The sequence below is a fragment of the Hyperolius riggenbachi genome, chromosome 7 (assembly GCF_040937935.1).
Source record: "Hyperolius riggenbachi isolate aHypRig1 chromosome 7, aHypRig1.pri, whole genome shotgun sequence".
NCBI lineage: Eukaryota > Metazoa > Chordata > Amphibia > Anura > Hyperoliidae > Hyperolius > Hyperolius riggenbachi.
Window position 1 is genome coordinate 33,734,660 of NC_090652.1, and position 240,417 is coordinate 33,975,076.

The following is a 240,417-nucleotide window of genomic DNA, read 5'->3' on the forward strand; positions in this document are numbered from 1 at the left end:
CAAAGAAGGCAGTCAAGCGGCCTGTAGGCAGAGATGCTGTGTGTGGAGCGACTTAGTTTGGGGCAGGCAGTCATACGGCATGTTAATTTGGAGGTCAGCACTTCCTCCACTCTTACCCTTTCATCTGGTATTAGTTGAAAAGGGGGCACGAGCCATCTGTGGAAAAAGGGTGCTTCCATAGACTTCAATGTTATTTGCTGATAATCTCGGCTATAAGGTGGTGAAAAGGGCGCACACGTTTTTTGTTTTTTTTTCCCGGCTATAAAAGGGCGCCCTTTTATAGCAAGATTTTATTTTTGGCTGTGAAAGGGTGCCCTTTTATAGCTGAGATTTTTTGGGATATAAAAGGGTGCTGGATATAGCCGAGATTTTTTTCGGATATGTAAATGCGGCTACAACATCGGTTATATCAACAGGTGACTAAATTAGGTTATAATAGTTAATTTGGTTGTATCAGTTAATTTGGTTATATCAGTTGAAAATAACATATATGCTTGACTTGAAATGCAGCGAAGATTGGGCACCATCATGTGGGAATAAGGGTAGGCACCACCACGGAGGGTTAGGATTAGGTATCACAAGGCGGAATCTTAGGGTTAGGCACCACCAAAGGGGGTCTTAAAGGAGTTATCAGGGATATTTGAACAAAATAAGTGCTAACAGCATGTCCCTCGCCACAGCTCTGCCCGCAACCGTACGCCTCCTCTGCCTCTTGGTCCCCGGCGATGACGTCAGGCCGACCTAGAGGTCGGCATGTACTACGCCTGCGCGAGTGGCGCTGTCAATCACCACCACGTGGACCGGAGTGTACTGCGCAGACAATTCAGGTCGGCCTGACGTCATCACCAGGGATCGGGAGGCGAACGGCTGCGGGCAGAGCTGCGGCAAGGGACATGCTTGGAGCTGGGGGCTGGACGAAGCCCCGGGTAAGCAGCACTTATTTTGTTCAAATATCCCTGATAACTCTTAGGCAACACCAGGGGGAGTAGGGGGGGTCTTAGGTTTAGGCACCACCAGAGGAGTCTTAGGTTTAGGTGTCACCGGGAGTGGGAGGGGGGGATTTCAGGGTTAGGCACCACCAGGGGAGGGTTCTGTGTGAGAGTCGGGAGAAGTTTGGTCATAGCAATCTCTTTTCTCAGCTATATCGCATTTCCCGGTTATATCCTGCGCCCTTTTATAACCCAAAAATAAAAATCTCGGCTATATCATGTGCCCTTTTTATAGCCCAAACAGATTTCAGCTATAACCAGCACCCTTTTATAGCCCAAAAAAGTTTGGCTGTATCCAGTACCCTTTTATAGCCAAAATCTTGGCTACATCAGGCGCACTTTTTTTCCAGGCGCCCTTTTCAAATGAATTACTCTAACACTATCAGTCAAAGTGCCCATAGCAATGAGGGCTAGTGTTAGTTATATAGAATGTTACTTGAGTGGAGTCCTCCCCTTCATCCTTTTTTCTTAGGTCTACTACTCCCCTTCTTTTCTATCTGTGAACTGTATTGGAAGCCACCTATAACTGCTAACAGAGACTTAAAGGCCACTTATGATAAGAATACTGTGTATTATGTGCACATATTTTCCACCCTTGTAATAATCTGTAGTTGATTTGTTCACTGCATCAGCTGTAATCCACCACTGTCTTGTATTGTTAACTGTTGTATTGTTTATTTTGTATTGTTATACCCAATATTCTTTGTGCAAAAACACAGAGGATGCTGGTGCAATATAAATTATTAATAATAATAATAATAATAACCATTGGCCATGATGGGAGTCACCCTGTAAGTTCTTTAAAGAGGAACTGTCACAAAAATCTTAAAATTTAAAACACATACAAATAAGAAGTACATTTCACCCAGGGTAAAATGAGCCATAAATTACTTTTCTCCTATGTTGCTGTCACATACAGTAGGTAGTATAAATCTGACATTACCGTCACTTTTTGGACTAGTCCATCTTCTCATGGGGGTTCTCAGCATGGCCTTTATTCTTATAAGACACTCCTTGAAAAAGATTTATACAAAGATGCTGGACAGCCTCCCTGCTTGCTGCACATTTATTCGGCGGTTGGACAGAGCAACTGCCATTCACTAAGTGCTTTTCAAGATAATCAAAACCCTGAGAATCCCCCGTGAGAAGATGGGCTTGTCAAAAAATTTAGCTTATTAGAGGTGCTGCACATGTGAGCTGTTGGTAATTTCAGATGCAGCCTTTGTGATATGCGCTGGCCCTCTCCTCTCTGTCCATTGAAATGTAAGTTACACATTTTTGCTTAGCTGCTCCTTAATTCAGGGTAGGCCACTTGCCCGGAGGTCTGCCTCACCGTGGCGCAAGTGTCCAGTATATTATATTTTGCATGCAAACTATAGTGGAAGCCAAAGTTCCTCCATAGTATAATAATTGTAGCATTTGTTTTGGATGCAGGGGATGCATTTTCAGCCTAATAGAGGTGGTGCATGCCTGAGCGATTAATCTGTCAATTTTAGCATGTTTATAGGGATGCGCAACCTCCCCCCTTTTTCATAATTTTGCCAGTATGTAACTACCAGGTTAGCTGCTCCCAGCCTGTATGCGCTGGCCCTCTCCTCTCCTCTGTCCATTGAAATGTAAGTTACACATTTTTGCTTAGCTGCTACCAAGGTTATACATATGTTGTTTTTAATTAAGGTTAGGCCACTTGCCTGGAGCTCTGCCTCACCGTGGCGCAAGTGTCCAGTATATTATACTTTGCATGCAAACTATAGTGGAAGCTAAAGTTCCTCCATAGTATAATAAATGTAGCATTTGTCTCCGACGCAGGGCATGCATTTTCAGCCTAATAGAGGTGGTGCATGCCTGAGCGATTAACCAGTCAATTGCAGCATGCTTATAGGGATGTGCACCCCCCCCCTTTTCATAATTTTGTCCAAAAATCTTTTGGTAATGTCAGATTTCTACTACCTACTGTAAGTGACAGCAACATAGGAGAAAAGTAATTTATGGCTCATTTTACTCTGAAAGAAATGTAATTCGTATTTGTATATTGTTTACATGTATTTTAAATTTTAAGATTTTCACGACAGAGGTCCTTTAAGATTGAGGGGCTTTATAAGGACTGTCAAGTTGTACTGTCAGTCACCTGGCACTCACTCCTGTGTGGCTTCCTTGCTAAGAAGCAGTTCCAGTGAATGCAGCTTTCCCAGCTCCACCTTCCCAAACAGTTGTCCAATCCTTTAGAGCAGGGGTCTCAAACTCAATTTACCTGGGGGCCGCAGGAGGCAAAGTCAGGATGAGGCTGGGCCACATAAGGGATTTCACAAAAAAGTCCTCATATGTCATTATTAACAGTTTTAATTATTTCTTCTGAACATGAAGTGTCCTACCTTATAGTTCGCTTCAGTGCTCCCATTACAAGTAATCCGCCGTGTCTCTGCCGCAAAACGAGAACTGCAGAGCCCCCAAATCGCCCGGGAGGCAATCCGCCGGCATTTTCTGGAAGGGGCAGAGCTTTCAGCTTCAGCTCTGCCCCTCCTGACGTCAATCGCGGCGGATCGCTGCCTCTGCCCGCCCCTCTCACTCATCCTTCACAGAGAGGGGCGGGGAGAGGCGGCGATCCTTGCGGCGATTGACGTCAGGAGGGGCAGAGCTACAGCTGGAAGCTCTGCCCCTCAGCGCAGTCGTGGATGTTTGCCCGGGGGATTTGGGGGCTCTGCAGCCCTCGTTTAGCAGCGGGGATGCAGTGGATTACTTGGGAGCACTGGAGCGAACTATAAAGTAAAATAGTTCGCTTCCATGTCTCTTTTGCTTTTGCCGGCGCGGGCCACAAAATATTGTACCGAGGGCCGCAAATGGCCAGCGGGCCGCGAGTTTGAGACCCCTGCTTTAGAGGAAGGTAAGGTGGGGAGTTTGTGTTCTTGGCAGTTGCTACTCAGTAGAGAGGAATCCACATGGGATCAATGACTTTATAAGTTATAGTGTGGCCCTATTAGCATATGCAGCTTACCTCTAAACAGACCCTGTTAAAGGAAAAGGAGTGTCCAAGGTAAAAATACCCCCCTGTCCATGGGCAAGTTGTAAGGAAACGCGGAAAGGCCGCCGTCTCTCGAGGTGAGGCGGCTATTTCCGCGTCCAGCATGGCGTCACAACGCGGAAAAAACGCCGCATGCCGCATAAGCAGTGCGGCGGAATACGCATTGGTAACGGCGGAATCCGCATTGGTAACGGCAGAATCCGCATCAGAGGCGGCCCCCGCACTAGATACATTGCATGACAGTACTGGTGTGGCTGGGACTGATAGTCCACCAAGATTCAGACTTACATGCGCGCGAGCACAGAGGCAGAGTTTAAATAGCAGTTAGAAGGGAGTCGGCTGACCAGCTGGGTCAGCTGACAAATTCCACTGCTCTCATTGGACCAGCAATTAGAGAGGTCCTGGAAAGGTCCTAGAGTATATATACTGCTGGTTGTTCACTTGCTCTTTGTCTGGCGTGCGATCACATATGTGGGAGCACCCAGATCCGTAGTCAGATCCGCAAGTGTGCCAGGACCAGCTGGAGCTGTAATCCTACACTTAGCTAGATTCTGTTGATAGCTAAAGTACTAGTTTGATTGTGATTATCTGTTATGACTTTTGCCTGCCTTGACTACCCTTCTGAACTCTGATCTTGTACCTCGATATTTCTGATACTCTGTTGCCGAACCCCGGCTCGTTCCTTGACTCTGCTTCTGCCTCCTGATTTTGTACCCCGATATATCTGATACCCCGTTGCTGAACCCTGCCTGTACTTTGACTCCGCCTTTGCCTCCTGATCTTGTACTTTATCTGTCCGTGTGTGTACGACCTGGCTTATCCGACCTCGAGAACCGACCTTACTGTTAGAGGCGGTTCCTACTCATGTTAGTATCCTTCCTCCTGAAGGTTACTTCCAGTCTGTCCTTCCTACTGTCAGTCTGACTCCTCCCGTCTTGGAGAGCTCAGGTCTGCGGAAGGAATCTGTGCAGTACTCCTTGCTGCACAGAGGCCTAGTCCTCTAAGTGTTACTGTTACACCTAACACTACACTCTACTCAGGTGAATAGAGGTTAGCTAGTATATCGGATTATCAGTGATACTGCAGATCACGTATAATCTGGTATACATCTGTATTCCCAGTGATTCTGCAGATCACTGGTAATCAGATCCTCTCTTTGCTTCACCGATCGTTACAGAACGCCAGACCAAAAAATGCAAATGGACGCACACACTGACCGTCTGGGCGCACTTGCCACTTCGGTGGAAAACATCAACCAAGTGCTGGGTAGCCACAAGACTATGATTGATGTCCTATCAGGCTCTGTGCGAACCCTCCAGACGTCAGTTGATTCAGTGCGATCCCCTCCTAGTGCTGACATACGTATGCCCGTACCAGAGAAATTTTCCGGCCACAAGTCTGACCTCCGGAATTTTAAGAGTAGAGTGTTGTCATACTTCGAGTTGAGACCCCGATCCTCGGGGACTGAGACCCAACGGGTCGTCTTCATTAAAACTCTATTAACTGGTGACTCCCAGTCCTGGGCATACAACCTGCCGCCCACAGATACAGCTCTGACCTCGGTAGAGGAATTTTTCAAGGCTATGGCCGTGATATACGACGATCCTGACCTTGCGGCAACCTCTGAGCGGAAGCTCAAACTTTTGCGGCAAGGCAGAGGGTCGGTCGAGGATTACGCGGCAGAGTTTCGTAGGTGGTCTGTTACCGCCAGATTTGACAATTTTGCTTTGATGGATTATTTCCTGTCTGGGTTGTAGGAAGATGTCTCTGACTTAATGTTAACCTTACCCGAGCCCAAGACAGTCGATGAGGCCATAACATCGGCCATCCGAGTCGACCGTCGACTACGCCATCAGAAGCAGACTAGGGGCAGTCACTGTGCCAGGGTGACTTCGTATGCGGCACCTTCTGCTGCATCCTCAGTAACGGCATCTCCGCCTGTCTCACCTCCTCCGGCATTGCCTCCACCCGAGCCAATGCAAATTGGTCGTTCAAAATTGACCCAGGTGGAGCGAAGGCGGAGAATGACGGGACATTTGTGCCTGTACTGTGCAGAGGCAGGGCATAGGGTACAAAACTGCCCTAACAAGTCGGGAAACGAGTTTGCCTAGGAGTAGTGGGGGGTGACACCCTAGGCACACAATCTTCACCCCTTAAAGAGAAAAAGCTGCTTCTCCCCTGTACGATTACATGGGAGAATAAGTCAGTAGTCACTGAAGCTTTTATTGATTCTGGCTCAGCGGCTAATTTTATGAACCTTGAATTTGCTCAGGAGTTGGGTATTCCCCTCACTCCAGTGAGTCCCCCTGTTCAGGTCACGGCAGTGGACGATTCCCCTCTGCAACGGGAGCGCCCACTGTCCCAGACCCCGGAGGTAAAAGTCACCATAGGGGTACTACATGGGGAACAGTTACGTTTTTTTGTGTTACATATGTCCACCTCCACTATTATCCTAGGCATGCCGTGGTTGCAAACCCATTCACCTCAAATAGACTGGGCCACGGGTCAGTTAACTACCTGGTCACCTCATTGTTTTCAACGGTGTTTGGGGAAGTTAACATTGGGGCAAACCAGAGTTCAGGTGGGAGGTGTGCCAGATCAGTACTCAGAATATTCCGATGTATTCTGTCCCAAGGCAGCGGACAAACTGCCCCCACATCGGCCTTTCGACTGTCCCATCAATCTCCGTTCAGGTTGTGTACCCCCCCGGGGCCATTTGTACAATCTGTCGGGGCCCGAAAAATTGGCCATGCAGGATTACATACGTGAGAATTTGGCCAAGGGCTTCATTCGGCCGTCCCGGTCACCCGCTGGGGCAGGTTTCTTTTTTGTTAAGAAAAAAGATGGGGGCTTAAGGCCATGTATCGATTACCAGGGGCTTAATAAGATCACAGTGAAGAATCGCTACCCGTTGCCATTAATAGATGACCTATTCACACAGGTCACGGAGGCTAGGATATTCTCGAAACTAGATTTACGGGGGGCATACAATCTGGTGCGTATAAGAAAGGGTGACGAATGGAAAACGGCCTTCAATACACCAGACGGGCATTACGAGTACCTGGTAATGCCCTTTGGGTTATGTAATGCCCTGGCCGTTTTCCAGGAACTGATTAATGAGGTCTTCAGGGAGGTGTTGGGGAAATTCGTTTTGGTTTACCTTGACGACATTCTTATTTTTTCTAACAACCTCTCTGATCACAGAACCCATGTCAGATGGGTATTGAACAAACTGAGACAGAATTTGTTATATGCTAAACTGGAAAAGTGCATTTTTGAGGTTACGTCAGTGGCCTTTCTGGGATATATAATCTCCACCTCGGGCCTGTCTATGGACCCTGCCAAGGTCTCCGCGGTCCTGGAGTGGCCGCAGCCGGTGGGGTTAAAGTCCTTACAACGGTTCTTGGGTTTTGCAAACTACTATAGAAGGTTTATTAAGGGGTATTCTACAGTAGTCGCACCCCTTACCAGTCTTACGAAAAAAGGGGCAGACACCACTCATTGGCCTCCTGAGGCTTTACAGGCATTCGATACTTTAAAGAGGTTGTTCTGCTCGGCGCCCATATTGAGGCACGTGGACACTTCTTTCCCGTTTATTGTTGAGGTAGACGCCTCAGAGGTTGGGGTGGGGGCTGTGCTGTCTCAACGTTCAGGTCTTCAGGGGAGATTACACCCGTGTGCCTATTTTTCTCTGAGGTTCTCTCCGGCAATATAGGCAATAGGGAGCTCCTAGCCATCAAACTAGCCTTCGAAGAGTGGCGTCATTGGCGGGAAGGAGCAGAACACATGATCACGGTTTATACCGACCACAAGAATCTCGAGTACATCGAGGGGGCTAAAAGGTTAAGCCCGCGACAGGCTCGATGGTCGTTATTTTTTTCAAGGTTCACATTTTTGATTACGTACACTCCAGGTAGTAAGAATACCAAGGCGGACGCACTCTCGAGGTGTTTCGAGCCAGAGACAGCACAGCCCTCTGTTCCCGAGACCATTGTCCCACGAAATTTGGTGTTAGCCGCTACCGAGACTTGGAAGAACTGGAAGGAAACTTTGGGTCCTTTCCAGCAGGATGTTTTGGAAGGGAAACCTGAGGGGGTTTTGTTTATCCCGTTGCCCTTCCGTCTCCAGATCCTGGAGATGGTCCACTCACACAAAAATGCGGGACATCCTGGGGTGTCTAGAACGCAAGATCTCGTGGGCCAGGTGTGCGTAGTGAACCCCGGCTCGTTCCTTGACTCTGCTTCTGCCTCCTGATTTTGTACCCCGATATATCTGATACCCCGTTGCTGAACCCTGCCTGTACTTTGACTCCGCCTTTGCCTCCTGATCTTGTACTTTATCTGTCCGTGTGTGTACGACCTGGCTTATCCGACCTCGAGAACCGACCTTACTGTTAGAGGCGGTTCCTACTCTGTTAGTATCCTTCCTCCTGAAGGTTACTTCCAGTCTGTCCTTCCTACTGTCAGTCTGACTCCTCCCGTCTTGGAGAGCTCAGGTCTGCGGAAGGAATCTGTGCAGTACTCCTTGCTGCACTGAGGCCTAGTCCTCTAAGTGTTACTGTTACACCTAACACTACACTCTACTCAGGTGAATAGAGGTTAGCTAGTATATCGGATTATCAGTGATACTGCAGATCACGTATAATCTGGTATACATCTGTATTCCCAGTGATTCTGCAGATCCTCTCTGTGCTTCACCGATCGTTACACAAGTGTTCTCGTTGTACCCACATATGCAGTATAGTGTGAAGCACCTTTCTACGGATATGAATAAGGTGATCCATTCCTCACTGAGTTCTTCAATGATGGATTTGTGTTATACTCTTGGATAAAGTTAGCTCCTTATATATAGATATATATGTATCCTATAAACCATTTGCAAGTAATTTGGGAGCTCTAATGCACAAATAGTTTGTGAAAGTGTACATTTATTGTCTTACAGGAAGAAAAAGGGCATTTCACGAGCTTATGCAGACGGTGAAGATGGAGCATCACTTGACTTCAAAACTTTCCCTTAAAGATATCTTGAGCATCAAATTAGATAACGAGCATGATAATCAGCCTAAAACTGTAGCTGATCTTCCCTGGCACTTTTTAAAGAAACTTATGGCCTTAAACAGAACTGCAAGAGACACTCTGCTCAAAATAGATCAGCATTATGTGGATGATGATGATGATGATGATGATGATGATGATGATGATGTGCTGTCTCTGTTTCAAGATGATAATAGTGCTTCCATTCATCCTCTGGATGTTCTGTGTGTTCTACTGCATTCCTCAGACAGGTTTCTACAACAAGAAATTGTCACCAAAATGGCCATGTGTCAGTTTGCTGTCCCGCTGCTGCTCCCTCCTGGTGATGGGTCACATTTCACCCTCATGCTGTGGGCGATGAGAGACATTGTGAAGGAGTGGAGACCTCAGGAGGACAGTAAAAGGTACAAAAAAGATAATGTGGTGGATATTTGCATGCCGATCTTTTCCTTTGTGAGGCTAGGGGAAAACAAATTATCCAAATCTAAAATCTTGAACCAAGTTCTGAACGCAGATAAGCAGCATAACGACTTCTACATACATGATAATATGAAGGGAGGAAACATACAGAGGAAAATATCTGATGGCCTTGCGGAAATTTCCTGGTATTTCCCATCTAGTAAGTCTGATGTATTCCCAGAGCCCATTGCAGCGGTCAACCTACGTGGAGACCTGGAGTCCAACCGGGAGCAGTTCACATTCCTGTCTCGAGTCTCCTCAGCTGTGTTTATATTTATTGACAACCTCTCTGAGAGGGAATTTACACTGTTATCAACCTGGAGTAGCACTGACACCACCCAGTATTACTTCGTTATTACTCCAGGTCCTGGAAGAAATGTGAGCACAGAGACAGTGAAAACCCTGAGAGACTTGTCTCCTGTGCTTAATATAAAAAGGACAAATTTAATAAAATTCTCAAGTGGAGCAAATGAAGCATCACTTGTAAATATCCTACAAAATCGCATTGTAAATATATTAAACAATGACACAAAAAAACATACAATGAGTGAACTTGAGAAGGAAATCCATGGACTAAATTTTGTTGTAGACAACAGTGATGTTGAATGTCAGATAGCCAGAAAATTTGCCATGGTCATTACAGCAGATATAACAAATGTAGCTGAATATAAGAAATGTACGATGGTACTGCAGGGAGAGCTATGGAAAGAGCTTTCCAAGTTAGAAAAGGAACTTTGCAGAATGACAAACCAAGGAGGAAAAGATGCCCAACAGTATTTAGATGAACTGAAAATAAAACGATTTTCACTAAACAAGAGGCAGCATGAACACAATCTACCACACGCTATAGTGCTCTTTATTAATGCCATTACTCATTTATCTAATATTGAGAAGTGTTATTTTCTGAAATGGCTAAAGAGGGAACTTGACTCAGTTGCTAGAAGACATCATTCTGCATTACAAGATAAATACAACAAAAAATGTCATGATAAATCATGTAATGTTGAAGAACTTAGAAAGATAGACCAGGAAATCTCTGACAGTTTTTTAGGAATTGAACATTTCCTACGTGAGATGGTACAGTTTTATGAGGCTGAATGTTCCATGGTTCGAGATGTTAAAATAGATAAAAGTCAAAGACAATTTATTACACTCCCAGGAACAGCAGCTGATCTCTTGTTGGATGGGTTTCCATTGGAACTGATAGATGGAGATGCCTCCAACATCCCCTTGCAGTGGATAACTGATGTCCTGACACAGCTGGATATCAAAATAGGAGGAAAATGCAGAATGAGAGTTATAACTGTGCTTGGAGTGCAGAGTACAGAGAAATCCACCCTTTTGAACACTATGTTTGGTTTGCAGTTCCCGGTGTCCAGTGGAAGATGCACACGGGGAGCTTCCATGACTCTTCTAAATGTGAAGGAGAACTTCCAGGAGGAGCTGGGATGTGGGTTTATTCTGGTGATTGACACCAAGGGGCTGAAAGCTCCAGAGTTGGCGTCCTTGGAGGGTAGTTTTGAACATGACATTGAGCTGGCCACACTTGTGGTTGGACTAAGTGATATCACCATAGTCAACATCGCCATGGAAAACACTACCGAAATGAAGTACATTCTACAGATTTTGGTTCATGCTTTGCTAAGAATTAAAAAAGTAAGAAATAAACCACACTGCCAGTTTGTGCACCAAAATGTCAGTAATGTGTCTGCCCATGACAAGAACATGGCAAAAAGACTTCTGGAGCAGCTGGATGAAATTATAAGTATAGCTGCAGAAATTGAAAAGAAAAATTGGATAAAAGCCTTCAGCAATGTGATGGACTATGACCTGGAGAAAGACAACTGGTACATTCCTGGACTTTGGCTTGGTGACCCACCAATGACTCCAGTGAATTCTGGGTACAGTGAACATGTGTACGAGCTAAAAAAGTATTTATTAGAATTCTTGAAAAGTAATAAAAATCTGCATGAGCCATTATCCATTCCTAGTTTCATAGAATGGATAGAACGTTTCTGGAATGCTGTGAAACATAAAAGATTTATATTCAACTTCAGGAACAGTTTAGTGACAGAACCTTATAGTAAACTGTCTGTACAATTCTCACAGTGGGAATGGGGGTTCCGCAAATCTGTCCATGATTGGTTAATCAGCAAAGAGACAGTTATTAAAAATCAGTCAGCAGAGAATCCAAATGGTGATATTTGTTCAGCATATAGAATTGAGCTCAGAGATTTCCTAAATGAAGGAAAAAACAAAATTCTGCAATCATTAACCAGTTATTTTGATAAACATGAAAATGTTCATCGTATAAAACTATACAGAGAAAGCTTTGATTTGAGCTCAAAACTCCTGAGGATAGAATTGGAAAGGAAAGCTTCTAGCAAGTATTATTATGTGTTTTATCTCCAGAAAAGGGAGCTCAGAATTCAGAATATTCAGAGCAGTTCTCAGAAACTAATAGAAGGCAAAATCACTGATCTCGCACTCAGGACTCTCATCATGAGGTACCTAGTGAAGAAGCAGACACTGCGTGAAACAGAGTTAGTAAAGGAATTTGAGAGCATGTGGATGGAGGCTGATCAACAGATAAAGATATTGCAAAGTCACTTTGTATGTAAATCTGTGTTGAAGCAACTGATGGATAACATGAGGAATAAGGGATCAGATGTAAATCAAGAATTACTGTGTGTGAAAAACATGGAAGACAGCACTCAGCTTGGATTCAAAGTGGATAAAAAGCATATTGAGAGTGGATGGCTCAAACGAATCATGAGTAACTTTGGCTACAATGATAATCCTCCCTTAGAACAGATAAAAGATGTATCTGCTTCTCTAATAGACAAGTGTGACACATACATCAGGGAGAAGGTGAGCACTGCAGAGGACTATAATGACGACTACTGCCAGAAGTTACTCCGCATGATTGATGCAGAGCTTTCTAACCAGGATAAAAACATTCACTTCTCCGTACGGTTTGAGCTGGACATCAAGCTTCACATTCTTGGAAAAGCCTCCCGAGAGTTTCAGAAGTTGCATGATAAGTTCATTGCTGAGAATGATTCAAAACTCTCCCTGGAGAGACTGAAGCCTCAGTATCTAAAAACATTCATCAGCACTTTTCAAGGGGAGGATGGGTGTCAGATGAAAGCCAAACAATTCTGTGAACGATGCCTGAAACCAGCAATGATGGATTACATGTTCCAGCATCTTGGGAAGGAAATAGTAGAGGACATAGTACACGGTTCAGACAGTATGATATTCAGCAGCAGAACCTTTTTTCAACATTTTTTACTGAAAGAGCTGCTGGTAGAAATGTCATTTCTGAAATGCATAAAATACATTACTTCATATAAGGAATATACAAAAGCTTGGATACAAAACTACATTAAAAAGAAATACAAGGACCCAGGGACTCTAAAATCCATGCAAGAAAATATCCTCTCTACAGTGATCAGAAGGGTGAGAGAAGCTCTTGCTGATGACAAATGTCTCAGGAGTTCTTCTGTCTCACATTTTCTAAGAAATATGTGTGAGATATTGGGGAATGTGTTGGTGATTCCACAGAATGAGATGGAAGTCATCACTTTCCAGAACACGTCTCCCGTGTCCCAGTTCTCATCTGACATTCAGCTCTTCCTAGAGGATACAGTGACACAAATCTTATCAGAGATGCAGGATATAGATATCACCTCTCTACTATACAAGGTGGCTGTGAAGCCTCAGGATGAGTTGTTCATGATGTTGGATGGTGTCACAGGAGCCCTCAGTGGCTGACCGCACTTAGCCTTCTAAACGGTGCCAGCGCACGGATCGTGCGAACTCTGGTCGCAGTCAATGCGCAGGAACCGTTAAGAATTAGCCGCAGACAACTCAGAAGGGAGCCTGTGAGACACGGGTGATTACAACGTCACCTACTGGTTCAGAGTAAACTGCCACCACCGCGGTTACTATGGGACCGTGGGGCCCACTAACTGACTGACTAATCCTGCGAATAAAACGGTTAAACACACGATATTCTGTCTAGCCAACAACAAACAAACAGTAGCGTATCTTCAGAGACCCGGGATCATTTCTGTGTGTGCTGATAAGCAGGGTAGCGGAAAGTGAATGACTTGGAGAAAGTCGTTTATTCACGCAATATAAATAATTAATATATACAGACAATTATGAAAATCAACAATTATGAAAACAGTAATAGCCAGTATGAAAAATAAAAGAAGGGAGAAAAAATACTTAGTTCCTGGAAAGATGTCCTTATTGTGGGAAGAATCATAAAGTCCTTGGTTTCAAAGTCCAGAGTTCAGAGTTCAGACCAGGTGGATGCCAGCATATCCTCAAGCTGGCATCTGATGAGTGCAAGATGTTTCAGTGTGGAGGACACAGCCCGCCTGCTGGCTCTGTGCTTTTGATGAAGCTGGTTTGGGGGTGTGGCAATGCCAGCCCCCTCTGAGCTACCAGCAAATGACAGTTCATTCCCTCTGAGAGATTTTAGAGCTAAACTTATGAATTGCTGTAACTCCTGAACCATACACGTTACATTTAGGGGGGTAACAGCTTCATACTTGGAGGAAAATACAGATTAATATGATACCTGACATGGCTAGTGCATCAGATCAGGGTCCTGAGTAGATTCATACCTGGGTGGTAGGGGCCCCGGGCCCCTCTCGACTGGTATCAAGAGATCCAGCATGACCCTACGGATCCAATGATACCGCTCTCATAACCACCCTATTTATTGTATTCTGTAAATGGGCAAAAGATTATATTGTACATTCATTTCTTCCTGCTAAGGCCGGAGTCAGCCTGACTGGAGTCCAGCTGTGTCTGCTTCTTGTCGATGAAAGGCCCTGTTGGCTCCTTCAATTAACATCTGAATGTGAAATCTGCTTAGACAACTTTGAGTTTACACCTCTGGCTTGATCAGCAGTCACAGGGCCAGTCTTCCTGCCAGCTGCTTGTCACCTTATACCTGATGGATGGGCCATCAGCACAGCTTGAAGCCAGGGACTCTCTGGGCCCAGGCTCATTAGCATATCAAAAGGGCCATCCTGCAGTTAAGGTGATGCTATTCCTCTGCTAAGAAAGGACTGCAGACCTCGTACACAATAAATCCAGATTCTATCGATTTGAAGCGCAATCGACGCAGAGAATCGAGTGCGATCGCTTTTCTTCACGGGCGGTTACAGGACGCGCCTGCGACCCCGCAACCGTCCGTGACAGATGGATGTAGGAAGCAATGTCCATTCTGTAAAGTCAGTGATGATCTCGATGTGTGCTTTTTAACTACTTTGTGGATAAAAGATCTGGAATTACATAGCTGGTTAGATGACATCTGATATATGCACAAGAGTACTGTATATATTATTCAGACTGGGTCCTATTCATCAAGTCCTCAGATTACTGGAAATACATTTTTTGTCCCATTTAATGAGCAATTTGATGCCATATATGAAGCACACTCAGCAGAGTTACCAGATGGCTGAAAATAAACCACAAAACAGCAAGCTCTGCAAAGCATAAAGGAATTAATTAAATAAAAACAGTAAAATTTCAAAACGTTAATAGTTATTATTCAAACTAATCCAATTTATCGGGCCTTATGAAATATATGTACCGCATTACAATAGCTAACTAAGTACACATTATGCCTATTTTCCCGGTTATACAAGCAACGTAGGTGTTGCAGGTATAATGTGAGTTATGATATTTGCATAACGCGATGCGCAGATTGAGTACAGCCTGGTAAACATTACCTGTGTATGTACATTTTACGGATGATTTGTGAATATACTCTAATGTAAGATAAATTATATAGATCCTTTTATATTTGAACGATTGATAAATTATGATGTAGTTAACATATCTATGAGAATGGAAAGTTCACAGGGAAGACTACCTTAAGGCTAGGTTCACAGTGCTCAGTTGCATTGCAAAAAAATTCTGCATGTCAACTTGCTGCCCATAAAATTCTATGGACTTGTCCACAGTAATGGATTGCGTTATTCTAACTCACTGCCTGCATGCAGGCTTTGCATTAAAGTCAATGTCCAGTCTCCATTGCAGTTCACACTCATTTTAACATCAGCATTATGCAACTGAGTGACCACTGTGAATCCAGCCTTAGGCTAAGTTCACAGTGCTCTGTTGCATATCGCACACTATAATGTGTGTGAATTGCAACTGAGACTGGACATAGACTTTAATACAAAGCCTGCATGCAGTGAGTTAGAATAACACAATCCTTTACTGTGAACAGGCCCATAGACTTGTATGGGCAGTGAGTTGACATGCAGAATTATTCTCCAACTCAACTGTGATCAGGCCTGGATTCACAGTGGTCCATTGCATGACGCACATGTTATATTAAGTGTGAACCGCAATGCAGTCAGTGAGTTAGATTAATGCAATCCGTTACATTGCAGTTCTGTGAACAGGCCCATAGAATTTTATGGGTAGTGAATTGATATGCAGAATTATGCTGCAATGCAACTGAGCACTCTGAACTTAGCTTTATGCCCTGTTTACAGTGGTCAGTTGCGTTGTTGGAAAATTCTGCATGTCAACTCACTGCTTCTCCCAAAGTGTTTATTTGACTGAGGGCAACTGGGTGCATGTTGATTTATTCATTCCCAGAGGTGCTGAGCGTTGATGATACTGGAAGATGCTGTTTACTCCTATCTGTTATTGCCTCATAAAGCGGGTTTTTACCCCGCGAAACGCGTTGAACTTTATTTGGAGTATCCAATAAAATAGTTTTATCCTGTTGGCGCCTCTGTTATTCTATTATCTGCATGTTTATTCATGTTGATGCACATTATTAGTATAGAAACATTTGACCTTTTAATCCTTTTTGACATGTAAACTTTTTATGTACCGACCTTTCCAATTATTAGATAGCAACTTTAAAGTGGAGCTGAACTCTTGCACAGGACAGAAGGAAAACAGAGAAATACACCCTGTATGTATTTAGAGAGTTTAGCCTTTGTAATTGCCCCTCATCTGTGACTATTCACAACTGTAATTTGACCTCTCAGCTGTGTCAGCTGGCTGCCTTGACAGAGCAGCTAGTTTATAAACACAGGATTGTTAATCCTATGTCTGCTTCCATGAAAGTGGGAAGTAGACACACCGCAGATCCATTGCAGGATTTGTATCAGCTGCAACAAGGAAATGTTTTGTTTTAAAGGTTATTATGCTGTTGCTTATCTTTTAGAACAGAGAAGAAGTTCTGAGTTCAAGTCTACTTTAAAGAGAACTTAAAAAAAAATACAATTGTGAAACTGTTTGGTTGCCATCAGTCGTCTTCCTTTTACTTTACTTTAACTGCATTTTAAATATAGTTCCTCATTTACCATATGCATATATTTTTTTTTCTTAACAAAAACCTGAGGTGAAAATAAACTAATGAGATAAACAGTTGTATTTATCACCCTGAGCCTAAAAATGACTTTTTTTTTTTCGAACTCTCTCAGACTGTGAGAAGGACGGCATCATTCAGTTGAGACAATAACACTTTTTAGCTGATAGAGACTGAGCCTAAAACTGTGGGATTTAGGCTACTTTCCCACCAAGATGCTGCTTTTTTAGGGGACGTTAAGGTCGCATAACGTGCCCCTAACGCAACGCATGGTGGTGTTGAAGTTGGAGGTCAGATTGAGCTGCGTTATGCAGCTCTCAAAGCAGCCGCTCCAGGTTAGTGATAGGAAGTCCAGATCTTTTTAAGGATTCGGATCATTAGAATCGGATCATTAAAAAGATCCGGATCTTTGAAACGAATCATTTGAATCATTTTACTAGGGAAGCAGACTGGGGAAATGACTAGCAGGACAGAACATTCCCTGCACTGTACATTCTGTATGTTCCTGTTTCTTCCAGACAGACATCCACTGTGAGCCGAATCTTTCATTGTGATGATCCGGATGATTCGACTCACAAAAAAGATCCGGATCAAATGAACGATTCGTTCATGATCCGGACAACACTACAGTCCCACCAGGAGTCACCACAGTGCAGTGAATAGTAATTAGCCATGTGGCTGGCTGCAGAGGAGGAGGAGGAGGGGAGACCTCCTCCAACATTACTGAGCATGTGCAAACAGTCTAACGCTGCTTAGCCCAGTATAACGTACAGCATGCAGCACTTTGTTTAAACGTGCTGCGTTACTATGTAATGCAACGTGGGCACTGTGAACAGCACATTGATTTTACAGTGCTGTGAGTTAGGCTGCTTACTGGCTTCTGTAAGGTGGGACTTTAACTTCCCACTGTGAAACCAGCCTCAGTCTCTATGTATCAGCTAAAAAGTGACAAGACAATATACATATACTGTATACTGTACAGCGCTGCGTAAGATGTCGGCGCTATATAAATACTAAATAATAATAAAAAAGTGTTATTGTCTCAACTGAATGATGCTGTCCTTCTCACAGTCTGAGAGAGTTCTAATCGAAAATATATGAACTATTGACTTTTTTTTATCTATCCTCTGTAGTGTTGGGCGAACATCTAGATGTTCGGGTTCGGGCCGAACAGGCCGAACATGGCTGCGATGTTCGGGTGTTCGAGCCGAACTCCGAACATAATGGAAGTCAATGGGGACCCGAACTTTTGTGCTTTGTAAAGCCTCCTTACATGCTACATACCCCAAATTTACAGGGCATGTGCACCTTGGGAGTGGGTACAAGAGGAAAAAAAAATTTGCAAAAAGAGCTTATAGTTTTTGAGAAAATTGATTGTAAAGTTTCAAAGGAAAAACTGTCTTTTAAATGTGGAAAATGTCATGTTTCTTTGCACAGGTAACATGCTTTTTTTCGCCATGCAGTCATAAATGTAATACAGAGAAGAGGTTCCACGAAAAGGGACCGGTAACGCTAACCCAGCACCAGCAGCAGCACACGTGATGGAACAGGAGGAGGCGCAGGAGGAGAAGGCCACGCTTTGAGACACAACAACCCAGGCCTTGCATGAGGACAAGAAGCGTGCGGATAGCATGCTTTGTACCGCCATGCAGTCATAAATGTAATAAAGATAAGTGGTTCAATAAACAGGGACCACGCGGCAACGCTAACCCAGCAGCAGCAGACGTGATGGAACAGGAGGAGGCGCAGGAGGAGAAGGCCACGCTTTGTGAGACACAACAACCCAGGCCTTGCATGAGGACAAGAAGAGTGCGGATAGCATGCTTTGTACCGCCATGCAGTCATAAATGTAATAAAGATAAGTGGTTCAATAAACAGGGACCACGCGGCAACGCTAACCCAGCAGCAGCAGACGTGATGGAACAGGAGGAGGCGCAGGAGGAGAAGGCCACGCTTTGTGAGAACACAACAACCCAGGCCTTGCATGAGGACAAGAAGAGTGCGGATAGCATGCTTTGTACCGCCATGCAGTCATAAATGTAATAAAGATAAGTGGTTCAATAAACAGGGACCACGTGGCAACGCTAACCCAGCAGCAGCAGACGTGATGGAACAGGAGGAGGCGCAGGAGGAGAAGGCCACGCTTTGTGAGACACAACAACCCAGGCCTTGCATGAGGACAAGAAGAGTGCGGATAGCATGCTTTGTACCGCCATGCAGTCATAAATGTAATAAAGATAAGTGGTTCAATAAACAGGGACCACGCGGCAACGCTAACCCAGCAGCAGCAGACGTGATGGAACAGGAGGAGGCGCAGGAGGAGAAGGCCACGCTTTGTGAGACACAACAACCCAGGCCTTGCATGAGGACAAGAAGCATGCGGATAGCATGCTTTGTACCGCCATGCAGTCATAAATGTAATAAAGATAAGAGGTTCCATAAACAGGGACCGGCAACGCTAACCCAGCAGCAGCAGCAGCACACGTGATGGAACAGGAGCAGGCACAGGAGGAGAAGGCCATGCTTTTTGAGACACAACAACCCAGGCCTTGCATGAGGACAAAAAGCGTGCGGATAGCATGCTTTGTACCGCCATGCAGTCATAAATGTAATAAAGATAAGTGGTTCAATAAACAGGGACCACGCGGCAACGCTAACCCAGCAGCAGCAGACGTGATGGAACAGGAGGAGGCGCAGGAGGAGAAGGCCATGCTTTTTGAGACACAACAACCCAGGCCTTGCATGAGGACAAAAAGCGTGCGGATAGCATGCTTTGTACCGCCATGCAGTCATAAATGTAATAAAGATAAGAGGTTCCATAAACAGGGACCGGCAACGCTAACCCAGCAGCAGCAGCAGCAGCAGCACACGTGATGGAACAGGAGGAGGCGCAGGAGGAGAAGGCCACGCTTTGTGAGACACAACAACCCAGGCCTTGCATGAGGACAAAAAGCGTGCGGATAGCATGCTTTTTACCGCCATGCATGCAGTCATAAATGTAATAAAGATAAGAGGTTCAATAAACAGGGACCGGGCGGCAACGCTAACCCAGCAGCAGCAGCACACGTGATGGAACAGGAGCAGGCGCAGGAGGAGAAGAAGGCCATGCTTTTTGAGACACAACAACCCAGGCCTTGCATGAGGACAAAAAGCGTGCGGATATAGCAGCAATGCTTTTTGCCGCCATGCAGTCATAAATGTAATACAGATGAGAGGTTCAATAAACAGGGACCGGAAACGCTAAACCATCCCAGATGTTCATTGGTCATGTTACTTGGTTGGGGTCCTGGAGTGTTGCGTAGTCGTTTCCAATCCAGGATTGATTCATTTTAATTTGAGTCAGACGGTCTGCATTTTCTGTGGAGAGGCGGATACGCCGATCAGTGACGATGCCTCTGGCAGCACTGAAACAGCGTTCCGACATAACGCTGGCTGCCGGGCAAGCCAGCACCTCTATTGCGTACATTGCCAGTTCGTGCCAGGTGTCTAGCTTCATGCCCGGTTTCAGGTCCAGCGGTGCCAGCCACAAATCCGTCTGTTCCTTTATTCCCCTCCAAATTTCCTCCCCTGTGTGCTGCTTATCCCCAAGGCAGATCAGCTTCAGCAACGCTTGCTGACGCATGCCAACAGCTGTGCTGCACTGCTTCCACGATCCTACTGCTGCTGGTGCTGGGTTAGCGTTTCCGGATGAGGTACAGCTTTGAGATGCGTTGGAGGAGAAGGAGTCAGAGAGGTAGGTGCTGCTGTTGTTATCCAGTGGGAGGGACGGCGGTGCAGCTGTTTGCGGCGTGGGCAACACCCGCGCCGTAGCAGGTGAGGAATCGCTGCCAGGCTCCACAAGGTTCACCCAGTGCGCGGTAAGGGAGATGTATAGACCCTGGCCGAACGCACTCGTCCAGGTGTCAGTGGTGAGGTGAACCTTGCAGGCAACGGCATTCTTCAAGCTTCGGGTTATTTTGCTGACCACGTGCTCATGCAACTCAGGCACTGCTGGGAACCACGTAACGTGGGATGGCCACTGACATCATGCCCTTGAAGCTGTTTGTCTCCACCACTCGATATGGCAGCATTTCGCAGGCCAGAAGCTTGGCTATGCTGGCTGGCTGTTACTGCCACGGCCCGGGGGTCATTTGCTGGCAATTTCCTCTTGCGCTCAAACATCTCAGAGACAGACAACTCAACCGTAGGGCTGCACACCGAAGGGCTGTTGGTTGTTGTGTTTGATGAACACTGGGAGACCTCAAGAGCACTAGTCCGGAAAGTGACAGTGTCAGCATCGTCTGATGTTTGTGAATGTTGTGAACCACGCAATGGCTGGGCTACTGCTGCTGCTGAGGCGGGTCTGGTGGTGAGTCTAGTGAACCCAAGGGAGGCAGTGTTGCTGGTGGTACCCTGTCCTGCCGCGTTTGCCCACAGAGTGGGATGTTTGGATAGAATGTGGCGGCTCATGCTGGTGGTGGAGAGGTTGTTAATACTTTTCCCCCTGCTCAGGCGGGTCTTGCACACCTTGCAAATCGCCATGGTAACATCCTCAGTGCAGTCTTCAAAGAAAGCCCAGACTTTGGAGCACCTGCCTTGCTGGCGATTTCTGTTTGCGCCTCTTTTGCCTCTCACTTGAACTTCCATGCTTGCGGTGCCTGAAATTGCGCGCCGCCTACCTTGTGGCACAAGGCGAACTCGTGCAGCAGTGGGTTCCTCAACAGACTCATCTGTGCTGCTGCTACGACGGCGATGTTCTTGTTCACAAACAAAATCTGGGTCTATGTCCACATTGTCCATACCCTCCTCTTCCATCTCCTCAAACTCGTCATATGTCATTGTGGGGGGCCGCCGCCGTGGAGTAGAGCTCCCCAGAACAACCTCTGCGCAGCTCACTCCAACGTCGTCTGGTTATCTGGCAGTTGTGTGCGTGGTGTCGCTGCCGGTTGTGTCAGCTTTGTGCCCACTGGCTCCTTGTAACTGGCTGAGGACTCGGACCTCGTGCGTGATGTGCTGGTGCTGCTTAACCCACTACTGGACGCTTGAGAGGTCATCCAAGTAATTATCTGGTCCTGTTCTTTTGGATCTGTGAGGGTTGTTGTCCTGGACAACATGGGCGGTATTGAGTGGGTTTTCTTGGGTGCTCCCCTGTGGCCTGTACGTGAACCGTCAGGGGAAACACCTCTTCCCTTGCCCCTCCCTCTTTCACCGGATTTCTTCCTCATTTCACTTATCCTTAAAGTACACGCTGACTGGCAGCAGTACAGTGGCAGTACAGAAATGCTATACAGTGGTGGGTGATCGGTGTACCACTATTGCCAGCAGCGACACAGAGCACAATGCTATACAGTGGCGGGTGAGCGGTGTACTACTGTTCCCAGCAGACACAGAGTGGAAGTAAACACAATGCTATATAGTGTGGCTGAGCCGTGTACACAGAGTGGCATTAAACACAATGCTATATAGTCTGCTATATAGTCACCCCGAACAGGGTGATGTTCTGCAGAACCCGAACAGTGGCAAACACTGTTCGCCCAACACTACTGGGAACGCAGATTTTAGTACCTAAACACACGATAGAACATGTTTTCCGGGGTCGGCCTCTGAGGCACATACAGATGGTCCCGATCATCATCCTCATCATACAACTCTTCTCCTGAGTCTGACCCACCCACCACCTCTGCCACCCCAACATCCCCAGACACAGACCCCTCATCGTCCTCAACATTAACTTGGGATGCTGGCCTGAGCCAGACCTCCTCCTCCACATCAGGCCCCATCATCTCCTCAATGGCAGCCCTCATTAATCGCTCTGGCGACGGACCGATGGACACAACGTTCTCCTCCGGGGAGGGCTGTTGCTGACCACTGGCTGCTGGGTTGGATGTTATAGCTTGCGTGGGGCGTTGGCTGTTGCTGTTGTTGGGAGTGCTGCTCACAGCGGAGGTCTCTGGGGAACTCATGTTGAGCTCATATAGTGGTTGACGGTGAGTGGAGTATTACTGATCCCAGCAATATACACACTGACTGGCAGAGTACGCAATGCTATATAGTGTGGCTGAGCGGTGTACACAGAGTGGCAGTAAACACAATGCTATATAGTCTGGCTGAGCGAGCGGTGTACTACTGTTCCCAGCAGAATCAGAGTGGCAGTAAACAATGGTATATAGTCTGGCTGAGCAGTGTACACAGAGTGTCAGTAAACAATGCTATATAGTCTGGCTGAGCCGTGTACACAGAGTGTCAGTAAACAATGCAATATAGTCTGGCTGAGCGGTGTACACAGAGTGTCAGTAAACAATGGTATATAGTCTGGCTGAGCGGTGTACACAGAGTGTCAGTAAACAATGGTATATAGTCTGGCTGAGCGGTGTACACAGAGTGTCAGTAAACAACGGTATATAGTCTGGCTGAGCCGTGTACACAGAGTGTCAGTAAACAATGCAATATAGTCTGGCTGAGCGGTGTACACAGGGTGTCTGTAAACAATGGTATATAGTCTGGCTGAGCGGTGTACACAGAGTGTCAGTAAACAATGGTATATAGTCTGGCTGAGCGGTGTACACAGAGTGTCAGTAAACAATGCAATATAGTCTGGCTGAGCGGTGTACACAGGGTGTCAGTAAACAATGGTATATAGTCTGGCTGAGCGGTGTACACAGAGTGTCAGTAAACAATGGTATATAGTCTGGCTGAGCGGTGTACACAGAGTGTCAGTAAACAATGGTATATAGTCTGGCTAAGCCGTGTACACAGAGTGTCAGTAAACAATGGTATATAGTCTGGCTGAGCGGTGTACACAGAGTGTCAGTAAACAACGGTATATAGTCTGGCTGAGCCGTGTACACAGAGTGTCAGTAAACAATGCAATATAGTCTGGCTGAGCGGTGTACACAGGGTGGCAGTAAACACAATGCTATATAGTCTGGCTGAGCGAGCGGTGTACTACTGTTCCCAGCAGAATCAGAGTGGCAGTAAACAATGGTATATAGTCTGGCTGAGCAGTGTACACAGAGTGTCAGTAAACAATGCTATATAGTCTGGCTGAGCCATGTACACAGAGTGTCAGTAAACAATGCAATATAGTCTGGCTGAGCGGTGTACACAGAGTGTCAGTAAACAATGGTATATAGTCTGGCTGAGCGGTGTACACAGAGTGTCAGTAAACAATGGTATATAGTCTGGCTGAGCGGTGTACACAGAGTGTCAGTAAACAACGGTATATAGTCTGGCTGAGCGGTGTACACAGAGTGTCAGTAAACAATGCAATATAGTCTGGCTGAGCGGTGTACACAGGGTGTCAGTAAACAATGGTATATAGTCTGGCTGAGCGGTGTACACAGAGTGTCAGTAAACAATGGTATATAGTCTGGCTGAGCGGTGTACACAGAGTGTCAGTAAACAATGCAATATAGTCTGGCTGAGCGGTGTACACAGAGTGTCAGTAAACAATGGTATATAGTCTGGCTGAGCGGTGTACACAGAGTGTCAGTAAACAATGGTATATAGTCTGGCTGAGCGGTGTACACAGAGTGTCAGTAAACAATGCAATATAGTCTGGCTGAGCGGTGTACACAGGGTGTCAGTAAACAATGGTATATAGTCTGGCTGAGCGGTGTACACAGAGTGTCAGTAAACAATGGTATATAGTCTGGCTGAGCGGTGTACACAGAGTGTCAGTAAACAATGCAATATAGTCTGGCTGAGCGGTGTACACAGGGTGTCAGTAAACAATGGTATATAGTCTGGCTGAGCGGTGTACACAGAGTGTCAGTAAACAATGGTATATAGTCTGGCTAAGTGGTGTACACAGAGTGTCAGTAAACAATGGTATATAGTCTGGCTAAGCCGTGTACACAGAGTGTCAGTAAACAATGGTATATAGTCTGGCTGAGCGGTGTACACAGAGTGTCAGTAAACAATGGTATATAGTCTGGCTGAGCGGTGTACACAGGGTGTCAGTAAACAATGGTATATAGTCTGGCTGAGCGGTGTACACAGAGTGTCAGTAAACAATGGTATATAGTCTGGCTGAGCGGTGTACACAGAGTGTCAGTAAACAATGGTATATAGTCTGGCTAAGCCGTGTACACAGGGTGTCAGTAAACAATGGTATATAGTCTGGCTGAGCGGTGTACACAGAGTGTCAGTAAACAATGGTATATAGTCTGGCTGAGCGGTGTACACAGAGTGTCAGTAAACAATGGTATATAGTCTGGCTGAGCGGTGTACACAGAGTGTCAGTAAACAACGGTATATAGTCTGGCTGAGCGGTGTACACAGAGTGTCAGTAAACAACGGTATATAGTCTGGCTGAGCCGTGTACACAGAGTGTCAGTAAACAATGCAATATAGTCTGGCTGAGCGGTGTACACAGGGTGTCAGTAAACAATGGTATATAGTCTGGCTGAGCGGTGTACACAGAGTGTCAGTAAACAATGGTATATAGTCTGGCTGAGCGGTGTACACAGAGTGTCAGTAAACAATGGTCTATAGTCTGGCTGAGCGGTGTACACAGAGTGTCAGTAAACAACTGTATATAGTCTGGCTGAGCGGTGTACACAGAGTGGCAGTAAACACAATGCTATATATAGCGTGGCTGAGCGAGGTGTAGTGTTGGGCGAACATCTAGATGTTCGGGTTCGGGCCGAACAGGCCGAACATGGCCGCGATGTTCGGGTGTTCGACCCGAACTCCGAACATAATGGAAGTCAATGGGGACCCGAACTTTTGTGGTTTGTAAAGCCTCCTTACATGCTACATACCCCAAATTTACAGGGTATGTGCACCTTGGGAGTGGGTACAAGAGGAAAAAAAAATTTAGCAAAAAGAGCTTATAGTTTTTGAGAAAATCGATTTTAAAGTTTCAAAGGGAAAACTGTCTTTTAAATGCGGGAAATGTCTGTTTTCTTTGCACAGGTAACATGCTTTTTGTCGGCATGCAGTCATAAATGTAATACATATAAGAGGTTCCAGGAAAAGGGACCGGTAATGCTAACCCAGCAGCAGCACACGTGATGGAACAGGAGGAGGGTGGCGCAGGAGGAGAAGGCCACGCTTTGAGACACAACAACCCAGGCCTTGCATGAGGACAAGAAGCGTGCGGATAGCATGCTTTGTACCACCATGCAGTCATAAATGTAATAAAGATAAGTGGTTCAATAAACAGGGACCACGCGGCAACGCTAACCCAGCAGCAGCACACGTGATGGAACAGGAGGAGGCGCAGGAGGAGAAGGCCACGCTTTGTGAGACACAACAACCCAGGCCTTGCATGAGGACAAAAAGCGTGCGGATAGCATGCTTTGTACCGCCATGTAGTCATAAATGTAATAAAGATAAGAGGTTCAATAAACAGGGACCACGCGGCAACGCTAACCCAGCAGCAGCAGCAGCAGCAGCACACGTGATGGAACAGGAGGAGGCGCAGGAGGAGAAGGCCACGCTTTGTGAGACACAACAACCCAGGCCTTGCATGAGGACAAAAAGCGTGCGGATAGCATGCTTTGTACCGCCATGTAGTCATAAATGTAATAAAGATAAGAGGTTCAATAAACAGGGACCACGCGGCAACGGTAACCCAGCAGCAGCAGCAGCAGCAGCAGCACACGTGATGGAACAGGAGGAGGCGCAGGAGGAGAAGGCCACGCTTTGTGAGACACAACAACCCAGGCCTTGCATGAGGACAAAAAGCGTGCGGATAGCATGCTTTGTACCGCCATGTAGTCATAAATGTAATAAAGATAAGAGGTTCCATAAACAGGGACCGGCAACGGTAACCCAGCAGCAGCAGCAGCAGCACACGTGATGGAACAGGAGGAGGCGCAGGAGGAGAAGGCCACGCTTTGTGAGACACAACAACCCAGGCCTTGCATGAGGACAAAAAGCGTGCGGATATAGCAGCAATGCTTTTTGCCGCCATGCAGTCATAAATGTAATACAGATGAGAGGTTCAATAAACAGGGACCGGAAACGCTAAACCATCCCAGATGTTCATCGGTCAGGTTACTTGGTTGGGGTCCAGGAGTGTTGCGTAGTCGTTTCCAATCCAGGATTGATTCATTTTAATTTGAGTCAGACGGTCTGCATTTTCTGTGGAGAGGCGGATACGCCGATCTGTGATGATGCCTCCGGCAGCACTGAAACAGCGTTCCGACATAACGCTGGCTGCCGGGCAAGCCAGCACCTCTATTGCGTACATTGCCAGTTCGTGCCAGGTGTCTAGCTTCATGCCCGGTTTCAGGTCCAGCGGTGCCAGCCACAAATCCGTCTGTTCCTTTATTCCCCTCCAAATTTCCTCCCCTGTGTGCTGCTTATCCCCAAGGCAGATCAGCTTCAGCAACGCTTGCTGACGCATGCCAACAGCTGTGCTGCACTGCTTCCACGATCCTACTGCTGCTGGTGCTGGGTTAGCATTTCCGGATGAGGTACAGCTTTGAGATGCGTTGGAGGAGAAGGAGTCAGAGAGGTAGGTGCTGCTGTTGTTATCCAGCTGTTTGCGGCGTGGGCAACACCCGCGCCGTAGCAGGTGAGGAATCGCTGCCAGGCTCCACAAGGTTCACCCAGTGCGCGGTAAGGGAGATGTATCGACCCTGGCCGAACGAACTCGTCCAGGTGTCAGTGGTGAGGTGAACCTTGCAGGCAACGGCATTCTTCAAGCTTCGGGTTATTTAGCTGACCACGTGCTCATGCAACTCAGGCACTGCAGAGCGCGCAAAGTGGTAGCGGCTGGGAACAACGTAACGTGGGATGGCCACTGACATCATGCCCTTGAAGCTGTTTGTCTCCACCACTCGATATGGCAGCATTTCGCAGGCCAGAAGCTTGGCTATGCTGGCTGGCTGTTACTGCCACGGCCCGGGGGTCATTTGCTGGCAATTTCCTCTTGTGCTCAAACATCTCAGAGACAGACAACTCAACCGTAGCGCTGCACACCGAAGGGCTGTTGGTTGTTGTGTTTGATGAACACTGGGAGACCTCAAGAGCACTAGTCCGGAAAGTGACAGTGTCAGCATCGTCTGATGTTTGTGAATGTTGTGAACCACGCAATGGCTGGGCTACTGCTGCTGCTGAGGCGGGTCTGGTGGTGAGTCTGGTGAACCCAAGGGAGGCAGTGTTGCTGGTGGTACCCTGTCCTGCCGCGTTTGCCCACAGAGTGGGATGTTTGGATAGAATGTGGCGGCTCATGCTGGTGGTGGAGAGGTTGTTAATACTTTTCCCCCTGCTCAGGCGGGTCTTGCACACCTTGCAAATCGCCATGGTAACATCCTCAGTGCAGTCTTCAAAGAAAGCCCAGACTTTAACTGGCTGAGGACTCGGACCTCGTGCGTGATGTGCTGGTGCTGCTTAACCCACTGCTGGACGCTTGAGAGGTCATCCAAGTAATTATCTGGTCCTGTTCTTTTGGATCTGTGAGGGTTGTTGTCCTGGACAACATGGGCAGTATTGAGTGGGTTTTCTTGGGTGCTCCCCTGTGGCCTGTACGTGAACCGTCAGGGGAAACACCTCTTCCCTTGCCCCTCCCTCTTTCACCGGATTTCTTCCTCATTTCACTTATCCTTAAAGTACACGCTGACTGGCAGCAGTACAGTGGCAGTACAGAAATGCTATACAGTGGTGGGTGAGCGGTGTACCACTATTGTCAGCAGTGACACAGAGCACAATGCTATACAGTGGCGGGTGAGCGGTGTACTACTGTTCCCAGCAGACACAGAGTGGAAGTAAACACAATGCTATATAGTGTGGCTGAGCCGTGTACACAGAGTGGCATTAAACACAATGCTATATAGTCTGCTATATAGTCACCCCGAACAGGGTGATGTTCTGCAGAACCCGAACAGTGGCAAACACTGTTCGCCCAACACTACTGGGAGGGAACGCAGATTTTAGTACCTAAACACACGATACAACATGTTTTCCGGGGTCGGACTCTGAGGCACATACAGATGGTCCCGATCATCATCCTCATCATACAACTCTTCTCCTGAGTCTGACCCACCCACCACCTCTGCCACCCCAACATCCCCAGACACAGACCCCTCATCGTCCTCAACATTAACTTGGGATGCTGGCCTGAGCCAGACCTCCTCCTCCACATCAGGCCCCATCATCTCCTCAATGGCAGCCCTCATTAATCGCTCTGGCGACGGACTGATGGACACAACGTTCTCCTCCGGGGAGGGCTGCTGCTGACCACTGGCTGCTGGGGTGGATGTTATAGCTTGCGTGGGGCGTTGGCTGTTGCTGTTGTTGGGAGTGCTGCTCACAGCGGAGGTCTCTGGGGAACTCATGTTGAGCTCATATAGTGGTTGACGGTGAGTGGAGTATTACTGATCCCAGCAATATACACACTGACTGGCAGAGTACGCAATGCTATATAGTGTGGCTGAGCGGTGTACACAGAGTGGCAGTAAACACAATGCTATATAGTCTGGCTGAGCGAGCGGTGTACTACTGTTCCCAGCAGAATCAGAGTGGCAGTAAACAATGGTATATAGTCTGGCTGAGCGGTGTACACAGAGTGTCAGTAAACAATGGTATATAGTCTGGCTGAGCGAGCGGTGTACTACTGTTCCCAGCAGAATCAGAGTGGCAGTAAACAATGGTATATAGTCTGGCTGAGCGGTGTACACAGAGTGTCAGTAAACAATGGTATATAGTCTGGCTGAGCGGTGTACACACAATGCTATATAGTCTGCTATATAGTGTCAGTAAACAATGGTATATAGTCTGGCTGAGCGAGCGGTGTACTACTGTTCCCAGCAGAATCAGAGTGGCAGTAAACAATGGTATATAGTCTGGCTGAGCGGTGTACACAGAGTGTCAGTAAACAATGGTATATAGTCTGGCTGAGCGAGCGGTGTACTACTGTTCCCAGCAGAATCAGAGTGGCAGTAAACAATGGTATATAGTCTGGCTGAGCGGTGTACACAGAGTGTCAGTAAACAATGGTATATAGTCTGGCTGAGCGGTGTACACACAATGCTATATAGTCTGCTATATAGTGTCAGTAAACAATGGTATATAGTCTGGCTGAGCGAGCGGTGTACTACTGTTCCCAGCAGAATCAGAGTGGCAGTAAACAATGGTATATAGTCTGGCTGAGCGGTGTACACAGAGTTTCAGTAAACAATGGTATATAGTCTGGCTGAGCGGTGTACACAGAGTGTCAGTAAACAATGGTATATAGTCTGGCTGAGCGGTGTACACAGAGTGGCAGTAAACACAATGCTATATACTCTGGCTGAGCGAGCGGTGTACTACTGTTCCCAGCAGACACAGAACAGTGAACAGAATGCTATATAGTGTGGCTGAGCGAGCGGTGTACCACTATTCCCAGCAGACACAGAACAGTGAACAGAATGCTATATAGTGTGGCTGAGCGGGCGGTGTACCACTATTCCCAGCAGACACAGAACAGTGAACAGAATGCTATATAGTGTGGATGAGCGAGCGGTGTACCACTATTCCCAGCAGACACAGAACAGTAAACAGAATGCTATATAGTGTGGCTGAGCGAGCGGTGTACCACTATTCCCAGCAGACACAGAACAGTGAACAGAATGCTATATAGTGTGGCTGAGCGAGCGGTGTACCACTATTCCCAGCAGACACAGAACAGTGCACAGAATGCTATATAGTGTGGCTGAGCGAGCGGTGTACCACTATTCCCAGCAGACACAGAACAGTAAACAGAATGCTATATAGTGTGGCTGAGCGAGCGGTGTACCACTATTCCCAGCAGACACAGAACAGTAAACAGAATGCTATATAGTGTGGCTGAGCGAGCGGTGTACCACTATTCCAAGCAGACACAGAACAGTGAACAGAATGCTATATAGTGTGGCTGAGCGAGCGGTGTACCACTATTCCCAGCAGACACAGAGTGGCAGTAAACAGAATGCTATATAGTGTGGCTGAGCGAGGTACACAGAGTGGCAGTAAACAGAATGCTATATAGTGTGGCTGAGCAAGCGGTGTACTACTATTCCCAGCAGACACAGAGTGGCAGTAAACAGAATGCTATATAGTGTGGCTGAGCGAGGTACACAGAGTGGCAGTAAACAGAATGCTATATAGTGTGGCTGAGCAAGCGGTGTACTACTGTTCCCAGCAGTGACACAATGACAGGGGGGACCCTGGCTAGCGTGGCTGGAGCGCGAACTACCCTGCCTGCCTACCCAAAGCTAAACCCACAGACAAATGGCGGAGATATGACGTGGTTCGGGTATTTATTTACCCGAACCACGTGACCGTTCGGCCAATCAGAGCGCGTTCGGGTCCGAACCACGTGACCCGTTCGGCCAATCACAGCGCTAGCCGAACGTTCGGGGAACGTTCGGCCATGCGCTCTTAGTTCGGCCATATGGCCGAACGGTTTGGCCGAGCACCGTCAGGTGTTCGGCCGAACTCGAACATCACCCGAACAGGGTGATGTTCTGCAGAACCCGAACAGTGGCGAACACTGTTCGCCCAACACTAGCGAGGTGCACAGTGGCAGTACACACAATGCTATATAGTCAGGCTAAGACGTGTACACAGAGTGTCAGAAAACACAATGCTATATATAGCGTGGCTGAGCGAGGTGCACAGTGGCAGTACACACAATGCTATATTAGTCAGGCTAAGCCGTGTACACAGAGTGTCAGAAAACACAATGCTATATATAGCGTGGCTGAGCGAGGTACACAGTGGCAGTAAACAATGCTATATATAGTGTGGCTGAGCAAGCGGTGTACTACTGTTCCCAGCAGCGACACACAATGACTGGGGGGGGACCCTGGCTAGCGTGGCTGGAGAGTGAACTACCCTGCCTGCCTACCCAAAGCTAAACCCACAGAGAAATGGCGGAGATATGACGTGGTTCGGGTATTTATTTACCCGAACCACGTGACCGTTCGGCCAATCAGAGCGCGTTCGGGCCCGAACCACGTGACCCGTTCGGCCAATCAGAGCGCGTTCGGGCCCGAACCACGTGACCCGTTCGGCCAATCACAGCGCTAGCCGAACGTTCGGGGAACGTTCGGCCATGCGCTCTTAGTTCGGCCATGTGGCCGAACGGTTTGGCCGAGCACCGTCAGGTGTTCGGCCGAACTCGAACATCACCCGAACAGGGTGATGTTCTGCAGAACCCGAACAGTGGCGAACACTGTTCGCCCAACACTAGTCCTCTGCACTCAGAAGCTATTATCTGCCTGAAAAAAAATGTCCCTTGCATACCTGATGTTGAACCCATTTCAGGCAGAAAAAGCACAGAGGAACGCAGCCTAGTTATTTGTGTGCTGGCATATGTGTATGTCATCTAACAGTTAAATCAAAATAAAGTGTGGGGGACATCTAGTGGCCAAAAGTAAAATTACACCTTAAAACTTCAATGCTGTTTTATCTATCTATCTATCTATCTATCTATCTATCTATCTATCTATCTATCTATCTATCTATCTATCTATCTATCTATCTATCTATCTATCTATCTATCTATACAGAGCCGGATTAAAGCTAAATGGGGCCCTAAGCAAAGTAACTGATTTGGGCCCCCCATCATGTCGTAATAGAATCAGAAGATGCAGCTGCACAGCAACATGCCGCACACACCGGGGCAGCCGAGCTACTGGTTGCTATGGGCAACAGCCCGCTTTCCTCTGTGGGTGCACTATGCAGGGAATAGCAGCGGCAAAATGCAGAGTGAGAGATGAATGGCTGGGACATTTGCACTCAGGGGCTGGGGCACCCCTGTGAAGAGGGCGCCAGATATCACAGCAGCAGCACTTTCCCCCTGCATCTCCAGCCTGGCAAAGGCAGAAAGCTCTGGACACCGCCAAACCGGAAGCCGTTCCCCAGACAGAATTACATAACCACCCCCACCACCGAACAACCGATTTCCTCCCAAACTAGACAGCCACCATGCAGCCTCCATCCCAGTGAATACGATAGTCCAGCAGAGAAGGCAGCCGCAGCGGGGGAGAATGACACCACCAGATGACTCACATTCACTTATTGCGATCCAAGCAATAGAGGTCCCGTCATCCGGAGCCCATCTGTCTCCTCTAGAGTGCTGCCACTCTGTTACTACTACTATTACTACTTCCTACTTCCTGTCTGATCTGAGAATCAGGAAGTTCAGAGCGAGCGGCTGCACTGTAGAAGAGACAGATGGGTTTCAGATGACGGGATCTCTATCGCTTGGATCATGGATAGGTGAGTGTTTGCCATCTGCTGCTATCATTCTTGCTGCAGCTGTGGTTCTCTGTGGGAAGGGAGGGCTGAGTGGGCAGCGGCAGAGCGCACAGTAGCAGGAGGGGGACCTAGGAGGGGAGCCTGGCTCTGAAGACAATCAGCAGTGCACGGCATCATTTGACAAGACAAGACAAATAACATTTATATCGCGCTTTTCTCCTGGTGGACTCAAAGCGCCAGAGCTGCAGCCACTAGGATGCGCCCTATAGGCAGTAGCAGTGTTAGAAAGACTTGCCTAAGGTCTCCTACTGAATAGGTGCTGGCTTACTGAACAGGCAGAGCCGAGATTCGAACCCTGGTCTCCTGTGTCAGAGGCAGAGCCCTTAAAGGGACTCCGAGCAGTGCCTGTGGGTATGCCTTTAAGCATACCCACAACTAATTAATTGCATCCTCACACCTACCAGCATGATGTTTGTAATTATATCCCCCTGGGTTCCCTATATTTCATTGCATTGTGCTGAATCGAGCTGCCGACTTTGGAGAAAAGTCATCCTGTGGCCGCGATTTCGATCGCGAAAATAGCGAAAACTAAAAGGTGTAGGGCAGCCGTTTATATATCATTGGAAAGAGGAGAAAGAGAGCTTTAAAATGACATGCATCTTTCCATAGTTACTGCACTGCTCAGAGTCCCTATAACCTACTATATTATACCATCCAGCCACCGCTGACAGGATGGCGAGGGCTGGTTTATGTGCTGATGGGGCCCCTTTGACTCTGAATGGGGCCCCAAGCAACTGCTTTTGTTGCCTGGTCGGTAATCCGGCCCTGTGTATGTATATATATATATATATATATATATATCTATATATATATATATATATATATATAAGTGTGTGTGTGTGCGTGCGTGCGTGCGTGCGTGTGTGTGTGTCACTCGAAAACAGCTTGACTGATTTGAACAAAACTTGGTATACAGATCCCACACTACCTGGGATGATATGTTCTGGGGTCTCGCATTCCCCCTGTACACCTGGGCGGAGCTACAAACAGCCAATCAGATTTCACACATCCATGTCAATGGAAAAAAAATGTAAAAGGCTGCCATTCTCACAGTAATCAAGCCAGAGTCCCCACACTTGGTACACTTGGTCACTTGGTGTCCAGGGTTACAAATCCAGGAAAAAGTGGGCGGAGCATAAAACAGCCAATCAAATTTCAGTCATTCATTTTTAATGAGAAAATGTAAACTGCAGCCATTATTACACTGTTAATCGCAGGGTTTTAAAATTTGGTACACTTGGTCACTGGGTGAATGAGATTAAGATTCAGGAAAGTGGGTGGAACCTACAACAGCCAATCAAAATTCACCTATTGTTTTTCAAGGGGAATATTTAAACTGCTGCCATTCTTACACTGTTAATGGCAGAGGTCTCAAACCTGCTACAGTCGGTCATTGGGTGACTGGACTCCAAATTCACTAAAAGGGCCGGGCCACAAACAGCCAATCAGATTTCTTTGCTGGATAAACAGTTTCCATTCACACATGTTTGATGCCAGGAACCTGAAATCTCACAAACTTGGTCATTCAGTGACTGTTTGTCAAGGTCACAAAAAAAGGCGGAGCCAAAACAAATTTCATTGGGCAAATATAACCTGCAGCCATTCTTACACTGTTAATGGCAGGGTTCTCAAACTTTGCAGAGTTGGTCACTGGGTGACTGGGATTAATATTCAGGAAAATGGTTGGAGCCTACAACAGCCAATCAAAATTCACCTGTTGATTTTCAAGGGGAATATTTAAATTGCTGCCATTCTTACACTGTTAATAGCAGATGCCTTAAACCTGGTACATTTGGTCACTGGGTGACTGGCAGTCAAATTCAGAAAAGGGGCGGAGCCACAAACAGCCAATCAAATTTGATTAATTTCAATAGGAAAATACAGATTATTGATACCAAGGACCCCAAAGCTCATACATTTGGTAATTGAGTGACTGTATGTCATGGTTAGAAAAAGTGGGCGGCGCCAACAACTACATTTTTTAAATGGGAAAATATAAACTGCAACTATTCTTACACTGTTAATGAAAACTTGACACAGTTGGCCACTGGGTGACTGTGATTAATATGTAGAAAGTGGGTGGAACCTACAACAGCCAATCAAAATTCACCTATTGATTTTTCAACAGAAATACTTATGTTGCTACCATTCTTACACTGTTAATGGCAGAGGTCTCAAACCTGATACCGTCAGTCATTGGGTGACTGGGGTCCAAATTCACTTAAGGGGATGGAGCCACAAACAGCCAATCAGATTTGTTAGATTGATTTCAGCCATTCTGTTATTGGCTGGGTTCTCAAACTTGACACAGTTGGCCACTGGATGACTGGGACTAATATGCAGGAAAGTGGGTGGAGCCTACAACAGCCAATCAAAATTCACCTATTGATTTTCAAGGGGAATATTTACATTGCTGACATTCTTACACTCTGAATGACAGATGCCTCAAATCTGGTACAGTCAGTCACTGGGAGACTTGGGTTTAAATTCTGAAAAGGTGGCAGGCTAAAAACAGCCAATCAGATTTGTTTAATTTCAATGGAAAGATCAACTTATTGATTCCAAGGACCCCAAAGCTCATAAACTTGGTCATTGAGTGACTGTATGTCAAGGTTAGAAACAGCCAAAAACAACTAACTTTTTAAATGGGAAAATATAAATTGCAGCCATTCTTAAACTGCTAATGGCAAGCTTCTCAAACTTGACAGAGTTGGTCACTGGGTGACTGGGATTAATATTCTGAAAAGTAGGTGGAGCCTACAACAGCCAATCAACATTTGTCTATTGATTTTCAAGGGAAATATTGAAACTGCTGCCATTCTAACACTGTTAATGGCAGAGGCCTCAAACCTGCTACAGTCAGTCATTAAGTGACTGGAGTTCAAATTCACTAAAGGGGCAGAGCCACAAACAGCCAATCATATTTATTTGCTGGATAAACTGCTTCCATTAACACATTTTTGATGCCAGGAACCCGAAAGCTCACAAACTTGGTCATTGAGTGACTGTGTGTCCAGGATACAAAAACTAGGTGGAGTCAAAAACAGATTACCCTGGGAAAATGTAAACTGTAGCCCTTCTTCCCTGTTAATGGCAGGGTTCTCAAACTTTGCACAGTTGGTTACTGGGTGATTGGGATTAATATTCAGAAAAGTGGGTGGAGCCTAAAAAAGCCAATCAATAGTCACCTGTTGATTTTCACGGGGAATATTAAAATTGCTGCCATTCTTGCACTGTTAATGGCACAAGCCTCAAACCTGTTACAGTTGGTCATAGGGTCACTGGGGTTCAAATTCAGAAAAGGGGGCGGAGCCACAACCAGCCAATCAGATTTGTTGTAATTGATGCCAAGGACCCAAAAGCTCACAAACTTCATTATTGAGTGACTGTGTGTCCAGGTTACAAAAAGTGGGCAGAGCCAAAAACAAATTTCAATGGGAAAATATAAACTTCAGCCATTCTTACACTTTGTATGGCAGGGTTCTCAAACTTTGCCCAGATGGTCACTGGGTGACTATGATTAATATTCAGGGAATTAGGTGGAGACTATAATAGTCTATCAAAATTCACCTGTTGATTTTCAAGGGGAATATTAAAATTGCTGCCATTTTTACACTGTTAATAGCAGATGCTTCAACCCTGCAATAGTTGGTCATTGGGTAACTGGGGTTCAAATGCTGGAGAGGGGTGGAGTCACAAACCACCAATCTGATTTATTTAATTTCTATGGGAATATACAAATGATTGATACCAAAGCTCACAAACTTGGTCAATGAGTGTTTGTGTGTTAGGGTTAGACAAAGTGGGCGGAGCCGACACCAGCCAAATAAATACCCAGGCAACGCCGGGTCATCAGCTAGTATACATTTAAAATAGCATTGATTAATTCCTTACCTCCCCTCCCATGGTTACCCAAATAAAACTTTTAATTAAAAAAAAAAAAGTAACATTTTGAAAAAATTACATAAATAGTTAACTTAGGAACTAAACTATTTTAACCACTTCTGGTAGATAAGCGTCTGCAGTACGTTTGTTTACCATCGCCGCGCATGATCGCCGCACTTCCCCGTCCGCAATCGCCGCTATCCTGTCCCTCTGTGATCGGGCTACCCGATCACTGAGGCTGCAATGACTCACAGCCTCCTGGAGTGTTGATTTAAAAAAATCTCCGCTGAAACAAAATGTAAACACTTTGTTCCGTGGTAGATTTACTTAACACAGAACGCAATATCGCCATCTTGTGGCCAAAAAGTAAAAAATACATCCAAAAACAGCCTAATATACTAACTCATAGGATAATTAAATAGTTTTTTTTATATATTTTTTAAATTGCTCTGGTCCTGAAGGCGAAAAAACCTGTGATCCTGAAGTGGTTAATATGTATGTCAAGAATACTGTTTTATGGCAAAAAAAAGTGCTTGTAATTAGTGACGGATGCAAAACTGAAAAAATACACCTTTATTTACAAATAAAATATTGTCGCCATACATTGTGATAGGGACATAACTTAATCAGTTTAATAACCAGGACAAATGGGCAAATAAAATACATGTGTTTCAATTATGGTAGCACGTATTATTTTAAAACTATAATGGCTGAAAACTGAGAAAAATGAATATTTCCATTTTTTTTAGAATTTTTCCTGTTAAAATGCATTTAGAATAAAATAATTCTTAGCATAACGCACCACCCAAATAAAGCCTAATTAGTGGACAAAAAAAACAAGGTAAAGATAATTGTGTTGTAATAAGTAGTGATAAAGTTATTAGCGAAAGAAAGGAAGGCAGCTGAAAGATGAAAATTGCTCTGGTCCTAAAGGGGAAAAACCCTTCGGTTGTTAACTAATAACTAGTTAAATCATCTCTACTTTTGTTCCCAAAGATCTTAGATGCATAATTGGTATTCAAGGCTGTATTTACAACCACATGAAAATGTTAAACTCATTTTGGCTTTTCTCTGTGTACACATGTTCAGTCTATGTAGTATTCATGATTAAAAAATGAATGTCATACTTATTTTTGCGGATTTCTTTGGTACTTATGTTCTGTATTTTTCCTGGCTGCCTCAAAAAGCACATACACTGCCTGTTTACACTGCCTGTTTACAAAAAAAAAAAAAAAAAAACCTCACCACCTGGATTTAAAGAGACTCTGAAACCTACTAAATTACCTCTTTTTTTAACGGAGTCCTCTTCAGCATTTATAGCATAGCTGAAACGCTGCTATCCCCCAGCAAAACGAGGCCTTAAGACTCTGAAACCTACTAAATTACCTCTTTTTTTAACGGAGTCCTCTTCAGCATTTATAGCATAGCTGAAACGCTGCTATCCCCCAGCAAAACGAGGCCTTAATCACCCCCAAATACCGGGGCACAAATCCATGAGTTTCAACGGCTAAGCACTGTAGCTCTACCTCTACCCCGCCCCTCTCAGTGAAAGAAGACTGAGAGGGGCGGGGATGAGGCAGCAATTAGCGGGGATTGATGTGAGGAGGGGCAGAGCTACAGCTTACAGCTCTGCCTCTAACAGGAAGGAGCCCCGCAATTTGCCCTGTGGATTTGGGGGTGATTAAGGCCTCGTTTTGTCTCTGGATAGTGGCGTTTCAGCTACACTATTAATGCTGAAGACGACTCCATAAAAAAGAGGTAATTTAGCAGTCTTCAGACACTCTTTAAGAAAGCAAATAGGCTCTCATTGGGTAAAAATTGAGGTCAGCTGACTACCTGAATATACGTTGAATGGCCAGGTTATTCCCTCTGAGAATGTTTTCTTCCCACAGGAGTATTCCAAGATGACAGTGCCAGGATGCATTTGGCTCAAATTTTGATAGAATATTCAGGGGACAGGAGACATCATTTTCACCCATGGATTGGCCACCTCGGAGTCCAGACGTTAAAGGAGAGGTCCAAGCTAAAGGAAAAATCAAAATCCACTTGCCTGTGGCTTCCTACAACCCCTGGTAGCCATCCTGTGCCCTCGCCGCAGCTCCGGTGACTCCCAGTGTCCTTCGCTGCAGAAGCCGCCAGGTCCGCTTCTTGTGCGCTCCATGGCGCGGGTCACGTGGTCTAGACGATATTATTTATCAGGTATGTACTGCACAGGCGCAGAACTACTACGCCTGCGCAGTACATAAATGATGACGTCGGCTAGACCACATGACCCGTGCCGAGGAGCGCACAAGAAGCCGACCGGGAAGCCGACCAGGCGGGGTCAGCTTCTGCAGCGCAGGACACCGGCAGCCACCAGAGCTGCGGCGAGGGCACAGGATGGCTACCAGGGGCTGGAGGAAGCCCCAGGTAAGTGTATTTAGATTTTTCTTTTAGCCTGAATGTATCCTTTAACCCCATTGAGACTCTTAGGGATGTGGCAAAGAAGAATATGCACTGTGCTCCTCCAATTCTCAATCAACTCTCATCTGGGTAAAAAATAATTCAAACTCTGGATGGAAATAAATGTTTATTAAGTAATATTGCAGAAGCTCATTAAAATGATGCCACAGCAGATATATGCTGTAATTAAAGAGAAACAGTAACCAAGAATTGAAACAGGAAAAAGCAGATAAGCGCTCAAACAGTCCAGTCGTGGAATATGCAATGGAGACACCCCTTATGTAGTCTCAGCTGATCATGCAGATGTATTTTAAAATGACATCCAGGGTTAACGACACATAAGTATCTCCCCCCAAAGTGTAACGACTCACCAGATGATGCGGCCTGCAGGGCCCGTCTGCGCAGCAGGGGTATTGGCCACCCCTCGGCCTCTCTGGCAACTCTCCACAGCTGAGTCCTTAGATAGATGAACCTCCAGAAAAAATATGAGAGACGCTTCACATAGCGTAAAAGGGATTAATCCCGTATTTATTAAGAATGTTTAAAAATGAGCAATGCTCATAATACACTAAAACAAGTGCGGTGTGGGGCTTAGGCTAAGCATGCAGCCAATGCTCAGAGACAACCGCCGGAGAAAAACTCCGCAGAGCAAAAAACCCCGCCGCCAGATCAAAAACAAAGATGGCGCCCGTCAGCCAATCACCGCGTCCGGTGACGTCAGACGTAACGCTGCTCCGTAGCTCCGCCCTACGTGTTTCGTCGCTATGGCGACTCCTCAGGGGCTACGTAACCAAGAATTGAACTTCATCCCAATCAGTAGCTGAAACCCTCTTTCCCATGAGAAATGTTTTCCTTTTCTCAAATGGATCATCAGGCGGTCTGTGTGGCTGATATTGTGGTGAAACCCCTCCCACAGTGTGATGTCAGCGCCTCACAGCACTGAGGTATTGTGGGAGCCTTGTTGCATTGTGGGAAATAACAGCTGTTTCCAACTTCCAAAAAAGCAAGCAGCAGCTACTTCCAGTGACATCACCTGCCAGCAGTAAAAACGTCACCATGTGATAAATGTCAGAATGTATGTCAGGGAGAGGAAAGCTTTTACAATGGGCAAACACTGACTAAATCAATTATTGTAAAAATGAAGCACTTTTTTATTACATTATTTTCACTGGAGTTAAAATCAAATGTGGTCTATGAGAATGTAACCTTGCTTTTAAACAGGCGGAATGCCTTAACTGGTCTCACACATGCACCCTATATACTATATATATATATTGTTGAAAAAAAAAATATATATTATGTATATGTATACAATATGCATATATTTTAGTTTTGAAGATTTCGCTACCACATATCAAATCAAATATCGTAAATTAGAATAATTTCTATCAGGGATGGTTGTAGTCAGCCAACTTTGCTACGCTGGAATTACGCGTAGTTTTACGCAATTACACTTTGCCAAACTATGGCTTCAAAATCAAATATTCGCTTCCTATGCATTTCGTAGACTACGCGTTATTAAAAATATGCAATGACACATAGTGCAAAGCATATTTTATGCGGACGCTTATGCCATTATGCGGAAAAAAATATGCATTAATTCCTCTGAAAATGCTTGTACCAGGACCTCTTCTATGCGTACATTCCCCTTTCCAATGTGTAATTTTGTAAGCATGCAATCGTACGCGGAAAAATTGACGCAAATAACACATTCGTAGTTTACTTCGCAAAACACATGCAAACTACGCGTAGGGGCGTAAGCTACGGGTAATGGTACTTCGCTTTGCGTAAAATCGTAAGCGTAGTTTTGAAACTTCACCTACGAACTACAATGCGTAAATTCGCACTTATCCGGCACCGCTTAGTTCGGCGCGGTGAAAGCCGAATGACAGCTCAAACCGTTGCCGCTAAACTCTGAGGCGGCGTTAAATACTATTCCCCCTACGAGTTGTCGCAACTCGGAGGGAGATGTAATTTGGGGTTTGGCAGCCACCAGAGCCCCGAATTACCGCTACGCACCCCGCGCAGCATAGCATCGTTGCTATGGGGTGCCCAGTTTAGTCGCTCGGCTCTTAGAGCCCCGCGCCAAAATCAGCTGATCCGCTCTTCTGTCAGTTAGAACAAGCCACTGCCATCCAGGGAAATGAAGGAATTCCTGAGAATCCCCTGTGAGGAGATGAATTAGCCCAAAATCTGTCAGATCTGTCAAATTTATACTGCCTACTGTAAGTGACAGGAACATAGGAAAAAAAATAGTTCATAATTAATACATCTATGTTTTAAATTTTGCAAATGTTCACGATAGTGGTCTTTTAAAGTGGATCCGAGATAAACTTTTACTCATTGCATAATTGTGTTCCTTTCATATTGTTTATAGGGCATTCCTCAAGCCAAATACTTTTTTTGTTTTGTTTTATTACTTTAATTCCCTATAAACTAAACAAGCTTCGCCCACATCTTTTCAGAGAGCCTTGGCACTCAGTCCCAGGTAGCAAAGGCTTATGGGGGCTCAGTCTGGGCAGGAGGAGGTTACTAGCCAGAGATTTCAGAGGCAGAGGGGAGGAGGGAGGAGGAGAGTGAGTGACATTTTTCACAGGCTGAGGGCTGGAGATACTATCAGCTTGCCTCAGTGTAGTGTGACAAACAGAACATGGCTGCCCTCATTGTATCACAACAATAAATAATCATAAACTTTTGAAGCTGTTTGCAGCTAGATCTGCTGTGTAAACTATCTAAACTTTAGATAAGACATATAGACAAGTTACTTGTTATTATTTTATTATTTTTTTATTTATTTATTGTATTTATAAAGCGCCAACATATTACGCAGCGCTGGACAATAAATAGGGATACATACAATATTTAGGGGTGACATACAGCAAAATGACAATACCTGAATACAAGAAAGACCAGATCATGCAGCACAGTGTGAGTACAAGGTAATGCTTAGTCACTGGAGGGGAGCATGGAGATTAGGCAAGTTAGGTTCACTCAGGTCCATAGCATGGGTGCACAGTAATGGAGACGCATGATCAGGTAGGACACAAAAGGAGGAGGACCCTGCCCAAAGGCTTACAATCTAGAGGGAGAGGTAAGGACACGGAAGGTAGGGGACCAGAGTTCAGCTGTGGGTTTAGAGCACTTGTGAGGGGTAGTAGGCCAGAGTGAAAAGGTGAGTTTTGAGGGCTTTCTTGAAGATGTTGAAGGAGGGGGCTGCCCTAATGGGTGGAGGTAGGGAGTTCCATAGTGTTGGAGCAGCTCTTGAGAAGTCCTGGAGGCGTGCATGGGACTGGGTGATGTGGGGGGCGGTTAGGCGAAGTTCATTGGAAGAGCGGAGTGAGCGGCTAGGTGTGTACCTCTGAGTAAGATCGGAAATGTAGGTTGGACAGGTTTTGTGGACAGATTTGTAGGTCAGACACAGTATCTTGAATCTGATTCTGGACTGGATAGGAAGCCAGTGGAGGGATTCAAGGAGGGGATCCGCCGTGGTGGAGCGATGGGAGCAGTGGATAATTCTTACTGCCGCATTCATGATGGACTCCAGTGGGGCTGTTCGGGTCATAGGAAAACATGACAGCAGGGCATTGCAGTATTCAAGGCGGGAAATTATGAGGGCATGGATGAGGAGTTTGGTGGTGGCAGAGGTCAGGAAAGGGCGAATCTTACAGATGTTACGAAGGTGGAAGTTGCAGGACTTTGTGAGGTTTTGGATGTGGGGAGTGAAGGAGAGTGCGGAGTCCAGGGTGACACCCAGACAGCGGGCTTGAGAGGTAGGGTGAATGGTAGTGTGGTTAACAGTGACATGCACATCTGGGAGGTTTATGGATGTCCGGGGTGGGAAGATCATAAATTCAGTTTTGTCTAGGTTTAGTTTCAGGAACCTAGCGGACATCCAGGAGGAAATGGCTGATAGACAGGAGGAGACCTTGTCCATGGTAGTGGTGGATATGTCAGGAGTGTGGAGGTAGATCTGGGTGTCATCTGCATACAGATGATAGTTAAAACCCATGGAGGAGATAACCTTGCCAATGGAGGATGTGTGTAGGGTGAACAGTAGGGGGCCAAGGACTGAACCTTGGGGGACTCCCACCGAGAGGTGGTTGGGGTGGACGAGGACTCATTGAAGGCGGTCGTGAAGGAGCGGTTGGAGAGGTAGGATGAAAGCCAGGACAGGGCAAGATCGTGAATACCCATGGACTGGAGGGACTGGAGGAGTAGGGGATGATCTACTGTGTCAAACGCTGCTGAAAGGTCAAGGAGGAGGAGAATGGAGTATTTACCTTCAGCTTTAGCTAAGGCAAGGTCGTTGACCACTTTGGTGAGAGCAGTTTCAGTTGAGTGGGCAGGCCGAAATCCAGATTGCAGTGGGTCTAGCAGTGAGTTGGCATTGAGGTACTGGGTCAGGCGTTTGTGAACCAGACGCTCAAGGAGTTTTGAGGCAAAGGGGAGGAGTTATAGTTACTTTTTCATCTCGGATCCGCTTTAAGTTTTCTTCATAAACTTTAAAGACTTCTTTTAAACTCAGATGATGTTTTAGATCACATTTACATAAAAATATAAAATATTTTAATGGGTTCACACATTTTCAATCAGCATTGTACAGTTACTGGTCACACACATGCAGCATACAAACTGTTATAGCTGCAAAAAAAAAAATCCTTACTTTTGGTGATTTCTTTAATATATTTGTCCTTCATTTTAGGTGTCTGCAGGACCAGCACTATAATTAAGGCAAGGGGGCAATTGACCTTGGTCACCAGAGCCCAGGGGGTTCCCCAAGCCTGTCCATCTTCACTCGTTTAAAAATGAGTGCCGCAGCCACTAGTTGGGGAAGAAGTGGCAAGCAGCTACTCCCCCCCCCTCCCCACCTGCACATCAGTAGAGCGATGTGAGAGGAGGCGACAGTAAAACTCACCTGTCAGCACCCCAGGGAACTTCTGCAAGCCTTCTCCCCATCACACAGTTAAGTGCCTTCTCTCTGATGCCCCCTAGTGGTGCCTCTCATTACTGTCACCACTGGAGGAGTCGGAGAGGAGATGCAGAACTGTGTGATATTATGTACAAACTAGTTTTTTAGCCTGCCTGTTAGATAATGGGCGCTAGGGCTGTGATGTCAGGGCGCATGGCCGTGTTCCCCGCCACAAGCGCACGGCCAGCCGCCCCCCTGGCCCCATCTGCCCCCTGTCTCGTCGGCTACACGTGCACAGTAGCCAAAACCCAACGGACACAGGGACAAGAGGATGACGCAGGGACAGTTAGGTTTTATTATATAGGATGTGCACAACAATAATCTTTACAGTAACTGTAATAACGCACAATAATGTACAAAGGTGTACAATATTAGTCATTACTTTAGCAGAAGCAATGCAAATGTTCATACAAATATGCACAATATCAACTTTTATAATATTAGTAATGCACAATTACACACAAATGTGCACGTGTATTGCCTATACAGTAATAATACAAAACTGCATGGAAATGTGTACAGTATCAACTTTTACATTAGCAGCAACATCCAATTATGTTCAAATGTGCACACTACCGTATTAACCTTCTAGTTATGAAGTAATGAGGAAAACAAAATCCACACAGTGATGTACAGGTCCTTCTCAAAAAATTAGCATATTGTGATAAAGTTCATTATTTTCTGTAATGTACTGATAAACATTAGACTTTCATATATTTTAGATTCATTACACACAACTGAAGTAGTTCAAGCCTTTTATTGTTTTAATATTGATGATTTTGGCATACAGCTCATGAAAACCCAAAATTACTGGTTCATTACTCAAAACTGCAATCATGGGTAAGACTGCCGACCTGACTGCTGTCCAGAAGGCCATCATTGACACCCTCAAGCAAGAGGGTAAGACACAGAAAGAAATTTCTGAATGTATAGGCTGTTTCCAGAGTGCTGTATCAAGGCACCTCAGTGGGAAGTCTGTGGGAAGGGAAAAGTGTGGTAGAAAACGCTGCACAACGAGAAGAGGTGACTGGAGCCTGAGGAAGATTGTGGAGAAGGACCGATTCCAGACCTTGGGGGACCTGCGGAAGCAGTGGACTGAGTCTGGAGTACAAACATCCAGAGCCACCGTGTACAGGCGTGTGCAGGAAATGGGCTACAGGTGCCGCATTCCCCAGGTCAAGCCACTTTTGAACCAGAAACAGCGGCAGAAGCGCCTGACCTGGGCTACAGAGAAGCAGCACTGGACTGTTGCTCACTGCTCAGTGGTCCAAAGTACTTTTTTCAGATGAAAGCAACTTTTGCATGTCATTCGGAAATCAAGGTGCCAGAGTCTGGAGGAAGACTGGGGACTGGGGAGAGGGAAATGCCAAAATGCCCGAAGTCCTGTGTCAAGTACCCACAGTCAGTGATGGGTGCCATGTCAGCTGCTGGTGTTGGTCCACTGTGTTTTATCAAGGGCAGGGTCAATGCAGCTAGCTATCAGCTAGCACTTCATGCTTCCATCTACTGAAAAGCTTTGTGGAGAAGAAGATTTCATTTTCAGCTCAACCTGGCACCTGCTCACAGTGCTAAAACCACTGGTATATGGTTTACTGACCATGGTATTACTGTGCTCAATTGGCCTGCCAACTCTCCTGACCTGCACCCCATAGAGAATCTGTGGGATATTGTGAAGAGAAAGTTGAGAGACGCAAGACCCAACACTCTGGATGAGCTTAAGGCCGCTATTGAAGCATCCTGGGCCTCCATAACACCTGAGCAGTGCCACAGGCTGATTGCCTCCATGCCACGCCGCATTGAAGCAGTCATTTCTGCACAAGGATTCCCGACCAAGTATTAAGTGCATAACTGAACATAATTATTTGAAGGTTGACTTTTTTGTTTTAAAAACACTTTTCTTTTATTGGTCGGATGAAATATGCTAATTTTTTGAGATAGGAATTTTGGGTTTTCATGAGCTGTATGCCAAAATCATCAATATTAAAACATTAAAAGGCTTGAACTACTTCAGTTGTGTGTAATGAATCTAAAATATATGAAAGTCCTAATGTTTATCAGTACATTACAGAAAATAATGAACTTTATCACAATATGCTAATTTTTTGAGAAGGACCTGTATAGAGATGTCGCCAACATAGAATTTTCCGTTCATGATAGCGTACATGAACTTCTGTAAATGTTCGCGAACATGGAAACGGCCATAGACTTCAACGGGCAGGCACATTTTAAAACCTACAAAGACTGTTTCTGGCCACAAAAGTGATGGAAAAGTTGTTTCAAGGGTTCTAACACCTGGACTGTGGCATGCCGGAGGGGGATCCATGCCAAAAGTCCCACTAAAAATTACGATGTTGACACAAAGTTGGGTTTTAATCCCTAAAGGGGAAATAACATTATGCACAGCTTTGGGTGTCAGTGGGCGGTGGAGTGTCTCACACAGAGAGATACAGTAGTACTATCAGAATTTCAGTGAAATAATAATGCAGTGGTTCTGTGCCTGCAACTTAATGAGACAACAGCAGTAGTGTGCACACAGCTCTGGGTGTCAGTGGGCTGTGGATCACTTGGTATGTCCTAAGGAAATGACCAGAGTTCGTGTAGTACACATGTAGGTTTTTTTTTTTTGTATTGTCAGAGGCATTCTTCCTGTGTTAGGCCCCATTTACACTTAATCAGTTGCTCTCAGTTATAACTGAAAGAAAACTGATTTTCAAAGTAATGTCCATGTTTTCCTATGGCACAGTTCCCACCATATGCCTTTTTAACTGACATTTTTTTTCACAATGCAATGCTATGGAAAAAACATGTACCAACGCGTACTAACGCACACAAATGCATACCAATTGATTAGGTGTAAAAGGGCCCTTAGAGTGGTATAAATCACTGGAAAAATATAATATGACAATATGTCTGATATAATTCTGCTAAAGAAGATATGGCTCAAAAAATCCCACCTAAACTTACCTATATAATAATCCAAAACATCTGTCTAGCTTTTTCTCCTGTTGGACTCAAAGCACTCAAGAGAGCCGCAGCCATTAGGAGCTCACTCAAGGGGCCATCCTGCAGTGTTGGAGGTTTTGCCCAAAGTTTCCTTACTGAATAGATATTGACCTTAGCCAGGATTTGAACCCTGATCTCCAATCTCCACGTCAAAGGCAGAGCCCTTAACCAGTACACTATCCATCCACTACTGATCTATGGTGAACTGATACATGTAACGATTGGGGAATTATTTCCGTGGAAATCCACTGCGGAAATCCTCCACAGGCTTATAAAATGACAGAACCCTGCTATGGTGCTATGCACCTGTAGAGGGAAATTCCCACCGGCAGATGGAGCCGTGGAGTGCAGAGGAATAACCCCTCTGCACTGCCACAGTTGCCAGATGGGAATTGTACGAGGTGAAGCAATGCAGGGCAAGATAGCCCTTAGAGAGAGAGAGAGTGAGAACACAGACAGAATGTATGTGTGTCCACGAATCTAGTCGCCACCCGGCGACGGTGAACACACAACAGCGAAGACCAAGTGGGAACGCAATCGCAGAATGGCGATTGCTAATAGCGACACCAGGCTTAGTAAGACAGAGCAAAGGAAGAATAAAGACAGAACTGATAACAAACTGAATCCAACACACAGGAGCAGACAGGACTAACTACACGCGGTCACCACACGTTAGCCGCAATAGCGACAAAGCGCGTGCATGACACGGTCGCCACACGAGAAGCGCAATAGCGACAAAGCGTACCAACCCTGACTAACCAAAGAAACATGAAAACGAAAGAGAACGCGACCGCTTGCTAAACGGTTACCTCACCGAGACAACAGCAAGCGTTCATTCCAGATAGACAGACAGATGGAGCAGCCAGTAGCAACCGCTGCTCTGGCTACACTCCTAAGGCAGAATACAGAAGGAACCACCACCTCTACCGCTAGAGCGAATGCGATCCAAACAGACAGACAGATGGAGTAACCAGTAGCAACCGCTGCTCTGGCTACACTCACAGAAAGAGCACAGAAGGAACCACCGCCTCTACCGCTAGGGTGAATGCGATCCCAACAGACAGAACGACTTCCTGTCGACCGATGCTGGCTACAAGACAATCGCAACAGATAGACAGTACAAAGCAATACAGGTAACAAACAACCTGACTATGCTAACAGGAATGCTAGGGCACTCCCAAGGAACTACTCTAAGATAGCAATATTAGCAAACAGTAAGCAAAGGGCTGAGACTCCAGGTAAGTTAGCAGGAACAAGGAGCAAGGAATTCTGGGAGGAAATGGTATTTATACAGCAAGCCATCAGAGGAAACAGCTAAGCAATTTGCATGACAAGTGGATGCAGATTCCTCACCAGAACAGCAACTCTGCAGCTTGCAGAGTGGAGATAGGTTTCTTTTCAAGGGAACTGCAGCACTCAGACCTAACAAATGGTCAAAAAGCTGTCTGCCTGTGCAGACAGCAGAGCAGATCATTACAATACAATACTAGTGCATTGCAGGTATACTGTAGGTGTGTGCACATGGGATTTTTGGCTATTCAGTGTTCTCCCTAGTATTTTTTTCCAGCCGGGTGGCATGAAAAAGTAGCCCGGTGGGGCGAGATGAGAGAATGCAGGGCTTGTACTTCTCTACACATCTCTGCTTACAGCAGAAAAGGAGGTGAGCTGATGACAGCCGGCCGCTCACCAAAACTAGCCGGGTGGAGCACCCGGTTAAAAGAGCCTGGGGAGAATACTGCTATTTTCCTGTACGCTCTGGCCACCACTCACAATTGCATGTAATTTCCAGTGACCACCTTACTGTTCATGTGTTTTTAAGCCCTATCTTCTTTAGCACAATGTTATCATTAAACTGAAAAGTTACATTTTCATTTCCCTCTGCTTTATACATTTAGACATCTAGCCATTTACATTTGTGATTTCCTGTGTCAGAGTGGGTCAGGTGAGACTGATTTGCAGTGGTTCAAGAATATCTGTAATTGGTGTTGGTGGAGGAAGTGAAGGCAAGGTGGGTGGGGGTCCAGGGTTCCATTCAGGACAGGATGAGTTGGCTTTCCCCCCATTGTCACTTCCCTAACATATAATCAGTTTGGGTTGTGAGTTAAACTAGCCCCTCCAGGGCTCCTAGGATACAAACTCTAGCAAGCTAATCTTTCAGACAGGTCCAGTTTTAGCCACTATGGGGCCTTAGGGCAAAAGTAACTTGGGGCCCCACTGACACTCACTAACAGAAAATCCACCCTCAGGGCCCCAAAGCTGGTTTCCAGGCCCCATCCTACCCTACCCGTCACACAATATCATCAGGGGGAAATAATGGGGAACCTATCAATGCTTTTGAGGGGACATAAAATGGCCATTTTATTTCCCCTCAAAAGCATTGTTGAGTTCCCCATTATTTCCCTCTTCCTTTCCCCCACAAATTCAGTGCAGCGGAGTCTCACCTAATCCAGGCACATGGAGTCTCACCTAATCCAGGCCGGACACAGGAGATAGCACCACACTCCATGCTTCAATCGTTGTCTGCGTATCACCCCTGGCAACAGGGAGTGCAAATTAGCCCCATACACATGGGTCAACATAGCTGGAAGGGGATGGGAAAGAGACACCTTGGGGGGACCTAGAAACTCTGGGGACCTGGGGCAATTACCTCTTTGGCCTCTATCAAATTGCCGGCACCGCTTTCAGAGCTTCAGACAGGCTCATCTGGTATTGGGATAGTCTTCAACTAGTCAGCAACCTTGGTAGATAAGGTAAAGCATGGATTCTGCTGTGACAACAACCCACAAAAGGTCATCATACACTCTGGTCATGGTGTCAAAGAAGGTAGTTTTGGTGTTGAGTCACTGAATATTCTACACGTAGTAACTGCTAAGACCAAGACTGGAACTTACCTTGATTGAATGGAAATTTTTAATGCCACCCATTATCTGCTAATTATCTACTAATGCCACACTGTATCTTCATGGAGAAAGGTACAAGGTTCAAGTTGAATTAAATCTGAAAGGCATTTTTAAAAAAGTTAAATTTGCTTCAGTCACCCACAAATTGATCAGGTATCAGTACGCTGGTTCAGGGACCAGAATTAGAGGACTGTGGACCTGGAATCACATTTTTTTAATAAACCTCCCCATAAGGAATTTACAATAGTGTGTGTTGTTGAGGGGGGGGGCAAAGTTGAGGTACGCTTAAATACTCACCTATGGGGTGCCGCTACTCAGGCCATGCCAGCTGCCATCTTCTCCAAGGACGGACCATAGCTATACCGCATAATGAACTCCCTGGGGAATTTCGCACCTTCCCCCCACTATGCATGTTGGGAGATATAGTCTGAGGATGTAAGAATAGATATGTACTCTCATCTATGGACTACATCTCCCAGCATGCTTTGTGATGGTCTCACGCACACATTTCCTGGGAAGTTTATAATGTGGTACAGCTGCGGTTGGTGGAGAATACAACAGCTCCCGGGGCAGGGGTTGGGGTGAGTGTAAGTAATTACACTCACCCCACCTCCTACCCACCCTCAATGGCACACTCTATCATGAACCTCCCTCATGGGGAGGTTTGTGTTTAAAAAAAATAATATTCAAGCTGCACAGTTAGCTTTAAAGGATACCTGAGGTGACATGTGACATGAGGAGATAGACACGGGTATGTGCAGTGTCTCGCACACAAATAACTAGGCTGTGTTCCTTTTTTTCTTTCTCTGCCTGAAAGAGTTAAACATCAGGTAAGCAAGTGGCAGTTCCTATCTGACTCAGGACTGGGTCAGACTACAGTGTGACCCTCACTGATATGAAATTACAACTATAAAACACTTTCCTGGCAGAACATGGCTTCTGAGACCAGGAAAGAGATAAAAAGGGTCAATTAGCTCATCGATTTTTATCTCTGACATACTTCAATGAAGGTGTCATTGGGTAAAAATAATAAAACAGTAAAAAAAACCTCAAAAAGTAGATTTAAACACAAAATAAAACTGTGAAATATCGTAAAAAGTCATTTTTAGGAGAAGGAGGATAGATAGAATTGTTTTCGGGTGTCCTTTAAGCCACTAGCTATTTGTACATCATTTGTAGAACTCAACCAACACAAATATATAAATATATAACATAAATACTGACCATCTAAATCTAAATAGAAAATGATATTTAGTATTTTTGGAAAGGACATCTGCACACAAAGAGAAAGTGAAAGTGAGAGTGAAGAATGCAGGTGTTGTCATCACTCTAACCTGAGGATATTGTCAGGAGAGCTCTAACATTACACACAACATGTACTTTCATGTACGGAAAAATGCATTTCTACACATTGTTTCGCTGGTTTCAGATGAATATTTTTTTCTTTTTAGCCTATTTAGTACACACATAATAAACCCCTTTCCTCACCATGCCATTATTTACGGTTCCACAATGTCTTAGCTTGAGTTTAAAGCGGAATGAAACCCAGCATTTCTACTTTGCTCTAAAATATTATTTACCGCATATTATGTTCAACCAGCATTTTTTTTTACTAAAACAGCATTCAAAGGGTTACACACAGGGCTGAAAAGTTCAGTGCAGAGAAATGTGGACGCATCCAAAGTGTAGATAATGTTATCTTGTGTTTACTTAAATGTATCAAGTGAGGAATGTGACACATTCTCTGACTGTGGAGAAGCTGCTGGACACAGACAGGAACTCAAAGCTTTTCTGCCTTCAATACATAATGATTAAAACCAGTTATGAAAAAAAGCAAAGTCAGCTCACAAAGCAAAAAACTGTACTTTTGGGAAAGTATAATTTCTAAATAAATAATAATACTTATGCACAAATGCAAATATGATAACCTTATGGCATATAAAAGGTAGGAAACATGTTTGTCATGATCGCTTTTGCAGCATGTACTGCTGGCTGCAGTTGTACTGCAGCCAAGCAGTTCTGATTTCTTTACATGCATTTGCTTGCATAGCTTTGCTTGCACTCACATTAAGGCCTGGTGCACACCAAAAACCGCTAGCAGATCCGCAAAATGCTAGCAGATTTTGAAACGCTTTTTCTTCTTTTTCTGTAGCGTTTCAGCTAGCATTTTGCGGTTTTGGGAAGCGTTTTTGGTGTAGTAGATTTCATGTATTGTTACAGTAAAGCTGTTACTGAACAGCTACTGTAACAAAAAACGCCTGGCAAACCGCTCTGAAGTGCCGTTTTTCAGAGCGGTTTGCGTTTTTCCTATACTTAACATTGAGGCAGAAACGCATCCGCAATCCAAAATCTGCAGCAGCCCGGGAGTATGCGTTTCAGCAAAACGCCTCCCGCTCTGGTGTGCACCAGCCCATTGAAATACATTACCCAAGCGGATCCGCACCCGCAAGCGGATCGCAAACCGCAGCGGAAACGCTCTGGTGTGCACTAGGCCTAAGTGTTGATTCCATCTGCAATAGCTCTGCAGTTCATTGCAGCTTGAGATGCTCTTGTGAATTCAAACATTGCCTGTTGCAGCTGAGCTGCAATTCCTTTCATGCAGTTTGCATAGTTTTGTCTGCCTTTTCCTGCTGTCAGCTTGTGACTGATTACCATTCACCTGTGTGGGAATTTGCATGTCCACTCCCATTTGATGACCTCAGTATAAAGAGTTGCTTCCTGCTGTGCTCCTCGCCCGTCATAGTTTCAGTCTCAGTCTGTCTAGCTGTTTCTCCTGGGCCTATGTTCCTATTTCTCGTGTTTCTCGTGTGGATTGCACTGGCTCTTGTGGAGGAGCAGTGAATAGAGATGGGCCGAACCTCCGATTTTAGGTTCGCGAACCCTGTTCGCGAACTTCCGCGAAAGGTTCGGTTCGCGAAAAAGTTCGCGAACTGCAATAGACTTCAATGGGCAGGCGAACTTTCAAAGTTTTAAAAAATTCTATCAACTGGAAAAATGATAAAAAACATGTTTCAAAAGCTCTAATACCTGGAGCCACACCTAATTCAGTGAAATACACATCACTGCTGGAGGACCCGCCCGCCTCCAAGCAAGGTCCTTTATACCATTTGCCTACCTACACTAATTAGTTATGGGACAGCTGCTACACACTCTGCTAGGGAGATCTCCTCCCTCCTCCCTTCTACCCTTCTACCGGAGGGAGGAGGGTCTCTTCTGGCAGGGAATTATACTACTTTAAAAACCAGTATACATCATACCATAGCTGGGAATCAAACCCAGATCTCACTGTGTGGTGGGCACATCACCCTAAGCACTGTACCACTACAGTAGTAAGTGAAGCTAGCCTAAAATGTACCATTAATGCTCAATGCAATAGAACCATTAGGTTGCTTAAAGGAGAACTGTAGTGAGAGGTATATGGAGGCTGCCATATTGATTTCCTTTTAAGCTATACCAGTTGCCTGGCAGCCCTGCTGATCTATTTGGCTGCAGTAATAATAATAATCCAAACATTTGTATAGCACTTTTCTCCTGTCGGACTCAAAGCGCTCAAGAGCTGCAGCCATAGGGATGCACTCAAGAGGCCACCCTGCAGTGTTAGGGAGTCTTGCCTTGAACTCTTTACTGAATAGGTACTTGACCTAGCCAGGATTCAAACCCTGGTCTCCCATGTCAAAGGCAGCGCCCTTAACCAGTACACTATCCAGCCACTGTAGTGTGACCCCCACCAGAAACAAGCATGCAGCTAATCTTGTCAGATCTTACAAAAATGTCAAACACCAGATCTGCTGCATGCTTGTTCAGGGTCTAGGGCTAAAAGTATTGGAGGCAGAGGATCTGCAGGATAGCCAGGTAACTGGTATTGCTTAAAAGGAAATCAATATGGTAGCCTCCATATAACTTTCACTACAGTTCTCCTTTAAATGGAACCTTAACTGAGAGTGATATGGATGTTTCCTGTAAACAATACCAGTTGCCTGGCAGTCCAGCTGATCTTTGTGACTGCAATAGTGGCTGAATCACACCCTGAAACAAGCATGCAGCTAATCCAGTCTGACTTCAGTCAGAGCACCTGATCTGCATTCTTGTTCAGGGGCTGTGGCTAAAAGTATTAGAGACACAGGATCAGCAGGCGATTCAGGCAACTGGTATTATTTTAAAAGGAAAAATCCATATCCTTCTCCGTTTAGGTTCCCTTTAAGGATTTGTAGCATAAAAGCCAACTCACATTGGCTGGGATTTGAACCTGGGTCTAACTGTATGGTGGACAAGCACACTAACCACTATACCAACTGAAGCTGGCCAGCTATGGTATGATGTATACTGGTTTTTAAAGTAGTATAATTCCCTGCCAGAAGAGACCCTCCTCCCTCTGGTAGGAGGGAGGAGGGAATAGGTAGAAGGGGAGGAGGGAGGTGGGAATCTCCCTAGCAGAGTGTGTAGCAGCTGTCCCATAACTAATTAGTGTAGGCAGACAACTGAGTCAGATGGTATAAAGGACCTAGCTTGAAGGGAAGGTGGGCAGGCGGGTTCTCAAGCAGTGTGTTTGACAATAACATGTCACTGCGACACCCGCACGCGAACCCCGTTCGCCGGCGAACCGTTCGGCCCAACTCTAGCAGTGAATCCTTCCAGTCCTGTTCCTGGAGGTTAGTCATATAGCTGCGGTTGCTATTGACTATCTCACTCCTGTCTGTTTGTCTACGCATGAACGCTTGCTGTCGCTGAGGAGTGACTACATTAGCAAGCGTTCATTCCTTTTGTCTCAGTCCTTGTTTATGTGTGTCCTTTGGGACCGTAGTTAGTTCCTGATGCGTGCATATATATTGGTTCGCCAGTATATTCGTATCTTAGTTAGATTTGTTATCTTGCTAGTCTTGCGTCAAATATTGGTTCATTGCCAATATATACGCATACTAGCGCGTTTTTTATTTTCCATATTGCGACGCGGATTACTGTATATATTTGTGTATTTCCTGTACCTGTTTCTTGTTCTGCCTTTGTCTTGCCTTGTGGATTGCGCCATCTCTTGTGGAGGAGTGGCGAATCCTTTCAGTCCTGTTCTTGCGAGGTAAGCCATTGCTGCGGTCGCGAGTGGCTGCCTCGTTCCAGTCTGTCCTGTTAGTAAATGCTTGCTGTCACTGAGGAGTGACTAGATTAGCAAGCGTTCATTCTGTCGGTCTGTCCTTTTCTCTCTAACTTCTGGTTAAGAACGCTCAGCGCTGCTTTTGCGCTGAGCAAACTTTAGGTGTCATTGTGGTTGCTCGGAGCTACGTCTGCTCTGTGCGTCACATCTCCTGCTGGAGTCAGTCCTCTCAGATGCAGCATGGAGCATTATAGAAATTTCCCCCCAAAATTATTCAGCTAGTGTTTCTGCGTAATTCAGTATGGTAGATTTGTGGTTAGTTTGTTTCTTGGAGTATTTTTCACTTCTTTTTCCAATCGCATAAGGAGTCTGAAGCGAGATTAAATCAATGATTTTAACTTGTATTAATGTTAAGTACTATAGCTAGTGCTAAAACGCCGATATCCTGCGGCAAAATGAGGGGTTTATAACCCCCAAATCCTCTCTGCAAACTGCAGGGAGCGCTTACTGATTGAAGCAGAGCTAATGGCTGTAGCTCTGCCTCTTCGCGCGCCAATCCCTGCTGATCCCCGCCCCTCTCAGTCTTCCTTCACTAAGAGGGGCGGGGCGGTGTGGGTAGAGGCGAAGATCCGCGGCTGATTGATGCACATGGAGGCAGAACTGCAGCTCATAGCTCTGCCTCCATGAGCAGCAAAATCCACGACCAAGAAAGTTGTGGATTTTGCAGAGGGGATTTGGGGGTATAAACCCCTCGTTTTGCCACGGGATAGCGGTGTTTTAGCACTAGCTATAGTGCTTAACATTAATACAAGTTAAAATCATTGATTTAATCTCGCTTCAGAGGCTCTTTAAGCGGAATTTTAAAAACAATGCTCAGTTTTTCAAAACACTTCACATTATTTGCACAACACCATACAGAAGTAGCACAACATCCCAAATTATTTGCAAAATGGACCACATTAGCCAAAACTATACAATTTCTTATAAAAACTCAATTTTCTTGTCATATAGATAAACATGTCATCATATGGTCAGATTCTGCTTGAAACATTTAAACACTCCAGTGTTTAACCTAAAACACTCTTAGCATTTCCAAAGAGAAAGTGTAAAAATAAATTCTACATGATAGCAGTTATGAAGACCAATGACATTTTGTATTTTTTTTATCTATTCAAGTCAGTCAATACATCATCTCTCCGCCTAGCTGAATCTGGCCATAGGGCAACATCACAAACTATGGTTTCATTTGCCAGGCATTGTGGGAAGAGTTTTCTGTAGTGACAAATCTACCCTTGTATTGATTCCCTAATCCCTATCAATCTGGTCACAGACTTCCGCCAAAGATTGAATGAGGGGCATCTGGACATATGGCCGGAGATCATCCACCTTACACCACCATGCTGTGAAAAACTCCTCGATGAGATTTAATAAAAAATGTAATCAAATTTCAAATTTTTTTACAGCTTTGGTAGAAAATCATGATCAATGTTTTCAGAAAATGTAATGATGTAGGATAGATTGTAACTGTCTGGATTTTATGTATTACATGGTCCACAAATGTAAAAAGTACTTCATTACACAGATTTGGTTGTCTTCTCCAGGTCTTCCTCTCCCTCTGCTTTATCTTGTCCTGTCTGAATGTCTATCTCCCTCTTCTATAACCATTTATTTTTGTTGAAGACAGTTGACTTTTGTAGTGTTTGTAAACCTGACAAGTGTGGCCATAATTATGGACCTTCATGTTTGCACACAAGGGGCTTGATTCACAAAGCGGTGCTAACCTAGTTAGCACGCCTAAAGGCTTTGGGCGTGCTAACTGTAACGGTGCACCCACCTATAAGGTGTGACGTTAAGGTCGCACTCAATGCGACCTTATAGGCGCATCGGGTGCGCCGTTATCGCCACACCGCGATGCGACATTTCACTTTGCGCGCAGGACTTTGCGCACGACCGCTAGTTAGCGCGCACAAAGTCATTTTAGGCGTGAAGAGGGGCTTTTCACAAGCGTGCTAACAGTTAGCACAACTTTGTGAATCAAGCCCCTGTTGACTGTTTTTAACCAATCGGTTTATGCGTATGGTCATTTTAGAGCCTTTGCCTTGATATTGCAAGGAAGAGTGAATATGATTGATTTCTGAGGCAAACATATACAAATTGCATGTAGTGCTTTGAAAATCACTGTTTTGTTTTTGCCTTTTTGCAAAAAGTGTGAAGCAGACAGCGTGCTTATAGCTGTGCCTATCTGGGAAGGTATTTTGCTCCTTAAATGTTAGGTTTTGTAAATTGTAGGAAAGTTGTAATTTCAGCATGTAATCAACCGAAAAAAAAAAGTAACAGTTTTACAATATTCCCTGTATTGTTTTAGTAACAGTTTTCAGAGACAGGCAGGAAAGCTATGGAAACAGCAAAGACACAGACCTGTGTGAGGGAGATGGGTGTGGTGGTCTCCTCTCTATAATGAAACTACCTAGCTAAAACAGAGGAGGAGTCGTACTCCCATCTAACTGATGAGAATCACACATATGCCGGCAGTAAGACTATGAGGTCACCATAAAGAACGTGTTTTTAACTTCTTCTTCACCACATTCCTCCTGTCCTCCGGGTCATCCAGCAACTTGTAAGTGCCTTCCCTGCAAACTAATTAATATCTAATTGAAGTTATCTTATCCTCTTTCCTTTTATACTTGCTCTTAGTACTTGTGTGTGTGTGTGTGTGTGTGTGTGTGTGTGTGTGTGTGTGTGTGTGTGTGTGTGTACGTATACTATGTGGGTGTGGCATATATGGTGTAGGTGTGTGTTTATGGAGTGTGTGTTTATGCGGTGTCTGTGGGTTTCTGGGTGTGTGTTTGTGTGTATTTCTGTGTCTGTGTGTGTGTATGGTGAGTGCTTATGCTTATAGTATTTGTGTGTGGTATGTATAGTGTAGCATTGTGCGTGTGTAGCATGGGAAATATTTTTAGCACAAGTCCCTCAGAAAACTCACACATTCAGTAGCTCCGTAATGTCAGGGACAAACAAGGACATGTGTGAGCAAGTCCAGGGTCAGGTTGGATGGGCAGCAGCATCTTGAGAAGATGCATAATGATTTAGGAGAAAGAAGTCAGCACAGATAACTAGGACAAAACTTGCTTCTTATTTTGCCTCCATTTTGGGGAAAACTTTGGAAATTTTCCAAAAAATACAGTCAGTAAAAAACATTTGACACTGGGGCTGATTAACAAAGCTTTTCTGTTGAATTATCACACATTACTTATTAAAGCGGACCCAAACCAAACATTTTTTTTTTATTCAAAATATTTATTTTCACCACTCTGACACATATAAAGATAAATAAACACTCCTTCAAGTCTATGAGCATTTCAGTGCATGCTTTTCACCCTTCTCTTTTCATTACTAGGGTTATACAGGTGGCAGCCATTAGCAATTCCTCCTTTGCCAGACACCCCCTACTCCACCAGTTTCCCGGATTCTGTCCCGACAATATGAAAGGAAGTGAGGGGTTCCTCCAATAAATGTAAAATATTGTATATTTGTCATCATGCAGCTGAAAAAATGCTGCTATTTATTATTATCATTTAGAAAATAGATTTTATTTAAAGTGAACCTCCGGACTAAAAATCGACTCAGCAGAACTGAAAAGGCCTGGTGTTTCTTTAACAGTTTTACAGCATCAGAACTTTGTTTCTCTTATACAAGCCTCATTTTTAGCTGCACAGAAGAAAACTGCCCGGGCTTTTTCCCCCTGATGCTGTGCAAAGCATGATGGGATTTCTGATGTTGTTGTTCTCATTCTGCTGTTTTGGTGCAATATTTATTTATTTTTTTTACATTTTGAATTTGACATTTGAAGGCTAGGGTGCGCAGCCGGGAGGAGTTATCAGGACACAGGACAGTTGGAATTGTCTTATGCTCCCTGTCACCTTCTTTCAACCAAAAAGATGGCTGCCCCCATGAATCACAAACATTTGCCTGTTCTTTTAAAACAGGGTGGGTAAGATATTATATTACCTATATATTCTAATTAACATAACTAATGTAACTTGATGACAGTATGTTTGTTTAGGACGAAGTTCCCCTTTAAAATAAAAATCCTGAAATCCTGTATTTTTAATTTGGGTCCACTTTAAATTATTTAACTCATGAGTTACATCTCTTTAACTGACTTAAATCATGCTTTATCTCTCCTTAATGAACTTCACTCATGGTTTATCTCTACTTATCTGTTTATCTCATTTTCTCTTTTTGACAATAATTAAGCTTTGTGAATCCACCCCATGGACTGCTATGCATGTGTTCATAATACAAATCCTACTTAGAACTTAACTGTGTTTCTTTTTGAAAATTTTTTTTTTATAAGAATAAGGCTAATACACCAGGGGCTTGATTTACTAAGCAGTGCTAACCTACTTAGCACTTCTAAAGTCTTTAGACGTGCTAACCAGGGTGCTAAGTAGCTTAGAACCGGTTTTCTCAATCACATCGCGTGCTAAGTACCGCGCGCAAAATTTTGCAAAGTCCTATGTGCGCGCTAAGTCCCATAGGCTTTAGTGGGCACTTCGCGCGGAGCGTCCTGCGCTCTGTACAGTGTGCGCGCAAAACTTTGCGCGTGGTACTTTGCGCACGATCACTACTTCTCACATTTCAACTGAATTTAGACGTGCTAAGGGCCAGTGCTAAAGTTAGCAACGTTTTGTAAATCGAGCCCCTGGGCTTTTTCTATAGGAGTTGGAGTAGATGGCCTGCAGAGGAAGTTTTCATGAAAATTCTGTACTCTTGATAGCAGCATAGTGGTGGAAAGTTCAAAAGTCATTATTTCTTTGCGTGGGAGCTTAAAAGGAAACAAATATGGCAGCCTCCATATTCCTCTCATCACTCCCCACTGGTCACCCGACCACCTGAACACCTCCACACCATCTTTGAGTCAGGTTTGATGCAATTGTTGAAACAATGACTGTCATGTATGCATTGCTTATGGCATGAATTGAGGGATAAAACATTGAAGCAACGGTGCCTGGTCTGCCTACATGTACTTTGATTTTGATATGTATTCTGCACAACCCAGCCAGCAGCACGTCCCTTAATATATTCCAACTGTCGCATACAAGTGTTTGAGGTGAAAATTTCCATACTATACGCCAGAAGTGCAGGTCTGAGCTACTGCCCCCAACAATTCCTGATCCGAGTGCCGAGTGTTTTTCTTTCTACAATGAACTACTTCCTTAAAGGATACCAGAGCCCAAGCCCCCATATAAAAATGACATGATGTGCTGCCAGGAGGGTGTGAGCCCTCACTTAAAAGCGCTGCTCTCTCTTTGGCAATCTTTGTGCCTATGTCCCCCCCAGTTCTCTTCATCATCACCCTGTCTAGCGAAGATGTATGCGCGTCACAGGGGGAGAGGGAAGGAAATACTGCGCATGCGCAGAGCAGTTGTTCCATAGTGGGGTCGGGAGATAGAAACGGGGTCTAGAATGGAGGATGGAGGCACACAGGTTGCCAACAACGGATCAGTAAGTGAGGGCTCACACCGTCCTGGCAGCATACCATGTCTTTTTTGTATTAACGCTTTGGCTCTGATATGCTTTAACATTGCCTAGATCTATACCTATGGCTAGGGCTAGACAAGTAGTCATTTTCTTGATCCAGTGCCTAGTTTGTATGCATGTAATGAAGGTGCTGAGTAATAGTGATGCCAAAAAATGGTTCCCCCTGTTCCTGCGGTTTTAAATATTATTCCCCCTCCAGGTCATCATGGACTGTAGGGAAACACGAAATTTAGCTGCCAGGCAGCCATTGCTGGCAGCCAAATTACACGCTGTTTTATTGTAATTACTGCCTGAGCACCTCTATAGCCATAATTCTCATTGCGTCCTGTGGCGGCGCCTGATGCGGCCAAAATTCCAATGCCTTTTTTGCCTGACTCGGCCTAATTTACCAGTTCACCACTAAAATTTCTAAAATGGGAAACAATGCAAAAAGTCATGATTATTGGATATAAATGCCAATTTGAGCTCCCGGAGGTGCCAAGGTTTATAGCTGCCATTTATTGCCACTCTTTACTGTTTAAAACTGCCAATCACAGCTCTTAACACACATACATATAAAGATGCAAACTTTTAGCCTATCACATTGTTAAAGAGAGCCTGTAACAAAAGTTTGAGCTTTATTTCTTGTATCCTATAAGTTCCTATGCCTGTTCTAATGTGGTCTGTCTTACTGCAGCACTTTCTAGTTGCACTGTCTCTGTAATAAATCTTATCTTCTTTCCTCTGTCGGCTCTGTCGGGCTGAGGCTGGAATGTGCAGCACTGCTTGTCATTGGAAGAAACTTTACACACCCTCTCCAAGCTCTGCATGAGTCACACAGTAAGCTGTTCTCAGTGTATCAGACTCCGGTTAGAAGCCATGTCATTTGTTTGTAAACACTGCCTAAAACTGTTAATTACAAGCCAGGATTGCAGCAGGGAGTGGCATAAACAGCCCAGAGGGGCCCAGGAGAACATAATGAAGAGAATGGTATGCTTTTTATTGTAAGAATTTTAGAGTACAGATTCTCTTTAAAGGGGCACTACAGCAAAAAACTGTAAAATTTAAAATATGTGCAAACACATACAAATAAGAAGTACGTTTCTTCCAGAGTAAAACGAGCCATAAATTACTTTTCTCCTATGTTGCTGTCACTTACAGTAAGTAGTAGAAATCTGACAGAAGTGACAGGTTTTGGACTAGTCCATCTCTTCATAGGGGATTCTCAGCAAGGCTTTTATTCTTTATAAAGATATTCCCTAAAAAGGATTTAAACAATGATGCTGGCCAGCTTTCCTGTTCCCTACACAGTTTTTTGGCAGTTGGACCGAGCAACTGCCATTCACTAAGTGCTTTTGAAAATAAAAATATCCATGAGAATCCCCTATAGAAAGATGGACTAGTCCAAAACCTGTCACTTCTGTCAGATTTCTACTACCTACTGTAAGTGACAGCAACATAGGAGAAAAGTAATTTATGGCTCATTTTACTCTGGAAAAATGTACTTCTTATTTGTATATCTTTGCACATATTTTACATTTTACAGTTTTTCGCTGTAGTGCCCCTTTAAGGTGATCACACACTCAATTTTCAATCATGATCCGGGTGAAAGAGGAAAGTTTGCGCTACCGCTCTGATAGTCTTGGAGAAAGGGAGAGCTGACCAATCCAAGCAGGCTTTGTATAGATCAACCAGCTAATCGCCGGCAAGGTACATCACTTGCAGTGATTGGCTGGTTGTTGTATACTGTGTACTACATACAGTAAAGCACCAGTACATACAGTACAGTATACAAATGCCCAAGAGTCAAGAGAGGCAGTCTTATACAGTGAGAATATCCCAAAATGTATATTTTAACTGGAAAAGTTGAGGGTTGTCTTATACGAACTACGAATAAATGAATTTTGAGTTTGCCACAAATTATGAATTATGATTTTGCATCCTAGTTGCAAATTACAATGCCGAATTATGCATATGCAAAATTTCAGCTCATCACTAGTGACAACTGTGAATAAACTGTGGGGTAATGCAGGGTCTTCATTTAAGGATATGCTATTTGGGAGTGTCTGTTTGTAATCATGACTTGAGCAGTTCAAGAGGTGTGCAAAGATTAAAAAAACCTCTATACATTCCATATGGTGTGCATTTCAAAATTAGTCTCAGAAAGCTTGACTATGGAGCAATTTTGAGAAGAATTTCTTTGTGAGATGCAAGCAGGTGGGACTTTGGGGGGAGCCTGTAAATTTGGCCGCAATGAGCAAATGGACAATTTTGGTGCGCCCATAGATTTTAATGCTCTAATGTAAAATGGCGGCTACAAGGTGCCAGACCAAAAATTTGGACGAAAAGTTATTTTTCCTCTATAAAATATTATTGGCTAAAAAATTTGATTTTTACCATTATAAAATAGTATCCAATACAAAACATGATTTATTTTACCCGTTATAAAATAGCATCTGCTTCACAACATTGTTAAGGTTAGGCATTGGTTGGGGGTTAATGGTAGGCCTCAGGAGGGAAGTTTTAAGATTAGGTGTCAGGGGAGTGGTTGAGGTTAGGTGTGGGAGGTGGTTAATTCATCAGTGGGGTTAAGGTTAAAGGAGTTATCAGGCATTCCAAAATAAAATAGGTGCTACTTACCCGGGGCTTCCTCCAGCCCCAAGCTCCCAGCATGTCCCTCGCCGCAGCTCTGCACGCAGCCGTTCGCAGCCTCCGCCTCCTGGTCCCCGGCAAGTAGTTCTGCGCCTGCACAGTACGCTCCGATCCACGTGGCGACGATTGACAGCGCGGGAGGCAGAGGCGGTGAACGGCTGCAGGAAGAGCTACGGCGAGGGACATGCTGGGAGCTTGGGGCTGCAGTAATCCCGGGGTAAGTAGCACTTATTTTATTTTGGAATGCCTGATAACTCCTTTAACCACTTTACCCCCACGCGGACAAATTTCTCCGTCCCTTTTTCCATCCTTTCACCACCAGGGACGGATAAATCCGTACTTTCCGCACTCCCGCCGATGCCCGTGCTCCCGCTCGCTCTAGCGCGCACTCCCACTCGTAAACACGCCAGTGGGCGCTCGCCCGGAGATCAATGAACGGGAAAATCCAATTCCGTTCATTGATCTAAGCCCCGCAATGATCCGCTGCTTCTCCGATAAGCAGCGCGATCATTGTGAAAAAAAAAACTTTCACAGCCTCCTAGTCCTTCCTTCAAGCGTCGGGAAGGATGCTTGCAGGTCGCATTAAACAAAAAGTTACTGTTGCCATCTTGTGGCCAAATAGTAAAACTACACCCTAAAGCATTTTTCACATACAAATAAATTAGTTTTACACAAAAAATTAACTCCTTACCTCCCACACTCCCGAATTTTTTTTTGTAAAAAAAAAAAAATTACAATTAAAAAAAAATACATAAATAGTTACCTTACGGACTGAACTTTTGAAATATTTATGTCAAGAGGGTATAACACTGCTACTTTATAAACTATTGGCTTGTAATTAGGGATGGACGCAAAACTGAAAAAAATGCACCTTTATTTCCAAATAAAATATTGGCCCCAAACATTGTGATAGGGACATAATTTAAACGGTTTTATAACCGGGACAAATGGGCAAATGCATTTCATGGGTTTTAATTACTGTAGCATGCATTATTTAAAAACTATAAAGGCTGAAAACTGAAAAATAATAATTTTTTCCCACATTTTTTCCTAATTTCCCATTAAAACACATTTAGGCTACTTGCACACCAAGACGTTGCGTTAGGTGCCATGTTAAGGTCGCATAACGTGCACCTAACACAACGTATGGTGCTGCAAGATAGGACGGTAAAGTGAGCCGCGTTAGGCGGCTCTATCCCTATAAGGTCTCACAGAGTGGCGCTGATTGGCCGGCGGGACCACGTGATGCGGAGCGAGACACTCCGCATCACGTGGTCCCGCCGGCCAATCAGCTGCCGCCAGTGCAGTGAATATTAAGTAGCCATGTGCGCGGCTACTGTAGCTGGCTCTCCACGCCTCCTCTCTGCCCCCCACTGAGCATGTGCAAACAGTCTAACGCGGCTATAGCCGCTCTAACGCCGTAGCATGCTGCACATTCGGGAGAACGTTCAGCGTTACATGTAACGCAACGTGGGCTGTGTGAACAGCCCACTTGTGTTACATTGCTGTGCGTTGGGGGAGCGTTACAGGCGCACTAACGTGCGCCTGTAACGTCCCTGTGTGTAAGCAGCCTTAGAAGGGAAGTGGGAAGTGGGAACCAGTTGGGAAGTGGTTAAGAGTGGGGGAATGGTTAAGGTTAGGTGTGTGTGTGTGTGTGTGTGTGGGGGGGGGGTGTTAAGGTTAGCAGTCCAGGGGGATGGTTAAGGCTAGGAATCGGGGGAGCGAGGGTTCTGTGTGAGAAACGGGTTAGGATTAGCTGTAGTAAAATGTTGATATAATTCACTGCAAAAGATTAGAATATCAGTACATTTAACGATATTGTCTTAGTGGCTATTTGGTTTGTAGCGATTAAGATAAAATAACGGTTTATTGTGAAAAGTGTTCTAATTATGGTATTTTGTGCCTATTTTTCTTCATGCCTTTTTAGCATAGACACCTTTGGGGATGTTAATTTTCACACCCTTAAGAGAATAGAAGTCTAAGCAGATGGCCTGTTTTATCATGCTTTGCTCCAGTTTTCTTTACATGCACTTTCCATAACTGAAGTTTGAACATTTTGTCAGTTTTAGAAAAGCAGAGCCGACCACAGGTGGAATGTTAGGTTTCTTTTTTTTTTCTTTTTAAACAAAAATGGAATTGAGGCATGTTTCTGTGTTTAGCTGGACAGGTTCTTACAGGCCAGGCCATTATCAGTTACAATAGTCACATTCCTACGATTGGGAAACCATCCAAGGACTTTCCATTTCTTATAAAAGGTGGGCTGACGCCAGACAAGATGTCGCTCTAGTAATTTTTTCCCTTCATTTGAAGCAACCCTCAGCTTCTTACTATTTGATGTTATTGTTAAATCCTAATACACAGTTTTATTTTCATTTTATGTAATTTTACTGGTTTAACTTTTTTTTTTATAATTTTGATTCCCGAGGGGAGAGGTATGTGGAGGCTGCCATATTTATTTCCTTTTAAACAATGCCAGTTGCCTGGCACCCATGTTGATCTTCTGGCATAAGTAGTATCTGAGTCAAAACCCTGGAACAATCATATGGCTAATCCAGTAAATCCTGAGTCAGCTGAGTCAGAGTACCTGATCTGCTGCATGCTTGTTCAGGGTCTATGTCTAAAAGTATTAGAGACACAGAGTCAGGAGGACTGCCAGGTAACTGATATTACTTAAAAGGAAATAATTATGACAGCCTCAATATACCTCTTACTTCGGGTATCCTTTAAATAATAAAGCTACGTTCACATAGGTCTGTTATGATGTGGCATAACAGCTGCATTGTAAACAAGTACCATTGCACTGTAATGCCCCATGTATGCAACATTCACAGTACGGCCGGTGTGGTTTAACGGCCAAATGCACTGCATGCAATGCGTTACCAAGAAATTCTTACATTAAAAGTGGCAGTGAAGCATACTTTTTATTGACTGTATCGTTCACTGTATGCAATGCATGGACAAAGGGCGCTGCCTGACCCAGGCAAAACAAGCATTGGCGGCGCTACACTAGGGCACACTAGGGCACTGCCCTTCCCCCTGGGAATCACTGTGTCCCCCTGAGCGCTGTCCCTCCTGCTCAGTAACATAGCAGGTAGTTCTCGGGTTACGAACGCCCGACTTACGAATGACACGCCGATATGAATGGCCCGATCCCGTCAGTTGATGTCATTTCCACTTGGGGGAAGTTTAAAGAAGCAGCTTCAAACTTTCCCCAAGTGCCGGCGCATGCAGCAGCAGCAGCAGCATTGGACTCACCTCCGTATGAGTCCAATGCTGCCTGTCCTCCTCTCTCCGCATCCAGCTCCCTCTAGCCCCGTACAGCATGCCTTTGCTTACTGTATGTCATGTGACATACAGGTTCCTGTATGTCACATGACATACAGGAAGCGGTGCTGTATGCGGCTAGAGGGCGCTGGATGCGGAGAGAGTAGGACAGACAGCTGTGGACTCGTATGGAAGTGAGTCCAGAGGGGGCAAAGTGATACAGAGGCAGGGACGGATCTAGACCAAGTTGCCCCAAGTTGCGCCTGGGGCAAGGTCAGGTTTTGGCGCCTAAACTGCCATTCCCCATCCAAATTTTGCCGCCTTTTTAAGAATTCAGCAAACTGCGCCTGGGGCAAGAGACCTGCTTGCCCCCCCCCCCCCCCCCTAGATCCGTCCCTGTACAGAGGGGGCAAAGTGATACAGAGGGGCAAAGTGAAACAGGGGGCAAAGTGAGACAAGGGCAAAGTGAGACAGGAGGCAAAGTGACACAGAGGGGGCTAAGTGACACAGGGAGGAAAGTGGCATAGAGGCAGCAACGAGGCATACAATGGGCAAAGTGGCACACAGATGGAGCAAAGAGGTACAGAGGGGGCAAAGTGGCACAGAGGGAACAAAGAGGAACAGAATGGGCAAAGTGGCACACAGATGGAGCACAGAGGGGGCAAAAGGCACAGAGGGGGCAAAGTGTGGGCACAGAGGAAGCACAAACAGAGGCACAGAGGGGGCAAAGCAGGGTTAAGGAGGAAGTACAAACTGAGGCACAGAGGTGGTACAAACAGAGTGGGGGACAAAAGGAGGCACAGAGAGAGGACATAGAGAGGCACAGGGTGACAAACAGGTACAGAGAGGGACACTGGAGGCAAAGGGTGGCACTTAGGATGCAAAGGGGACAGAGATGGCACAGCATTTCGACTTAAGAACAGATTCAGGTTAAGAATGAGCCTACAGTCCCTATCTCATTCGTTAATCAGGGACTACCTGTAGTTAACTGTTTCCAGGCTCCAGCAGCAGATAAGTGAACAGGATAGGTTCTGTAAAAAAAAAACTCTCCATGTCAGCCTATGCAGGTCCATGAGTCTATGCAGGTCTTAAAGTGGACCCAAACCAAACACCTCTCTCTGACACATACGAAGATAAAAAAAAAACACTCCTTCAAGCCTATGAGCATTTCAGTGTATGCTTTTCACCCTTCTCTTTGCATAACTAGGGTTATACAGGTGGCAGCCATTAGCAATTCCTCCTTTGCTGGACTCCACCATTTTGCCAGATTCTGTCCCGGCAATATGAAAGGTAGGGAGGGGTTCCTCCAATAAATATAAAATATTTTATATTTGTCATCATGCAGCTGAAAAAAGGCTGCTATTAATTATTATAATTTAGAAAATAGATTTTATTTTTGAAATCTTGTATTTTTAATTTGGGTCTGTAACGATCGGTGAAGCACAGAGAGAATCTGATTACCGGTGATCTGCAGAATCACTGGGAATACAGATATATACCAGATTATATGTGATCTGCAGTATCACCGATAATCCGATATACAAGCTAACCTCTGTTCACCTGAGTAGAGTGTAGTGCTTGGTGTAACAGTAACACTTAGAGGACTGGGCCTCAGTACAGCAAGGCGTACTGTACAAATTCCTTCCGCAAACCTGAGCTCTCCAAGACGGGAGGAGTCAGGCTGCCAGCAGGAAGGATATACTGAAAATAACCCTCTGGCGGAAGGGTCACTAACAGAACGAGGAACCGCCTCCAACAGTAAGGTCGGTTCTTGAGGTCGGACAAGCCAGGTCGTACACACACAGACAGATAAAGTACAAGATCAGGAGGCAAAGGCGGAGTCAAAGTACAGGCAGGGTTCGGCAACGGGGTATCAGATATATCAGGGTACAAAATCAGGAGGCAGAAGCAGAGTCTAGGAACGAGCCGAGGTTCGGCAACAGAGTATCAGAAATATCGAGGTACAAGATCAGAGTTCAGGAGAATGGTTGAGCAGGCAATAGGTCATAACAGATAATCACAATCAAACTAGTACTTTAGCTATCAACAGAATCTAGCTAAGTGTAGGATTACAGCTCCAGCTGGTCCCGGCACACTTGCGGGTCTGACTACGGATCTGGGTGCTCCCACGTATGTGATCGCAACGCCAGACACCCGAGAAATGACCAGCCAGCAGTATATATACCCATCTCGCTCCCCAGCACCTCCCACAGTGCTGGACCAATGGGGAGTGAAGCCAGAGTCAGCTGACCAGCCTGGTCAGCTGACTACCTCTGGCTACTATATATGCCCTGCCTGAGTGCGCGCGCGTCACTCTAAATCTGGAGGGACTACATGTCCCAGCCACAGCAGCCCCGCTCTGAGCCTCCACAGCGGAGGTATGCACGCCAACCGCCGCGTCCAACGCGGCGGTTTCTCCGCGCTCCGCACGCTTCTTCACGGGGACAGCCACCTCATGCTGGGAGGAGGCGGCTGCCTCTCCGTGTGTGAGGTCGCTGTACGCGGAAAGAGCCGCCGGCCGCTGGCTCATGGCGGCGGCTCTTTCGCGTTCTCACAGTACAGTACGTGAGTCTATGATCTTCTCCACCTCATATTCGGGTTGGGCATCGACTAAAACAGGAGGAGGAGGAGTGGGACCCACCTGGACTGCGGGTTTGAGAAGTGATACGTGGAAGGACCTCACTCCCCGCATGCTGGTGGGGAGATCAACCGTATATGTGACATCGTTGATTTTCCTAGTAACCGGGAATGGACCCACGAACCTGGGACCAAGTTTGTCAGAAGGTTGTTTCAGGATCAGGTGATGGGTTGACACCCAAACCAAATCTCCTGGTTGAAATTTCCACTCTAACGAGCGTTTCTTGTCAGCCTGACCTTTCTGACTCTGAAATGCTTTTACGAGATTATTCTTGATGGTCCACCACATGTCCTTAAATTACCTTTGCCAAGCCTCCAAAGCTGGAAATGGAGTGGACGCAATTGGCAACGGAGAGAATTTAGGTAGTTTACCGGTTACTATCTGAAATGGACAGAAACCTAAGGAAGAACTCTTTAAGTTGTTGTGGGCAAATTCTGCATAAGGTAAAAATTTAACCCAATCACTCTGCGCCTCGGCAACGTAACATCTCAAAAATTGCTCTAACGATTGGTTGACCCTCTCCATCTGGCCATTTGTCTGTGGGTGGTAACCCGAGGAGAACGACAATTTCATGCCCATTTGGTGGCAGAATGCCCTCCAAAATTTCGAAACAAACTGGACTCCCCGATCGGATACTATGTCTTCTGGAATGCCATGCAGTCTAAAGACATGGGTGATAAATAAATCGGCCAGTTCCTGGGCCGAGGGGAGTCCTTTCAGGGGCACGAAGTGGGCCATTTTACTAAAACGGTCGACCACCACCCAGATGACCGACATGCCTTCGGACCTAGGAAGCTCTCCCACAAAATCCATGGACAAGTGGGTCCATGGCTCACTCGGGGTGGGCAAAGGCTGCAATGTACCTACAGATGCCAGCCGGGAGGGCTTGCTTTTTGCGCACACCGTACATTCCCTGACAAACTCTTTGCAGTCAGCTGCTAGCGAAGGCCACCATGCACATCTGGCCACGAGATCTTGCGTTCTAGACGCCCCAGGATGTCCCGCATTTTTATGAGAGTGGACCATCTCCAAGATCTGGAGACGGAATGGTAACGGGATAAACAACACCCCATCTGGTTTTCCTTCCGGGATATCCTGCTGGAAAGGACTCAAAGTCTCCTTCCAGTCCTACCAAGTCTCAGTAGCGGCTAACACTACTCTTCGTGGGACAATGGTCTCGGGAACAGAGGGCTGTGCTGTCTCCGGTTCGAAACACCTAGAGAGTGCAGCTGCCTTGGTATTCTTACTACCTGACGTGTACGTAATCAAGAATGTAAACCTCGAGAAAAATAGAGACCATCGAGCCTGCCTCGGGCTTAACCTTTTAGCCCCCTCGATGTATTCCAGGTTCTTGTGGTCGGTATAAACCGTGATAGTGTGCTCAGCTCCCTCTAGCCAATGACGCCACTCTTCGAAAGCCAATTTGATGGCTAGGAGCTCCCTGTTGCCAATATCATAGTTTCTCTCTGCCGGAGAGAACCTTCGGGAAAAATAGGCACACGGGTGTAATCTACCCTGGAGACCAGAACGCTGAGACAGCACAGCCCCCACCCCGACCTCTGAGGCGTCTACCTCAACAATAAATGGGAAGGAAGTGTCCACGTGTCTCAGTATGGGCGCCGAGCAGAACAACCCTTTTAGAGTAGAAAATGCCTGTAAGGCCTCGGGAGGCCAATGAGTGGTGTCTGCCCCTTTTTTAGTAAGGCTAGTGAGGGGTGCGACTACTGTGGAGTACCCCTTTATAAACCTTCTATAATAGTTCGAAAACCCCAAGAACCGTTGTAGCGATTTTAACCCCACCGGCTGCGGCCACTCCAGGACCGCGGAGACCTTGGCAGGGTCCATAGACAGACCTGAGGTGGAGATTATATATCCCAGAAAGGCAACCGACGTCACCTCAAAAATACACTTCTCGAGTTTAGCGTATAACATATTCTGCCTCAGTTAGTCTAATACAATTCTGACATGGGTTCTGTGTTCTGAGAGGTTGTTAGAAAAGATGAGAATATCGTCTAAGTAGACTAAAACGAACTTCCCTAACACCTCCCTAAAAACCTCATTGATGAGTTCTTGGAAGACGGCCGGGGCATTACATAAACCGAAGGGCATCACCCTGTACTCGTAATGCCCGTCAGGGGTATTGAAGGCCGTCTTCCATTCGTCGCCCTTTCGTATACGCACCAGATTGTATGCCCCCCGTAAATCTAACTTTGAAAATATCCTAGCCTCCGTGACCTGTGTGAATAAATCGTCTATAAGTGGCAACGGGTAGCGATTCTTCACTGTGATCTTGTTAAGGCCACGATAATCGATACAAGGCCGTAAGCCCCCGTCTTTCTTCTTAACAAAAAAGAAGCCTGCCCCAGCGGGTGACCGGGACGGCCGAATGAAGCCCTTGGCCAGGTTCTCACGAATGTACTCCTGCATGGCTAGTTTCTCAGGGCCAGATAGATTATACAAATGGCCTCGAGGAGGCATACAACCAGAACGAAGGTCAATTGGACAGTCAAACGGGCGATGCGGGGGCAGTTTATCCGCAGCCTTGGGACAGAACACATCCGCATAATCCAAGTACTGTTCCGGTACACCTTCCACCTGCACCCTGGTTTGACCCAATGTGAGCTTCCCCAAACACTGCTGAAAACAATGAGGTGACCATGCTGTTAACTGCCCTGTGGCCCAGTCTATCTGCGGAGAATGAATTTGTAACCATGGCATGCCCAGGATAATAGTGGAGGTTGACATGTGTAACACAAAAAATTGTAACTGTTCCCCATGCAATACCCCTATGGTGAGCTTCACCAGCGGAGTCTGTGACAGGGTACGATCCCGTTGCAAAGGGGAATCGTCCACTGCCGTGACCTGAATGGGGGGTCTCACGGGAGTGAGTGGTAGACCCAACTCCTGAGCAAATTCGAAGTTCATAAAATTAGCCGCTGAGCCAGAGTCGATAAAAGCTTCAGTGGCTACGGACTTATCATCCCATGTGACAGTACAAGGGAGAAGCAATTTTCTTTCTTTAAGGGGTGAGGATTGTGTGCCCAGGGTGTCACCCCCCACTACTCCTAAGCAGACCCGTTTCCCGACCTGTTAGGGCAGTTTCGTACCCTATGCCCTGCTGCAGCACAGTACAGGCACAATTGTTCCGTCATTCTCCGCCTTCGCTCCACCTGGGTCAGTTTCGATCGACCAATCTGCATTGGTTCAGGCGGAGGCAAGACCGGGGAAGGTGAGACAGGCGGAGAAGGTGGTACTAGGGGTGTAGCGGATGGTGCTGCGTATGATGTCACCCTGACACGGTGACTGCCCCTAGTCTGCCTCTGATGGCGTAGCCTACGATCAACTCGAATGGCCGATGATATAGCCTCATCGACGGTCTTAGGCTCGGGTACAGTTAACATTAGGTCGGAAACCTCCTCCGACAACCCAGACAGGAAGTAATCCATCAGGGCAAAGTTGTCGAATCTGGCGGTGACTGACCATCTGCGAAATTCTGCCGCATAATCCTCGACCGACCCTCTGCCTTGCCGCAAAAGTTTGAGCTTCCGCTCAGAGGATGCAGCAAGGTCAGGGTCGTCGTAAATTACGGCCATGGCCTTAAAGAATTCCTCTACCGAGGTCAGAGCAGTATCGGTAGAAGGCAGGTTGTATGCCCATGACTGGGAGTCACCAGTCAGTAAAGTTTTAATAAAGGTGACCCGTTGGGTCTCAGTCCCCGAGGATCGGGGTCTCAACTCGAAATATGATAACACTCTACTCCTGAAATTCCGGAAGTCAGACTTGTGGCCGGAAAATTTATCTGGTACAGGCATACGTATGTCATCACTAGGAGGGGATCGCACTGAATCAACTGACATCTGGAGGGTTTTCACAGAGCCTGATAAGGCATCAATTAAGGCTTTGTGCTGGCCCAGTGCTTGAAGGATGTTATCCACCGAAGTGGCAAGCACAGTCAGAGGATCAGCGCGTGATTCCATCTGTTTTTTGGTCTGGCGTTCTGTAACGATCGGTGAAGCACAGAGAGAATCTGATTACCGGTGATCTGCCTAATCACTGGGAATACAGATATATACCAGATTATATGTGATCTGCAGTATCACCGATAATCCGATATACAAGCTAACCTCTGTTCACCTGAGTAGAGTGTAGTGCTTGGTGTAACAGTAACACTTAGAGGACTGGGCCTCAGTACAGCAAGGCGTACTGTACAAATTCCTTCCGCAAACCTGAGCTCTCCAAGACGGGAGGAGTCAGGCTGCCAGCAGGAAGGATATACTGAAAATAACCCTCTGGCGGAAGGGTCACTAACAGAACGAGGAACCGCCTCCAACAGTAAGGTCGGTTCTCGAGGTCGGACAAGCCAGGTCGTACACACACAGACAGATAAAGTACAAGATCAGAAGGCAAAGGCGGAGTCAAAGTACAGGCAGGGTTCGGCAACGGAGTATCAGATATATCAGGGTACAAAATCAGGAGGCAGAAGCAGAGTCTAGGAACGAGCCGAGGTTCGGCAACAGAGTATCAGAAATATCGAGGTACAAGATCAGAGTTCAGGAGAATGGTCGAGCAGGCAATAGGTCATAACAGATAATCACAATCAAACTAGTACTTTAGCTATCAACAGAATCCAGCTAAGTGTAGGATTACAGCTCCAGCTGGTCCCGGCACACTTGCGGGTCTGACTACGGATCTGGGTGCTCCCACGTATGTGATCGCAACGCCAGACACCCGAGAAATGACCAGCCAGCAGTATATATACCCATCTCGCTCCCCAGCACCTCCCACAGTGCTGGACCAATGGGGAGTGAAGCCAGAGTCAGCTGACCAGCCTGGTCAGCTGACTACCTCTGGCTACTATATATGCCCTGCCTGAGTGCGCGCGCGTCACTCTAAATCTGGAGGGACTACATGTCCCAGCCACAGCAGCCCCGCTCTGAGCCTCCACAGCGGAGGTATGCGCGCCAACCGCCGCGTCCAACGCGGCGGTTTCTCCGCGCTCCGCACGCTTCTTCACGGGGACAGCCACCTCATGCTGGGAGGAGGCGGCTGCCTCTCCGTGTGTGAGGTCGCTGTACGCGGAAAGAGCCGCCGGCCGCTGGCTCATGGCGGCGGCTCTTCCGCGTTCTCACAGGGTCCACTTTAAGTAAACCAAGGGTCTTATCTATTTGCCATGAATACCTCACAATTCTTGCAAGAGCCCTTGTAATGAATGTATCTGGATGACACTTATATTTTCAAAAAAAAAAACCTCTCTGCCTCCTTCTGGTTGTATGTTCTAACATTGTCGATCAACAGGAATAGTCTGAAGAAGGCTTACAAGCTGAAAGCTTACTGTTTTTCTTTTAAATTAGCCAATAAAGTAGAGCTTGTATTTTAAAAACAGGAAGTTTTAAATCAGGATTATCGGCTCCATTTTCCCACTCGATTCTCTTATGTTTTCTTATCATTTTCCATCCACCTCTATGAGAAATCGACCAGAAAATGATCGAAAATAATATCGGACATGATGGAAATTATCTATCGAACTATCTATCTAACATGGTGTGTTCCTAGCATTAAATAAAAGCTCTAGTCTTCAGCAATGCTTAGCTACTAAAATAAGGAATTACCCACACAGAGTTTCTTTCCTTCCTGCCTCTTTCCCCTCCCCTTGCATGTAAAGTCATGAAACACAGGCTGGGGGCGGGAATACTTTATCTGTGATCTATCCACACAGGATTAAAGCATACCAGCAAACTAGCCAAGTACATATGCAGGTAGCATTTCTTTAATAATAGCACCATCATTTGGACAAGCTCCTCTGCTCAAAAGCCTCTACCTTTGCTGAACTAGTTAGCCTTTGATCACCAAAATTCGCCCCACCAGCCACCCAACTTTGTGACCCCCCCCCAAAAAAAAAAAGCTGGAGCTGCCACTGGAAACAACTTGGTGCCTCACCCACAACAGGACCACCTTGTCTGCAACTTGTATGACTTCTGCTGCCTCCCTGGCATTCACACGCAGTTCAAACAAAAGGAATATTCTTGCGCTCCTCCCTGGAAACTGCAGCTCAACAAACACAAAGAGTATTTCTTCAAAACAATCGGGGTCAATGCTCTGTGCTGCTCCACATGGTAGGGCAAAGCAAGTGTCTGTGGAGGAAAAGGAGCGCACAATAGTGCATTACCTCAAAGTTTCTTTATTGGAAATTTAAAAGTTATACTCACAAGAGTTGAAAGAAATAGCGCTTTTCAGCGGTGAAGCCAACCGCTTGTATACCCAGGCAGGGCGGCAGCAGCGCGCTGTGGCCAGCAGCGCGAGTCCCGGTGGCTGGGGAAGACCGTCTCACTGTCGGGGTGGGCGTGGCTCAGATTCTCTATGCGTGCAGCGTCATTACGCGTTTCGGCGCACAGCGCCTTCGTCAGATGACGCATGCACGCCTAGCGGGGAGTTTTATAGTATGTTCCCCGCTGGTGGTCATGGCAACCATGAAGCCATGTAGGAAAAAGTAAAAAGTAAAAAACTTTATTTAAAACTCTCAAGTAGACCACAATCAGGAAACTCCTAGGAGTAGGAGGAGAGCACGCCTCCTAAGATGGAGACCTGGCTGCAATGAAGAGCCATGGGAGGTTAGGGCGGAAGTCGCCCGTCCTAGTAGTGAATGTTGAATGTGAAGCGGGGACGCGCTGGCGATGTTATCTCACAGCGCGCTGCTCGCTCTGCTTACAAATAGGTACAACTATTCCATAAATTACAGAATAAAAAACATACATACAAATAAAATTATAATAATCACATCAATAATAAAATGAGAAATGAAAAGAGTCGTATACATTGGACGTGAATATTAAAAATATTAAACATATTACTGACCTTCCAAATGCTTTTTGTTAGTTATTTCAAAACAGGCATAAATAGAAGTGTTCAGCCATCCTAACCAGGCGCATGTGTGAACAGTTACTCCTTATGGTTAATTTGCAACGCTAAAAGGCAACACTAAAATACGACACTAAAATAATAAAATAATAAGATCAAAGGGTTAAACTCTAACCTTCTGAAAAAATACAAATGTTTAAATAACAATTGCTATAAGGACAACTTGAAAGAACGCTGTTTATTCAGCGCAAAAAATGTTAGGCGCCACAGATATATATATATATTGGAGGTTGGGAATCAGGCCTGTTTGGGACCGCATGAGGGCAAGGTGTAGGGTGCCAACAGAGGTGTTCAGAAGGCCATCTGTGGGCACTCCACCCGGCGTCCCGCTAGGAGGATAAACGGGCGGATGGAAGGGAATGGGCGGAGGAAAAGGGGGGTGGAAAAAGGGAAAAGGAAAAGGAAGGGGGGGGGGGAAAAAACGGGCAGGAAATGGGGAATGGGAAATGGGGGGGAGGGTGGAGGAAAGTGGGACAAGGTTACTGGGAAACGGAGGGAAAGGGGGAAGAAAGGGGAACCATCCATCCGAATTCAAATTACAACAAGACCACCAAAGGCAGGAGGTCAGTGTATAGGCCAGGGCTCAAAAAAGTCCTAAATTCCTGGATGAAAAATACCAAAACATACCATACATAGAAATAAATCGCCACCATTCAATGTATTAAGAAATATATAAATTACTGGATAAACGAAACCTACTAGGGCCAATTCCTATTCTAAAAAGTACTCACCACCCTCATCTAGTGCGATATCTGCTAAGGGTAAGGTGGCTGGCTGTGGGAAGAAAAGAACAAAGAACACAAAAACAGAGCATTAATATCTTATTACTATACATATGCTCCTCAACGACAACAAGACACAAGTTCATAAATATGTAGATATCTCTAAACTTTCGTTTAAACCATTGGGGCTAAGGGCATTCATTTTAAAGATCCAAAAAGTCTCACGTTCACACAGTTTTCTGAACCTTTCCCCCTGGCGTAAGTTTTTAGGGATTAATTCGAGCCCCATTATCTTAAGGGTGGAAACCGAACTCTCATGATATTCTTTAAAATGTCGGGGAACACTATGTTTCTCATTACCACTTAAGATGTTACACTTGTGCTCCCCCAGTCTTTGCCTAAGTGGGCGAGTTGTACGCCCTACATATACCTTTGGGCAGCCACAGATCAGCAAGTACACAACATAGTCGCTCCCACAGGTTATGAAATCTTTCAGTTTGGAAGTGTGCTGATTCCCGTCAGTGATCTCCTTTGTTCGATGTTGGATGAAAGGACAGCAGCCGCATCTCTTGACCTGGCATTTGAAGTTCCCGACCACTGTGGGGAACATACTTTTAGGTTTTTCAACGATTTTCCTTATATTACTAGGAGCAATAGTGTTTTTAATGGATCGGGCCTTTTTGAAAATGATCGTGATCCTGATTGCCCCTAAAAGTATGTTCCCCACAGTGGTCGGGAACTTCAAATGCCAGGTCAAGAGATGCGGCTGCTGTCCTTTCATCCAACATCGAACAAAGGAGATCACTGACGGGAATCAGCACACTTCCAAACTGAAAGATTTCATAACCTGTGGGAGCGACTATGTTGTGTACTTGCTGATCTGTGGCTGCCCAAAGGTATATGTAGGGCGTACAACTCGCCCACTTAGGCAAAGACTGGGGGAGCACAAGTGTAACATCTTAAGTGGTAATGAGAAACATAGTGTTCCCCGACATTTTAAAGAATATCATGAGAGTTCGGTTTCCACCCTTAAGATAATGGGGCTCGAATTAATCCCTAAAAACTTACGCCAGGGGGAAAGGTTCAGAAAACTGTGTGAACGTGAGACTTTTTGGATCTTTAAAATGAATGCCCTTAGCCCCAATGGTTTAAACGAAAGTTTAGAGATATCTACATATTTATGAACTTGTGTCTTGTTGTCGTTGAGGAGCATATGTATAGTAATAAGATATTAATGCTCTGTTTTTGTGTTCTTTGTTCTTTTCTTCCCACAGCCAGCCACCTTACCCTTAGCAGATATCGCACTAGATGAGGGTGGTGAGTACTTTTTAGAATAGGAATTGGCCCTAGTAGGTTTCGTTTATCCAGTAATTTATATATTTCTTAATACATTGAATGGTGGCGATTTATTTCTATGTATGGTATGTTTTGGTATTTTTCATCCAGGAATTTAGGACTTTTTTGAGCCCTGGCCTATACACTGACCTCCTGCCTTTGGTGGTCTTGTTGTAATTTGAATTCGGATGGATGGTTCCCCTTTCTTCCCCCTTTCCCTCCGTTTCCCAGTAACCTTGTCCCACTTTCCTCCACCCTCCCCCCCATTTCCCATTCCCCATTTCCTGCCCGTTTTTCCCCCCCCCCTTCCTTTTCCTTTTCCCTTTTTCCACCCCCCTTTTCCTCCGCCCATTCCCTTCCATCCGCCCGTTTATCCTCCTAGCGGGACGCCGGGTGGAGTGCCCACAGATGGCCTTCTGAACACCTCTGTTGGCACCCTACACCTTGCCCTCATGCGGTCCCAAACAGGCCTGATTCCCAACCTCCAATATATATATATATCTGTGGCGCCTAACATTTTTTGCGCTGAATAAACAGCGTTCTTTCAAGTTGTCCTTATAGCAATTGTTATTTAAACATTTGTATTTTTTCAGAAGGTTAGAGTTTAACCCTTTGATCTTATTATTGTATTATTTTAGTGTCGTATTTTAGTGTTGCCTTTTAGCGTTGCAAATTAACCATAAGGAGTAACTGTTCACACATGCGCCTGGTTAGGATGGCTGAACACTTCTATTTATGCCTGTTTTGAAATAACTAACAAAAAGCATTTGGAAGGTCAGTAATATGTTTAATATTTTTAATATTCACGTCCAATGTATACGACTCTTTTCATTTCTCATTTTATTATTGATGTGATTATTATAATTTTATTTGTATGTATGTTTTTTATTCTGTAATTTATGGAATAGTTGTACCTATTTGTAAGCAGAGCGAGCAGCGCGCTGTGAGATAACATCGCCAGCGCGTCCCCGCTTCACATTCAACATTCACTACTAGGACGGGCGACTTCCGCCCTAACCTCCCATGGCTCTTCATTGCAGCCAGGTCTCCATCTTAGGAGGCGTGCTCTCCTCCTACTCCTAGGAGTTTCCTGATTGTGGTCTACTTGAGAGTTTTAAATAAAGTTTTTTACTTTTTACTTTTTCCTACATGGCTTCATGGTTGCCATGACCACCAGCGGGGAACATACTATAAAACTCCCCGCTAGGCGTGCATGCGTCATCTGACGAAGGCGCTGTGCGCCGAAACGCGTAATGACGCTGCACGCATAGAGAATCTGAGCCACGCCCACCCCGACAGTGAGACGGTCTTCCCCAGCCACCGGGACTCGCGCTGCTGGCCACAGCGCGCTGCTGCCGCCCTGCCTGGGTATACAAGCGGTTGGCTTCACCGCTGAAAAGCGCTATTTCTTTCAACTCTTGTGAGTATAACTTTTAAATTTCCAATAAAGAAACTTTGAGGTAATGCACATTCACACGCAGTTCTCAGATCAGTGGCAACAGAGTACACGTCAGATGAGGAGATCATTGCGCATTTCCTGCATTTGAACTGTAACACGCGGTTATTGCGCTTCTCTTCTACGGTCACCGCTTACTTGCAGGTCTATGAGTATTGGTGATGGGAAGGCAGCAGGAAGCTACATACCCCCCACTGACACCAATGCCCTAAGCAAGGTGCCCCCTCATATACTTTGGGTGGGTAGGGGCACCTTGGCTTTTTATAATGGGATGGCTATTAATACTGGGGGAAGGGAGGCACCGTAGCTACTCATTCAGGGGGTGGTTATCTATACTGAGGGGACACCTTGTTACCTAATATAGGTGTGGTTGTTGTTATAGTTTTAAAGTGAACCTCCGGACTAAAAATCGACTCAGCAGCACTGAAAAGGCTTTGTGTTTTTTTAATAGTTTCACAGCATCAGAACTTTGTTTCTCTTATACAAGCCTCATTTTTAGCTGCACAGAAGAAAACTGCCTGGGCTTTTTTCCCCTGATGCTGTGCAAAGCATGATGGGATTTCTGATTTTGTTGTTCTCGTTCTGCTGTTTTGGTGCAATTTTTTTTTTTTTACATTTTGAATTTGACATTTGAAGCCTAGTGTGTGCAGCTGGGAGGGTTAATCAGGACACAGGATAGTTGGAACTGTGTCTCCTGCTCCCTGTCACCTCCTTTCAACCAAAAAGATGGCTGCCCCCATGACAAAGATGGCAGCCCCCATGAATCACAAACATTTGCCTGTTCTTTTAAAACAGGGTGGGTAAGATATTATATTACCTATCTATTCTAATTAACATAACTAATGCAACTTAATGACAGTATGTTTGTTTAGGCTGAACTTCCCCTTGAAGTGGCAAAGCAACCATGCTCTATCTTGGAAAGTGAATGATCTCATTTTCCTGACAGGGTGTAATCTAGTGAATCTAGTGGTGTAATCTAGTGAATGGTTCTGTGTGCTGATCCTTTAGAAAAATGACATCAAAACTCTGGTTTGTATTTTATTTTATTTTGTATTTTATGTTTTTTTTATAATTGCCTTTGCCTTAGATATGAGAATTTCTGTTACTGAAGACAGAAGTGGGATTACTTTCTGCTAAGTACAAGACTGGACAAAGCGATGGCAGAGTCGGATTCCTTTGTAAAGGTAATACTCATCCCCACTAATTTAGTATTAGATAAATAAAAAATAAAATAAAAAATATATTGGTATGAAGCCCCACCCCTCCCAGTGTTTAGCAATAAAGCCATGCAATAAAGATGCCCGCTTCTGTTATAAATGTCAGAATGTAAATCAGGGAGAGGAAAGATTTTACAATGGGCAATCATTGACTAAATCATTTATGAATGGTTATTGTAAAAATAAACAACAACAAAAAAACAAAAACAAACAACATTAATTATTGTATTCAGAATATTCACATACTATCTTTTCATTTCAGTCTACACAAGTGGTGATCAAAGGAAGGTAGGGGTCATCGGGGGGGATCATTGCAGATTTGCAATGTGGGTGTCAGCAGAGGATGTACTACTAGAAGGCAATTAATACAATTTCTAAAGTAGTCGTATGCTGACTACACACCATACAGTTTCCTGTTCGATTTTACATTTGATCGATTTTACGATCGATCTCCTTATCAATTTATATTCACTTCTATGAGAAATCAACCAGAAAAATGATCTAAAATAAGGTCAAACATGACGGAAATTATCTATCGAACCATCTATCTAACAGAAAATTGTATGGTGTGTACAACAACAACAACAACAAATAACATTTGTAAAGCGTTTTTCTCCCGTAGGACTCAAAGCGCATAAGCATGGCTCAGACCATCGTGGTACAGAGGAAGAATTTTATAAGTCCGGAAATGCCAGGCTAAACAGGTGGCTTTTCAATCTGGATTTGAATAGCTCCAGGGATGGTGCTGTCTTTACTGGGCGTGGCAGGGAGTTCCAAAGAGTAGGGGCAGCATGACAGAAGGCTCTATCTCCAGATTTTTTGAGGTGCACTCTGGGAGTGACCAAGTTTATAGAACTTGCTGATCTGAGGTTGTGAGAGGTGTGGTGCAGCTTCAGCAAGTCTTTCATGTATCCAGGGCCCAGATTGTGCAGGGATTTGAATGTCAGCAGTCCAATCTTGAAGAGTATTCTCCATTCTACTGGTAGCCAGTGCAGTGAGCGAAGGATCGGTGTAATGTGACAGTGGCGAGGCTGGTTTGTTAGCAATCTGGCAGCAGCATTCTGCACTAATTGCAGGCGACGCAGGTCCTTTTTGGGGAGGCCAGCATAAAGGGCATTGCAGTAGTCCAGCCGTGATGTGATGAAGGCGTGAACTAGGGTTGGAAGATCCTCTGGGGGAATCAGATGTTTAATCTTTGCAATGTTCTTCAGATGAAAGTAGGAAGATTTAACTACAGATGAAATTTGGTTTCTGAAACTCAATTCCCCATCGATTAGTACGCCAAGGCTGCACACAACGTTGGAGCTGTTTATGTCTGAATTCCCAATCCTGATTGGTGTTGCTTTAGGATAGAGCTGTTTTGATGGCGACGGTGTACCTTGCATAAAAGGGACAATAAGGTGACAACAAGATGGCCAGTTCAACGACAGTTCAATTACCGCAGTAAAAATCTGCATTCTCTGATTGGTCCAATACTTTTGCGTCAAAAAGAATAAAAAAAAAAAAAACTACAAAAACTCCCTTTGGAATTTGGAAAATCAGAAATCTGCAGAATCGGTAATGAGCATTGGTTTAAATCAGAATTTCTGTGTAATTGGAAATTAGTACTTCTGACCACAAATACTCTTGCAGTTCTCCTGGCCTCTTGCCATTGTTCTGCTTGTGGCCGGCTGCAGCTGAAGGGAGAAGAGCTAGGTGGTAGCAAGGGACCAGGAGGACTGAAGGGGGCTGGAAGAAGCCCCAGGTAAATTAAAACTGCCCCTCTTATTGTCACCTTATTGTCCCTTTAGAGGCTTTTAAGGTTGAGTGAAAATGAAATGAAGCACAGGCCACTAAGCAATGATCTTCAGTCAGACTGACTGAAAGGCACATACCGTATATCCTTGAATATGAGCGGGGCCTGATTTAGCCCCCCCCACAAACGCCCCCTCCCCAACACTATTCTGTCCAAAAAACCTTACTAGTAATCACTGACTTGAATGGGGTCCTTTCCATTGTGCTGCTCTGCCCTCTATTCGACAAAAAAGCAGTGCATGCTCTGTCCACTCATGCTCCCTGTAATTCCGTGCTTCTGCCAGAAAGTGCACAGCAGCCAATACTGTTCTGGGCATGCAACCTTCAGAAATGACTCTCGTGTATGAGCAGCACTGGTCAAGTACACATACTCATAACACTCGCCTGCTGTGCACATCCAGACTGGAGCACCAAAATATAAGGAGCACGAGTGAACAAAGCATGTGCTGCTTCTTTGTCGGTCAGAGTCACAGACAGGTGTCAGTGCAGCACAATGGAGAGAAGCCCACCCAAAACAGAGAACGGGTAAGTAACAAATAACATCTTGTCTGTATACAGGAAGAAGGTGGCTTAGTAGCAGAAAGCTTTTTCTTTTAAGTTAAACATAATAGCCAATAAATGATAAAATCCTGATTGAAAACTTTCTGCCTTCACTAACGGCTAACAATACTCTACTGCTACAGGTAATTAGAAGGATCCTAAACTACATAAAATGGCATAGATATGTAGGTGTCCTTTAACCACTTCGCATTCCTGGGTTTTTACCCCCTTCAGATTCCTGAAAATTTTGATACTCAGCTGTGTTGCTTTTAATACAGTAATAACTTTTTGATTACTTATGCTATCTAATTGAAACATGTGGTGTTTTTTTCAGGACAATCTAGGCTATCTCTCAGTAATATTGTTTCCAAGCAATTATTTTATTTCATATGCATATGACAAGGAAAAACAGATGTAAAAGCAGAAAATATACATTTTTGTCACTTTTCACCCTGCCTAATTTTCACATGACAAGTGATTTTGATATAAAACACTTCAAAAAATGTTCTTTGGCCCTTCCTGGTTAAAATGATGTGCCATAGGCCTTATTTTGTTACTAGCTGACCACGTAGTGGGCCTTTATAAGAGACCTGCGTATTTGGATTTTTGAAGGGTATTTTTTCCGCTTTCCTTTTTATAGCGTCAGGCTTCCTTCACAGAGTCCTATGTGTGTCAGAACAGAAAATAAGTACTACAAGTGCCACCATTTTGAAAAGTAGAGATCCAGGGCTATACAAAGATGGGTATATTGTGTCCGTTACATTTTTGTGGTTTTGCTGAAAATTGCACAAGTGTGACCGCTTGTTAGAAAATAAATATTTTTTTGACTGTTGGTGACAGTTTGTCGCTAAGCATTTTGAAAGTGACAGGTGCCACTGAAATAAAACACTGGAAAATGTATTCTTCAGCTTCTCACGATGAAAATGATGTGCCATAGGCCTTATTTTGTTACTAGCTGACCACGTAGTGGGCCTTTATGAGAGACCTGCGTATTTGGATTTTTGAAGGGCATTTTTTCCGCTTTCCTTTTTATAGCGTCACGCTTCCTTCACAGAGTCCTATGTGTGTCAGAACAGAAAATAAGTACTACAAGTGCCACCATTTTGAAAAGTAGAGATCCAGGGCTATACAAAGATGGGTATATTGTGTCCGTTACATTTTTGTGGTCTTGCTGAAAATTGCACAAGTGTGACCACTTGTTTGAAAATAAATATTTTTTTGACTGTTGGTGACAGTTTGTCGCTAAGCATTTTGAAAGTGACAGGTGCCACTGAAATAAAACACTGGAAAATGTATTCTTCAGCTTCTCACGATGAAAATGATGTGCCATAGGCCTTATTTTGTTACTAGCTGACCACGTAGTGGGCCTTTATAAGAGACCTGCGTATTTGGATTTTTGAAGGGCATTTTTTTCGCTTTCCTTTTTATAGCGTCAGGCTTCCTTCACAGAGTCCTATGTGTGTCAGAACAGAAAATAAGTACTACAAGTGCCACCATTTTGAAAAGTAGAGATCCAGGGCTATACAAAGATGGGTATATTGTGTCCGTTACATTTTTGTGGTTTTGCTGAAAATTGCACAAGTGTGACCACTTGTTTGAAAATAAATATTTTTTTGACTGTTGGTGACAGTTTGTCGCTAAGCATTTTGAAAGTGACAGGTGCCACTGAAATAAAACACTGGAAAATGTATTCTTCAGCTTCTCACGATGAAAATGATGTGCCATAGGCCTTATTTTGTTACTAGCTGACCACGTAGTGGGCCTTTATAAGAGACCTGTGTACTTGGATTTTTGAAGGGCATTTTTTTCGCTTTCCTTTTTATAGCGTCAGGCTTCCTTCACAGAGTCCTATGTGTGTCAGAACAGAAAATAAGTACTACAAGTGCCTCCATTTTGAAAAGTAGAGATCCAGGGCTATACAAAGATGGGTATATTGTGTCCGTTACATTTTTGTGGTTTTGCTGAAAATTGCACAAGTGTGACCACTTGTTTGAAAATAAATATTTTTTTGACTGTTGGTGACAGTTTGTCACTAAGCATTTTGAAAGTGACAGGTGCCTCTGAAATAAAACACTGGAAAATGTATTCTTCAGCTTCTCACGATGAAAATGATGTGCCATAGGCCTTATTTTGTTACTAGATGATCATGTAGTTGACCATTATATTCAGCCTGTGCAGGAGCAGCAGAAAGAATTTGTGGCCCCTTCATCCGCCATTGTCAATATAGTATCCTATGCAGGGCAAATGGCAACATCCACTGCAGAGACTGCATAGCCACTAAGTGTTGATAAATCAAATATAAAATGAAATGAAATATCCACTGCATTTTGCCAGCTTTCGCTGTTTCCACCAGGCACCACGTGGAGGTAGCAGCAATGCCTAGCTCTTTTTTTTTTTTTTTTTTTTTTTTGTCTTTTTACTTTTCTTTTACACTTTTTTTATTGTTTGATATTCATTTATTTGTATAACTGCAACATAAAAAAAACATGAACAAAATACAGTCATAAACAATGACCAACTGTAAAAATAAGAATATAATGTGGTGGCCCGCTGGGAATGGTGGCCCTTAATTAATGGCACATGCCTTAGGCTGCCCCTGGTCTATTTTCTTTATTTTTGGAAACATTTTTTTTTCAAATAGAGCTGGTGGCTACAGAATTTTTTTTGGGAGATAGGCATGGTTCTAATAATTGGTGACCGTATGGTATATTTTATAACACGGAGTAAAGCAGAGGCCTGGGTTGGAGGGACAATCTGGACAGTAATATCTTGTGTCCTTTCTTATTTGATGTTTGGCACACACTTTGCACCTCTTCTGAGGATATTTTTTCAGGGGATTAGGAGGGAGTGCTTCCATAAAGTGCCTGTCGCAGAGTCTGATGATGTCTTCGCATTGGGATTGGTCACTGCGTACTGGTGTTGTGCTAGATCCAAAAAGGAAAGATGCAATGATCTGTTCCTGGAACTGCAGGTATGACCCGGTATTGCCTGCTTTTCTGTATGCCACATGGGCGTTGAACATTGCCATTTGTAGCAAATAAATCCCTACCTTCTTGTACCAGGATTTCGTTTTTCTAGCTACCAAATATGGGGCCAACATCTGGTCAGACAGATCCACTGCTCCCATATGCTTGTTGTAGTCATCTATCGCAATAGGCTTGACAGTCTCTGATCGGCGAGACGTCACTAACACTGTGCCCTCTGTGTGCATGGTGGACAGCATAAGCACATCTTTTTTGTCCTTGTATTTTAGTGCCAGGACTTCATTGCTGCGCAGACTACAAGTCTCCCCCTTTTTCAATTTTTTTTTCAGGACTTCTTGCGGAAAGCCTTTTCGGTTTGCCCTGATGGTACCACAGGCAACGGTGTCAGCCGAAAAAAGAAATTTAAAAAGTGGCAAGCTGGTGTAGAAATTGTCTACAAATAGATGATACCCCTTATTTAGTAAGGGGGTCATGAGGTCCACCACAATTTTTCCATTGGCTCCCATATCTGCTGGGCACCCCTCTGGCTGTAGCATGCTATCTCGCCCCTCATAGATGCGAAATGCAAAGGTGTACCCTGATCCGCTTTCGCAAAGCTTATAGAGCTTTACTCCATACCTGGCTCGTTTACTGGGGATGAATTGTTTGAATCCAAGCCGGCCATGAAATGGCATTAGAGATTCGTCAATTGCAATTTCTCTTCCAGGCACACAAATTTCACTGAATTTTAAATTAAGGTGATTTATAAGCGGCCTTAATTTAAAAAGCCGGTCTCTGCCTGCATTGTCTGGACTCTTGTTTTGACTATTGTCATTGAAATGCAGAAATCTCATGATCATCTAATAACGCAGCTTTGGCATAGTTGATGAGTACAGAGGGGTGTGGTGTATGGGATTTGTACTCCAGTACATTGCGAGTTGCAATTTTTTTGTTAGCCCCATGTTGAAAGTTAGGCCTAGAAACACTTTCAACTCCGACAAGTTTGTTGGTGTCCATTTCCGGGTATAAGTGGACCTGGGGTGAGACTCAATGAATTGAGAGGCATACAAATTTGTCTGCTCGACAATAAATTGCAAAAAATCGTCATTGACGAATTGCTGGAAAACATCGACTGGTGACATATTCCCTGTCATGTCAACCATTAAGCCACTGTTATGCAATGAAAGCAGGGATTTGGGGTGCTTGCATGTTTGGCGGTACCCACAGTAGGTGTGACATGTCCAGTGGTACCTGCTGACTTTGCTGCTGGCTGCTAGCCCCTGGAGCACTAGTGCCATCTAAAATGTCCATGGGTTCCTGAGGACTTTGCTGCTGGCTGCCTGCCCCTGGAGCACTAGTGCCTGCTGTGCTCCCTCCTCTGCGATCTGATGACGCCTGTGTCTCAGAGTCGCTGCCACTGGGAACTGATGCAGTGACAACAGGATGCACAGTAGCAACTCTTGCCTGCTCTGATGGCCCTTCACCTTCATCAGAGCTGGAGTCGCCGTCTGACAGCGGGTCGGAATGTTCAACCGGCAGCCATTCTTCGCCGTCAGATTCGCAGTCAGATTCTTCGTCGCTGCCGCTGATTTCCATCAAGGCAACGATCTCCTGTTCTGTGTATCGCCTCTTTGCCATTTTTTATAAATAGGGTACAGAACAAGATAAAGAGATAATAGATAGAAAGATTTTTTTTTTTTTTAAATGAGGATGAGGAAAGTGCTGGGGATGGAAGTAGAAGAGAGGACGGTGATGTGAGGGGGAGAGAGGTGAGATCAGAAGATCAGATGATCATATGACGATCAACTGATCAATAAGGGGTCAGCAAACTAAAACACTAATAGGGGGGGAGGGGGGCAGTATAAAAAGGGCCTAGGACAGCTAGATCAGCTAGATTAGTACAGTGTGATCAGTACAGTGTACTGAACACACAAGGGATAGTTAGGCTGGGAAGGGGTTAAAAACAGCAATCAAATATAATTTATTTTCACTAGTGGATCACACAGCTCACACAGCTCTGCACACAAGCTGCTCCACCTCAGATCTCACACTGACGAGAGATCTGAGGCTTCAGCAGCTTTAGGTGGCAACAATGTAATGTTTACATTGTCACAGTGTGAATGAGAGCTGCCATTGGCTATGGCAGCTGTCATTCACAGTAAAAACGATCTCATTGGTTCTGTGAACTTCTGTTCACATGCACCAATGAGAGGATCGCGCGGACTCGCGGGCGCGCGCATGCGCGCGCACGTGCACGCGCGCGGGCGCGCACAGCGCTGCTTAGACTGCAGGACGTGAGTTTCAGGTCTGGGAATGCAGGCAGGGACAGAGCATGACGTGAAACTCACGTCCAGGAATGCTAATTGGTTAAAGGACTTACGAGCCCAAATAGGTAAAAAAAGAGGAGTACCTTAATCACTTTTAACCACTTCCGGATTCCGGGTGGTTTGGCTGATCTGTGCTGCGGGGGCTCTTCAGCCCGCAGCACAGATCAGAAATCAGGCAGGGCAATCAGACTTCCCCCCTTTTTTCCCCACTAGGGGAATGTCCTGCTGGGGGGGTCTGATCGCCGCCGGCTGCTGTGCCTAGCGGGGGGGGGGGGGCTCCTCTAGGCCCCCCTCCGCAGCACTAGTCCTCCCTCTGCCTCCTTCCCTCCCTCTCCCATCCCCTGTGTGCGGCGCAGGACGGAAAGCCGTCCTGCGCTGGATAGGATAGGCTTTAGCCTATCAAATGCCGGCGATCCCCGGCCAATCAGAGGCCGGGGATCGCCGATCTCCTCTACGGCGCTGCTGCTGCGCAGCGCCGTATATATGTAAACACCGGGGAAGATCTTCCCCGGGTGTTTACATTTACCCTGCGAGCCGCGAGACACCCTCCGTGAACTGACATGGAACGGCCGCTCGCATGCAATCCACTTCAGGATTCAGGGGCGTAGTTAACGCAGAATCCTGAAGTGGTTAAATGCATCCGCGCTCCCTCCGTGCAGTTCCACTGGGTCCCCACAGTGTGATAGCCCCCCGTGCCGCTCCCAACCCCACGGACGGGGTCGGGCTCCCCTTCCTCTCCTAAGATTGCCACCGGAGCTGGCCGCGGCTGCACAGTCCGCATACGCGTTAGTGTGGCTGCGCAGCTCTAGGGCCTCCCCCGTCGATTCACGCTACTGTGTGTGGATCAGGGGGGAGGGCCCTAGAGCTGCGCAGCCGCACTAATGTGTATGCGGACTGCGCAGCTGCGGCCAGCTCTAGCGGCCATCTTAGGAGAGGAAGGAGAGCCCAACCCCGTCCGTGGGGTCGGGAGCGGCACGGGGGGCTATCACACTGTGGGGACCCAGCGGAACTGCACGGAGAGCGCGGATGGCATCCTCCGTGCATTTAAAAGTGATTAAGGTACTTCTCTTTTTTTACCTATTTGGGCTCGTAAGTCCTTTAAACAGTGACAATGTAGTGCTAAAAACAGAAAGACAGATCCTAAAATGAGTCAGGAAAGAGTTAACTGAAGCAGGAGATCACTGCTGCCATAAACATCCCTGGCTAGCTAAACAGTCATAAACTTAGGTTAGATAAGAGAAAGTCTTTAACTGTCATTCTGACAGCTGTAGGAGAAAGGGAGAAGTAACTAGCAGAGCTGAAATTCCTCTGTAGTAGTAGAGTATTGTACAGTGTATCATCCTCATTAAAATCTTCTTGAAATTCCTCTGAATGTGTGCATTAAAGCTGAATGCAGTTCTGTGTGCTTTACTGTTAACTGTCACTTTTCACACAGCAGCATGTACAGTATGTCTATCATTCAGAGGATGGGATCATCATCAGACGTGCAGGGATTACGGGATCTCTGGAATTTAGACATCAATGCAGAGCAGGGCGCTGCGCTGAGGACCGGAAGAGATGATTTACTTTAACATATGACCTCTTCTCTCTCCAAGTCCTGCCGCCCTTCTTATCTTATCCGATTTTATTGCCCTAGGCCATGGCCTTCCTGGCCTTCCCAGAAATCCGGCCCTGAATATGAGTCAACCTTGTGTATCGACTCCAAAATTCGACCCTCTTAAGCTGGAATTTATCAACTTAAACATAAGTCTACCCAGCAAAGTGTTTGCATTCAGGGACCAGAAGGAATTAACAGCTGCAGTAGGGGACTAGGGGGGTTAATGACTGCACTTGATAAAGTATTGCCATCATTAACCCCTTAAGGCCCTTAAAAGCAACCAATACCTCCCCCAAGTCCCCAAGTGTAGTAATTATCCACCACCTTCCTTATTAAGCACTGTAGATCAGTATCTTTCCCTTGCCTTTTCCTTGTAAATTGTTGTGGCCAGGAATGTTTCTTGGCCTTTCCAAAAAACCACCACTTACCACTGGTTAAATTAGTGCAAATGGTGATGTCACTAATAGTACACACATTACACAGTGTGCTCAGTGTTGCAGCCATTGGTTGGTAAAAATGTCAGAGTTTCACAGGCAATGCACGCTTCTAATTTTTAAAGTAAGCTATACAAAATAGTGCTCCTCCATGCAAAAGGTGGCAGTTTTTTTTGGGGGGGAGGGGAGGAGTTATAAAGCATGCTGGCTGCAAAGGTTAAGAGAGAGGTATCATCGTCATCCCCCACCCCAGTTATGAGTCAGAAATCTAGGTTCACCTTGTGTACAAGTGAAGGAATGTACTTTTACTTAGTGAATCAGACTTAAATTTCTAGACTTATCGTAGAGTATTATATACAGTACATTACTGTTGGTAACCACACCTAACCGAAGAGAAGATTACATGCAGGCTTGATTCACCATAGCAGTGTTAGCTGGTGCTTTGTAACACAGCACTGCAAGTAAGTACTGCAGCCAGATGAACACTCCTGCTCAGCTATCACGAAACAATGTGCTTTCAATGGTGCTGAATGTGTTCAACTCCATGAAAAACTGGTTAAAACAGCAACAACAATGAAACATTGATAAAGCTCTTTTCTCCCATAGGACCCAAAGCCAAAAAAACAGGCTCAGAAAGAAAGACAGCACAGCCACCCCTCTTCTTCAATAGCTCCATCCCCAAAGGAAAATATGTGACTCCTGAAACAGGGAGACAACATAGTTCCCCTTAACTTCAAGAGCCAGGTTTCTACCACTAATCGGCATGGGGGCTGGTGATCAGGTGCATATTCATGAAAACATAGGGTTATGGTGCGATCTAATCACTCCCCCACCCCGCCAACACAGTTAAGAAAACTCACTTTTGCTAATGTGTATAGAGATCTCTTACAAACAATCAGTAACCCTCTGCACTCGAACACTCATAACAAGCTGGAACTGTACTGTTAAAAACAACTTGGACGCAAGTTGTATTCAATTGCACTAGATGGATGATATTTGCTTCCAAAGTGGTTTGCATGCAAAAGCATTCAATACTAGACCCTTTCACCAGCATTGAAGTTTCCTCTGTTGAAAGGGTCCCTTTTTTACACACCTGTCAGCAATCAAGCAAATATTTCATACTCATTAACCTGGGATACATACTGAGGCCTGTCTGGTTCTACTATATAGATATCCTGACATCCCATACACACAGGCCAAGTGTATAAAAATTAAGAGCCCTGTCTTTATCATCAGCAGTCATAATTGCAGTGGTTTTTTTTTTTTTTTTGATAGAAGGGTTCTCTTCATGTTGCGTGGTGTCTCGTTGTTGCTTGAAGAGTCTCTAGAAAAGATTCATCCACTTCAGCTCTTCTGCTAAACCAAGAGTTTGCTACCCCCTCCTCCTCTGTTCATATACTCAGCCGGGCCATGCAGCATGGAGGGACAACCAAGTCTATAAATAGAGAAGGAGCCAGTGGTAATCTGTAGCTGAGTAGCTTCAAGAGTAGGGGTGGTCGGAAATGCTGATTTCCATTTCCAAGGAAATTCTGATTTTTCGATTTTCCATTTTCAAATGTTCCATCTTTCCAATTTCTGGATCTCCAATTTTCCATTTTCTGATTTTTGAGGAGCGTTTTATGAGTAATTTTTTGCATCGTAGAATTCAAAAAAATCAACAACAAAAAACCAAAAACAGAAATCGGAAAAACAGAAATCAGTTTTGTGATTGCTCTGAAATTAACATTTTCCAAGAAAATTCTGCATTCTCTGATTGGTCCAATGCTTCCTAGTTCTGTGATTGGGCTAAAATTACCAAGTTGCGATAAATCGGATTTTCGTGGCATTCCGTTTTCCGTTTTCTGAATTCCAATCAGAAATTTGGATTTCTGATCAGAAATTCGCAAATTTCAATTTTGCGGAATCCGAATGTGCACCCCTTTTGAAGAGGATAAATCTCTTTCAGAGGTTCCTCAAGCAACAGAAAGATTACAAGTAACATGGAGAGTAGCTCTCTATTAACAAGTGCTTATCTGGTTACTCCAAATTGGCACTGCTCCAGACAACTCTCTGCCCATATGGCCACCACGCCCACCTTTGAAAGAGACAGAGTTTTATAAAAAAAGAGGTGGGACTATTCTGCCCCTCCCTTTCAGGCGCCACGCCCCTCATTTTCAACATTTTCCTCTATTTTAATGATCACTGCCTCTACTTCCATTCATGGTCTTCATCATTGCTGCCTATTCACTTCTGTTTCTTCTGCTTCCTCCAGCTCTGAATACAACTGCCTCTTCATTCTTTACTACTGATATCTGCTGTCTCCTTTTCATAGAAGTTCCTCCATCCCTGCTGCCTTTTCTCACACTCTCACCTTTGTTATTGAAATTTCTTCCCTACTGCCTCAAAAATGATTCCAGCCAATAGCAGAAAAGAGCACCGAGCACCAGTTACCACAAGAGGATTTATTCAGGCTCTTCGGGAAACATATATCTAACACTAGGGCTAAAGGATAGGCCTGACAGCCGTTTCACAGGGTTCTCACAGCTTCTTCAAAGGCCAGGGTAAGGGTACACCCGCATGGCTGTGCCCATTAACCACTTCAGGACTCAGCCTTTACCCCCCCCCCCCCCCCCTTAAGGACCAGCGCTGATTTCGCTGATCTGTGCTGGGTGGGCTCTACAGCCCCCAGCACAGATCAAAAACCAGGCAAAGAGACCAGATCGCCCCCCTTTTTTTCCCACTAGGGGGATGATGTGCTGGGGGGGTCTGATTGCTCCTGCCTGCGTGTGGCTGGCGGGGGGGGCACCTCAAAGCCCCCTCCACCGCAGGATTCCCCCTCTCCCTCTCCTCCCTCCCTGCCCCGGAGATCGGAGGCTGCACAGGAACGGATCTGTCCTGTGCAGCCTCTAACAGGCTCCTGCCTGTCATGTGACAGCGATCCCCGGCCGCTGATTGGCCAGGGATCGTTGATCTAGTACAACGCTGCTACTGTTAGCAGCGCTGTACAAATGTAAACAAAGGATAAAAAAAAGGATACTTAAAGTGGTCTGAAACTCTGACATAACATTTAATAAAAATATGTTTTTCTACTCTTTATTATTCATACAGTTATCATATTTGCATTTGTGCATAAGTAATATTGTCTGTCTACAAATTACAATTTTCCAAAGTGTAGTTTTTCTTGCCCTGTAAGCTGCCATTGCATTTTATTAGAACTGCTTTTTATTATATATTAAAATCTTCTAATGAATTGTTCTGAGCTCTGTGTGTGCCTGACGCAGAGACAGCTTCTCAGAAAGTGTTTTTTACTTGTTACACACACATGTATCAACATTGGAATGTAAACAAAGATACTGTTATCTCCAGTTTGGATGTGGATTTGAGGCTGAATAGCAGGACAAAGTGCTTTGTTTAACCATTTAAGTGATGTTCTGCAAAAAAAAAAAAAAAATCTAGGATAGTAATTTTAAAGCCGTAAGGAATCTTTTAGAGCAAAGTAGAAATGCTGGCTTTCAGACCACATGTACATGAATATCATTACAATTATTGTATAGTATTATAGAGCCCAAGATAAAGCTGTTAACATCAAGCTTTAAGTTGTTAAAATGAATTAAAATGACAATATTCCATGTATTCTTTACTGTGTTTCAGATTGAGGAGGAAACTGATGTAATTACTCCAACTCTTCATGGGAGATCGTACAGGTAATACTTGAAATCTCATATCCAATACATTCTTAATGCTAGTGGTGTTCAAATAAACTTCTAGCTCTAATCTATAATGCTATTTTAAAGGGAACGTACTGTGAGAGGGGGTATGGAAGCTGCCATATTTATTTCCTTTCAATAACACAAATAGCCTGGCTGCCCTGTTGATCCTCTGCCTCTAATACTTTAAGCCATAGACCCTGAACAAGCATGCAGATCACATGTTTCTGACTGAAGCTTGACTAGATTAGCTGCATGTTTGTTTCAGGTGTGTGATTCACATACTACTAATGCCAGAAATATTAGCAGAACTGTCAGTTAACTCATATTGCTTAAAAGGTAACAAATGGCAGCCTCCATATTCCTCTCACTTCATATTTCATATATGTATATGTAGCCCCTTCATATATTGCTGAGATACCCCATAAAATGAAATCTCTACTCTCGAAAATTAATTCTCATTTGCTCTAACCTCCTTTGACAATCACATTCATTCAATCACAACTTCTCAAACGCTTACCCTCTTCTTTGGAACTTCTAACATTACATTCAGCACTCACCATGCTCCAAGTCCTATAAATGCAACATTAAAACTCATCTTTTCAGACAAACATACAAATTAACCTTGGACATACCATGCAGCTACTAATCTAGCTTTCTTCATTACTATCTAGTTTACAGCTTATCGACTAAAAGGAAAACGTTGGGGACTTCTGCTATAGCCACTATAATTAAAAAGCGTCATGTATATGCTGGTGCTGTATAGCAACAACAACATTAATAATAACAATTAGTAATGGTAGTATCTTATGCATGAACAACAACATACGCAACATTTACTTTGCTGCCCCGAACTTCTGAGCTGCCCTTTTTCCATTTCCATTTTTCTGATTTCCGTTTTACGATTTTTCTTTTTACGATTTAAGTGTTTTTAGATTTTTTTTTTTTATTTTTTTTTGCATTCCAATTTTGTTTTTGCATTCTCTGATGTAAAAATAAAATCCTCCTTCAAAATCGTAAATTTGAAAAATGGAAATTGGAGAAGCAGGAAATCAGAAATCGGAGAAACAGAAATTGAAATCAGCGTACATCGTAATTTTCGTGGAATTGGAAATGGGCATTTCTGACCATCCCTATGCAAAATATCAGATGAGCCAATGAAGGGCCAACACAAAGGTAATTGGCTCTGAAAGTGAAATATTAGCTGTAAATTAACCCTCAGACTACCACAAACATTTTTAGGTGTTCTGTGTTTTTGCATCCATACCCCAAGAACGTCTAAAGGCAATTGCATATAAAACTACTCCTGCCCGAATCCAATGAGTAAGCACCGTCTTCAATAAATAAGCTCTTTTATTAAAGTATCAAATCATCATAAAACCAGGAGGATCAAGCTGGTTGCTTGATCCTCCTGGTTTTATGATGATTTGATACTTTAATAAAAGAGCTTATTTATTGAAGACGGTGCTTACTCATTGGATTCGATTATTTGGAAGGACACCTGCAGTGCAAAGGTGACTGGAGTGGAGAGCACGTCATACCTTTTCCTCGGTCCACCATAGGTGCTTGCTACACATTGCTTAAAACTACTCCTGCCCACAGTGGACATCTATAGGCATTTTTTATTCCCCCATTCCTGTGCCATGAATGTCTAAAAGCCATTTAGTACAAGGTTTGGGCTCAGTGCAGATGATGTTGCAGAATTATGCAAATGTTACTGCAAAACAAAGCAGCTTGAAAATGAACCAATCAAATGCTTTTGCTGCAAGATAAATTCTCATAATAATTAGCATAATTCTGTACCCTAATTATTAGCATTATTGTCAATCATCTCAAATTTATTTCCATCCCTATCTGCTAATTTGGACTTTGGTACATGTAGATTTAGGTAAGACATTTAGTAACCACAATATAAACATTAGCTTGCACTGGCATTTAGCTTTGTTAAAAATTAACTGGTAGTCTAAGGGTTAAAGGAAATCTTAAGTGACATGTGATATAATGAGATAGACATTTGTATGTACAGTGCCAAGCATAAAAGTACAAATGTACATATGTAAATGGAAAAATAGTGTGTTTTTTTTTCTATTATACAATATATGGATCATTTAGGTGGGATAAGTAGTAATAGAGGTATTGGCAAATGAATAGGAGCAGCTCTGAAATGTGAAAATAACTCTTGGGCTGAATTGGTTAAACATAACATAAACTGTGGGATACCTAAAAGTCATTATTAGAAGTAGGAAAATAGATATAATGATTTATCTCATCAGTTTATTTTCACTTAAAGAGAATCTGTACTCTAAAAGCATACCATTCACTTCATTATGTTCTCCTGGGCCCCTCTGTGCTGTTTCTGCCACTCCCTGCTGCAATCCTGGCTTGTAATTAACAGTTTTAGGCAGTGTTTACAAACAAAAGACATGGCTTCTAACCAGAGTGTGATAGGCTGAGAACAGCTTACTGTGTGACTCATGCAGAGCTTGGAGAGGGTGTGTAAAGCTTCTGCCAATTATAAGCAGTGCTGCACATTCCACACATTTCAGCCTCAGCCAACAGAGCCGACAGAGGAAAGAAGATAAGATTTATTACAGAGACAGTGCAAGTAGAAAAGGTTGCAGTAAGGCAGACCACATTAGAACAGGTATAGGAACTTATAGGATAGAAGAAATAAGGCTCAAAATTTTGTTACAGAGCCTCTTTAAGTATCACTTTAGTTCAGGTTTTAAATACCCAGTTCTATTATAACTTTCAGTCAGGCTGGACTATATTTCTTTCTAAACATTCCAGCAACATTCCACAAGTCCATTAACAAATGACTGACCTTTAAAAACATTGGTCTGCCTAATAATTCTCTTCCACTTCTCAGGCTTGAACTTCAACCTGAACGACTTTCCCGCTGCTCAGAGACAGGAATTGCATTCCGGGTAAAATCTTCAGTCACCATAGAGTATAAACTGGAATCTGGAAGTTGTTATGAGAAACAAATGGAGAATAATGGATATAAACTTGTGGGTCCTTTGTTCAATGTGAAGGTTGCCCCTGGTGTAGTGTCCAGCGTATACTTACCCCATTATACCAACCTACAAGGTAGGTCACAGTGTTCTTTGGCTTATGATGTATACCGAAAAATCCAGTGCAATGGAAGATGTTTGCATAAACAGAGATAGATTACCTTAGCAAAGATAGATTAACCCTGATGTTTAACAAATGTCCGGGCGGGAATGATCACACCTTCATCTTAAAGAGGAACTCCAGTGAAAATAATGTATTAAAAAAGTGCTTCATTTTTACAATAATTATTTATAAATGATTTAGTCATGTGTTTGCCCATTATAAAAGCTTTCCTCCTCTCTGGTTTACATTCTGACATTTATCACATGGTGACATTTTTACTGCTGGCAGGTTATGTCACTGGAAGGAGATGGTGCTTGCTTTTTTAGCAGTTGGAAACAGCTGTAAACAGCTATTTCCCACAATACAATGAGGTTCACAGACAGGAAACTGTCAGGACCATGGTCCTGACATCACACAGTGGGAGGGGTTTCACCACAATATCAGTGTGATATCAGTTTGAGAAAAGGAAAAGATTTCTCATGAGAAAGGGGGTATCAGCTACTGATTGGGATGAAGTTCAATTCTTGGTCACGGTTTCTCTTTAAGGGTGGTTTTACACTGGAAACCGGCATTATGGGAGCATTGCAGTGCGATGACCACATTGCACCGCAATGCTAAAAAAGCCTTTATTCTGGCTGCAAGCAAAGCAGGAAGTAAGCCTCTCTAATGCTAACTTCCTGTAGCCAATATTCGAATTGCGCGGAAGTGTATTGAAAAAAATATGTTTCCACACATGCGTGCCACAATGCAAACCTCCAATAACATTTAAAAAAACTTGTGTCGTAGTAGAATGACATGACTTCCGGATCGCCGCACATTGCCACGCATGTTGCCTGACAATGCGCTTTTGCTTCCAACAGAAAATTGGGCACTTCCAGTGAATAGTGTCACACGGTACAAAATGCTTCATAAACGTTCATTGGCGTAGCGTTAGCAAAACAAGATAACACAATGTGCCAGTGTGAACGAGGCCTTAGTCAAGCAGGTAACATAGCACAACAAGAAAACAATGTGGGCACCAATCAGCATTTACTGTATGCCTTTTAATTGGCAAGTGTTTCAGTGGTGATTAGCTAAAATGACGATATTCTTTTCACATTTATTATTGCAAAGTAATGTTAAATTCGACTTTTGAGCAAATATGCCATTAAAAATAATTTAAACGTCCAAACTGACTCAGCACCGTCTTCTGTATAATTAAGCTCTTTTATTAAATTAAAAGCATAATGGCAAGCATATCCAGCATGGATATGCTGGATATGCTTGCCATTATGCTTTTAATTTAATAAAAGAGCTTAATTATACAGAACACAGAAGACAGTGCTGACTCAGTTTGGACGTTTATCTATGAAGGGATCTGGTGTGCACGGATCTGTGGAGTCAAAGCACGTCTGTAAATATCTCTCTCATTGGTGCTAGCCATACACTGTGGATTAAAAATAATTTAGTAATAAGTTTGCGATTTTTAAAATATTTTTTTTGACTTTTCACGCTGTTTTTTTTTTTTTGCGTTGTTTGAGAATTTTTTTGCGGTAAAAATAACATTTTTCGTGGTTTTCATGAATTTTCACAAACTTGTTTCCTTAAAGAGGAACTTCAGCCTAAACAAAGATACGGTCATTAAGTTACATTAGTTATGTTAATTAAAATAGATAGGTAATATAATCTCTTACCCACCCTGTTTTAAAAGAACAGGCAAATGTTTAAATTTCATGATGGCAGCCATCTTTTTGGTTGAAAGGCGGTGACAGGGAGTATGAGACACAGTTCCAACTGTCCTGTGTGCTGATGACGCCTCCCAGTTGCTAGGCAACGTGAATAACAACATAGGAAATCCCATCATGCTTTGCACCGCATCAGGAAAAAAAGCCCGCGCAGTTTTCTTTGATGGGGCGGAGCTTAAGCTTTTGTGCAGCTAAAAATAAGGCTTATGTAAGAAAAACAAAGTTCTGATGCTGTGAAACTGGTAAATAAACGAGTACATTTGAAATCGGCGCCGGGCGCAGGATACAGCGGTATATAGCTGATCCTGCTTCTGCACAAGTCCGGGCCGATTTAATTACTATTCCCCCTCCAGGCCGACATGGATAGTGGGGGAATGAAATAATTCGGCTTCCAGCGATTGCTGGAGGCCGAATTATTATGTTTTTAAGCAACGTCGGCTCAGTCTTCTGACGGAGCCGACGTTATTCACTGAGCACTTCAATAGGAATAATTCCTATTGAAGTCTATGGAGGCGCCGGCTGCGCCCAAATCTAGCAGCGCTGAAAAGCACTGCTCCGAAAGAAACACCAAGCCTTTTCAGTGCTACTGAGTACATTTTTAGTCTGGAGGTTCACTTTAACTAAAATAAAATTTTCGATGCACAAATTACTGATGAAAATTTGCAAGCAGCACAGTGTTTCAGTAAACAGTTGTGGTTACAGTCAGTACATCACAGTATACAGTGCATCACCACTCTGATTGCAGCAGCATACAGGGACAAAGAGTGGTCGCCAATAATTGTTTTGCGCTGTCGGACTTACTCACGGATGTATATTATCTTCCATGGTGCAGAATAGCTGTACCATCTGTAGCCACAACTCTTTGCTGGAATGCTTGCAGATTAAAAGGCAGAAATGCTGATTGGTGTCTGCATTGTTTACTTGTTGTGCCAGGCAATGGGAGATGTTATTGCTATATAAATTGAAAAAAATAATTACCATATTTTTCGGACTATAAGACGCTCCTGACCATAAGATGCATCTAGGTTTAGAGGACAAAAACTGATGAAAAAATATATACTAAACCTGGTGCATCCATGGTCAAGGGGCATTTTGTGGATTAGGCACCCTTTGTACTTCATGCCCCCTTGTACCTCTTGTGTCTCCCTGTGTCCTTCTCTGTCCTTCTTTGTCCTCCTGTGTCCCCCATGATTCTGCCTCTGTCCCCCTTGTGTCCTCCTCTATGCCTCTTTGTGTCCTCCTGTGTCCCCCATGTGCCTGCCACTGCCCTTCTGTCCTCCTCTATTCCCCTTTGTGTCCCTCATTGTGTTCTTCTCTATGCCCCTTTGTGTCCATCTGTGTCCTCCTCGATCTCCCTTGTGTCCTTCTCTATGCCCCTTTGTGTCCCCTGTGTTCTCTGTTTGTCCACCTCTGTTCTCCTCTGCATGGGCACAGTACAGGGACTCCCTGATATTGCAGTGGGTTGGAGGTTCGTATTGGCAGGTGCTCACAAGTCAGGAACTCCCTGCATTTGGACTATAAGACGCAGTGTCTTTTTTCCCCCAGTTTTGTGGGAGAAACAGTGAATCTTCTAGTCCAAAAAACACAGTAATTAATTATATTAATCTGTGCATTGTGATGTCTACATAATGTCCAATAAATCAAATACCATCTCATCTTCTCACAGTTTCAATGATTTTGTGGTACTCGGTCTTGACAAGTAGGGATGGTCAATAAGATGCAAATTATTCCTAGGGATGCTCATTCGAATTCCGCAAAGTTCCGATCGGAAATCACACAGGAATTCTGTAGAAATCTGATTTATCGCAACTTGGTAATTTTAGAACAATAACAGAACTCAGCAACATTGGACCAATCAGAGAATGCAGAATTTTTCGGCAAAATATTAACTTCAGGACCACGCATATTTAAATCTATGTACTGTCTATGAATGCTAGCTTCTGACACATTGTAGATTTTTACTCCAGCATTCTTGTGTACTTTGACTGCTCCTGATCAGCTGATCCCTAGGATTGCATAATTATCACTTTTTCGGTCTTAAAATCCTAATTTCCACCTCTATTTAGTGCTATGATTAAGGGCATGTAACGCCCGAAACATGTCAGCATGTGGTGTTGGATTTTAGCCTGTCATGTGTATTGATTGAATAAAGCTATACTGATTCTACCAACATCATGCGGATTTCACTTTCTACAGTATTGGATCTGAGGTCTTAGCAGCCCGTTTTCCTGCACTGTCGGTGGATGGAGGTCGTGAGCGGTGTTCTATTTAGTGCCCCTACAGTGTACCTAAAAATAATGTACATAATTTTGATATCTGTGCATAGATAAAATATAGAATAATCAGTTTATGACAGTTTTACTGCTGCAATTTGAGATATTTACTCAAATCGGTTAAACAATTCCGAAAATTCATTTTTTTTTCATTTTTTGAAGCATATTATTGCTTTAAAACACAAGCAAATTCCAGATTTACTATAATTAAGTGATATCCAAAGAAAGCCCTATTTGTCCTGAAAAAAACAAGACTAAACATGTTTGGGTAGACTAAAAATTGCCCAAGATCTATCAACTTAAGCAAAGTCATAGCAAAATTATAAAAATTGGCTTGGTCCTGAAATTAATTTCCGACCAATCACACGACTTCCCATTTCTGAATTCTGATTTCTGTGTTTTCCAGTTTTTCTTTTTCATTTTTTTAATTCTCTGATGCAAAAAAATGGCTGATAGAATACGCCTCGAAAATCAAAAACACAGAAAATCGTAAAAACAGAAGATCAGAAATTGGAAAAAAGGAAAAACAGAAGTTCGCAAATCCGAATATCCACTGAATCAGACAATTCCTAATTATTCCAAGTTGATATGGGATTATGCAAATGTGCACATTTTGAAAGTGGATCAATCTAATCACACCAAATTGTGGAATTGTATTAGCCCATTTTTAAAGAGAACCCGAGGTGGGGATCTTAGAGTTAAATCTATACACAGAGGCTGGGTCTGGCTATAGTGCCCACCCTCTGTTGCTAGTTGAATCCCCGCTAAGTCCCCCCTGCGCTCCGCTCTCCCCCATAAATTACACTGCGCTGGCCACACACAGCGTGTCGTAGCTGGCTGTATTTACCTCACTAGTGTCACTCACGGCGCTCCCACACCTCCTGCAGAGCGCCGGTCCCGCCCACGTCCCTTCCCTCGCCGCTGATTGGAGAGAAGGGACGCAGACGGGGACCGGCGCTCTGCAGGAGGCGGGGGGAGCGGCTTGAGTGACAATAGTAAGGTACACAATGCCCGAGAGAGCGGCCGTAATTTATGGGGGAGAGCGGAGTGCAGGGGGGACTTAGGGGGGATTCAACTAGCAACAGAGGGTGGGCACTATAGCCAGACCCAGCCTCTGTGTATAGATTTCTTTCTACGATCTCCACCTCGGGTTCTCTTTAAGCTGCATGATGTTGCATACAAAGTTTGTATAATTATGCATCAGCTCTTAATTATTTGCATCTCATTGACTTTCCCTATTCACAAGTATCCTTCTCTTCAGAAGGTAGTCCTCAGAGAAAGGCAAACATAAATAATGTAGCAAGCAATGGGCAGCCGCTCACCAGCTGCAAGTGAAAAAACATAAATAATATGCAGTATCAACACTTGATGGTGTAATCGCAATCATAGTCATAGACTGTAATCCTCAGCATCAGAAGTGTCTGAATCACACACACCTGAAGCAAACATGCAACTAATCCAGTCAGACTTAAAGCGGACCCAAACCAAACATTTTTTTAATTAAAAATATTTAGTTGCACCACTCTGACACATACAAAGATAAATAAACACTCCTTCAAACCTATGATTATTTCAGTGCATGCTTTTCACCCTTCTCTTTTCATAGCTAGGGTTATACTGGGGGCAGCCATTAGCAATTCCTCCATTGCTGGACACCATCGACTCCACCAGTTTGCCGGAAAAATCCCGGCAATTTGAAAAGAAGGGAGGGGTTTCTCCAATAAATGTAAAAAAATTTATATTTGTCATCATGCAGCTGAAAAAAGGCTGCTATTATTATAATTTAGAAAATAGATTTTATTTCTGAAATCTTGTATTTTTAATTTGGGTCCACTTTAAGTCCTAAACATCTGATCAGAATACTTATTCAGGGTCAAATTCAATGGTTAAAAGTATTGGAGGTGGAAAATCAGCAGGACAGCCAGGGCTAACAAATAATATGTAAACCCAATTTTAAGAAAATCACACTTTTATTGTGGCTTGTGCAAAAGCAATCACATCTTTTTCATATGGATGAGGAGCAAAATCCGCTAAAAATTATGTTTTCATCGTAAGAGATTTTTTTTTTCTTAAAGAGACACTGAAGCGGAAAAAAAAATTATGATGACTTGGTTGTGTAGTACGGATAATTACTAGAACATTAGTAGCAAAGAAAATATTCTCATATTTTTATTTTCAGTTATATAGTGTTTTTTTTATAACATTGCATCATGCTTTAATATTTGCAGTTTACACACTACTCAGCATTCTAAATGATTTTACAGAGCAGTCTTGTGAACTTTTGACCTGTCAGCTGGAGAGATAGTTGTAATCAATGATTGTAATTGGATCCATGCTATGATTAAGGACCAATGTAGAATTTGATACCTTTGGAACATCGAGCGGAACTTCACATCTTTCAACTATTCATGGTTTGGGGCAGGAGTTACCTGGTTTCCAGCTCTGTTCCTAACACCAGGATTGAGCGGACAACATATTGAACTTAGTCCTATGCATAGTTATGAAAAGTCTTTTTTATCTACAGGTCTCATTGGGAATAAAACCATGTTTAAATGTGGTCATTTCAAAAATGGAAAAATGAATTTAGAGACACCATCTAGGATTGAGACATCATATACCGTACTGGAGAACCCCTCATTCTCCTGTTTAGGACCTGCAGTACAATATTCATGCTTTGCAAAGAAACCAATCGATTGTACTGTCCACTTGTACTTTCGCGTATTGTGCCCAAACTTAGAGGAAACCAGGGAATACAGACTTCATGTGTATCTAATACCTGCTTGGGAAAACAACCTAGAGGTAATGTCTTATTTTGTACTTTGATTTATTAATGCTATTTAGACAATAATAATCCTTATCACCACCATCCATTATTCATAATAATTTATCCACTTCCTGACAAATAGACGCAGTAAAACATCCTGTTTGAGCCTGGTAACGACTCCAGGAATTTTTAATGCGTCGCTTGCTCCTGGCACCGTTGTGCACGCGTGCACGCCTCCCTCACGGGTATTAACTGTCGGGACACTGCGATCCGTGATTGGGGAAGAGGAGCGAGTGCTTTTCTACCCAATCGCAATGCCTGAAATGAATGGACATGACACTGATCAGGGGCCATGTCCATTCATAAAACAGGAAGCTGTAAAATGTAAAAAAAAAAGTGAAGACTTCCTGTAAAACTGGAGAGTGTTTGCAACACCATCTAGTGGCCAAAAAGTAAAATTACACATACACCACATATACACACGTACATACACATACACGTATAATTAAATATAAATAAAATAAATCCCTTCCACTTCCAAAGCCCCCTCCCTCTCAAAAAAAAAAGAACTTTTAAAAAAAAAATCAGTTTATCCATTTAAGGACCAGCAGTCTCTGGGCACTTAAAGACCAGAGACCGCTCGTCCAATCCCGCCGAAATCCCGACGAATCGCCGCACATACCCGCCGCAACCGCCGTCATCGCCGCTTGCCGAGACCCCCAGGATACAGACTCTACCGTCTCTATGACGGCAGAGTCATGTGAGCCGGTCAGGAGCCGCTTTCATTGGCTCCTGACCCTGTTTTTCAATGTAAGCCAATGGGAACGGCTTACATTGAAAGACAGGGCCAGGAGCCAATTAAATCGGCTCCTGACCCGCTCACATGACTCTGCCGTCATAGAGACAGACAGAGCCCGTGAGATGCGGTGAGACTCGTCGGGTTTGAGCGGCGCGATCGGCGTGGAGCAGCGGAAACGGCGGATGCATGCTGCGGACAGTGATTGAGATCTACGCCCTGCCAGCCAGGAGCCCACCAATACAGGGCGTAGATCTCAATCACTGCGGTCCTTAAATGGTTAAGAAAATACATAAATAGTCTTTAGTGTCTTATCTTTTTTAATCTATATTTTATGAGGGTATATTACTATTACTTTACTACATAGGGCCTTGTAATTATGGACCGGACTAAAAAAATAAAGACAGATAAACCTACATTTCTAAACACAGGAGAATGTTTTATTTTAAAACTAATGGCTGAAAAAAGAATAATAATAATTTTGTTTCCATTTTTTTCCCATTTTCCTGTTAAAATGAATTTAGAATAACAAAAATCATAGAAAAATGTACTACCCACAGAAAGCCTAATTGGTGACAAAAAACAAGGTATAGATAATTTTGTTGCAAAAAGTAGTAATAAAGTTATTGGCAAATGAAAGGGAGGAACACTGACAGGAGAAACCTGCTCTTGTCCGTTAGGGTAAAAACCCCTTGGGGGTGAAGTGGATAACATTGTAATTATTCAGTGTCTGGCATATAGTAGTTCTTATTATTTCATCATCAATCAATCAATAAATCAGTCAGTTAAACATTACCATTATCATCACATCACTATTTAAAAAAATATGTGCCAACAACAAGGTAGCAGGTGTAAGAATCTGCTCAAGCAGATTCTTATCAAGAAAAGGTAAGAGCAAGAAATCACATATATGAAAATACTGAGATATGCACAGGTTGGATTTGAAGGTGAAAACCTGTTTATTTACAGAGGTGCAGCAATTAAAATATACATTCACCTTACACATACAAACATACAATCCGAGCAACAAAAGGAATAACAATACCAGAACCCCTCTAACTCACTATCTATCTATATAAAATCGGAAGTATGTATGTATGTATGTGTGTGTGTGTATGTGCCGCGATCACGCGAAAACGCCTTGACCGATTTGAACGAAACTTAGTATACAGATCCCTTACTACCTGGGATGATATCTTCTGGGGTCTCACGTCCCCCCTGCACACCAGGGCGGAGCTACAAACAGCCAATCAGATTACACCCATTAAAGTGAATGGAAAAAATGGAAAAGGCTGCCATTCTCACAGTAATTGAGCCAGAGTCCCCACACTTGGCACAGTTGGTCACTTGGTGACCGAGGTTACAAATCCAGGAAAAGTGGGCGGAGCATAAAACAGCCAATCAAATTTCAGACATTAATTTCAAATGGAAAAATGTAAACTGCAGCCATTCTTACACTGTTAATCGCAGGGTTCTCAAACTTGGCACACTTGGTCACTGTGTGAATGAGATTAATATTCAGGAAAGTGGGTGGAGCCTACAACAGCCAATCAAAAGTCACCTATTGATTTTCAAAGGGGATATTAAAACTGCTGCCATTCTTACACTGTTAATGGCAGAGGCTTCAAACTTGCTACAGTCGGTCATTGGGTGACTGTGGTCCAAGTTCACTAAAGGGGCAGGGCCACAAACAGCCAATCAGACTTTCTTGGTGGATAAACTGCTTCCATACACACATTTTTGATGCCAGGAATCTGAAAGCTCACAAACTTGGTCATTGTGTGACTGTGTGTCAAAGTTACAAAAAGTGGGCGGAGCAAAAAATAAAGTTCACTAGGAAAATATAAACTGCAGCCATTCTTACACTGTTACTGGCAGGGTTCTCAAACTTTGCACAGTTGGTCACTGAGTGAATGGGATGAATATTCAAGAGAGTGGGTGGAGCCTACAACAGCCAATTAAAATTCACCTGTTGATTTTCAAAGGGAATATTTACATTGCTGCCATTCTTACACAGTTAATAGCAGATGCTTCAAACCTGGTACTGTTAGTCACTGGGTGACTGGGGTTAAAATTCGGAAAGGGGGCAGAGCCACGAACAGCCAATCAGATATTTTTTTTTATTTCAATGGGAATATACAAATTATTGATACTAAAAGCCCAAAGCTCATAAGTTTGGTCATTGAGTGACTATATTTCAAGGTTAGAAAAAGTGGGGGAGCCAACAACTACATTTTTCCAGTGGAAAATATAAACTGCAGCCATTCTTACACTGTTAATAAAAGGATTCCCAAACTTGACACAGTGGGCCACTGGGTGACTGGGATTAATATTCAGAAATGTGGGTGGAGCCAACAACAGCCAATCAAATTCCACCTATTGATTTTCAAGTGGAATATTTACATTGCTACCATTCTTACACTGTTAATGACAGAGGCCTCTTGCCTGATAGGTGACTGGGGTCCAAATTTACTAAAGGGGTGGAGCCACAAACAGCCAATCCAATTTGTTAGATTGATTTCAGCCATTCTGTTATTGGCAGGGTTCTCAACTGTGACACAGTTGGTCAATGGATGACTGGGATAAATATTCAGGAAAGTGGGTGAAACCTACAACAGCCAATCAAAATTCACCTATTGATTTTTAAGGGAAATATTGAAACTACTGCCACTCTTACACTAATAATGGCAGAAGCCTCAAACCGGCTACAGTCGGTCATGAAGTGGCTGGGGTTCAAATCCATTAAAGGGGTGGAGCCACAAACAGCCAATCAGATTACTTTACTGGATAAACTGCTTTCATTCACACAATTTTGATGGCAGAAACCCGAAAGCTTAAAACTTGGTCACTGGGTGACTGGGATTAATATTCAGAAAAGTAGGTGGAGCCTAAAAAGAAAATCAAAATTCACCTGTTGATTTTCAAGGGGAATATTTAAATTGCTGCCATTCTTGCACAGTTAATGACACAAGCCTCAAACCTGGTATACTTGGTCATTGGGTCACTGGGGTTCAAATTCAGAAAAGGGGTGGAGCTACACACAGCCAATCAGATTTTTTCATCTCACTGCTAAATTACAAATTATTGATGCCAAGGACACCAGAGCTCACAAACCTGGTCATTGAGTGACTGTGTGTCAAGGTTACAAAATGTGGGCAGAGCCAAAAACAAATTTCACTAGGAAAATATAAACTGCAGCCATTCTTACACTGTTAATGGCAAGGGTTCTCAAACTTTGCCCAGGTAGTCACTGGGTGACTGAGATTAATATTATGGGAAGTGAGTGGAGCCTATAATAGCCAATCAAAATTCATGTAATTGGTTGGGTGCTGCAACTTAGACGTCTGATTATAGGTGATCTGCAGTATCACCAATAATACAGACACTATACCTGATTATGTGGTGATCTGCAGAATCACCAATAATGCAAGTATAGCTAGAGATGAGCGTAATGACCTAATTACGATTTCGCGAAATTTTGCGTAATTAGTGTAATTACGATTATGGCCGTAAGTACATAATCGTAATGAAGAAGGATTTCGCAAAATTTTGCGTAAGCGTAATTTTCGCGTAATTTTCGCATTACAATGGGTATTTGTTCATGCCGTAATTTCGCATTAAACGCTACCGTAATTTCGCGTTAAACCGTAACGCTCCGTATAATATAAAAAAGCTGCCGACTTAAAGGGTTAATAACAAAGCCCCCTTAAATGCTAAGAGCCTCAAATTTGGAGAATATATTAAGGAGATCAGGAGGAATAAGAGGAAAAATGTTTTTTTCAAAAAGACCTTATAGTTTTTGAGAAAATCGATGTTAAAGTTTCAAAGTAAAAATGTATACATTTAAAAACCCGCCGACTTTAACGGTTAATAGCAAAGCCTGCTTAAAGTTTAGGAACACCAAATTCCTAGGGTATATTAAGGGGATCAGTGGGAATAAGAGGAAACTTTTTTTTTCAAAAAGACCTTATAGTTTTTGAGAAAATCGATTTTTAAGTTTCAAGGGCAAAAATGTCTTTTAAATGCGGAAAATGTCAGTTTTTTTTTGCACAGGTAACAATAGTGTATTATTTTCATAGATTCCCCCAAGTGGGAAGAGTTTTACTTACTTCGTTCTGAGTGTGGGAAATATAAAAAAAAAACGACGTGGGGTCCCCCCTCCCAGACCTCTTTAACCCCTTGTCCCCCATGCAGGCTGGGATAGCCAGAATGCGGAGCACCGGCCGCGTGGGGCTCCGTACCCTGACTATACCAGCCCGCATGGTCCATGGATTGGGGGGTCTCGGAAGGGGAGGGGCAGCCAAGCTTTCCCATCCCCCTCCGAGCCCTTGTCCAATCCAAGGACAAGGGGCTCTTCTCCACCTCCAATGGGCGGTGGAGGTGGAGGCCGCGATTTCCTGGGGGGGGGGGGGGGGTTTCATGGTGGAATCTGGGAGTCCCCTTTAAAAAGGGGTCCCCCAGATGCCCACCCCCCCTTCCAGGAGAAATGAATATAGAGGTACTTGTACCCCTTACCCATTTCCTTTAAGAGTTAAAAGTAAATAAACACACAAACACATAGAAAAAGTATTTTAATTGAACAAAAAACATAACCACGAAAAAAGTCCTTTAATATTCTTAATTAACCATTAATACTTACCTGTCCCTTTAAATAAATGATCCCACGCAATATCCTCGGAAATGTTCTATCAGTTACAATGTAACAAAGTTATTACAATGTAACAACTTTGTTACATTGTAACTACGCCGCACCCGACGTCACTCGCCGCTCACCCGCCGCACGGACCCGACAGAGCTCTGAGCTATATAGCTCAGAGCTCTCTAAGCATCTTTGTATTTGGGCTCCAAGGAGCCCCATTGGTCCTTAGCAGACCAATGGGGTTCCTTCTGATTTGAAGGAACCCCATTGGTCTGCTAAGGACCAATGGGGCTCCTTGGAGCCCAAATACAAAGATGCTTAGAGAGCTCTGAGCTATATAGCTCAGAGCTCTGTCGGGTCCGTGCAGGACGCTAAGTCCCCGCCGGCTCCGCTGCCCTCCCCGCCTCTCCCACATGTCACCCACATGTCACCCACATGTGGGTGACATGTGGGTGACATGTGGGCGGGGTGGACAGCGGGAGCTGCGGGGACTTAGCGTCCTGCACGGACGCGTATGCGGCGGGTGAGCGGCGAGTGACGTCGGGTGCGGCGTAGTTACAATGTAACAAAGTTGTTACATTGTAATAACTTTGTTACATTGTAACTGATAGAACATTTCCGAGGATATTGCGTGGGATCATTTATTTAAAGGAACAGGTAAGTATTATTGGTTAATTAAGAATATTAAAGGACTTTTTTCGTGGTTATGTTTTTTGTTCAATTAAAATACTTTTTCTATGTGTTTGTGTGTTTATTTACTTTTAACTCTTAAAGGAAATGGGTAAGGGGTACAAGTACCTCTATACTCATTTCTCCTGGGAGGGGGGGTGGGCATCTGGGGGACCCCTTTTTAAAGGGGACTCCCAGATTCCACCATGAACCCCCCCACCAGGAAATCGCGGCCTCCACCGCCCATCGGAGGTGGAGAAGAGCCCCTTGTCCTTGGATTGGACAAGGGCTCGGAGGGGGAGGGGAAAGCTTGGCTGCCCCTCCCCTTCCGATACCCCCCTAATCCATGGACCATGCGGGCTGGTATAGTCAGGGTGCGGAGCCCCACGCGGCCGGTGCTCCGCATTCTGGCTATCCCAGCCTGCATGGGGGACAAGGGGTTAAAGAGGTCTGGGAGGGGGGACCCCACGTCATTTTTTTTTTTATATTTCCCACACTCAGAACGAAGTAAGTAAAACTCTTCCCACTTGGGGGAATCTATGAAAATAATACACTATTGTTACCTGTGCAAAAAAAACTGACATTTTCCGCATTTAAAAGACATTTTTGCCCTTGAAACTTAAAAATCGATTTTCTCAAAAACTATAAGGTCTTTTTGAAAAATTTTTTTTTCCTTTTATTCCCACTGATCCCCTTAATATACCCTAGGAATTTGGTGTTCCTAAACTTTAAGCAGGCTTTGCTATTAACCGTTAAATTCGGCGGGTTTTTAAATGTATACATTTTTACTTTGAAACTTTAACATCGATTTTCTCAAAAACTGTAAAGTCTTTTTGAAATTTATTTTTTCCTCTTATTCCTCCTGATCTCCTTAATATATTCTCCAAATTTGAGGCTCTTAGCATTTAAGGGGGCTTTGCTATTAACCCTTAAAGTCGGCGGTTTTTTTATATTATACGGAGCGTTACGGTTTAACGCGAAATTACGGTAGCGTTTAATGCGAAATTACGGCATGAACAAAACGCGAAATTTCGCGTTGAAAATTACGCTTACGGTATTTTCAATTACGATTTTAATGGCAATTACGCTACGCTAATTTCGCATCGTAATCACAAATTTCGCATGCGTAATTATAGTAATGCAAAATTACGAAAATTTCGGCTCAACTCTAAGTATAGCTGGTAGAGATACTGACAGAGTTGTGTATTCGTGCAACTGTAACTTTAATAGTAGAGAGGAACTTTACCAGAGGAGCTGGTAAAGTACTATCAGTACACTGACTGTATATACTAGCACAGACCTTTCCAAAGGGCTGGAATAGGTACAAACAGTGAGAGAATAGGAAAATACAGACTAGTCCTTCACCAGAGGGGCTGGCCAGGTACTAGTAGTGAAAGTGACTGTAAAGACTTGATCAGACCTTTCCAGAGGTGCTGGAAAGGTGCTATCAGTCACTAATGGAGCAGTGGGCGAGGGCCCACTGGTGAGTAGAGAGGTCAGACAGGCTAGGTACGGCAACAGAGAAGTAAGTATCAGTACAGAATCGTGAGACAGAAGAGTAATCAGTAATCAGGTAGAGTTCGGCAACTAATCAGATAAGCAGAAGTACAGAAGCGTTAAGCAGGAAGCAAGGTCAGAGGTATAGCCAGAATCATACACAGGTAATCAAATACAATATAACAACAATCCTAGTCTTGGTGTGAAGTCCTTGGTTTCAACACCTGGCACTAGTCTAAGGTCTGAGCGCTCACACAAAGTATTCACGACAGCAGACAGGGAACAAATGACCTATAATAAACACAAACTGCGCCTGCCAGGGTACAAACGGGTGCAATAGCATATACTTCAATCGAGTGTTCGCTATCACAAGTCCTTGAATATCAGTCTATAGTGCTGTGACAGCGCTCCTCTTCTTTTCTACAATTTAAACATAGAAAAAACAATCGCACATAGTGCATTACTGTGAATCGCAAAGTACAGTTCCCCACACGTGCATAAGTGCTCAATTGTGCATCACTCGTGGTCTCTACAGCCCCTCCACACTAGCAGCTCACCAGATTGACACCACCTCACAGTCCAGGTGGGTCTAGCGCTTAGCCTATAGAGCGGCCAACTCCAATGACACTTCCACGATAGTTTAGTTCACAATTGGATGATCCGTATTTAATGACAAGTTCCACATGAAAAACATATAAGAACACACATAGCATAAAACCGTTGGGCTAAAAGTTATGGCCTGCGCAATATCAGCGCACTCACTTGTGTAGGAAGATAACAGGCATTTCAGGCATTGCAGCCTAGCAATAAAGCTTCTCTGCTGGCGGTGTCGGCGTCCCGAACTTCCCCGCTCCTCGTGGCAGCCTGTCTCCTGACCTTCCAGATCCCAGTGACGTCAACGCTCCTGGTCACGCCCGTGACCAGGAGCGTTGACGTCACTGGGATCTGGAAGGTCAGGAGACAGGCTGCCACGAGGAGCGGGGAAGTTCGGGACGCCGACACCGCCAGCAGAGAAGCTTTATTGCTAGGCTGCAATGCCTGAAATGCCTGTTATCTTCCTACACAAGTGAGTGCGCTGATATTGCGCAGGCCATAACTTTTAGCCCAACGGTTTTATGCTATGTGTGTTCTTATATGTTTTTCATGTGGAACTTGTCATTAAATACGGATCATCCAATTGTGAACTAAACTATCGTGGAAGTGTCATTGGAGTTGGCCGCTCTATAGGCTAAGCGCTAGACCCACCTGGACTGTGAGGTGGTGTCAATCTGGTGAGCTGCTAGTGTGGAGGGGCTGTAGAGACCACGAGTGATGCACAATTGAGCACTTATGCACGTGTGGGGAACTGTACTTTGCGATTCACAGTAATGCACTATGTGCGATTGTTTTTTCTATGTTTAAATTGTAGAAAAGAAGAGGAGCGCTGTCACAGCACTATAGAGGGAACAAATGACGACTGAAGGCTTAAGAAGCGGAGGCACGCTTCCAGCCACTCCCACCACGGAATCTGCCAATCGGTGCGGCGAGAGTCATCAGTGACGTCAGCCGACCGGCAGGTCAGCTGACGCGCCTTCTGCCCGCATAAAGGTCCTGTCTCCGCGCGCGCCCGCGCGAGACAGAAACCCTATGAGCTGGAGATAACATCGTTCCCGGCGTGCTAGACGCCAAGGGAACGGATAACGCTTGAGAGCCAGGGAGAGAGGCGGCTGCAGACCCCCCATGCGAGTCAGCAGCCGCCAGATCCATGCTTGTTACAATTCACCTGTTGATTTTCAAGGGGAATATTTAAATTGCTTCAATTTTTGCTCTGTTAATAACAGATGCTTCAAACCTGCTACAGTTGGTCATTGGGTGACTGGGGTTCAAATGCCGGAGAGGGACAGAGCCACAAACAGCCAATCTGATTTGTTTCTAATTTCTATGGGAATATACAAATTATTGCTGACAAAGACCCCAAAACTCACAAACTTGGTCATTGAGTAGTTGTGTGTTAGGGTTAGAAAAAGTGGACGGAGCTAACACCAGCCAAATACATACCCGGGCAACGCCGATTCATCAGCTATTATTCATAAAAGTGGATGGAGCCTACAAAAGCCAATCAAAATTCATCTATTGATTTTCAAGGGGAATATTTCATTACTGCCATTCTTGCACTGTTAATTGCACGAACCCCAAACTGGGTACAGTTATTTATTGGGTGACTGGGGTTCAAATTCAGAAAAGGGGTGGAGACACAAACAGCCCATCAGATTTGTTTCATTTCAATGCAAATTATTGATGCCAAAGACTGCAAAGCTCACAAATTTGGTCATTGAGTAATTAAGTAATTGTCTGTTACTGTTAGAAAAAGTGGGCATAGCCAACATCAGCCAAATACATATCCAGGCAATGCTGGGTCATCAGTGAGCGGAGACAAATACAAATTTCACTGGGAAAATGTAAACTGCAGCCATTCTTACACTGTTAATGGCAGGGTTCTCAAACTTTGCACAGTTGGTCACTGGGTGACTGGGATTAATATTCATAAAAGAGGGTGGAGCCTACAAAAGCCAATCCAAATTCATTTATTGCTTTTCAAGGGGAATATTTAATTGCTGCCATTCTTGCACTGTTAAGGACACAAGCTTAAACCCTGTTACAGTTGGTCATTGGGTGACTGGGGCTCAAATTCAGAAAAGAGGGTGGAGCTACAGCCAATCAGATTTGTTTCATTTCAATGCAAATTATTGATGCCAAACAATGAAAAGCTCACAAACTAGGTCATTGAGTCATTGTGTGTTAGGGTTAGAAAAGTGGGCGGAGCCAACACCCGCCAAATACATACCCGGGCAATCAGCCAATCTAACTATACAAATATATACAACAAATATCCAACTACACAGGATAACACAGATCACACAATATATACAGGAGTGGATAACCAGATTGACATACAAGATCAGAATCAGAATATATCAGTAATACCGACAGTAGGCAAATAGAGAATAGTCAGACTATCAAGGGTTAATACCAGGAGTTCAGAGTATAAGGGCAAGGATCAAGAAGCACAGGAAAAATATCCAGAGCTACAACACTGCAAGACTTCCAGAATGATCTAGCAATGTGCTGTTAGGAAGTCTACCCTTAAATATGCCGCATATTGATCAGGTGGCCATCAGTAAGGATTAGGGATAACCTATTTCTGCAGAATTCCAAATTTTGAGTTTATATTAAAATTTGGTATTCCAAAACAAAATTCGTAATTTACAACTTGGGATTCTTCGAAAGTGCGAAGCCCCCATATATACTAGACCTTGTAGTTTTTGAGAAGATTTTTTTTTAACTCAGTTAAATTGCATTTTGGTGGGGTACACTTTAATATATAAAGAGCTTGGTATACATTTTATGAATTTTAAGAACATGTACAGTGTGGGGTCCCCCCCCTCCAGGCATGCAGGCTGGTATAACCAAAATTCAGAGCCCAGGCTACATTGGCCTCTGCACTCTGAGCTATACCAGCCCTCATGGTCCATAATATGGGGGGAAGGCGCTCTGGAAAAACCTCCCCACTCCTCCAAAGCCCTTGTCTTATTATAATTATTATTCAGGGATAGAAGGTTATAAGGAAAGAGTTTTTGTTATAGGGGGTAAAGTTAAGGTGTAACATATAAAGTTTGGAAGTTTAGGATAAGGCAATGGTAAGAGTTGACTTCATTCAGTTTTAGTTAAAGGACAACTGAAGAGAGCTATATGGAGGCTGCCATATTTATTTCCTTTTAAACACTGCATGTTGCCTGGCAACCTTGCTGGTCTATTTGGCTGCAGGAGTGTCTGAAAAACACCAGAAACAAGCATGCAGCTAATCTTGTCAGTTATTACAATAATGTCAGAAACAGCTGATCTGCTGCATTATTGTTCAGGGTCTATGGCTAAAAGTATTAGAGGCAGAGGATCAGCAGGACAGCCAGGCAACTGGTGTTGCTTATAAGGAAATAAATATGACAGCCCCCATATCCCTCTCACTTCAGTAGACTTTTAATGTTAGTGATCAGAAATAGTGTTTTCATTACAGAAAATGGTAAAAGCACTCTGCTGTGTAGAGTATCTGTATCCTCTGTAGTCTGTAATGAATTATTTTGCCAGACTAACATATTCTTTTCACTTCTACTTATCTGCTGCACCTCTCTGCAAATCTCTGCATTGGCTTCCATATCACCTGAGAATTAAATGAGCGCAGATGGGCTTTGCCTTTAAAGGGAATGTCCGAGGTCATTAAAAAATCTATTTACCTGGGGCTTTCTCCAGTCCCTTGCAGCCATCCTGTGCCCTCGCCGCAGCTCCTCTCCAAGCCAGTCATGCTGACATGATCTGGAGTGTTCTGCGCAGGCGTAGTAGTTCTGCGCCTGCGCAGAACATTCCAGTTGACGTCAGCGTGACGCTGACCTGGCGAGGTTAGCATACTGCACCAGAGGTGACCCCCGGGCCATTGGCTGGGAGCGGAGTTGCGGCGAGGGCACAGGGCGGCTGCAAGGGACTGGAGGAAGCACCGGGTAAGTAGATTTTTTTTATGACCTCTGACATTCCCTTTAAAGAGAATCTGTACTCTAAAATTCTTACAATAAAAAGCATACCATTCTATTCATTATGTTCTCCTGGGCCCCTCTGTGCTGTTTCTGCCACTCCCTGCTGCAATCCTGACTTGTAATTGCCAGTTTTAGGCAGTGTTTACAAACAAAAAACATGGCTGCTAACCAGCATGTGATAGGCTAAGATGAGCTCAGTTTGTGACTTACACAGAGCCTGCAGGGGGCGTGGAGAGGGTGTGTATAACTTCTATCCTACCACAAGCAGAGCAGCACATTCCAGCCTGAGTGCCTGAGCCCGATAAATCTGACAAAGGAAAGAAGATTAGATTATACAACAGAGATAATACAGCCACTGTGCAACTAGGAAAGGCTGCAGTAAGACAGACCACATTAGAACAGGTATAGGAACTTATAGGATAGAAGAAATAAGGCTGAACATTTTGTTACAGAGTCTCTTTAAATAATGCCCCTTCCTCTGCATCACTTACGACTGATTCACTAAAAGAGCTTGTGTGTAGTGTGTAGTGTTTGTGTAGTGTGTGTGTGTGTGTGTGTGCGTGCGTGCGTGCGTGCGTGTGTATATGTTTGTGATTTTTTTATTTTCCAAAAAAGGTTAATAGTAAAGAAGTAAATGCATATATCACAATTTTACCTCAGTATTACCAATAAGGGATTGACTAAGAAGTATTAAACATGATATTCTCAACCTAACAGTTCCTTAATATATTTTTTTCTTCTCAACTGTTGAAGAAACTGGAAGGAATGAAGGTAAAACGTGGATTCAAGCGGCTTGAGAAACCTTTTCAAATCAATGCAAAGATGTATGCTGGCCAAATTTACAAAGTCATTGTCAAAAAGAATGCCAATGTTTACTCCCAGGTAAGACTTATTCAGCATCTTTTTGTAAAAAAAAAAAAAATATATATATATAATAATAAAAATAATTTATGAATTAATCAGACAGTAAGGTTTCAAGTGAGAAGCATTATTGTCCATAACCCACTGTTGCCCACTAGGGATGGTCGGAATGCCAATTTCCAATTCCGCGGTAAATCCGCATTCCGTCATGTACCAATTACAGATTCCGCTTTCCGCTACCAATTTCCGCATTCTAATGCGGAATTTCCGCCGGAAATCGTGGAAATTCTGCCCGACTTTAACATCGATTTTCTCAAAAACTATAAGGTCTTTTTGAAAACTTTTTTTACATCTTGTTCAGAAGATTCTGTTTAATACACCCTGAAAATTTGGTGTTTCTAGGACTTACGGGGGCTTTGCTATTAACCGCTAAAGTCGGCGGATTTTTACTGTAATGTAACATGCAGAAAATAGGCAGATGCAGACTTTCTGCATTTTACATTACAGTAAAAATCTGCCGACTTTAGCGATTAATAGCAAAGCCCCCTTAAGTCTTAGAAACACCAAATTTGCAGGGTTTATTAAACTGAATCTTGTGAACAAGATGCAAAAAAAGTTTTCAAAAAGATCTTATAGTTTTTGAGAAATTCAATGTTAAATTTGGGTGGAATTTCCGCGATTTCCGGCGGAAATTTCCGCGATACCGATTTCCGCATTCCGATGCGGAACTGCAATTTCCGATCGGAATTTCGGAAATTGCATTTCCGCGGAATCCGAATGAGCATCCCTATTGCCCACCCTCTGGAAGGTCTTCCCTTGTTGGTCATGTTCTCCTTTGTGCACTAGAAAACATTCCACAAGATTGTTGACAGTTGTGAGATAGCATCAATCAGGGTACACATTAATTATTAGAAATGGTCAGTTGTCAGAAGAAATGTCTGAAGAAGAAACTTCAAGGTTCAAAAGCTTGCAAGTAAGTTATTCATATTTGCCCCCCCCCCCCCCCCCCCCCAAAAAAAATGACCTATATCAACTTTTGATGTTTTGCTTTCTGCAGATCTTCTCTATGGTAAACACATGTGATACATTTTCAGATGAAATAGCTGATGACAACCATTTCAGCAAACAACGGTTCAGTGTGTACAGGGGCCTCCGATCGTTCCTGCTCGGGTGTTAGAAGTAGCTCAGGATCCATCCTGTTGAATCCTAAATGACCACTGATGCCCGAGCATGACCAATCACAACATTATCTCCACAGCCCCTGGACAATGGAAGCTGCTCCATCGTGTGCCCATTGTCATCCCACTTCACCCCCCACCCCCCCAAGCTAAGCATGTGTCTGTACAACATAGTTCCCCCTATAGTCTTTCGAGGAATTATTTCCCGATCCTCAACAGGCGACATTGTTGTGTGACTCAAACATGACTATTTATATATACATTTAAAGGGATATTCCACTCTCGATGATAAAAAAAACATGTTGTCTATTTAGAGCTGTACATAACAAGTCATTTTTTTCTTTTACTATTATATTAAATTTACTATTATATTTAAAATAGTATTATTATACTAAACTAGCTTTTGGCCTGGCGTAGCTATGGTATGCATTTGGCTGGTGTTGGCTCCGCCCACTTTTTCTAACCCTAACACACAATTGCTCAATGACCAAGTTTTGATTGGCTATTATAGGCTTCACTCCCTTCCCTGAATATTAATCTCAGTCACCCAGTGACCATCTGGGCAAAGTTTGAGAACCATGCCATAAAAAGTGTAAGAAGTGCTCCAGTTTATATTTTCCCCGTGAACTTAGATTTTGGCCCCGCCCACTTTTTTAACCTGGACACACAGTCACTCAATGACCAAGTTTGTGAGCTTTGCGGTCTTTGTATTTTCCTAGTGAAACGAAACAAATCTGATTGGCTGTTTGTGGCTTTGCCCCCTTTTCAGAATTTAAACCCCAGTGACCCAATGGCCAACTGTACGCACAGTCACTCAATGACCAAGTTTGTGAGCTTTCAGGTTCCTGGCATCAAAAATGTGTGAATAAAACAGTTTTCCACCAAGGCAATCTGATTGGCTGTTTGTGGCCCTGCCCCTTTAGTGAATTTGGACCTCAGTCACCTAATGACCGACTGAGCCAAGTTGGAAGTCTCCACTATTAACAGTGTAAGAATGGCAGCAGTTTAAATATTCCCCTTGAAAATCAATAGGTGAATTTTGATTGGCTATTGTAGGCTCCACCCACTTTCCTGAATCTTAATCTCATTCACCCAGTGACCAAGTGTGCCAAGTTTGAAAATCCTGCGATTAACAGTGTAAGAATGGCTGCAGTTTACATTTTCCCATTTAAAATGAATGGCTGAAATTTGATTGGCTGTTTTATGCTCCACCCACTTTTCCTAGATTTGTAGCCTCGGTCACCAAGTGACCAACTGTGCCAAGTGTGGGGACTCTGGCTTGATTACTGTGAGAATGGCAGCCTTTTACATTTTTTCCATTGACATGAATGGGTGAAATCTGATTTGCTGTTTGTAGCTCCTCCCAGGTGTGCAGGGGGGACGCGAGACCCCCAGAACATATCATCCCAGGTAGTAAGGGATCTGTGTACCAAGTTTCGTTCAAATTGGTCAAAGCGTTTGAGTGATCGCGGCACATACACACATACATACACACATACATACATCCAATTTTTTATATATAGATGTGTTACCTTGATTATTGGCAAAGGTCAATTTTTCTACACACAACACAAAGTGACTATTGAGTCTTGAAGCTCTTATTAATCCAGATGAGGTTTCTCCATCAGTAGCATCTAGTGAATAACCACAATCAACTTAAGAATAGTGACTTACAGCACAATAATAGTCTGTCAATAGATATCTGGGGAGCAGGAAAAAAAGGGCGCAGGACGAGGGTGGATGAAAAGGGCGCCGCCATAGACTTTAGTCCAATTTTCATTAATATGGTGAAAAAAGCAGAAAAATGGGCGCCGCAAAAAATATCATTAACAATATTAGAACATTATAGTTTTTTTTAAGTAGTTATCGTTTTAGAAGCTTGCAACGTTATAGATTTTGTCATATTATTTTGCTTATACTGTATGTACAGATTTTACGTTTTCAAAGGTATTATAGTTTTTATATGTAAAAGGGTGTTTCTGCAGAGGGAGTGGTTAGGGTTAGGCACCACAAGGGGGAGTGGTTAGGGTTAGGCACCACCCAGGGGTGGTTAGGGTTAGGCACCACCCGGGGGTGGTTAGGGTTAGGCACCCCCTGGGGGGTTAGGGTTAGGCACCACCTGGGGGGTTAGGGTTAGGCACCACCTGGGGGGTTAGGCACCACCCGGGGGGTTAGAGTTAGGCACCACCTGGGGGGTTAGGGTTAGGCACCACCAGGGGAGTGGTTAGTTTTAGCCACCACCAGGGGAGGGTTCTGTGTGAGGGTAGGGTTGGGTAAAGCTGTTTTGTTGAATTACGTAACCATATTTAAAGAGAATAAGAGACAGCGTACCATATATATCAATGGAAACATGACAGTGAATGGCTACTCTGCTCTTTGTTTCATTTTTCACTGCTCAGTCTCCTTGTTAACAGCTTTGATCAAATCTCTGACTGAGCATTCAGTCTAGCTGTGCCCCATAATGATTATAGCTGAGTCAGTCTTCTGTGATGTCTTTTCAAGCCCAAGCCTGCCCCCTTGTGGCTCTGCTGTCCTGCTATATATCCTCGTAGCAGGAAAGCAAAGCCAGGAGGGTGCAGGCTTGGGCTTGAAAAGAGATCACAGAAGACTGACTCACCTATAATCATTCCGGGGTAAAGCTAGACTGAATGCTCAGTCTGATATTTCATCAGAACTGATAACAAGGAGACTGAGCAGTGAAAGATGAAACAAAGAGCAGAGTACGTGTTTACTGTCATGTTCCCTTTGATATATATATGGTAAAATATATGAGAGTGCTTCGTCTCTGGTTCTCTTTAATGTTAATATCTTTTCGTTATTATTTCTCGTCTGCTTTTACAATGGTATTTATCATTAACCAAGCTTGACAACGATGTTTATCGTTATTATATTTCGTTAACAACCGGTGCTTCTGTGTGCTAACTATGACTGTGCCCAAATTTGCATTTCTCTCTGACTCAAAAAGTTCACGAAATGATAGAGTACTGGTTAAAAGCACTGCCTTTAACATGGGAGACCAGGGTTCGAATCCTGGCAAGGGTCAGTACCTATTCAGTAAAGAGTTCAAGGCAAGACTTCCTAACACTGCAGGGTGGCCTCCTGAGTGTGTGCCGGTGGCTGCAGCTCTTGAGCGCTTTGAGTCTGACAGGAGAAAAGTGCTATATAAATGTTTGGATCATTATTATATAATACATTTTTACAAGAGTCATTTTTTGGGGGGGCTTGAAAAAGTTTTGTTTTTTTTTTCATGTAAAATTTTCGGCAAAATTACGGCAAAACAAAAATGGCCATATTCACTTATCATTGTGTGTTAATGTGGTGTCAAAGCAGTATGGGAAAAGGGTGACTGTGGATGTCCTGCCTAGACCACCAGAAACACACATGTAATAAAGCTGCATGGAAATTTGGGCGCAAATATTGCTAATAGTAATATATTGGCAATACTACTGATATTCTACAAGCAGTTATTCTGTATACAGTAGTTCAATAACAGTAATTTTACTGATATTTTACTATCACAGTGCTGTGTGGAAAAAGCCTCAGTGCTATGTTAATGCAGAGTAATAATAATTTGTTCCCAAAGCAGCATGGTGGCGTAGTGGTTAGCTCTCTCGCCTTGCAGCGCTGGGTCCCTGGTTCGAATCCCAGCCAGGGTACTATCTGCAAAGAGTTTGTATGTTCTCTCCGTGTCTGCGTGGGTTTCCTCCGGGCACTCCGGTTTCCTCCCACATTCCAAAAACTTACGGATAAGTTAATTGGCTCCCCCTAAAAAAAATGGCCCTAGACTACAGTACTTACACTACATAATATAGACATATGGCAATGGTAGGGATTAGATTGTGAGCTCCTTTGAGGGACAGTTAGTGACAAGATATATATATATACACTGTACAGCGCTGCGTAATATGTCGGCGCTATATAAATAATAATATATATGACTGATGCTTATGTGCTGTGATGACATAATAAAGTGTGAATTGTATACGCTTCCTAGGATCAGAATTTGATTTATAAAATCCATAATGATATCACAAAAACCAACTTCGCAGAAGTCAACATAGAAGGAAGTGCAGAAACTTTTTCCGTGATGTTAGAGTCAGCATGTGAAGGAAAGGAATTGTGGGAAGCAAAGCTGACAAGAGGTAATATATTTATAATATTTTTCCACTCATTGTTCTTATTCCATTTAGTTGTAATACTGCTTATTTGGAATATACTTTCCTTAAAGAGAGTCTGAAGCGAGAATAAATCTCGCTTCAGACCTCATAGATAGCAGGGGCATGTGTGCCCCTGCTAAAACGCCGCTATCCCGCGGCTTAACGGGGGTCCCTTCACCCCCAAATCCCCTCGGTGCAGCGGGGGAGCGCTTCCTGGTTGGGGCAGGGCTAACTGCCACAGCCCTGCCCCACGCGCGTCTGTCAGACGCGTATCTCCGCCTCTCCCCCGCCCCTCTCAGTCTTCCTTCACTGAGAGGGGCGGGGGAGAGGCGGCGATGCGCGTCTGATAGACGCGACTGGAGGCAGGGCTGCAGCAGTTAGCCCTGCCTCCAGGAAGAAGAAATTTCACGATCAACTTGCGACCAACTATTGCGGGGGTGGGTTTGGGGGTGAAGGGACCCCCGTTAAGCCGCGGGATAGCGGCGTTTTAGCAGGGGCACACATGCCCCTGCTAAGTATGAGCTCTGAAGCGAGATTTATTCTCACTTCAGAGTCTCTTTAATAAGAGATTATTGAAGAAAAAAAAATACAACATGAATAATAATTAAAGGACAACTATCAATAACCAAATGTTCCAAAACTACAATGTACAAGTAATGTCTATGCATTTTTTATATAGCTGTGTAAGAATGTTCCTACTTTTTATGTATCCGAAGCCAAAAGCTGTATTTTGGTTTATGTAGATTTTAGCTGCATCCGTTAGCAGAGGTGATTCTTTTTTATTTGAAATTTAACTGCTGGTCCAGCAGCCACTGCTGGTCTCTTTTTCAAAAGACTACAGACTAAATTTCTTTGATAGGAAACAAACAAGAAAAAATCTATTTGTGAGTGAAACCTGACACTAGGGCAGGATCAAGCAGATAAGTAGATCTATGGATTCTGGTAGTAGAGTTTACCATCAGAGAGCGATCTGCAGGTCCCCTTGTATCTCAGGTGCTGCTACCTGTATAGAACAGTGCTGGATATGGAGACAGAAAGGAGAAAAAGTGCCCACTGTGATACTACTAGGTGATGGCTCTAGGCCCTTTAGGAAAGGTCTCACCTGGTTGTCGAGGCTGGAGAAACCTATATAGGGTTTGGCAGCTGTCGCACTTGAGTCCCTCTTATGCCGGGGACCTGGCTTGTATGAATATCCTCACGGTCTTGGATGGTGATCCAGTCGGGATTCCACGGTGGTGGGCGTGTAAACATTTTTTTGCGCTCGGCCGGTACGAGCCTGATTCCCCGCCTAGGAGTGTAATAGGAGACAAAAACAGCTAGCAAAGCAAGGCGGTGTTAGCTGCAATGATATGCAAAGGCTGTGCTTGAAATCTTTATTGCCACGCTTTTCCCATGGGAGCACCCAAGCATAAATGAGTGTAAAAGTTAAGACAAACATATATATATAGTGTTTGAAACTTCCCTACCTTTTTGACCATTGATTAGGTCATCTGGGGCGGGTGTAAGGTGGACCAATGCTGGGAGAGGGGATGATGGACAGTTCTAAATTAGGCATGGATTAGGCTGGAGGGGATGTCATTTGGTAAACAAAGTAGTGGATTGGAGAATTGGCTGGGGAGGGGGGTTCAAGCCTGTATTTGCTATTTAGAGCTGGGGGGTGGGATTAAACCTGTATTTGCTATTTGGAGTGCAAATTAAGTGCAGACATATGCATTATGGAGATGTATGTCGGAAATGTCAAAGTAGTAATAATTAGACTTGGATAGTTAGCTGGGGGATGGGTTTAAGCCTGTATTGGCTATTTAGAGTGCAAAATGATTGGCACAATTATGTGTTATGGAAGTAAATGCAGGGAATGTCAGAAGAGTGGGGATAGTTGGATATTTAGCTGGGGGGGTGGATTAGAGATAGGGTAGGATGATTAGCTGGGGAGGGGGTTTGCCATTTAGAGTGCAAATTTAGTGCAAACTTATGCATTATGGTATTAAATGCAGGAATGTCGAAAAAATAAGGATAATTATGGTTAGATATTTGGCAAGGGAGGGAAATTATTAGAGTTGGATAATTAGCTGGGAATTGGGTTTGAACCTATACGTACTAATGAACGCATCCGGCCCAGCGCATGCGTACTGCTGCGGGTCATTGCAACCCGGAAGTAGTACAGGGGTCAGGCTTCCCATAGCTTCACAGCAATCAGTTCTGCAAACTGCTAGCTACATTTTTAACTATAGCGTTATGGGCATTGCTTTGCCTCGGCTGCAGGTGGATTGAAGTATTTAGTTCCCAGTCAGTCGTGGCAGGATTGCAGCAAGCGTATGTGGTTTCTACATAAAATAGGAATATTCAATATGTGATTGTATTTTATTTTTCAGGACAGAGGACTTTCCTTCGCTCATATGTTTGTATGTATGTCTATATTGTGTATGTTACCAATAAAGAGTACCTACAGTGAACTATACATTATAGTTCATGTGATGCCCATGTTACCCTAACACATGATTGGCGAATTAAACCCTTAAATAACTCACCCATTCACCATGAAATGGACATCAATCTTAAACCCCGCCCTTATTGGCAAAACTGCTGTGGCAATTTTTGTCTGGAGCCTCCACAACAAGTCTGAAACTCTGTGGCCAACCCACTTGTGTTGTTGTGGCCCGCCCCCAGCTTGGCAGCAGTGGCTGCCAAGCTAGAGTCTGGAGATGAGCCATGGCCAGGGGTTGCCACAGAGCTCCAGATTTCTCAGTGAAGCTTCGGGTTTCAACGAGGCAATGGGGTTTTAGATTTATGTCCATTTCCTGGTGAATGGTGAGTGAGTTATTTACCGGTGTACTTGCCAATTCGAGTTAGAGCCCTTTTACACTTAATGCGTTGATATGTGTTAGTGTGCATTAGTATGTGTTAGTACGCGTTGGTACGCGTTTTTTTCAATAGCAGTGCATTGTGAAAAGATTTCAGTTAAAACACGTATAGTGGAAACTGAGCCACAGAAAAACATGAGCATTACTTTGAAAATCAGTTTTTTCAGTTAGAAATGAGAGCATGATTAAAGGACTTACGAGGCGAATAAAAAAAAAAAGCAAAGTACCTGAAGCAAATTTGAATGCATGGATGATGCCTTCCACACCCTCCGTGCAGTTCCGCTGGGTCCCCGCTGCTTAATCTCCCCCCGGGCCGCTCCCAACCCCACAGCCCGGGTCGGGCTGTCATGCCTCCTATAAAATGGCCGACTCAGGTTGCCGCGGCTGCGCAGTCCGCATAGACGCGAGTGCGGCTCTAGGGCCTCCCCCGATCCACGCTACAGGAGACAGCCTGTAGCGTGGATCGGGAGGGGAGGGCCGAGAGCTGCGCAGCCGCAGCAACCTGAGTCGGCCATTTTACTGGAGGCATGACAGCCCGAGCCGGGCTGTGGGGTCGGGAGCGGCCCGGGGGAAGATTAAGCAGCCGGGACCCAGCGGAACTGCACGGAGGGCACGGAAGGCATCATCCATGCATTCAAATTTGCTTCAGGTACTTTACTTTTTTTTTTATAGTCCTTTAAGTGTAAAAGGTCCCTTAGGGCCCTTTTACACTCAATTAGTTGCTCTCAGTTATAACTGAAAGAAAACTGATTTTTAAAGTAATGTCCATGTTTTACTATGACGCAGTTCCCACTATACGCGTTTTAACTTAAAGCTTTTTTACACTGCACTGCTATGGAAAAACGCATACTAATGCATACTAACGCATTAAGTGTAAAAGGTACCTTAGGAGCGTACATCAAAAAAGGGCGTCGGGAAAAAAGGGCGCGTGGTGTAAACGATAAACAGTATTATCGTTTATAGAAATATTGTGTAGAATTTCGTTTTAAAATAGCGTTTTAAGAATTTATAAATCACTAAATAATGTGTATGAGATCGGCAATTCGTAAAACGTTAATCTTCCCTGTTTGTAAAGTGAAACTTATATTTTCGTTTATTAAAAACCCTCCCTGTACCTATCCCTAACCCCTAGACCCCCTGTTGGTGCCTAAACCTAAGACCCCCCTGTTGGTGCCTAAACCTAAGACCCCCCAGTTGGTGCCTAAACCTAAGACCCCCCTGTTGGTGCCTAAACCTAAGACCCCCCAGTTGGTGCCTAAACCTAAGACCCCCCAGTTGGTACCTAAACCTAAGACCCCCCTGTTGGTGCCTAAACCTAAGACCCCCCTGGTGGTGCCTAAACCTAAGACCCCCCTGTTGGTGCCTAAACCTAAGACCCCCCTGTTGGTGCCTAAACCTAAGACCCCCCTGTTGGTGCCTAAACCTAAGACCCCCCTGGTGGTACCTAAACCTAAGACCCCCCTGTTGGTGCCTAAACCTAAGACCCCCCTGGTGGTGCCTAAACCTAAGACCCCCTATGGATAATAATTAATAAATAAATAACATTAAATAACATAAATAACATTAATAAATAAAAAATGTAAATAAAAAAATGTAAATAATTTTTTTGGGTGGATAATAATTAGAGATGAGCGTAATGACCTAATTACGATTTCGCGAAATTCCGCGTAATTAGTGTAATTACGATTATGGCCGTAAGTACTTAATCGTAATGAAGAAGGATTTTGCGAAATTTCGCGTAAGCGTAATTTTCGCGAAATTTTCGGATTACAGTCGTATCGTGCCGTAATTTCGCATTAAACGCTACCGTAATTTCGCGTTAAACCGTAACATTCCGTATAATATAAAAAAGCCGCCAACTTTAAGGGTTAATAGCAAAGCCCCCTTAAATGCTAAGAGCCTCAAATTTGGAGAATATATTAAGGAGATCAGGAGGAATAAGAGGAAAATTTTTTTTTTCAAAAAGACCTTATAGTTTTTGAGAAAATCGATGTTAAAGTTTCAAAGGAAAAATGTAAACATTTAAAAACCCGCCGACTTTAACGGTTAATAGCAAAGCCTGCTTAAAGTTTAGGAACACCAAATTCCCAGGGTATATTAAGGGGATCAGTGGGAATAAGAGGAAAAAAACATTTTTCAAAAAGACCTTATAGTTTTTGAGAAAATCAATTTTTAAGTTTCAAGGGCGAAAATGTCTTTTAAATGCGGAAAATGTCAGTTTTTTTTGCACAGGTAACAATAGTGTATTATTTTCATAGATTCCCCCAAGTGGGAAGAGTTTTACTTACTTCGTTCTGAGTGTGGGAAATATAAAAAAAAAAACGACGTGGGGTCCCCCCTCCCAGACCTCTTTAACCCCTTGTCCCCCATGCAGGCTGGGATAGCCAGAATGCGGAGCACCGGCCGCGTGGGGCTCCGCACCCTGACTATACCAGCCCGCATGGTCCATGGATTGGGGGGTCTCGGAAGGGGAGGGGCAGCCAAGCTTTCCCCTCCCCCTCCGAGTCCTTGTCCAATCCAAGGACAAGGGGCTCTTCTCCACCTCCGATGGGCGGTGGAGGTGGAGGCCGCGATTTCCTGGGGGGGAGGTTCATGGTAGAATCTGGGAGTCAGTTTAAAAAGGGGTCCCCCAGATGCCCACCCCCCCTCCCAGGAGAAATGAGTATAGAGGTACTTGTACCCCTTACCCATTTCCTTTAAGAGTTAAAAGTAAATAAACACACAAACACTTAGAAAAAGTATTTTAATTGAACAAAAAACATAACCACGAAAAAAGTCCTTTAATATTCTTAATTAACCATTAATACTTACCTGTCCCTTTAAATAAATGATCCCTCGCAATATCCTCGGAAATGTTCTATCAGTTTTTTGTTCAATTAAAATACTTTTTCTAAGTGTTTGTGTGTTTATTTACTTTTAACTCTTAAAGGAAATGGGTAAGGGGTACAAGTACCTCTATACTCATTTCTCCTGGGAGGGGGGGTGGGCATCTGGGGGACCCCTTTTTAAAGGGGACTCCCAGATTCCACCATAAACCTCCCCCCCAGGAAATCGCGGCCTCCACCTCCACCGCCCATCGGAGGTGGAGAAGAGCCCCTTGTCCTTGAATTGGACAAGGGCTCAGAGGGGGAGGGGAAAGCTTGGCTGCCCCTCCCCTTCCGAGACCCCCCAATCCATGGACCATGCGGGCTGGTATAGTCAGGGTGCGGAGCCCCACGCGGCCGGTGCTCCGCATTCTGGCTATCCCAGCCTGCATGGGGGACAAGGGGTTAAAGAGGTCTGGGAGGGGGGACCCCACGTCGTTTTTTTTTTTTATATTTCCCACACTCAGAACGAAGTAAGTAAAACTCTTCCCACTTGGGGGAATCTATGAAAATAATACACTATTGTTACCTGTGCAAAAAAAACTGACATTTTCTGCATTTAAAAGACATTTTCGCCCTTGAAACTTAAAAATCGATTTTCTCAAAAACTATAAGGTCTTTTTGAAAAAAAAAATTTTCCTCTTATTCCCACTGATCCCCTTAATATACCCTGGGAATTTGGTGTTCCTAAACTTTAAGCAGGCTTTGCTATTAACCGTTAAAGTCGGCGGGTTTTTAAATGTTTACATTTTTCCTTTGAAACTTTAACATCGATTTTCTCAAAAACTATAAGGTCTTTTTGAAAAAAAAAAATTTCCTCTTATTCCTCCTGATCTCCCTAATATATTCTCCAAATTTGAGGCTCTTAGCATTTAAGGGGGCTTTGCTAATAACCCTTAAAGTCGGCGGCTTTTTTATATTATACGGAGCGTTACGGTTTAACGCGAAATTACGGTAGCGTTTAATGCGAAATTACGGCATGAACGAAACGCGAAATTACGCGTTGAAAATTACGCTTACGGTATTTTCAATTACGATTTTAATAGCAATTACGCTACCGTAATTTCGCATCGTAATCGCAAATTTCGCATGCGTAATTTTAGTAATGCGAAATTACGAAAATTTCGGCTCAACTCTAATAATAATGTTTTAGAAATGTTTTAGAAATAGTGATTTAGTATCTTTATAAACGTTATTCGTCACGGGCTCATTTTGTAAAGTTAAATCATCACAAACACAGTTATAAATCCTTAAAAATCTCCGGGCGCCGTTTGTAAAACGTTAATAATCTCCGGAGCCCTTTTTTCCCTGTTCGGCGCCCATTAAACGATATTTATAATAGGAGTGAATGGGGCGCCCTTTTTGTCCACTTGTCTCATGCGCCCAAATCTACTGCTTCCACCTTAGGATGCTATGAGGATTACATTAACTATAATGTACTGTATAATTCACTGCAGGCACTCCTTTAAGGGAATCTGAAGTGAAAATAAACTTACAATATAATGATTTTTATGTGTATAACAGCTAAGAAATAAAACATTATTAGCACAGATTTGAGTCTCATATTGTTTCCAGTACAGGAAGAGTTAAGAAACTTCAGCTGTTATCTATGCAAAGGAGTGTAAGGCTTGGTGGTGTATTCTCCACAGTCAGCATGCAACGCATGAGCTGGCGTGGAGGAGGTACACACACTAGCACCAGGAAACAGGCTATCCCTAGTATAGTGGAGGGGAGGACTGACTCCAATAGGAGATTGTGGCGCACAGAGCCGGTGCAGATCTGACAGCCACAAACAATGCTTTCGTTATAACGTCTCAGCGCAAAGTAGCGCTGAGCGCACAAACCAGAACTGAGGAGATCAGGACAGGTAGACAGAATGAACGCTTGCTAGCTAGCGGCTACTTAGCGACAGCAAGCGTCCAAAACAAGACAGACTGGAATGAGGCAGCCAATGCGCTGCGGCGATGGCGTGCCTCACAAAGACAGGACAGGACAGTCAGGAAATAGCAGGATCGAGATAGATGAACGTAACACAGATAAATATACAATAAGTATGTTTTCCTAGCGTATTACAATTACAGCTATCAATGAAACTATTTGTAACGTCTGACTAACATATGTATATATCGGCAATGAACCGATATATGACATAAGCAGGAACGCTGACTAGGAATGGAGTCATACAGGGAACAGGACTCAGAAGTAGTGTTGGGCGAACAGTGTTCGCCACTGTTCGGGTTCTGCAGAACATCACCCTGTTCGGGTGATGTTCGAGTTCGGCCGAACACCTGACGGTGCTCGGCCAAACCGTTCGGCCATATGGCCGAACTAAGAGCGCATGGCCGAACGTTCCCCGAACGTTCGGCTAGCGCTGTGATTGGCCGAACGGGTCACGTGGTTCGGACCCGAACGCGCTCTGATTGGCCGAACTGTCACGTGGTTCGGGTAAATAAATACCCGAACCACGTCATATCTCCGCCATTTGTCTGTGGGTTTAGCTTTGGGTAGGCAGGCAGGGTAGTTCGCGCTCCAGCCACGCTAGCCAGGGTCCCCCCCAGTCATTGTGTGTCGCTGCTGGGAATAGTAGTACACCGCTCGCTCAGCATTCTGTTTACTGCCACTCTGTGTACCTCGCTCAGCCACACTATATAGCATTCTGTTTACTGCCACTCTGTGTCTGCTGGGAATAGTAGTACGCCGCTTGCACAGCCACACTATATAGCATTCTGTTTACTGCCACTCTGTGTACCTCGCTCAGCCACACTATATAGCATTCTGTTTACTGCCACTCTGTGTCTGCTGGGAATAGTGGTACACCGCTCGCTCAGCCACACTATATAGCATTCTGTTCACTGTTCTGTGTCTGCTTGGAATAGTGGTACACCGCTCGTTCAGCCACACTATATAGCATTCTGTGTACTGTTCTGTGTCTGCTGGGAACAGTAGTACACCGCTCGTTCAGCCACACTATATAGCATTCTGTGTACTGTTCTGTGTCTGCTGGGAACAGTAGTACACCGCTCGCTCAGCCACACTATATAGCATTCTGTTCACTGTTCTGTGTCTGCTGGGAATAGTGGTACACCGCTCGCTCAGCCACACTATATAGCATTCTGTTCACTGTTCTGTGTCTGCTGGGAATAGTGGTACACCGCTCGCTCAGCCACACTATATAGCATTCTGTTTACTGTTCTGTGTCTGCTGGGAATAGTGGTACACCGCTCGCTCATCCACACTATATAGCATTCTGTTCACTGTTCTGTGTCTGCTGGGAATAGTGGTACACCGCTCGCTCAGCCACACTATATAGCATTCTGTTCACTGTTCTGTGTCTGCTGGGAATAGTGGTACACCGCTCGCTCAGCCACACTATATAGCATTCTGTTCACTGTTCTGTGTCTGCTGGGAATAGTGGTACACCGCTCGCTCAGCCACACTATATAGCATTCTGTTTACTGTTCTGTGTCTGCTGGGAATAGTGGTACACCGCTCGCTCAGCCACACTATATAGCATTCTGTTCACTGTTCTGTGTCTGCTGGGAATAGTGGTACACCGCTCGCTCAGCCACACTATATAGCATTCTGTTCACTGTTCTGTGTCTGCTGGGAACAGTAGTACACCGCTCGTTCAGCCACACTATATAGCATTCTGTGTACTGTTCTGTGTCTGCTGGGAACAGTAGTACACCGCTCGTTCAGCCACACTATATAGCATTCTGTGTACTGTTCTGTGTCTGCTGGGAACAGTAGTACACCGCTCGTTCAGCCACACTATATAGCATTCTGTTCACTGTTCTGTGTCTGCTGGGAATAGTGGTACACCGCTCGCTCAGCCACACTATATAGCATTCTGTTCACTGTTCTGTGTCTGCTGGGAATAGTGGTACACCGCTCACCCGTCACTGTATAGCATTGTGCTCTGTGTCGCTGCTGGGAATAGTGGTACTGTATAGCATTTCTGTACTGCCACTGTACTGCTGCCAGTCAGCGTGTACTGTAAGGATAAGTGAAATGAGGAAGAAATCCGGTGAAAGAGGGAGGGGCAAGGGAAGAGGTGTTTCCCCTGACGGTTCACGTACAGGCCACAGGGGAGCACCCAAGAAAACCCACTCAATACCACCCATGTTGTCCAGGACAACAACCCTCACAAATCCAAAAGAACAGGACCAGATAATTACTTGGATGACCTCTCAAGCGTCCAGCAGTGGGTTAAGCAGCACCAGCACATCACGCACGAGGTCCGAGTCCTCAGCCAGTTACAAGGAGCCAGTGTGCACAAAGCTGACACAACCGGCAGCGACACCACGCACACAACTGCCAGATAACCAGTCCGATGAATTACCTCAGGACACAATGGGGTATTCGCAGGAGCTATTCCCAGCCCAACAAACTTCCACCTTTCAAAGGTCAATGGAGGAACAGCCAGAAATGTTGTGCCTGGATTCACAACCGTTAACTGTGGGAAATGTACCGCGCACTGAAATACGAGGCGAGTCCGAAGAGGACTCGGAAACCCAAATCCCAGAGCAATTTGGGCAGGAGGGGTTGCAATTGCAGGAGGTCGGCCGACAAGATCTGGAAGACGACGTTGGAGTGTGCTGCGCAGAGGTTGTTGTGGGGAGCTCTACTCCACGGCGGTGGCCCACAATGACATATGACGAGTTTGAGGAGATGGAAGAGGAGGGTATGGACAATGTGGACAGAGACCCAGATTTTGTTTGTGAACGAGAACATCGCCGTCGTAGCAGCAGCACAGATGAGTCTGTTGAAGAACACACTGCTGCACGAGTTCGCCTTGTGCCACAAGGTAGGCGGCGCGCAATTTCAGGCACCACAAGCGTGGAAGTTCAAGTGAGAGGCAAAAGAGGAGCAAACAGAAATCGCCAGCAAGGAGGCAGGTGCTCCAAAGTCTGGGCTTTCTTTGAAGACTGCACTGAGGATGTTACCATGGCGATTTGCAAGGTGTGCAAGACCCGCCTGAGCAGGGGGAAAAATATTAACAACCTCTCCACCACCAGCATGAGCCGTCACATGCTATCCAAACATCCCACTCTTTGGGCAAACGCGTCAGGACAGGGTACCAGAAACAACACTGCCTCCCTTGGGTTCACCAGACCCGCCTCAGCAGCAGCAGTAGCCCAGCCATTGCGTGGTTCACAACATTCACAAACATCAGACGACGCTGACACTGTCACTTTCCGGAGTAGTGCTCTTGAGGTCTCCCAGTGTTCATCAAACACAACAACCAACAGCCCTTCCGTGTGCAGCGCTACGGTTCAGTTGTCTGTGTCGGAGATGTTTGAGCGCAAGAGGAAATTGCCAGCAAATGACCCCCGGGCCGTGGCAGTAACAGCCAGCATAGCCAAGCTTCTGGCCTGCGAAATGCTGCCATATCGATTGGTGGAGACAAACAGCTTCAAGGGCATGATGTCAGTGGCCATCCCACGTTACGTGGTTCCCAGCCGCTACCACTTTGCACGCTCTGCAGTGCCTGAGTTGCATGAGCACGTGGTCAGCAAAATAACCCGAAGCTTGAAGAATGCCGTTGCCTGCAAGGTTCACCTCACCACTGACACCTGGACGAGTGCGTTCGGCCAGGGTCGATACATCTCCCTTACCGCGCACTGGGTGAACCTTGTGGAGCCTGGCAGCGATTCCTCACCTGCTACGGCACGGGTGTTGCCCACGCCACAAACAGCTGCACCGCCGTCCCTCCCACTGGATAACAGCAGCACCTACCTCTCTGACTCCTTCTCCTCCAACGCATCTCAAAGCTGTACCTCATCCGGAAACGCTAACCCAGCAGCAGTAGGATCGTGGAAGCAGTGCAGCACAGCTGTTGGCATGCGTCAGCAAGCGTTGCTGAAGCTAATCTGCCTTGGGGATAAGCAGCACACAGGGGAGGAAATTTGGAGGGGAATAAAGGAACAGACGGATTTGTGGCTGGCACCGCTGGACCTGAAACCGGGCATGGTTGTGTGTGATAATGGGAGTAATCTCATTCGCGCTTTAAGGTTGGCTAAGCTGACACACATCCCTTGCCTGGCGCACGTGATGAACCTAGTAGTTCAGCGGTTCCTGAGGACATACCCAGGCGTGCCCGATCTGCTGTTGAAGGTGCGTCGAGTGTCCAAACATTGTAGAAATTCCAGTACTGCTTCGGGGGCACTCGCCAAGATGCAGGAGCGCTTCAATCTCCCCCACCATCGCTTGCTGTGTGATGTCCCTACGCGCTGGAATTCTACGCTGCACATGCTAGCCCGCTTTTGCGAGCAGAAGAGTGCAGTGGTCCAGTACATGACGGCGCAGTACCGAGGCGCATCCGGCCAGCTGCCAAGCTTCTGTGGATCCGATTGGGCCAACATGTTGGACCTCTGCCAAGTCCTCCAAAATTTTGAGCAATCCACGTTGCTTGTGAGCAGTGACAACTCTTCAGTCAGCATTACCATACCACTGCTGTGTTTACTGAAGAGGTCGATGTTAAAAATCAAGGAAACAGCTGTCATGATGCAACTGGGGGAATCTGAAGGAGAAAACGATCAGCGTGATGGTACCAACATCAGGCCATCCGCCTCAGGGAACGCTGGCCCCAGCAGCTATGACGAAGAAGAGGAGGAGGAACAGCTGGAGTTGGAGCAGGAATTTCATGCCACCACTGACGAGGGCCAGAGCGGTGCACGTTGGACTTCCACAATTCAACGCGAATGGTCAGCAGAAGCAGACCAGGAGGAAGGTGACGACTATGATGCATCACAACAACTATCACAACGCTCACAAGAGGATGATGAGGATTCTGGTAGGACTCTGGCACACATGGCTCAATTCATGCTAGACTGCATTGAACGTGACCCACGCATTGTGCGCATTCTGGACAACACCAATTACTGGGTTTATACCCTTCTGGATCCACGGTACAAACACAATGTTCCAAAACTGCTTGAAGAAAGAGTCAGACAGGTCAAAATGGAAGAATACCAGCAGGCCCTTGTGGAGACTTTAGAGAGGAGATTGACATCCTCCCCCTCCTCTAGCCAGTTGTACGCAGACAGACTGACTTCCGCAAACCCAGGACGACCAGGAGGGCAGCAAACAACGCAAGCCGCAGCTAGTACCCAAAAGGGAATGGTATCGGCAGTGTCCTTGGAGTGGGAAAATTTTCTGACACCCATGCAGCCGCAGCCCACTGAACAGCAAGCGTGCAGATCCACCTCCAACACCGATCGCCTGGAGAAGATGGTCAAGGACTACATGTCAGATGGCGTAGCTGTGTCGAACCATCCATCTGCACCCTTCAACTATTGGGTATCGAAGCTAGACACCTGGCACGAACTGGCAATGTACGCAATAGAGGTGCTGGCTTGCCCGGCAGCCAGCGTTATGTCGGAACGCTGTTTCAGTGCTGCCGGAGGCATCGTCACAGATCGGCGTATCCGCCTCTCTACAGACAATGCAGACCGTCTGACTCAAATTAAAATGAATCAATCCTGGATTGGAAATGACTACGCAACACTCCAGGACCCCAACCAAGTAACATGACCAATGAACATCTGGGATGGTGTTGCGTTTCCGGGCCCTGTTTATTGAACCTCTCATCTGTATTACATTTATGACTGCATGGCGGCAAAAAGCATTGCTGCTATATCCGCACGCTTTTTGTCCACATGCAAGGCCTGGGTTGTTGTGTCTCACAAAGCGTGGCCTTCTCCTCCTGCGCCTGCTCCTGTTCCATCACGTCTGCTGCTGCTGGGTTAGCGTTGCCGCGTGGTCCCTGTTTATTGAACCACTTATCTTTATTACATTTATGACTGCATGGCGGTACAAAGCATGCTATCCGCACGCTTCTTGCCCTCATGCAAGGCCTGGGTTGTTGTGTCTCACAAAGCGTGGCCTTCTCCTCCTGCGCCTCCTCCTGTTCCATCACGTCTGCTGCTGCTGGGTTAGCGTTGCCGCGTGGTCCCTGTTTATTGAACCACTTATCTTTATTACATTTATGACTGCATGGCCGTACAAAGCCTGCTATCCGCACGCTTCTTGCCCTCATGCAAGGCCTGGGTTGTTGTGTCTCACAAAGCGTGGCCTTCTCCTCCTGCGCCTGCTCCTGTTCCATCACGTCTGCTGCTGCTGGGTTAGCGTTGCCGCGTGGTCCCTGTTTATTGAACCACTTATCTTTATTACATTTATGACTGCATGGCGGTACAAAGCCTGCTATCCGCACGCTTCTTGCCCTCATGCAAGGCCTGGGTTGTTGTGTCTCACAAAGCGTGGCCTTCTCCTCCTGCGCCTGCTCCTGTTCCATCACGTCTGCTGCTGCTGGGTTAGCGTTGCCGCGTGGTCCCTGTTTATTGAACCACTTATCTTTATTACATTTATGACTGCATGGCGGTACAAAGCCTGCTATCCGCACGCTTCTTGCCCTCATGCAAGGCCGGGGTTGTTGTGTCTCACAAAGCGTGGCCTTCTTCTCCTCCTGCGCCACCCTCCTCCTGTTCCATCACGTGTGCTGCTGCTGGGTTAGCGTTACCGGTCCCTTTTCCTGGAACCTCTTATATGTATTACATTTATGACTGCATGCCGACAAAAAACATGTTACCTGTGCAAAGAAAACAGACATTTCCCGCATTTAAAAGACAGTTTTCCCTTTGAAACTTTAAAATCGATTTTCTCAAAAACTATAAGCTCTTTTTGCTAATTTTTTTTTCCTCTTGTACCCACTCCCAAGGTGCACATACCCTGCAAATTTGGGGTATGTAGCATGTAAGGAGGCTTTACAAACCACAAAAGTTCGGGTCCCCATTGACTTCCATTATGTTCGGAGTTCGGGTCGAACACCCGAACATCGCGGCCATGTTCGGCCTGTTCGGCCCGAACCCGAACATCTAGATGTTCGCCCAACACTACTCAGAAGGATTCGCTATCTCTTCGCAGAGATGAACGCAATCCACAAACGGTAACAGAACAGGATTCAGAAGGATTCGTTATCTCTTCGCAGAGATGAACGCAATCCACAAACAGTAACAGAACAGGATTCAGAAGGATTCGTTATCTCTTCGCAGAGATGAACGCAATCCACAAACAGAACCAGGAGCAGGGTAACTACCTCAGCACGGGTGGTCACGGTACGCGCAACCTACCAAAACGTGCTGGAAAGCTGACTAACTGCACACAGGATATAAACAGTTCGTGTACGTATACATCAGCGACACTGATGTATCAACGTAACACAAATACAAGGAAAATAATAAACGTGCTGGTATGCATATATATTGGCAATGAACCAATATATGATGCAAAGACCAGCAAAGTATCTTTATAACAAGAAACACGATCGGGGGCTAAAGCGACAGCAAGACTGGCTTACACTGAAGCTATGAAAACCCAAGGAAACCCTGCAGGAAGCAGATCTTTATACTGAGGTCATCCAATGGGAGCAGACATGCAGATTCCCACACAGGTGAATGATAATCAGTCACAAGCTGACAGCAGGGAAAGACAGACAAAGCTATGCAGCTTGCATGGAAATAGATCAGAACTGCCTGAGCTGCAGCACTACTACTTCCAGCAATAGCTGCTGCAGCAGCGATCATTACAGTACCCCCGCCCTTAAAAGCGGATTCCAGACGCTTTTCAAAACTGAAATTCCCAACAAAACAGTCTGACTGATAATTCATGATGACCGGGACAGCCCGGCAAGACCGAATTCCAGAATCAGTCCCCACAAGACTGGACCCATCAGAACCAGAACCTACAGAACCATGCCCATCAGTACTACAAGCCCCAGTGTGACACCCATCAGAACCATGATTTCCAGAAGAAAGCCCTCCGAAATTCCCTGAGCGATACCCACCGCCTTCCAGGAACCGTTCAGAAATGCCAAAGCCTTTGCAATGCCCACCGGTACTGTCTTTACCAACACAAAACCCACTGTTGAACCAGTCCAAGGCACCAGGACAAGTTTTCTCAGAGACCTCCCAGAACACCTTGAAGCTCCAAAGAGATCCCCATAGGTCAGAATGCCCCTTAGGCTCACATGGAGAACTATCAAGAACCCCTATGGAACCTAGGGCAATTCCCGAGTCAGGGCCACAAGGACAAACATCAATATCAGGGCTTTCAGGGACCAGAACCATCTCTGGGCATGCAGGCAGACTGGCAACATCAGAACGTGTTCCCACTAAGGAAGCATCAGAGCACGCTAACACCTTAGACACACTTGGGCATTCTGGCACACAAAGAACATCTGGGCACACCGGCACAAGAGAAACCTCTGGGCATGTCAAGGAACTGTGAGCCTCAGGGTCAGCCAAGACAGGACCAAAACCAGGACTGGCCAAAAAAAAATCATCATGACTAAACTTCGCAACTACTGGACTTTTACACGAGAATGCTGGATCAGACTTAGATGTCGCTGATTCCAGCAAAGTCAGTAACAAATCAGATTCAGGGGCACTAACAAGACAGGACAAATCTTCTGATGTATGCACTGAACCAGATAGGGACTCCACAACTACCTCTGGACTGGACAGAGACTCATTTAATACACTGGATTGGAGCTCATGAGGCGCTGCAGAACAAGTCAGTATTGCAGCAGCCCCCACTGGACTAGGCAAAACTGAGGAATTCCCTGGACAGGAAGGGGACTCTGGATTCTCTGCTGAGAAATTTGCACAGGGCAAGGTTAAGAATGTATCAGTGGCTTCTGTTTTACTGGTAAGTAACACTGAGTTATCCATGGTACAGGGTGGAATTGCAGGAACTTCAATTTCACACAAAAAGAGCTCCGAATCACCTGCTGAATCAGCCAAAGGTGCTGAAGCAGGCGGGTCAGAACGCCAAATTTGCGAATTCGGAGTCACATAAAAATCATCCAAAATCAGTTCCCACACATCAATCAATGGAGCCACAAAGTCATACCCACACACACCAGTTTTTATTAGGTTATAGGCAGACTTAATGCATGCATTCAATACTAATTCACTTTTTGCACTGTAAAATTGACAAAATGAACTTGAATCATTCTTCCATTCATTGACCAGAGCTTCCATCTCTCCTTTCTCAAATGGAGGATTCCAAGCATACTTAACAGGCAGATCATGGTTTGCAGATATGATTGTAGCAGGGACATATATTGGGTTAATTAGCAGGTGATTGGCAGATTCCTTATTCCTAAGAATCTCCAATACCTGTAGCAAGTGCTGAACTGTAGTGTATGCAAACTTTCCTTGCTTCACAAATAAGTTGATTTGTTCAATACTCTGTAATATCTCCTCATAATCATACTCAGATAATTCTTTTAAACAAAAATCTTTATTTTCCCTAGCCAGGGAGGAAAGTTCATTAGTAGTTTCATAAGTCCATTTAACTCCCCTGAAAGACAATTGCATTTCATTATCTGTTAATGGCAGAATCTCATTATAGGTCTCAGTCGCTAAGGATAACGACTCTGCAGATCGGACACGTTTCTTAGAACGTTTGCGTTTTGCCTTTGACCTTGCGGTTTTTGGTGATTTATTCAAAGCTGCAGGAAAATTATCAGTAACACTTTCTGCTTGCTGCTCATTCTTGCAAGCAATTGAAGGAGCAGCTGATTGGCCTGCTGCCAGGAGTTCATTAAGAGGAAAAGGCAATGGATCTATGCGCAACCAGTTATGGATCACAAACGCTAGAAATTCCAGCGGTCTCTCTTTCAAATCGGAATGATTGAGAACATCAAATGCCCACTGGAATAATTCCCCTTTAAACAAAATATAACTTAGTTGGAGTGCCCAGGTTGAAACAGGAGTCGCTTGGAGATCAGGATTGGTCAGGAACCTGGCACATTCAGAGAAAAACTCATTTTCTGTTTCAGAGCTAAGTTCTTCAAATTTCTTAAAGGAACAGGAACCATAATTAACAGTGTCATACTTTCTGGGAATCCCCCCCACAATGGGGATTGGTAATGGGGTTTTCATAATGTAAGGCTTGGTGGTGTATTCTCCACAGTCAGCATGCAACGCATGAGCTGGCGTGGAGGAGGTACACACACTAGCACCAGGAAACAGGCTATCCCTAGTATAGTGGAGGGGAGGACTGACTCCAATAGGAGATTGTGGCGCACAGAGCCGGTGCAGATCTGACAGCCACAAACAATGCTTTCGTTATAACGTCTCAGCGCAAAGTAGCGCTGAGCGCACAAACCAGAACTGAGGAGATCAGGACAGGTAGACAGAATGAACGCTTGCTAGCTAGCGGCTACTTAGCGACAGCAAGCGTCCAAAACCAGACAGACTGGAATGAGGCAGCCAATGCGCTGCGGCGATGGCGTGCCTCACAAAGACAGGACAGGACAGTCAGGAAATAGCAGGATCGAGATAGATGAACATAACACAGATAAATATACAATAAGTATGTTTTCCTAGCGTATTACAATTACAGCTATCAATGAAACTATTTGTAACGTCTGACTAACATATGTATATATCGGCAATGAACCGATATATGACATAAGCAGGAACGCTGACTAGGAATGGAGTCATACAGGGAACAGGACTCAGAAGGATTCGCTATCTCTTCGCAGAGATGAACGCAATCCACAAACGGTAACAGAACAGGATTCAGAAGGATTCGTTATCTCTTCGCAGAGATGAACGCAATCCACAAACAGTAACAGAACAGGATTCAGAAGGATTCGTTATCTCTTCGCAGAGATGAACGCAATCCACAAACAGAACCAGGAGCAGGGTAACTACCTCAGCACGGGTGGTCATGGTACGCGCAACCTACCAAAACGTGCTGGAAAGCTGACTAACTGCACACAGGATATAAACAGTTCGTGTACGTATACATCAGCGACACTGATGTATCAACGTAACACAAATACAAGGAAAATAATAAACGTGCTGGTATGCATATATATTGGCAATGAAGCAATATATGATGCAAAGACCAGCAAAGTATCTTTATAACAAGAAACACGATCGGGGGCTAAAGCGACAGCAAGACTGGCTTACACTGAAGCTATGAAAACCCAAGGAAACCCTGCAGGAAGCAGATCTTTATACTGAGGTCATCCAATGGGAGCAGACATGCAGATTCCCACACAGGTGAATGATAATCAGTCACAAGCTGACAGCAGGGAAAGACAGACAAAGCTATGCAGCTTGCATGGAAATAGATCAGAACTGCCTGAGCTGCAGCACTACTACTTCCAGCAATAGCTGCTGCAGCAGCGATCATTACAGTGAGCTTCTTTGAGCTCTGGGACTTTGTAAAGTGGTGGACAGCACTGTCTTTTGAAGCTCTTATCTCACCTGTCTCTCATTGTTTCATCTTTGTTTATGATTTTTCTGACTAGACAAGTTCAAAGGGTCAGTAGCCTGCTCTGTGTAATCATTTAAAATGTGGGGTGTATTGTTAAAACTGCAATTATTAGAGAATGATGCAATGTTATGTAAATAAGCTATTTACCTGAAAATAAAAATACGACCCTACTTTCTTTGCTACTAATGTTCTATTAATTATCCATACTACACATTATATCATGAGTTCTTTTTTCGCTTCTGTGTCACTTGAAGTGATTTTTGTAAAGCTATAAAAATGGCCTCAATATGTGTTTAATTTTCAGGCGATCTAACATCCCTGACGGAAGAAATGGCAAAGAAGCAGAAAAGTATGTCATCTTTGTCTAAATATCTTGAAGCCTGAGGTCCATTCGGCATACTATTGTTAATATTATTATTTTGTTTTTTGTTATATAATGCAGCTACCTTTAGTAAAAACCACATAAGGAAAAGCTTTTTCTTCCAGAGCTTCTCCCAGGAAAAGTACTGAGTGTCAGGAGGAAAACATTCAGTGTCAGTAGGAAAACATTCAGTGTCAGGAGGAAAGCCTTCAGTGTCAGGAGGAAAACATTCAGTGTCAGGAGTAAAGTCTTCCGTGTCAGGAGGAAAGCCTTCAATGTCAGGAGGAAGTCTGTCCTCTTTTACTTTTAAAACTCTCCTGTTGGTCCTAATGTAACGGATGTAGGCATGTGCACACGGGGAAGAGGTGGGGGGCATCATGTAAGACCCCCTACCCCGGAACTTTCCCCTGGACTTCCTCCTTAATGTTGCTGCAGTGACCCACTGGCCGCCGATAGTGGTGCTCATAACGGCTGAATTTGACTTGAGTGATTTAGTCAAAGTTTCCTGTTATTTCAATTCAACTGCAATTTTAAGTATGAATGGAAGCAGATTTCCGATTCAAGTCTGTTTACCAGTCAAAATTACGTAAATTACAGTCAAAATTTTGATTTTAATTACACCTTTGCATTTTACAGTCAAGTATCATACAAGATATACATACATATGATACAAACATAGATACTGCATACATATATGTATGTTAATATATATATATATATATATATATATAGATAGATAGATAGATAGATAGATAGATAGATAGATAGATAGATAGATAGATAGATAGATAAATATATCATACACAGTCCTGCCCATAATTATCCATACCCCTAGAAAAGTTTGTCTTAAAGTTACTTTTATTTACCCAGCAAGCAGTAATCTTTGGACTGGAAATGACATAGGTGTCTCCCAAAAGATAATAAGACAATGTACAACAGGCAATATTGTGGGGGAAAAATAAAACATTTCTCAGCTTTTATATTTGATTTCTGTTTTCCGATTTATGAATCCTAATCGGAAATGCCGATTTCTGATCTGAAATACGGACATTTTAATTCCGGGGAGTGCAAATGAGCATCCCTAGTGTCCTAGTGTCCAGCATGCTTTGGTCCATATCCTACTTTTATTTTTTCCTGAGTTTTCTCCAAGGAGATATTTTCAAAATGTATTAATAAAATACATTTAAAGCTCTCACCAAGCAAGAAATTACTAAAAATATTTTTCATATTATCTTTCTTTTTTACTTGTAGTACTGGCCATAGCAGTTGCTCATCAGATTTGTTTGTAAATGTACCTCAGCCATTGATCTAATATTATCAGATGATGTGAATGGTCAGTTTTGAATTGTCTAGTGTATAAAAAGCTTGTGTTAGCATTTGTATCATAAGGTGCGTACACACGCACCACTACAGAGAACGACGGGTCCATCAGATCCTCCCGCTGGGCGGTCGTTCTCCTGACAGTAGTGCGTCTGTAAGGTCTGTCTGCAGACTGATAAGGCTGTTTCTGCAGAAACAGCCTTATCAGTCTGCAGACAGACTGTACAGACACACTACTGTCGGGAGAATGACCGCCCGCTGGGAGGGTCTGACGGACCCGTCATTCTCTGTAGTGGTGCGTGTGTACGCACCTTTAGTCTACATGCAGCCCAGCTTTGACAAAGGAGCACTGTGCTCCGACACATTGCTATCATGGCTGTATGCAAGCAATAACTAAATTAAAGAGCATAAAGAAATGTTATGGTGCTGGTCTGCATGACAGACCAACCACGGCACATCAGTACTGGGGGAGAAGCTGAGGGTGTGCTCCACTATATCCTCTGATCATTACCCCCCTGGATCAAACAGCAGATTATAAATAAGTACACTATTTACAACTAAGACTACTGCATGCATTAGGTCAACCACAATAACCACCAAGCACCACAGAAGCAGAAAAACCCAAGTAACAAAAACAGAATACACATTGGCCTCAATTCACTAAGCTTTATTAAACACTTTATCAAATGTTTGATAATTTTCCTCATGGGTGAAATCTAATTTTGAATTCACTAAGGTGTTATAGATTTATTGAACGTTTTATTGGTAAAACATTCGATAAATATATAACACCTTAGTGAATTCAGAATTAGATTTTACCCATGAGGTAAATTATCAAACGTTTGATAAAGTGTTTGATAAAGCTTAGTGAATTGAGGCCAATATATACAAAGATACTCAGAACAGAATCAGTAGGCAAGAAGCAGAATCAAGACACATTCAAGCTTAGAAATCAGGTAGTTAAATAACAAAATATAGGTCAGGAACAGATACTTCTTTTTACTGGCTATTTATGTTCACGCTGCATCCGTGCAGCAGAACGAGGTCTTTATAACCTCCCCCCCAAATCCCAGGGCAAACATTTCCAGGTCGTGGATTTTGCTGCCCGGGGAGGCAGAGCTTAGCGCTATAGCTCTGCCTCTCCTGGAGTCAATCTCAGTAGATCTCTGCCTCTCCCCACCTCTCTTAGTGAAAGAAAACTGAGAAGGAAGGGGAGAGGCAGAGATCGGCGGAGATTGACTGCAGTAGAGGCAGAGCTACACCGCAAAGCTCTGCCTCTACCAGAAAGCGCACCCCGATTTTTGTCCCAGGGATTTGGGGGGTATAAAGCCCTTGTTCTGTCGCAGGAATGCAGCATTTTAGCACTGCTCATATTGCTTAACATAAATAGCTTGTAAAAAGAAGTATTTTGAATGGCTTCAGACTCTCTTTAAGTGGGCAGTCCGAGTGCTAAATAATTAATTCTAATTCCTCAGGCTATTGTGGAACATCTGCTGGTGGAACATATAAGCCCATAAAGTTCCAGACCCTGCCTGCAGATAAACGGCAATGAAATGTAGAACTGTAAATGTAAACTGAAATGTAGAATACGTCCATAGACTTGAGAAGGCCACCTACTGGTGGGCAATGAAAGACCACTGCAGTCCATACACATACTAATATCAGCAGGCCAAACATGAAATTGTTCCTGACAGAGTGTTAGAAATGTTGACCTTTGTTCTTAATTAAAATATTTCTGTCAAAATATTTGGATTTGTTTTTATTTGCATCATTGGAGGGGGTGTAAAGTGTAAGGGGCCCACAAAAGGTTCTAGTTTTTTTTTTTTTTTTTGGTTTCTGATGGTCTCTAAATGACTTTGGGGACCAAGAACAGCAATAAAAACCTGAAATACGTTTTAATCCTTTACTACACAATTCTTTCCTGGCTGCATACCTGTTCTGTTCAGTGAGCCCACCATACCTGTTCTGTTCAGTGAGCCCACCGGATACCTGCATACCTGTTCAGTGAACCTGCCACTGCATACCTGTTCTGTGAACCCACCACTGCATACCTGTACTGTGAACCCACCACTGCATACCTGTTCTGTGAACCTGCCACTGCATACCTGTTCTGTGAACCCACCACTGCATACCTGTACTGTGAACCCACCACTGCATACCTGTTCAGTGAACCCACCACTGCATACCTGTTCAGTGAACCCACCACTGCATACCTGTTCAGTGAACCTGCCACTGCATACCTGTGCTGTTCAGTGAACCCGCCACTGCATACCTGTTCAGTGAACCCACCACTGCATACCTGTACTGTGAACCCACCACTGCATACCTGTTCAGTGAACCCACCACTGCATACCTGTACTGTGAACCCACCACTGCATACCTGTTCAGTGAACCCACCACTGCATACCTGTTCAGTTAACCTGCCACTGCATACCTGTTATGTGAACCCACCACTGCATACCTGTTCTGTGAACCCACCACTGCATACCTGTTCAGTGAACCCACCACTGCATACCTGTTCAGTGAACCCACCACTGCATACCTGTTCAGTGAACCCACCACTGCATACCTGTTCAGTGAACCTGCCACTGCATACCTGTACTGTTCAGTGAACCCGCCACTGTATTCCTGTTCAGTGAACCTGCCACTGCATACCTGATGTGTTCAGTGAACCCGCCACTGTATACCTGTTCAGTGAACCTGCCACTGCATACCTGTTCTGTTCAGTGAACCCGCCACTGCATACCTGTTCTGTTCATCAGCCAGGCGACCATATGGGCTGTAAAGCCACCAAAACCTGCACTCTCGCCATGGTGCGCACCAGTCCAGCACGGCCGTCACTACACAAACAGCTGTTTGTGGTGCGTTACACGGTGAGTTTGGTGTGTCAGTGTGAAGTAGTACCTTAATTACACTACCTGATTGATGTATACACATGCAAGATGTTTTAAAGCACTTTAGGCCTGTCATTTAGCATTCAATGTGATTTCTGCCCTTAAAACGCTGCTTTGCGTCAAATCCAGATTTTTCCCGGGGACTTTTGGCATGTATCCCACTCCTCCACCTGGGGGTCCAGGTGTTAGACCCCTTGAAACACTTCCATCACTTTTGTGGCCAGCATAATTTTTTTTTTTCAAAGTTCGCATCCCCATTGAAGTCTATTGCGGTTCGCGAACTTTTATGCGAACCGAACCTTACGCGAAAGTTCGCGAACCCGGTTCGCGAACCTAAAATCGGAGGTTCGGCCCCACTCTACTGGAGGCAGGATAGATGTGTGTAGTGGGTGGGTGGTGGTGGGTGGGTGGTGGTGGTGGTGGGTGGTGGTGGTGGTGGTGGTGGGTGGTGGGGGGTATAGTCTGGGCGATGGGATTGCTTTTGCCTATCTTTGTGTGAGATGGGAGCTTTTAAAAAGTTTCTGCTCCTTGTTCAGGTGGGAAAGATGCAATGTATAGGTAAAATAAATACTGTTTATTAATGGTGAGAAAAATATTTATTTTTATACACACAGGAGCTTGCGATATTAAACGTTTCTTGAAGGAACATCATTCTCATCTTGTGGCAAGAATAACTAATGTTTCACTGGTTGTGGATGAGCTGTATGCTAGCAGCCTTCTGGAGGAAGAACAAGTTGACCTTATCCGCAGCAGGCCAACCACACAGGAACAGATGAGAGAGCTACTTAAGGATGCACGCTCTTGGGGTAAAGAGGAACGGGTGAAGTTCTATCAGGCCCTGGAGAAACATAATGGCCCAGTCATCAAGCATCTGCAGAGGGGATCCTAAACACATCAAGCAATGCTATAAATAGTTGTATATGATCAATCGGTTCAAACCAGTGGTGTACTCGTGCATTCACACATAATCATTAGCTACCTCTGATATAAACTTAAGCAACCTTTGACATAATCAAATGCAATCAAGCAGTCCTGAAGGGTAATAAATCCCCAACACACACTACTAAAATGTTAATACATGCTCCTATAATATCATGTCTGAGTTATTGTAACATACTACTTTGTGGCACCGCTCCAATCTGTACTGAACTTGGCTGCTTGACTCATTCAACTTTCTTTTTGCTCTTCCTCTGCTGCTCCTCTTTGTCAAGCTCTTCATTGGCTTCCAATTAACCAGAGGATTCAGTTCAAACTCTTAACCTTAACTTACAAAGCTCTCCACCATTGCTTTCCTTTGCACATCTTCTCAGTAGTTTCCAGATACCAGCTGCAATCTCAGGGCTGCCCATGATGTTCTTTTGTTCTCCTCTAAAATTTCCTCCCTGCATTCATGTATACAAGACTTGTCATGTGCCTCACCCCTCCTCTGGAATGCCCTGCCACAACATATCCATCTCCCTCCAACCTTTGATATTTTTAAATGTGCCTTCAAAACTCACTTTTTCCGTCAATCATACTCTACCTTATGGCATTTCCCCTTTGACCTCTGGCCACGTTGTACTAGATAACCTAAAACATGCTGCCTTTTGGTATGAATATTGCATGCTACCTCACCTCTTGTCTTGTACCCCCCCCCCCCCCCCCATCTGTTAGATTGTAAGCTTGCAAGGACAGGGCTCTCCCACTGTTTTGTGTCTTGGAATTTGTTACACATTTTTTAGCAGGATAACAGAGGCGCCAGGTAGAGTAAAATTAATTAAAATCGTTAAAAAGGGGGAAGTGAGTGGACTCACCTCTTTTCTGGAAGAAATGGCCGGACAACGGGCAAGTTACTTGCAGTTTAAAGTAACATTTATTAATAACTCCAAAAGTGCAACGCGTTTCACGGGCAACAGTCCAGCTTCTTCAGGCAAACGATTTTTGGAGGGTACACTATCTGGTCAAGAGCTGGGTATTGTGCCTCTGTCTTGACCAGACAGTGTACCCTCCAAAAATCGTTTGCCTGAAGAAGCGGGACTGTTGCCCGTGAAACGCGTTGCACTTTTGGAGTTATTAATAAATGTTACTTTAAACTGCAACTAACTTGCCCGTTGTCCGGCCATTTCTTCCAGAAAAGAGGTGAGTCCACCCACTTCCCCCTTTTTAACGATTTTAATTAATTTTACTCTACCTGGCGCCTCTGTTATCCCGCTAAAAATAATTTAATCCACCCTTGGTGGAGGGGTGTATCCCCACTTTTTCCTATCTACAGAGAGCGACTTCTTAGACCTGAGCGGGGTCAGGTTATAATTCTCCCCGCCTGCTCGCCCAGTGGTTGCCTTGGTGGCGACCTACCTTTGTGAGTATAATCACCTTCTTCATCACCAGATACCATTACATTAACATACTACACCATATCGGGCTCTGGGTTTCCCTCTCTTTACATTGTTACACATTTTATTCATGTTACTTTTGTCACTGTAAAGACCAATTCTGTACTTTGCATCGATTCTGTATTTTGTACCAACTCTGTATTTTGGTTATTGTTGTATACCATTGTCCATATTATTGTGTACCCCTTGTTTCTCTTACTTACTTTGTACAGCACCATGGAGTATGTTGGTGCATTATAAATCAATAATAATAATAATAATAATAATAAAATCTACATGGTCAGCAGAGGCAGCACAAGTTATAATAGAACCATATAAATACAGTTAATATGATATTTTAAGCAAACCTGAAAGTGATCCTGAGCTGAAGCTCCGGATCAAAATTTGTATGCATACCTTAAGAGAGGGAAGCCTCAGGATCCTCCTGAGACTTCCCTCGTTTATCAAAAACCCCACGTTGTTGAGCACGGTCTCTCTCCACACCGGGGCTGCCCATCTCTTCTTTCTGATGTAGGTCCGTGGAATAGCCACGCGACCCCCCGCCAGGGCCGATTTAAAGTGGATCCGAGATGAACTTTTACTCATTGCATAATTGAGTTCCTTTCCTATTGTTTATAGGGCATTCCTCAAGCCAAATACTTTTTTGTTTTTGTTTTAATGCTCGAATTCCCTATAAACTAAATAAGCCACTCCCACAGGTTTTCAGAGAACCAAGGCACTTTCAGACAGTAGCAAGGGCTCATGGGAGCTCAGTGTGGGCAGGAGGAGGGGGAGGTATTACTAGCCAGAGATTTCAGAGGCAGAGGGGAGGAGGGAGGAGCAGGGGGGATTAGTTTTCTTTGCTCAAGATACAGATAAGCCTGCCTCTGTGTAATGTTTACAAACAACATGGCCGCTGTCATTGTATCACAGAAAGAAATATTCTTATTCTAAAAAAAGCTGATTGCAGCTAGATTTGCTGTGTAAACTATCTATACTTTAGATAAGATATATAGACAAGTTACTTGTTATGCTTAGTTTTTCATCTCGGATCCGCTTTAAGCAACAATGGGGCCCCAGGGCAAAATAAACCTGCCCCCCCAACAGATACCCCGGAACAAAAATCGGCATTACGGGACATGTTTTGCAGCTGGTATAGTCAGGGTGTGAAGCCCCAATCGGTCAGAGCTCCACATTCTGGCTACCCCAGCCTGCATGGGGGACAAGGGGTTAAAAAGTTTCAGGAGGGGGGGCCCCGCATAATTAAAAAAAAAAATTCCCACACTCTAAACATAAAAAAATTGGGAAAATAGGAAAAAATGCCAGGGATCTTCATACAGCCACATTGCGGCTGTATGGCGATCCCTGGCCAAAGCGCTGCGGCTGCGTATAGACCCCCTGGAAACCCCGTCAGGAAATTTATTGTTCTTTCTTTTGATGCATGTAAAATTACACTACCATTAGGTTTGCTCCTAAAAGTGACATTTACCGCATTTAAAAGTATACTTTTTTCCTTCGAAACTTTAAATTCTATTTTCTCAAAAACTATAAGGTCTTTTTGAAAATGTTTTCCTCTTATTCCCAATGATCTCTTTAACATATCCTGCAAATTTAGGGTTTCTAGCATTTAAGGTGGATTTGCTATTAACCATTAAAGTCGGCGGGTTTTTAAATGTGTATTTTATTTCCTTTGAAACTTTAAAATCGATTTTCTCAAAAACTATAAGGTCGATTTAATTTTTTTTTTCCTCTTGTAGCCACTGGGGGCCCCTGCAAACTCTGGGGGCCTGGGGCAATTTCCCCCTTTGCCTCTATGGTAGCGCCGGGGGGCCCTGCCCCCCCGCGCGCATGCACAGTACCATGGAGCCAACAGCTCCAGCTTACTGCGCATGCACGGGCGGGCTGGGTCAGCTATTACGTGGCCACGCTGGAGCAGGAAAAGCTGTGCTGCCCTGTTAGGATAAGCAACAATGCATTGTCAATAATCTTTTGGGGGTCGTGCTCAGTGATGGGGGACAACACAGCAGAGTGGGATGCCTCAATAGGATCCTGAGGCTGTCCTCTCTTTATGCAAGTACCTGATGTTGTGTACCTGAACTTCGGCTCGGGTACTCTTGAAGTAAAAATAAACTTAAGAGACAATTAACTGTATATGTAGCACCAAGAGGAAATAAAACCTTTATGCAGTCATGTTTTCCTATCAATTTTAGGGGCAAAATTGTAACTCTGAAGCCTTTACAGCAGCCATGATGGTGTGACCTACAATATGGTTCATTCAGCTCCTGACAAAAAGAAGTAATAACATTTAAACTTTTTTTTTAGCTCTTTTTTGTCATCAGCAGTGTTTGCTCACTCAGATAAGATTTTCTTTGGTTTACACATCCATTCTGTATATAACTTGCTGTTCCACTGCTTCACTTTGATATAGATAGCTCTGCTCTTTTGACTTTTGTAATACAAAAAAATAAAAAAATTGGACACAAGCATGTTTTATGTAGTTCTGTGTGTACCTATAATTATCTCATCTTGTTATATATTATGTGTCAGTTCAGGTTTGCTTTAAAAAACATTTCTCATCTGAGAGTGAAACATATCTCACAAGCAGATCGTTGGACCATTCCAGAAGTCTCAAGGGATATTTATCAATACTTGCCACACATCAATTAAAAAGTTGTTATGTCACTGTGGTATAAAGAACTAGACAAGCTGATGGAGGCGCCCTTGATCAGAATCAGAATCAGAATCAATTTATTTTCGCCAAGTAAGTTTGCACCTACAAGGAATTTGTCTTGGCAGTTGCTTAACAAACACAAACAAAAACAATACAAGGACAGACAGTGTGAATATTACAAGTTAAGGACATTATAAGTATAGTGGCAGTAAGCAATGTGATAATTGTTCATGTTTAGTTCTGTGCTGATTACTTTCAGTCCTAGCAGCTCTAACGTGGTTCAGCATTAAGTATGGCTACCGCTTGAGGAAAAAAACTGTTCCTGTGTCTAGAGGTTTTGGTAGCGATTGACCGGAATCTTACTCCTGAAGGCATGCGCTGGAAGATGGAGTGAGCTGGGTGAGAGGGGTCACAGGCAATTTTGGATGCTCTCTTTCTGCACCTGCTAGTGTAAAGATCCTGCAGGGAAGGTAAGCTACAGCCAATTATCCTTTCCGCTGATCGGATGATGCGCTGCAGCCTCCCCTTTTCTAATGCTGAGCAGGAGCTGAACCATACAGTCATGGATGATGTTATGGTGGATTCGATGATTGCAGTGTAGAACTGCACCATTAGATTTTGAGGTAGGCCAAACTTTTTCAGCTGCCGCAGATGGTACATTCTCTGTTGTGCTTTCTTGACAACAGTGGCGGTGTTGTTGTCCCATTTTAAGTCGTTTGAGATTGTGGACCCAAGAAACTTGAATGACTCTACTTGGGTTATTGTGGATCCATTTATGATTAAGGGGAGGTGCTGGGGGGGAGATCTCCTAAAGTCTATTATCATCTCCATGGTTTTGAGAGCATTTAGTTCCAAGTTGTTGCTGCTGCACCAGGAGGAAAGCTGTCCCACCACATGCCTGTATGCAGACTCATCCCCGTTTTGAATGAGACCAACAACTGTTGTGTCGTCTGCAAACTTCAGAACCTTAACAGATGGATCTGTGGAGATGCAGTCATTGGTGTAAAGTGAGTACAGCAGTGGGGAAAGCACACAGCCCTGGGGTGCACCAGTACTGACTGTCAGAGAGCTTGATGTGAGTTTACCAAGTCTAACACGCTGTCTTCTGTCGGTTAAGAAGTCGGTTATCCATTTGCAGAGGGATTCAGGTATGTGTAGCTGGGAGAGCTTGCTGTGCAGCAGTGATGGAATTATGGTATTAAATGCAAAGCTGAAATCTATAAATAAAATCCTGGTGTAGGTTCCTGGGATATCTAAATGCTGTAGTACATAATGCATACACATGTTCACGGCATCGTCTGTGGATCTGTTAGGCCTGTAGGCAAATTGCAAAGAGTCCAGCAGGGGATCTGTGATGGATTTCAGATAAGTCATTATCAGTTTTTCAAATGCTTTCATGACCAGTGATGTCAGGGCAACAGGCCTGTAATCATTTAAACATGTAGGTTTTTTTTTTTTTTAATTGGTACAATAGTTGCGCTTTTAAAACAGGCAGGAACAATTGAGAGTTCTAGAGATGCTTTGAATATGTCTGTAAATACAGGCGCTAATTGGTCGGCACAGAGATTCAAGCATTTCGCAGACACAGCGTCTGGTCCCATTGCTTTCCTGGTGTTTTGTTTTTTAAAGAGTCCATTTACATCTGATTGGCGTATTGTTAGAGCATGCACATCTGGGGACAGGTCAATAGATTGTGTCTGGCCTCCTGTGTTGATGATTTACTAACACAGAATATGTAAATGAGAAGTGTAAAACCTTCTCAGAAGAACAAACCATTAATAATGGAAAAGGTATATTTATTCATGCACAATAGACAACGCGTTTCACGGGTCTCGGCCCACTTCCTCAGGTCAAGAGCCTGTAGAACTGTCGGTCACGAGCGTGGATGCCTAAAATTTACTACAAGACATACTTTCCAAAACTAAAGGCAGTTTAAATAAATGTATTGTAGCCTGGAGCATATTTCTAAAGTCTCATTATCTATCTAGAAGTTGTCTTACTGTACAAACCATTGGGAAAATGTCCATAAGATATGGCTGTGATGGTACTTTACACCAAAAAGACTGGCCTGCTTCTCACTCAAAAAGATCTCAACTCTACTGAAGACACTGCAACCAGATGGGTTCATTGGTACATATACTGTGGGCATGCCTGAATCCTCCTCCTCCCTGTTTTCACATTGAAGTTATGCTGCATAAATACACAGAGAGAACCTGAGATGGTGTAAAAGGAAGAATTTGTACATTCCTGGGTCTTCCTCCAGCCCCCTCCAGGCTGATCGGTCCCTCGTCATCCTTCTGCGCCACCTGGATTCTCTGCAATTTGCCTTGGAAAGTCCTCCGGTCCAGGGCATACTGCAAGCCCCAGTCGTGCTCCTGGGACCGGGAGTGTCCTACTCCTGCTCAGTACTAAAATGGTGGAGCGCATGCATCTGGACTGCATCTGCGCCAACTGGTACCAACTGGAGGATTTTCTGGGGCAAATTGCAGAGGATCAGTGCAGAAGGACTGCGAGGGATCGATCAACCTGGAGGGGGCTGGAGGAAGCCCCAGGTAAGTATAATTTCTTCCTATAAGCCATCTCAGGAACCCTTTAACCCGGGACACATCCTCCAGATATAGGTTGATAGCTACACATGTATTGTGTGCAGCAAATATTTAGTCACAAGAATTGCCCTCATATGCTAAGTTAAAATATGCAATGCAATACAGCATGCATCTTGAGAAACCACTCAGAACAAAACCCCATCATAGCAATATTCTGTACATTCTGGAGAATAACTGGGAAGCAGAGCCGGGACAAGGTCCTCCAGCACCCAAGGCTCAGACACCAAAGTGCGCCCCTCCATCCCTCCCATCCCTACCGTCACACACTGATTGCTATTAGACTAAGAGGCGCCACAGGGCCCACAACCTCCCCAACACCTTAATATCTAGTCTTGCAGTGTCTTGCAGTCACTGCTGTGTATCCTCTTTTCTTATTTCTTTCTGCTTCAGACACAATTAGGAATGACAGCTGAATGAATTCTGCGCCCCCTCCTACACTGCGCCCTGAGGCTGGAGCCTCTCCAGCCTATGCCTCGGCCCGGCCCTGCTGGGAAGCCTTCCAACCAGCCTAAACAATAAATGAAGAGATGTTTCAGCTTATCTGATACGTACTCATAAAGGGATATACATTAGTTCCCTCATGCCTGGTATCAATATATCTCTATAGCAACAGTAACTCCCAATAGGGATGGTGGGAAAAGCCGATGCCCAATTCTGTGGACATTTCGGATTTCAAATTTCTGATTTCGGATTCTGATTTCCAAGGTGTCTCTTTTAGTCAATTTTTGCATTCTCTGATTGGCCTTATACTTCCGAGTTTTTTGACTGGGCTAAAAATACCGAGTGCGATATTTCAGCAGAAATCCGATTTCCGAGTTCCAATCACAAATATGCATTTCTGATCAGAAACCTAGAAATTTAATTTCCGCAGAATCCGAATGAGTATCCCAATCTCCCAACACCCATTCACATGTTTTATTAAATAGAAATTGAAGTACAGAACGTAGCTGCCCAGTTGAGGTTGTCCTACGCTCCGTTGAATAAGTTGTTTCCTTGTTTATGGTTTATAAGTTTTATAACTTTGTCTCAACCAACTTCTGATTGTGACGAGTAAATGCGCAAGTAACAATTATGATTGTTTTCCTTTTATATGCTAACAGCGAATGAGGGCTGGTGCACACCAAGAGCGCATCTGAGCGCTTTTAAAAACACTAGCGCTTTGAAAAGCGATTGTCTAAAGTTTTTCTATGGGATGGATCACACAAGAGCGATGTGATTTTTTTTTCTCAAATGCAAACGCGGGTCCTGCAGCACTTCTGAGGATTTCGGAGGCGATTCAGCCTCAAAGTTAGGTATAGGAAAGTGGAACATCGCTCTAAATATCGCTAGATCAGAGCGATTTTCCAAGCGTTTTTGTAACTAAACCAGTACACTACCAGCTGTACTGTACCTAAAAAAAAAAAAAAAAAAAAAAAAAAAAAAGCTACACAAAAATACTCCAAAGAAAAGGTATAAATAGAAAATCGCTAGGCACATTACCTTGAAAAATCACTATAACCCTCCTGGCGGTCTATTAAAAACCGCCCGGGGGCAGCGCAGCCGTTTTTTTGAATTATTTTTTTTTAAATCATGTAGCGAGCCTAGGGCTCGCTACATGATAGCTGCTGTGCAGCGGCATCCCCCTAACTTCTTTGATCGCCTCCGGCGATCGGCGATCAGGAAATCCCGTTCAAAGAACAGGATTTCCTGAAGGGCTTCCCATGGCGACGGGGCGGGATGACGTCACCGACGTCATGGACGTCGTGATGTCTAAGGGAGTCCCGATCCACCCCTCAGCGCTGCCTGGCGCTGATAGGCCAGGCAGCGCATGGGGTCTAGGGGGGGGGGGCTCTGCGGCGCGACGGATAGCGGCGAATCGACACGGGGTGGCGGCGATCAGTGTGCTCACGCAGCTAGCAAAGTGCTAGCTGCGTGCAGCAAAAAAAAATTGCACAAACCGGCCAAGCAGGGCCTGAGAAAACCTCCTGCGTGGCTTACCCCGAACTACGTTCGGGGTTACCGCCAGGAGGGGTTAAAAGCGATGAGCATTTGGAATTACACTAGCGCCTTTTGGTGTGCACTGGCCCTTAATGATATCCATGATGTTTGGTTTACTTCTTAAATACAATTTAAAAAAAAATATCTGTGTTTTAAAAGTAAACATTTGTATTAGCCATATCCCCCTACATACCAATATACAGTAATATATATCTGTAGGAAGTGTTTAGGAAGTGGGTATCCTGAATAATATATTATATTCTACTATATGTCATTATGGTTCTTCTTTAATTTTTTCCAAGTCCCCAGAGGTTTTCCTTGCATTTCCTCAATACTTGTGACAGGTGGTCATCAAGAGAGGATGTGAGTAAGTTTAAAGAGAAACTCCGATCAAGAATGGAACTTTATCCCAATCAGTAGCTGATACCCTCTTTTACATGAGAAATCTGTTCCTTTTCACAAACAGAGCATCAGGGGGCGCTGTATGACTGATATTGGGGTGAAACCCCTCCCACAAGAAACAAGAAAAGTACGTACTCTTGGCAGTTTCCTGTCTGTGAACCTTGTTGCATTTTGAGAAAAAGCTGTTTACAACTGTTTCCAACTGCCAAAAACCATACAGCAGCTACATCACCTGCCAACAGTAAAATGTTCACTGGAGTTCCTCTTTAAAGAGAAACTCCAACCTAGAATTGAACTTTATCCCAATCAGTAGCTATGACCCCCTTTTACATGAGAAATATAATGCTTTTCACAAACAGACCATCAGGGGGCGCTGTATGACTGATTTTGTGCTGAAACCCCTCCCACAAGAAGCTCTGGGACCGCAGTACTTTTGGCAGTTTGTTACAATGTAACAAGATTCACAGACAGGAAATAGCTGTTTACAGCTGTCTCTAACAGCCAAAACAGCTAGGAGCAGCTACATAACCTGCCCACTATAAAAATGTCACCATGTAATAAATGTCAGAATGTAAATCGGGGAGAGGAAAGATTTTACAATGAGCAAACACTGACTAAATCATTTATACATAATTATGGTAAAAATGAAGCACTTTTTTTACTACATTATTTTCACTGGAGTTCCTCTTTAAACAGTCTATTCTTACTCTATCCAGAAAAGACGGGCGTGTGCAGTATGGAGCCGCCTTTCTTTGGGAGGACTCGGATCCTGCAGTCCCCTGCGGCGGGGGTATCAAACTGGGGAGCTGCCGCTGCCACGAGGGGACGAGGAGAGGAATGGGAAGCATCTAAAGAACCCAGAGCCTTCCTTCTCCTTAGGGAAGTATGTGGCTTTTTTTGTGATTCCCATTGACTTTAATGCTCTGATGCTTTGATATCGTGACACTTTATTGCTTTGATGCTTTGTTATCACATTTGTTATGTTGGTTATATGTTACACGTTGCCTAACATTATTGTCAGTTAACTTTTTTAACGTTTTTACTAACATGAGTAACAGTTTATCATCAATACTTGTACCTTGTACCTTCTATAAATATTGAACATGTTAATGCATTGTACAAATACATGTTCAATTTTAAATATAATGCATGTATTGTTATTTCTCTTAAAAATACTAATAAAAAGTATATTAGAAAAAAAAAGAAAAAAAATTATACATGTATTTTAAAATATAAAAGTTAGTTATCTAAAAATTGTTAAAAGAATACTGTAGGGGGGTCGGGGGAAAATGAGTTGAAGTTACCCAGGGCTTCTAATGGTCCCCCGCAGACATCCTGTGCCCGCGCAGCCGCTCACCAATGCTCCGGCCCCGCCTCCAGTTCACTTCTGGAATTTCAGACTTTAAAGGGAACCAGAGCTAATGGAAGTAAAAGCTGTTATACATACCTGGGGCTTCCTCCAGCCCCATACGCACGGATCACTCCCACGCCGCCATGCACCGCTGCTCGCATCTAGGTGAAACCATCTCCCGTCGCTGACGTCATCAGAGCCGCGCTGCGCAGGAGAAGTGCGCCCTCTACATATCTCTCCATACACTGCTGCAGACAAACGCAAATAGCGCACCTCTGCTACGCTAGACTGGCGGCAGAGTGGGGTCCCAGTTCTTCTAGATGCGGGCAGCGCTGGACGGCGGCATGGGAGTGATCCGTGCGTATGGGGCTGGAGGAAGCCCCAGGTATAAATAACAGCTTTTACTTCCATTCGCTCTGGTTCTCTTTAAGGTCTGAAAACCACTGCGCCTGCATTGCCGTGTCCTCGCTCCCACTGATGTGTGGTCTGTGCCTGCGCAGTACGCACCTGGTGACATCAGGGGAGCGAGGACACGGCAATGCAGGCGCAGTGGTTTTCAGACCTTAAAGTCTGAAATTCCAGAAGTGAACCAGAGGCGGGGCCGGAGCATTGGTGAGTGGCTGCGCCAACACAGGATGTCTGCGGGGGACCATTAGAAGCCTCGGGTAAGTTCAAATCATTTTCCTCCGACCCCCCCCCCCCCCCCCCCCCCCCCAGTGTTCCTTTAAGTTTATTTACTTGGTTAATGGTATGCTGTACTGTGTTTTTTGTTAGAGATTAGCAATAAAGTTTGATATTTTGAAACACTTGTGCTCATTTATTCGCCTTTTTCTAGCCTAATATAATGATTCTATTAGTATATGTGACTGAAGAATCAATCTGATTTTTTTTCTATAGATTCTTTATTTTTCAATTTTTTGAAAGTTTAAAAATAAGAAACAAAGTTTGCGAAAGAGAATCAACCTGATTTTTCATGTAAATTAATAAGGGTTGTAGCAGTCTTGGCCTGGTCAATCCACACCTACCATTACAGTTTATGCATACAGTAGAATCCTTTTATAGTAAATTCCAAAGGACCAGGCAAAGTGGTTTAGGTTATCAAAATTTTATTTTAACAGAAATGGTCATACTCAAGCACATAAAGTATATTTATAGCACTGGATCTAAATTTAGTAAATCATTGGGAGTAGTTATTTCTTTTCAATGCCTCAGCAAGCGAGCACAGTGTGTTAGCTAGATCACCATGCATAGTGCATACAGCATCAATATGCAGGGATTTGCATGCAATAATCATCTGCACAGGAAGCAAAAGTCTCACCACTTAATGCAGGTACAGTACTGATAGTGTGCTCCTCTGTCCACATTCTGTGCAGCCTGGATGATACTGTGTTGTTGCAGCCATGCACAAGCAAGTTACAGATAACAGGCAATTCCCTCAGTAATCAGGCAGCAGCATACGCAGGAAGCATAGGTCTCACCAGTTAATGCAGGTACAGTACTGATAGTGTGCTCCTCTATCCACATTCTGTGCAGCCTGGTTGATACTGTAGTGTTGCAGCCATGCACAAGCAAGTCACAAATAACAGGCAATTCCCTCAGTAATCAGGTAGCAGCTTGAACAGGAAGCATAGGTCTCACTAGTTAATGCAGGTACAGTACTGATAGTGGGCTCCTCTATCCACATTCTGTGCAGCCTGGTTGATACTGTAGTGTTGCAGCCATGCACAAGCAAGTCACAAATAACAGGCAATTCCCTCAGTAATCAGGTAGCAGCTTACACAGGAAGCATATGTCTCACCGGCTTGTGCTTTTGAAGTAATCCACGCAGGCCCAGAGTGCAGTAGTGTGTATATAGTGAGCAGGCTACAAGTGACTGCCAGCCCACCCACCAACCACAGCTCATGGTTCTCCAACTGACTTATGACTTATGCACCCGCCCACTTTCCACTATAGCCGGATACAGAATACTGCAGGGGTCAAAAAAGGGGTTTACTATAACGGAAGTTCTATTATATCAGGGTTTACCATACCAGGCATCACTCCTGTATCCTTTAATGGGGCTTGGCCCCGTTGAACCTGGACACTTAGTTTACTATACCAGAATGTTTACTATATCAGAGTTTACTATTATACTGGTGGCTGGATAGTGTAATGGTTAAGGGCTCTGCCCCTGACACAGAAGACCTGGGTTAGAATCTCGGCTCTGCCTGTTCAGTAAGCCAGCACCTATTCAGTAGGAGACATTGGGCAAGACTCCCTAACACTGCTACTGCCTATAGAGCGCGTCCTAGTGGCTGCAGCTCTGGTGCTTTGAAGAGAAAAAGCATGATATAAATGTTCTTTGTTTGTCTGTATACAATATATGTATACAGCACTTACAAGTATAACTTCCAATATGAAATATTATAGTATGCAACACACGTATAGAGTGGCCACTACAGTTTGAACTAAAATAAGAACTATTGCTCCCTTTAGCGAATATATTTTCTATGTAACTGCTAGACATATGGTAACACAGTCCTATCTAATAATTCCCCTGTGTCTATGTGTCCCTGTGTGCATGTGTGTCCGTGCTTTGTGCTACTGCGCATGTGCCGCAGGGACAGCCTTGGCACAGGGAGCAGGACAGGCAAGGGGGCCGAGCGAGCGAGTGGGCGGGTGTGTGTGCGGCATGTGCCGGTGGCGGCGGTCACAGGGGGGGAGCAAAGAGTAGGGGAGGTTCTGACACAGACCTAAAGCCTGTTTTTAAACGGGCTTAGGTCTACGAGTCATAAACATAACTGTTTCAATATGAAAAAGCAATATGCACAACACACTTCTAAGTGGAGTGAACTAAGATAAGGACTATCACACGCTTTATATATATTTTTTTCATGTATCCGCTACAATATGAAAATAGAACAGCAATCACATTCATGTGTCTATTTTAAATGTTAAGATTTCTGAAAAAGTGAATTTATAGTGTTGCACCCAAATTATACAGGCTGCATTTGGATTTTGAGAATACTGATAAAATAACATTGCAAGTAAACCCATGCCCAAATTACCTCCTGCTCCTATTAACTGATCCATGTTCTTCCTCCATCAAGAAAGATCTTTGAATGGCAGACATTTTAAGGATGACCAGTGTTTTTATGTTTTCCTGTCCAACCTCTCCTGCAGAAGTACAAAGAATTAGGGAACACTTGAAGACTGTTCAAGAAACAAAGCACCAACTGTGCAGCCCCAAAACAGCACCATCCACTAATGTATAGCAAAATAATATAACAATTTATTGTAATGAAATAATACACACGATTATATAAACATATTAAAACCAATTAATATGGTCCTCTCCAATCAACAAAATCACCCATCATGGCAGATGTCATGGCAAAGAGGGTGTGCATAAGAGGTCAATACTTTACCCTGGAGGAGAAGCCAATATGCAGATGAAGAGTGGAGAGGAGTGAGCCCCGGTGGATGACTCCACTGGTATCGCAGTAGTCAGGCCGCTTCAACAAGAGACACAGGGGGACAGGGCCGGCTGTAGGTTTCACAGCACCCTGAGCGAAACCTGATCTTTGTGCCCCCTTCATCCTCTTCACGCATGCGCGCACACACACGCACACACACACACACACACAAGCCCATATGCAATTCACCTTTTCTCCTGAGATATCTCCTAGGACAGTGGTTCCCAACCTTTTTGACGTCGTGACACATCACGCCAAACGCTCATATCTCCGTGACACGTCACATATGTATAATAGGAAAAATACTATTAATAACCACGAATGGATGGAAAGAATGCATTATCCTGAATATACTTAAAAATGAAGACTAGAACCTTTCAGGAATATTACTTAAAACAATCAGTGGGACAGTTAGTCACCCTCTGCCCCTCCCATTTAGAATGATAGCACAGCACTGACAATTTGCACCACGCATTATAGCCGCAGTGCACCCCCCCCAAAAAAATGCCCCCCCCCCGATCTCATGTGTAGGTGCCCTCAATATAGGTTGCCAAGCATAGGTGCCCCAGTATAGGAAGTCAGATGAAGGTCTCCATCGCCCCCATAGGTAGCCAGGCGTAGGTGCCTTCAGCATAGGTAGCCACTAGCCAGGTGTTGGTGCCCTCAGTATAGGATCTCATGTGTAGGTGCCCTAAATATAGGTTGCCAAGCATAGGTGCCCCCAGTGTAGGAAGTCAGTTGAAGGTCTCCATCGCCCCCATAGGTAGCCAAGCATAGGTGCCTCCAGTATAGGTAGCCAGGTGTTGGTGTCCTCAGTAAAGGTAGCCAGCTATAGGTGCCCCAGTATAGGAAATCAGGTGTAGGTGCCCCCAGTATAGGTAACCAGCTATTAGGCGCCCCCTTAAAAGCCGGCGCCCTGAGTGACCGCTCTGGTCGCAGAGGTCAAAGGCCGGCTATGCAGGGGGAAGCTGGAGAGAGAGACTGATTGTTTTCTATGCTAAGTATATTTGTCATTATACAATATATTGGAGCAGCATTATCTGTTTGCCATGGCATCTGTCATGATGGGGGATTTTCTTGATTACAGAGGGCCATTTTAATTGCTTTTAATATGTCTATGTAATAGTGTGTATTATTTGATTACACTAAATTATTATATTATTTTGCTATACATTAATGGATGGTGCTGTTTTTGAGCTGCATAGTTGGTGATTTGTTTTTTGAGCATTATTCCATCCTGGGCCTGCCAGGGAAGAATATAGAGAGGCTGTGGCTGGGTCTGTATGTTTTTCTGTGTGTGCGCATATGCTTGGTGTCTCTTTGTCTCCCTCCCTCTCTGTGTGCCTGCTGCTGTTTATATTTCTCTCTATACAGAGTCCCCTTCTGCATAAACTAGTAAAAACTAAAGCAGAGAGCTCAGAATGCTGCACTTTACGTTGCAGTCTCCAGTAACACTCCACTCACAAACAGCTGTGGCCAGGTGAATATTTCTCAAACTTTACAGATGTTATCACTTGCATTCTTGTCTGTGAATTAACATCCTGGGCCCATATGCAATTCACTTTTTCACCTGAGTATTCTCCTAGGTGACATTTTCACAGCTCGTAAATAAAATGCTTTTTACACCAACAGCAAGCAAGCAAATGCTCAAAATAAGTTTGACAGTACTTTTTGTTCGACTTTTTGGTACTTTTTCATTGCAAACTGCTAAAAAGTTGGCCCATATGCAATTCACTTTTTTCTCCTTAGTTTTCTCCAAGTTGATATTTTTACCCTTTGTCAATAAAATGCTTTTTACGCCACCAGGAAGCAAGAAAATACACTGAATAATTGTGACAGTAGTTTTTTTTAACTACTTTCGGATTTTTTTTAAATTGCAAAGTGCTGAAGAGTTACTTTAAACAGAAGATTAAAAAATGATCTCCTAGGAGAAAACATAGGTGAAAAAGTGAATTGCATATGGACCCCTGTCTTTAACTTTCAAATCCTGTCATTATTTTAAGGATTGAAACCTTAAAGAGAAACTCCGACCAAGATTCGAATTTAATCCCAATCAGTAGCGGATACCCCCTTTTACATGAGAAATCTATTCCTTTTCTCAAACAGACCATCAGGGGGCGCTGTATGACTGATATTGTGGTGAAACCCCTCCCACAAGAAGCTCTGAGTACCGAGGTACTTCTGGCAGTTTCCTGTCTGTAAACCCTGTTGCATTGTGGGAAATAGCTGTTTACAGCTGTTTCCAACTGCCAAAACAGCATACAGCAGCTACATCACTTGCCAGCAGTAAAAATGTCACCATGTGATAAATATCAGAATATAAATCAGGGATTTAAAAGATTTTACAATGGGCAAACACTGACTAAATCATTTATACATAATTATTGTAAAAATGAAGCACTTTTTTATTACATTATTTTCACTGGAGTTCCTCTTTAACTCTAAAAATCACTCCTTAAAGTTATCCTTAAGTCCCAAAAAAAATGACTTTTACTCACCTGGGGCTTTCAATAGCCCCCTGCAGCTGTCCGGTGCCCTCGCCGTGTCCCTCCGATCCTCGTATCCCCACCGGCAGCCACTTCCGGTTTCACCGCCAGGAGCCGACAGGCTGGGAACGTGAGTGATTCTTCGCGTTCCCAGCCACAATTGCGCCCTCTATGCTGCTATACCATATAGCATGAAGCATATAGCAGCATAGAGGGTGCAATTGTGGCTGGGAACGCGAAGAATCACTCGCGCTCCCAGCCTGTCGGCTCCTGACGGCGAAACCGGCAGTGACTGCCGGCGGGGACACGAGGATCGGACGGACACGGCGAGGGCACCAGACAGCTGCGCGGGCAATTGGAATCCCAAGGTGAGTAAAAGTCATTTTTTTTAACTTAAGGATCACCTTAACTTAAAGACAGAATTAAGACTTACATTAAGATTTGCCTGAGGTAATTTGCTTAGTGAATACTAACTGTGATAACAGTAAAAACAGCACATACTCGTTATTAACCTTCCTGGCGGTAACCCCGAACATAGTTCGGGGTAAGCCGCGCAGGAGGTTTTCTCAGGCCCTGCTGGGCCGATCTGCGTAATTTTTTTTTGCTGAACGCAGCTAGCACTTTGCTAGCTGCGTGTGCACTCTGATCGCCGCTGCTCTGTGCTGATTACCCGCCGCTCGCCGCGCCGTGCCGCCCCCCCCAGACCCCGTGCACTTTTCTAGCTGCTTCAGCATACCGATCGCCGCTGCCCCGCGCCGATTCGCCGCTATCCACGCCGCCGCAGAGCGCCCCCCCTCAGACCCCTGCGCTGCCTGGCCTATCAGCGCCGGGTAGCGCTAAGGGGTGGATCGGGTCTCCCTTAGACGTCACGACGTCCATCCCGCCCCATCGCCATGGCAGCGGCTATCATGTAGCGTGCCCTAGGCTCGCTACATGATTTTAAAAAAAAAACGGCTGCGCTGCCCCCTGGTGGTTTTTAATAGACCGCCTGGAGGGTTAAAGACAGGAGAAGAGCTAAGTGAATTGTGTCTATTGATATAATCTAGAGACAAGACCAAATGACTCTCCTATAATTATAGAGTAAGATTCTCAAAAATTAGTTTGACAGAAATATTTGTTTGATTTTTCAATCCATGTTTTGTTTGTTTGTTTGTTGTTATTGGGTTTTTTTGTTTTTGTTTTTTTGGAAGGGGGGGGGGGGTTCTTTATTCTATTCTTTAAAAACTGAAGAATCTAAATGTTATAAACCTCCTATTTCCACTAATGGTGCACAACTATGATGTTTATAAATGTCTATTTTGCATGAAGTGGTTATCTGGCACACCATTTGGTCATTTATGAGCCTCTTGATTTATTAGACTACAGTTCCTAATAATTCAGGGACTCTTGGCCCTCCTATTTATTGCAATGCCATTTCAGGGTGCGACTAATTGATAGGGGTCTTTTCATGTGGGCAGTCTCTATTGGTGGACATCACCACACATGATTTCATGCTTGAATACAGTTTAATGTTTTCTGCATGCTGCCTTGAGTGAAACATCTCGTTGAATGCCTATCTTCCTGTCTGTTGCTCAATCTCTCCAGCATACTTTTTTTCAGCCTTTTCAAAGTATTAATATACTTAAATAAGATGGGGTAGGAGGCGCCTGAGGTAGCCGTGACACAATATCAATCTGGTGCTCGAAGTGGGTGATTCAGTGATTAGCAATATACTGATATAAAAATATAATATCAAATTATAAATAAGTAGACCTATGATAGGATAAAAAAGTAAACCTTTATTGGCACTAAAAGACAACATGTTTTGCGGTAACCCGCTTCCTCAGGTCGAATACAGTGCCTGGTACAAGTGCCTGAAGTCTGTGACGGCCGTGAACGACGTGGATGAAGAGGGGAATAAATAAGGAAGCCCTTCCTTTTTTTTCCTATCATTGGTCTACTTATTAAGGTAGGACCTTACTTTTACCCTATATATAATTTGATATTATATTTTTATAACAGTATATTTCTAATCACTAAACCACCCACTTCGAGCACCAGATCGATATTGTGTCACGAGTACCTCGGACACCTCCTACCCCATCTTATCTACGCCTTACCCCGATTTTAGGGGTTACCACCCCGGAAGGTGGACCCTTTTTAAGGAGCAGCGACCATACTTACCCGGACACAAGGCCGAGTGGGGACAGTACTTCTCCACATGCAAAGCTAAGTGCTTGCTTCCTGCAACCCACCATTGTTAGTATATCTGACATCTCATGTCTACCATTGTCACCAATCATTGCCTTACGATACTGCACCAGATGGGGCTCCCGGTCTCCTCCCTTCCTTTTTTCTACCCTCTCTACCACATATTTACATACTTAGTTCTATTAGAATCCTGCTTCCAGGTTGTTTATTGTTACAGAAAAAAAACTACTGAAAATCAGAACTTGGATGTGGGAGTTGAAAGTGTTATTTATAGTGAAACTGAAAAACGATTGCAGAGGAGGAGACATCGTATAGAATTACACATATGTTGTGACTGACGGGGGCTATGATGTCACCATAAATATCATGTCTTTACTTGAGTTTCTACCATCCATCCAACCCACTCTCCAGATCGTGCTGCAGCTTGTGAGTTTCCAACTGAATTCTTAACACTTTGTTTTTATTATATCTGTTTTCCCTGGCTTTGCTTACTCTTTCTCTGACCTATTATATATTTCTTAACATATGTGTACATATATGATATGCTGTGTTTATGATATGTTAACTTGATGTAATAAGGTGCATAATAACTTTCCATGACTTAATGTTATCTATGATTTATACATAATTTTAGCGAAAACTATATTTTGAAGGTCTCTGTTTTTTTTTTTTGTTTCTTTATTCCATTTGCTTTATATTTTTATAGACAGTTCTGAAGTTTAAGAGTTGTGAGAGTTTATGCTATCTTGATTATACCTAATCATTTTACTGCTTTTCACTGGACATGTACTCAGAGGTTCACATAGTTTCTCACGGACTGTGAAAGCACCGGAGGCTTCCCAAGTTCCTGGAATAGGTAAAGCGAAACCAAATAATCTGGGAAATTTATTGTTTGCTTTTAGGCTAGTAATGGAATATTTTAGATCCATAATCAAGATAACCATTTTTAGCCCCTAGATTAATGCGTATTTTAACGTATACATCTATGTATTAAAGAACTGTCATGTCAGGGAAATGATGGGTCGAAAGAAGAGTTTAGTATTGTTTTTTGTCGGGGGGGGGGGGGGGGGGGCTCGTATACATACAACTGATGTTCCAGCTTTAAAGATAGCAGGTATACAGGTATATTCAGTTTATAGATTTTATGAATATTGCCATATTATAGGGAAAACAAAGACATCCATAACGCCTTCTTGTAGTTTGCTTATCCTTACTCTATTATTGTAGTAAACGACAAAGCATAGAGTGTCTCATGATATTAAAGGATACGTGCACTTACAAAATAAGAAAAATCAACTGCCAATATACCGTCTGATAAGTAAAACAGTTATTAGAACTTAGACACATTAATGGATATGTTCCAATGAAGAAATCAAATCAGTGAAGTCTTTGTCTCACAAACACAGACAGGTTTTAAATGATACAAAACATGGTTAGTGTTTCATTTGCAGTGTGGGGAATTAAATCATCTCTTGTCCAAAAATGAGGTTATTTGTATATACAGTATGTTGATTTGCAATATTCTGAAACACCCTCTAGGGCTCTGATTTAAAAACCTACTGTGCTTGGCATTCCATTTTATTTCAATTCAGTTCAGTGATGAGCCAAAATTTCACGTATGCATAATTTTGAAGCACAATTTGCAATTACGCTGCAAAATTGTAATGTGTAATTTTTCAGCAAACTCGTAATTAATTTTGCAGTCATTCGTAATCTGGCATCATAATTTCTCATTAAGTCATAATTGTGCATAATTTTGTGTTAACTTGTATCTATGCACAATTTTGTGTATCAATTCACAATTACATGAAAATTGTGCGTGATTATGCAAATTTTCATGTAATTTACAAGTAAATTTAATAATTACAAATATGGTATTATGTTAATAACCGTAATTTAGAAAATAACACAAAATAACATGTTAAAGGGAACCAGAGAGGTTGGGGGGGAAGCTTTTATACATACCTGGGGCTTCCTCCAGCCCCATACGCACGGATTGCTCCCACGCCGCCATCCTCTGCTGCCTGGATCTGCCGGTACCGGGTCCTGTCATTGCCGCGAGTCGGCCAGTCGGCCGGCAGACACGGCCAATTGTCCGCATCACACGGGGCTCCCTCCATATACGTACACATAAGGCTGCCTACTGCGCAGCCTCATGCGTACGGGTATGGAGGGAGCCCCTGTGATGCGAACAATTGGCCGCATCCGCCGGAAGTGACGGGACGCGGTATCGCTGATATAGGAAGCGGAGGATGGCGGCGTGGGAGCGATCAAGGCTTATGGGGCTGGAAGAAGCCCGAGGTATGTATAAAAGCTTGTTCTATTCTTTTATTACAGTTCCTCTCTGGTTCCCTTTAAAGAGAAACTCCGACCAAGAATTGAACTTAATCCCAATCAGTAGCTGATACCCCATTTTACATGAGAAATCTATTCATTTTCACAAACAGGGCATCAGGGGGCACTGTATGACTGATATTGTGGTGAAAGCCCTCCCACAAGAAGCTCTGAGTACCGAGGTACTTCTGGCAGCTTCCTGTCTGTGAACCTTGTTGCCTTGTGGGAAATAGCTGTTTACAGCTGTTTCCAACTGCCAAAACAGCATACAGCAGCTACATCACTTGCCAGCAGTAAAAATGTCACCATGTGATAAATGTCAGAATATAAATCAGGGATTTAAAAGATTTTACAATGGGCAAACACTGACTAAATCATTTATACATAATTTTTGTAAAAATGAAGCACTTTTTTAATTACATTATTTTCACTGGCGTTCCTCTTACGGTATGAATTAGCTATTATGATCGTAATCATCAGTATAACAATTATGTGAAATTACGTGTAAGCAAAATTTGCCAATTGTGGTCATCCCTGTTGTTGTTATGAGCGTGTACTTTATTGAAATAATTTGATACACAATATTTTCAGGGAAGATGGCCAGTGTGAAAGCGGATCTGACTGGGGTAGAATCTATTCCTGTCAAGGTAATACATATCTTTCTAACATCAGCAAATAAGCAGAATTTTCAAAGAAACAGGAGAGAAATGAATCTTCTCCCTTGATTACCATCACAGTTATTAACAACAACCTAAAAATAATGTTGGTTGCCACAAATAGGTCCAGTTGTTTCCCTTTTGTTCTATAAATCCCTCTGAACTGATTCCTATCTCTACCAGTACTCATTTTTAAGGCTCATATTCTCCTAACCCTAAAGATGCCCGTACATCACTCAACTTGGTGGCTGATCAACCGTCCAATATGATAATTATTTTTTCAAATTGGATGAAATTTTTTCCGCCAAGAGCATGCCCATGCGATGATGCGACCAATAGTGGGCCAAAAATAGTCACATGTACATTGATCTGACATGCTGGTAAATCTCAGCCCGACGTACTCGATAAGGTGCAGGACGATAATGGTGTGCGATATTGGGGCGATCGATAAACGTGACAGAACCCCTGGGGCTGTGCGCCTAATGTAAATGTGCCCCGTATGCATGCATTTATACTTTATCTGTCCTCTGTCATCCACCCCATGCCAGTTCGTCTTTGGCTTCCCACATTTGTGCCTCCTACACTGTCGATGTTTAGCACATGGCGCGTGTGATATCACACATGTTCCACGTGCTATGCATCAGCAGCGCAAGATGTATATGGAAGCTGCCATATGTATTTCCTTTTAAGCAATACCAGTTTCCTGGCAGCCCTGCTGATCCTCTGCCTCTAATACTTTTAGGTCCCGTTTCCACTATCGCGAATCCGCATGCGTTGCCCGCATGCGGATTCGCACAGCCAATGCAAGTGGATGGGCCTGTTTCCACTTGTCAGTTTTGCTGTGCGTTTTTCTGTGCAGGATTTTTCTGCATGGCAGAGCCCTTCAGAATTCGCTTGCGTGTGGAATGCAGGCGAATCGCACGCAATATATTTAATAGGGAAATCGCATGCGTTTTCCCCATGCGGTTTTTGCCGCAAATTTGCATGCGATTTCGCATAGGTACCCATGTTAATTCACACAGGCAGTGACATGGTTAAAATCGCATTACCCTAACCTATGTGAAATCGCATGCGAAATCACGCAAAAAACGCATGCGGAATCGCACCCGCATGCGATTTCGCCTGCGGTGATTCGCCGGCAATTCCGCAACGCAATAGTGGAAATGGGCCCTTAGCCATAGATCCTGAACAAGCATGCAGCAGATCAGGTGTTTTTGACATTGACAAGATTAACTGCAGCCAAATAGATCATCAGGGCTGCCAGATAACAGGTATTGTTAAAAGAAATAAATATGACAGCCTCCATATTTTTTTTTTTTAAATAAATGTTTATTGAGTGACCAGAAAGCAATCGTACAAATATTGCATTATATGACATTGAACATAATAAAGAAGGGTAACAATTCCATAAGTAACATGTGCTACAGTCATACATTTTAAACAACAATAACTGGACTCTTTTTCTGGCCGGAGCCAAAGTGTATAAGATTTTTCAAATCTATTCTGAGAGGAATGTACTCGTTCTCCATTTGCATTCTATGATTAACCGCTTTTATTAGTTCAGGCAGTTGTGTAGTAGTGATTGATTTCCAATGCCTCACAATGACTTGCCTGGCAGCTACCAATATATGTCTAAGAAAAAATATTTTTGCTTTAGCTATTGAACATGGCATGCAAGATAGCAAGGCAATTTTTGGAGTAGGGGATTTTGTGATACCCACCTCATTAGAGTATAGCTTAGCCTCCATATTTCTTGTCATTTCAGTTGCCCTTTAAGCTGATCCTAAACCTAATTCTCCAAAATTTCCTCATTCTAGCTCTAGTTCTTATTTTTATAGCCATAATTCCCCTTTCCATAATCCTAATCCCCCTAGACCTAATTCACATAACAATAACACATATTCTCCAGTACTAATTTACTAATTACTAAGTACTAATTAACCATTCCCTTTAGATTGTAACATCGCAAGGACAGGGCTCTCTCCCCCTTTTGTGTCTTGGAAATCATTATACATTTTATTTATCATGTTACTTTTATCACTGTCATTACCAATTCTGTATTTTGTATTCTGTATTTTGTATCATTTTTTTGTATTTTATCACTAATTATGTATTTTGTATATTGGTGTACACCATTTTCTGGATTATTATGTACCCCATGTTTGTTCCTTACTTTGTACAGCACCATGGAATATGTTGGCGCTTTATAAACCAATAATAATAATAATAATCTTAACTATGTACCCATTTCTTCATTAACCTTTTTTCAGGATTATTAGAACTGGCCCCTTGAGGACCAGAACCTTTTTACTTTCTTTTTTAATGTGATCACTGTGATTGGTTCACGGAGACCACAGGGTCAGGAACCAATTAAATAGGCTCCTGACTGACACAAGGAGCGCAGCTGTCATTATACAGCTGAGTGCAGCGGCAACGATAGCGGTGGGAGCGCACATCTCTAGGAGATTGAAATCTGTGCCCTGGCAGGGATAAGAAGCAGTAACAGGCTGCTGATTTCAATCAGTTTTGTATGGAAGAGGTTAAAGTAGGGATGGTCAGAAATGTCCATTTCCTACTCCGGGGAAATTCCATTCTTCACCATTGCAAATTTTTGATTTTACGTTTTTCCGATTTCTGTTTTTCCATTTTTTTGTTTTCCCGATTTTCCAATTTCTGATTTTACGTTTTTCCAATTTTACTTTTTTCCGATTTTCCAATTTCCAAATAGTACTTTATTTCTCTTTTTTTTGCGCCAGAGAATGCAAAAACTTACAAAAAAATTCCGAAATTGATTAGTCTAAAATTACAGCGGTAACCCGATTTTTTGCAGAGAAATTCTGCATTCTCTAATTGCTCCAATGCTTTCTAGTTTTGTGATTGGGCTAAAATTACCGAGTTGTGGTAAATTCCGATTTCCATTTTCCAATTGGAAATGCGGAAATTGCAATTTTGCGGAATTTGAATGAGCACTCCTAGGTTAAAGTATGGCTCTTCTTATTCTAACTCTAATTCTGCTAACTCATACCAATAGCCACCACGCTATATTCTTCTAACCTCAAAAAGAACCCAAGCCAGCATTATCTTGTAAAAAAAAAAAACTTACTACCTGATCTGGGTGGGGCAAGCTTGATCAGGTAGCATCCACCACTGCTGCTCCCTGACACTTCTGAAGCCTTTAATGGATTAGTTTTGCCAGCAGGGGTCACAACATACAGAGCGCTGTGTTCTCCTTCAAGAAGCACAGAGCTCAGAAAGGTGGGGAACTGGCTGATGAGTGGGGGCGGCGAAGGGGTGGGATACCACAGTAAAGGAACACTGAGAGGAGGGAGGGGGCATTCCTCCTGATGCCCAGAGCAGGCGTTTTGCAGGACTGCATCTCCTGCAAAGGACGCTCCTTGTAGATTGCCAACAAGCACAATGTCTGCAAATTTTATATTGAATTTTTACTTTTACTTAATGCCAGGTTCTCTTTAAACTCATTTTTTTCATCATATTTGTCATGTGAGTACTCCATAATTGATGTTTTTGACACAAGCTAGATTTTATTCAACCAAAACAATAATGTATAACCCTTTCAAGTTAAAATACAGTGTATACAGATGACCTTTCAAATGATGAATAAAGTTTCTGGCAATGAATCGCTAACATCTATTTTTTGTGTGTGTGTGTTGGGGGGGGGGGGGGAGGGGGAGGTGCTTCTATTGTTTTTGAAAGTCTTAGCTGGTTGCAGATTAAACTTAATACATAATAATAAAATTAAGTTGTGCACTATTTATATTTATGGTACTTTTGTGGAGTTTCCCTGTGTTTTAGTTGCTAAATATTAATCCCACATGTTTTGCTTTTATTTATTTATTTTGCATTAGAAAGAAGAGGAAACTGGTGTGCTAATTCCATCTCTCCAGGGGAAAAAATACAAGTAAGACCGTCAATACCTGTGCATTAAAGAAATAGCACTCTTACTTGCCAATAGATTTGCAGGTCAGCAGTTGTGACTTTAAAATTTATTTAAAGGGTGATAGAATGTACGGGGGCTTTGCTATTAACTTCAAAAGTTGACACAAAACTAGTCAAAAATTAAGAGAAATTGCAGTTTCTGATTACGTTTTATTATGAAATTAAATAAGATTTTTCCCAAAATCTTGAATTACGATTTTGCATCATATTTATAAATAATTATAAATTACAATGCAAAACTATGATTTTGCAAAATGTGTGGTCAGCTCTAATCATTTAATCAAAAAAGTTCAACCTATTTTAGTTCCTGGACGTAGAAACTACGTCCAGGAACCATGCGCGCTCCCGCGGCCGATCGCACGCGTGTGCACGCGCGCTCCCAGCCCGCGGTTCGTTAGCCAGGCAATCAGTGAATCGGGCTATGGTGCCCGATCACTGATTCCTCTCCCCCGCTGAAAAAGCGACAGCTTCTCTCAGAAGCTGCGCTTTTTCTGGCTGTTACCTCCCCCATGCGTCTCTCTAAGCGTATGTTACGCTTAGAGTGACGTCATGTAAACAAACTCATGGCCGCCATCTTGTGTCCAAAAAGTAAAACTACAACTAAAAGTAAAAAAAATAAAACTAAACACACATTTACATTATAAAACAATTGTTTACATCCCACCCTCCCAAAAATACCCAAATAAAATGTTTAACATAAAAAAAAACAACAACATTACAATAAAAAAAAAAAAAAACATGTAAATATTTACCTAAGGGTCTAAACTTTTTAAATATCAATGTAAAGATGAAATATTTCTATATATTTTTTTTTATTTTAAACTTGTAAATAGTGATAGATGCAAAACGGAAAAAATGCACATTTATTTCCAAATAAAATATTGTCGCCATACATTGTGATAGGGACATCATTTTAACGGTGTAATAACCGGGACATATGGGCAAATACAATACATGAGTTTTAATTATGAAGGCATGTATTATTTTAAAACTATAATGGCTGAAAACTGAGAGATAATGAATTTTTTCCGTTTTTTTCTTATTCTTCCTGTTAAAATGCATTTACAGTAAAGTGGCTCTTAGCAAAATGTACCCCCCAAAGAAAGCCTAATTGGTGGCGGAAAAAACAAGATATAGATCAGTTCATTGTGATAAGTAGTGATAAAGTTATAGGCTAATGAATGGGAGGTGAATATTTCTCAAGTGAAAACGACGGAACGCGAATGGGTTAAACAACCATCAAAGTACCAAGAGAGAAGGATGTTGGTACCAGAGAAGTATGTTTGAGAGAAAGGCGTCAACATATTACGCAGTCATCATTTTCTGAGATCTATCTTGATAATGCAAGTATAGAAAACAAAAATACCCCAGTTATGCTGCCAGTTGGGTCTACATGAAAAGGGCGCCGGTAAAAAAGGGCGCCTGGTGGAGCCCATATATACCAACTTCGGCTACAAAAAAGGCGCCTGGTGTAGCCCATATAAACTTCGGCTACAAAAAAGGCGCCTGGTGTAGCCCATATAAAAACTTCGGCTACAAAAAAGGCGCCTGGTGTAGCCCATATAAAAACTTCGGCTACAAAAAAAGGCGCCTGGTGTAGCCCATATAAAAACTTCGGCTACCAAAAAACTCTGGGATGTGTAAATTACTATTCCCCCTCCAGGGCGCTATGGATAGTGGGGGAATGAAATAATTTGGCTTACAGTGCTTGTAGCCCATATAAAAACTTTGGCTACAAAAAAACTCCGGGATGTGTTAATTACTATTCCCCCTCCAGGCCGCCATGGATAGTGAAGGAATGAAATAATTCGGCTTCCAGCACTTGTAGCCCATATAAAAACATAGGCTACAAAAAAACTCCGGGATGTGTAAATTACTATTCCCCCTCCAGGCCGCCATGGATAGTGGGGGAATGAAATAATTTGGCTTCCAGCACTTGTAGCCCATATAAAAACATAGGCTACAAAAAAAGGGCAATAATATGGGCTACAAAGGGGCACCTTGCTGTAGCCGAAAACCTTGTAGCCGGAAAAAATATGGGCTACAAAGGGGCGCCCTACTGTAGCCGAAAACCTTGTAGCCGAAAAAATATGGGCTACAAAGGGGAGCCCGCTTGTAGCCTATATCAAAACTCGGGCGCCCTTTTCTACACCTTGTAGCCCATATTTCCAGAAATAACATTGATGTCTATGGCGGCGCCCTTTTCATACAGGCAGCTCGGGCGCCCTTTTCAACCGATCCCTGCCAGTTTTCAGTCAAGCACCATCCTTTATTATTTCAGCATAAATTGACAACTCCCACCTTATTACAGTCAATGACCTATATTGACAATGGTCTGTCATCAATGGCCTATTTGTCTTTTATTTCTCAGGCTACAACTGACACCTAATGGGCTTGACCGCTGCTCAGACACTGGCATAGCCTTTCAGGTGAAACGTTCCACCACCGTTGAATATGAAGTTGAATACGGTAGCCAATATATGAAGTTGGTTGAAGAAAAGAAATGTGAACTTGTGGGGCCTTTGTTCAATTTAAAGTTTGATGACAATAGTGTGTTATGTGTGCACCTGCCACATTATGTCAACATAAAAGGTAAGTCACATTATTGAATGGCTTTTCAGTTGATAAAAGTATCTAATTCTCATATTATCATTATTGATTTGTAAAGTGCTAACATATTGCGTAGCGCTATATAAAGTAAGCTACAAACAAGGAGTACATAATAATTAGGGATGCTCTAGGGATGCTCATTCGGATTCTGCGGAAATGCAACTTCCGAAATTCCGATCGGAAATTGCATTTCCGCATCAGAATGCGGAAATCGGTAATGCAAGTGCGTTAGGCGGATTTCCGCCGGAAATCGCGGAAATTCCGCCCGAATTTAACATCGAATTTCTCAAAAACTATAAGTTCTTTTTGAAAACTTTTTTTGGCATCTTGTTCACAAGATTCTGTTTAATAAACCCTGAAACTTTGGTGTTTCTAGGACTTATAGGGGCTTTGCTATTAACCGCTAAATTCGGCGGATTTTTACTGTAATGTAAAATGCAGAAAGTCTGCATCTGCCTATTTTCTGCATTTACATTACAGTAAAAAGCCGCTGACTTTAACGGTTAATAGCAAAGCCCCCGTAAGTCCTAGAAACACCAAATATTAAGGGTTTATTAAACTGAATCTTGTGAACAAGATGCAAAAAAAAGTTTTCAAAAAGACCTTATAGTTTGAGAAAATCAATGTTAAAGTTGGGCGGAATTTCCGCGATTTCCGGCGGAAATTCCGCATTGGAATGCAGAAATTGGTAGCGGAAAGCGGAATCGGTAATTGGCAATGGCGGAATGCGGATTTACCGTGGAATCGGAAATTGCCATTTCCGACCATTCCTAAATGCTCATTCTGTAAATTAAATTTCGGCATTTCTGATCAGAAATCGGCATTTCCGATCAGAACATGAAAAACGGAAATCAGATTTCTGTCAGAAATACCACATTACTGCAATTCAGCAATTTTAGCCCCATCACAGAACTCGAAAGCATTGGACCAATCAGAGAATGCAGAGACAACTTGGTTGTATTTGGGCCATCAGTGAATGGAAAAAATGACCAATGCAAAAATTGTTGAGTACTTTCTTCCATCATTTTGATTACAAACAACTTATTCATGAGAACATCCTATTCATAGATCAGCTATATGATCAAGACCAACTTCCTTCTGCTAATACGATATGCACTAAACTTAATCTTCCTAATTCCTTTCTCCTCCCCCTACATAGCACTCACTCTCTACTTACCTCTGAGACCTTTTCTTCACCAAATTTACCTACTATGATTTTAACCATGTTGAATAGCAAGTTACCAGTGAAGGGAGCAATCTCTAATTGGTACCAATCTCTACTTCCAAATCCGCAACCTCTCTTAAGAAAGTCCATAAAAAAATGGTCCTCTGACCTCAAACAACCTATTACGGTCCTGCAGACTAAGAGTTTAAAGTTAATATTAGGCAGTGATAGAGGTTGGGGTACGGAAGAAACTGGGGGTGATTTCAGTGTTAGTTTAGATTGGGGGTTATGGCCAGGGCGGGCAAAGGGCAGAGATAATCTTTAATTTCTCTCTATTTTACTTTCAGGGGAGAACAACTCCAAGATTGAATGTGGCTACTTCAAAGATGGAAAAGTGAATACAAAAACACCATTCAAGATCGAATCATCCTCTATCGTGTTGAAAAATCCCACACCTTGCTGTGTAGGTGCTCTATGGGGCAGTTCTTTCTGGAGAAAAAATCCTGTTCCATTTTCTGCAAAAGTTCTCTTATATGCCAGTGTCTTGATGCCACACAAACAGGAGTCCAAAGAGTACAAAGTTCACCTCTATCTCATTCCTGCTGAGAAACCAGAACTTAAGGTAACATATTCTATTCTGTATAATGTGAATTTGCCTTTGTAAAACAGGAAGGCAGTTGTAATTACTCAACTTTATGTGAACAAGAACGATCTCCCATGATGTGTCACATGCAAATGATTCCTTTATGGACCGGAAAAATCAGGCATTCATCAAGAAACCTGGATTGCATGGCTCCAGAAAAATGGTTTGCATGCAAAAGCATTCTATACTAAACCCTTTCACCAGTGTTGACGTTCCCTTGTTTGAAAAGGAAGGGAACCTCAAAGCTGGTGAAAGTGTTTAGTACAGAATTATTTTGCATGCAATCCATTTTCCTTCCATTTTGGAAGCTAAAATCCTCCATTTGTGTAACCAAATACAACTTGCAATCGAATCATTTTTATCATTTCTACGCAACCTCACCAAAATCCACCCCTTTCTGACCACAGACACTGCCAAGCTTTTCACCCATGCCATCATCAGCCCCTGCCTTGTCTATTGCAATGCCCTACTTTCTGGCCTCCCCTTAAAATGCATTGCACCCCTTCAGTCAGTCATGAATGCAGGGCCGGGCCGAGGCATAGGCTGAAGAGGCTCCAGCCTCAGGGCGCAGTGTAGGAGGGGGCGCACAATTCATTCAGCTGTCATTCCTAATTGTGTTTGAAGCAGAAAGAAATAAGAAAAGGGGATACATGCAGTGACTGCAAGCCAGATAGCTAGAGATTAAGGTGTTGGGGAGGTTGTGGGCCCATGGGGGCCTGTTAGTCTAATAGCAATCAGTGTGTGATGGCTGGGGAGGCAGGGATGGAGGGGCGCACTTTGGGGTCTCAGCCTTGGGTGCTGGAGGACCTTGTCCCGGCTCTGCATGAATGCAGCAGCTAGACTCATCCATTCTTCCCACCGCTCTGCTTCCACTTCTCCCCCCTGCAAAGCCCTACACTTGCTCCCAATTAATTTTTACACCTGGGTTTTCTCCTAGGTGATATTTTCACGCCTTGCCATAAAATGCCCTTTAAACCACCAGCAAGCAAGAAAATACTCAAAATAAATTTGATGGTACTTTTTCAACAACTTTTGGGTAATTTTTTTTAATTGTAAAATGCTAAAAAGTAAATTTTTTAGAGACAATGAAAATTATCTCCTAGGAGATAACTCAGGTGAAAAAGTTAATTGCATATGGGCCTATGGGCCATATCCTATTCAAGGTGATAAGTAGCTTGCAGATGCGAGCTACTTATCACCTTGCCATCGCGCGAGGATTACCGGCAAATCCTATTGCCCATATCCTTCGCGCGATGGCCGATCGTTAGGGAGCATTACTCAAGCGAAAGCCTGAGCGATGCTCCCTGTTACCGAGCGATGGGGAGTGAGGTTTACGCTGTGGTGCTGTCCATCAGCACCACGGCCTCACTCCCCACACATGCGCACTCGTCCGCCGAACATCGCCGACATCTTCCGCCGCAGCATCTGGGGGTCTCCTTTAATAAGGAGACCCCCAGAGCTCCCCGTCGGGTCACTGCACAGTTTAGAAGCCAGCGCGCAGCTCTGCCGGGCTCCTCTGTCATACGTACCGCCGCCAATCACCCGCCGCCTCTCGCCGCAAAATCCGTCACGTAATTACAGTGTATCTAACACTGTAATTACTGTGCGCATAGAAGGAGCCCGGGCAAAGCATCTTTGAATCTGCAGCCGGGCTCCCCATTGGTCTGCTGTCTGAACCAATAAAATGGCTCACACAGCAGACCAATGGGGAGCCCGGCTGCAGATTCAAAGATGCTTTGCCCGGGCTCCTTCTATGCGCACAGTAATTACAGTGTTAGATACACTGTAATTACGTGACGGATTTTGCGGCGAGAGGCGGCGGGTGATCGGCGGCGGTACGTATGACAGAGGAGCCTGGCAGAGCTGCGCGCTGGCTTCTAAACTGTGCGGCGACCCGACGGGGAGCTCTGGGGGTCTCCTTATTAAAGGAGACCCCCAGATGCTGCGGCGGCGACGTGCGTTAGCTAGTTTAGACCTGCTTTTTGCAGGTCTAAGCTAACGCTCATGTCTGCCGGGAAGCATCGCTTCCCGGAGACATGATAAGGGTAATTGGATTCCGTGTTAAGAACTCGCTGGGCGATTATATCGCCCAAGCGAGTTCTTTTCCGCCTGGGGGGGTCTAAAGTTTAATTAGATTAGGCGATACCCCCATCGCCTAAGTTAAGAACTCGCCAGTGCTTAGCGCTGGCGAGTTCAGCAATAGAATATGGCCCAATGTGTCTTACCTAAATCTGTGCACAAGAGCTGCCCAACCTACATTTATAAGCTCGTCCACAGATATACAGTGGAGGAAATAAGTATTTGACCCCTCACTGATTTTGTAAGTTTGTCCAATGACAAAGAAATGAAAAGTCTCAGAACAGTATAATTTCAATGGTAGGTTTATTTTAACAGTGGCAGATAGCACATCAAAAGGAAAATCGAAAAAATAACCTTAAATAAAAGATAGCAACTGATTTGCATTTCATTGAGTGAAATACGTTTTTGAACCCTCTAACAATAAAAGACTTAATACTTAGTGGAAAAACCCTTGTTTGCAAGCACAGAGGTCAAACGTTTCTTGTAATTGATGACCAAGTTTGCACACATTTTAGGAGGAATGTTGGTCCACTCCTCTTTGCAGATCATCTCTAAATCCCTAAGGTTTCGAGGCTGTCTCTGTGCAACTCTGAGCTTGAGCTCCCTCCATAGGTTTTCTATTGGATTAAGGTCCAGAGACTGACTAGGCCACTCCATGACCTTAATGTGCTTCTTCTTGAGCCACTCCTTTGTTGCCTTTGCTGTATGTTTTGGGTCATTGTCGTGCTGGAACACCCATCCACGACCCATTTTCAGTTTCCTGGCAGAGGGAAGGAGGTTGTCGTTCAGGATTTCACCATACATGGCTCCGTCCATTTTCCCGTTAATGCGATTAAGTTGTCCTCTGCCCTTAGCAGAAAAACACCCCCAAAGCAAAATGTTTCCACCCCCATGCTTGACGGTGGGGACGGTGTTTTGGGGGTCATAGGCAGCATTTTTCTTCCTCCAAACACAGCGAGTTGAGTTAATGCCAAAGAGCTCTATTTTGGTCTCATCAGACCACAGCACCTTCTCCCAGTCACTCACAGAATCATTCAGGTGTTCATTGGCAAACTTCAGACGGGCCTGCACATGTGCCTTCTTGAGCAGGGGACCTTGCGAGCCCTGCAGGATTTTAATCCATTGCGGTGTAATGTGTTTCCAATGGTTTTCTTGGTGACTGTGGTCCCTGCTAATTTGAGTTCATTCACTAACTCCTCCCGTGTAGTTCTAGGATGCTTTTTCACCTTTCTCGGAACCATTGACACCCCACGAGGTGAGATCTTGCGTGGAGCCCCAGAGCGAGGTCGATTGATGGTCATTTTGTGCTCCTTCCATTTTCGAACAATCGCACCAACAGTTGTCACCTTCTCTCCCAGCTTTTTGCTAATGGTTTTGTAGCCCATTCCAGCCTTGTGCAGGTCTACAATTTTGTCTCTGACATCCTTGGACAGCTCTTTGGTCTTTCCCATGTTGGAGAGTTTGGAGTCTGCTTGGTTGATTGATTCTGTGGACAGGTGTCTTTTATACAGGCGACTAGTTAAGACAGGTGTCCTTAATGAGGGTGACTAATTGAGTAGAAGTGTCTAACCACTCTGTGGGAGCCAGAACTCTTAATGGTTGGTAGGGGTTCAAAAACGTATTTCACTCAATGAAATGCAAATCAGTTGCTATCTTTTATTTAAGGTTATTTTTTCGATTTTCCTTTTGATGTGCTATCTGCCACTGTTAAACTAAACCTACCATTGAAATGATACTGTTCTGAGACTTTTCATTTCTTTGTCATTGGACAAACTTACAAAATCAGTGAGGGGTCAAATAATTATTTCCTCTACTGTATACCTGCCCACCCCATCCGGCCCTCTAGTGATCTCTGCCTGACCATTCCATGCAATTTTCACTGCCATGCACACTTACAGGACTTTCCAAGAGCTGCCCCATAATCATTAATAGAGTTCCAGCTTGTTGTGTTTGAGTATAGAAGGTTAATGATAGTTTGTATGTAAATTCACCACTCCCTGCGGCACCTCCTTTCCCGTTTGAATCATGGGCCACCAAGGTTTGGTGCTGTATTAGGATAGATCCTTTGTGTAACAATTGTGGGACATCTTCGTGGTCAGCGCACAAGATGTGCGCTGACACTGCGGAAGTCCTCCACAAGCCTGTCAAATGATAGAACCCAGATTTTGGTGCAAAGCACCAGTAGAGGGGAATTCCCACCGGCAGATGGAGCTGTGGAGTGCAGAGGAATAAACCCTCTGCGCTGCCACAGATGCCAGTTGGAAATTCTACGAAGAGAAGCAACACAGGACAAGATAGCCCCTAAAGAGAGAGAATGAGCACAGGGACAGAATGTATGTGTGTCCACCAATCTGGTCGCCACCCAGCGACGGTGAACACACAACAGCGGAAACGAAGTGGGAACGCAATCGCAAGAATGGCGATTGCCAAATAGTGACACAAGACCGAATCAAGACAGAGCACAAGAGTAGCAAGAAAGACACAGCAATAAACAACGATCAAAACATAAGGAAAATAACAAACTCTAGCTAACGCGAACACCGCACTCATTCGCAACAGCGAACGCGTTAAAGACACGATCACTGCGCGTTAGGCGCCCAGTGATAAGCGTGCCACCCTAACTAGCCACAAGTAACACAAATGAGCACAAACAGACATGACAGACAGGTGAGGTAGCCAGTAGCAACCACTGCTCCAGCTTACACTCCAAGAATACAGATCAGAAGGATCCACAGCCGCTACCACTAGTGCGATCCAAACAAGACAGAGCGGTTCGCTATCAACCGCCGCTGGCGACAGCGCAATCGCGACAGAAAAACAAGACAGGACTAGGCAATACAGATAAACACAAAACCTGACTGCACTAGTGAGAGTGCAAAATGCACTCTCCAAGAATTAACTACACTAAGATAGCAATGGCTGACACTCCAGGTGAGTTCAGCAGGAACAAACCTCTATGACCAGAAAGGATTCTGGGAGAACATGGTATTTATACTGCCAGCCTTCAAAGGAGGCAAGTAGGCAGTTTGCATAACGAATGTATGCAAATTCCTCAGCAGCAGAGCAGGTCTGAAACTTGCAAAGCAAAGACAGGTCTCTTTTCCAGAGACCTGCAGCCCTCAGACTTAAGGAATGGTCAAACAGCTGTCTGTCTGTGCAGACAGCTGAGCGGATCATTACACTTTGCTTTTGTTGAAATGCGATAATCTACCTCTTCCCAGCCAAAAGTCAAATTCTTCAAAGAGTGATTATGAGAATCGAGGGAAAATGTGGAGAGAAGTGAACTATACGCAGAGATATGTGAATGAACATCCATCTGTGCTTACCTTTGGTAAATTTGCCTCAAGTTAGGTACTTTTTAGGGACATATAGAGGTATGTTCACAAAAGATTAGTATAATTTACAGGTGTATTTCAGTATAATTGCCTGTTTTACAATCAACTTACGTACTGGTGGATGCTATTTGTGTAATGCACTACGTAGATTGCCTGGTAAACATTATGGGTATCATTCATAAAGAGGCTGTCGGTAGTGCGGGAAAACACCGTTCTTCTCCGCAACCGGTAATTAAGGCTTCTGGGTGGTCATTCATAAAGAAGTTGCCTGTTGCGATACAAGTGCCGAGGTTTTCTGGAGGAAGCTGGCGGTAGCGTGGCGGAAGACATGCGGAAACATAAAAGCTGCCCGATTCCCTCCGTGCGCTCCTCTGCCTGATGCTGCTTGAGAGGTCCGTCCCATTCATTTACATGTAATCCGCCCGCCTATCGCTACTGTCGAGCAAGCGGTATTTTCCTTCCGGATACCGCTTGCTCTAATGTTTATGAATGGATGTGTTTGTTACTTTTTCTAGATTAATCTAGAAAAACTCCGCACAAGGCGGAAATGTATCGCTCTGCACGGGAATGTTATTTTTTCATGCGGAAAGAGCCTTTATGAATGCTGACTTTGCCGAGTGGTCGGTAAAGTCAGCTGTTTTTAGCATTTCCGCATGCGGAAATGCTTTATGAATGATAGCCTATGTGTGTTCTCTATAAAAATAATAATGTCGAAATTTGTAGAGCAATTTTTGAGAACCACAGCCACTAAGGACATGCTCAACAGACCCCACTGGAGCATTAGAGAATCTTGACAAGCACTCCTTGCTGAATAGTTAACTGGCTGCAGCCAGGAGCCGACCTCTGGTCTCCTTTGTCAAATGTGGCTTCTTTAAAGGGAATCTGAAGTGAAAATAAGTTTATGATATAATGATTGTTATGTGCCGTACAGCTAAGAAATAAAACATTAGCAGCACAGATATGAGTCTTATATTGTTTTCACTACAGGAAGTGTTAAGAAACTTCAGTTAATGTCTATGCAAAAGAGCTTCTCTGAGCTCTCTGACTAATTTAGTTAGAGAGCAATGCTATTTTCTGAAGCACTTATCTCAACCTGTCTCTCGCTATTTCATGTTTGTTTAAAGGACAACTGTAACGAGAGGTATATAGAGGCTGCCAAGGGCGTAACAATAGACCCTACAAGGGATGCAGCTGCAGGGTGGCCCAGAAACAGCAGTGGGCGCCATTGGGGGGAGACGTTTCTTTTCCCTGTCTTGAGACTACTAAGGGCATAGTGAGAAAAAACTTTCTGTTCTCTGCACAATTTTCTAATAACTGCATCTGCTCAGCCACTGATAAAGAATTTTGAATCAAAGTTTTGTAGACAGTCCCTATTCAGTGTGCAGCAGGGTCAAGTGTACATCGTCCAGCCCCCAACCTCTCTAGCCCTCCCCAAGTGCTGTGTACTGTAGTGATGCTGGTGAATTCTGCAGAGCCAGTTCTGCTCTATCAGAGATGGACAGAGTAAGTGTAATAAGCTGAGGCTGGGAGCACACTCGTCTGTCTCGTCTGGCATTTTCTGTACACCATGTGTGCCGCTGGGGGGAGGGGGCCTCATCCAAAGATTTGCAGGGGGGCCCAGTGAATTCTAGTTATGCCCCTGGAGGCTGCCATATTCCCTTCCTTTTAGGCAAACCAGTTGCCTGGCTAGCCAGCTGATTATCTGCCTCTAATACTTTTAGCTATAGCCCCTGAACAAGCATGCAGTAGATCATGTGTTTCTGACATTATTGTCAGATCTGATAAGATTAGCTGCATGCTTGTTTCTGGTCTGGTCTTGTTTTCTGGTCAGACACTACTGCAGCCAAATAAACCAGCAGGGCTGCTAGGCAACTAGTATTGCTTAAAGGGAAATAAATATGGCAGCCTCCGTATACCACACACTATAGTTGTCCGTCAAGGTTTTTCTGCCAGGAAGTTCAAAGGGTCATTAGCTCTGCTCTGTTTCATCACTTAAAATTCAGAGTGTAATTTGTTGTAAACTGCAAATATGACAGAATGATGCAATGTTATAGAAAAACAGCTATATAACTGAAAATAAAAATATGAAACTCTTTTCTTTGCCATTACTGTTCTATTAATTATCTGTACTACACATACAATTCATTATATCATACGTTTTATTTTTTCTCTCTTCAGTGTCACTTTAACCGGTACATTTTCCAGCCACCCCTAAGCACACAATCTCTGAGCACATAAAGGTTACCTAGTTCTGTCAATAAGCTCCATAATGTTTGGACTCCTATTAACACACTGTATTTGTCATAAGCGGCTTGGAGGACTGCTTGTCTTGCTCCACTGTTAATGTTCTGAGTATAACATGTTTTCAAACAAAGCACTAAATCTATTACCTTGTTACATCTAAATCATTGATTAATAACTTTGGATATCTACTACTTTCATAGGAGCAGTGTCAAAGCATCTGAGTCTATCTACAAGCCTTCCAGACAAAGACCTGTAACACTTGAAATTAGTACAGAATGCCACTGTAAGGCTTTTAACATGCTAACTCTGCTATTGCCACATAACACGGCCCTTTCTCTCACTCCACTGGCTACAGATAAAATGGAGAATTCTGTTTAAGATTGGCTTATTCAGGAAAGAGCCAATCGCACTCTTCTGGCACACCACCCTATATCAAAGCAAGGGGGTGAGGTGTGCAGGACTTGTCTCCGGATACCACAGAGATGTGGTACATAAGACTGGCTTATTGTCATTCAAATCCTTGCACAATCTGGGCCCTGGATACCTGAAGGACTTGTTGCAACTAGTGTTGATCGAACAGTGTTCGCCACTGTTCGTTATTCCCCGAATATCGGGGTGTTCAGGTTCTCCTCGAACCCATCCGAGCACCTCATGGTGCTTGGCCGAACAGCGGTGGGGGTGGGGGGCGGCCAAACAGCTGGAGGGGTAGCGGGCAGGACGGGAGTATTGGGCAAAGTGGCGGGGAAGGGGGTCGGATCCCCCCCCTTACCTGGGTTCCCCGACCTCCGCTCCCCTCCAGCTTTAATAAGTTAAGTAGCATCGGCTACTATTAAGAGGTAATGGGCGGGGATCACTCACCTCTTCCGCGTTCCAGCGTGCGTTCCACTGACGTCACTTCCTGCAACGCCGCCCACTGTATTGTAAGTGGACGGCGTTGCAGGAAGTGATGTCAGTGGAGCACATGCTGGAAAGCAGAAGAGGTGAGTGATCCCCGCCCGTTACCTCTTAATAGTAGCCGATGCTACTTAACTTTTTAAAGCTGGAGGGGAGCGGAGGTCGGGGACCCAGGTGAGGGTGGGAGGGGGGATCAGACCCCCCTCCCCGCCGCTTTGCCCAATACCCCCGTCCTGCCCGCTACCCCCTCCAGCTCTGCGGGCCCCACTTTAATGGGGTTCGGTGTTCGGCCGAATATGCCGAACATCTGGATGATGTTCGGCCGAACCGACCCGAACCCGAAAATCCAGGTGTTCGATCAACACTAGTTGCAACTGCATCACTCCCCCCACCCCCTCCAATCTTAGATCAAAATGCTCTAATAACTTGTTTGCTCCCAGAGTCCACCTCAAAACCTTTGGAGACAGAGCCTTCTGTCATGCTGCCCCTACACTTTGGACTCCCTACCTTACTTAATCACAGCACAAAAGCCACCCGTTTAATCTGGCATTTATGAACACCTGCCTATTTCCTCTGTAACACGGTCCACCCTGCAACGATTTATTGATCTGAAACATATCTATGCACTTTGAGTCCTATGGGAGAAAGGTGCTTTACAAATGTTATTGCATTGTATTATTTTATTATTGTATGTTCTGATGACTTTTTGTTTCATTTGTTTTTTTCTTTTATATCTTCTGTTCCTGTCATCCAATCCAGAAACTGGATACCCTGAAGGCCCAATCAGGATTCAAACTGATTGATAAACCTTCCGATATCAGTAGAGATGTGTATGAGAACACTGACTACACAGTCACTGTTGAAGATCCAAAGGCTATCATCTTCCCTTCGGTAATGCTATGTAGTATTTTTTAAAACTTTACAATAGCATGTTATCATACTCAGAGATATTTAAAGGGACTCTGAGCAGTGCAGAAACTATGGAAAGATTTTGCTATTCTCGCGATCGAAATCGCAGTAGCCGCGATTTCGATCACAAAAATAGTGAAAACTAAAAGGCATAGGGAGGCGATTTATAAATCGTTGGAAAGAGGAGAATAAGAGCTTCAAAATGGTATGCATCTTTCCATAGTTTCTGCACTGCTCGGAGTCCCTTTAACAGCGATAATTGCATAAATTTCACGGAATTTCTGAATTCCAACTTTTGAGTTGAAAGTCAGAATTCGTGAGTGAAAGCGTATAGTAACTTAACCACTATTATAAAATAAATTTAAGAATTAATAATGACACTTAGTATATAATTGGATCCAATAGCAATGACATGTCATGGTCCCATTCACATGAAATGATACACAGAGATAGGTATCGTGGGTAGGAACGGAGTCTTTATTCTGCCCTTCGCGTATAAAGGGCAAAAAAACCACAAAATTATAATACAGGTAGGGGAATTTTTGATCATCTTATACATCATTTTCCAAAATGACTTAATGTTCATTTTCTACAGAATATGTAGCCAGGAAATATCAGCAGGTGCACTGTTTTTTGGCATCATGCCCAGACTATGCTAGAATGGGTTTTAACATAGGATTCAGTAACAAATATGTTCTTGTGGTTGGCTTCAAACAGAGGTGCTAGAGAGATGACCTACATCCTAATAACACAACTTAATATGGCGTCTTTAGCCTTACTATGCACTTTAGCTAAGCCTCAGTTTGTATGCCTTACAGTCCATGAGCTGAGCATAGTACCCTAATAGTAAAATTATATGGATATATCAATGCTTATTTCCTTTCTTTGCGTATTTAAAAAAAAAAAGAGTATCAGTTAGATAATGGCAAATATGTGAAAGTATCATTATACTGTTTTAGCTGTCAGGAACGTAAAGCAAGTGTTCCTGGCTGTACTCCCAGAATGTGGTTACATGTTGGGGGGGGAGGGGTTTGATGCAGATGTAGTCTAAATTAGAGCGGAAAAGAGGAACCTGCGTTGTGTGCTTCAAAGACTAAATTTCTACATCAAAATGAGTCAATTGGTAAAGCCTGTTCTGTATAGCTGGTAACTTGTAACCTATAAACTAAGTACTGAATATTATCTGACAGATGTATTCTAAAGATCCATTGTCTCCTATGCAGACCCTATGACGTCTGAGAGACAAAATGGCTCCCGGCTAAGCATTTATGCCAAGCTGTGATGTATATTTGCCTTGTGGTTACTGTGCTAAGCTATGTATTATAATTGTATGAGTACATAGTTACATAGTTACATAGTTATTTTGGTTGAAAAAAGACATACGTCCATCGAGTTCAACCAGAGAACAAAGTGCAACACCAGCCTGCTCCCTCACATATCCCTGTTGATCCAGAGGAAGGCGAAAAAACCCTTACAAAGCATGGTCCAATTAGCCCCAAAAGGGAAAAATTCCTTCCTGACTCCAGATGGCAATCAGATAAAATCCCTGGATCAACATCATTAGGCATTACCTAGTAATTGTAGCCATCAATGTCTTTCAATGCAAGGAAAGCATCTAAGCCCCCTTTAAATGCAGGTATAGAGTTTGCCATAACGACTTCCTGTGGCAATGCATTCCACATCTTAATAACTCTTACTGTAAAGAACCCTTTCCTAAATAAATGGCTAAAATGTTTTTCCTCCATGCGCAGATCAAGTCCTCTAGTCCTTTGAGAAGGCCTAGGGACAAAAAGCTCATCCGCCAAGCTATTATATTGCCCTCTGATGTATTTATACATGTTAATTAGATCCCCTCTAAGGCGTCTTTTCTCTAGACTAAATAAACCCAGTTTATCTAACCTTTCTTGATAAGTGAGACCTTCCATCCCACTTATCAATTTTGTTGCTCTAAAACTGCAATATCTTTTTTGTAATGTGGTGCCCAGAACTGAATTCCATATTCCAGATGTGGCCTTACTAGAGACTTAAACAGGGGCAATATTATGCTAACATCTCGAGTTTTTATTTCCCTTTTAATGCATCCCAAAATTTTGTTAGCTTTAGCTGCAGCTGCTTGGCATTGAGTACGATTTTTTAACTTGTTGTCCATGAGTACTCCTAAGTCCTTCTCCAAGTTTGATGTCCCCAATTGTATCCCATTTATTTTGTATGGTGCTAGACCATTAGTACGTTCAAAATGCATGACTTTACATTTGTCAACATTGAATTTCATCTGCCATGTATGTACCCATATAGCCATTCTATCCAGATCCTGTTGCAATATGACACTATCTTCCTGAGAGTTGATGATTCTGCACAATTTTGTATCATCTGCAAAAATAGCAACATTGCTCACTACTGCATCTACTAGGTCATTAATAAATAAATTGAAGAGCACTGGACCCAGAACAGACCCCTGTGGGACCCCACTGCTAACAGTCTCCCATTTTGAGTACAATCCATTGACCACAACTCTTTGTTTTCTGTCCATTAGCCAGTTCCCTATCCATGCACACAGACTCTTCCCCAGTCCTTGCATCCTCAACTTTTGCACCAGACTTTTGTGGGGAACAGTGTCGAAGGCCTTTGCAAAGTCCAAGTATATCACATCTACAGCATTCCCAATATCCATATTAGCATTCACTACCTCGTAACAGCTGAGCATGTTAGTCAAACAGGACCTGCCTTTAGTAAACCCATGTTGATGCTGAGAAATAAGATTATTTTCTACTATGAAGTCATGTATAGTATCTCTTAGTAACCCCTCAAATAGTTTGCATACAACTGATGTTAAGCTTACAGGTCTATAATTTCCTGGATCTGATTTTTTGCCCTTCTTAAATAATAGGAAAACGTGGGCTGTATGCCAATCCACTGGGACTCTGCCAGTTGCAAGAGAGTCACAAAAGATAAGATAAAGGGTTATCTATAACTGAACTTAATTCCCGTAGGACCCGAGGATGCATGCCATCCGGGCCAGGTGCCTTGTCTATTTTTAATTTATTTAGTCTTGCCTTCACTTCTTCCCGCATTAAGTATTTAATATTACAGTTAGAAGATTGAGACTCTTCCGCCTCTGTAATTTTCAACAGTGCTGTTTCTTTTGTGAAGACAGAAGCAAAGAAAGCATTTAATAACTCTGCCTTACCTTGGTCCTCCACCATTGAGTTCCCACCCTCATCCTTTAGGAGTCCTATACAGTCAACCTTTCTTTTTTTAGAGTTAATGTACTTGTAAAACTTTTTTGGGTTAGATTTGATATCCCTAGCGATTTGTTTTTCAGCTTCAATCTTTGCCTGCCTAATTTCTTTTTTACAATTTTTATTGCACTCCTTATAATTGCTTAGTGCAGCCTCAGTCCCCTCCTGTTTTAAGACCTTATAGGCATTCTTTTTCCTCTTCATTTTATCTTTAACCTTTCTATTCATCCATAGAGGCCTTTTTTTATTCCTAGATATTTTGTTTCCATATGGGATATACATACTACAATATTGATTGAGTATAGGTTTAAAAGCTTGCCATTTCCCTTCAGTGTCTTCCCCTTGTAGTACATTATCACAGTTCACCAAACTTAGTGCCTGCCTAATTTGATTGAACTTTGCTTTTCTAAAATTCATAGTTTTAGTGGTCTCGCTGCCCCGTGGCCTATCAGTCACCAGATCAAACGTTATCATGTTGTGATCACTATTTCCCAAATTTTCTTGAACCTGCACATTTGATACATTATCTGGTCTATTAGAAATTATCAGATCCAGTAACGCATTCCCCCTAGTTGGTTCAGTTACCATTTGAGTCAAGTAATTGTCCTGTAGTGCTGCCAGAAATCTGCTGCTTTCACCAGAATGGGTAGCCTCAATATTCCAGTCAATGTCTGGAAAGTTGAAGTCGCCTATAATTATGACCTAATTTTTACTTGCAGCTTTTTCAATCTGCTGTAGTAATCGCAGTTCTGCAGCTTCATTAATAAGAGTTGGCCTGTAGCATACCCCAATAAGTAATTGGCAACTTTTATTTCCACCCTGAATATTTACCCAAACGGACTCCACATCTTCGCAATCTTCCTCCATCTCATCGTTGAGGACAGCTGTAAGAGAATTCTTAACAAAGAGACAAACCCCTCCACCTTTTTTTCCCTGTTCTATCCTTCCTAAACACATTGTATCCTTTTAAATTAGCTTAGCTATCCAGTCATGGCTTTCATCCATCCATGTCTCGGTTATTCCCACAATGTCATAGCCTTTGTCATTCAGAATGAACTCTAGTTCGTCTATTTTATTTGCAAGGCTCCGAGCATTGGTTACTATGCACTTTATATTTTTACCACCACATTTACCAATTTTGTTTACATGAAATGGGCTACTTGAATTTTTACCAACCTCCTTAATCTTTACACTGTCCCCACCCCCCTCTCCACCCCCCATAATGTTAGGTTCCCACTGTCTTTTTACCTCATCTTGTCTACGTAAAACAAAAGTTTGCTTTCCTAAAACAGAAAGAATTTGCGATAATTCAGGTTGGAGTGAGCTCGAGATGTCTCCCAGGCACCACTGCTGAATATATGCAAATTAACCATTGTACCCTTAGAAGCTAAACACACCTCCAGAACCGCTGGAATGCAATGATGTGTCAGCTTGTTAATATGTACAGAGCCATAATAATCCAACATGCATACAGACTGTTTCGGATTGTTTGATCCTCATCAGTGCATGGCATGGATTAATTTGGCTCTATGGAGTAGGGCTTGTAAATCCGAGAGGCACAGACTAACCAGCAAGCTCATGGTGACCCAGAACTCATTGGGGTGTGTAAGGGACTACAATGGTCCTAAAAGCCCCCTTACTAAGATGTTAAGAAAAACAAAAGTTTGCTTTCCTAAAACAGAAAGAATTTGCGATAATTCAGGTTAGAGTGAGCTCGAGATGTCTCCCAGGCACCACTGCTGAATATATGCAAATTAACCATTGTACCCTTAGAAGCTAAACACACCTCCAGAACCGCTGGAATGCAATGATGTGTCAGCTTGTTAATATGTACAGAGCCATAATAATCCAACATGCATACAGACTGTGTTAGTTTATTTCTCATCTATACCAGTGTTTCTGCTGTCCTTTACTACTGAGTGATTGTATTTTGTAGTATACTGTAACTGTCTACGTATTAAGACTTTATCCTCCCGCCTCAATATTATCCTTCTTATATGGATATGTGTATGAGCAAGCAAAATATATTGATTAACTAATAATGAATGATAAAGGAGTGATAACTGTCCAATGCTTTCAGTGAGAAATTCCATCTTGTAAATATTTTAACATCTTTGCTTAGATTTTTCAAAATTTTTCTTACAATTTTAACATTTTTGATTAGATTTTTCAGAATTTGTCTTTAAATGTTCACATTTATGTCCCTTAAGAATGCTCAGTAGACATTTATCACTCTAATGTTTGCATAAATAGCAAATAATGTCTAATGAGCATGCTTGAGGAACATTAATAGGGATGGCTCTGATTAGGAGAACTCATGGAGAAGCATGTAATCAGTGTGATCAGATGATAGACTTGTAAGGTTCTGATTTGCTGGTCCTGGACATGAACAGACATGAAAATTTGAAGCAAAAGTGAAACCTGTTGTCAACATTTTTGTGAAATTTTGGAATTTAGTCAGATTTAGAGTTGGTTTGTTGAGATTAGACTCTTGGGATATGCACACCACATCTTGAGAATTTACCCTAACCACTCCCTCTGCAGAAGCACCCTTTGATACATAGAAACAATAATATCTTTAATATTGTAAAATCTGTAAATACAAACAAAATAATATGAGGAAACCTATAAAGTTGCAAACCTTTAAAACTTTAATGTTCTAATGTTGTTAACAACAGTGGTGCTCAGCAGAGCTCGAATATTCGAGTAGCTCGAATATTCGAGCTCTTTTTTCAGCTATTCGAGCTCGAATACCGAGCTGGAATAGCTGCAGCTATTCGAATGGGCTATTCGAGTTAATTCGAATAGCCCATTCACTATTCGCGCTATTCGAGCAAACAGCGCTATTCGAGCTCGAATACCGAGCTTGAATACCGAGCTCGAATAGCGTCATAGCCCAGATTGATGTCCTTAGAGCCAATCAGAGGGTTCCCAGGCCCTCTGACGGCAGCCAATCACAGAGGGGGACCCTGGCCAGCCCCTACCCTATAAATAGCGGCCGCCATGTTCCGTTTTTCCGTCCTTGCCTGACTTTGTACAGAGAGAGATCTGCTCCTTTGTGCTTTGGCTTAGCAAGAGCTTTATTGTGGTCAACTACCTAGCGTTTTTGCTCACATACACCTCCTATATACACCTATATTGTTGTTAGTTAGATAGACATTGTATTTTAGTTAGTAGCTTGTGTGTTACATAGAGACAGCCAGCTGCTGCAGGCAAGCTTACACAGCTTTAGGCCTCAGGGCCTTGCCTGTGTGGGCACAGCTGTCCTCCTGTCCTCTGTTAGTTTATTTCTCATCTATACCAGTGTTTCTGCTGTCCTTTACTACTGAGTGATTGTATTTTGTAGTATACTGTAACTGTACTAGGACACTCACTGTCACTGTTTGTTCGTTTATAGCTCCTGCGTGTGTGCGTGCACTGTCTGTACAGTACACACACTCTATTTCCTTCTGATTACTACTGATTATTGTAATTTCTAGTTGTACTTACTGTTACTACTTACTGTACTAGGGACACTCAGTCACTGTTCATAGGCTAGCTCCTGAGTGTGTGCGTGTGTGCACTGTCTGTACAGTACACACACTCTATTTCCTTCTGATTACTACTGATTATTGTAATTTCTAGTTGTACTTACTGTTACTACTTACTGTACTAGGGACACTCAGTCACTGTTCATAGGCTAGCTCCTCCGTGTGTGTGTGCGTGCACTGTCTGTAGTGTACTACACACACTCTGTTTCCTTCTACTGAATCTGATTACTACTGATTATTGTATTTTCTAGTTAGTGTACTAGGGGACACACTCACTGTTCACTGTTCACACTTACTGATTACTAAATTATTGTATTTTGTATTAGTACTGTACTAGTAATCACTTAGCGATCTAATCACTTAGTGATTAGTGTCACCTCAACCACCAACCCACTCCATTAAAGTACCCCACTTTTTCACCCGCCCTTTTAAAAAACGTTTTTGTTTACGCCCAAAACATCAAAGATGTCTGGAAGTGGCAGCCAGCGCGGTTTGGGCAAGGGGAAGGGCAGCAAGGGAATCAGGAGGAGAGGGAGCAGCATTGTGGCAAGCCGCGGCCGCGCCACCATGCACAGTTCCGCAGCAGCAGCAGCTGCGTCAGTGGCTAACATTCCGCCTCTAGCCACTGGCCGTGGACGCCTTGGGCGCCGCCCAGCAGGAGCATCTGCAACTCACGCTGCAGAGACACAGCAGCAGCAGCAGCGTGTAGTACCTGCTCCTATTTTCCTCCAGCCGGGTCGGAAACGTCCCATTGAGGAAAAGGATGCAGCCACTGTGGTGCAACTGATGACGGAGGATGAGCAGCCTGCCATCAGCTCTGCATCCGAGGCCTCCACCCTCACCACCACCCCTGTTCGCAGCAGCCGCCCAGCAGGGCCTGGGGAGGAGGCCAGTTCATCGTCACAAGTTGGCGACCTGTCACTCAGCAGTATTTTTACCCCAGGCACCATCAGGGTATTGTCTGCTGTTGTTGGCGATTTGGAGGAGGAGATGCTGATGGGCACTTTGGGGGATGAGGGATTGGACAGCAAGACTGTGGGGACAGTCAAGCAGCCCATCCATGCATCAGGAGAGGAGTTTGGGGGGTCATCATCCCAGCAGGACATGTTTCAGGAGGGGGAGGATGATGATGATGATGATGACGTGGTGACAGACAAAGACTGGGTGCCACCACCACCAGCACCTGGGGATGTCATCATCAGCAGCTCTGAGGAGGAGGAGGAGGATGCGCTCGTGGGCCTTGCAAGGAGGCGCATCATTGCAAGCATTGGCAGCAGTAGGCAGGTCCCACAGCCTGCTGGTGTCTCAGGCTCAGCAGCAGCAGCAGCAGCATCTGCCAGTACCACCACCAGCCGCACCCAAGCCCCCCCCCCCCAACCACCACAGGGAGACAGGCAGCAGCAGCTCCAGGCCGTAGGGGGTTGTTCTTGTCACCAATCTGGCGATTTTTCACAATGCCCACAGTGTACAGCAAGTACGCCACTTGCAACCACTGTCAGCGGAAGTTGAGCCGAGGTGCAGACCCCTTAAAGTTCAGCACCACCTCGCTCATCAACCACCTTGCTGCTAAACATTTCCACCAGCATGAGGAGTTCCAGAGGCTGAAGGCATCTGGTGCTGGCAGTGGCACCACACCCATCACTGCACAGCCTTCAGCAGCAGCAGCAGCAACAGCACCACCTGCCCTCCTGCTCCTCCAGCAGCACCAGCAGGAGTGCAGGAAACGCACTGCTCCTCCCCCCTCTGCAACTCCTGCCGGCGACACTGAGGCCTGTTCTGGCAGCCAGTCCTCAGTGGCCTCTTCTGCTGTGTCCGCTGATTCCCGTGCTAGCAAAAGGCCACGCCAGAGCCTTTTGAGCGAGTCCTTCCAGGGGTGGTTAGGGCTCTGCCTCCCAGCAGCCGTCGCGTGCGGCAGCTGAACGGCTTGCTGGCACGGGCCATGTGCTCCCAACTCCTGCTGTACACATTCGTGCAGGAGGGGAGCGACATGCGTGCGCTGCTTGCTTGTGCAGCCCCAGACTGGCAGCTCCCCAGCAGACACTTCTTTGCCCGCAAGGCCATTCCTGCACTGCACCGCTTTGTGATGGCCAATGTGGAGCGAGGGCTGGAGCACGCAGTTGGTGAAAGGGTCCACGTCACCATGGACTCCTGGAGCAGCCGCTTCGGGACAGGCCGCTACCTGTCCTTCACTGTCCACTGGGTCAGCTTGGTGGAAGGGGGTGAGGATGGGAGAGCAGCAGCGGGCACAGCAGCAGCAGCAACACAGTGGGTGGTGCCACTCCACAGGGTCAGGGGAACTGCAGCAGGTTCCTCCGATCCTCTGCCATCCTCCGGCACACCTGGCCAAACCCCCTGCCTCAGCAGCAGCGTTAAGGCCCGCCACTGCCAAGCGCTGCTGCAGTTGGTCAGCCTTGGGAAGACCAAACTGACGGCAACCCATGTGTTGGCCAAACTCCAGGAGCAGGAGAGGATTTGGCTGACCCCCAGAGGCCTCAGAGTCAGAGAGGTGGTGGCCGACAATGGGGCCAATCTGGTTGCCGCAATTGACAGGGGAAACCTGACCCACATCCCCTGTCTTGCCCACGTGCTGAACCTGGTGGTGCAGAAGTTCTTGCGCACCTACCAGGGGATGGGCGAACTGCTGGAAACGGCAAGGAACATTGTGCGTCACTTCCGGCGCTCGGCTGCAGCCTGTGCGAGCCTGGAAGACGTGCAAAAGGAGCTGGAGCTGCCACGCCATCGGCTGATCCTTGACGTTCCAACTCGCTGGAACTCCACCCTGGCGATGTTGGAGCGTCTGGTTGAACAGAAGCACGCTGTCAACCAGTACCTTGCCCTGGCCACTGTTTCCACCGCTCAGAAAAGGGACAAGACCAGCAGCATCCCGTCCATCGTCCCCGATGACGACTGGAGGCACATGCAGCAGGTGTGCTTAGTGCTGGCTCCCTTTCTGCAGGCCACTAACATGGTGAGCAGAGACCATGCTATGGTCTGCGAGTGGGTGCCCCTGGTTTGTCTGCTGAACAGGGCCCTCGATGCTTTGCTGGAACAGGGAGCGGCAGCCTTGGACCAGCAGGAGCGGCAAGCAGCTGCACAGTTCACCTCTGAGGGGGAGGAGGAGGAGGACTTGGTGGAGGTCCCTGACCTTGCTGCTGGTGAGGGGGATCAGCACAGCGCAGCTGAGTTGGTGCGGGGGTGGAGAGAGGATGAGGCTGAGGAGGCAGAGGAGGAGGATGAGGACAGCACTGCCGTCGATGTGCCAGCACACGTGGCCGACCTCTTCCCAATGGCAGCGCACATGCTGACGTGCCTGCGCAAGGACCCCAGGGTGATCCAGATGAAGCAGAGGGAGGACATCTGGATCAGCATGATGTTGGACCCACGCCTCAAGGGGAAGTTGAGCCAGTTCCTGCCGCCTGCAGGAGGAGACCCAGCACAACAAGTAAGGAGCTTGCAGCAGGCCCTTGTTGAGCGCTTGGAGGAAGCCTTCCCCCAGCCTTCCACCCCCACTGTCCAGCCAGCACAGAGGCAGCAGCAGGTGCCTGCATCCAGCAGCAAGCGCCCCACAGACCTGCTGTCTCTCAGCAACAAGCTCTACAGGACTGTAGAGGCTCCGGCAGCAGTGACTAGAGAGGAGGTGCATGCAGCAGCATCCTCCTCCGGTCACAGCCAGCGCCTGACCCGCATGGTGGCTGACTACATGGGGTCCTACAGCGGGCTTGACAGCAATGCCCCTGTTGATCCCATGGAGTATTGGGTCAAGCGCCTGGAGATCTGGAGCGAGCTAGAGCAGTACGCCCTGGAAGTGCTGTCCTGCCCCCCGTCCAGCGTGCTGTCCGAGCGCTGCTTCAGTGCAGCTGGTGGCGTGGTCACCGAGAAACGCTCACGTCTGTCTCACAAGTCTGTGGACAGACTGACGTTTCTCAAGATGAACCAGGCGTGGGTGGAAGGCGAGTTCCCGGCCCCTGTTGTCGGCGAGAGGGGGACATGAACTGGCTGCCGGAAGAACCATCAGAGGGCAATATAATAGCTTGGCGGATGAGCTTTTTGTCCCTAGGCCTTCTCAAAGGACTAGAGGACATGAGCTGCACATGGAGGAAAAACGTTTTAGCCATTTATTTAGGAAAGGGTTCTTTACAGTAAGAGTTATTAAGATGTGGAATGCATTGCCACAGGAAGTCGTTATGGCAAACTCTATACCTGCATTTAAAGGGGGCTTAGATGCTTTCCTTGCGTTGAAAGACATCCATGGCTACAATTACTAGGTTATGCCTAATGATGTTGATCCAGGGATTTTATCTGATTGCCATCTGGAGTCAGGAAGGAATTTTTCCCTTTTGGGGCTAATTGGACCATGCCTTGTGGGGGTTTTTTCGCCTTCCTCTGGATCAACAGGGGTATGTGGGGGACGGGCTGGAGTTGTACTTTGTACTGGTTGAACTCGATGGACGTATGTCTTTTTTCAACCAAAATAACTATGTAACTATGTAACTATGTAACCATCGTTAATGTGCCTTACCACCCTTTACCACCTCCTGGCTCCTGCTCACTAAGCCGGCCTGGTCCACTTTGACTATTACGTCGCCTGCAGCCACACATTTTACATCTACAGTGGGCTGCTGTGTACTGCCCTTCTGCTGTCTGTCTGTCTGTGTTTCCCACTGCCAGGGTACACAGATTTACCTTCTGCTGCCGCTCTGCCACCAGCTATTACGTCAAACAATAGCTGCCCCTGCTGCCTGTATTTACCTTTAAAAAAAAAAAAAAAAAAGGTTTAATTTTTCTGAGGTGCCCGGGTTGAAAACTGTGTTGTCCCAGTTGTGTATTGGACACGATGTGGGCTGCACGACCGCTGTCTGGGACCTCCTGTTGTGTTTATTTACAGCCCTGGTATCAACGCTAGGTACCAGGGCTATTATGTCACGCTGCCTACCTACCTGCTGCCACACTCACACTACTCCTCCATTCCTCCTGCTGCAGCTGCTGTCTGTCTGTGTTTCCCACTGCCAGGGTAGTGAGGGTACACAGAATTACCTTCTGCTGCCACTCTGCCACCAGCTATTACTTCAAACAATAGCTATATCTGTGTAATTTGCTGTAAAAAAAAAAAAGTAAACCATTTGAAAAAAAAAAAAAAAAAAAGGTTTAATTTTTCTGAGGTGCCCGGGTTGAAAACTGTGTTGTCCCAGTTGTGTATTGGACACGATGTGGGCTGCACGACCGCTGTCTGGGACCTCCTGTTGTGTTTATTTACAGCCCTGGTATCAACGCTAGATACCAGGGCTATTATGTCACGCTGCCTACCTACCTGCTGCCACACTCACACTACTCCTCCATTCCTCCTGCTGCTGCTGCTGTCTGTCTGTGTTTCCCACTGCCAGGGTACACAGATTTACCTTCTGCTGCCACTCTGCCACCAGCTATTACGTCCAACAATAGCTACTCTCATTACTCCTCCATTCCTCCTGCTGCTGCTGCTGTCTGTCTGTGTTTCCCACTGCCAGGGTACACAGATTTACCTTCTGCTGCCACTCTGCCACCAGCTATTACGTCCAACAATATCTACTCTCATTACTCCTCCATTCCTCCTGCTGCTGCTGCTGTCTGTCTGTGTTTCCCACTGCCAGGGTACACAGAATTACCTTCTGCTGCCACTCTGCCACCAGCTATTACGTCAAACAATAGCTATATCTGTGTAATTTGCTGTAAAAAAAAAAAAAGTATTACTATCTCTTCCCTCCCCCCTCCTCCCTATGCTCCCCCCACTCTTTAGAAAGTGGCTTGAAAACTTCCCGTTATCTATCTCTCATGGACTTCAGACACTCGCCACACCTCCAACTGGAACTCCTTGTCTCCGAGTCAAGATTCTTTCCCCCCCGATTCATTTTGTTGTTTCCTCAAAAGTTTCAAGGTTGGACACTGATTGGGACTCCTCCATATTTACCTCTAGGACTCGATCTATGGCCCCAATTGTCCCTCCTTTGTATCCCCATATCCGTTGTACTACTATCTCGATTGTTATACCTGTGAAACCAGTTCCTTTTTTCTTTGTATTTGCAAAATAAAAACAAGTATGATAAAAAAAAAAAAAAAGTAAACCATTAAAAAAAAAAAAAAAGGTTTAATTTTTCTGAGGTGCCCGGGTTGAAAACTGTGTTGTCCCAGTTGTGTATTGGACACGATGTGGGCTGCACGACCGCTGTCTGGGACCTCCTGTTGTGTTTATTTACAGCCCTGGTATCACCGCTAGGTACCAGGGCTATTATGTCACGCTGCCTACCTACCTGCTGCCACACTCACACTACTCCTCCATTACTCCTGCTGCTGCTGCTGTCTGTCTGTGTTGCCCACTGCCAGGGTACACAGATTTACCTTCTGCTGCCACTCTGCCACCAGCTATTACGTCCAACAATAGCTACTCTCATTACTCCTCCATTCCTCCTGCTGCTGCTGCTGTCTGTCTGTGTTTCCCACTGCCAGGGTACACAGATTTACCTTCTGCTGCCACTCTGCCACCAGCTATTACGTCCAACAATAGCTACTCTCATTACTCCTCCATTCCTCCTGCTGCTGCTGCTGTCTGTCTGTGTTTCCCACTGCCAGGGTACACAGAATTACCTTCTGCTGCCACTCTGCCACCAGCTATTACGTCAAACAATAGCTGTATCTGTGTAATTTGCTGTAAAAAAAAAAAAAAAAAAGTAAACCATTAAAAAAAAAAAAAAAGGTTTAATTTTTCTGAGGTGCCCGGGTTGAAAACTGTGTTGTCTCAGTTGTGTATTGGACACGATGTGGGCTGCACGACCGCTGTCTGGGACCTCCTGTTGTGTTTACTTACAGCCCTGGTATCAACGCTAGATACCAGGGCTATTATGTCACGCTGCCTACCTACCTGCTGCCACACTCACACTACTCCTCCATTCCTCCTGCTGCTGCTGCTGTCTGTCTGTGTTTCCCACTGCCAGGGTACACAGATTTACCTTCTGCTGCCACTCTGCCACCAGCTATTACGTCCAACAATAGCTACTCTCATTACTCCTCCATTCCTCCTGCTGCTGCTGCTGTCTGTCTGTGTTTCCCACTGCCAGGGTACACAGAATTACCTTCTGCTGCCACTCTGCCACCAGCTATTACGTCAAACAATAGCTATATCTGTGTAATTTGCTGTAAAAAAAAAAAAAAGTATTACTATCTCTTCCCTCCCCCCTCCTCCCTATGCTCCCCCCACTCTTTAGAAAGTGGCTTGAAAACTTCCCGTTATCTATCTCTCATGGACTTCAGACACTCGCCACACCTCCAACTGGAACTCCTTGTCTCCGAGTCAAGATTCTTTCCCCCCCCCCGATTCATTTTGTTGTTTCCTCAAAAGTTTCAAGGTTGGACACTGATTGGGACTCCTCCATATTTACCTCTAGGACTCGATCTATGGCCCCAATTGTCCCTCCTTTGTATCCCCATATCCGTTGTACTACTATCTCGATTGTTATACCTGTGAAACCAGTTCCTTTTTTCTTTGTATTTGCAAAATAAAAACAAGTATGATAAAAAAAAAAAAAAGTAAACCATTAAAAAAAAAAAAAAAGGTTTAATTTTTCTGAGGTGCCCGGGTTGAAAACTGTGTTGTCCCAGTTGTGTATTGGACACGATGTGGGCTGCACGACCGCTGTCTGGGACCTCCTGTTGTGTTTATTTACAGCCCTGGTATCACCGCTAGGTACCAGGGCTATTATGTCACGCTGCTTACCTACCTGCTGCCACACTCACACTACTCCTCCATTACTCCTGCTGCTGCTGCTGTCTGTCTGTGTTGCCCACTGCCAGGGTACACAGATTTACCTTCTGCTGCCACTCTGCCACCAGCTATTACGTCCAACAATAGCTACTCTCATTACTCCTCCATTCCTCCTGCTGCTGCTGCTGTCTGTCTGTGTTTCCCACTGCCAGGGTACACAGATTTACCTTCTGCTGCCACTCTGCCACCAGCTATTACGTCCAACAATAGCTACTCTCATTACTCCTCCATTCCTCCTGCTGCTGCTGCTGTCTGTCTGTGTTTCCCACTGCCAGGGTACACAGAATTACCTTCTGCTGCCACTCTGCCACCAGCTATTACGTCAAACAATAGCTGTATCTGTGTAATTTGCTGTAAAAAAAAAAAAAAAAAGTAAACCATTAAAAAAAAAAAAAGGTTTAATTTTTCTGAGGTGCCCGGGTTGAAAACTGTGTTGTCTCAGTTGTGTATTGGACACGATGTGGGCTGCACGACCGCTGTCTGGGACCTCCTGTTGTGTTTATTTACAGCCCTGGTATCAACGCTAGATACCAGGGCTATTATGTCACGCTGCCTACCTACCTGCTGCCACACTCACACTACTCCTCCATTCCTCCTGCTGCTGCTGCTGTCTGTCTGTGTTTCCCACTGCCAGGGTACACAGATTTACCTTCTGCTGCCACTCTGCCACCAGCTATTACGTCCAACAATAGCTACTCTCATTACTCCTCCATTCCTCCTGCTGCTGCTGCTGTCTGTCTGTGTTTCCCACTGCCAGGGTACACAGAATTACCTTCTGCTGCCACTCTGCCACCAGCTATTACGTCAAACAATAGCTATATCTGTGTAATTTGCTGTAAAAAAAAAAAAAAGTATTACTATCTCTTCCTTCCCCCCTCCTCCCTATGCTCCCTCCACTCTTTAGAAAGTGGCTTGAAAACTTCCCGTTATCCATCTCTCATGGACTTCAGACACTCGCCACACCTCCAACTGGAACTCCTTGTCTCCGAGTCAAGATTCTTTCCCCCCCGATTCATTTTGTTGTTTCCTCAAAAGTTTCAAGGTTGGACACTGATTGGGACTCCTCCATATTTACCTCTAGGACTCGATCTATGGCCCCAATTGTCCCTCCTTTGTATCCCCATATCCGTTGTACTACTATCTCGATTGTTATACCTGTGAAACCAGTTCCTTTTTTCTTTGTATTTGCAAAATAAAAACAAGTATGATAAAAAAGTAAACCATTAAAAAAAAAAAAAAAGGTTTAATTTTTCTGAGGTGCCCGGGTTGAAAACTGTGTTGTCCCAGTTTTGTATTGGACACGATGTGGGCTGCACGACCGCTGTCTGGGACCTCCTGTTGTGTTTATTTACAGCCCTGGTATCACCGCTAGGTACCAGGGCTATTATGTCACGCTGCCTACCTACCTGCTGCCACACTCACACTACTCCTCCATTCCTCCTGCTGCTGCTGCTGTCTGTCTGTGTTGCCCACTGCCAGGGTACACAGATTTACCTTCTGCTGCCACTCTGCCACCAGCTATTACGTCCAACAATAGCTACTCTCATTACTCCTCCATTCCTCCTGCTGCTGCTGCTGTCTGTCTGTGTTTCCCACTGCCAGGGTACACAGATTTACCTTCTGCTGCCACTCTGCCACCAGCTATTACGTCCAACAATAGCTACTCTCATTACTCCTCCATTCCTCCTGCTGCTGCTGCTGTCTGTCTGTGTTTCCCACTGCCAGGGTACACAGAATTACCTTCTGCTGCCACTCTGCCACCAGCTATTACGTCAAACAATAGCTATATCTGTGTAATTTGCTGTAAAAAAAAAAAAAAAGTAAACCATTAAAAAAAAAAAAAAAGGTTTAATTTTTCTGAGGTGCCCGGGTTGAAAACTGTGTTGTCTCAGTTGTGTATTGGACACGATGTGGGCTGCACGACCGCTGTCTGGGACTTCCTGTTGTGTTTATTTACAGCCCTGATATCAACTCTAGGTACCAGGGCTATTATGTCACGCTGCCTACCTACCTGCTGCCACACTCACACTACTCCTCCATTCCTCCTGCTGCTGCTGCTGTCTGTCTGTGTTGCCCATTGCCAGGGTACACAGATTTACCTTCTGCTGCCACTCTGCCACCAGCTATTACGTCCAACAATAGCTACTCTCATTACTCCTCCATTCCTCCTGCTGCTGTTGCTGTGTGTCTGTGTTTCCCACTGCCAGGGTACACAGATTTACCTTCTGCTGCCACTCTGCCACCACCTATTACATCCAACAATAGCTACTCTCATTACTCCTCCATTCCTCCTGCTGCTGCTGCTGTCTGTCTGTGTTTCCCACTGCCGGGGTACACAGAATTACCTTCTGCTGACACTCTGCCACCAGCTATTACGTCCAACAATAGCTACTCTCATTACTCCTCCATTCCTCCTGCTGCTGCTGCTGTCTGTCTGTGTTTCCCACTGCCAGGGTACACAGAATTACCTTCTGCTGCCACTCTGCCACCAGCTATTACGTCAAACAATAGCTATATCTGTGTAATTTGCTGTGAAAACAAAACAAAAAAACCATTAAAAAAAAAAGGTTTCATTTTTCTGAGTTGCCCGGGTTGAAAACTGTGTTGTCCCAGTTGTGTATTGGACACGATGTGGGCTGCACGACCGCTGTCTGGGACCTCCTGTTGTGTTTATTTACAGCCCTGGTATCACCGCTAGGTACCAGGGCTATTATGTCACGCTGCCTGCCTCATTGACTGCCTGCTGCCACACACTCATCCTCCTCCTCCTGCTGCTGAATTTACCTCCTGCTGTCTGTGTGTTTCCACTGCCAGGGAGCACATACAATGGCGCTTCCACCATGCGCCACCAGCTATTTGTTACGCTCAAAAATAGCTGCATTTCTTTAAAAAAACAAAAAATATATATATACTTTTTATTAATACTTTGTGATATTATTTTTAGAGGTGTCCGGGTTGAAAACTGTGTTGTCCCAGTTGTGTATTGGACATGATGTGGGCTTCACGACCGCTGTCTGGAACCTCATGCTGTGTATTTACGGCCTGGTACCCAGGGCTGTGGAGTCGGAGTCGGAGTCGTGGAGTCGGAGTCGTGGAGTCGGGCAATTTTGGGTGCCTGGAGTCGGAGTCGGGTAAAAATGCACCGACTCCGACTCCTAATGAATTTGTAACTGTAATTAAAATAGAAAATATGATAAAATTTTCTATTTCTCAGATAATAGTCATTAAAAATAATGTATATATACAGTAATAGCTATGCTTAGTCCACAAAAATAAAACAAACCAATCAAAATTAGTTACTTGTGCTGCTTCAATAAAGCAGTCCCCGTATTTTTAAGGTCAGATATACATATCTGATTGTGACTGTATATATGATGTGTACACAGGAATCTCTTATATATACTAAATAACATCTATGCTGTAAGAATAAAGCCTGATGTGTAGCTGTGTCACTAATAGAGGTGGTCAACGAGATGGAAATAATTCTGCATTGATGCTGATTTATGCAAATGTATGCACTCCCTTTGCTGATGAAATCAAATAATTTGATGTGTTATTAAAATTTGGTTTGGTGACTACAAATTAAAGGGTAACTGAGACGGATGAAAAGTAAAGTTTTATACATACCTGGGGCTTCCTCCAGCCCCCTTCAGGCTAATCAGTGCCTCGCTGTCCTCCACCACCCGGATCTTCTGCTATGAGTCCTGGTAATTCAGCCAGTCAGCGCTGTCCGGCCGCATGCCGCTCCCACAGCCAGGAGCATTCTGCACCTGCGCAATAGTGCTGCACAGGTGTAGTATGCTCCTGGCGGCGGAGTGTGTGCATGCGCACTACGCCTGACTTGCTCAAGTACCTGGACTCATAGCAGAAGATCCAGGTGGTGGAGGAGGACAACGAGGGACTGATTATCCTGAAGGCAGCTGGAGGAAGCCCCAGGTATGTATAAAACTTTAATTTCATCTGTCTCAGGTTTACTTTGTTACACAGTAGTACTATACTCTACATATGCACTCCCCACAGAGCTACAGGGAATCTACTGAGAATGCTGTGCACATTGAACACAGAGGTGTTGTCTGTTTACAATCTCCTCATTCCCCTGCAGAGTACCTGCACATCATTCTTACATGTACCCACACTTACATTGCCTAGGGCCTGATAGATGTTCTTTGTTCCGGTTTGTACCTTTTACAAGTACTCTTACCAAGGACTAGTTTTAGTCTAAAGGGAATAAATATAGTAGTCTACATATCCTTCTCACTTCAGTTGTCTTGTAAAATTCCTAAGCGTTGGCAGTTAAGAGACGAATTTCATGTTACATACTTTTAATCAACAAAATTGTAATATGCAAATTAGAGGAGTCGGAGTCGTGGAGTCGGAGTCGGTGGAATCCTAAACTGAGGAGTCGGAGTCGGTGGATTTTTGGACCGACTCCACAGCCCTGCTGGTACCACCGCTAGGTACCACACAGCCTATTATGTCTCGCTGCCTGCCTCATTGACTGCCTGCTGCCACACAATCATCCTCCTCCTCCTGCTGCTGCTGCTGAATTTACCTCCTGCTGTCTGTGTGTTTCCACTGCCAGGGAGCACATACAATGGCGCTTCCAACATGCGTGCGCCACCAGCTATTTATTACGCTCAAAAGTAGCTGCATTTCTTTAAAAAAATATATATAAAAGAGAAATAAGTGAAGAAGAAGAAGACGATATAGAAGAAGAAGAAAAAGAAGAAGAAGAAGAAGGAGAAGAAGAAGAAGATATAGAAAAAGAAGAAGACGAAATAGAAAAATAATAATAAGAAAAGGATATAGAAAAAGAAGATATAGAAAAAGAAGATATAGAAGAAGAAGATGAAGAAGAAGAAGATGAAGAAAAAGAAGATGAAAAAGAAGATGAAGAAGATGATGAAGAAGAAGATGATGAAGATGAAGAAGATGAAGAAGAAGAAGAAGAAGAAGAAGAAGAAGAAGAAGAAGAAGAAGAAGAAGAAGAAGAAGAAGAAGAAGACGATATAGAAGAAGAAGAAGAAGATATAGAAGAAGAAGAAGAAGAAGAAGAAGATATAGAAGAAGAAGAAGAAGAAGATATAGAAGAAGAAGAAGATATAGAAGAAGAAGAAGAAGAAGAAGAAGAAGAAGAAGACGATATAGAAGAAGAAGAAGAAGATATAGAAGAAGAAGAAGAAGATATAGAAGAAGAAGAAGATATAGAAGAAGAAGAAGATATAGAAGAAGAAGAAGAAGAAGAAGAAGAAGAAGAAGAAGAAGAAGAAGATATAGAAGAAGAAGAGGAAGAAGAAGAAGATATAGAAGAAGAAGAAGAAGATATAGAAGAAGAAGAAGAAGAAGATATAGAAGAAGACGAAGAAGAAGAAGAAGATATAGAAGAAGAAGATATAGAAGAAGAAGATATAGAAGAAGAAGAAGAAGAAGATATAGAAGATAAAGAAGAAGAAGAAGAAGAAGAAGAAGTATATACACTACTGAACAGAATTTTGGACACAACTTCTCTTCTCTTTCCACCTTTTTTTTTTTTAAAGGAACATCCCCACATAATCACTTGCTGTTGTTACTTGGACAAAAAGATGTTTCTTGCATCATTTACCCTCAAAACAAGTGTTGGAAGCTATTTAAGGCCAATTTGAATAGTCAGCTCGAATAATGAGCTCGAATACCGACTCGAATAGTGAGCTCGAAGTCCGAGGTCGAATCGAATAGTAAAAAATATTCGACTCGAATATTCGACCGAATTCGAATAATTTACTATTCGAATTCGACCAAACTCGAATAATAAAAAGGGGTATCCGAGCATCACTGGTTAACAATATTTATCGCAGCACACTTTTTTCTGCTTTTTTCACTGTATTAACCCCCAGAGACCCAAATATAGAAAAAAACTTCAAAAAAATGTTTCAACCTTTCACATGTTGTTATAGGAGGCTTGTGATGCCTAAATCAGTGTTTTTTTTATTTTGACATTTTAGTAACTTTTTGGGAGGATGTTGTAAAATTGCAACGCTGGGCTTGTAGAGTAGCAGAAGTTCAATAGTATCACTCACACTCTGAACACATGTAAGGAACAATTAAGTTATTTTTTATTTTACAGTTTATAAAGACCCACATAAGTTCATGTATATGCACAATAACAACAGTATAATAAAGAAAAAAATTAATTTTTATTATCAATTTAATACAAAAAATGAGTATCATATAAAAAAAACCACTGGATCCAGACTATGGCCTCGATTCATCAAGTGTTACCGAACGCTTTCCGAATGCTTTATCGAGCGTTCGGTAATTTAGCGCAAGCATGTAGCGGAAGTTAGTATTCATGAATGACATCGCAGGTCAATATCGTGCGTGCGGTAATTGTGCCGTAAATTTTCTGAAACTAGTATTCAAGAAGCAGAAAGGGGGCATGTCAGGGCGGTAAATTCCAAGTGCAGTACCGCCTGCACTGCCCTGTCGTTATTTATGTTTCTGCTGTCGGTGTATTTAACAGGAACCTGTGCTGAGTAAAATTATTTAAAATAAGCACATGACGTAGCTGCAAATGAATATTACATCCTTACCTTTCCTCTCAGAAGCTATTATATTGCCCTCTAATGTATTTATACATGTTAATTAGATCTCCTCTAAGGCGTCTTTTCTCTAGACTAAATAAACCCAGTTTATCTAACCTTTCTTGGTAAGCGAGACCTTCCATCCCACGTATCAATTTTGTAGCTCGTCTCTGCACCTGCTCTAAAACTGCAATATCTTTTTTGTAATGTGGTGCCCAGAACTGAATTCCATATTCCAGATGTGGCCTTACTAGAGAGTTAAACAGGGGCAATATTATGCTAGCATCTCGAGTTTTTATTTCCCTTTTAATGCATCCCAAAATTTTGTTCGCTTTAGCTGCAGCGGCTTGGCATTGAGTATGATTATTTAACTTGTTGTCGATGAGTACTCCTAAGTCCTTCTCCAAGTTTGATGTTCCCAACTGTATCCCATTTATTTTGTATGGTGCTAGACCATTGGTACGACCAAAATGCATGACTTTACATTTGTCAACATTGAATTTCATCTGCCATGTATGTGCCCATATAGCCATCCTATCCAGATCCTGTTGCAATATGACACTATCTTCCTGAGAGTTGATGATTCTGCACAATTTTGTATCATCTGCAAAAATAGCAACATTGCTCACTACTGCATCTACTAGGTCATTAATAAATAAATTGAAGAGCACTGGACCCAGTATAGACCCCTGTGGGACCCCACTGCTAACAGTCTCCCATTTTGAGTACGATCCATTGACCACAACTCTTTGTTTTCTGTCCATTAGCCAGTTCCCTATCCATGCACACAAACTCTTCCCCAGTCCTTGCATCCTCAACTTTTGCACCAGACTTCTGTGGGGAACAGTGCCGAAGGCCTTTGCAAAGTCCAAGTATATCACATCTACAGCATTCCCAATATCCATATTAGCATTCACTACCTCATAAAAGCTGAGCATGTTAGTCAAACAGGACCTGTCTTTAGTAAACCCATGTTGATGCTGAGAAATAACATTATTTTCTACTATGAAGTCATGTATAGTATCTCTTAGTAACCCCTCAATAGTTTGCACACAACTGATGTTAAGCTTACAGGTCTATAATTTCCTGGATCAGATTTTTTGCCCTTCTTAAATAATGGGAAAACGTGGGCTGTACACCAATCCACTGGGACTCTGCTAGTTGCAAGAGAGTCACAAAAGATAAGATAAAGGGGCTTAGCTATAACTGAACTTAATTCTCTTAGGACCCGAGGATGCATGCCATCCGGGCCAGGTGCCTTGTCTATTTAGCACATGAAGTGCCGTTCGCGGACTTTTGCACGCGCAAAGTGTCGCGATTCATGAGATCACGGACTTTTGCACGCACAATTTGCCGCGATTAGCGCGAATCGCGGCACTTTGCATGCGCAAAGGTCCGCGAATGGACTTCACATGCTAACTATTTAGCACACCCGTGCTAAATAGTTTGCACCGCTTTGTGAATCAGGCCCATTATCTTAAGTGTTAGTTACTGTATTGTTTTTTCTTCTGCAGAGGACAGGTCAAAATTTCACAGCCTACTATGTAAAATCACTTAGAATGCTGATGTGTAAACTGCAAATATTAGAGAATGATGCAATGTTATAAAAAAACTATATAACAAAAAATAAAAATATGAGAATATTTTCTTTGCATCTAATGTTCTAGTAATTATCCATACTACCCAATCTAGTCCATTATATCATCATTTTTTCCGCTTTAATGTCTCTTTAAATGACAGATAAGGTGACATAATGAAGTAAATGGATTCTGTATGTTTCTTAGGTTCTGAACTTTAAACCCAATAGAGACATCTCACAGAGCTCCTTCGTGGAAATCACCGTAGCCGGAAGTGCAGAAAAGATTTGTCTGTCACTAAAGGACAAACGGAAGCAGTTGTGGAAGGGAGAGCTGACAAAAGGTAGTATGTTCCCCGCAGATTTGATTTGCATTTTCTTCTGAGACAGGGGCGTAGCTATAAATGATGGTGCCCTTTGGTGAAACATTGTTTCCACTCCTTCCTTCTACTGCAACCATCAGAGCCATACAGATGCAGTAATCGAATCCCCCCACATAGGAGGGGCCAACATTCTTCCCTCCCATAACAAATATGGCCACCTTAATCCCCCTCCCCCTTTCCAACTCATATCATGGCCACAATCCCCCCTTACTTAATAAGTATAACCAGCATACCTCCACTACAAAAAGTGTGGCCAGAACCCTCCTTCCCCCATAACTAATGTGGCCAGAACCCTCCTTCCCCCATAACAAATGTGGCCAGAACCCTCCTTCCCCCATAACTAATGTGGCCAGAACCCTCCTTCCCCCATAACAAATGTGGCCAGAACCCTCCTTCCCCCATAACAAATGTGGCCTGAACCCTCCATCCCTCATAACAGATGTGGCCAGAACCTTCCTTCCCTTATAACAAATGTGGCCAAAACCTTCCTTCTCTCATAACATATGTGGCCTGAACCCTCCTTCCCCATAACTAATGTGGCCAGAACCTTCCTTCCCTCATAACAAATGTGGCCTGAACCCTCCTTCCCCATAACTAATGTGGCCAGAACCCTCCTTCCCTCATAACAAATGTGGCCTGAACCCTCCTTCCCCATATAACCCAGCTTAACCATATAACCCAGCTTTAACACCTGTGAAAGCTCCTGCCTAATACAAACTACAATACTCTGCAGGTAGATGTAGCATACAAACTGGCAGACAGCAATCACCAAACACAGCAATGCAATATTATCCACTATACTGAATAGTCACCTGAGGCCTGCAGGCTGAGGCAATCCAGATGAAGACAAGGTAAAAGGGAATGGCTGAAGTAATCACTAGACAGATGCAAGGTCAATCAGGCCAGGGTCAATGCAGGCAGCGTTCATGCGCATCTTTTCAACAAGTCGGGTCAGTAACAAGGTATCCAATACAGAAGCGTGGTCAGGTGCAAGCCGGTTCAGTAATGCGTATCCAATCTAGAAAAAGCTTAGTCAAGAGACAGGCACAAGTCCTTAGCAAGACAAGTACTTCGTGTGAGCGCAATCTCAGCAACAAGGCCAGCATAGGCTATCACAGACACACAGACTGAAGCGCTCACCAGATTCAAATACAAGGCCTGAGCAATCGGAGCTCGGCGTGTCAGCTGATCAGCTGACAAACAGGGAGACACTTGGCTACTGTTTGTGTAGACGAAGTGCGCACTGAGACACGTCCACCGCCTGCCGCCCTGTACGCATGTGAGTCAGCGGCAGGGATGGCAACAACTGTGAGTCAGCGGCAGGGTCGTCAGTGGCGGCCTGCCGACTCCTTAATGCCTGTTTCCACTACACGCAGATTTGATGCAGAATGGTTGCAGAAAAACTGACTCCAATGAATGAAAACAAACACTTTAAGGATAAATGGGAGGGGAAGTACACTCCAATGAATCAGCAGAATCACTATATTATAAAAAATACACATTTTAATAAATGCTAAATATAACAAATCCTAAAAATGTTGACCCACAGGATGGTCGACCAACCCTCTTTAGATCCCCTCTCTCCCCCGCATTCATTCACACTTGCATACAGGGACAGAGCTCATTATTTAGGTGTTCACCAAAAAACACAGAATGTCCATATAACTGTTGTAGTCACACCTCCAGCTAATCCATCAGAGTAAAAAGGCAGAAGCAATGCATAGTTCCTTTAAGCAATGTAAAGCAGGGACACACATTTTAGACTCACAGCTGAAGAACCGTACACAGTAGAGCAATAACCAGTTCATAGATTGCAAGCCTTGACAGAAGTGGCATAAAGCATGTCACTGTTGAGTCACACATATAACTGCCTACTCTACTGATTCCACAGCGTTACCAGCATAGCAAAGTCCAAGGTGTCCCGTTAGGTGGAGTCTGTAAAGATCACAGATGATTCCATGATGGAAGGTCCATTAATGTCCAAACTGGTATGTTATGGCTTGTGCTCATAGACCACAAAGTGTCCGTCATCACAGAGATGCTCCAGCAAAAGTTTGACAGAGATGCGATGCGTCCCCTGCGAAAGGCAGTGGTTGTCAGATGGTGCAGGCTGGGTATAGCGGAGGCAGAAGAGGGGGGGTTAGTTAGACTCCACGTGAATCAAACATACACGCCGTGCAAACCTGACATGTTTCGCCAGCTCACTTCGGGCTTTCTCGAGGAGGCGTGTCAAAAAGTTGACTCTAATGAATGCCTATGGGAAAATTTGCATCAGAAAATTCACGTTTAGTGGAAACAGGCCCATAGGCATTCATTGGAGTCAGCTTTTCTGCATCCATTCTGCATCCCTAATGTCTCCCCTATCTATTGTACAGCACTGCATATCATATTAGTGCTTTACGCATGTATGGGCACCACATCTCTTTTCCTCCTGCCCCATAATAAGTGTGGCCAGCACATCTCCATCTTCCCCATACCTCCCCACCCAATAAGAAGTGGGTGGAGGGAGATTAGGGATGGTCAGAAATGCCAATTTCCGATTCCAATGGAATTTCACTTTCTGGGAAGTGTATTTCTGATGTATTTCCCAATTACCTATTTCTGCAGAATGTTATTTTGTTAATACAATTTCATTAATTGAATGAATAAGGAGTAGCTGGATAGTGTACTGGTTAAAGAGAAGCCATAACCAAGAATTGAACTTCATCCTAATCAGTAGCTGATACCCTGTTTCCCGTGAGAAATCTTTTCCTTTTTCACAAACAGATCATCAGGGGGCTCTGTATGGCTGATTTTGTGGTGAAACCCCTCCCACAGTGTGATGTCAGCGCCTCACAGCACTGCGGTCCTGACATCACACTGTTGATGCATTGTGGGAAATAACAGCTAGTTCCAACTGCCAAAAATGCAAGCAGCATCTCCTTCCAGTGACATCACCTGCCAGCATTAAAAATGTCACCATGTGATCAATGTCAGAATGTAAATCAGGAAGAGGAAACACTGACTAAATCATTTATACATAATTATTGTAAAAATCAAGCACTTTTTTATTATTTTTATTACATTATTTTCACTGGCGTTCCTCTTTAAGGGCCTCTGACACAGGAGACCAGGGTCCAAATCTTGGCTATTCCAGTTCAGTAAGCCAGCACCTATTCAGTAGGAGATCTTGGGCAAGACTACCCTACCGCTGCTCCTGGCTCCTGAGTGCACCCTGGTGGCTGCAGCTCTGGTGTTTTGAGACCGCCAGGAGACGAGCACAAAAAAATTAATTAATTGTTAAAATATATATATTTTTTTGACTAATCCACAAGTTTGTGCGCTACTATGAATCCCCATTTCCGATCGGCAACCTGCATTCTTTGCTTGGTCTAATACTTCTGAGTCTTCTGATTGGCCTGAAAATGACATGCTAATTCGATGTTCATGTTACAATACTTATTATCTGGTTGGTTCAAAGCTTTTGAGTCTTGTGATTGGCCTAAAATTTCCTAATCTTGGTAATGCAGTATTTCCGCAGAATTCCGGTTTCCGATCGGATATTTGTTTTCTGTGGCGGAAACCGGAAAGCCACAGAATGCAAAAGCTCATCCCTACTGACAGCTGTGGCCAGCGTAACAATGATGCCACCATCAGTTTGTCTCCCGTAAATACAGCGGTAATTCACAACCTGCCTTTTTACACACTCCTCCCCATCCCTGACCCCAACATTTTTTTTTCTTTAAACAAAAGGTTTTATTGAGAGTAAACATTACAATGCAAAAATACAATGAACAGTCCAAACAAAGAGGACCTATATATATATATATAAAAGACATATATAGCACATCATAAGGGAATACAATTTGACCCATTAACCACTTCACCACTGAGGGGTTTTACCCCTTGAACACCAGAACAATTTTCATCTTTCAGCGCTCCTTCCATTCATTCGTCTATAACTTTATTATTACTTATCGCAATGAAATGAACTATATCTTGTTTTTTTCGCCACCAATTAGGCTTTCTTTAGGTGGGACATTATGCCAATAATTATTTTATTCTAAATGTGTTTTAATGGGAAAATAGGAAAAAATGTGGGAAAAAATTATTTTTCAGTTTTCGGCCATTATAGTTTTTAAATAATGCATGCTACTGTAATTAAAACCCATGAAATGTATTTGCCCATTTGTCTTGGTTATAAAACTGTTTAAATTATGTCCCTATCACAATGTTTGGTGCTAATATTTTATTTGGAAAAAAAGGTGCATTTTTTTCAGTTTTGCATCCATCCCTAATTACAAGCCCGTAGTTTATAAAGTAACAGTGTTATACCCTCTTGACATAAATATTTAAAAAGTTCAGTCCCTAAGGTAACTATTTATGTTTTTTTTAATTGTATTTTTTTTTATTACAATACATAAATAAATTGGGAAGTGTGGGAGGTAATGAGTTAATTTATTGTGTAAAACTAATGTATTTGTATATGTAAAATGCTTTAGGGTGTAGTTTTACTATTTGGCCACAAGATGGCCACAGTGAGTTTGTTGTCATGCGACCTGTAGGAAGGGAACAGGAAGTAGTACGAGGCTGGGAAAATCACAATGATCGCGCTGTTTCTCATAGAAGCAGCAGATCATTGCGGGGGCTTAGATCAACGAACAGGAATGGATTTTCCCGTTCATTGATCTCTGGGCGAGCGGGCGGCGGCATGCACGAGTGGCGGGAGCGCGCGCACGAGCGGGGCAAGAGCGTGGACAGCGGCGGTAGCGCGAGAGGTACGGATTTCTCCATCCCTTGGTGTTTTAGGGGGGGAAAAAGGGACGGAGAAATTCATACCGCGGGGGGTAAAGTGATTAAAGTGGTCTGGAACTCTGGGATAACATTCAATAAAAACGTGTTTTTCTACTTTTTATATCCCAGTTATAACATTTGCTTTTGTGCACAAGTAATATTGTTTGTCTACAAATTACAAGTTTCCAAAGTGTAGTTTACCTCGTCCTGAAAGCTGCTATTGCATTTTATTCTGATATATATATATATATATATATATATATATATATATATATATATATATATATATATATATATATATATGTATATATATATATATATATATATTAAAGAGTCTCTGTAATAAAAAAAAAAGTCCCCTGGGGAGTACTTACCTCGGGAGGGGGAAACCTCAGGGTCCGAATGAGGCTTCCCTCATCCCTGTAGCTGCAGGCAATCCAGTGCTGGCTCCCCCGAAGCGTCCCGCAATCCTGGCTCGACAAGCCTGACAAGGCTTGATATATTTACCTTTGCTGGCTCCAGCGGGGGCGCTGTTGCAGCTCTAAGCTTGGAGATAGGCGGAAATAGCCGATCTCTGTTGAGTCCGCTCTACTACACAGGTGCAGGAGACTTGCGCCTGCGCAGTAGAGCGGACCAACAGCAATCAGCTATTTCCGCCTATCTTCGAGCGGAGAGAGGATACTGTGCCTGCACTGTAGACGGGAAGGTAAATATTTACATCCCCGCTGTTTGGAGGGGCACAGCGAGACCGCCGTGGGACACAGGAGGATAGAGGAAGCCTCAATAGGATCCGGAGGCTTCCCCCACCAGAGGTGAGTACCCCCCAGGGGAACTTTTTTTAGTTACAGGTTTTCTTTAAAATCTTCTAATGAGCTGTGCTGAACTGTGTGTGTGCCTGAAGCAGAGACAGCTTCTCAAAGAGTGTTTTTTACTTGTTGCACACAAATGTATCAACATTGGAATGTAAACAAATATGATCTCCAGTCTGGATGCGGATTTGAAGCTAAACAGCCTTTGCATAGCTGGACAAGGTGCTGTGTTTAACCATTTCAGTGATGTTCTGCTACAATTTTTTTTTCTGCGATAGTAGCTTTAAAGCTGTAAGGAATCTTTTAGAGCAAAGTAAAAATGCTGACTTTCAGACCACTTTAACATCAGTGTAAGTGTCATAGAACTGACCAATAACCACAAATATTACAAGTGGAAGTCAGAGTGCTTATAACAAAAGAAAATGTAGTAGATCCAAAAATATGCAAACAAAGGAGGAGCATAAAAGCCGGATTGTATCTGAGACTATTGAGAATTAATGTTGTTAAGCCAGCGACCTACCCCAACATTAGCGAAATAATCTGTCGCTTACCACAGTACTTGTGGCACAACTTACCCTCCCTCCTTCCTGCTGTCCTCAGGAGTGCATGGATAGGAAGTCACTCCACCCTTCCTACCACTCAAGATAAATAACTCTTGTTCAATGTATTTATTTTTTATGTTATTGATATGAAATAGTATATATGAAGCTGTAAAATTGCTTTATAACGTGTACTAAATTTTCAGGTGACCTCAAAGATCTCATTGATGAAATGACAAGCCCAGCGGAAGGTACTTCTTAACTTACATTACCGTAGCCTTTTCCTCCTTCCTTTATGTCATAAGCACTGAACATCTTCTGATGATGTCATAGAAACTTGTGTACTTTCTAGAAATGAAATAACATTCCAGAGTAGGGATGGTAAATGAGATGCAAATAATGTTGAGTTGATGCAGCATTATGTACATTTTCAAATGAAAAGGAGAGAAAAGAGACTGGCACTGCGGTCGTGGGGTCTATATGGGGACGATTCTCTGGAGGGATCAATGTGGGTCCAGGTATTCAGGGTATTCACATTCTGTGTGCTCTAGATGCTGAAGGTAACATCAAACGTATATATAGGGTGAAGAGATAAATTCATCCGGCACTACAACTGAAGGTTAAGCAGAAGCTGTCCTTTATTATGTCTATATTGCTAATTCTGCAGACAAATCCATAGGCATTACATATGTATGGAAGAAAGACATACCCTTCTGGTGTTTGCTGTGGGGCAATGTGGGAGCAGTGGTCCGCCCATTATGTACATTTTGTATGCAAATGTATGCACTTGAACACGATCCAACCAAATCCTGCTGAGGTTCAATTTGATTGGTCCATTTTCAAGTTGCATACATTTGCATGCAAAATGTGCATAATCCTGCATCAACTTGAAATGAGTTGCTTCTAATTGACCATCCCTATTCCAGAGTTTTAATTAGACATGGCTAGTGAGATACTAAGGGCCCATTTACACTAGTGCTACTCTAACCTATGCCAGTGATCTCACTGCAATGAATGGCGCCGATCACGGGCATTTTGTAGTTAGCCCCAATCGCAAAACGCGTTACCTGGAACATTTTTGCCATGATTCTGAAGCGATCGCGGTACACTGCTTATACAGTGCTGATCGCAATTGCTCTGAATCGTGGAAGCGTACAGTGATTTGTACCATGCTAATCGTGGTAAAATCACCAGAACAAAACGCTGGCGTTTTTTACTTTTTACGTGTGAACGAGTGCTAATATTTTTTTGTTGAATCAAATTTGATGTTAGTTTCATTCTAATGTATGCAGTTTGGTAGAGGACCAAATGTAGTAGCTTTGATTGAACCAAAAAAATAAAAATAAAAACCTTTGTCTTCTGTTGAACAAATTTCATCTTCTCTTTACAATAACTGTCTTGCCTCTTCAATTGTTGTAAAAGATTGTTCCCCCAGATAATAAAACAATGTTAGTAAAGTAAAACTATACTTATATGCACAGAGTTCCCTCCTGGGCAAGATTGCAACCACCATACCACCACCATCGCAGGGCAACCACTTTCTAAGGAGACACAGAAATAATTCTACAATACGTAGCAAGACAACATCACAAGACCAGATAAGACAGCTCCATCTACATCACTCATGGTTTGGGAAAGGCAAGACCAAGACACGTTCCATGATGCTATAATGGAGAGGTCCTCAAACCTATCATCAAACCTCACCAACAGTGCATATTCTGTGAATCTCCATTCTCTACACAAGGGTAGAAAACCTAACTAATCAGTTTAAAATGCCAAAAATACCTGTGTTTTGAAAAGGTAATTCACAAAAAAAGTTCACTATTTTGAGAGGGCTGAGGAGGACAACATTAGGAATCTCTTGATGTCATCTGATGGAATCGCTACTTACTTGTATCTATATTATCCTTTAGCTATCTCTGTTGTAATCATTAGAGACATCATTCAATGTTTTTCTATGTATCTTTAGTCACTTAGTCAGGTCTACGTCTTCGTGGTTTCATAACCTTCAGCATGCCAGGCCTGTCTATCAGCAATATGTATGACCCAGGTCTGGTTAAAGCAGTATGGTCACCATAAAAATCTAATTTCAACAGCAACTGGTCTGAGTGTATTAAGTGATGAAGACGCTAATCCTGCATTCAAAACTTCCAAAACCTTTTCTGCTGTTATGATTTGGAGTTATCACATACTTTAGGAGCACTGGCCCTTTAATAGCCATTACCATTCAGTTGAATGCTGAGAGTTTTTTTATCTATAATATATTCCTCCTCTTCCATTTATTTCCCTGCCTAGCTGCTTATCAGAAACACACTCGCTCACTTATGTTTACAAGCAAGGCTGAGGTGACTCAGTTATTGGAGGAGTAAATTTAAAAAGAAAGAGTGCAGTTCCTGGTATACACCTCAGTGGGAGTGTATGAAGACTCTGGGAGGAGAGCAGCTAATGAATACACAATGAGCAAGAGAAGGGAGGGGGGAAAACAAGAGTCAGGGTGGATATGATGTCAGCATTAGCTTGGCAAAATGGTCACTGCCTAGAAAAGGATTTTCTGCTTTTCCTTTATAAAATTCACAGGAATCATTACGTGGATAGCACAATACATCTGTTATGTAAGTAGAAGTAAAGAAGAAGAAAATATTTTCCTTTTCTCATACGGATCATCAGGGGGGTCTGTATGGCTGATTTTGTGGTCAAACCCCTCCCACACACGATGTCAGCGCCTCACAGCACTGAGGTACTGACATCACACTGTGGGAGCCTTGTTGCATTGTGGGAAATAACAGCTGTTTACAACTGACAAAAAAGCAAGCAGCATCTCCTTACAGTGACGCAGTAAAAATATCACCATGTGATAAATGTCAAAATGTAAATGAGGGAGAGGAAAGATTTGACAATGAGCAAACACTGACTAAATCATTTATACAGGTCTTGCTGTGAATATATTTTGGGGTATATACTGTACTTTATTAAAAACATAAGCAAAAATTGTTAACCTTTACAGGACCGGCCGCCTAACCCCCCTTCAGGGCGGCCAAGCATTTTTGCAGAAGGGGGGGGGGGGGCTTTTGGGGGGTCAGGCAGCTGGATCCCTGCAGGGTCTTGCTGGGCTGTCTCCCCCCAGTGTGGCCAGGTGTCCCCCATTGTCAGCGGCAATCACTCACCTTCCAGGCTCCAGCGACGAGCTGCAGCGGACCCCTACTGCTGCCCAGTTCTGGGTCGCGGCTTGATGACAGCTGCGGAGGTAGGGGGGAAAGAAGAGGGTCCACTCACCTCCCTGCCGTTCCTGTGACGATTGGCGCTCCCCACTACTCTTGCCGGCATCTCTGCTCCTTCTGACGGTGCTGACGTCAGAAGGAGCAGAGATGCCGGCAAGAGTGGTGGGGAGCACCAATCGTCACAGGAACGGCAGGGAAGTGAGTGGACCCTCTTCTTTCCTACCGCTGCAGCTGTCAAATTGATCACTACGATCTGCCGGCGATCGTAGTGATCACGTGATCAGCAGCCATACGCGATGGCTGCTGATCACTGAGGGGAGATGCCAGCTGTCATATGACAGCTTAATCTCCCCCTCCGGGTGCGCACAATCGCGTCGGGATGGTTTGTTAGCACGGACGTTGAAGCAATGTCCAACCTTAACCACCCCCACTGGACGTCTAACCAAAACACTCCCATTGCTAAACTTAACCACCCCCTACTCATGCCTAACCTTAACCCCCCCCCCCCCCCCCCCCACGGCTAACCTTAATCACCCCTCCCCCCACACCCATAACCTTATGCCCTCTGCCAATATGCCACAATGCAAAATAAGCCAAGGTACATCGAGAAATAGCAGGCACAAGGAAAAGGAAATTCTTATAACAGTTTTAAATTAGTAGCCTTCTGATGGACGGCAGTAGGTCTTTCCCAGCTCATCAGTCTCACGGACCTTTGTGGATGCCAATCTGCTTGGAGTGCTGTTCCTGCTGACACCAGATGACTTCTGTGCCCAGATTATTGTGGCAAAAAGCGCAAACTCTGATACCGTTATTTGGCAGACTCAGCCAACAAAGAAGGTGAGTGTTTCTGAATCTGTGTGTCAACACCCTATTGTAGTTACTGTATATGCACGGAAAACTTTGTATACAGTATGTCTTTTTATGTTTTGTTTGTTTCTTACTCTGCAGTGCACCACAAATGATGAGGGCACTATATAAATCAAAAATCATTAATATTAATAACAGTTTTGAAATATTAAAAACAAAGAAAACTCCAATTATGTTTTAAAATCTATCTAAACTTTGCACTTCTTAGCAATGAGCAGTATGGTGCAGCAGAGCCCTGCATAGTTGTATCATCTTCATGATGTCTTGTGGTTTCTCAGCCATTCATGTGAAGGGTTGTGTGTGTGGACAGGGTCGGACTGGGACACTGGGGGCCCACCAAAGAAATTTCAACCTGGGGCCCACACATCCCCCCCCCCTGCTGACACCCGTGATGTGCGCCCGCACCACTACCCCCCCCCCCCCCCCCCGATGACGCCCGTGATGTGCGCCCGCACCCCATACCACCACCCTCTGGTGACACCCGTGATGTGCGCCTATGGCTGCAGCTTGAGTCACAAAGAACACCCAAGACTGACAGCCTCTGTGTCAGGATGGCTTCCCTGCATCTATTTCAGGCTAGTGGCTGCTCTCAATGCATGGTCAATCCAGTGTGAGCTGCCAGGCTTTAGCACCACATTACAGCACAATTCTCACCTCACTCCCCTGGCCTTGGCTGACAGCTTCTACTGATACACATCACGCTGGAGTCTTTGAACTTTGCCACCCCAGCCCAGCATCACATGGGGGACAGAGCCACTATAGCACAGCCAGCCTGCAGCAGCCTCTCAGCCAAGGACATAGCAATAGGGGTTGCAGAGGTTGCGACCGCATCGGGGCCCTTGGGCCAAAGGAGCCCCGAAGGGCCCTCCCTCACCTACAGTATTACCTCTCTATTGGTCCTGTGCTCATAATAATCACTTGATACTTTGAATAGTTGTAATCATTAACAAACTCCTTCCCATCCCCTTCTTGCACCTGTGACACTGTAGATGCCATTGACAGGTTTTGATGTGTCGTATCAATTGTTATGTATAGAGTGCTTGGGGGGCCCCATTGTAAAATTTGCATCGGGACCTACAGCTCGGGATTACAGCACTGAGAGGAGAATTTTTGAGCTGCAGGCAGCGATTGGAGCTCTGTCAGATGAGGGGTGGGGGTGGGGGTGGGGGGCACCAGAGACCTGGAGGCGAGGCCCACCGAGGGAAAAAACTGTACTACTGTGGCCCAGTCCGACCCTGTGTGTGGAAGCAGGAAGTGCAGAAGCTCGGACAGAGCAGAGAACACGTTATGGACTGGTAGTAAGAATATTACACAGCTACTGATTATTTACTCCTAATTTTTTTAAAATGTGCCTTTCATATTCTCATGATATCTCTTCAAAGGAAGACCAATACATTTCCAGATTTCCACAGAAGATGGATTTTCACAAAACAGAATGAATGAATTCTTCTACATGTTCGTGATATTTGCAGTTTCGGTGTCTTTTTACACATTTCCTGTATGTTTGCATCTGGCGAAAACCAGACATGAGGTTTCCTCTGATTGTTGGTTGTGGCAGAACCAGTAAAAATTGTAAAGAAAATAGTAGATAATTTCTACACAATGGCACTGACGAGAGGTGGTGGCATTTACTTCATAGGGTTACTTCATAGGGTTAAACCAAAGAGCATATGATCCAACTGTCCTGGACTGGATATTTGAAATCCCATCTATGAAAAGTGTTCTCCTTAGGTCCCTTCCCTCTTAGCTCTGTCATCTTCTGTAAAAGGGCCACCAAGTTACTGGACTATTTACTCCCTTTCCTTTTCAACCAGCTGGAGGAGCCTTGACTGTTACGATATCAACCCTCCATCCCTGGTTTTGCCTAATGAAATGTGGCATAGCTATGGTGGGGTAATACAGTAAAGGGGCATGGTGTTGAGAGATGGAGTGTGGGGTTTTTGGGTGAACTGTGGAGGTTCTGGAAGGAGAAAATTGCCTCTCTGCTACTCAACCTCCCTGAAATTATTGAATGTGGGGGCCAACCTGCTAGCTATATGCAGTTTCCTATAAACAATATGTAAAATTGTGGGAAAGTCACTGCTTCACATGCACAATAAGATCTGAATTTAGGAGATTATAATGAGAGTCAAGGTCTGAGGAAGTGTGGTCTGACTAGTACAAATGGGCTCAAATTTTCTCTGCAGTCACCTCTGCTTACTTTTTTTGTGAAAAAATATGACAGATTTTCTCAAGATATACATTTTCATGAACTTTTTTGAAAACGTTTTTGCATGCCTATTGTCTTTAATCCAATTAACTTTTTCTCGCTTGAAAATCATTTTTCATCTTGTGTTTAAAAAAGTGCCAAGTACCTTTAAGAAGTGCCAAAAGTAGGAGAAAAGTGCTGTAAAAAATTATTAAAATTATTTTCTACCTTGCTGGTGGCTTAAAAAGGCAGGTTATTTATACTGAGAAAATATCACCTAGGAGAAAACTTAGGAGAAAAAAAGAATTGGATTGGGCCCAGTGTGGTTTCACATGAATGCCCATATGTGTTTTTTTTTCTTGTGATTTTCTTCATATTTCTCTTGCTCATGTATTTTACAAGTATATATATTTGTGAAATATTTTGTGAAAATCATGGCAACATGTCAATGGCCATACAACTGGCATTGCCTAGAGATAGATCTCATGGAATGCTGATGAACATGAATAGACAAGTGCTTTAAATGTCAACTTGTATAAACTGTCTTTTCAAAATACATTATGATTAGAGAGAAATGCCAGTTTTACCCAATTTTCAGATAAAATGAAATCCTAACACAAGAATGTTGAACTCCAGTCCTCAAGGGCCGAGGTCCTCACAACTTTTTGCCACAGCTCAAACGAATCCATGGAACTGAATTAGGGAAGATGTGGTTCATCAAGTAGAACACTTTTCTCCATTTATTAGTCCATCGTAAACACTGGCATGGATGTGGCCCTTGAGGAATGGCGTTCTAACAGCATTAATTATATCTTTCTGCCGATTCATCGGATGTCTTATCTCCTTGGATTAAAGCCTCAACATCACTTGGTCTCAGAAGGAAGGAAGAAATGGCAACATCACAAATAGATGTCCTAGCAACGGCTCTTATGAAGCTGGATGACAAGAGCTTTGCTGTATTTAAAACCACACTAAGTACCTGGAATGTGAAAGTAAAATACAAAAGATTAAGAAGCCCCCAACTGCAAGATACAGATCCAAAAGGTGTGGCTGATCTTATTAGGAGATTCTATGGTACATCTTATGGAAGTAAGTTGACCCTGGCTGTTCTAGATGCCATCAATGAGAAGAAAGTTAGAGAGGAACTGCTGGAGGACATACCCCCCCCCCCCCCCCCCCATCTGCTGGCTTTAATATAAAATCCTTATATTCCACCAGTTTGCCACATCCTCACTAGCCATATCACCGCATTGTCACTAGCAGGCATCGTTGGGCATATGCTTATAGGCTTGCTGACCTTGTACACATGTGAGAGCCCTAGATAGCATAGGCAGATTGCCTATTTTTTATGTGGTTAAAATATGGAATATCTTACATCGGGAAGTAGTTATGGCAAACTGTCTATCTGCATTTAAAGATGGCTTGGATGTTTTCCTTGCATTGAAGGGCATTCACAGTTATAATTATCAGGTAATTCCCAGGAGAGTTGATCCAGGGATTTATCTGACTGTCATCTGGTGTCGGGAAGGAACTTTTCCCTTTTAGGGCTAATTTGCTAATTTTTTTTACTTCCCCCGGACCAACTGAGATATGTGCAGGTGCAGGATGGTGTTTTTTTTTGGTTTTTTTTTCTTAATTTAATTTTTATTAGTTGGACTTAATGGATGGATGTCTTTTTTCAACCAAACTATGTAACTATGATTGGTTTTATGCCTTTATCTTTATAAGTATTGGAGCTGGAATAAAGAGCTGGATGTTATTTTCAGTGACGGCATCCCTGCTTGTGATTTACATAAAACGATAGACCCCCTGGCTCTGAGGTGGAGTAACTGAGCTCATATGCCTGAGGGGGTGGATTTGGCAGAGCACAGTGTGTGCGTTACACGAGCGGATCACAATATCACATGGTGGTGTGCTATGATGCAAGGAGGATTGAATTTGTTAAACAGTAATGCAGTATGTGGAGCACTTTTTCTTGTTTTTAGTGCTGGAGCTGGATGAAAGAGCTGGATTTTATCTTCCGTAACGGCATCCCACCTGTAACTTACATTAACATTAAACCCACCACAAACTCTGAGGTGAATTACATCTGGTAAATGGTTATCTAAGTGGAACGACACTGTCTAACTTTGTTATTCTTGTTTTTCTTATGTCTTTTTCTTCTCTACAGTAAGGACTGGTAAGATGTGCAATATCTTACCACAGTAAGTAATGATTGCAAATTCTATATTTGCAAAAGGATTTACAACAACCACAACAACAAATAACATTTGTAAAGCGCTTTTCTCCTGTAGGACTCAAAGCGCATAAGCATTAGAGATGGCCCGAACCTCTGATTATAGGTTCGTGAACCTACCGTGAAAATTCGGTTCGCGTGAACTTTCGCGAACCGCAATAGACTTTAATGTAGAGGCGAACTTGGAAAATTAGAAAAAAATATCCTGGCCTCAAAAGTGATGGAAAAGATGTTTCAAGGGGACTAATACCTGGAGGGAAAAAAAAATCTGGATTTTACACATAGCAGTGTTTTAAGGTCATAAATCTCATTGAATGTTCAATTGCAGGCCTACTGTAATGATCTGGGGTAGATTTCCATAGTCAGTGCACGCCGTGTGTGCTGAGCAGAGGAGAATCTCCACAATCACGGAAGCAGAGTACCCAGTAGATAGATGTATATATATGTGGAGAGGAATTCCAACCAGCAGGTGGTGCTGTGGAGCACAGAGAAACAAAGTCTCTGCACATCCACAGATGTCAGATGGAATTGCACGACTTGAGACAGAACAGAGCAAACAGAAACAAGACAGCAAGACAGAAGAGAACTGGAACAGAAAGAGACTATGTGAATGTCTACCAATCTAGTCACCGCCCAGTGATGGCAGACACTTCACATCAGAACCGGCCAGACTGAGAACACCGATCGTAGGAGAGGCGATTGTAACAGAGACACAAGACTGAGTAAAGACAGAACATAGGTGTAGTAAGAAAGACACAGCAAACAATTACAATCAGAACGCCAAAGAAAATAACAAATGCACTAGCTGAACGCAATCTCCGCACGATAAGCGCAACAGAGACAAAACGCGCTAACCCTGACTAACAAATGAACACAGAAAACACAAACAAATAACAGAAACGCTTGCTAATCGGTTGCCTTACCTCAGGCAACAGCAAGTGTTTGCTCCAGACTGACAGACAAACACACAACAGGAACAGTTCAGAAAGGATCCACTGCTCTTCCGCAAGAGCGAGTGTGATCCGAACAACAAGACAGACATAAGGAGTAACCAGTAGCAACCGTAGCCGAGGTTATACTCCAAGATTCAGACTAGAAAGATCCACCGCCTCTAACGCTAGGGCGAATGCGATCTATGTTCTGGACAGAACGATTCACTATCGCCAACCGCTGGCGACAGTGCAATCGCAAGGACAAGACAAGACAGAATAGGCAATACAAATAATGTACAATACTAGCACACTAATAAGAATGCCGAATGCAATCCTCAATATTAACTTCACTAGAATGTCGAGAATATGATCCAAACAGACTGAGGCTCAAGGTAGACTAACAAACAGTAACCTGATGACGAGCAAGGAATTCTGGGAGGAAGTGACATTTATACTCAAAACCCTCCAAGGAAGCCAGCAAGCAATTTGCATGACAAGTGGATGCAAATTCATCCACAGCAGCGAGCTGACAGAAAAAGGCCTGTTTCCCCCGGACTTGCATTATGCAAGCTGCATAAGAAGCTATCCAAATGTCCAGGGAAACAAGGCCAGCAGAGCAGATCGTGACAGTCCCCTGATTAAATAAAATACACCCAAATGCACCATAATACATTTTTACATAGAAAAATTTTATAAATTATAATTTTTTTAACCCCTTCCAACCTACCCCAAAATTACCAAAATAAAACACTTATAAAAAAAATAGAAAAAAAACGACATTATTTAAAAAGCCTACATAAATAGTTACCTTGGGGACTTTTTTAATATGTATTTCATGAGGGTATATTACTGTTGCTTTCATAAATAAAGGCTTGCAATTATTGTTATAATATAAAAAAACACAAAATGGAAAAAAAATACACCTTTATTTTCAAATAAAATATTATCGCTATACATTGCACTAGAGACACAAATTAAACATTGTAATAACCCGGACAAATGGGCAAATAAAATGTTTCTGTATTTTCTACCATAACACACTTTATTTTTAAACTACAATGGCTGAAAATTCTTAGCAAAAAGTACTGTCCAAAGAAAGCCTAGTTTGTTCTGCAAAAAAAAGATAAAGATCATTTCAGTGTGATGAGTAGTGGTAAAGTTATTGGTGAATTAATGGGAGGAGCGTGATGTGAAAATTTCTCAGATTTTGAAGGGAATAAAACCTGTGGTAGGGAAGTGGTTAAAGGGCTACTTTCATGAAAATCTTAAAATTAAAATGTGTATAAAAATGTATAAACACATACAAATATGACATACCGGAACATTTCTTCCAGAGTAAAATGAGTGTAATGATCTGCTCTGCTGTCTGCACAGGCAGACAGCTTTTTGACCATTTTTTAGGTTTGAGTGCTGCAGGTCTCTGGAAAAGAGACCTGTCTTCACTCTGCTAGTTTCAGAGTTGCTCTGCTGGTGAGGAATTTGCATCCACTTGTCATGCAAATTGCTTAGCTGCTTCCTTTGATGGCTTGTAGTATAAATGCCATTTCCTCCCAGAATTCCCTGCTGGTCATGATGGTTTGTTCCTGCTAACTTGCCTGGAGTCTCAGCCCTCTGCTCATTGTTGGCTATTTTTGCTAGCTTAGAGTAGATACCCTTTGGGAGTGCTCCTTGCATTCCTGTTTAGTGAAGTCAGGATTGTGTATATTTGTACTGACTATTCTGTCGTGTCTTGTTCTCGCGATTGCGCTGTCGCCAGCGGATGGCGGTAGCGAAACGTTCTGTCTTTCCTTTGCGATCGTTCTGTCACCGGTGGCGGCTGATAGAAAACCGCTTTGTCTGTTTGGATCGCACTCGCTCTTCCGGAAGAGCAGTGGACCCTTTCAGTTCTGTTCCCATGTACGGATCGCACTCGCTCTTGCGGAAGAGTAGTGGATCCTATCTGACCTGTTCCTGTTGTCTGTTTATCTGTTGGTCTGGAGCAAACGCTTGCTGTTGCCTGGGGTGAGGCAACGGATTTGCAAGCGTTTCTGTTATATGTTTGTTTGTGTTTTCTGTGTTCATTTGATAGTTAGGGTTGGCGTGTTTTGTCTCTGTTGCGCTTCTCGTGCCGGAGACCGCACCATTAACATGTTTTGTCGCTGTTGCGCTTTTCGTGCTGCGACCGCGTTTAGATAGCGCGTTTGTTATTTTCTTTGGCGTTCTGATCATTATTGTTTGCTTTGTCTTTCCTACTACGTCTATTCTCTGTCTTTGCTCAGTCTTGTGTCGCTGTTAGCGATCGCCATCTCTTGCGATTGCTTTCCCACTTGGTCTTCACTGTTATGTGTTCACCGTCGCCAGGTAGTGACTAGATTAGTGGACATACATACATTCTGTCACTGCGCTCACTCTCTTTCACTAGGGGCAATCTTGCCCTATATTGCTTCCCCTCGTACAATTCCTATCTGGCGTCTGTGGCAGTGCAGAGGGTTTATTCCTCTGCACTCCACAGCTCCATCTGCCGGTGGGAATTCCCCTCTACAGGTGCATTGCACCACAGCTGGGTTCTGTTATTCAGGCGTTTGTGGAGGATTTCCGCAGTGTCGGCACACATCTTGTGCGCTGAACACGGAGATATTCCACAATCGATAGAGTATGACCAGCCAAACCGAAAATCCCAGTGTAGAGGGATTTTCGATTTGTACGATTTTGTCAATTATGGTTCTTATACCTTTAAGAGGTTTAAAAAACTTAACTCTGAAACCAAAGAGGACTTCCTGTCTGAATGTGTAAGATTCTTCTGAATCCTACCTTTCAAATTACTGATCCGTCCACATGGGCTCTCCAATTGGCCTGTGTTCTATTGCAGGGGGATCTGTTTTCGTGGGCGTATGAGGTTTTGAAAAATCATTCCTGGAATGATAATCCTTATATATAGTTCCTTACATTGATTTTTTCCCATTGGTTTAAACTGCCTTGTTTGCCATCTGTACTTGATGAGTATGTACCTGCTAATCAGTCAGCTGTCCTATCCCTTCCATGCAAAACTATTCAGTGTGACAATCAGGTTAATGTTCCTGTATCAAAAGCTACTGAATGTGATAAATCCAGAGAGACTTCTCAGTCTCAGGTTTTGTTGCCCCAAGCAAAAGCATATGTGGATCCGGTGATAGGCAGAATTATTCAGTATATTAAAGGAGTAAAAAAATCTATGCATGTTCCTGATTCCAACCCGTATGAGTGTTACCTTGATACAGGGTTGTTTGAGCCTCCATTTGCTCCGTGGGAGATTGGGGCTTTGATTGAGGAGTTTGAGATTGATTGGAAGGCGTTTTGCGATTTTTACATCGCAAAAAGTGAAGAGATTCTTAAAGTGAACCTCCGGACTAAAAATCGACTCAGCAGCACTGAAAAGGCTTTGTGTTTCTTTAACAGTTTCACAGCATCAGAACTTTGTTTCTCTTATACAAGCCTCATTTTTAGCTGCATAGAAGAAAACTGCCCGGGCTTTTTTCCCCTGATGTTGTGCAAAGCATGATGGGATTTCTGATTTTGTTGTTCTCGTTCTGCTGTTTTGGTGCATTTTTCTTTTTTTTACATTTTGAATTTGACATTTGAAGCCTAGCGTGTGCAGCTGGGAGGGGTAATCAGGACACAGGACAGTTGGAACTGTGTCTACTGCTCCTTGTCTCCTCCTTTCAACCAAAAAGATGGCTGCCCCCATGACAAAGATGGCAGCCCCCATGCATCACAAACATTTGCCTGTTCTTTTAAAACAGGGTGGATAAGAGATTATATTGCCTATCTATTCTAATTAACATAACTAATGTAACTTGATGACAGTATGTTTGTTTAGGCTGAAGTTCCCCTTTAATGCTTGTGTCGATGTTGATTCTGTGTACACTTTGATTGAATCTGATGAGTATGACAAATGTTTTGTGGATCCGGTGATTTGTGTGTGGTAGACGATTTTGGATTAATTGCACACATACCAACCAATTGACTCCAATAAAGTGACACCCTCATTAGATGATTGTTCCTGCCTTTCTGTGGTAAAGCAAGTGAGTTTAGACACTGTGCGTTTTGAAATGAATGGGTGTACTACTGTTGTTGACACCTGTGTTAATTCTGAGGGATTCTCTCCTGCTTGTGTGGAGTTTGAATCTGTGTGATCTAATGCAATGTTTCTCAGGCATTCCTGCAGATTATGATCAACATGAATGTGTCAGTTTTGTCAAAGATGTGTGGGATCCCTTCTCATTTAAAAACAGAACTTTTTCTCCCAGTAATTCTTTAATATATTCCATCTATGATCCTGCTATGGGGAAAATTCCTAAACCATGCAACCTCAAGAGTAATGTTAATATGACTAATAAAGTTTCTCATGTTGTTGTCACAACCTCTTCTGCAAATAAATCTATGTCTCGCTCTGTTAACACCTGTAAAGGCACGTTGCCAGATGACAGTTGTTCCAGTGTTTCTGTCCTGAACACTTTGCAGTCTGGTCCACAGATTGCGGAGGCTTGCGCTTTGGAAGCGTCAGTTTCACAACCTAAAGCGATCTTGGATTCGCAAATTTTGCGTTCTGACTCCTCGGATTCGACATTGTTAGCCGAGTCTAAGGGTGAGACAGCGCTTTGGTTTTGGGAATCTGATACTGAGGGATCTTTGCTTTGTCCAGTGGGTGTTTCTGTGAGCCTGCCCTGTACCATGGATGAAGCTATGGTGTCCACTCGCACTGACATTTGTGAGTCCCTTTCTTGCTCTGAGGAAAGTACTGACTTTCCACCCTGTACTCTTACTCTTACTCTTACTATTACCTTGCAATAAATCTCCTGCAGGGAGCCCAGAGGCTTGTCTAGGTATTGCAGCTAATTTCATCTGTTTTTCTGCCATTTCAGAATTGCAGTCTGGTTTGACTGCTATGAAGGATTCTGCCTGCAGTGAAACTAGACTCAGGGAGTCAGTGTTGGTTTCACTACATATTCCCGTGCATCCTGTTCGTGAAGATAAAATTCAGTCCCAGCGTATGGTAAAACCATCTCTGGGACATCTGCCCTGTCCGCAGAATATATTTGATGTTCGGCCCTGTAACATGGATAATTCAGAATCCTTGATTTCTTTATCAGAAAACTTGGGAAATGATGCTCCTGAAGTTTATTTTTGATGTCTCAGAGTTCCTCCCAAAGGGTGCAGAACTTTTAGGAGATGCCTCCTGCCCCGCAGGGCCATCTGAGGTATTGCCCACTTCAGTAGGCATTGCTGCTATACTGACTACTTTTGCAGCTCTTGTGGAGCTTCAGTCATGCGTAGTCAATGATGAGTTCTGGTTGGATACAATTTCAGTCACAGAGACTTCTAAGCCTGAGTCCAAGTCTTCTTTTGAAAGACCAGTACTTGTGACCACTATTCGTGATGATTCACTGCTAGTGATGTCACGAATCTCCGATTTTCAGTTCGCGAAGGTTCGCGAACCTTCGTGAACCCCGTTCGCGAACCTTCGCGGAAGGTTCGGTTCGCGGAAAAGTGGGATACATGCCCAAAATCCCAGGGAAAAATTTGGATTTGACGCACAGCAGTGTTTTAAGGGCAGAAATAACATTGAATGCTAAATTGCAGGCCTAAAGTGCTTTCAAAAATCTTGCATGTGTATACATCAATCAGGGAGTGTAATTAAAGTACTGCTTCACACTGACACACCAAACTCACTGTGTAACGCACCGCAAACAGCTGTTTGCGTAGTGACGGCCATTCTGGACTGATGCGCAACATGGCCACAGTGCAGGCCGTGGCAGTTTTCCAGCCCATATGGTCGCCGGGCTGTGGTAGCTCAATGACAGAACAACAGTGACTGTCCAGCTGATCAAATTTGGTCTGTCCACAATGAAGCAACAACCTTTATTATCTTCTTGTATGTAGGTAGGCATAGGTAGGAGTCCCAGTATAGGTAGGTAGGCAAAGGTAGGTGCCTCAGTAGTTAGCTAGGCATAGGTAGGAGACCCGTATAGGTAGGTAGGCATAGGTAGGTGTCCCAGTAGTTAGCTAGGCATAGGTAGGAGACCCAGTATAGGTAGGTAGGCATAGGTAGGTTTCCCAGTAGTTAGCTAGGCATAGGTAGGAGACCCAGTATAGGTAGGTAGGCATAGGTAGGTGTCCCAGTAGTTAGCTAGGCATAGGTAGGAGTCCCAGTACAGGTAGGTAGGCATAGGTAGGAGTCCCAGTAGTTAGCTAGGCATACGTAGGAGTCCCAGTATAGGTAGGTAGGCATAAGTAGGAGTCCCAGTAGTTAGCTAAGCATAGGTAGGAGTCCCAGTATAGGTAGGTAGGCATAGGTAGGAGTCCCAGTAGTTAGCTAGGCATAGGTAGGAGTCCTAGTATAGGTAGTTAGGCATAGGGAGGTGCCTCAGTAGTTAGCTAAGCATAGGTAGGAGTCCCAGTATAGGTAGGTAGGCATAGGTAGGAGTCTCAGTATAGGTAGGTAGGCATAGGTAGGAGTCTCAGTATAGGTAGGTAGGCATAGGTAGGAGTCCCAGTAGTTAGCTAGGCATAGGTAGGAGTCCCAGTATAGGTAGGTAGGCATAGGTAGGAGTCCCAGTAGTTAGCTAGGCATAGGTAGGAGTCCCAGTATAGGTAGGTATGCATAGGTAGGTGCCTCAGTAGTTAGCTAGGCATAGGTAGGAGACCCAGTATAGGTAGGTAGGCATAGGTAGGTGCCTCAGTAGTTAGCTAGGCATAGGTAGGAGACCCAGTATAGATAGGTAGGCATAGGTAGGAGTCCCAGTAGTTAGCTAAGCATAGGTAGGAGTCCCAGTATAGGTAGGTAGGCATAGGTAGGAGTCTCAGTAGTTAGCTAGGCATAGGTAGGAGTCTCAGTATAGGTAGGTATGCATAGGTAGGTGCATCAGTAGTTAGCTAGGCATAGGTAGGAGACCCAGTATAGGTAGGTAGGCATAGGTAGGTGCCTCAGTAGTTAGATAGGCATAGGTAGGAGACCCAGTATAGATAGGTAGGCATAGGTAGGAGTCCCAGTAGTTAGCTAAGCATAGGTAGGAGTCCCAGTATAGGTAGGTAGGCATAGGTAGGAGTCTCAGTATAGGTAGGTAGGCATAGGTAGGAGTCTCAGTATAGGTAGGTAGGCATAGGTAGGAGTCCCAGTAGTTAGCTAGGCATAGGTAGGAGTCCCAGTATAGGTAGGTAGACATAGGTAGGAGTCCCAGTAGTTAGCTAGGCATAGGTAGGAGTCCCAGTATAGGTAGGTAGGCATAGGTAGGTGCCTCAGTAGTTACCTAGGCATAAGTAGGAGACCCAGTATAGGTAGGTAGGCATAGGTAGGTGCCTCAGTAGTTAGCTAGGCATAGGTAGGAGACCCAGTATAGGTAGGTAGGCATAGGTAGGAGTCCCAGTAGTTAGCTAGGCATAGGTAGGAGTCCCAGTATAGGTAGGTAGGCATAGGTAGGAGTCCCAGTAGTTAGCTAGGCATAGGTAGGAGTCCCAGTTTAGGTAGGTAGGCATAGGTAGGTGTCCCAGTATAGGTAGGTAGGCATAGGTAGGGGTTCCAGTAGTTAGCTAGGCATAGGTAGGAGTCCCAGTATAGGTAGGTTGGCATAGCTAGGTGTTCCAGTAGTTAGCTAGGCATAGGTAGGAGTCCCAGTATAGGTAGGTAGGCATAGGTAGGTCCCCTAGTATAGGTGGGTAGGTAGGTGTCCCCGTATAGGTAGGTAGGTGCCCCAGTAGTTAGGTAGGCATAGGTAGGTGTCCCAGTATAGGTAGGTGCCTCAGTAGTTAGCTAGGCATAGGTAGGAGACCCAGTATAGGTAGGTAGGCATAGGTAGGTGCCTCAGTAGTTAGCTAGGCATAGGTAGGAGTCCCAGTATAGGTAGGTAGGCATAGGTAGGTCCCCTAGTATAGGTAGGTAGGTAGGTGTCCCCGTATAGGTAAGTAGGTGCCCCAGTTGTTAGGTAGGCATAGGTAGGTGTCCCAGTATAGATAGTTAGGCAGGGCCTGGCTGGCACAGTAATAACAATTACCAAGGTCCAGCTGCAACAGATAGGGCTGTATAATGTCAGTGTCAGTGAGCAACACACACACAAAAAAAAAACACCACATCAGGAGAACATTAGCTCTCAAAAGAGCTGTTGAGGAGTGCTATTTTAGCAATAACAATCAGCCAGGAGCAAGCCAAGAGCCTAACTAATATTTCCCTAGGAGAAAAAATCTGCAGCAGCTCTCCCTAGTCTGTCTATTTGCAGCAGGCACATGAGTGAGTGTCATGGCCAGCGAGCCTGCCTTATATAAGGGGGGGGGGGGGGTGTGGCTCCAGGGCTTAGTGTAGCCTGAATGGCTACAATGTGCCTGCTGACTGTGATGCAGAGGGTTAACGTTGACCCTCATAGTGCATTATGGGGTGAATCGAACTTCCGCAAAAGTTCGCCTGGTCCAGGCGAACGCGAACCACCAAAGTTCGCCTGGAACCGTTCGCCGGCGAACCGTTCGCTACATCTCTATTCTCTGCCCGGTCCTGGTTTTGGTCTTGTCATGATGGACTCTGAGGTTGGCAGTTCCTCGACATGTCCTGAGGTTTCTCTTGTGCTAGTGTACCCCGATGTGCTCTGTGACCCAGAAAGCCCAAGTGTGTCTTGGTTACCAGCATGCTTAGATGCTTCCTTGGTGGAGACATGTTCTGATATTGCCTGCCTGCCTGTATGCCCAGAAGTGGTCCCTGAAAGCTCTGATCTTGATGGTTGTCCTGGTAATCCTGAATCCGGAATTGTCATAGGTTCCATAGGGGTTCTTTATAGTTCTCCATGTGAGCCTGGTAAGCGTTCTGGCCTCTTGGGATCTCTGCGGAGCTTCAAAGTGTTCTGGGAGATTCTGAGAGAAATGTTTCTTGGTATCCTGGATGGGATCAACAGTGGCTTCTCTGTTGAAAGGGACACTTCGAATATGTATTGTAGCAGGTTTGGTATTTTTGGATGATCCCTGGAAGGTGGTGGGTATTGCTCGGAGAGTGTCGATGGGTTCTTCTCTGGCATTCACAGTTCTGATGGGTCTTACACTGAGGCTTGTAGTACTGATGGGCATGTTTCGGTGGCTTCTGCTTCCGACGAGTTCGGTTTCGGGAGGATTGACTCTGGAATTGGGCCTTGTCGGGCTGCCCCGACCTTCATAAGTGTTCAGTCACACTGTTTTGTTGGAAATATCAGTTTTGAGGGACATCTAGAAGCTGTCCCTAAAGGGGGGGGGGGGGGGGTACTGTAATGATCTGCTCTGCTGTCTGCACAGGCAGACAGCTTTTTGACCATTTTTTAGATCTGAGTGCTGCAGGTCTCTGGAAAAGAGGCCTGTCTTCACTCTGCAAGTTTAAGAGTTGCTCTGCTGGTAAGTAATTTGCATCCACTTGTCATGCAAATTGCTTAGCTGCTTCCTTTGATGGCTTGCAGTATAAATGCCATTTCCTCCCAGAATGACCTGCTGGTCATGATGGTTTGTTCCTGCTAACTTGCCTGGAGTCTCAGCCCTCTGCTCATTGTTGGCTATTTTTGCTAGCTTAGAGTAGATACCCTTTGGGAGTGCTCCTTGCATTCCTGTTTAGTGAAGTCAGGATTGTGTATATTTGTACTCCCTATTCTGTCGTGTCTTGTTCTCGCGATTGCGCTGTCGCCAGCGGTTGGCGGTAGCAAAACGTTCTGTCTTTCCTTTGCGATCGTTCTGTCGCCGGCGACGGCTGACAGAAAACCGCTTTGTCTGTTTGGATCGCACTCGCTCTTGCGGAAGAGCAGTGGACCCTTTCAGTTCTGTTCCCGTGTACGGATCGCACTCGCTCTTGCGGAAGAGTAGTGGATCCTATCTGAGCTGTTCCTGTTGTCTGTTTATCTGTTGGTCTGGAGCAAACGCTTGCTGTTGCCTGGGGTAGCAATATGTAAGCACCAAGATACTGCGCTCATATATGGAGCAAGAGTCCAGTTGTTTAACAAGTAAATCCACACATATGTCTATTATAGACCAGATGTAATTGTGGGTGTGCTCCTCCTAGATGCGTGCACCATCAAGTCAAGTTCTTTACAATATAGAGGTCAAGTGCTCAGCTTCACGTGTTCATCAGCATAGATATAAAAAGGCCCCCCCTTCGGGGAAAGACTCACCAAATTGTGCGGCTCTCTGGCCCCTTTGCGCATCTGGGGTATAGGCCACCCCGCAGTCTCACTGGTAATCCGTCTGTGATCCCGAGTCTGTGTAGGCAAAAAATGCGCTCCACATAGCGTAAAAGTGTATGTATTTATTTAAAAAATTCATAAAACTACACCAGCGTTAAAAAATGAAAAAGTATAAAGTAACACACAGCCAATCCCTTTACAAGTGTAGAAGCCGCTGCTATGGTGGGCTAGGGAATGCAGGAGTCCCCCTGTATTTAGCTAATGGCAAGGCGTACACCTCTTCCAAAATTCTGCCTTAGGTCGTACGTAGGCCTGCTGGCTGGTAAATTAAACAGAAGCCTCTCGCACAAACATTCCAGCCGCGTCCCGACGGCGCCGTGCGTACTGCGTCACTCCGTGGCTCCGCCCAACGTTTCGTTGCCTTAGCAACTCATCAGGGGTACATGCCCTTTACATCATACATGCATATTCCACCATTACAATTCTTGTCATGATTACATGATCATCATATACCTCATTAAAAATTAAACATTATTATCAGCTCATATAAGCATATCAAGTACAGTTAGTTAGATAAATAACTAAATAGACAAAATGCAGAGAAGTACAAAACGTAGATGAAACTAAAAATATATAACAGGCAGGGATGATGCAAATGACGGCCCACATTTCAACTTCACCTCCTCCTACATGCTTAGATAGTTTATGTTTCTGGAAACATTTAGCTGAATTACATATATGCTCACCCAATCTCTTGTACAGTGCCCTAGTGGTACGCCCTATATACTGCTGTCCACAGCCACATGTTATCATATACACTGCGAATTTGGTACGGCAGGTGATGAACCCCTTAATTTTGAAAGTTCTGCCTGTGCTATGAGATTGCACTGTTTTACACCTATAGGTGAGCCCCTCCTTGCATGCCCTGCATGACCTGCAGGGATAGAAGCCATCCTCCTGCCATGGGTTAGTAAGTTTTTTTTTTTTTTCAGATTATTTATTTTTCAAGGTTTTCAAAAAGAACATGTACAGATAGATATGTACATACAACAACACAGATAGTAGATAGACACAAAGTTGTACATAATAGATGACATGTGTAAGTGAGTCATGTCCTAGGTACTATAAAACTGTCATGTGCTAAAATCTACTACAGAGCAGTGCGGCCTGTAAAAATTCCTGTACGATTAGGAGCATCAGCATTATCATGGATAAGAGTTATAACTGCAACTTGTGCTTATCTCTCGGGAGTCACCCCCTACATTTTAAGCTAATTAAATAAGCAAATCTAATCTTTGAACCCCTGCATGTAACAGAAATTGCACAGCACTTATGGGCCCAGAGGGAACATACACCAAAGTGCTTCACAGTAGAATAATTGAGTCAAAGAAACTTAGAGGCTTCTCCATTGCTATCCCAAATATCCATCATGTCTCTGTATATTAATAAAAGCTAAGACATACATATGACCAGCCAGAGTGCCGTCACATGTGTTAGTAAGTTTTTTAGGGGGGTTAACACAGCTTGGGGCCAGATAATACTTGAGGTTAGGAGCTTTTCGATACAAAAATTTAGGCCTATCCGGAATGACTCTTTTAAGCACTGGATCCTGTTTCAAGATGCCCCACTGTTTACCTACCACCCTCTCCAATTTCTTATATTGTTTATTAAAATCAGTAAGGAACCCAAAGTCAACTCCATCCCTTTCTCTGGGCCGCCTAATGAAGGTAGTGGCTCTATCTGTCAGTGCTACCTAAGTTCTAACCTTCTCAATTTCCGTGGGCCTGTATCCTTTATCAGGGAAACGTTGCGCCAACAATTCTGATTGCTGATGATAGTCCAGTGGCGTAGAGCAGTTCCGCCTAAGGCGTAGAAACTGGCCCTTGGGAACCGCTCTAAGCCACTGTGGGTGGTGACAACTTCCTACCGGTATGTTGCCATTTCTATCAGTGCCCTTAAAGTGTGTCCTGGTCCAGAGCTCACTACCATTTTTTGAGATCTCCAGATCCAGGAACACCACCGTGTCCTGGCTACATACTGCATTAAGTTCAATATTAATGTCATTCATTTTTAGAATCTGTATATATGCAAGAAATTCCACTTCAGTACCCTCCCAAAAAATCAACAGGCCATCAATGTATCTAGACCAATTGATAACACTCAAGGATTCACTTCTTTGTAACATCTCCTCCTCCCACACGGCCATGAATATATTTGCGAAGCTTGGGGCATATCCTGCCCCCATTGCGCATCCGCGCTTCTGTAGATAGTAATCCCCTTCATGCCAAAAGTAGTTGTGTGTTAATGCGTATACCAATAGACACAAAATGAAGTTGCATTGTTCAATTTTCATGTCCGTTTTGGATAAATACTTTTTAACTGCCATCAGTCCAGGTCCATGGGGAATGCAGGTATATAATGAGGAAACATCTGCTGTTCCCAAAAGTGTACATTCAGTAACCCACAAAGCTCCAAGGACCTGTAGTGTGTGCTTGGTGTCCCTCAATAAATTTGGTATCAATTTTTACTGCCACTTATAACATATCATCAAGTGATTGGCCAAGTCGGTGGGTAATTGACCCCATCCCACTTATGATGGGACGTCCGGGAGGATGTGTAGAGTTTTTATGTACTTTGGGTGTATAATATATAACAGGTATTCTCAGGGCAGAGGGCAGCAGATATTCATATTCTTTATCCTTAAGCAGCCCCTCCCCCAAACCTTTCTTCAGTATATCCCTTAGTTCCTCAAAAATTTTTCCAGTGGGATCTCCACTTAATTTGAGGTAAGTTTGTTCATCACCCACCAACCTATTCAATTCAGGTATATGATGATCATGTAATCATGACAAGAAGTGTAATGGTGGAATATGCATGTATGATGTAAAGGGCATGCAGCTGTCACTGTATGAAGCTTATAGACAGTCACCATTGCTTGTTTAAAATCTATTGCCCTATCCATTTTGATTTTCTTGGTATCATTAAAGAGAATCTGTATTGTTAAAATCGCACAAAAGTAAACATACCAGTGCGTTAGGGGACATCTCCTATTACCCTCTGTCACAATTTTGCCGCTCCTCGCCGCATTAAAAGTGGTTATAAACAGTTTTAAAAAGTTTGTTTATAAACAAACAAAATGGCCACCAAAACAGGAAGTAGATTGATGTATAGTATGTCCACACATAGAAAATACATCCATACACAAGCAGGCTGTATACACCCTTCCTTTTGAATCTCAAGAGATCATTTGTGTGTTTCTTTCCCCCTGCAGCTATCTTCCACTGAAGTGTCAGGCTGTTTCTTCCTGCAGAGTGCAGACAGCTCTGCCTGTATGTAATTCCTCAGTATGTGAAAGCCCAGCCAGCTCAGAGGAGGATTTATCCAGCTTGTAAAAGATAAGAGAGAAGAGAGAAGCTGCCCTAATCTAAATAATACACAGGCAGTGTGCAGAGAGGGGCCTGGAGGGGGGAGATGCATCACAGAACTACAACACTGAAGAACTTGGCAGCCTTCCAGACACAGGCTGACAAGTCTGACAAGAGAGAGATAAGTTGATTTATTACAGAGATGGTGATAGTAGAACGTGCTGCAGTAAGCCAGAACACATTAGAATAGCTTTTGGAACTTGTAGGATGATAAAAAACAGGATGCAATTTTTGTTACGGAGTCTCTTTAAGTACATGTTTTAGATTATTTGTGCGCACGCAACTGACATCTAGGGGGCGCTTAGCGCAGCATGTACGCTGTGGTAGTGGCCACTAGTATTGGATGTATTAACCCTCCAATATGACATAGGGGGAGATGAACGCATGCGCACTTGGTAGTATATAGTAGCATCACTAACTCCGTACCCCTGATGAGTTGCTAAGGCAACAAAATGTTGGGCGGAGCCACGAAGTGACGCAGTACGCACGGCGCCGGCTGGACGCGGCCGGATTGTTTGTGCTTTTGATTAATTTACCAGCCAGCAGGCCCCCGTACGACCTAAGGCAGAATTTTGGCAGAGGTGTAAGCCTTGCCATTAGCTAAATACAGGGGGACTCCTGCATTCCCTAGCCCACCACAGCAGCGGCTTCTACACTTGTAAAGGGATTGGCTGTGTGTTACTTTATACTTTTTTCATTTTTTAACGCTGGTGTAGTTTTATGAATATTTAAAATAAATACATACACTTTTACGCTATGTGAAGCGCATTTTTTGCCTACACAGACTCGGGATCACAGACGGATTACCAGTGAGGCTGCGGGGTGGCCTATACCCCGGATGCGCAAACGGGCCCGGAAGGCCGCACAATTTGGTGAGTCTTTCCCCGAAGCGGGGGCCTTTTTATATCTATGCTGATGAACAAGTGAAGCTGAGCGCTTGACCTCTATATTGTAAAGAAGTTGCCTGGGGTAAGGCAACCGATTTGCAAGCGTTTCTGTTATATGTTTGTTTGTGTTTTCTGTGTTCATTTGATAGTTAGGTTTTGTCTCTGTTGCGCTTCTCATGCGGAGCCCGCGTCATTAACGTGTTTTGTCGCTGTTGCGCTTTTCGTGCGGCAACCGCGTTTAGATAGCGCGTTTGTTATTTTCTTTGGCGTTCTGATCATTATTGTTTGCTTTGTCTTTCCTACTACGTCTATTCTCTGTCTTTGCTCAGTCTTGTGTCGCTGTTAGCGATCGCCATCTCTTGCGATTGCTTTCCTACTTGGTCTTCACTGTTGTGTGTTCACCGTTGCCAGGTGGCGACTAGATTGGTGGACATACATACATTCTGTCTCTGTGCTCACTCTATTTCACTAGGGGCAATCTTGCCATATATTGCTTCCCCTCGTACAATTCCTATCTGGCGTCTGTGGCAGTGCAGAGGGTTTATTCCTCTGCACTCCACAGCTCCATCTGCCGGTGGGAATTCCCCTCTACAGGTGCATTGCACCACTGCTGGGTTATGTTATTCGGGCGTTTGTGGAGGATTTCCGCAGTGTCGGCGCACATCTTGTGCGCTGACCACGGAGATATTCCATAATCAATACAATGAGCAATAAATTACTTTACTCCTATGTTGCTGTCACTTAACAGTAGGTAGTAGA

General features: G+C 44.1%; 3 protein-coding genes across 3 annotated transcripts in view; all 3 read left to right on the top strand.

Moving 5' to 3' along the window:
* LOC137525469 (up-regulator of cell proliferation-like) overlaps positions 1-13,519 on the top strand; it is a 70,935-nt gene extending 57,416 nt beyond the window's left edge. Inside the window, exon 7 of the mRNA XM_068246569.1 lies at positions 8,950-13,519. Coding sequence (XP_068102670.1) covers positions 8,950-13,277 — 4,328 coding nt within the window. The 3' untranslated portion in view covers positions 13,278-13,519. The remainder of the gene's footprint in view (positions 1-8,949) is intronic.
* A 44,291-nt stretch (positions 13,520-57,810) lies between these two features.
* On the top strand, positions 57,811-147,987 carry LOC137525470 (NACHT, LRR and PYD domains-containing protein 1a-like). The gene is made up of 9 exons (XM_068246570.1): positions 57,811-57,977; positions 80,953-81,049; positions 94,368-94,420; positions 97,293-97,513; positions 104,062-104,336; positions 117,218-117,346; positions 122,498-122,645; positions 141,986-142,030; positions 146,871-147,987. The coding sequence occupies exons 2-9, from the start codon at positions 81,023-81,025 to the stop codon at positions 147,143-147,145; spliced, it is 1,173 nt and encodes a 390-aa protein (XP_068102671.1). The 5' UTR covers positions 57,811-57,977; positions 80,953-81,022; the 3' UTR covers positions 147,146-147,987.
* Positions 147,988-166,108: 18,121 nt separating this feature from the next.
* On the top strand, positions 166,109-217,910 carry LOC137525471 (NACHT, LRR and PYD domains-containing protein 1b allele 3-like). Its single transcript, XM_068246571.1, has 10 exons — positions 166,109-166,171; positions 166,540-166,601; positions 168,671-168,726; positions 172,602-172,654; positions 175,064-175,284; positions 176,815-177,089; positions 186,422-186,553; positions 209,477-209,612; positions 215,979-216,023; positions 217,254-217,910. The coding sequence occupies exons 3-10, from the start codon at positions 168,676-168,678 to the stop codon at positions 217,331-217,333; spliced, it is 993 nt and encodes a 330-aa protein (XP_068102672.1). The 5' UTR covers positions 166,109-166,171; positions 166,540-166,601; positions 168,671-168,675; the 3' UTR covers positions 217,334-217,910.
* The last annotated feature ends 22,507 nt before the right edge of the window (positions 217,911-240,417 follow it).

Coding starts and splice junctions, on each gene's coding strand:
- LOC137525471 (XM_068246571.1), top strand. CDS start 168,676: ATGGCCAGTGTGAAAGCGGATCTGACTGGGGTAGAATCTATTCCTGTC. Junction 168,727..172,601: donor TAGAATCTATTCCTGTCAAG/GTAATACATATC, acceptor ATTTTGCATTAG/AAAGAAGAGGAAACTGGTGT. Junction 186,554..209,476: donor AGGCTATCATCTTCCCTTCG/GTAATGCTATGT, acceptor TATGTTTCTTAG/GTTCTGAACTTTAAACCCAA.
- LOC137525470 (XM_068246570.1), top strand. CDS start 81,023: ATGGCAGAGTCGGATTCCTTTGTAAAG. Junction 104,337..117,217: donor CTTGGGAAAACAACCTAGAG/GTAATGTCTTAT, acceptor CAACTGTTGAAG/AAACTGGAAGGAATGAAGGT. Junction 142,031..146,870: donor AATGGCAAAGAAGCAGAAAA/GTATGTCATCTT, acceptor TTATACACACAG/GAGCTTGCGATATTAAACGT.